This window comes from Sphaerodactylus townsendi, linkage group LG01 (assembly GCF_021028975.2).
Source record: "Sphaerodactylus townsendi isolate TG3544 linkage group LG01, MPM_Stown_v2.3, whole genome shotgun sequence".
Lineage (NCBI taxonomy): Eukaryota > Metazoa > Chordata > Lepidosauria > Squamata > Sphaerodactylidae > Sphaerodactylus > Sphaerodactylus townsendi.
This window is the reverse complement of record NC_059425.1, coordinates 53001523-53289880: the sequence shown is the minus strand read 5'-3', so window position 1 is coordinate 53289880 and position 288358 is coordinate 53001523. Positions and strand designations below refer to the sequence as shown.

Here is a 288358-nt window from a genome sequence, read left to right as displayed (position 1 = left end):
TTGTGGCAGATGCCAAAAATGCAAGTTAGTTTGTGGGAATTTTTTTGTATTTTCAGTGTTTTTTTGTTTTTGGCCTGTAGGGGGCACAGTTTTTAGGCTGCCAGCACCAAAAATTTTCAGGAGACTCTCCTGATGATATCACCCAGTTTGGTGAGATTTTGCTTAGGGAGTCCAAAGTTATGGACTCCCAAAGGGAGTGCCCCCATCCCCCATTGTTTCCAATGGGAGCTAATAGGAGATGGAGGCTACACCTTTGAGGGTCCATAACTTTGGACCCCCTCAACCAAACTTCACCAAACCTAGGTGGTATCATTAGGAGAGACTCCTAAAAATACCCTGAAAGTTTGGTGCTGCTATCTTAATAATTGCACCCCTGACAGCAGGTACCCCCTAAATTTCCCCAGATTCTCCTTTCAAATCCACCCCCTTCCTGCCAATGCTTATTTCCTTTCTTTCTTTTTTCTCTCAATGCCTAATAAAGGCTATTGTTGTTGTTATTATTATTATTATTAAATCCACCCCCTTCAGCATGGATTTAAAGGGAGAATGTGAGGTCCCCAGTTTAAACATTTAAAGTGATGCTGTTTCAGGGTGGGGGAGAATCCACCCCAAAATAGCATCACTTTCAATGTTGTTTAAACTTGGGACCACAGATTCTCCCTTTAAGGTGGATTTAAAAGGAGAATCTGGGCTCCCTAGTTTAAACACCATTGAAAATGATGCTGTTTGGGGGTGGATTCCAGCATCACTTGTTTAAACGAAGGAGCCCAGATTCTCCTTTTAAATCCACCGTAAAAGGAGAATCTGGGGTCCCCAGTTTAAATAACATTGAAAGTGATGCTGTTTTCCCCAATTTGGAGGATTGGATTCAACACCATGAAATGTTTTCACAGCGGTAATAAACATTTTGAAAGCATTTTGAAATTGTTTAATATATACATATATTTCTGCTGTGTGGCATGGCCCATTGCTGTGTTCAGATTTGTGAGTTGGGGCATGTTCTATAATGTGATGGTGACTTTGAAACGATTTGGTGGAAAAAAATCATTGTTTGGTCATGGTGGGGGAGGGTGGCCGCCCATGGGGGGGGATCAAACTCAGGTTTCGCCCAGGGCTCCAGTTTGCCAAGGTACGCCACTTATATTTGTACATAGCCTACAAAGTCAGACTTTAAAGCATAGCTAATTATACAGGACCACACTCAAAAGGACCTAACCCAAGTTCTAATTAATCCCAACCCATGATTAGAAGGGACTTGAGACAGAAAGAACTTTTCTGATTGGTTAATAACCTGAAACTAGAGGCCCTTTCTCAGAGGTAAGAAAGGCTCTGGAAAAATATTTGAGAGCTGCTTGTGGGAATAAAAAAAGATCAGCGTTACACAAAACTCAACTTCCCATAGTCACTTGGAAATCATATTTGGCTATTATTGCCTGTGGATGAGTAACTGTGGTAATGGCATGAACCTCCCAGGTACCACATAGTCAATGAGAATTGGTAGGTCTGAGCTACCAAATTCTGGAAATTAATCAATGTGCTTTCTGGCTAGTACGCTGGAGTTATCTGAAGCATTGTTGAAGGCAGGGAGCAGTGACTTTCCAAGCTCCACTCTTGGAAAGAAAAGAAGCTGACAAAATTGACAAAAATTTTCATAGGTGGTACCTTGCTTCAATAGCATTGTCTAAGATTTTAAAAAAAGTTTACCAAAATTGCAAATTGAAAGAAGGAAATTTCTTTCACCAGTGGTGACAATGTCGGAAAGTGTGAAATTATTGGAGATAAATTCACAAAGTAATGCAATAAATAATGAAGGTAAAATTCAAAATGACTCCAGAATCATACTTATTAGGCAAAGGTAAGGTCAAAAGAGTAAAACAACACAATGTTCTGTTTCTCTACTTGGTGAATACAGGCAGGATTGTTCTGACAAAAAACTGGAAAATAAGAACACAGAAGAATGGATAGAAAAAGTTTGGACAGTAGTTGAATGAGACCAGCTAACTTGCTTGGGGACACTGGCGTAATGCCCATTGGGCAAGGTGGGCAGCTGCCCAGGGCATTACCTTGTGGGGGGCATCAAAATGCTGGGTTCGTTTTTGGGTATTTTAGTGGTTTTCCATTTTTGGCCTGCAGGGGGCGCAGGTTTTAGGCTAGCGGCAGCTAAAGTTTCAGGAGTCCTTATCAGGAGACTGTCCTTATGCCACCCCCCCTGAGTTTGGTGCGGTTTGGTGCAGGGAGTCGAACGTTATGGACTCCCAAAGGGGGTGCCCCTATCCCCCATTGTTTCCAATGGGAGCTAATAGGAGATGGGGCTACAGTTTTGAGGATCCATAACTTTGGCCCCCCTGAACCAAACTCGCACCAGAAACTTGGGGGGGGGTAGCATCAGGGCAGTCCCTCTTGGATGAGACACCTGAAAGTTTCCAAGATTGTGCTCTTCAGAAATGTAGTCCCCTACAGCCTGCAACCCCTATTGACAAAAGCAGCAATGCAAGCAAAACCTCAATGAAGTGAACAAAAAGATTCTTGGGCAAATTTCACTAGGATGTTTCCTGCAGGGGGAGTACAGTATCGACAATCTCAAAATTCCTCCAGAGTATCATCTTGGGAGATGATGGCACCCCCCCAAGTTTGGTGGCAGTTTAGGTTCAGGGGTCCAAAAAGTTATGGACCCTCAAAGGGTAGCCCTCCCCATCTTCTTAGTAAGCAAAGAATGGGGATGGAGCACTTCCTCTTTGAGTGGTCAGTCCATAACTTTGGACCCTAAACCAAATCGCTGCACCAAAATTTGGCTCAGGTGTACCCATAAGAAAAGTTTCCAGGAATGATACCCCTGAAATTTTGATGACGATACATCAAAAAATGCACCCCCTGCAGGAACATCCCAGAAATTCTGCCCAAGAATTCCTTTGTTCTGCATTGAGTTTTCTGTATTGCTTTTGTCACATGGGGTTGCTGGCTGGGGACATTTCTGAAGGCACAGTCTCAAAGCTTCTCAGAATGGTCTCATCATGAACTTCCCTGATAATACCCCCCCCCAGGTTTGGTGCAGTTTGGTATTCTAGGGGCTAAAGTTATGGACTCCTCTAAAACCGTAGCCCCCATCCTCCTATTAGGCAATCCCCATTTGAAACTAATGGGGGATGGGGCACCCCCTTTGGGAGTCCATAACTTTGGACTCCTTGAACCAAACCTCACCAAAATTGGGGAGTAGCTAAAGGACAGTCTCCTGATGATATGCCGAAATTATCGTGCTGATATGTCTAAAAAGGCACCCCCTGCAGGCACCAATGTCCTGGTGCAAAAAAAAATTGGTTGTGGTGAAGTGGCCGCCCGGGGAGGGGGGGGGGCATCCAACTCAGGTTTTGCCCAGGGCTACAGTTTGCCCAGGGCTGCCTCGTTACACCCCTGCTTGGGGGAGAGAAGATTACATGTTACTTGGTCCTCTTTCATGAATTATATATCAAAACAATATAACATAAGTTTTACCAGGGTAGGGTTAGAAGACTTGGAGCAAATGTGTTAAATAATAGCCAGATAATATAAATAATCTAAATATGTAAAATGTGTGTTAAAGTCTAGATTTCAGGAAACTAATAACAAATATATAACAGAATGGTTTATAACTTGGGGAAATATACCAAATTCAGACTTATGCATCCAAGAGCAGTCCTTTGACACAATTATGATGGCTTCTACAGCTATGAGGGACCTGCCCTTGATCGCTGGGTTCACAATATTTAACAGCAGCTTGAATACTGAATGATCAGTTCTTCCACCTGCCAAAAGGGTTGCAGCAATACCTAATGATTGAAGCAGCAGCCCTTACCCCCTGCTTTTTGGGTGAACTGGAGGCAAAATTAAATTTATAGTAAATGTCATACTCAGTCTTTCTCCCCAATGGGAACCCATTTTCCTGTCTTACATTTTATACTCACAACAGCACTCTGAGATGGATCTGGCTGACAGTGTGTCACCCTGGCAGACTGAGGATCTGAGTATTAGACATGGTAGGTTGCTTAAAAGCTTTCTTATTATACATTTCCTATGCCAGGCTGCTTGGGGCTTCTGCCAGGCCCAGAAGGGGTGGGGAAAGAGGGAGGGGTTTGGGGGCGATTTTCTGCCCCCCACATGACACCAATGGCGTGCACCCAGAACAGGGCACCCCCCATCCCATGGTAGTCATGCAGCTGGTAGCCACTGGAATAGAGCTAGTGTGAGTGCTGGGGCAAGCCAAAGCCCTTGATAACATATGCAGCTTCACCCATCCTCTTGGGCAGTGGGTAGGAAAGGGGGAAATTGTTTTACATACACTAGGTAGAACTTATAAAAAGAAGTTTAATGTATATTGTTTGACAACAGCTGCCCTGGAAGATAGTCTTGCATGATTGGGGGTGGATGGTGGTAGGGAACAGGCTTAGAAGCTTGCTGAAGATCATACCGTAGACTGAGTTCGTGGCAAAAACAAACAGTAAACTAGGACCTGCCAAATCATCACATTCTCTTAACCATTATGCAGCATCCCTTTCTTAGCTTTTCAGATGAACCAGTCCAAAGCTCAAGCTTCCAGATGTGCACAGTATTTGAATATTTCAACAGTTTTATGGAGTGGTGGGATTCATATGATTGAACAACTCGTTCTGATGGTGGGATTCAAATAATTTAACAACTGATTGTTTACAAGCACCATTTTAACAACCGGTTCTGCCAAAGTGGTGTGAACCTGCTGAATCCCACCACTGGTTTTATGCCTCCTGAAGCTGTTGCAGGAAGCTGCAATCTGTACTAGAGGTTTGCAAGGAAATAGAGGGCTGCCATCAGTTCTTACATTATTTTATTTTATCTGAACGCTGGAACAGCCTCTTTCTCTCTGTTCCTAAAAGCATACAGTCTTGAACATACAGAGAATAGCTGTTCTGTGCATATTCTGCCTAATCTGTGTCTGTGTCTGCAGATCTCTGGATTAGAGTGCAGAAGAGTTTGTCTGCTCATCAAAGAAAACTGGCTGGCCCTTGTACAGTGTACAGAGTTCCAAAGATGCAGCAGAGCTTCCAAATCCCTAGTTACTCAAATTCACTGTGCATTCTATAAAAAGACATGTGGCAACAAAGCACATTCTTGGGCACTGCCTTTTTCACACAGTGTTTTAGATAGGCAGGCAACTGAAGATTCATCTGTACAGCAGTGTGGTTCTAAGCAGAGATAAACTCTTCTCAGCCTATTGACTCCAAAGGGTGTAATTCTGACTAGGATTTTACTGTAAATAATATTGCAAGCAACCCATCTGCTTTTGATTCCTTCCTCCACCTCAAGTGATAAATCCTACCATTTTAAAAGTAAGCAGCACATCTGCATTTTGCAGGCAGATACTTTCTAGTTTGTTTGCAAAACAACTGACAATAGAAGCATAAAGAGGGGAAATATTCTTGAGAACAACTAATGAATTCAGGATTTTTGCAACCCAAACAAAGCTAAAGTATATACTCTCTGAAATGCATGGGGGTTTTTTGTTTGTTTTTTGTTTTTACAAGAATGGTTTGGTAGCATTTTCAAGATCAGGAAATCCTTTCTTTACAATGGCAACTCTGTAATGGCCACAGGCAGAACCAAATTTACATTATGACTCACGCATAAGGCATTTAAACATTTTTTTATTTTCTTAAATGTCTGGAGTTTGAGTCATCCGGAGCTCAGTCAACATTCCTTTCAGGCAAAAAATCTTAATTTTTTTAAATGTCTGATTTTAGTCAGTTGAAATGGAGAAGAACAGCAGCCAAAGGTCAGTGCTAGCAAACAGGGGCTTCTTTTTTTAAAAAAATTCCACTGTTATATTGTGTGGAAATCATTTTAATTATGTCAGCTGGTCACTACACATTTTACATTGCCAATGATAGCAGTGTCAGAAATAAAGACATCCATTTCTGATTTTTGTTTACAAATAAAATGAAACTGTATTTTCATTTCTTTAATTATAGATAGAAATAATGTTTGTATTATGTAGAAGATAGGATTTGTTCTGTATTTGTGTACACTCCCCTTTCTCAAAGCAGAAATGCTGGTGAAAGCCAGTCCTACAAACTGAGACCAGTTCTGCACAAAGGAAACCGTGGAAGACGGACATCAGCCTGCCCTGGTCTCATCACCTAGCAGATATGGGGTGCTGCACCCTTAGATTTCATTTCCTGATCTCATCACCCAGTAAATCCTTTGTGTTTTTCCTGCTTTGGACTTGACCGCTCCCAAGGGCCGGCCCTCTGGAATCTGATTGGTTCTCTGGTTTTGTTAATGAATGGTGGTGGGTTGTTCCGTGGTCTCCTGGATTTCTAGGCAGGAGAAAGGGTTTTAAATGTCTTGTAAAGCTGCAAGGCAGAGCAGTTGCTGTGGAACGGAGGTGCTGACACTTAGGTCGGCATCTCAATAAAGAATTTTGCTATTTTACTATACTCGCTGTGTCTGAGTCCCTGTCATTTCCCTGCACTATCGAGAGCTGGAGCAGGAGCTGAAATCACTGAAAAGTTACCTGGTAGCGCGGTAACACCAATATGAACTCTTTGAAGGATTAAAAAATGCTGTGAGGTATGTCTAAATCATAGACTTTTTTGTACAACATACTCAGGATTCAAACAGATCTTTACATTTTGTACTTAATTCACATATCTTAGCAAATATTAGCACTTTGTTTTCTTTACTCAAATTTAGCAGTGCCACTTTGACCACTACAGCACACTTACATGGAAAACATTTTTTCTTGCTGAAATAGGCCTACCCAGGTGTATCAGACACAATGGTTGTAAATATACATATATCCTCCCTTGGTTGCATCAGCATCCCAAAACAGCTCGCAATCCTCTGTACTTGTAACCCTATGGTTTCTACAAACCCAGCAGCAAGACTGCCTGGGCATATCCCTGATTAAAATATTGGTGACCTTAAACCCCCATAGTAGATTTATTAGCACTGTCAAGAAACACAGATGAAGATGCCTTATATTGAGTCAGACCATTCATCCATCAAGGGGCGTTTCCGCACAGCGCATTGCCAGCAGAGCTCGACTTGGGTCCAGCTTGGGTTGTCCGAACTGGCACAGATGTCGACGCAAGTCCGACTCTCCTTTGACTCGCCTAAGCCAGGTCTTCTCGATCCCTGCTCCGAACTAGTATTTTTTGGGTGAACTCGTGTCAAGTTCAACTTGCGTGAACTGTGCTGAGCTCGACTCGCCCCTCCAGCCAATCATGTCATTTCTGTCTCTGCCCAATCAGGACTTAGTTTCCCTTGAACCAATCACAGTGCGCTTTTGGCCAGCCAATCATAATCGACCATTGAGTGCAGGCGTACAGCTGGAAACTCGCGGCACTCGAAAAGCATTTGCTGGACTGAAACGAAGCAGGGGACTGTAACTCGTGACAGCTTGTTCTGTGGTTTGTTGGTTCAAATAGAAATCTCTGGAGGAGGGAATGCCTATATTAAATGATGAATTGGTGTTTTAATTCTAGATTAGGCACCGCTGCCAGTCGTCCACACTCACGTTCTCACCGGCACTTTCTCACTGGTAAATGAGTTCTGTCTCTTTAGTTTATTGCTGGAATGCTGGGTACAGATTACAGCAATTTGAGTTGATAGCGAATCAAAACATGCTTTCGTGTCACATTAATTCCCATTCTTAAAGGATTAAAGTGTGTGCACATGGTACAGAGACTGTGGGGGGGGGGGAGCTGCTGTTTGGCTGTTGTTTCCCATTCGGACAACAGCATCCTTCCCAAAAAGGGCAGGGGGAGAGGACACCAAGGAAAGTGGTTGCAGAACCACCCAGAATGGCTGGAGGATGATTACTCCAGAAGGGATAGTTGACTTTGAACAGGCAGCAGTACTGGGAAGTAATAAGAAATACTGAATTGTGACAGCTCCTGTATTTGCAAGAGGATCAGAGGATCCATGTGCAGGGAGGCTTTGGGGCGGGAGTCGGTGAAAGGTAACCAATCAGGGAAGAGGGGCAGATGATGCACAGCAGAGTAGGAAGACACTTCCTTGATAGAGCTATTAAATGACAGGAGGGAGATGCATCAAATGAGATGTGAGATCAAGGAAGGAAGGAAGGAAGGAAGGAAGGAAGGAAGGAAGGAAGGAAGGAAGGAAGGAAGGAAGGAAGGAAGGAAGGAAGAAAGGAAGGAAGGAAGGAAGGAAGGAAGGAAGGAAGGAAGGAAGGAAGGAAGGAAGGAAGGAAGGAAGGAAGGAAGGAAGGAAGGAAGGAAGGAAGGAAGGAAGGAAGGAAGGAAGGAAGGGGCATGAAAGGGTATCACAAGGCGGCAAAGAGCTCCTCCAATTCAGGATCCATGATGGTTCACCAGCCTGTTTGTGGGGAAGCACATAAAGTAGCAACTTCGTGACAGTGTCGTAAAGTTCCTCCAACCTTGCGACACGCACGGAACAAAAGGATTTTCACGTTTCCTGTCATGGGAAAGGAAACCAATCGGGGCAGAGGGGTGGATGACGCACAGAGTCGACCCCACCCACTGAGCTCAGGTAAGGAGAGCCAAGCACGGAAATGTGCGGATTAACCAACTTTTCGTGGCAGCCGGAGCTCAGCCGCTGTGAGTCGAATTCATGACGAAAAATTCAGGTGGACGCAAGTCAAGCTCAACAGAATGTGCTGTGGGGAATCACCCAAGGTCAGTATTATCTACTGTGATTGGAAGGGTGTCTCTCTAAGGACTCAGGCAGAGGACTTTCAGATCACCTATTTCCTGACCCTTTTAACTGGTAATGTTGGGACCTGGGCCTTTCTGCAAGCAAAACAGATGCTCTGCGACTGAGGCACAGCCCCACTACCTGGCAGTGTGACCAATGTGTGACCATTGCTACTGCACGTACAGTTGCATCATAGGACAAACATATACACTGGAAGCTAAGGCCAACTGCTTTTTCCAGAAATCATACACACTACATAATTCACACCAGTGTAAAAACATCATATATGAACATCTCTGCACAGGATGCATACTTATTCCCACATCAAAGCACTTGCCATGGAGAAATCTGCAGCACCACTGAAAGCAGAGTTATATTGTTCTAAGTCTATTCACTTTAATGAATATAGAAAAGTATAAGTCTGCATAATACTACAGTGCTTTTTACCATTTCTTTAATTTCCAATTATCAAATGAGTAAAGCAGCCATTGTACTTAGTACCATCATTAACAACCACAAAACAGTCCTAAATATATTTTAAAAAATTATTGCATGCATGGTGACTAACTTTTATCTACGAAATAGCACTTGGAAGTCCAAGGAATGTTTGGGTACTGTATGGTTTCCGGGCTGTATGGCCGTGTTCTCGCAGCATTTGATCTAGAACCCACTTATTTGCTATTATTATTATTATTATGATCCTCTGAAGATGCCAGCCACAGATGCAGGCGAAACGTCAGGAGAGAATGCTGCTGAACTTCTGACCATACAGCCCGGAAACCACACAGCACCCAAGTGATTCCGGCCGTGAAAGCCTTCGACAATACAAGTCCAAGGAATGTCTCTGTTGCTATATTTAGCATCCCAAAGCTTTCAAATGGAAGATAGTTCTTTGACAATAAACTGAGCTGCTCCAGTGCTGAAGATGGAGAACCCACCCTCTGCCAGTGAAGCATAGCTTTTCAGTCGCAAGAAAATGGTTTAAAAATGGCAATGCACTGTGAAAAAGGAAATATGTTTACTTGTAATATCTCTGCTCTTTTTTATACTGCTCCACATTGCTGCATAGGCATGTGGATTCATCTTTCAAATTGCTAAAAAAGTTGATTTTTTTAAAAAAAGTTACCATTCTAAAACAAATTCCAGGATGGGTGGGAAAAATGTGTAACTAGGGTCCAATGATTCCACAGGTACTACAGATACTGTGCCCTCCCCCCAAGCAAATAAGTGGGTTCTAGATCAAATTAAGCCTAAACTTTCCCTAGAAGCTAAAATGATTAAACTAAAGCTGTAGTCCTTTGGTCACATACTGAGAAGACAAGAATCACCAGAAAAGACAATAATGCTAGGAAAGGTTGAAGACGATAGGAAAAGAGGAAAACCCATCATGAGATGGTTTGAAGGAAGCCTCAGCCCACAGTTTGCAAGACCTGAACAAAGCATTTAACAATAGGATGTTTTGGAGGACATTAATTCATAGGGTCACCAGGAGTCTGAAGTGACTTAACAGCCTTTAACACACATATACAGCTAGTAGTCCCTACACAGTCATGCACACATGTTCCTGCAAAAGGTATGTTTAGTGAGTCTTTGTTTTTCTTCTGGGAAGAGGAATCGTATTCCAGTGACAACTTCATGCACTCCTAAAAAACCATGCCCACTTTGTCACTCTGAAAAGGAAATCCCATTTAATCACCCCTTCCTGGCCAACAGAATAAGTCTCAGCCCTTGACTCAGGAGGGGGTTAAATCCTGGCACCTGAGGTTAATGCATAATGGGTTTACAATGCTTTAACATAAATGCTTGGCAAGTAGGAGCATATTGGCTCCATAGGCATTCAACTGAATCCTAAATTCATTAATCAACTGTGTTCAGAGTTGGAATTAAGCCACTAAAAAACCACTAGTGGGGTAATAGATTTTCCAAAAGTTGAGTCACACCATATCACCATGAAACTAGAGAGGATGTTTTTACCATTATTTCCTGAAGTGGGTTGTTCTGATTCATACTGGTTTAGCCTTGCAATGCTGCTTCAGTGGGACCCTCTGAAGGTCTTAGTTACAAATAATAAGTATATCTCTCAAAGAAGAAGGGCAAACATCTCCATCAATATAGTCTGTCTTTGTAATTTCTGCAATGGGGAGGGGGGCGGGTCTCGGTGGTAGAGCATCTGCTTGGCAGGCAGAAGGTTCCAGTTTCAATCCCCAGGATCTCCCCTGAAAAGGTCTGGAAGTGGGTGATGTGAAAGACCTCTGCCTGAGTCCTTGGTAAGCCACTTACACTCTAACAGCCAATGCTGACTTTGATAGACCAAGGGTCTGATTCAGTATAAAGCTGCTTGATGTAATCAGGACCCACCCCACATGGGACTCATTCAGCCTGCAAGTATGTAGCAGGAAGTCATATAGCATGTGACAGAGCCATGTGACAGGAAGATAAGGTACCAGAATTATGATTTTTCCTGTGTCAAATCAGAACCCTAGGCAACATTCCATTAAGCTCTATTAAAGGGACAGGACACAGCTAGCAACTGTGGAAAGCACTGCTATTTAGGAATCCAGCAGTGAAAAGGAGGAATATCACTGCTCTATATAATTCCTTATTCCTCCAAATGACAAGCAAACCCAGAAAAAAATATAAAACTGGAGATACCAAAGAAACTTGTATAATCTGAATAATTGGGCCCAGCTTTTTTAAAAAAGGAAGGAAGGAAGGAAGGAAGGAAGGAAGGAAGGAAGGAAGGAAGTCAAAACTGTCCAGGATGCTTGGAGGTTGTTTAAAAACACAGTAATAAAAGCTCAGCTGGAATGTGTTCCACAGGTTAGAAAAGGCAGCACCCAGTCCAAAAGAAAGCCACCATGGTTAACAAGAGAGGTTGAGGAAATTATCAAAAAAAAGAAAATGTCTTTTAGAAAATGGAAGTCCAGTTTGGCTGTTGAAGAATATGAGAGGGAACACAAATGGTGGCAAAAGAGAAGCAAGTTAGCTGCAAGTGGGAGGTAAAAAAGGATTAAGGAGGAACGACATTGCTGCGTAACATCAAGACTACAGCAACAAACAGTTCTTCAAGCACATCAAAAGCAGGAAGCCAGCAAGGGAAGCTGCAGGCCCGCTAGATGACAAAAGGAAATCGTGCTGGGTGTGCTTAAAAGATGGCAGGGAGATTGCAGAGAAGCTGAATGAATTTCTTTGCATCTCATTCACCCAAGAGGAGGTGAGGAACATTCCTGCACCTGAACCAAGCTTCTTAGGAGGCGTAATCCGAGGAACTAGCTAAGATAGTGGTAGATTAAGGAAGAAGTTCTGGCAGCCATTGATAAACTAAATGTTACCAAATCCTCTGGCCCAGATTTCGCATTCACCCAAGAGTTCTTTAAAGAGCCCAAGCTACGAAATTGTTGATCTTCCCACCTTTAATATGCAACTTATCCCTGAAATCAGGCTCCATCCCTGAAGACTGGAAGATGGCCAATGTCACACCAATCTTTAAGAAAGGATCTAGGGGGGACCCGGGAAATTACAGGCCAAATAGCCTTTGACATCTGTTCCTGGTAAATTAGTAGAATCTACCATTAAAGATAAAATTATAAAAATATGTAGAAAAGCAAGCATCTGCCGGAGAAAGAGTCAGCATGGCTTTTGGTGAGAGGCAACTCTGGTCTTACAAACTTAGTAGAGTTCTTTTGAGCGCAGTAAACAGGCATGTGGACAATAGGTGAACCGGGTGGACATTGTTCACTTGGATTTCCAAAAGGCTTTTGACAAAGTTCCTCACTCAGAGACCGTTGAGAAAAACTCAGCAATGAAGGAATAAGAGGGGAAGTCCTCCCATGGATTAAAACTTTGCTGAGAAACAGGAAACAAAGAGTAAGTATGTAAAATGGGAAGTTCTGCTACCGGAGAGATGTCGGGAGTGGTGGCCCCTAAGGATCCGGTTTGGGACCAGTGCTCTTTAACCTATTCATAAATGACCTGGAAGTAGGGGTGGGTAGTGTGGTAATAAGTTTGCAGATGATACCAAATTATGTAGGGTGGTGAGAACCACAAAGGATTGGCGAAGAGCCCCAAGCCGGATCTTGATAAATTAGGTGAGTGGGCTCAGAAATGGTGTACCGCAGTTCAATGTAGCAAAATGTAAAGTGATGCACATAGGGGCAAAAAATCTAAACTGGCATACACGCTTTACAGGGGTCAGTGCTATCAGTCACAGACCAGGAAAGGGATTTAGGCGCCTTAGTTGATAGTTCCGGCTATGGGAATGTCAACTCAATGCATGGCAGCTGTGAAAAAGGCAAACTCTATGCTGGGGATCATTAGAAAAGGAATTGATAATAAAACTGCAAAGATCGTCATGCCCTTATATAAAGCAGTGGTGCGACCGCACTCTTGGAGTAATTGCGGTGTCCAGTCTCTGGTCGCCGCGATCTCAAAAGCGATATTGACGAGGGATAGAAAAAGTGCAGAGAAGGGCAACAAGGCGGGATGATTGAGGGACTGGAGCACCTTCCTTGCGAGGAGAGGCTGCAGCGCTTTGGGGACTCCCCTTTAGTTTGGAGAGGAGGCGGCTGAGGGGGGATAGCGACTGAAGTCTACAAAATTATGCATGGGGTAGATACCGCTGACAGAGAGAAATTTTTCTCTCTTTCTCACAATACTAGAACCAGGGGGCATCTAATAGTGTACCGCTGGGGGGAAGAATTAGGACTAACAAAAGGAAACACTTCTTCACGCAATTCCGTGTGATTGGTGTTTGGAATATGCTACCACAGGAGGTGGTGATGGCCACTAACCTGGATAGCTTTAAAAGCGGGCTTGGACAGATTTATGGAGGAGAAGTCGATTTATGGCTACCAATCTTGATCCTCCTTGATCTGAGATTGCAAATGCCTTTAACAGACCAGGTGATCGGGAGCAACAGCCGCGAGAAGGCTACTGTGTCTATATCCTGGCATGTGAGCTCCCAAAGGCACCTGGTGGGCCACTGCGAGTAGCAGAGAGCTGGACTAGATGGACTTTGGTCTGATCCAGCTGGCTTGTTCTTACGTTCTTATGTTCTTAAGGAAGGAAGGAAGGAAGGAAGGAAGGAAGGAAGGAAGGAAGGAAGGAAGGAAGGAAGGAAGGAAGGAAGGAAGGAAGGAAGGAAGGAAGGAAGGAAAGGAAGGAAGGGAAGCGTAAAGCAAAGGAAGGGGTATGAAAGGGTAATACAAGGCGGCAAAGAGCTCCTCCAATTCAGGGATCCATGATGGTTCACTTCAGCCTGTCTGTCGGGAAGCATATAAAGTAGCAACTTCGCGGATAGTGTCGTGAAGTTCCTCCAACCTTGGCGACATTAATGCACGTGAACAAAAGCGATTTCTTAACAGCTTCCCGTCAGCGGAAAGTGAAACCAATCGGGGCAGAGGGGTGGATGACGCACAGAGTCGACCCCACCCACTGAGCTCAGGTAAGGAGAGCCAAGCACGGAAATGTGCAGATTAACCAACTTTTCGTGGCAGCCCGAGCTCAGCCGCTGTGAGTCGAATTCATGACGAAAAATTCAGGTGGACGCAAGTCAAGCTCAACAGAATGTGCTGTGGGGAATCACCCAAGGTCAGTATTATCTACTGTGATTGGAAGGGTGTCTCTCTAAGGACTCAGGCAGAGGACTTTCAGATCACCTATTTCCTGACCCTTTTAACTGGTAATGTTGGGACCTGGGCCTTTCTGCAAGCAAAACAGATGCTCTGCGACTGAGGCACAGCCCCACTACCTGGCAGTGTGACCAATGTGTGACCATTGCTACTGCACGTACAGTTGCATCATAGGACAAACATATACACTGGGAAGCTAAGGCCAACTGCTTTTTCCAGAAATCATACACACTACATAATTCACACCAGTGTAAAAACATCATATATGAACATCTCTGCACAGGATGCATACTTATTCCCACATCAAAGCACTTGCCATGGAGAAATCTGCAGCACCACTGAAAGCAGAGTTATATTGTTCTAAGTCTATTCACTTTAATGAATATAGAAAAGTATAAGTCTGCATAATACTACAGTGCTTTTTACCATTTCTTTAATTTCCAATTATCAAATGAGTAAAGCAGCCATTGTACTTAGTACCATCATTAACAACCACAAAACAGTCCTAAATATATTTTAAAAAATTATTGCATGCATGGTGACTAACTTTTATCTACGAAATAGCACTTGGAAGTCCAAGGAATGTTTGGGTGCTGTATGGTTTCCGGGCTGTATGGCCGTGTTCTCGCAGCATTTGATCTAGAACCCACTTATTTGCTATTATTATTATTATTATGATCCTCTGAAGATGCCAGCCACAGATGCAGGCGAAACGTCAGGAGAGAATGCTGCTAGAACACGGCCATACAGCCCGGAAACCACACAGCACCCAAGTGATTCCGGCCGTGAAAGCCTTCGACAATACAAGTCCAAGGAATGTCTCTGTTGCTATATTTAGCATCCCAAAGCTTTCAAATGGAAGATAGTTCTTTGACAATAAACTGAGCTGCTCCAGTGCTGAAGATGGAGAACCCACCCTCTGCCAGTGAAGCATAGCTTTTCAGTCGCAAGAAAATGGTTTAAAAATGGCAATGCACTGTAAAAAAGGAAATATGTTTACTTGTAATATCTCTGCTCTTTTTTATACTGCTCCACATTGCTGCATAGGCATGTGGATTCATCTTTCAAATTGCTAAAAAAGTTGATTTTTTTTAAAAAAGTTACCATTCTAAAACAAATTCTAGGATGGGTGGGAAAAATGTGTAACTAGGGTCCAATGATTCCACAGGTACTACAGATACTGTGCCCTCCCCCCAAGCAAATAAGTGGGTTCTAGATCAAATTAAGCCTAAACTGTCCCTAGAAGCTAAAATGATTAAACTAAAGCTGTAGTCCTTTGGTCACATACTGAGAAGACAAGAATCACCAGAAAAGACAATAATGCTAGGAAAGGTTGAAGACGATAGGAAAAGAGGAAAACCCATCATGAGATGGTTTGAAGGAAGCCTCAGCCCACAGTTTGCAAGACCTGAACAAAGCATTTAACAATAGGATGTTTTGGAGGACATTAATTCATAGGGTCACCAGGAGTCTGAAGTGACTTAACAGCCTTTAACACACATATACAGCTAGTAGTCCCTACACAGTCATGCACACATGTTCCTGCAAAAGGTATGTTTAGTGAGTCTTTGTTTTTCTTCTGGGAAGAGGAATCGTATTCCAGTGACAACTTCATGCACTCTAAAAACCATGCCACTTTGTCACTCTGAAAAGAAATCCCATTTAATCACCCCTTCCTGGCCAACAGAATAAGTCTCAGCCCTTGACTCAGGAGGGGGTTAAATCCTGGCACCTGAGGTTAATGCATAATGGGTTTACAATGCTTTAACATAAATGCTTGGCAAGTAGGAGCATATTGGCTCCATAGGCATTCAACTGAATCCTAAATTCATTAATCAACTGTGTTCAGAGTTGGAATTAAGCCACTAAAAAACCACTAGTGGGGTAATAGATTTTCCAAAAGTTGAGTCACACCATATCACCATGAAACTAGAGAGGATGTTTTTACCATTATTTCCTGAAGTGGGTTGTTCTGATTCATACTGGTTTAGCCTTGCAATGCTGCTTCAGTGGAACCCTCTGAAGATCTTAGTTACAAATAATAAGTATATCTCTCAAAGAAGAAGGGCAAACATCTCCATCAATATAGTCTGTCTTTGTAATTTCTGCAATGGGGAGGGGGGCGGGTCTCGGTGGTAGAGCATCTGCTTGGCAGGCAGAAGGTTCCAGTTTCAATCCCCAGGATCTCCCCAGTGCTGTCTTGAAGTGGGGATGTGAAAGACCTCTGCCTGAGTTCTTGGTAAGCCACTGACACTCTAACAGCCAATGCTGACTTTGATAGACCAAGGGTCTGATTCAGTATAAAGCTGCTTGATGTAATCAGGACCCACCCCACATGGGACTCATTCAGCCTGCAAGTATGTAGCAGGAAGTCATATAGCATGTGACAGAGCCATGTGACAGGAAGATAAGGTACCAGAATTATGATTTTTCCTGTGTCAAATCAGAACCCTAGGCAACATTCCAGGACACAGCTAGCAACTGTGGAAAGCACTGCTATTTAGGAATCCAGCAGTGAAAAGGAGGAATATCACTGCTCTATATAATTCCTTATTCCTCCAAATGACAAGCAAACCCAGAAAAAAAATATAAAACTGGAGATACCAAAGAAACTTGTATAATCTGAATAATTGGGCCCAGCTTTTAAAGAGTACGTGTACATTCCTATTAAAGTCAGCCTTTGTTGCTCAACCACAAGCCAGTCAGAGGCCATTTTTAGTTACCCTGAAGAGCTGTAAATAATTACAGGTCAGAATTTAAGCATATTTAAGAAGAACTTTGTTAACTATATTTACAAACAATTTAATGCAACACTGATGTTGTAGCATGCTGCATCCAAGGCAGATGTAACAGCACATTATATATGTTTCCTGTTGAACTCAATTATCTTAACAGAATAAGACATAATTATAATGTTTAAGGGAGGGATTGCAGAGACACCTTGGTTCTGCTTAATCAGGACTCTGGCATGAATTAAGGCTTTCAAAATAGATTAAATCTGTGTACATACACCAGAATAGTCCAGTCTTTCCTGATCTTGTCAGATCTTGGAAAGCTAAGCAGGGTCAGCCTTGCTTAGTATTTGAATGGAAGACCACCAAAGAATACCAAGGTCACTATGCAGAGGCAGGCAATAGCAAGTTATCTCCAAATGTTTGTTGCTCTGAAAACCCTTTGGGTTGCCATGAGTCAGGTGTGACTTGACAGCAAAAAAAGTGTATATACAAGGAAGCCTAGTATGACTATGACCCTCTGCACCAATTTCTAAGCACTCCAGATAACTCTGTGAAATACATTTGCAATCCAGGGGCACTACTCAGTCAAAGGAAGTACTTAGCTCCTGTCTAGTGATCTGGTGGGTGTTGGACTCCAACATTTGAGATGTAGCAGATGAACTTTCCCAAGATGCCAACATTCAGGCTCAGTGGCTGCAGTATCTTTTGGGCACGCTGATTTCTAATGCTGTGTGGATTTGTTCCAGTGAGTAGAAGAGACTCACTGAACCCATCCTCCAGACCCTCCTTGCTCAGCTAACAATTTAGCCTTACCAAACTTTTCAAGTCTGATATTTGCTTTATTTGTGTGAGAGACAAGATTGTCCATCTCTAGTAAACATGAGAGTCGTGAGTAGATCATGACTTTTCTAGGTCATCAACATTTCTAGCATGTGCTAGGCTGGCATTCCTGTGTGCTGCAACAGCCAACTGCTACAGATGCTTCCAAGTTCGTAGGAAACACAAGATTCCAAGCAAGTTAACTCCAGTGTGGTCTTTCTCACAGCTTCAAACTCACATTTCTGGTGGCTTATCCCACAGTCGACAAAGAATCTGCTGAGCAAAATCATAGTGCCTCTGCTTCTTAATTCATTTTAAAAATGTTTTGCTCCTGCTCTGCTTAAATACTACTACTGTTTAATTGAATTCTATCTACATGCTTGTTATTGAATTTTCTGTATTAAAGGATTGAGTCACCATGTAGTCCTCTTTTCAGTATTGTTTGCAGCCAGTATTGTTTTTAAGAACTGTTTGCCCTGGTGAACAATCACTATTTTAATGACAGAATGATAAAAGGGAAGGCAATTGTGAAAGTGGGCTTAGAAGAGGCATGAAGATGAGGTTAGTTGTAGACTTTCAGAAAGCGGTCTAAGCATTCTTCTGCTGCTAGAAGCTAAGCAGTTTGGGCCACATAAGAGGCCTGGATGGAAGGTATCTGGGAGAAGATGGTCTTTTCCACACAAACCCTTTAAAATGTTTTGAGGCAGGAAATAAAACATTTCCTCCATGGAATTCTGCATTGTTTTACCCACTTTAGTTCCCAAAACTTTATTTGCAGCCTCAAAATGTTTTAAATTAATTTCGCTTTTAAAATGATTCTTTAGTTGAAATATTTTCAACATGGCTTCACTTGTCTGTGCAATCTCTTCAAGACATTTTCCATGCCTTTCCTGAACTTCCCTCTAGGTGCCAGTTTCTGAACTCACTCTCCATTTCCCCTTACCTGTCTTTGGAGCATTTCTGGCCCTTTCCGCACAGGTGGAACAAAGCATCCCAGGGACAGCAAAAACGCCGTCCCTGGGGAGGAATTCACACAGCAGGCGCTGCTCGCAACGCTGTCCCTGGGGAGGAATTCACACAGCAGCACAGTGCTCGCAACGCCCAGGCAGCATGGAAACGCCCCTTTTGAATTTCACTCCACAAGTGAGGTGTTTCAAAAGGGGCACCTTCCAGCTGCTGCCGTGTGAACGGCAGCAGCTGGAAGGCGGTGTTTCCCTTCCGCCTCCCCCGACTGGCTTACCTTCTCCTGCTGGTTCCCGTCATGCTGTGGAGGCCAGGGGACACGCCCTCCTGGCCTTTGTCTCCACAGCCATCACTCTGACCAGGGGGGCGTGTCCCCTGGCCTCCACAGTGCGACGGAAGCCAGCAGGAGAAGGAAAGCTGGTTGGGGAAGGCGCAGTCTGTGCGAACGGTCCCGGGGGAGTGCATTGGCATAATTTATGCCGATTCACCCCCACTCAGTGCCCGTGCGGAAAGGGCCTCTGTGAGTTTTTGTAATTGTTTGGGCTAATCTTTGAAGAATTTGTTTATATGAGTTGCAGAGAATTGCAGAATGAGGCTGTGAAGCCCACAAGGCATCTATTTGACAACAAACTCAAAGAGGAAAAATCACATAATGGCGGTCATGGATTGTTTTAAGAAGGTGAGTGCAGGCATCCATCATGTTAAAGGGGGAAGGTGTTGAAAATGTTTTATGGACATTCCAGGTGGTTTGTGCAGAAAGGGCCAGTATGAGTCATTCTTTTAAATACTTCTTTTCTCTCCTTGAAATGCTACTGGGGTGGGGTGGGGGAGGGCACAAAACTGTCCAAGGACTGGAGGACAAAACTTTCCTTATACTACTTGTATAATCTGGATGTAAATCAGGCCCACTTGTGTCTGCTGGTTTAGAGACAAACAGAAATCTGTGGCTCATTACTTCAACTCTTGCCCTTAGGAGAAAGTCCTGGGCATATGATGAATGCGTTTTTTTCCTGAATTGGGTTTTTAACATGTTATTACTCAAGCAGTTTCCTTTCTTCCCCTCACATCCCTCTGCCAGTTCATCTATTCTCAAGGGTTCACTTCCTTAATGGATTTGGGATGTTTTAAAAGGAATTTTATTTTGTGAGTAATGTTGGATATTCAGATGAAAAACCAAGGCACAAATGAAAGGCAAGTCACTGTATTACTTGAATTGATCTAGATCAGCTATGCAAGAGGTGGGTAGGCTATCTCCAACATAGTATATGGAGGTCTATACCTCAAAGAAATCCACTCAAAATTGAGGAAGGTAGAAAAAAACGACCCTCTGGCTATGATAAGGGGGCAGTCTTCCTGGAACAAATCAAAGTTCCATCCCCAGGCATGCTCAGTGCTGTGGAAAGTGGTTTAAGAACATAAGAACATAAGAACTAGCCTGCTGGATCAGACCAGAGTCCATCTAGTCCAGCATTCTGCTACTCGCAGTGGCCCACCAGGTGCCTTTGGGAGCTCACATGCAGGATGTGAAAGCAATGGCCTTCTGCTGCTGCTGCTCCCGAGCACCTGGTCTGCTAAGGCATTTGCAATCTGAGATCAAGGAGGATCAAGATTGGTAGCCATAGATTGACTTCTCCTCCATAAATCTGTCCAAGCCCTTTTTAAAGCTATCCAGGTTTGATTGGATTAAGACCTGGGAAAACCCAAGACTTGATGTCATTCTGTGTACCTGGAAATATACAAAGTATTTGGTGATAGGGACCTTGGTGAAAGATTAGGACCTTGTGGGAAAGGAAGCCTAAACAAGGCATGGTGGTGGAAAGTGCCGTTAAGTCACAGCTGATTTATGGTGACTCCATAGGGTTTTCAGGGCAAGAGATGGGAAGAAGTGATTTGTCATTACCTGCCTCCACATGGGCTAAGTGAGTTCTGAAAGAACTGTGACTGGCCCAAGATTACCCAGTAGTCTTTATGTGGAGGAGTGGGGAATCAAACCCAGTTCACCAGATAATTGTCTGTCACACTTGACCACTACACCACACTGACTCTCAAATAATGCATAGCCAGATTTAAAAAGAAAGGAGGATTGACAGATGAATATTGCTTGTCTTTACAAGTCCCAACCGATGCTGTACCTCAGGATTCCTCATAGAAACAGGTGACAGGAACCACTGTTGCAGCAGAGACTAGAAATGCCATGGTTCTATTCCCCTCTCCTATTTAAATAAGAAAAAATAATGAAGCACTGGTATCAAAGCAAGGCTTCTTAAATCCTCCATATTAGGTCCCACACCAGTATGGAGATAATACAGACCTACCTTACAGGACTCATGTGATCATCCATTAGAAGGAAAATTCTTTGCAAATCATGAAGGGCAACATCAATTCTATCTATTGTTGTAAGATGCACAAAGGAGATACATGTGGCTAGTGGGAAGGATAGTTTGAAAAGTGAAGTGAGCTGAATTTCAAATGCTGATTTAAATAATATAGATAAAACAGCATTTTCCCAAGGGCAGGAAAACAGCAGCCTTGCTGTCCCTTTACAAAGATCAGCGTGACTAGCACACATGCTAAGCTATAATGGCACATTCCTTCTAAAGCATCATCTTCCCCATAAATAGAATATGTAACAAAGAGAAACATGGGACTGATTTGGTTGCACACCAACATTAGCTTTACAATAACGTTACAAGAGCCCTCAACCATTCTCTTTCCTGAAATTGGCAGTATCTAATGCTCTTAGGAAGGCTCCAAAGAATAAATCATATCAGAAAACTTGGATGAATAGAAGACTTATAAAAATAATGAGTTGGAACCACACGTTATTGTCTATCAGTAAAATGGGGAGGGAGATTTTTCTCCAATTACCCACTCCCTGCAGACTCTACTTCAACCCTCTCCTCGTGCACTATTCCTGATAGTCCCTAGTCAGTAATGTAAGGATCTCATTAAGCTGCTACAGGACAGGAGAATCAATAGACATAATGCATACACTTTCACTAGTCAAAGTGGCTTGTGCATGTGGAAAATGATCCTGGACCCAGTCCAGGAGTGTACATAGAGTTCTACCATAGAGTTTCTGAAAATTCCTAGATCAATGTGACATCACATCTGGTTTTCCCTGGAAGTGACATCACATCACGAATGATGTTGACACCCACCATGTGCCATCCCCAGTCTTCCACTGGGTGCCAGCCATAGGCTGGCAGAGGCATATCTGGTGAACTGGATTTGTTTCCACACTCCTACATTCTTGCTGGGTGACCTTGGGCTAGTCATAGTTCTTTGGAACTCTCTCAGCCCCACCTACTTCATAAGGTGTCTGTTGTGGAGAGAGGAAGGGAAAGGAGCTTGTCAGCCTTACAGGACAGAAAGGTGGGATATAAATCCAAACTCCTCCTGCTCCTGTATTATTATTTTTTCTTTTTCTTCTTTTTCTTCTTTTCTTCTCCTTCTTCTCCTTCTTCTCCTTCTTCTGTAGCAGAAATAAACAGGAGATATGTGATATTTTAAACATATAAAAGTTTTTATTCTAGAATAAGCTTTTATGAACCAGAAAGAACCTATTTTGTCCACAAAACTCTTGTCCCCAAACAGGTTCTGATACCTAAGAAATTTTCATTTGAAATCATAATTCTGATTACCGGGCCATAGACATTGCAGAGGCTCACACAATACATTATGGAACAATTTATTATGTGGCTGTTTTATATATTCATTAAATTTTGTAAAGTATCCCATTAGGGCCAGAAATTATTGTTATGCAGCAGAATCTTTCCTCAATATGTTCCTCAGCTCTTACATTTCAATGTCAAAGCTGCACTAAGCTATACAAAAACTCAAAACAGTGTTGTTGTATTTCATTGATAATCAATGTCTTCATCTATTTATTTGAGTGATTTTATTATTTCAATGTCCAAGGGTGAAAATGTAGAAAACACAGTTGCTATATTGTGGAGACGGGCCAGAATGTGTATAATTTGTATTTGATTAAGTTATAGAACCAAAGAAGCAAAGAATCAAAATGGGAGCTTCTGTGTAAGTGACCAGCAAAAGCCTGCCTTTTTTCAGCAGGTCAAAAAGGCACGTTACCAGCAGCTTGCTAGTGACTATGCAAACAAGCAAGATAACATCTTTGACATCTTGGCACTGAGGGCCTACGTGACAGCAGACAGATGCATTTTATAACTTTGGTTTTTGGGTTAGGAATGAATGTGATTAGTTAAATCAACAAAGTGTTTTTCTATATAGTTAAATGAACACATAAATGATAAGTGATTCACATGTATTTGTATTTTACTATAATTCTATTGTCTTAGAATCATTGTATAATTGTTAGAATCATGTTTTAACATTTCAAACTGGGGAATTGTTAGAAACATTTCATGCTGGGAAAAGTAAGTTTTATTATCCAAAAGTATGTAGAGTCAGAACTGCAATGCCCTGGAGGTATAGATCTCTCTGGGAGAAACCTAGCAAAACGGGTTTTTCTTGGAGGAACAAGCTAGCTTTGATGGCTGTTCTTTGTATATGCATAGAGGCCATAAACTAACAGCATGTAGCGTTTGAGTAACAGAAGGAATGTGAATACGTAGGAATATAGGCTGCCTTCATGTGACCAGATCTATCCAATTAGATTTTTAAGGTATATGAATCATAATACGTGGAACAAAAGGGGAGGACTATGTGACGTTTTTGCATCTACAAAAACTAAGGCTCTTCCTCTACTGGCCGTGACTCTTTCGAGAGCCACCCAGGAGAGGTCACCTTCTGTAACTTATCTGTATTCTGTAACGTTCTAAGATCCGTGTCTCTCAATTGAGAGCACAAGGGCGTGTCCCTCCCTCGGGAGAGTTCACATTCTGTAATCTTATCTAAATTCTGCTAAGTAAAACTGTCTGTTTGTTTCTAATGTCAGATGTCTTTTGCTTTATTTCAAATTTTAAGTTTTTCTTAAAACTAACTTTTGTTGTACAAACATATTCACTCTAAATGCACAGGACAATGTGATCATTATTTTCAAAAGATATTGGAACAGCTTGTACTTTGATAAGGATTAAACTACAGTGGAACCTCGTTTTTGTTGATAATCCATCCAGGAAACCTCGACAAATCCAAAACTGACGTAAACTGAGGCAAACACTGGAAAGCAATGGAACTGCATGGGTCGCCAATTTTTGTCGCTAAATTAGCACACACACGCAGACAAAATCCGACAAAAATCGAAGCAAATGACAAAAACCGAGACAAAATTTTCGGAAAGAATCAACGAAAACCTGAACAGATGAAAACTGACGACAACAAAAACCAAGGTTCCACTGTATACATGAGGCTGGAATTCTGTGATTGGAACTCAAAATGTGCTATTTGGTTTTCAAAATCAGCCATGAGGAAGGAGAGAGCTATGAAGGAGAGATATGGATTGTGACCAAAGTAGACACCCCCCCCCACACACACACACAATTACAGATGTCTTGGGAATGTCTTGGGAATGTCTTCAAAAAAAATGTTTGCTGATTTTTTGTCCAGACAGCACAAATTTAGTACTAGAGGAGACAGTAGGTTTTTTCTCCCTCTGCTTTCTGCTGCTTGAATCCTCTGTGCCACCACCATTTGCTGAAGGTTTCTCACAGAGGTTTCCTCTGCTTGTATCGTGCCTGCTCGCTTTTCCTACATGTAAAATACATGAATAAAATTAGATTTTACTGGCAATCTCAGAAACATGTTATTTTTCCTTTTTTTCCCCAGTGAGATACCTTCGAAGCTTTGCTTCGACTTGAAATCACTTATTAAGTCTGTGTAGCTTCAAAGGTACTTCATTGAAAACAAAAGAAAAAAGAAAAACCACATGTTCCTGAGATTGCCAAGAAAACCTGACCTTATTCCTGAACTTTACAAGCAGGAAAAGTGAGCGGGTGCAATGCAAGCAGAGGAAACCTTCATGGAAAGCCTTCAGCAAAGTAGGTGGCAGGGAGAATCTCTAAAGTGGCTGCAAAATGGCAGGCACAAGCTATAGAGAAAACAAAAGTGGAAGCTTTAAACTCAGGGGAAAATAAAATGGCTGCTCTCTGCACAACATGGGGGGAAGCGTCTTTATTTTTTATTTATTTTATTTATTTATTAAATTTGTAGGCCGCCTCATCCCCGAAGGACTGTGGGTGGGGGGAGATTGCTAGTTTAGCATTTTAAAAAAACAAACAAGTTGAGCTGAAATAACACGTCTTGAAAGCGGAAAGCTGTGTGGAGTTTCTTCCCAAGATGCTTTGTTTAACGTCCTCAGGACATTTTATTTGTACTGTGCAGAAAGAGCCATTGTTTCCGCAGCAGCTGCCTCCATAGTACTGGTTTTATTCTGTCTCATTTCTCTTTCCCAGGGTATTTTTAAAAATTCCTTGCACTTAGGCTTCTTCTGTAAGCATGGCTCTTCCAGAGGTGCTCACAAGCTCAAAAAAATGGGGACCTCTGCCTTAGGCAAATTATTTGCTCTCAGTCTCCATCTAAAATATTTCAGCACATTTTTTGGCCCACCAAATGTTTGTAGGAAGTGGACAAGGCCAGGTAATTCTTTTGATCAGTTCAGTTCAGTAACCTTTATTTGGCATTTACCCAACTGGAAACAGTGCAGTAAAATCAGGTCTAATATTATTGTATCTGGGACAGAAAAGCAAGATGTGAATCAAGAGAGTCGACTACTGATGGGCAGAATGAGCAACGACCTTGAAGCAATGGAGAAGGAAAGGTGTTGCATCTTGTTTGTGTCAGAACTGATCTTTGGTTATGAATAAGTAGTTGATCCAAATAAATAGCAGAACAAAATTTTGGGGGAATAATACCAAAATGTAAGTGGGAGCAAGAACTCTGTGCCTTACTCATGAGGAATTGATATTCCAGCTCAAACATTCTGCCTTTTAATTGTTGGAGTATTTCTGAAGCAGTCTTTTGATCAATAAAGCTTCTGACTGGCTGTTGGACATTTGATTGTGCAGATTTTTTTAAATTGCTTTACAGTAGCTGCCACCACAGTACAATGACCTACACTGTATTGTTGAAAGTTTTCACAGCTGGAATAAGCCCAAAAAAACCATAACAGCCAATCTGTGCTGTGTTACTGAAGTTAGGCTGTGACAATCATTTTGTGGCTGGTTCTACCTCTTGTGGCATTCATTTTGTTGCTGTGCCCACCACACTGTGTCAGAATTCCAAACATGCCTGCAGGTTGTAAAAGATTGGGGACCCATGGATTAGAGTGTTGGGCTAGGAGATGGGAGCTGTAGCACAAATTCCTTATCAACCATGACATTTGCATCATTAATTTAAGCCAAATGCTCTCTGTTTCTCTGTCTCAACCTAACCTGTTCATAAAATTGTTGTGAGAATAAAACGGAGGTGAGAACTGTGTCCCTTTTTCTTCACCCATGAAACCAAGACTACTAAAGTTCATTAACCATTAGATGTGGTCATTACCACATACCCTCAAATATTTATTTGCCCTTCTGAAGAAATAACCCACAATACAATCACAGTAGTACTACTATGAGTTATGACAAAAGCTGCCCAAAGGCAAAGAACAGGGAACAAGGCTTCAGTTTTGTCTTACAGCATTTTCCAGTTTAGGGTTTTTAGCAGCTTTATAGTCAACAGCAGGTCTGCTGGCAGGAGTTACTGTTGTAGGTAGTTGCTGGTACTTCAGGAGGACCTACTATTCAGATTGGTACCATCTTAGAGATCTTCCATTTACCAACAGAAAAAACACTTGCAAAAGCAGAATAAAGTTCTCCTGTGTTCATTTTAGCTCTGATGATGCCAACAGACCTTGAAGGAGTGCAAAGCACTTGCATTTTACTTTCTTCTCTGTCTCACCACCCCACTTGTGTGAGTGCATGAAAGAATGGTGAATTTAGCATGGAGAGGGGAGTTCACTGGAAGTCAACTTGCCCATGTTTACCAAAATATAGAGGGCACAGGAGGCACAAGACACAAATGACAAACTATAATTTGTTTGCCCCAGCATAATTTTTATCCCAGATCTTCCAGGTTGAGGCAGGATCGGCTTGGTTCAGACCTGGGGTGTGGTGATTGGATCCTGTGGTTCTGCCAGTGGCTACTAGTGGCTTTTCAGGACAACAGCTCACTAAATATGCCTAGCTTGCATCCAGAGCTGTTTTAATGGTCACTCTGCTCCTAGATTCACAGGAAAGGGAGATATTAGCAGAGGCAACTCTTCTTGCTTCTTTTTGCCAAGCTGGGCTTGCCAAAACAGGAGACCCATTTCCCTTTGCATCTGGTCATTCATTCATTCATTCAGTCAGTCAGTCAGTCAGTCAGTCAGTCAGCCAGCCAGCCAGTCATTCATTCATTCATTCATTCATTCATTCATTCATTCATTCATTCATTCATTCATTCATTCATTCATTCATTTTCTACCCTGCCTATCCCCAAAGGGCTCAAGGTGGCAATACAACAGTATAAACAAAATTGAAACAGCAGTAAATAATCTAAAATGCTATAAAATCCAACAGTTACAAATATGATGGCGACTTAAAACTCCAAATATCCCATGGGAGGCCAATGATAGTAAATGTCAACCTAGCTGGCCTTCAGGAAAAGCCCAGCGGTGTCATGCTGGTGACAGATTTGAAACATATAAGAACTTTGGCAATTGTTAATGGTTTTACCTGAAAAGTTTGCATTCAAGAAATTATGTATGCTTTTCCCTTCCAATTATTGATTTAAAAACTCCATTTGTTCAAAAAAGGGTTAAAGCAATTAAAGGAAGCATTTGTGTTCACATCCTGTATAAAATGCTTTCTTTTTGAAACAAGACACTTCCTGAAAAGAATAACCTTTCTTCTGCCAAAAATCACAAGGGATTCTTCTCCTTCCTCCTAAAATGTTTCTCTGAATCCTGTAGTTTCCTTTGAATGTTTGGCTTATGATTCATTAACATGCCTAGGAGTTTGGATTTTTAAACCAGTTTAGTATCACGGTTGGACAAACTTGCACCAGTAATCCAAATTACGCAGGCATGAAGAACTGAATGTCCTAAATAGCATGTATAATTATTTGCTAATGTTGAAAAAAAATTCTGCTTGCATGAATTAATTTATGAAGACAAACAGTCAACAAAAAGTTCTTTTGACTCTTAGGCCGTTTCCGCATGGCCACGCTGGGGGTTGGGTCAGCATACATGACGCCAACCCAACCCCCCCCGGGACCGTTCACATGAACGTTCCCGGTTGCTGTGGGGAAGACGGCGCAGCCTCCACGCAGGCTGCGCCGTCCCCCAAATGCCTTACCGTGTCCCCCGGCCTCCAGCGCGTCACACAGGCCAAGGGACATACCCCCCCTGCCCTGCGTGACAGCTCGGAAATTGCAGGGCAGGGGGCATGTCCCCTGGCCTGTGCGACGCGCCAGAGGCTGGCGGACATGGTAAGGCGTTTGGGAAAGGGGGGGATGGTGCCTTCCAGCTGCTGCCGTTCGCACAGCAGCGGTTTGAAGCTGCTGTTTCTGAAAAGCCTCACTCAGGGAGCGAGGTTGGGAAACAGCGGCTTCACACCACTGGGGGGAGCGAGGGCGGCGCGGCTGCGATGCAGCTGCGCCCCCCTTGTGAACAGCTCCCTAGGGATGGCGTTTTTGCCATCCCTAGGGCGCTGTTATTGGCCCGTGGGGAAAGGGCCTTGGTTTTGTATTGGCACAGACCATTAAAATGTGTCCTAAGATCTGTGTCAAATGTCTCATTTGACACAGATCTTAGGACACATTTTTAATGGTCTGTGCCAATACAAAACTAAGAGTCAAAAGAACTTTTTGTTGACTGTTTCTCTTTATAAATTAATTCATGTAAGCAGAATTTTCTACACACAGGGCAGGTTTTTCACATCAATTTGTCCGGTGAAGAAGGACCCCTGCACATCTGCCAAGAAAACATAATACATTACAAATTCTGGGGAATGTTCCACAGCATATACACTTTTCACTAGCCAATACTGCTGATCCTGCCTCACAGACTGATTCCCCACAGTCAATTAATTGTGTGATATGCAAAATATCAAGGATTCAGGAAGAACTCCCCACTGCCTGATTGGTGAACAAGAATTCATCCCGGTTCTGGCGTTCATTCTCCCCCTTATCCCACATCGTTGCCAAACCTGCTTGAAAGTACTACTTTTTCAAAAAATACGTCTTTCAATCCAGTTTGGAGTGGAGGATCAGGGGTCTAATCTTGGTTCAAATTTCTCACTGTGGAGCGAGACGCAAATGCCTTACAACCAATCAGTGCGCATGGTGCTGTTCTCATGAGAGCATGAGAGAATGAGAACTAAACCAGAAATTTGGTGGGGGAGACGTGCTGACATCATAACGTGAGCACGTTTTTGTGGGAGGAAAAGAAAGGTCCCACCCCAACACAGCATGACAGCCAATCAGGAGAGACCCGCCAAGCTGATTGTGTAGTAGTGGGGATTGTTACATTTCTTGAAACCGAGATAGGCCTAATTGTCTTCACTGGAAACATGCTGTGGTGGGGAGGTTGAAACCTCGATGAAAAGTTGCAGTTTATTTTCAAACTTGGTTTGATCTTGATTGAATTTCCTAGTGGGGATTCAGCCACTGTCTTATTGCAAACTATGGTTTAGAACAGTACTCTTCAGTCTTTGTAGACCTGGGCAGTGGTGGGATCCAAAAATTTTAATAACAGGTTCCGATGGTGGTGGGATTCAAACAGTGGCGCCACCGCACACACGCACCTCCAGTCCCTATTGGGCAGGGAGGTTGCTTTAGTAACACCTTCTCGGCACTCAGAAAAAATTAGTAACCACTTCTAGAGAAGTGGTGAGAATTGGTTGGATCCCACCTCTGGACCAGGGGCCCACCGAGCATAGGCTCAACTGAACTGCAAGCTTGTGAAAGGAGGCCATGAGACAAAAGAGTCACATAATAAGAAAAGAGAGGAGCAAAGTTGTATTTTACCAGAATTGAGACAAGAACAATGATCAGCAGACCAAAAAACCTGAGAACAGGAAACACAAACCAAGGACAAGGTGGTGCACCATTAGTAAGGAACAAGCTAGAGTCAGAGTCATGGTGGAGTTCTTGCTAACCACTAGGGTTCTCAGGTATCTACTAATGGTAGGTCGTTTCCTGGAGATGTCTGTCACTGCCCATCAAGACTGAGCTGTTTGGTGGGCCAAAGCAGGTTGGCAAAAGGGGGGACAATGATCTGTGTCAGTGCATGATAATTTCATGGGGAGGGGAGAAAGTAAAGAGAGAGGTTGGAATGGCCAGTAGGAAAGTGAGTGAGCAACTGCAGGGCTGGAACATTCACTGAGAAAGATGGCTGTCCCAGCTGGGCAGCCTTGTGGAGCCACTGTTGATGCCACTGGAACAGAGCTGCTTCTGTCTTGTCTCCCCAGTGGGTTGTGCCTTGCCAGCTTGGTGGCAATGGTTGAAGATGAGTGGCAAGGGGAGTGGTGTCAAGGACTCACTGGAGCATGGGCACCATGGCAGCACAGTGCCATTGGTCAGCTGCATGCCCAGCTTGCAGCCAGCATCTGGGCAATTGGGGGTGGCCACAAGAGGTGAAAGTGACATCATGACACACTGATGCAAATCACCACTTCCAGTACCCACCTCATAACATCACTCAGTTTTCAGGATAAACTTGGCAACCCTAATAATTACTGAGAGGTAGGAGTTATGGCTTTCTCTCTATAGACAAGAAGAGGAAGCTCATGGAAGCAGATCCTTCCAAATGGACAAAGAAAATGGAGTCAGGCCAGAGAGATCAGGAATCTACAAATCAGTCCAAGGCAGATGAAAGGCACAAGGTCAGATCAGGCAGAATGCTGCAGTAGGAGGGGCAGAATTGAATCATTACTAAGAGGGTACATCATTATTTTTCTGGTATTTTTTTAAAAAGGAATTTTAAAAAAAACCTGAAAAAAAACCCAGAATCAACATACTGGCATGGAGGAGGTGGGCTTTCTTCAGATGCTGGGCTCAACCAAACTGAGCCCAGCATTCAGCTCTGTGCCATCTTCTGCCTCCAAGACCCATGTGGACTTTGGAGGCTGCAGGGGATTCAGAGTGAAGCATTCAGGTCAGCCAAGTCCAGGGTTCAGTTCTGTGCTGCCTGCTGCCTCTAAGCTTACTTGGACTTCAGAGGCAGTTGCACAGAGTTGAGTGCTGGGCCCAGCTGAGCTGAGCCCGGAGTTCAGCTCTGCACTTTGTCTCCTCTAAAACTTACAAGGACTTCAAAGACAACAGTGGTACCAGGGGAGGAGCAAGGGGAAACTGTACCCTGCCCTGCCCTGGAATGTCCCCAAAATGTCCCCGCCATACCCACGCCACTGGTCTGCCCAGGGCACTACGTAGGGCACTACGCCACTGGTCCACCCATGGTGTCATGCCCCCCCCAGTTGACACTATGCCACTGAGTGGTACAGAGCTAAATGCTGGGCCTGGCCAAGCCCAGCCCAGCCCAGTGTTCAACTCCATGCCACCTGCTGCCTCTAAGTCCAGACAGCAGGTAAGTGATGGGAAGAAGCAGGGAAGGGCAGATCCTCCTCTTTACTCCTTTAAATTGCTGCCTTTTGGTAACCCCGCCCCCCCCAATATTGAAAAGCTATTTTTCGGGGCGGGGGGGGGGTTGCTGAATACGCTTCCCTAATCTTTACAGTAAGGAGAGGTTGCTCAGGGCTTAACTTCCCAACACATTGCTTTTAGATCCATCCCCTCTCTGCCTTTGTCTGGTTGACCCAGATACACATTGGGAGGCCCAGGCTCAAATGCAATGAGACCTCACTTTTAGTTGCTGCTCCAGGAATTTTCCCTAACCTTTGTAGTAAACAACTCAAAGACGTTGGGAAATTCCTCAATTGACACTATGGAAGCTATTTCCAGCCAGTTTTTTTCCCCCTTTCTCCTCAATTGAGAGCATGTGTGGTGTACTGGTTAAGCGCAGATGGACTCTAATCAAACCAGTTCTCCAGGTTTGATTCCCCATGCCTTCACATGAGTGGTGGAGTCTTATCTGGTAAACCAGATCTGTTTCCCTACTCTTACATTCCTGCTGGGTGACCTTGAAATAGTCACAGTTCTTCGGAATTTTCTCAGTCCCACCTACTTCACAATGTGTCTGTGGTAGGGAGAGGAAGGGAAAGGAGTTGATAAGCCCCTTTGTGTCTCCTTAGGAGAAAAAGCGGGGTATAAATCCAAATACTAATTATACATAAGTGGAGGATTAGGGCCAAGGGCAGGAGTTTTCCTGCTGTAGGAAAGTAAATGATGAATGTACCAGAGTAGCCTGATTTGGATAAAGATCAAAGTTTGCTGGAGGCCTTCAACCTTTTCCCAACTTGAAATGGGTAGCTGCTATTTGCCTCACTGTATATAATTATGCGTAGTTCATCAATACATATGTAGCCCTTGGGTGCCCGGAATTTTCTTGTGGTCCCAACGGCGATGACATTAATGAGGCAAACAAAATCAAAGGAGAGTGCTGCCACTGTTTCCAAGAAGAACACAAGATTTGTCCCACTCAGCTGGAGACTGTGTAATAAATGAAATATCTTATTTGCAGAGACAAAGAAATAAGTTACTTTAGACTATTCTATTCCATTGTTCGTTTTCCCCCCCTTCCTCCTTCAATCTGCTCTTTTCTTCCATCTGTCTACAAACACATACACTTTTCCCTTTTTCCCGTTTTTCCATTTTAGCTTGCTGTGAGTCAGTTCAGTGATGGCTGTCAGAGCTTTTGGACAGATCTGTCCAACAAAATTAAAATGGCTCAAATGTCATTTTTTTTATAAACCTCAATAAGAAAAGGCATAATGGGCTAATTCTGGTTTATTAAAACCCTCATCAAAATATGCACTTTCCTAAATCTAGAGAGAGCAAAAATCTACAGGCCTGTCTGTTTAGAACTGGAAAAATGCCAAATCAATAACAGGGATTATGTCAGGATTTACCTCTTTAAAAGTTTAAAAGAAGAAAATTATGAGGCAGATCATCTTTTCTGGTGTTCAAAATGCAAGTCAAATAATTCATCGCACATAATATCCATATCCCTACAGACTTTAATGAAAAATTATGTAAGATTTACTACAGATTATTTTGAAATCTTTTGGGGGCATTTTAACAGAAAATTGTATACTTCCTAAAAAACCCATGTAACATTTTTTAAAAGAATATAAATATTTAGTAAAGTCTCTAGGTCAGTGGTGGCGAACCTATGGCACAAGTGCCAGAGGTGGCATTCAGAGCCCTTTCAGTGGGCATGCGAGCACAGAGTTTGTCATGTGGGGGTGGAAAATCACCCCCCACACACACACACATCTAGGCTGGCCTGAGCACGATCCTTTACCTGGGAGTAAGCTCAGTTGCTGGCAAAGGGGCTTGCTTCTGAGTAAACCCTCCTAGAATCATGATTCACCCATTCAAAGAGTTGTATGGTTGCTTCACCAAGCTTACTCCTGAGTAATACGCACCTTGGAGCCAACCATTTTTTCTAAACTAAAACCTCAGTATTCAGGTTAAATTGCTGTGTTGGCACTTTGCAATAAATAAGTGGGTTTTGGGTTGCAATTTGGGCACTCGGTCTCGAAAAGGTTTGCCATCACTGCTCTAGGTCATAACCAGAACTTCAGGGCAGTTGTATTCATTTTGATTAGCCATATTGGTTTCAACATATTAAATTCAATTTCTGCACCACATTTTGAGGGAATTGTTCACAAACTGCTCTTGATATCTGAGAACATGTTTCATATTTTTTTAAATAAAACATAACTGTGGCTGAATTTAATATGGTCTCTTGGGCTTTTCTTGGTATTCAATAAATTCAGCTTTCAAATGGGAGTTGTATTGAAGTGTCAGGCTTACAGAGAACATAGCAAGGAAAGTCTCCCTCTATCTTTTCCTCACTTATGCCCATTTGTTTGTGTAACCCTTGGATTTGGGCTCTGCACTGATGGGCGGCCGTTTTGCCTCTGAGAAGGAACCATACGAAGAGCCTGAGGGAAAAGGAATAATTGAGAATAAACCAAAGACAAAATATCTGGGTCCTGTGAGAGGGAAGAGCAGTTCAGGGGATCTGCAGCAACACCAGCACCACAGAGAGAGCCAGACAAGCTGCAGCAAAGACTGAAGGCCTCAGAGACACCATAGAAGACACATCGCTTCTTTGGGTTCAACTTAAGTTGAGTTTTCAGAGTTTGAGTTTTGTATTTATTTATTTTAAATGTTTTTATGCTGCATTTCCGCTCAATCAGAGTCTATAGCATCAAACATAACATCATTAAAATATTTGTAAAATTAAAAATGCAGCTAAAATTCTCAAATTTAGTTTAAAACATATAAACATATGCAAGTGCATATGTCTGTCCTACTTTGTTCCTCACCCCGTATTTCTATTTAAAGTTCCATTTGTAAAGAATAAAAGGTGATTATAGTGTCTGGGGAATTGTTTTGAAATTGAATTTTCCTTTGTTTTGCCAGATAGTAATTTCCATTGGTTAGGAGAGGTGAAGTCAGTGAGCTGAAGGCACTACCACTTTATCTTATTTTACCAGATCCTAGAGTTGCAAACTTCTCGGTGAGGCCTGAAGTTATCTAGGAATTACATCTATCTTCAGATATCAGTTCCTCTGGACAAAATGACCTCTAACAGACAGAGCCTATGGTATCAATCTCACTGAGCTACCTCACCTCCCCAAACTTGGCTCTCCCCAGGTAGCACTCCCAATTTCCTGGAATTGTCCAAGCTGGAGTTGGCAATTATACCATTAACCCTTTCACTAACCAACCCAGCTCCCATTATTTTTTCCTCTACTAAGAATGATGGGAGAAAGTGGGGTTAAAATTCCAAACAGATGTGCCATCATCTTCCCTAATCTTCACATGGCCAGTTGTTCAGTCACCATGTTGGGGACATGCCAGTTAAAATATCCCTTGTGGACTATGTAATGCCATGTTGTACATAGGTAACATAGCACATTGTAGGTCAAATCTATAACATTTTCTTTGTTGCAAAAAGCCTTGCTTCTTTGTAAGGAGAAAAACAGATGTGTCAGAAAAGAAGAGACTAGCTGGATTTGCAGAAACCACAGCAAAACTTGGACAAGAATTTATTGGCAACCACAGTAATCAGATACAAATGATGACAGGACACCTGTAACTTAAATAGTTACATACAGAGACTTTTGGAAAGCACACTTTGGAATATGGAAAAGCTGCTCCTGCCAAAAGTTGTTCTTCTAGGTGCAGGCACAGGACTCTGTACTCTTCCCCATCACATCGCAAAAAAGTAGGACTGCCACCTTTTAACCTGGCAAATTATAAACTAACCACTCAGTCACCTCACCTCAGGTGGCAAAAGAGATAGAGAGAGAACTTTAGGCAACTAAAACATAGGTTTAGGCTTCTAGTTGCATAATTTTAATTTTCAGTCATTAAATGGAAAAGGAGCTGTTAATTCCCAACAGTTTTTTAATTTTAAAAACACTCTCATTATCTTGTATATCAGATTCAACATGGGTGTGCCAAGCAAAACAACCATAACTTAGTTGTTAAACAAGTTCCTTAAATGGTGGAGGGAAAATCATGTATGTGTTCCTCAGCTCCTTGGAGGAAGGGTAAGAAGAAAAACCACATAATTAGATTATAGGTACTTTTAGTAGCTCTCTCTCACTTTCTCTCTCTCTCTCTCTCTCTGCTTCTCTCTCTGAGAGATCAGTTCCCCTACAACTCTCTGTCTTTCTGTATGTGTGTGCATGTGTGTGTCTTAAACTTACATTTTTAAAGTTTTCAATCTCTTTGGACAGTAGCAATCCTACTCTACTGCCTAGGGATACCTTTTTAAAAACACAAATGTATCTTATATATTTTCAGCATGGGGCCTGCAAGGAACTTTCTTGTGTGTGGTGAGGAGTATTGACCAGAGAGGAGCAGGAGAGTTATCTCATTCCTTTCTTCTCCAAGCTCTTCCCTCTAAGCAGGCAAAAGGACCCTGCGAAAGTCAGTGCCATGACCCTGTAGCTCTAGAGTCCAGAGCCTCCTCAGAGACCTCCTCATCTCATGCTCAGCATGAACTGGGACAAATGGAACTTTGTCCTCTTCTCAGGTGCCATTGCAGGTGCTGAGCTCAGTCCCAGGATGAATACAGTGTTAGGTCTCGAACCTTAAGCCAATAAACAGACTATGTAGTATTGATCAGTGGCATTTATTGATGAGGCATCGAAGCACCAAAGCTTGGCAAAGCCAGTTCTGACCAACCTGGCCTTTGCCATACCCTTTATCCCCCAGCAAGTCTCCCCTCCCACATTCCCAAGAAATTGTGAAAAACAATCCCCAAGTTGAGGCACCCGAAGGTTGGCGGCAGATAGTAAAGAGAGCCACCTTGCTTCCTGCCCCCATGAAACAATGGATACAATTCCATTTCTCATGGGACCAGGGTGTCAGGGGAAAGCCTAGTTAACTACAAAGCATGTGAAGCCATAAAGATCAAGGCAAGAATGTCCCAGATGGAAGTGGTAACATATAGCAAATTGGTTATATATATCTTTTAGCAGCACTTATTTGTAGCATGAAGCAGTTAACAGTGAGGTAGGAATGCATCTCAATCATATAGATACAAACCCCCAGACATACAGTAAGATTTGTCTAGATGCTGTAGTAGTTCTTCATCTTCTGCCTCATTCATTGGAAGGGCTTTAGCTATGATGAAGGATGTAATTATTAGTCCTCTAGTCTTTTCAGCCGCCAGAACAGGAGACTGAGATGCTGAGGGCTGCGCCTTCCACTTCAAAGGATTTCCTAGCAGCAAGTGAAGAGTGTCTGCATGCAATTTTTGTCTTGGGGCAATTTGGAAAGGGGGGATGGGGCATCTGGGATTGTCCTGGTGCCAGTTATATTTTGCTAAAATATGGAATGTCTCAACTTTGGTAGGGATTCTTACCAGCCCAGGCTAAATATCAGCACCCACCTGTACACTCAGACACTGGAGATTCGGTACGTAAACATTAATTATTGTTATGACATACTAGTTCTGCCAGAGTAGATGTTCTTGCCAGTATGCACCCCAGATTCTCAGATAGAAATGTGAGCTACAGTCCATCTGCCAGTCCATCTGCTTGTGCTGCACACAGATAGACCTGTCAGATAACTAGTGATAGCACCATCAGGTATCCTGGAGGTGGTACAGCTGGCTTGATTCAGTTGCTTCTCTCCACCAAAGAGTTGACTGGCATAGCTACCACTTTTCTGACAATACTGCATGTGTGCAGTTGGACGGAGTCGTCTGAGTTAACAAGGACCTGACTTCTCTATTTAAATTCATTTCAAAATATTCCAAAAACTCCTTCCCTTCCCTCCAAATGGTACCAGATAAGTATTGCTTAGACGCTGTGGAGTAAACAAGCAGATATCCAAGAGTTTAAAAGGCCAAGGCCAAAGTGATCCTATCAATGAAAAAAAAAGAAGGGGGGGATTCAGTTCAGCTACAGTATTCCAGGAATAGCATCCTGTAACTATAAATACTTATACGATTACCCTGACCACAAATATCTCAGGATTAAACATTCAGAGAAATGGATTACAACGTCCATTTCAGAAATGCTTTGTCTATCAGTGGCAGATTTTCAGTAGCAGAGATGACTCAGCTGCAATTTGACATTCTTATGTTGCAACAAGAAAATGATTTCACCACTTCCAGTCTTCTGGAGGTGCTCATGAATAAGGTTTTCTGGCAGTGCCCTTATCTTTTTCCATCTGCAAAGAAGACAGCTGTCCTAACTGAGAAAATGGACATCGGCATTCCAAACAAAATGATTTCATTGAGACTGGCTTCAGTGTAAATGCTCTAAGGACTTCAGCCTAAGGCCTTTTCCACACAAGTGGTATAAATCATTGCTTGCCATCAAATTCTTCATTTAAAAAAATTCTCTCTTTTCTTTTAGAAACATTTTCCCATAATTTTTCCCCTGGTGTTTTCCAAAGCACTTTTACAGCAATGGTTTTTTTAAAAAAATCTGCTACTGAGCCAGCTTTCCTTGAATGTCTTTCTGTGGACACCGTGTGTTATAATAGCCTGAATCAATGGGAACATCTTTGTGTGGACAGCAAATTTGAACACAGGGGTTTGCCGCTTCTCAAATTGACATGAGATGCCATTTTATGCTTGGGATTCTCTTTTGATGATGACAACATATTGCAAGTCCAGGAACTGTTTCCTGGCATGGAAAGAAAACTTTAGATCTCCTATTGATCTGGGGTAAGAAGAATGTCAGGTGGCTTTGTGCTGTACTCATAGAAATATTGACATTTTTGAGTGCTTCGTGCAGCACATGGCAACATGTGAGTACAAACACTCTGCAGTGGAGTGCCACACTAAAATGAAGGCATTTTGGCATGATTACTGGCATTTTTGGGAAGTTTTTTTCTACTAGCTATTATGAGGTATTATAATGCTGTGTCTATGTTTATTTATGATATTATGTTTATGATGTTATGATGCTATGTTTATTGATCCTATGTTTATTGATACATTTATTGATCATTGTATGATGTTATGATTTATGATGTTATTTCTATGATGCTATGTTATGATTTACTATGTTATGTTTGTTGACCCGATGTTTATTGATGCATTTAGTGATGGTTGTTGTAAAATGCTATGTCTATTGATGTTGCTATTATGTTGTTGTACACCTCCCTGAGCCTTTCAGGGGAGGGTGGTATATAAATTAAATACACCATACCACCATACGACAAGCAGGTTGAAGCCCACAACAATCAGTCAGGTAATGCACCAGCCATGTGGTGATTTTATAAATAATTAGAGCATTAGACCACAATGGGTTGCCAGAAGTTTGAACCTCCAGTGGGTCATTAAAGATACAATGCAAATCCAGGAGCATGTGGCTAGCTCAGAAGAACTTTCCCCCCATAACCTCATCACCATCAGTCAAGAGGACATTCTGTGTTCCAAACCAATGGGAGCAGGTAAGGGACAATGGGTTTTTTCTGTTTGCCAGTTGAATTAGTGATGAATCGTTCCTACATTTACTGTCCACATACTAATTCCATTCCCTCCCCAATAAGTAATGGGGACACTCCAGTGACTAGTCAGTCCACCAATTTGTATTCTGACCAAGACTTTGATGAGACTATAATTACTCCCTAGTAGCAGTAGGGTTTGTTGTTTTGTGGGGGGAGGGGGGTTGGCAACTTATTTATTGCTTCCCTCAGTGCTCAGACTGACCTAGAAGGAACACATGGAAGGATGTGTGTGTGTTTGTCATAGGGACAGAGTATCCATGGAATTTTCCTGCATTGAAACATGCCTGGGATATGTGTGTCTGGCTTTTTTTTGGAGGGAGGAAGGCAAGCCACCACTTACCTTTTTCATACCACATGATCTTTATGGTCTCAAAAAATGGCATGCGTTTCCACAGTTGGTTCCTTTGGGAGGCTCTCTGTTTAAAAGTATTAGGTTATGTGCTCAAGGAATTATCGGAAGCATGACTCTAGATGCACATTAACTCTCAATTTCAATGTTTGGAGTCACTGTCCCCATCTCACTGCCTCTCACATGATGGCTTATATTTGTTCTGTACAACAGGAAGTGGTCCATCTTCTGGAGAGCAAGGTTGCATGAGAGAATTGGATGGAGGCCTCAAATCACCAGAAAAGTACAGGGTGATATGTAGTTTTTCCATGGAAGCATGTTCTTAGCGAAAACCAATGTACAACCAGTAGTCAGCATCTTCAACAATATGCACCCAATACTATGCTGATGTTATTGCAAGTGACAGTTCTAGTTGATCTACCTACTGTTTTCCAGGTCCACAGTTCTCTGTGGATTATCTCATTCTTACATTGAGTGTTTGGTGCCAGCGATGTGTCCTATTCTCCATTCTGATACACGTATTGTGTTAGGCTCAAATGTTCTCAGTCTGTGAAAGATATCACAAGCATTACGGAAATGCTCTTTCCTTTCATATTCACACAGATCAAGAAGATGAGTGTGAGGCCCCTGAGCAGTCTCTAACATGACATCTGCCAACACCAGAAACTAGAAAAGGTGATTTTTGGTGTTAACCAATGTGGCCCATCAGATGATATGACAGTGTACCTGCAATGAAGACCGCACCAACAAATGACATCACAAGATTTTTGAAGAGGACAAATAGCATCCTGACAAGGGCAGACATTGTCATGAGGAGATGACTGCTGAAGAGAAGTGCAGGTATGGCATCACACGGAAAGAAAACAGACTGGAAAGGAAGGAAAACCACATTCCTCTCAAACACTACGAGCCACAGACTAAGGCACCACCATGTAGCCTTAAGCTATCCAAAAGTGCACAACAAGTCTGTGCTCAGCACAAGGTGCCATTAAAATTCCTTTCACACCTCTCCCTGCAGGGTGCATAGGGCTTCAGAAGCCAACACTTCACTGGAAATGCCCCATCCACAACTATTATCAGCATTACAGCAATCCTTTCCAAAGTAAAGATAGGGTTTCCTGGAACAAACATTCTGTTGTCCGTGGCACCATATATTGAGGAGTTGGTTGTCAATTTCCCCATTCAGACCATAACTCTCTTGATGGGTTCAAGGATTTTATTGAAGACAGGAGAAAGACAGGAAAAGACAGTTCTGGCAAAAAGGCGCCAAAGCAGTTGATAATATGCTGCAGCAAATCCCCACCATCACATGTGAACCGACTTAGTTAGGAAAAGTCCAGCCTGAAGGCTCATCCCAGCTGCCAAGGCCCAAGGCCAGGGAAACAGATAAAGCAGCACCTGCAAAGCTAAAGCGCTTCCCAGCAATTCCCCCCTCTCAACAATGGCATCCTGTTTGCTATTCCTTAGGCTTGCTGTTAGCCCATTTTATCCTGCGCCACACCATATTTGTTAGCCTTAATATAACTCAGAAATATATCTCACATATACCTTGTATTTATAAATATCCCGGCTTGGATGCGTGTTTTAAGATGTGGGGTGGAAGGGATACATAACAATAAAAAGTTCTGTGCTTAATCTGCCTCCAGTGAAGGTAAATCCACAGAACAATCTAGAAGTTTATCTGAAGGAGAAGAGTCAGACTCATTGCTGCTATCAGGAAAATATGCTGTGGCTCCATGGAGGAGATTAATGAAAGTAGTCCAAATGTAGATATTCTCAAATGGAGAATCAAAATGGCATTCAGCTTGAAGTGCAGATCTGAGAATCTCAAGAAACAATGAAGGCACCTTTTTAAAAAGAAAATCATGGCCACAGTGACTGATTATAACTGACAGAATGGACTTTATATAAGTGTAACATATTATTGCTAATGCACAGTCACAGTAGTGGCTTTCCCATTTAATGGTGGTGTGCATCAGCACTGGAGCGCACACACACGAAAACTTTGCTTTTGGTGGAAAACCAGTGTAGAAAGGATACAACTGATTTAGAAGTGAACAGGAAACCAGAAAACACTGTTGCAACTGGAGGTGTGTGGAACTATTTCATGGAATGTGATTCTAAGCCTTGCAGATCAACCAAATGGAAATTATGGAGTAGGCAATGTATGTGGAAAAGATTTCAATCTCCACTTTATGAGTTACATTCATTATATATCACAATATTAACATTATATACAATTCTACAACTTCTCATTGCCAGTCTACACAATCAACAACAGAACTAATTGCCCTGCTCCAGAAAGCTTCATTCAAAAAAAGCTAGCAGCTGATGTATAGGGATGTGTATTAAACTGTACTGTGCACAAAGACACATGTGTTCTCATTGCTGTTGGTAGACCCTTCATCTCATGGGTGCTGTAATATACCATCTATAGGTTGAGACAAACGTTTACAAAGTAATCTGTGTCACCCATGAACCCCAGTTCATAAAGTTTGAATTTTCCATAAATGTATTGACTAATTAAATTGAAAGCTTGTAGTTGCTCTTGCACAAGTTCCTTGACAGGGGAGAGCTTTGACTCGCATGTGGAAAGTCATAGGTTCAATCTCACTAAAGGTATCAGTTACTGGAAAAGGCAAAGGGCCATTTCATCATCCAAGCTGGTTGCTTCACCATTTGTCACAAATCACACCTCACTGGTTATAATCAAAAGGCCATTTCATCATCCAAGCTGGTTGCTTGGCATGCCAGACTGGTAGGGAGAGATAATGTAAGATGAGGTCACAGATGTAGCTTGTGCCTTTCATCAACTACATCATTACCACCACTATCGAAGAAGAAGAAGAAGAAGAAGAGGAGGAGGAGGAGGAGGAGTTTGGATTTATATCCCCCCCTCTCTCCTGTAGGAGACTCAAAGGGGCTTACAATCTCCTTGCCCTTCTCCCCTCACAACAAACACCCTGTGAGGTAGGTGGGGCTGAGAGAGCTCTGAAAAGCTGTGACCCAAGGTCACCCAGCTGGCGTGTGTGGGAGTGCACAGGCTAATCTGAATTCCCCAGATAAGACTCCACAACCCAAGCAGCAGAGCTGGGAATCAAACCGGGTTCCTCCCGATCAGAGTGCACCTGCTCTTAGCCACTGCTGTTAGCCACTACGCCACTGCTGCTTCATCTAAAGTCCAAGGCAGGCTGCAGAACACCATGGACCATGTTGGGTAAAAAGTAGACCTCTTTCCATGCCACTGCTGCCAGAGATCCAAAGTGGATTGCAATGTTCTTCTTCTACAGCCTGTTTTGGGACATGCTGGGGTGGCATGGGAAGAGGTCTACTTTTCCTATCTGGCTGCCACTGGGGGTGTACAAGGACAACTGCCTTGGAGTCTGTTAGGAACTGCCTTGGAGTCTGTTAGGGCAGGATGTTTACTGTGCACCCCATACTTGACCCTTCTAGGGCAGAATGCAAGCAGGGTGCGTGAGGAAGCTCCATAGCTTGGCATTATGCTGGTACCTTTGCCTACTGCAGTTTATGGGTCCAAATTATATTAAACGTAAGCAGCAGATGGAATGTTTGCTTTACTTCTGTGATTCAACTGTAAGCATTCCTAGTCTGTATCTCAGAGCACTACTCATCCCAGAGAGCCAAAAGCCACATGTCTGAGTCACTAAGGAAGAAAATAAAGTAATACATTTAACTGGCCAGCCTTTGTGGTTTTGAAAGTAGTAAAACCTGCACATCAGCACACAATTTCAATGGTAGCCAATGCAAAGATTTGTGGTTAGGAATGCCATGTAAAGCCTGGCTAAATCCAGTGAAAGACCTATTCAGTTTAGTTCTGTGCTCAGGAAGACTAATAAGCTCTAGAAAGTTCAAATACAAACATTCGCCTTCCTTTGTCACAAATCACACTTCATTGGTTATAATCAATGCATTTTTCATTTTTATTTGAATGAGCCAGGGAAAACTAGGAAGCTTAGAGAAAATGGGGAACAAGAAAAATAATTCAGACTAACTATACATTGTGGGAGCTTCATCTCTACTGCAAACTGGCATTTATCTTTCATAAATATTCAGCCTTGCTAATATATAGGGAAAAATATAATTTGAGGTCATTGTCTGCCCAGCTTGTCCATGGCTGCCTGCAACCTGTAAGGGAGGAAGAGAAACACCAAATACAACGACAATGTATTATGTTACTAGGGATACATATAAAGGATAGGGGCTAGAGGCAGCTATAATTCTCCATAATATTTAGTTCAGTCTTCCGGATTTGGGGCGAGGAAAATTCAGTCCACAAATTCACATCATCCTAGAACTTGTGATCACTCCATTAAGTGGATATCAAGACAGACAAATTACTTTTAGGGCTGCTGTGAATTTTCCCATTAATGGCCTTTTCTGCCTACGCAGCTTACTACAGATTTCCCCAAAGGTCAGACCTTGGAAATGTTTTCTATGAAATCTTTCTGCATGCCTCCATCCCCCCTCCCCAATTGTTTTTCTCCTTGTCTTTTCAGTTGCATTTATTCCACATGCCACTGATGAAAGTGTATTATTCCTAACAGTGGTGGGACATTATCCATGATGCAGAATAACTACCCTCCCCTTCAGCCATTTTCACCTTCCCTCCTCCTCCATTTATGAAGGGAATGTTTTACAAATTCTATCACATTAGCAATGTCAGCACAGGCACAAACATATCAGCTCAGGCACAAACCAGATTGTATTATCTTTGTCAATTTCATCCTGATTAGTGATATCACATTAAGGAGAAGATACACTGTGTCCATAGATAAGTGCAAGTGAAATTGACAAGGGCAGTTGCTTTTGCAGGAAGACATTGGGAAGGGATTGCAGTAAGGCACCATAGTTACTTCAGCAGCCCCTTGTCAATTTCTGGCCCACTGCCCGCACATTGTATCTGTTTCCTGCCCACTGCCCATACATTATCTCTTTGCCTTGCAATGTTTATTCAACAAGAGTACTGAAGTGCTGAAGAAACACTGCTAGACTAACAGATTCCCCTCAAGAATCCTGTTGACACTACACATAAAGGACAAGATAAAAATGGTAAGACATGGTTAATTAAATGTGATTAAGTAATTAAATGTGAGCTGAACTGAAAATTATTACTATCTTAGGTTGATTCCCCACCGGCCCAAAAGCGTGTGTTAAGGAAGTGAACAAACCCGGTTTGGGGAAGACTTACCCACGGTGTTCTGCTTGAACCAGGTTTTGTTGCTGATTCTCCCCCTTAGCGCGCGCTTTTTCTGGACCTGGTTGTATGTAGAGCTTTTGAAAAGACACACAGTGAATGTGGAGCTGTGGGGAAGGGGGGGGGTGAATCTGGGTTCAAACTACCCACCCTTGCGAGTGACATAGAGCCTCCCATCCAATCAGGACGTAATGGGCTGTGCGGGATGTGCATGCACCCCCCCCCCCTTTTAATTTCTTGGAACAAAGATCCAAGTTGCTTTGAAGTGACGTGGAGCCGGTTTCCTCAAGGCAGCAGTGTACTTAAGAGACTTAAGTGGCATTTTCCCCAGCCTTAAGTCAGCAGTGCCTGTATGGCATAGTTGATTATGTATTTGGTTCAACTCCAGCTGGTGGCAACTTGTTTTAATGAAATGGGGAAGTGTATGCTTGTGTCTTCCTTGCATTCACTGTGTTAAATGATTACAGACGAAGGCACGTGGAAATGGGGCTTTGTTCTAATCGCCTGTCCCTATGCAGTTCTGCGCATGCTCACGGAAACGTGGATCCGTCCATTCGAAGATAAAAAAAATTCCCGCCCCAGCACAACGCGGCAGCCAAGCAGGATAGCCAGTGAGCAGATCATGTGTTTGATCCGCCGACAGTGGATAATCCTGCATGGCTGCCACATTTCCAGGAGCAGGGGGGTAGAAGTGGGGAGCATGAATCTGTGCTCCAAAGCTCCTGATTCTTTTCAAACAGGTTTGAATCGGGTTCCACTTTTGAAGTGGGGAATCAACCTTAGTGAAATAAAGACCCAGCACAAAACAAGGGAAGGTGTTTTTTTTTTGCTATTATCGTAATAATATTTGGGTGCTGTGTGGTTTCCGGGCTGTATGGCCGTGTTCTAGCAGCATTCTCGCCTGACGTTTCGCCTGCATCTATGGCTGGCATCTTCAGAAGATCCGCTGAAGATGCCAGCCATAGATGCAGGCGAAACGTCAGCCCGGAAACCACACAGCACCCAAGTGGTTCCAGCCGTGAAAGCTTTCGACAATACATAGTAATAATACTGTGAAGGATGGTGATCTCTGACCCCCCCACCCCCGAATCAATCTTGCTTCATTTAGAGAGCATCCATTAAGAGATTGCCTCTGTAAGTATAAACATTAATGGGCGTTTTTGTTGATGATTTATGCTGAGGCATTCTAATGCAATGTTGATCAATGCACTGATCAAAGGAGTTTTATCCCTCTTGGCTTGCTTAGATAAAAGTGTCATTGCCAATGGGTGATTAGTTTGGCTCAGTGGAAACAGATCCAGTACAGACTACATTGCAGTTACTGTTTTCCAGCACTAATTAAACTCACAGCATTCTTTTTTTGAATATTTAGCAAGGAAAGAAGGGAAGTAGGCTGGCTGTTTCTTTACAGTTTTAGGAGGGTAGCCAAATTAGCTTACTGTAGAAAACTAAAACAAGTTCAGTGGCACCTTAAAGACTGACCACATCCACATGATGCTGAAGAATATATTCAAGAGCACAGAGGTCATCGAGTTGATACACATGTTATCTGCTTGACTGTATATATTCTTCCATATGCTCTTCCAATATATGTATTGGACTGTATATATTATTCCATATATTCTTCCAAAAACAAAGGGGGAGAAAACGATGTGGAACTTCACAGAAGAAACATTTTATTTTCACCCTGAGAACATTGTGAATGAATTATGTGGGGGGAAAGCCCTGGTTTTGGGCCTGCAAGGAAATTAGGAGTTACCTCAGTCACATTCTGGCCCTTCCCTCTCCTGTTGTAAGCCAGACTGGCTGAGGGGGTAGCACTCTTGCAGTTGGTAATATGTGAGGAACCTTACCAACTGCCCATTCTCAGAGAGCTTCTGCTGCCTAGGCCCAGAAGTCCAAACATTCCAACAGAAATAAAATGCAAACATGAAAAGGGCACAGGTTACACATGCATAAGTCTTGTCTGCAAGAGCAGGGATAATGTGCATCACAGTTAGGAGAAAGCTGGAGAAAGAAGGAGTTGTGTGTGATTAAGGGAAACAGGGAAGAAAAAGGAGAATGAAAGAATAAGTGGAACAGTTGCGGGAAGAAGAGAAGATGAAAGACAAAAGAAAACTCAAAATGTTGGTGCCTTTTTCTTTCTTCATGGGTATTACTAGCGCGTATTCCAGTCTTGGTGCCTGGTAGTCTGGGCCGAATATTCCAAACATTTCTTAACAAAACAATGCATTTTTGTAAAACAAATACATTTGCTCCAGTTCATCTAAGGGAGGCACTTGGGTTCTTGTAAACTTCCATTTTCAGTCTTAAGATCACCAGTTCTGTAAGTATTGAATTGGATGTTGAAATTCTTATTCCAGGGCACAAACCATATGGATAATCCCAGTCTCCTTCAAATATATTTTAAATGGATGCATTTGTTATAACCACTCAAAACTTATTCCCACAAATAGCAGATGAGGTGGTAGAGCTGTGTGTGGTCTGCATTACTTCAAATTCCAGGAAGCAGCTCACATGATGGAATTCACATCTAGATAAAACTAAATGTCAGGAATAAAAGTTCCACTTTGGACATGCTAACTTTGTCCGTTTCTGCACGGCCACGCTCAGGGGGTGCATTGGCCTATTTGACGCCAATGCACCCCCATGTGACCGTTTGCATGAACGCTCCCAGTAGGGGCGGGGAAGACGGCGCAGCCTGCGCGGAGGCTGCGCTGTTGCCCAAACGCCTTACCCTCTGACCTTCCAGCACATCATCCAGGCCAGGGGACATGCCCCCTGCCCTGTATGACAGCTCTGGAGTTGCAGGGCAGGGGGGGTGTCCCCTGGCCTGGGCGATGCGCAGGAAGGTCGGAGAGACGGTAAGGCGTTCGGGAAAGCGAGGAAATGGCACCTTCCAGCTGCTGTCGTTTGCATGGCAGTGGTTGGAAGCTGCTGTTTTCAAAAAACCTTGCTCAGGGAGCGAGGTTCGGAAACAGCAGCTATGTGCCGCTCAGGGGTTGCAAGGCTGCCGCTGCCGCGCCATGCGAACCCCTCCCCAGGGACGCTGTTTTTAGTGTCCCTGGGACGCTGTATTCCACCCGTGCGGAAACAGCCCTTCTCTCGATGGGAAGCATGGCAAGAACACTTCATCAACATCATGTAAGCCTTCACCTGCTATTTGAAGTTATACAGTCCAGATTCAGGTACACAATCTCATCTGAGAGAATTAGTGTGAAGGTCATCGCTGAAGCATAATTACATGAGATCTAGAACATGGGTTTGGGATTTTTACACCATTTGTAAAGGCCATTCCAGATGAGACAGCCAATTTTGGAGGGCAACGGGATACCTAGAATCTAGTACTGGAGAAGCATCCAAGAAATAATCTCCTTACAGGGAAATAGTAGGAATGTTGATTGCAGTGTGAAAAACAGTACCTTCAGAGATATCTTGAATATTGATGGAGGCAAACTGAGATGAAAATGGCCCTGGAAAAGGTCTCCCCTGGCCCATCCAGGCCCTGCCCTGACAAAGGAGGGAGGGATGGAGGGAGGAGGAAAGAGACAGATCTTCTGGGTCCTGCATTTGGTTCATTTGGGCTGTATGCAGTCTTCACCAGGCTGGACATGGCTCATGCCATCTGTGAGCAGCATTCCTGTGCCATAAGTGAACCTCTCTTCCCTTCATCTTCACCCCATCCTCAGAATGTGTGCGTCACGCACACACATAACCACACACACTTATTTGGAGGGAGAGGGTGATTTTATTTTTGGTTTTATTTGTGGTTGTATTCATGGTTTAAAAGTTTGCAGTTTTGGATTGTGTCTAGTTGTGTGTCTGAGTACTAGTAAACAAATATTTAATTTAGTTTGAATTGGTTGGTCTCTTGGGAATATTATGCAAATGAATACCTATTCCTCAGGCAAAAAAACTGGCACAATGATTTGTGGAACTATTGCTAGTGAAAAAAATGCAAAGGTTCTTTTAATACACTGACAAAAGATCCTTTTAAAAAATCTGTCTGGAGAATCTGTAATATGCTGATTTCCCCCTCTCTGACTCCAGTAACAAGAAATTGTCTTCTTGGGCTGGGTACAGCTTGCCCTGGCTGGAAACCTCCTTCCTAAGGCTGGGCACAGTTCATGCTGACTGGGAGCCATCTTCTCTGCTAACAAAAAGAGTGACAGATTCTGAAATCCCTTCCGGTAACATAGATAAGGGACTGTTTACACCATCAGTTATCCTGGACTAAAGATATCAGGCCTCAATATCTAATTTCTTTTACACATTGAAATGATGAATCAGAGATTGTAATTCAAAATAGTCAACAAACCTTAGTAAGACCAGAATCTATTTACTCCCAGAAAGTGTTCCAATAGGTACCATGGTTAATTATTAATGATTCTTCAAGGGGCCCAAGAGGAGCGTATGGTTGAAATGACTCTGATAGATTAGAGATCAGGATAAATAATATGTTTGAAAATCAAATTTACTTTGTTCAAAACACCTGCCCTCTCTTGTGTTATGCACCCTGTGTATTTAAGATCCGTTGCCAGTGTAAGGTAGTTTTTTGTTTGCACAACAGAACCCCTTCCGCAGGAGAGAAGATGAAGAGTTTGGAGTCATACCCCCCTTTTCTCAACTTTAAGGAGTCTCAAAGCAGCTTTCAAACTCCTTCCCTTCCCCTTCCTACAATAGACATTTTGTGAGGTAGCTGGGGCTGAGAGATCTGAGAGAACTGTGAATAGCCCAAAGTCACCCAGAAGGCTTCATGTGGAGGAGTGAAGAATCAAACATGGTTCTCCAGATTAGAGTATGCCACTCTTAACCACTATACAATACTAGTCCAGGTAGTCATTGCTGGCATATGTTCTACCAATGCTGGCTTGTTCAGCCCTCTGCCATCTGCTGCCTCCGAGGTAAGGGGGAGGGGTCCCACCTAGGCAGATACGCCTCTGAATTAGGATGGTATGGTTGTCTTCAGTTTGGGGGCTTGAACTCCAAGAAATTACAGCTCAAACTATGGAAAGGTTCACTATTAGACAACCACTGATGGATCATGAGAATCCACAAGTAGGTTGCATGCAGTCCATGGTAGGTTACACTAAATGCATCAATATTTGCTTTTTTTTTCCTTTTCAGATGATGGAGATGAAAGAGAGGGGACAGAATGCAGAAGGACACAAAGAAAAAACAGAGGCCGTTTCCGCACGGCCGTAAGGGCACCTCCACGCCGGCAGGAATTCCGCCGGCGTGGAGGCGGAGGCCGTTCGCATGCAGGCATGCGGACGGCCTCTGGAGAGGCCGGCAGACGGCAGGCGGCTCCGCATGGAGCCGCCTCTTCCCCCCTTCCCTTTCCCATGTACCTCTTGTGTCGCCGTCCTGCTGGCCTCCTCAGCCCCACCCACGCTGCCCTCCGACCTCCAGGGGTCGGAGGACAGCGAGGGAGGGACTTAGGAGGCCAGCAGGACGGCGACACGAGAGGTACATGGGAAAGGGAAGGGGAAACAGCGTGTTCGCACCGCGCCGCCGGGAAGACGCTTTCCCCTCAACAACAACCCTTTAAAGGGTTGTTGTTTAGGGCGGCCTGACGCCGCCCTGGGGGAGGGGGAGCGCAGTCAGGTCGGCGCTGCTGCATTGCAGCAGCGCCGCCTGTGCGAACGGCGGCCTGGGGGCGGCGTTTTTACTGCCCCCAGGCCGTCGTTTTTGGCCCGTGTGGAAAGGGCCAGAGAGACTGGATTTTCAAGTGTGACAAGTGAAAAGGTTAAAGACCCCTTGTATGAAAACAAACAACAGGCTAAAACTCACACATTTGAACAAATTGTGCATATTTTAACATAGTGCACAAATTTCATTCAAAAGAATATATGCATTTCAACAGAAACACTAAAGTCAATACTAGCTTTGTGGGGCACATACTTTTAGGCTGCAGGCTGCTTTTATAGGTGCAAAATGTTCTGGAATAGTGGCTGGTTAGTAGTGCAGAGGGAGTGAATATAGGCTTTTGCTTTCTGATTATTCTAGCTTTTGGTACAGATTGATGCCTATAAACATGGCAGGATACCACCATTTCCCCCTTTGGTCTGACATAAAATATATACACATATATAAAATAGCTACACAGGCCCTTTATTGTACAAGAGGAATGTATACTGGCTTTAGAAATGACCATTTTCCACTACCATGCATCAGTTACACAGTGTGATGTCTAAGCCAGGAACAAAATATACAAGTTGTCGCCACATATTTAAAATGTGCTATTTTCACTTCTGTTTTTGTTATTGTTTTACAAGCAGGCCCTTCTGTCAGACTTCTAAAACTAATTTAATGAATGTTGTCTTATTTTAACATTATCAGATTTCAAGGTTTGTTTCTTGTATACAGTACATGGCACTTTGGGTTAGTAGATGCTGGATAAATTAAACCTAGACAGATGCCAGGCACAAAGGCAATCTTCCTGGTCATTTTAAATGTCCCTGAAAAGAAATACAAGATTCAAACAAACTTGACATATTTTAAACAGTAGTTTTTGCCTCTTTCAATGTAAATGTTAGAGTTGATTTTCAGACAGGGTTGCATTAATTCTCTGTTGCAAAATGTTCCATGTCTGTCTCCACCAAAAACAATTATTTAAATGTTACATTTTGTCTTCATAATTTAGATGTCATCCAAGGAATGCTGGATTTAGGGGGCATTTAGGGGAGATATTTATTCATTGAACAGTCCAATATAATTGCCACATTTTTATCCCATCCCTTTTCTGAGGAGAATGCACATTTTTTCTTTTATTTTGTTGTCAACTTGCAGCTCACTTATGGAAACCCCATAGGTGTTTCAAGATCAGACATGTGCAGAGATGGTTTGCCATTGACTACCTTTGCAAAGCAACTGTGAACTTCCTTGGTGGTTTCTGATCAGATCCTGCTTAGCTTCTGAGGTCAGGCCAGCTTGTGACAGAATAACTGTGCCTAGGACTACAGTATAAGAGTGGTGTGCATGAAGAAGAGTTTGGATTTATACCCCCCCCCCTTTTTTCAACCACGAGGAGTTTCAGAGTGGCTTTCAAATGCCTTTCTTTCTTTTCCCCACAGCAGATGCCTTGTGAGAGATGGGGCTGAGAGAATTGTAAGAGAACTGTGACTAGTCCAAGTTGACTAGGATTCATGTGTAGGAGTGGGAAAACAAACCTGGTTCAACAGATCCTGGTTCAACAAATCATACAATTTTTTCCCTGGATGTTAATTCAGAAGTGTGGTACAAGCTATTTGCCACCATAAAGTTGGAAAAACTAATTGGTTTAGACTTAGGCACTGTATTAACATGAATGAAGAAAGAAAAGTGGGGAGCGGGACCCTGAACCTATGCCGATTTTGGTATTGACTACACTCACTTTATTCAATGGACTTAGATGGATGCTTTCTGTTGGAATAATCACCTGGTAATGAGGATTATCCCTGTTCACATTGAGCAGAGTGCACTGGAGGCTGTAACGCAGCGAAGCCTTACCTCGTGTGTGTGCGCGTGTGAGGATCCCATGCTTGCACAAAAGAAAGTCGGAGTCTGCTGTAGTTTCTAATCTAATAAAAAGAGTATTTATTAGTGAACTCCATTCTGGATAGAAAGGTAGGTAGATAGGTTCACTAATCTATCCTAATCTAGCTGGATGGAGACGGATGCACGGAGCACCCATCCTCCCTCTAGGCATGGTGAAAGTAAGATGGAGAGAGTTCAAGAAGAAGGAAGGAAATCCCTGAGAGTATCAGTCAAACATCAAAGGGATAAAGCCAGCATGACAGAGGAAAGGTGTCAATCCCTAGCCACTGGCTATCTAGTAAAACCCCCTCTGTGGGTCGAAGCAGGAAACAGCGTAAAGTCCTTCTCTTCCAACACTTTCTATGTGTGGGATCACATTTTAAACTGCCCTGTAGTTAAGACGACTAAAGCACTCAGTGTTTGCAAAACTTGTGAGATATTGAATAATGAAGCATCATAGACATCTTTGAAATGTTTATAATGCAAAGAATTATGAACTACAGCATTCATGATACACACTCCAAACTACTTTCATTTACGTCTATGAATTTATCCCCTCTCCCCAAATATGAAATCTGTGAAATCTAAAAATATTGTGCTCAGCAGATTAATTCAGGCACTCTCTCTTTTTCTAGTGCTTGTCCACACACCTACCATTTTAGAGTTTGTTTATTTATTGTGTTTATTCAATAAATCATTATTTCCAGAAAGGCTTCAGGCTATCCTCGTATTCCCTTTGTTACTTATTTGTGATAAAATATATTATTCACATCACTTGTGGCCCTGAAAAAGCATGAAGAATTATGGAGCCAGTCAGTACAGAGAAACATTGCTTTGGGTTTGTAGGCTCGATTCAGCTTCATGTTTTCAATGTATAACATATTTTCTTATCATGTGGCAGCTGACTTTGAACTGAAGAGTAACATGTGGAAAGATACAGCTATTTTGAACTTTGGCACTGCCCATCTTCCAAGCATACTTTGGGGCAGGGATGAATTACCATTTGTGTTCTCAAAAGCAACTACGGTATATTCTTCCAACTTGAGCCCAGGAGCCAGATCCGTCATACTTCTTTATGGATAGTGAGTGAATCTATAATACAGTGTTAGTAATAATGGTTTAGAGTGCAATATGAAGCATGTTTGCTTAGGAGGTCTGCTGTATGTTCAGTCCTTTTTTGTGTTGGGGAACAAAAATAACCATCAAAAGGCACTCTCGGCATGCAAAACAGATGCTCTAACACTAACCTTTGCCTTATCCACCACTTCTGCCATGTAACCACCACTTCTGCATTGTACACTTCTGCCATGTAATATTTATGGGTCTATAGATAGAGTGAGGAATTGCTTTAAAAAACTTTAATATCAACAGCAATCAAAACATCTTTATTAATTCATTTATTTATTCATTATATTTGTATGCCTTCCTTCCCCTTACAGGTGACATGAAGTCTCTAAGACTTGCTCTGAACAGTTTCAGAAAATGTTATCTTTGGGCAAATTTGCAAAATTACTGTATCTTTAACACTATTAATATAATGGAATGCCTTTTAATTGTAAATTCTACCACTACATATTTGGTCTCAACTGTACCCCCGCAAAATAGCTTTTCATGTAAAAACAATAATCTGAAAATGGTTTTTAGATGCAATGACGGTAGATGCAACAACAATTTACAAATAAACAGTATGTTACCTTTGCATATGGTATGTTTGTTAGGGAACAGTGCAGTAATTTAAGGAGTTCACTTAATTCCTTGAGGTCAAATATCCTTTTTGTCAAGCTAAATATTTTCTTAGTAGTGTGTCAATTTACAAACTTAAAAAAAACTTGACTAGTCACTTGAATTTTGCACGGCAGTGAATGGAAATTATTTTTTTTCCCAACAAAGACTTGCCCTTCCAGATGAAAAGTCTAGACAGATGCCACTGCACTTGTTTTGAATGGAATGGTATATAAGACTACAGGAGTACAAAGGAGAACTGAACATATCTTAAAAGATTAGTGGGCCCTCATGTGATGTAAAATTCTGAGAATCAACTGTGCTCCACACCCAAAGACATTTGAGAAGGGTCTCCAGTGACTCATTTCAGTAAAATTATATTGTCACCATAATTGCTTGATTGTAGCCTGAGGACATGACATTTTTATCTAAGCAGCTCTTGGAAAGTTGCCTTTTCCAAAAATCCCCTTTGATGAGTTTGAAATGTATTTTGAGCATTACAGAAGTCAGGAGGACTCAGAAGGCGTTCTGTTATTGCAGTTTTTCTTTCAGCAATGTGTTTTTTCTTCCATAGACAGCAGAGTGAATTCGTTTTGTAAGATGTTAACAACTAAATAAGCTAAAATATATCTACGATATTTTTAAAAGATAAAATAGACAACTGTGACAGTGAAATAATATGACATGCAGATCATTTCGCAAATTTTAACCTAATTTTCCTTGCAGCATGTACGAAGAGTGCAATTCGGTTCGATAGGCAAGGATCAATGTCCAAAACTAAATAAATCAAATTTTCAGTGTTCACGGTGCCTAAAGGTCTTCATAACAAAGATCCATTATACTGTTTGGCTCTCATTTCATCTGACAGGGGTCAACTTAAGACCCTTGTTCCAGAACTAGGGATACTTGAATAACCTAATGGTTTGGCTCCTACCCTAGTCAACAGGAAGCTGATGTTTTGATGGACTGTTCATGGATGTTTGGTAGGTTACTTCAACAATTCTTCCTAACCATAAAATATAGTGCAGTTGATTTTCTATGCATACAAATACTCACACAGCCTGATAGAATTCTGATGCTTCTCATCCTTGCTGTGCCTCTGTTCTGCTTGGTGGGCAGTTGTTGAAACAGAAATCAGTCAGATCAATCATAGATCATACAAGTCAGTCATAAATAAATGCTGCATTTAAGAAACCTTGCTCTCTGTTGCTTAAGTAGTCTTATATTACACAAACAGCTTATATTACACAAACAGTCTTATATTACACAGTCTTATATTACACAAAAAGTGTTTGGATTGGGAACATTTTTGGCTATATACAGCTGTGGGAACGGGGCAGAATGTCTATAAATTTGTATTTGATTAAGGAAGATTAAGTTGCATGAACCAAAGAAATGAAGAATCAAAATGGAGTTTCTCTATAGTGACTAGTAGGACTGCTTGTGAGCAGCAGGTCAAAGAAGCTTGTCAGTGATTATGCAGCAAAGATAACATCTTTAAGATTTTGTCACTAAAGGCCAATGTGACAGCAGTCATATACATTTATAACTTTGTTTTCAGAACTAGCTATAGAATGTGATTAGTTAAATTAAAAAGTGTTTTTCTATATATTGTTAAAGGAACACAGAAATGATAATGAGAGATTCATATTTACTGGTATTTTACCATAATCCTATTGTTTTAGAATCATGTTTTAATCTGTTAAAAGGTAAAATCATTTCAAATTGGAATCGAAGGGAAGTTTTACGATCTCAAAGAATGTATGTAGATTCAAACCTGCATGCCCTAAGGAAATATCTCTCTGAAGGAGCAAACTTAGAAAACAGGTTTTTCTTGGAGGCAGAAGTTAGTTTTATTGCAGCCCTTTGCATATGGGCAGAGAGGGCCACGAGCTAACAGCATGCAGCGTTTGAATAACAGAAGGAATCAAACACGTAGAATAGAGGCTGTCTTAGTGTGACAAGGAGACAGAACTATCCAATGGGATTTTAAGGTTCATGCTTATAGCACGTGAAAGTTATGGATCATGTACGTGGTTATGGGGATGAACTGTGTGACGTCTGTATACTTTGTAACTATAAAGACTAAGGTCCTTCCTATGTTGGGCGTGTCTCTCTTTTGAGAGCACCCAGAAGGGGTTTACCTTCTGTAACAACCTATATTCTGCTAAGTAAAACTGTCTGTTTGTTTCTGATGTCAGATGTCTTTTGCTTTTATTTCTAACCTATCTTTCTCAAAACAGCTGAGCAGGCCGGACTTGAGTTCTGGCCTCACACAGCTTTGCAAAAAACTGATACAAATCTGTTCGGTAGGCCCAATTCCCATCACCTTTAATACCATAAAAGGACAATAAATTACAATAACCTATAAGATGACATAAAATAAAATAAATATTTAGGATAAAAACAAAACTTCAATTAAAATATAAAATAGTCATAGTTGTAAAAATTTGCTCTACTGCTTTAAAATTAAGGTTTCAAAGGAATTTCAAAGGAATCTACTTTCTTCATGTTAGCTTTCTTCATTGTCCAGCTTTCACACACCCATACATAGCAATATCCCATAGTTACACATTTTCCTACCTATTCTCCACATCATTGGCTACTGCTGATGGAGGTGGAGGAGTACACAATGTAATGATTTATTTAGTAGAATAAATGATCCCATATATTATAAAAAAGCTCAGATGGAAACTCAGCAAGGGGATTTTACTAGCAGCAACAGCCCAATATCAAGTGTGATGCAGGGTTTTGCCTTTAAAATATAAGAATGACTGTTAAATTTAAGAGGATTTAAGTCTTAAATCTGCATGGTTTTACTAAACTTCTATTAATACTTAACATCTGTATAGCACTGCATGTTATATATTATCATAGGCGCCTTCCGCACACACAAAATAATGCGTTTTCAAACCACTTTCACAACTGTTTGCAAGTGGATTTTGCTATTCCGCACAGCTTCAAAGAGCACTGAAAGCAGTTTGAAAGTGCATTATTCTGCATGTGCGGAATGAGCCATAGAGATCTTTACAACAGCCTTTTAAGATAGAGACTGAGGTAGAAAGAGTGGTTTGCCTAATATCACCTGAATTTTTTTCTTTTCTGGAGTTGAAATTTGAAGTGACAACCTCCTAAATATCAACAAGTATCTGTAAGCTGCACTGAGTCCCTAAGGAGAATTTGGTGAGGTATAAGTATAATAATATAATAAAAATAAAATAAACAGCTCAGTCTTTTAGCTAATGCTGATTTAAAGATCAAAATGTTATTTCTGTAACACAAGAGGTTAGTTACCAAGCAATTATTAGCTGGTATATCATCAGTATATAATGCCAATTTTAAAATAGTTGGGAATAGTTTTTTTTTATCAGTTTGCCAAAGAATCCTGGAAATTGAAGTTTTTGAGAATTCCTTGAATGAGTATTTCAACCCTTTCACAGAGCTGTAGATGCCAAGGTGGAGAGCAGGAGAGTTTGAGACTAGTTTAAATCTATGATACAGCTGTGCAAGTATTCATACTCTATTAAGTCTTGCACTATACAATGAGAAGCAGCAACATTATTTCTAGGAGAATGCTCATGAGTACTGGGATCACCAGACTTTAAAACAGGGGATGATAACATCAGGTTATATTGAATTCTGCCTTGTATGGTCTGACGACTGTGAGCACAAATGATGAACAACAGCTGTTATTGGACCGGAATGCAATCACATAACAAAAGTTTTATGGCACTGGAACACTGGAATTCTTCCTGCAGCTGTCCACAATAACTATGTACAAGTTAATTTCCCCTACAGTTATAGATTCTCCCACCTGTTTTTCTGTGCATTCTAGATATTTTATTCTCTAAGCATTAGCAGTCCAAACAGAACAAAACTCCTCAACACTATGACAGAACCATTTCAGAGAGCTTATGGGGCAGCTTGTGGAGTTTTACTCATTCGTTATAATTACTTGTTTTAATTTGTATTTGTGACAGGCAAGCACTTGATGGTCCAACCTGAGAAAATGTAGTCAGCAGGAAACTGCTGCAACCCCAGAAGGAAACTCACCAGTGAGATGGGAGCCTGTATTAGGAAAAGAACCTAAAGAGTTAACCCAGGTTGTGGAGCAAGGGAAGTTTAAGAAGCCATTAGACAGATCAAGACTGTCTAGGATTCTTGGATGCAAGGGTGGGAAGAAGAGGCTCGCTCTCTGAGGGTATGGGGCAGGGCTAATGTGAGAAAGAGTAGTCTCAGCCTCAGGGTGTAGCTGTGTATGTTTTATGTAAAGTGTTGACTAGTTATAGCTGACTTATGGCAACGCATAAGGTAAGAGACTAACAGAGGTGTTTGTCATTGCCTTCCTCTCATAGCAACCCTGGTATTTCTTGGTAGTCTCCCATCCAAGTACTAACTACTAGGCCAACTCTGCTTACCTTCTGAAATCTGATGAGAGCAGCCTAGCATGGGCCATAGCTAGCAGGAGATAAGAGGTTGAGACAGAAGGGGGTGAGGGAAAAGAAGTGGAAGCCAAGTAGGCTGTTATATTTTAGGGTGTGATGTGGTCCAGTTTTAATCATCTGGGTTGAGAGTTGACTCTTAATTTCAAGGCCAAATGAGAAAATAATAGTTGTCCTTCTAGTCAGAGTAGAAGACACTTTTATACAAAATCTCAGCAAGTCCATCAAATAAAATGAGGGTAATAATCAGTCTCACAAAGGTAACAATATGGAATCCTCCCTGCCTTTGTTTCTGTTTGTAGAAGTTGTGAGGAACAAGGTTTATAACGTCTTGGTGTTCAGGCTGGCAGCAGTGAAAATTGCATTTCATTTTTTTTAAACTTCCCTTTCCAGTGTAACATCCAAAGCCTGTGCCAACACATACTCTATACAATTATGCACACTACTCTATATAATTATGCAAAATACATTTGTATATTTTCTCATTTTATATAATTAGTGCAACTTGTCTTATCTTTCACATGTTTCTGCTAACATTTTACCTTGTTTATGAGCCAGGCACTCTGCAGGCTATTTCTCATTGTGCTGGAAGTCACAATGTCTAGTATGCAAAGGAAATGAGAAGACTTAATGTAACCGCTATGTTCATAATGGGTTGACCCAGAAAGGGGTGGAGACTCAAAGCAGCAGGAGGCTGAAAAACTGGTGAAGTTGGAAGAAGCAGGGCTACCAGGCTTGGACCTTGATTTATTTCTTTATGAGCTCTTAACACCTTGTTTAAGGTAACTGCAAAGTTGTTGGGAACTAGTGGGAAGGGAATTGTTTATTTTTGCTGTATTGTAAATGTTAGAATTTATTGTTTCAGGACTTTGGGTGTATGTAGTTTGATGGGAGTTCTTTTGGGGACCTTCATCATCTTGAATCCCGTTCTGAAGTCTTCAAAAGCCAACCACCAGTAAAGAAGAACTGGACTTGGCATTATCAGTAGACTGTAAATATAAGGACTTGAAATGCAACTTAACAGGACTGTAAAATGTTAAATGTTAATGTTTAAAAAGTGTTATCTGTTAAGAGAAGTAAACCATTTTGTTTTAAATTTAGTTCTTTGCAACTTCTTTCAAGTTCTGCCAAACAGAATCCGCAGATAGAGGTTACATTAGCAGCAGATGTGCAAGAGATCATCTAGAGGGGCTATAAGGTTTGAGACCTTTCCATCCATTTTGGTCTCCTACTGTTTGTTCTTAGACTGATAATCTCAAGTCTAATTTCATCCTTCTTTTCAGAAGTCTCCTCTCTCTCTTTCCCTAGCTAGCGAGGTAGCTGGAGGCTATCCCTGTCCATCTGAAATGCAGTTCCATAATAAACATTTAACTGTATGTTTAATCAGCGAGTCTGCTGCTTCTCTGTAATTAGAAATCTGCCAACAGACATCCCTCCACACTACAGCCCTTTCTTTTATCAAGGTGGAAGGGGCTGCATGCTGTGGCTGTTCCAATGTGGCTTTCATCATTCCCTCCTTGCCTTGGTTTTGCTGCATTCAGAAGAGTAGTTATTATAAGTCCATGATAGTTTGACAACATACACTCAGTGCTTGTTGAGTTACCCAAGTGCTTCCCTCTTCAAACTCTTATATTTATTAGATGCCATATTTGGAGAAAATAAATCCAGCTGTGTCCCTGTAATCTGCACAAGGTGTAGATATTTTTTATTAAGTTCCCAAAATATTTCACACAAATGGAACCTACAAAAAACTGTGGGTAGAAGGTAGAATCCTTTCTCCACCTCAGTTATGGCTTCAAGAGTGAACGAATGAAACTGCCTTCTACTGACTCAGGTCAATATTGCGGTGGCTTATAGTATTTCCCCAGGATCTCAGGTATGGGTCATTCACATTAGATGAACGTCCCATTAAAAATTGGCTTCTACAGGGACTGATTTTTATGATTCTGGAATGTTAAGGGCTGTGTTTTCATTTGAACAGTTATTTTCAAGCCCCATTTTTAGGAATTACGGCACCCAAAAAACCATGTCCTGTAGAAAAACCTAGAAAAGGAAACCCCTTCCATGTCTCTTTAAATTTTAAAACTGAAAAGGGAAGGCAGGCATGACTTGCTATACCAGCTGGCATTGGCCAATTATTGGTTCATGGGGTCCTTCCTGATGTGAGCAGTAGAGCCTACTAGGGCCCCAACAGCCAGAGAATAGCTGGTGGACCACGGAGCCAGCATGCAAGCTACTGTGCGAATGATGAGTGATGTACCCGTTATTTTGTTTGCCTAGATAATTTGTGATATGCTAGTAATCTTTTTCCAATTATTAATTTAAAATGAATTAAAGTGATGTAGCTGGATACTGATAACAGCAACCATCACAATAACCTTTCTGTTTACCCCAGCAATGGGGCTTAACTGGACTGCCCATACTCTGCCCTAATGAAATATAATAACCTTTACAAGGGTTGTCTGTTTGATCCTGATATAAACCATGAATATATATTACTTTTTTGCTGGTCTATAAAATCTTAGACAGGACTTTTTGGTAAGTCAAAATGCTCAGGAATCTGACATGCGCTTTTACCATAAATACAAGAACAAAGGAGAGAGGATTAAAGATCTATTCCAATTTTTAAAAAAATGAAATTCAAGCAAAAAAGAAATGACAAAAGAAGAGACAACCAAAAGGCAGACAAGAAGATGTACACGACACAACAAACTGAAGGCATCCTTTTGCAATGTGGAAGGCTGTCCAAGTGGGGCAGGGGGAATGATGGGAAAGTATGGCCTGGCACGTTCAGAGAGCAAGCAGGCCAAGAAAGAATCTGAGGAATGAGCAGCTAAAGAATTCGTAAAAATATACATTAGAAGCAGGAAGGCTGCCAGAGAATTGGTAGGGCCATGAGACCACCAAGGTACGAGAGGAGAAAAGCCTTTGAGGAGGATGGGTAGAATCAGAGGATTTCTTACATCTGTTTTGAAACTGTATATTTATTGCTTGTGTCTGCAGAAAATGTCTGCATTTAGATTCAGATTAGGTTTGTTTTGAATGTTTGTGGTGACATAATTTAGTTACAGCTTTTATTGCCTTTGCTTTTTGCAGTCTACCCTTTACATGTAACAACACTTTTTTCAGTTCTGCTTGCTTACAGAATGGCTCTTTTCTGCACTGAGTTAGGTTTTCTCTCTTGTAATCATTTGGTAGAGAATTAATAGGGGCTTCAGGCCACCCAAATGTGAATAGAGCAGGACAAGGATTCTTGGGAAGGAAAGCATTTTTTCCCCAAGACTCCATTATGTTAATAATTTCCTTTACAGCAGTAAACTAGCACAGCATGCTGAAGGATACATTCACTCTGACACTTCCTTCAAGAAATGTTTTCTTCAGAAAGAATTTAGTATAGGTTAGGTATCCCTCAGCATCCATGCCAAATAGGAATACACTTCTGCATTGGTCAGACCTCACCTGAAATACTGTGTCTAGTTCTGGATGCCACAATTCAAGAAGGATATTGACAAACTGGAACAGGTCCCAAGGAGGGTGACCAAAGTGGTAAATTGTCTGGATTCCACGCCCTATGAGGAATGGCTTAGGCAGCTAGATATGTTTAGTCTGGAGAAGAGAAAGTTAAGGGATGTCAAGATGACCATGTTTAAATATTTGAAGGGATGTCATGTTGAAGATGGAGCTTATTTTCTCCTCTCCTGGCACTAGGACAAGGACAAGGAATAATAGATTCATGGTACAGGAAAAGAGACTCCACCTGAACATTGAGAATAACTTCTTTATGGTAAGGACTCTTTGACAGTGGAATACACTACCTCAGAGGGTGGTGGATTTTAAACAGACGCTGGTGGCCATCTGTCAGGCGTGCTTTGATTGTGTGTTCCTGCATGGCAGGGGCTGGACTTGATGGCCCTTGTTGTCTCTTCCAACTCTATGATTCTATTATTCATTTGCATTGACAAGCAGGACTAGTTCTCTGCCTTAGCAACCAAAGTGAGCTCCCAAAGCACTGGCAGCACTCCTTGAGGCTGGTGGAACAGATGACTATGGCTCTTGTAGATGATACCCAGCACTGTTTTTCTTTTCTACCTAATGACAAGAATTCTATTGATGTTCTGAACTCATGCTTGGAGTCAGTAACAGCTTGGATGAGGTTGAAGAAGATAAAACAACCCTGAAAAGACAGAGGTTCCCTAGGTTATAGAAAGGGAGATCAGGGTCTTGAGATCTCATCTGTCTTGAATGGGACTATATTCCAAGCCAGGTTTGCATCTTGGGAGTGCTGCTTGACACAACAGTTATCTTAGAAAACAAGCTGGCTGCAGTGGCTTTTGCTCAGCATCAGGTGCATCAGCTACATCCACTTCTGGATCAGTTAGATCTAGCCACAGTGATCCATAGTTACATCTAGACTGGACTGTTGCAATGTGCTTTACTTGGAGCTACCCCTGAAGAGTGTTCAGAAGCTGCAGCTAGTGCAGAATGCTTCAAAGATATCTAATTAAACATTTTCTAAAAACCCTGGGTTAAGCTGAAATAAAACATCCTGAGGGTGTTTTAGGGAAATACCTGTGCAGAGTTCCTCCCTAAAATGCTTCTTTTAACATCCTTAAGACATTTTATTTTAATGTTCTCAAGATGTTTTGTGTGCAAAAAAGAAGCACTGACTACCAATCTGCTCCCAAGCCCAGTTCAAGGTGTTGGTTTTGTCCCCTAAAGCCTTACAGGGTTTGGGGTTGGGGTATCAGAAAGACAGTCTTCTTCCATATGTTCCTGTCAGGGAATTGAAACTGAAGGATTCTAATCTGGTGAACCAGATTTCTTTCCCCACTTCTATACTTGAAGCCTACTGGATGACCTTGGGCTTGAGCAGCAGTGGCATAGTAGTTTAGAGCAGGTACCCTCTAATCTGGTGAACAGGGTTTGATTCCCCGCTCTGCTGTGGAGGCTTATCTGTGGAGCTGTGGAGGCTTATCTGGGGAACTAGATTAGCCTGTGCACTTCAAAACACACCAGCTGGGTGACCTTGGACTAGTCACAGTTCTTCCAAGCTCTCTCAGCCCCACCCACCTCACAGGATGTTTGTTGGGGATGGGGGAAGGGAAAGGAGATTGTAAGCCTCTTTGAATCTCCTTACAGGAGAGAAAGGGAGGGATATAAATCCAAAGTTGTCATTGTCTTTTTCTTCTTCTAAATTCTCTCAGAACTCTCTCAGTCTTACGTACCTCACAAGGGGTCTGTTGTGGGGAAGGCAAGGCACTTGTAAGCTGCTTTGGGACTACTTAAAGGTAGAGGAAAATGGCGTATAAAAACCAACTTTTCTTCTTCATCATCTTTACAGGTTTACTGAGAAAGGAAGAAAAGATCTGGTTCCATTTTGGACTCTGATATTAGATGTATAAATCTTGTCGCACACTAAAACTATTTGTGAAGCACTTTGAAAATTACGTAAAAATGTAGTATAAATAATAGGGTCGCAATCCTGACCTTCAAATGGTGTATCTTTGAGCAGACTGAGTTTCATGGGTTGGTAGTATCCTTTGATAGTACTCCCTAATCTTGCTGCCCAAATTTTGAGACAGGGCAGTGGGCACTGCCCCAGAAAAGTTGCTTTTGGTAGCAGTACCTTCTTTTTGCCTAGGGATGGAGACAGTATGTGACTTTGGTTTCCAAGGAAAAAGGAAGACTTGCTCCCTTCGCAGCCATCAGGAAAGATTGCCCAGAACCATAAGAACCAGGCCCAGAACCATAAGGATGTCTATGACAGGCACCAACTGCATTGAGAATTGCTGTTCCAGAGCTTGGAAGTCTATGATAATGTCATATACAGTATAAATCTTAAAAGTCCTGGAAAATACAAGAAAGCAAATATGTTCAAACAGAAAGTAAGATGCTTGATAATACAACCATGAAAAACTGACTATTATGTTGCATAAATGACTATGGGAATTGTTTTATGGGAAAAGTAACAGCATTTGTAGACATACCCATGCACAATACCTGTTTGCTGCAAAATTCTATGTACATCTGGCCAAAGTTACACTCACATGCTATGCATTGAAATCATCCATAAGAAGAGGCAAGCAATTTCCCATTGGTATTATATGCAGCTACTGTGAACCATGGGATTTGATTCTGGAATTATTATACTGCATGGCCACAGGACAACATGGGCCAATATGTTTATCCCTGTGACAGCATATGTGCTATGCATCTATCATGCACTTGACAACTGAGTAGACATAACTTTGTGGAGCAACCCTAAATTCACTTTTAAACTTTCTGCAGCTGCTTCTGATCCTCGAATACATTCAGCTACGTGCATTTCTAATTGTAACACAAAGCAAAGCATCTGTAAAATGTTAGCTGTATTGGAAGAAACAAATCTTGGTTTTGATCAGAGCTAAGCCAGTCAGAGGGACTCCCTGATGCCTTAGATCTCTCTAGATCTGGAAGCAATGTAAGGAACCCAACAGGAATCACCACAAAAGCTAAGCCCAGCCAGCCACTAAAAACTCTTTATTCTTCGTTTTGATTAGGCGCTTGAAAACTGATAGAGTTTCCTGTCTTACCACAGACATTCCAATGGCAATGCAAATTCTCCAGCAGAAATGAAAGCAAAGAAGATGAATTATCCCAATAATCATTTAATGAACTATAAGGATGCCAAATAAGGAAATGTGATTTTTCTACCAACTCATACACCCACATTCTTTTTCATTTATTTCAGTCCCCTCAAACAGGCTGAATTCATTTAAATAACTAAGTAAATTGATATGGAAAATTGTGGGCAATATGATTTTGCATTTTTCAAAATGTGTAATGCAGCCAGTTTGAAAGTACACCAAAAACATATTATTCACATCGCCTGTTCTCATTACTCACAAAATGCACTTTTTCTGTCTCGGGGCAATTTTGTTTGATCAATCATTCCTTGTATATTCAGAATTGAGATTTTGCATGCAGAAAGAACAGCATATAATTTGGAAAAGGGAAAATAATTCCAAAGATATCTTTTACAGATGCCTCACTGCGGACCTTGGGATAGGAAGCTTTGCAGTTTTGTTTTGGTTGGGCTACAGAACATATTGGTTTGGCCGAGACCCACTAAGCCCAACACAGTAATTTTTCCCAGGTGTCCCCACCCCGACAGTTTTAGTCCTGGATAGGCTGTTAAAGCACCAGGTTTATCTGGTTCCCAGCAGGTTGCCATACAAAGGGACAATGGAGGGCAATGGTGGAGTTAAATACATAGCACACGGCTATAGAACCTTTCACAATGCTTAAGGTGGGAAGAAGGGATTAAATAGCAATCCTTGATCTGAAAACAGGACTGACTCCATTTTCATTTGTGAAATATTAGAGAGTAAGCATCAAGTATAGGGCTGTCAGACCGAACTGACAACTTTGCTGGCAATGTGGTGATGTCACTTCTGGTGTGACCCAGAAATGATGTCATTACATAGGTGAGAATGCTCCAGCATTTGCCCAAACCATTATGGTTTAACCATAGAGTTTGGGCAAATGCTACAGTGTCACCTGACTCATTAGGTAGGATCCTGCAGAAGTTAGAGGCTCCCTCTTATCCTTTGCTGAATGTAGCATTTATTGAATTTTCTTGGTAGGTCTGAAGATTGTTTGGAGGTTGTGTTTCTTCATCAGTTTCCCTGTACTATCGGTGATTCTCTTAATGTAAGAACACTTTCCCTCTGGGTGGCTGTTTATCTTTATTCCTGTTGTTTGTTCTTGGTCTTGCAGCTCTTCTGATGTCTGTAGTAGAGTAACCATTAGCCCATAGCCATGGTGGTGAACCTACAGCACTCCAGATGTTCATGGACTACAATTCCCATCAGCCCCTGCCAGCATGGCCAACTGGCCAATTGACAGGGACTGATGGGATTTGTAGTTCATGAACATCTGGAGTGCCATAGGTTCACTACCATTGGCCTATAGAGCCCAGTTTAGGTGATTAAGTTCTTCTTGAAGGAGGTGGGGTTCACAGATTCTTTTTGCACAATTTACCAGAGTTTTTATTGTGCTCCTTTTTTGTCCTGGGTGATGATTGGAGTTTTTATGTACATATCTATCAGTGTCTGTAGGTTTTCTGTAGACTGTGTGGCCCAATTGTTGATTGGGTTTGTGGATGAAGAAGACATCTAGAAATGGTAGTTTTCCCTCATTTTCTTTTTCCATAGCAAATTGGATGTTTGGGTGGATATTGTTAATATGGTCCAGAAACTTGTTTAGCTCTTCTTCTCCATGGCTCCAAATTGTGAACATGTCATCCCCCAAAAGCTCATATAGTGAGCTTTTTTGGTGCTTGTTTTTCCAGAGCTTGTTTTTCAAAGTGTAACCTGTGTAGGCCTACCCATGGCTACCCCACTGCTCTGTTCATAGAATTCATTATCCCAGTGGAAGTAGCTTGTAGTGAGGCTATGTTGAAACAGTGCTGTGATGTCCTTAGGGAAAATCCGGTTGATGAATGAGATGGTGTTTGCTATGGGGACCTTGGTGAATAGGGAAACCACATCAAAGCTGGTCAGTTTGTCATTGGGGTTGAGTTTTAGAGTGCTGATTTTTTCTATGAAATGGGCTGAGTCCTTAATGTAGTGTACGGTAAGTCCAATATGGATTTATAATTGTGCAGCCAGAAATCTTGCCAAATCATATGTAAAGGAACTGATGGCGCTCACAATGGGTCTGAGCAGAGTGGAGTCCTTGTGGATGCCAGCCAGGGGTAGGATCCAACCAGTTCTCACCACTTCTCTAGAAGTGGTTACTAATTTTTACTGAGTGCCGAGAAGGGGTTACTAAAGCAACCTCCCTGCCCAATAGGGACTGGAGGTGCGTGTGTGCGGCAGTGCCACTGTTTGAATCCCACCACCATCGGAACCTGTTATTAAAATTTTTGGATCCCACCACTGATGCCAGCCATAGATGCAGGCGAAACGTCTGAAGAAAATGCTACTGGAACACGGCCATACAACTCGGAAAACCCACAACATTCTTGAGGGGTCTGTTAGCTGAAATGTTCCTCTTGATCTCTGGAAACAGAAATTGATTTATTTTAAATATTGATATACACATCTTTTTCCTGGGCTGAAAGCCCTGTGAAAGCTGACTAAAGTTGGCTGCATAACCTGGAACGCCCCTACCCATTCTGGTGTGATCTCCTGAGCTGGAGCTCATGGCAGCTTTGTGTTTGGATGCTGCAGAGCCATGTGACACCCTGTCACCAGCATATTTGCCCCCACACTGCCCCTTGTGTCGGAGCAAGGGGAACTGTGTTGGCACACCCACACGCAGCATCCTGAGTCTTTCAGCCCCATCCCGAGAACTGTACAGTTAGGCACTTAAGAGACCAATTTTATGGAAATTTCCTCTGAAGTAAGTTCCATTGGATACATTGGAACTTATTACCAGTAAAGAGTGCATAGACTTGAAGCATCCATTAAAATAAGTAGGCAGCAATCCTTAAAATTAGGAAGTGGTCAAGCATAAATCCCATGTTCTCTACGTGGCTTACTCCCAAGAAAGTGTTCATAGAATGGGCACCTTAGAGAACTATACTAAACACATTATTAAAAGTAAATCCCAATTAATTCAGTTGGGTTTACTCTCAGGAAAGTGTTCTTAGAATTGAAGCCAGAAGCTTGACTCCTTTAAAAATATACTTTGTGTGTGCACACTCTTATGCATCAGATAAAATGAAATGTCAATTGCTGACGTCTTGTGAGGCAAACACCACCAAGGATTGATTTATAGAGGGAAATGATGTAGTCTTTCTGTGAAAAAAAATTAATGAGTACCCTTTAAAAACTGAAATGTAATTGTGTCTGGTCCAAACACAGGTCTGGTGCTTTTATAGCCATGGCTCAATTGTTGATGTCATTAATCAGGAGCAGTAATTTGTGCACATGTAATGGAAATGATAGCACACTGTGCAATACTAGTTCTACACTTGCATTTTACTCTTAAATCAACATGACCTTAATAATAAATCTTGCATTTCCATTTGTTTCATGAATGATTATTCTTTAGCTCACCTGAGGGGTGGAAATGGGCAGGACCCATCTTAATATGTTGGGAAAGAAAGAAAACACTTTCTAAGAAAACACAGATAATTTTTCATTTGGGGTTCCCGGAGACTCTCTGTGGGAAGCTGCCCTAGTCCCTAACCCCCATATTGGATGTTTGGTAATAGGTGTGAACTAAAACTAAGTTAGAAATCAAAATATAACACACATATGTGTAGTGTACTATTGCTGAATTAAGCATTTGATCTATTTTGAAGAAACTGTGGAGTATATTTGCCCCATTTTAGAGATGGGAAAAACTGAGGATGAAATACATGTGAGCCAACATGATGAAATACATGAAAGCCAGCCCTCTTGGATGTTTGGGAATAGGTGTGGACTAAAACTAAGTTAGAGCTCAAAATATAACACACATATATGTAATATACTGTTGCTGAATTTAAAATTTAACCTTTTTTGAAGATACTGTGGAGTATATTTGCCCCATTTTAGAGATGGGAAAAATTGAGGATGAAATACATATGAGCCAGCATGGTGAAATACATGAGGGCCAGCGTGGTGTAGTGGTTAAGAGCAGGTGGATTCTAATCTGGAGAGCCATGTTTGATTCCCCACCTGAGTGGCTGAGGCTTATCTGGTGAACCAGATGTGTTTCTGCACTCCCACATTCCTGCTGGGTGACCTTGGGCTAGTCACAGTTTTTTTGGAACTCTCTCAGCCCCACCTACCTTACAAGGTGTCTGTTGTGGGGAGAGGAAGGGAAAGAAGCTTGTAAGCCATCTTGAGTCTTACTGGAGAGAAAGATGGGGTATAAATCCAAACTCTTCTTTTTCCTCTTCTAAAGGTGATTAGCAATCAATAGAACCGAAATTTTTAAGCATTTACCTTGGCTCCCAGGTATGACAGATGGGAAATACAGAAAGAACTCTAAATACCAAAATGACAGAATAAATCTGCATAAAATTAATAATCACTAAAATCTGGAATTGGTTCTTGTTTTTATAAGGAAATCCTAACTGACAATCTGTAGTAGAAGAATCAGTTCTCACTTTCACACCACACATTATATTGTACTGTGGGAAAATCTTTCTGTTTAATATGTACGGTTTACAACAGAATATTCAGGCAAATTTTAGTCTAGTATAATCAGCAGTCTTGCTTTTGGTGTGAGACTGCAACCATCAAATCAGAAACAGACTGAGACTTGGAAGGACAGCCATGAAGGAACTAGAAAAGATCCTTAAGTGTAAGGAAGTGGGGGGGGGGGGGGTGTTTCAGATACCATGGAAATTTTTTTGATACCACGGACCACAATAAACAAACAAACAAATAAATGGATTCTAAATCAAATCAAGCATGAATGCTCCCTAGAAGCTAAAATGACTAAACTGAGGTCAGTGTACCTCTTAAAGACCAACAAGATTTTCAGGGTATAAATTTTCAAGAGTCAAAGCTTCCTTCATCAGATAGAAAAGACACTCAGGCTAGGAAAAGTTGAAGATGATAGGAAAAGAGGAAGACCCAACATGAGATGGATTGACTCAATAAAGGAAACCATGGTTTTCAGTTTGCAAGGCCTGAGCAATGTTTTGGAGGTCATTAATTCATTGGTGCCATAAGTCGGAAGCAACTTGATGGCACATAACACGCACTAAGCAAAAATTAGTATACTTCTGTGTGGTCTGGAGGATCCTGTTTCTCCTACATACTTTAGATGAAAAGAAGTCATTGACTAGTCCTGAAGCAAAATTAGATGCAGTGACACGTTAAAGATTACCAATGTTTATTCTTGCATAAGTTGTGAGTCAGAGACCTCTGCACCATCTTCCCACTCCCACCTTAATAGTTGCTTGTAATTTCATGTCTAACTATATCTCCTAGGCATGTACACTCCATGCAACTGTTGAAATGAGCTGTGTTTCATGAAAACTAAGGAAGGAATAGTCTTTAAGCTGCCACTGAATTCCTGTTTAATTCTGCTGCTTTAGACTAGCATGGCTACCCCTCTAGAATTACTATCATGAAAACAGCATGCATCCTGTTGCTGCACAGTCCAACGAAAATGTTCCAAAGTTGCCACAAAACAAGATACTGAAAAATTTTTGTAAAAGTAAACACATTCTTCCAGGTCCACAAAAAAACCCCTTCTGTTCCTTTAAGCAAGACCAGACATACCTGGACGCTGTAGATAACAAGGATTAACTTAGCATCTCATTATTACTTACTTTCTGCAACAAAAACACAAGTCTATTTATAAAGGACCTACCGGTAACCATGTAAAATGAAATTTCCCTCATGCAAACCTAAAGATCACTGAGCAGTTTGAAATAAGAGGTTTTTAGACTAAAAACACACTATAAAACAAAATTAAAAACCCGGCTAAACTGTGTTTTGGTCTGGCACTTTAAAGAGCAATGCAGATACCACATGATCTTCAAGGAAAATGGCATTCCATAGGTGAGGTGTAGGGCTGCCTGTCCTCTCACTGTGCTGGGAGGTCTCCCACCCAATGTGCTACACCTTGTCTCACAGAAAGATCGAACTTCAGTGTTGAATTAATCTGCAGCCACTTCCTGGACCTTCTTTGCATTGAAAGGAGGTGGTAGCCATCTTAGGGAACCATGAAAAAATGATGAAATGGGTACTGGCTGTTTTGTTTGTGACACAGCATGCAGATCTTCTGTAAAATATGTTGATCGTGTTTTGATTTCATAGAATGTCATTTGGCATAATTATATTATCTCTCCCAGTGCCCAGAATTGTAACTAAGATGTGTTTTCTGGTTTGGTTGTTCTTATTGTTTTCTTCTTCTTTTGCTTAGAATTGAAATTTTTGAAAAAATCAATTTAAAAAACCACCTAGACGGCAAGCCAAGAGTAAGCTTGGGAACTGTAGCCTAATCATACAGAAGTGAATGCAAATGACAAATTGAGTGACAAATTCTGGGTGATATGTGATCAGTCTCCCAATGGATTTTTTTTCTCTTGAAATACAGCTGTGGGAAGCTGTGAATTTGACAGAGCAAAGATGGTTGGGAAAGGAATGCTTAACTTTTATTTCCCTGTGTACTACTTTTCCATTCAGAATTGGCCAGTTGCATTAGTGTTTCCAGAGGAAGGTCAGGAGAACCCATATCTTTTCTGCTGTGAGTGAAAAACTACTTCACTGGGAATGATTGTGTTACATACAGAAAAGGATAAGATGATCGCCTCATGCGGCTAGTCAGATTTGTACCCCCCGCCCCCCAGCTGCGTTTAAATGCTGAGGAGAGCAAACCATTAGATCACACATCACCTAGCATTTTGTCTAGACTGGGCTTTATCTTCTGGGCTTGTTATCATTGCGCAGGCACTGCTCGAGATGAAAAATAAATGTCCTTGTTTGTTTGGCAGGTAAGAATTGGAAAACTGAGCAGATTAGCTGCTAAACCCCAGGTCATTAGAGAACATAAGACAGAAGTTGGAGATCACAGGCTCCAGTTGCCTCCCCACAGGAGGCAGAGAAATGGAGATATGCGGAGGGGGAAGAAAATGGAATTCTGTCTTAGGAAGCTGTAAAATTTACCAGAACATTGAGCTTGAAGGAAACAGTGTGGGGAAAAGAATTTCCCACAAGCAAAGGGGCAGGATGGTACCTTTTTCATTACTATGTTTATATAGTCATTGGCTTTTCTTTTCAAGGGAGGTTGTAACATGACTGTTTAATTAAGTGTATAGCAAAATACTTAAAAAAAATCTTGGTGAGTGGAGACAGAAATATACAGTCCAACTTCTTCCTGCTGTGCAGTACACCAGAGAATTTATAAGAGCTCTTTCGGCTCTTTGCCAGGTCTTAGAAAATGGCATCAATATTGCCATACTCCCCAACTGCACAGACTTGAATTAGGGACAGAGTGATACCTGGCAGTGTCACCCAATAATCAAAATTATCTGGGATAAATCAAGACATCTGGAACATAAGCCCATACAATCTCACAACTGAGGTGCAAGTGCTGGATTAGGATACAGGACAGTCAGAGAAGCAACATCCACTGCAGGAATGGATCCAGCAATTGCCAAAGGGACTCCTACATCCCTGCTTGGCTCCTGAAAAATCTCAGCGTGTCAGGCCTTGACTATGTCCTTTAAAAATTCTGTCCTCAATGCAGTAAATCCCTATAGATTTCAAAAAGTAATGGGTGGTGCTGGATTAATTGGGTAATTGCAAAGGACTGAACAAAGGACTGACCTAACAGCCGGGTCCCACTCCCAAGGTGACATCTCTTCAGATGTCATGGAGAATGAAGGTCTTGGGGACAGAGGGTGCCAGTCTGAGGTGGGGGAAGATTCTCCCTTAGGAATGGGCCAGGCCCCCCCCCTTCCTTAGCTTCAGTGGTCAGATATGTCCCTCTGTGCACTGGGAAGGATACCCCTCGGGGAGGTGTGGGGGCTCCCTTGCAGTGAGTGAATTCGATCCATTAGGAATATATAGAGAGTTGGTTTGTGAGAGGCGTGATGACCGCGATGAGGTGACTCTGCCTGCCACCTGGTTAAGCGAGAAAGGAGTTAGGATGTCACGCCTGTCATCTAGATGAGGCTGTACCAGACAGGTGCTGGGGTGGAATCAGCAGTTGTGGGTTTCCACATTGGTACCAATGACATTTTCGGGGAAATGTAGCAGGGAGGTTCCTGGAAGGCTTTTAAATTTAGGCTGCTAGGAAACAGGTTAAAATCCAGGACCCCCCCAAAGGTGGCATTCTCAGAAATGCTACCTGTTCCACACACATAGGGCAAGCTTAGGCAAGCCGGAGAATACAGGGTCTCAAATGCGTGGGATGAGAATTGGTGGTGTGCAAAGGCAGAGGGTTTCAGATTTGTCAGGAACTGCAGGGAACCTTTTGGGATAAAAGGGCCAGAGGAGCTCTGTACAAAAGGGACGGAGACTTCACATCTTAACCAAAGAGGGAACCAGGCTGCTGGCGCTCAGCATTAAAAAAAAGGTGGCAGAATGACAGCTTTAAGAAAGCGCTGATCCTTGGGGGAAAGCCGACAAGGAGGCTGAGAGTGACTTCGGTTCGGAATACCTGAGGAGTCCACCATGGGAATGCAGACAGAGAAGGGAGGTTCTTCTAAATCAACCACATGCACCACAAGCGAGGAGCATAGCAATGTGGGATAAAAGTGATAGTGTCTCCAAAAAACTAGAGGGCCCAAACCACATAAATCCCAGGTCAGTTAGACAGAGACAGAGTATACAAGTGTCTCTATGCGCTGCAATAGTAGAAACCTTCGATTTCCTAAAATGGGGGGAGCTTGGAGTACAAGAGTTTTGAAGGAGGACATTTGATATAGTGGGGCATCACAGAGACATGGTGGAATGAGGAGAACCAGTGGGATGCTGTTATACCAGTTTACAGGCTCTACAGGAAGGATAAGACAGAGTGTATTGGGGGTGAGGTGACCCTCTACATCAAAGAGAGCATAATGTCACATAAAATAGACAATGCAGGGGAGCTGATTCCTCTACAGAAGCACTGTGAGATGATAATCAACATCACCAGGGGTGAGAAGCATGAGTTCTAACATTAGGGAATAGGGATATTATTGTCCCCCTGACCAAAGCGCACAAGAAGATTCTGAGATGGAAAAAGAAATTAGAGAGGCCAACAAAAGCAAAAATGTAGTGGTAATGGGCAATTTTAACTATCCCCATATAAACTGGAAAAATGCATGTTTAGGTCATAGGAAGGAGAGAGCATTCCTGGATATGCTAAATGACTGTGGCTTAGAGCAGATGGTTGTAGAACCAACCAGGGGAGAGGTGAAGTGCGGGAAGTCAGTGTTGTTGAGTCGATAGGGAACAGCGACCACAATGCTGTCAGATTCAGTATCTCTGCATGCGAACAAGTGACAACTATTAATAAAGTTACATTTGCCTTCAGAAAGGGAAATTTCTCAAAGATGAGGGGGATAGTGCGCAGGAAGCTGAAAGGAAAATCAAGAGAGGTTCTAAAACTGTCCCAGAAGTTGCTTGGGAGGTTATTTACAAAAACTCAGTCTTAAAAGCTCAGCTGGAATGTGTTCCGCATGAGTTAGGAAGAGGCGAGGTGCCCAGTCGAAAAAAAGAAAGCCCACTATAATAGTTAACAAAGGGAGGTTGAGAGGGAAATTATTAGGAAAAAAAAAAATGTCTGCTTTAGAAAATGGAAGTCCAACTTAACTGATGAAGAAGAATACCAGAGAGAACACAAATGAGCTGGCAAAAAGAGAAGCAAGTTAGCTGTAAGGGAGGCAAAAGAGGATTATGAGGAACGATGGCTGCGAACATCAAAGACCAGCAACAAAGCAGGTTCCTTCAAGTACATCAAAAGCAGGAAGCCAGCTAGGGAAGCTAAAAGATGACAGGGAGATTGCAGAGAAGCTGAATGAATTCTTTGCATCTGTCTTCACCCAAGAGGAGGTGAGGAAAATTCCTGCACCTGAACCAAGCTTCTTAGGAGGTGAATCCGAGGAACTAGCAAAGATAGTGGTAGACAAGGAAGAAGTTCTGGCAGCCATTGATAAACTAAATGCTACCAAATCCTCTGGCCCAGATTGCATTCATCCAAGAGTTCTTAAAGAGCTCAAGCATGAAATTGCTGATCTTCTCACTTTAATATGCAACTTATCCCTGAAATCAGGCTCCATCCCTGAAGACTGGAAGATGGCCAATGTCACACCAATCTTTAAGAAAGGGTCTAGGGGGGACACAGGAAATTACAGGCCAGTCAGTTTGACATCTGTTCCTGGTAAATTGGTAGAATCTATCATTAAAGATAAAATTATTAAACATGTAGAAAAGCAAGACTTGCTGAGGAAGAGTCAGCATGGCTTTTGCAGAGGCAAGTCCTGTCTTACAAACTTACTAGAGTTCTTTGAGGGTGTAAACAGGCATGTGGATAAGGGGGAACCAGTGGACATTGTCTACTTGGATTTCCAAAAGGCTTTTGACAAAGTTCCTCACCAGAGACTGTTGAGAAAACTCAGCAATGAAGGAATAAGAGGGGAAGTCCTCCTATGGATTAAAAACTGGTTGAGGAACAGGAAACAAAGGGTGGGTACAAATGGCAAGTTCTCACAATGGAGAGATGTAGGGAGTGGTGTCCCCCAAGGATCCATTTTGGGACCAGTGCTCTTTAACTTATTCATAAATCACCTGGAAGTAGGGGTGGGTAGCGTGGTGGCCAAGTTTGCAGATGATACCAAATTATGTAGGGTGGTGAGAACCACAAAGGATTGCGAAGAGCTCCAAGCGGACCTTGATAAATTAGGTGCTTGGGCTAAGAAATGGCAAATGCAGTTCAGTGTAGCAAAATGCAAAGTGATGCACATAGGGGCAAAAAATCCAAACTTCACATACACGCTACAAGGGTCTGTGCTATCAGTCACAGACCAGGAAAGGGATTTGGGCGTCTTAGTTGATAGTTCCATGGGAATGTCAACTCAATGCATGGCAGCTGTGAAAAAGGCAAACTCTATGCTGGGGATAATTAGGAAAGGAGTTGATAATAAAACTGCAAGGATTGTCATGCCCTTATATAAAGCTGTGGTGCGACCGCACTTGGAGTACTGTGTTCAGTTCTGGTTGCCACATTTCAAAAAGGATATCGAAGAGATAGAAAAAGTGCAGAGAAGGGCAACGAGGATGATTGAAGGATTGGAGCACCTTCCTTATGAGGAGAGGCTGCAGCGTTTGGGACTCTTTAGTTTGGAGAGGAGACGTCTGAGGGGGGATATGATTGAAGTCTATAAAATTATGCATAAGGTAGAAAATGTTGACAGAGAGAAATTTTTCTCTCTTTCTCACAATACTAGAACCAGGGGGCATTCACTGAAAATGCTGGGGGGAAGAATTAGGACTAATAAAAGGAAACACTTCTTCACACAATGTGTGATTGGTGTTTGAAATATGCTGCCACAGGAGGTGGTGATGGCCACTAACCTGGATAGCTTTAAAAGGGGCTTGGACAGATTTATGGAGGAGAAGTCGATCTATGGCTACCAATCTTGATCCTCCTTGATCTGAGATTGCAAATGCCTTAGCAGACCAGGTGCTCAGGAGCAGCAGCAGCAGAAGGCCATTGCTTTCACATCCTGCACGTGATCTCCCAAAGGCACCTGGTGGGCCACTGCGAGTAGCAGAGTGCTGGACTAGATGGACTCTGGTCTGATCTAGCAGGCTAGTTCTTATGTCCTTATGTTCTAAATGTACCTACATACCTGAGCTTCCAGCCTTGCTTTAGATCATTGGAGTTCTGCATGATGCACAGTAAAAGCAGGATTGCAAGCAGAAAAAATGACACCAAACTTGCCAAATATGGCAAGTACTAAGCAGTACTAGGAATGGTCATTGTTTGTGATTGTTCATGAAGGCATGTCTAAATAGGAATCAGAGTTTTCAGTAACTCACCAAGATGCAATTTTGAGGGTAACTTAGGACAATTGAAATTATTTAAAGCCAATGTGTATATTCCCATAGAACTAAATAAATAAGTAAAAATAAAACTCAGCTTTTCTATTCTTTTTCTTTCTGCTATATTGCTTTCTGTTTTACCTATGATTTATGTTCCCCAGAGATATCAAACTTTAACTTATCAGACTTTTAAAATTCTGAATCAGCATGTTGATCCAACAGATCAATAAGGTCTACTAGGGTGCAAAAAATAGTCCCTGCCATGGCTGCATCTGCATTAAGTGGAGTGGAAACATGGTAACAATGTCTGCACATATATATTCCCATTCTATTCACTGTTGCCACCCCACTAGCACCAGCTCCTCCCTCCTTTCTCAATCACAAAAGCCCAAAAATCTTATTAGTAGGGTTGCCAATCTGCAGGTGACACCTGGAAATCTCACATTATTACAATCGATCTGCAGGTGACCAAGATAAATTGCCCTGGAGAAAAGAGCTGCTTCAGAGTATAGTTTCTATGGCATTATGCAAAGTTGCATAATTATGGCATTATGCAAATTATGGCATTATGCAGAGTAGTTTCTATGGCATTATGAAGTACTGAGGTCCTTCAGCTCTCCAAATCCACCCTACCCAGGCTCTGCTCCCAAAATCTCCAGGTATTTCCCAACCCAAAGTTGGCATCCCTACTTACTAACCTGCCAGCCCACACATAATTTTCTTTAGCATTTACTATAAGCCTTTCCTTAGGGTTATCACATTGATAAGCTTCCAAATAAGGAATTCACTATGGCTCAGAGGCAGGGTGGGGTGGGGCATGACGCCCTGGGCGGAGCCGCTGTGGAGGCATGGCCAGGCCATGGAGGGGGCGTGGCGGGGGTGTTCCGGGCTGGGAGGGGGTGGGCAGCACCGCAGCAGGGGCGCAGCGTGTGCACGTGCCCCAGACAGAGCTTTTCTCACTCTGCCTCTGCTATGGCTTGAACTTGAAATAAATCTCCACTGATAGACAGTGTTGCTTGCTCTGAGTTGGAAAATTCCTGGAGATTTTGGCAGTGGGTTCTGGAGAGGGAGATGCTTGAGAAATGGAAGGAGTTTGATGGACCACCTACCACAGCAGCCATTTTCTTCGGGGTAACTGATTTCTGTTGCCTGGAAATCAATTGTAATACCAGGAGATCCACAGCCATGACTTGGAAGATGGCAACCCTACTTGATGAAACACATTTTTGTCAATGGAATAAGACGTTAGACCTTCTCACATTCCCCTCTAGTGGAAAGAGGATCTTTTCATTAACATAATTGTTTTGCAGGATCCAATCCTGTGAGGCTGTAAGAAAATGATCATGTTTGAAAGACCACAGTGTTTTAATAGTAACAAAAGGAACAATGCTTTGAAGCAGCCGAGCGTAGGAGGTTAAGAGCTTGTGTATCTAATCTGGAGGAACCGGGTTTGATTCCCAGCTCTGCCGTCTGAGCTGTGGAGGCTTCTCTGGGGAATTCAGATTAGCCTGTACACTCCCACACACACCAGCTGGGTGACCTTGGGCTAGTCACAGCTTCTCTGAGCTCTCTCAGCCCCACCTACCTCACAGGGTGTTTGTTGTGAGGGGGGAAGGGCAAGGAGATTGTAAGCCCCTTTGAGTCTCCTGCAGGAGAGAAAGGGGGGATATAAATCCAAACTCTTCTTCTTCTTCTTTGACATAGGGAACAGTTAGCAAGTCCGCCTTTTCTGCTTAATTTTTTTCTTAACTACTTTCCTCTAAGCCATAATTACCACAGATAACCAGGTTTACGAGGCTGGTCCACTCCATAATGATGACCAATTCCAAAGCCTTCAATGTATTACTAAAGAACCAGCTTTCAAGAACTGCTCTTGCACCATTTCAATTCTTTGACTGGAGAAGTCCCAAAGCTGTCAAATGAATGAATTCTGGACAAGCAGTTAATTAGCCACAATTCCATATGATGCAGCTCAGAAACAAGGACTGATTTCTGAAATTTGGCATCTGAAACATGACTTAAGGAAAAAATGCATTTTTATTCCAGAGACATAAACTTTAGCCACATTCAATTAGATCCAAATTAGAAGCCTACAGCCAAGAATTACCGTATATACTCATGTATAAGTCGAATTTTTCAGCACATTTTTAATGCTGAAAAAGCTGCCCTCGACTTATATGTGGGTCATTAATTTTTTTGGTGTTTTTACTTTGCCGGCCAGCAGGGGGCGCAATTTTTATGCTAGAGGCACCAACATTTCAGGGTACCCTCAGAAGATACTCCTGATGATACCAGCCAAGTTTGGTAAAGTTTGGTTCAGGGGGTCCAAAGTTATGTATCCCCAAAGGAGGTGCCCCCATTCCCCATTGTTTTCAATGGGAGCTATTAGTAGATGGGGCTACCCTTTTGAGGGTCCATAACTTTGGACCCTCTGAACCAAACTTCACCAAACCTGGCTGGTCTCATCAGGAGAGTCTCTTCCTGATACCAGCCAGGTTTGGTGAAATTTGGGTCAGGGGATCCAAAGTTATTGACCCCCAAAGGGGATACCCCATCCCCCATTGTTTACAATGGAAGCTAATAGTAGATTTTTCATTTCTGATAATATCCCTCTTAAAATCTAAGTTGGGTTACATTTGGACATACAGATGATGATGAGGAATCCAGTTTTGAAGGATTTTAACTCTTGTGTTTTAGCTTGGTTGCTGGTTGAGCTAAGGTTTTTGTACTTTTAAAGTTATTGTTGATACCATGTTGTTCTTGTTGACCCTCTTTTCCACTTACAGAGCCAGTTTACTGTTTTTCTTTGAAATAAATATTCAAAAACATTTAACCTACTGATGCCTCAATTGATGCTGCATTTCCCACCCTCGACTTATACACGAGTCAATAAGTTTTCCCAGTTTTTTGTGGTAAAATTAGGTGCCTCGACTGATATGCGGGTCGACTTATACGCGAGTATATACGGTAGTTGGTTGGTTCCAATCAATGTATGAAATTCAGCATCCTTCTCGCCTACCCTCCATGGCTGCTGCTGCTTCTTTTAAGTAAAATTTTATTGTTTAAACTATACAGTAATACATACAAGTCACATACAATACAATCAACATAAAATTTGACTTCTCCTTCAACATGGTTCAATACTGTGACTCAAAAGGAAAGAAAACTTATCAAGGTTATCTAGGAAAGAAAATTGTTAAAGCTGTCCCTTCAACATAACTTTGCTCTGTAAGCAGTTATCGTTCGATAATATTATTTAACTTCATGCCATGAAACACTTTAAATGCCCATTTCTAGATATGGAACCTCTATAAAAGGAACTGGACATTTTTGTTCTGGCTGAATATAAACCTTACCTGTGGGCTTATTTAGATTTGGGAAAAAATGGAGTGGGGAGGCTTAAAAATAAGACCTCTGTGCTGCACCATGGTAGTGATCAGAGCAAGGGTCCTGCTTTAAAAGAAAAAAAGGCTTGGGAGCTCATTTGTGGAAGTCTGGCCACTATCTGATTGTAATCTGCTTTCAGTCTACTTGCCTCTAGGTTTCTTTCTCCATAGCTTCCCTCCTTCCAGACCTCAGCCAGCCCAGCAAAGCTTTGCCTTTACTTACAGCCTGTTTCAGGTTTATTCTCTGTCAACTATCTCTGCCACCAGCGAATCCAGGCTGCAAACATTTTATTAACTAACATAAGCACAATATAATACAGATTTCACAAAGTATAGTAAAATCACAAAGAAATGTGATTTATCCAGCCAATGTAGATTCCTATACAGGACTGATATCACTTCCAGGGAAAACCCAGAAGTGATGTCTGTCCTCTCTAGGAATTGCTGAAAAGTCTACTACTTCTAGGGAGGCCTGGAATCACTTTCAGTTTTTCTGTAACTAACAAGTATGACCCATGTCCCCATCCTACACTGGTCTCCCACTTGTTGCCAGGCCAAACCTGGTAATCCTAGTGGCTTTTGATACTATCAATTATGGTATCCTTCTGGACAGCCTTTCTGGGCTGGGAGGCACCATTTTGTGGAGGCTTAGGAAAGTTGTGGCATCAAAACTGAACTCTCCCAGTCTGTTTCCATTTCTGCCAGCAGAACCCTCCTCTGCCCAATGTTTTAATTGTTTTTTAAATGGCTGGTATGCATTTTTGCTTTGGTTTTAATTGTTTTAATGTCATGTTTTTGCTGGATTTTAAGATGTGATTTTATTATGTATTTGTTTAATTTGTTAATTGCATTGATGGCTTTTATGATGGCAGAAAGGTGGGATATATATTTTGTAAATAAAATATATACTAATATTCATGAAGTTTAACAAGTTGATTCATAAACTTTCAGTTACTGGAAACTAGAGTTAGCATGGAATATGCCCCATGAATATAAGATACTTACAGAAATTGCAAAATATGACAGCTGAGATTAAAAAGAAACCTCATCACTGAACTTGCTTATTATTTTCTTTTTTTTCATTTGCTGTAAAACAATACAGCTGATGTTTTGTACTCAGACACCCACAAACACTCAGAAGTAGAAAGAAAAGATATTATTGACTACATCTTCCTTGAAGTCAATACTTGCACTAATGTAAAGTGTGCTATTTTTAGAGACCCTAAAAGGTTCTCTCTTTCATCCTTCCTTACAACAATAACCTGCATCCAGGAACATGATTGCTGATTACAGTTCTGAGTGCATGATTCCCTGATGTATTTTTTTGTAGTGTGCAAAGAAGCAAGAATTGCTGGCATGAAAACAAAGTAAATAATAATATGGTACATTTCTGTAGTTTATTTATTTACAATGAAGCACTTCTACTTATGTGGGTGAAGATTTTTTTGTTTGGCATTCCCTCACTACTTCTCATTAGTCTTCTTCCCTGTATGTGATTTTTATATGTTTATAGTTTATGTGTTTATATGAGGTTATGTTTAATTGTTTTTCACAGGAAAATGGCATAAGGAAGGATGAAGCCCTTTTTCCCTCCATGCCATGGTCCTGATCAGAATGGGGTCACTGCAGCACAGTGGAAGAGAATTCCATGGGAGTTAGCAGCTGCTGTTGGACTGCAAGTTCCTGTGGCAGCCATTAAATGGAACACCTAGCTTGGCTCTCAGGTGGAAGTAAACATCTTGACATTCTGACTGCTGCTTCCCTGATCAAAGCATCATGTGAAGGGATAATTTCCAGGGGTAAATTGATAGGATGGGAACAGAATTTTTGAGCTTTTCCACCTGCTTCCTTCTCCTCCCAAGTCTTGTTTCAATGAGTTTTCTTCAGCTGAAGTGCCAGGCATTTGTCTCAGTTGTCAATGCATTTGGTACCACAACAAGCACATGGGGGAGGGTGGCACTTGTGGAGCAACAGCAGCCTTCAGCAAGAGGTGTTGTGCACCCTCAACACGTCTTCCTTTTGCAGATCATCCTTTTATGGCTGTTCATCAAAGGAGAAGCAGCAACCAAACCTCAGGACACAGACTCTGAAGAATTTGTCTTCAAGTAGAATTCCTGTGGTTGGAAAATTCAAACTATCCCTCCAAATCTTCTGTGTGTCTCAAGAAATGGCTGTCTGCTAGTTCAGTGTTTAAACACTGGTGTTTAATTTAATAAAATAATAAGCTGATCTCAAGGGAGATCAGTCCAAATCCTGGTTTTGGTATCTCCTTAATAAAGGAAAACCATCACTAATTTTTAATCATTTTCTTTCTTTCCATATTGTTCAGATCCTTCTGGAGATATTTTTAAGAGATTAGCCAGAATATGAGGTTTTTTTTAATGTATTAGCATGTTATGCAATGCTAATACTATGTCAGATGTACTTGATAGGGCCAAATCATGTTACAATATCCAAATGGCAGGCAAGTGTCCACCACAAGGATTTTGGATCAGGTGGGTACTTGGAGTTCTGCTCTGGGGACACACTTTCTTTTTTTAATGTTTTAAATAATTTTTATTGATTTTATAACAACTACAACAAAACTACTGTATATACTCGTGTACAAGTCGACTTAATCAGCACATTTTTTATTCTGAAAAAGCCTCCCTCGACTTACATGCGAGTATTATGCGGTATTTGCTGTATGTTCTGTGTGTGCCATTAGGGGGAGCTAAAGAGCTCAACTTTTCCTCATAAGGAAGAAAAGGCTCAATTTTCTCAGAATTGCTAAGAACTTCTATTTCAGGTATGATAATGTTTGTATTAATTGTTTCCATTTCTGATAATATCTCTCTTAAAATCTGAGTTGGGTTAATTTTTGGACATATAGATGAGGAGGAGGAATCCAGTTTTGAAGGATTTTAACTCTTTGTGTTTTAGCTTGGTTGCTGATTGAGCTAAGGTTTTTGTACTTTTAAAGTTATTGTTGAGACCATATTGTTCTTGTTGACCCTTTTTTCCACTTACAGAGCTAGTTTACTGTTTTTCTTTGAAATAAATATTCAAAAACATTTAACCTACTGATGCCTCAATTAATGTAATTTTATTGGTATCTATTTTTATTTTTGAAATTTACCAGTAGCTGCTGCATTTTCCACCCTAGACTTATACTCGAGTCAATAAGTTTTCCCAGTTTTTTGTGGTAAAATTAGGTGCCTCAACTTATATGCGGGTCGACTTATACACGAGTATATACGGGTAATAGGAACAATTATGTAATAGTGATCTAATCACTCCATACTACAAAGACAGCACAGGTAAAAAACTACAAATAACTATTTCGACTTCCTGACCATCACACATTGTTGAAGTTATCTGTGGTGCTTCCCCTCCCCGCGCAGGGCTCTCGGGCTGTGGTGCCTTCCCTCCCTCCCTTTCCTGGGGTTTTCCAATTGGCCCAAGGGGCCAAGTAATAGTTTAGCCCACAGGGCGCCTGATGTTGGAGGCAGCCCGACCCTGTTTTCCCAGCTTTCCCTTCCCAACCCTATGCGTGCCAGCCGAGGTCCTGCTGCAGTTGCCTCACTGTCAGCTGGACCCTGCCCACCAAGCTGTGGCGCTCTCACCCAGTTGCCTCACTGGGCTCCCGCTAGCTTCCCAGTTTGAGCTGTTTCTAGCCTCCCTACCCGGCTCAGCCCTCTCACGCCTTTGCTCCTTTCACTGTCACCTAGAATCCCCCTCCCGTCACCTGGCTGCAGCAGCAGCTCCTGACCCTCAGAGTTCCCCTCCTTAAATCCTCTTCCGGCTCTCAAAAGCCTCCCTCTCCCCAGCTGGAGTGACTCTGAGCCGCGCTGAATGAGCTCAGCTGTGCCCCGGGCGTGGCTGAGTCCATGGCCCTGCGCAGTTTCCCTGCGCGCTGCCATCCCCTCGCCCAGTTTCCCCGTCATTCCTCCGACGTGTTCCCACCGCGCCTGGCCGTCTGCTCCTCCTGGGGACACATTGAAACTGCGACCGATCGCCTGGCCGGATGATTCTCCTGGGGTTGTGTTGACCCTTCGACTGGCTGGCGCAGTTTCCTCCCGCTCGCCCGCACGCCCAAGTCCGGGCGCACGGGTGGCCAGAGTCCCTGTCGCCAGAGCCTTGCCTGCACCCGGACATTATCCATAATAAACTTTTCCTTGATATTAAATCCAAAAAGCTTTAAGATCTTAGTAAGTACTTAAACCAAATTCCATTGCTGAAAAATAGCAAAGTAAATGCAGATATAACTATATTATTTCCCTAACTTAGTTCAAAAATTGAAGATTTATGTATGAAATTCGTCCATCCTTAAACATCTCTCCCAGAAATTTATATAATTAAAAATTACATCTAAAGTTTCTTAATTAACATTGATAGGTAACATTTATTTTTTTTATCATCTTTCATCAAATATTTCAATAATTCAACAGCTAGATATTTTTACGTAAAATCCTTACTGTCCTTCTTGAAAAACTCCTTGGCATTTGTTGTAGAGGTGATTCTCTGTTGTTGTCCTTTGTATGTAAAAAGAAGGCCCTCCCACTGAAGCAAAGTAAATCTTATCTTTTTCTTCCCTAGAGCATCAACTAGAAAAGCATAGTCTTTTCTCTTTTGTAAGATTCTCAAGGTTTCATCTGTCATCATGAAGGCATCTTTCTCTTCCATTTTGAATTTCTGATTTCTGATGAGTCACTAAGATTTGATCAGCAGCTTCTTCTGCAAAGAAGAAGATATTTCTCTGCAAAATCCCTGTGATTTTGGATTTTTAAGTTAATTCTGTAGACTTTTTCAGTCTTTCCAGTTATTGCTTCCTTTTCTATCATAAAAAAATTGGCCAGTACTGAGACAATTTTCCTTTTTAGTTTTTCTTTTGAAGAATTCTGTTTTTCTGACATTCATCTCAGCCATAAGGTCTTCTCTCTGGTCAGATATTCAAGATGAAGTATGGCCTGATTATAAGCTTTAAGTTTCATTTGTACAACAGTAGTACTTTTCTTCAAATCTTTGACCTCCTCATTTGTTGTTTTTAAGTCTTCTTCCAGCCTTAAAATTTTTTTTAAATCAGATTCAATTTCTTTAAGCTCTTTAAAAGTTCAGCCATCATTGCTGGTATATTTCCCAATTATTTTCTTGCAATGTTTCCAATACTACTTTTTAGAAGCCGTTTCCGCACGGCCGTCGAGGCGCCTCCACGCCGGCAAGAATTCTGCCGGCGTGGAGGCGGACCTCGCGCTCGCGATGCAATGGGCGGGCCTCTGGAGAGAGCCGACGGCAGGCATCTGCGGGCCGCCTCTTCACCGTCCACTCACCTTGTCACATCGGCCTGCTGGCGTGAAGTATACGCTGCCCTCCGACCTCCAGGGGTTGGAGGACAGCGTGGGCTTCACGCCAGCAGGCCGGCCAACGGGACAAGGAGAGTGGGACGGAGAAACAGCGCAGTTCGGCGGTGCTGTTCGCATCGCCGGGAACATGCCAGCCCAGGGGAAAAACAACCCTTTAAAGGGTTGTTTTTCAGGGCGGCCTAACGCCGCCCTGGGGGAGGGGGAGCGACGCCAGGTCGGCGCTGCTGCTTAGCAGCAGTACCGCCTGTGCGAATGGCTCCCTGGGGACAGAGTTTATCCCGTCCCCAGGGCGCCATTTAAGGGCCGTGCGGAAACAGCCAGAGAGTCTATTTCAATCTGCAGTCTGTATAATAGCAAACAGAGCTTTCACATTTCCAGATGGCTCCATTATTTTCAACCAAGTTGTTCCTTTTCTGGTTGAGATCATTATATCTCCTCGTGTCTCCAATGGCTCTAATATCACCAATGGCTCTAATGGCCATTAGGTGGTGCTACACAACAGTCACTCACAATCAGCAGTAAACTAATTTCGCAACCACTCTTGCCTCCCGCTCTTATGGAATGACATTTTCACATTAGTATTTCTTTTCTGGTCATACTCTGGCTCGAGAAACCACCAGATCAATTTTATTATGTGGCTGCAGAGCAGCACTCACTCTCCTATGTCTTCAATTCAAAGAATCCCCCTTAAGTTAGTCTCTTTTAGATTTGTTTTTGTTTTTTACCTTTCAAGTTTTCCCTGCTTCCATACCTTTTAGGGAGTTCTGCTTCTTTCTGGGATTATCCCAACAGGTCCCTTTTAATTATCTTCTTCATTCCATCAATGACAGATTATGAATGGGTTGGATATAATCCTCCCAAAAGAAGGGGGCAGGCAACTGCAACTGGGAATGATGGTGACATTGTGAGCTCCAACTTCTCAACCCCTGTTGGTTTCTGCGGTTTGAGTTTCCATGTGATCTCTGGGGACACACTTTCTGATGTGCAGGGTTCCAACTCAGATTGGGACCATGGTGCACAGAAAGAATTTCAATCCTTCCAATCTTTCTTTACTTGTAAAAAAAACCTCAGGGAGTTGCTATAGGGGCTGCTGGGAAAACCTACATTACTGAGGGCTACACATGAGTTTACCAAATAGAAAGTCTTGGGGCCATTTCAGGATGGGAAAATGACAGGCGGGGGGCATAAGTCATATGCACCATAGTTCCAAATGGGGCCCTTTTATGTGCCTAGGAATAGAGTTTCCAGCACTGAGTTCCAGGTACACATTTGTTGAAAGTTCATGGATCAGCCACATGAATTTTGTAACATGTGAACTGGCCCTATCAGATACTGAGATTGGCCCTCTGTATGCTGGTCACCAGATTATGAATTTCTTCTTGACAGAAGCTATCTTCACCCAAACCATCAGGCCTTTTAGAAACATTGTAGACACCCTGGTGAATTATGCATACATTTTAAAATTTATTATAATTTTTTAAAATTATCATTGCTAAATTAGATTCTGAATATTTTCAGACAGAAAATACCCTAAAGCTCTTGGCATGGCTGTTTCAATGATTCAAATAAACGAATTATCCATGATCTTTTAGTATGCCTTGCTAGTAATTCTGAAAAATTTTTCATCATTCATATTCCATTACACATACACACACATTCTGTTTTTTTAACCATTGCATCAGATGGCAATTAGCCTGTCATTCAAACATTATGGCAATGGAAGAGAAGGAAAATGAACTCACTGGACAAAATGTGGCATTTTTCTACTGATTTTACTGGAACCATAAATCTTCTAGAGACTTTACAGTTACATTGCACCACAATTTCATGATTCGTGGTGATGAAGAGAATCTCTTTTCATTCTAGACGTTATGGGAATCACTCATTATTTTGTTTCAAGCATGTGCTAGTAAATACTGTAAAACAACTTTGGAATCTGTTCTAAATTGGTTCAGACATATAAAGTGAATTATAGTGGTTTGTATTTCTTTTTAAACTTATAGCATAATGCGAAAGAACAATCACTGGATTTGGAAATCACAGATTTTTAACCTGTAATCTGAAATTTGCTAATTAGTGAAAGTTCTTCTATATCCTAACAAGGAAGTCACAGTAACCTGATTTTATTAGAAAGCAGCTCAGAAAGAGCAAAATGAAGTAGAAACAAATATTTTGGGAAGTAGCAAGAATATTGAATGTAATTGGGTGGCACAGCTCATGCAGAAGTGTAGAGTGCAGTGTCCAAGCCATAATTATTAAATGGCATCCCAAATATAAGGGGGGACAACTAAAAAGTGGATGGGAGGAACTATGGCTTTATCATGAAAATTGTTATAAGTACTAGCAAAAGATAAAGAGGGCTGTTTAATAAAAATGGGTGTAATTTTTTCAGAGTAGGTACTGCAAAAGAAGGCATTTGTCTTTCTGAACCTGCCTTCATTTCTTAACAACATGTTTGTATTTCTCAAATATGTAATTTGGAATCCTTTAGCTTGGGAACCATAAATGAACTCCTTTAGGGATTATCATACATTATCTTGAAAGACATGTTCACCCTTGAGAAAGCATGGAAGCAGTTGAAAAGTTTACAGTGAATCACCAAAGTATTCAGATGTGATGTTGGAGTTATGATAAACAGGGAATGAAAAATGAGTTTGATTCCCCTAGGACTCTGACAGCATCTAAAGCAATTTGTAAAACTTGAGAGCATAGCTTAGGGCTATACTGTAATGACCAGTTCCTCCCTACCATGTTTTCAATAGCAGTTCGGTTGTCTGGCAAAGAAGTTGTCTATTGGAAGAGTCCTCACTTAACTTTTTGTATTGGCAAGATCCTGGAATTCTGCATCATCGTATATTTTCAACTTGCCTTTAACTGAGAACCTAGTAAGTTGGATAACTTCATCTGAATAAATGAAGTTAATTCATGAACTGTTCAGAGCTCTAGCCTTAGAGGTTTACCAAAACCATCTGAGGCAAAACAAAAATCAGACTTGCCAGCTCTATGACCTCAGCACCCAACTTCAGAAGCAATGGATTCTGGGAAAAGCTTCAGGAAATCTATGACGGAGCAGCTGGATTTTGTTGAGAACATGTGGTAAGAAAAAGAGGATTTACTAGAAGCAAGATCAAAAGACCCACTGGAAGCTGACAGCAAGTGAACCTGGCCAGGGGGCTTTATTCAATAAGGTTTCAGATGCTTTGGGTAAGGACAAAGTCCTCTTCAGATTTTTCTACGTAGTGGTGTTTTTCTATGACCATTGCTAGTTACATGATTTTTTAACAGGAGAAATATCATAGACCTGGGACAAGAGCCTAACATTGCTGGTCATATTTTGCTCTTGGGAGGAGAAGAATCAGAACAGTTCCATCATCATCACAAATCAAACTTTTGTATGTTTGCCTTCAGTTCCATTTAATTTAATATTCTTGCATGTATGGCAACAGTCTGTAAGCTATGCAGACACACTTTTGCTGAAACACTTTCAGATCTTATGAACTATCCACATGTTCCTCAAAAGGGCATGGTGGAGGCTTTGAGACTGTACAAATTCAGACTTCAAGTGGAGGACTGCATTTCTGCATGTTGTCATATGTTTAAAAAGCAACCCAAATACCCTGCATGTTGAAGGTCAATGCAAAAATCTTTGGGAGAAAAATTAAGGCTGCAACCCTATGCATTTTTCATTAGGACTTACTGCCAAGAAAAAATGCATATAATTGTACTGCAATGGAGACTGTTGATCCACGTGTGCTTTTGTGTGCCTTTTAAAAGAAGAAGATAACTTTGACCTTTTTCAGAACAAGAAGTTTCCCCCTAAACGAAACATGCTAGGTGGCAGGCTAATTTCTATGGAGAGAGCATTCCACAGTGGTGCCATCATTAGAATCACAGAATTGGAAGGGGCCATGTAAGCCATATAGCTCAGTCTCCTAAGAAATCAATTTTCTGCCTTTCTGTATTGCTTGATCAGGAGCAAACCCAGAACAGTGATTTGCACAGATACATAACAGGCAGGCTTTGCTTTTATTTATTTATTTATTTATTTATTTATTTATTTATTTATTTATTTATTTATTTATTTATTTATTTTCCCCTCCCCAGTGAGGATCTAAAGTGCCTTACATCATTTTCATCATCTCCATTTTATGTGAAGCAGGTTAGGCAGAACAAGTGTGACTGGCCCAAGTCATCCAGTAAACCTCCATGGTACCAGCGGGGATTACAACTGAACCTCCCAGATACTAGCCCAACACTGTAAACACTACCTCACACTGGCTGCTAAGTCCTATCTCTGACCACCCCTGTGATACTTCAGATGGTGGAGGCGCATGCAGCAGAACCTGAAATACACATCTCATAGATTGGCACAGCAAAAGGTGATCTTTAGGGCTGGATTCTTATAATATAATCATTGTTTTATTTAAGGTTTAATCACGCTATTGAGGCCTTGTGTCTATGTGACATGTTTGTCATGAGTTCTGGCATTAGACAGTTCTTAGTAGCTGAGCGCTGGGAACTTCATTCCCAGGCACTGAGAGTTTATCTTATGGCAAACACAAGGATCTTTTAACGCATGATTAGACCTTTAGGACACAGTGGGAAACACTTAAAGTAAACATGTCCAGGGTTTCTTTAATCAGGTGCCAACCCTTCTCAGAGTAAGGCCAAAAGCACAAATACATTGCAAATACATTGCAGGAAGACTGAACCAACCTTCTACCATGACCGCCACTCAATTCCCAAAACACATCTGTACATTCTACTCATGTACACCAACGGGGGGGAGGGGTGCTTCAAGCGGCACACGTGAATTGCGCCTTGAATGCGGCTTATTCCAAGTGATTCCGAACAGCATGTTTATAACAAGTTGGGGGCATAAATGAACTCGTGTTCCCTTTTTAGCGTACTCTCCTTACGACTCCACCGGCTGCAGTCCTCGGGAGCGACGCAAACCGCTCCTAGGGCACTGTCTCTTAGCTCAGCGATGCCCACCCCCAAATCTGTGCCCAGCTTTCTTGGAGGTCGGTCCCTGCCGACCCGTGACACCCCTTCCCGCTTCCAACGAAACCCGTAAACGCCCCCACTCCATCCCCGGTCTTGTTGCGCTTTCCTCGCGCACCAATGGCTGGAGGGGAAGCCCCGGCTGCCAACCGGGGCGGAGTCGGAAGCGCGAAAGCAAGAGGGCGCTGCGGGGCGGGCCTGCGAGCGGGAGTGGGCGCGTAGGGCTGCGGTGGCTGGTGCTGCGGGAGGTGGAGAAGGCAGCAACACCAGCAGCACCAGGCAGGCGGGTCCCGGCCGGCCGAGTTTCGCTTGACCCCGCGTCCGGAGCGGGTGACGGAGTGACGGACAGCCGCAGAGCCTCGGCGGCGCAGGGGAGAGCCCCGGAGGCGGGCGGTGAGCGAGGCAGGAGCTCATGCCCCGCGTGCCGGGGAGCAGCTGCTGTTCCGCGGGTGAATGAGCCGCCCTCGGACCGACGCCTCATTTCTCCAGCGGTGCCGCTTCGGGGTCGGGCGGCAGCTTCTCTGCTCCCAAGATGGACGGTTTCGCCGGCAGTTTGGGTAAGTTGTGAGGTCTGGAGAGGCCAAGCCGGTCAAGGGCGACGCTGCATGCAACAAGCAGGTGTGCCGGGGGGAGGGGAGGTAGGCAGGTTTGTTGGCACTAGGTGTCCCCCCAGTGTTGCCCCTCCCCCATATCGGACATACTTGGCTGCTGAAAAAACACACCAGACTGATCCTTGCTATATTTTTAGGGGGAGATGCTGCAGTTGGAAATCCTTCCCCCACTCACCTTCCCCAAGCTTCTCATCCCGGGAACTGGGAGGCGCTGCTCTGTCTCCCTTGGATCAGCCAGGAGACCCCCTTGGAGGACACCTGAACATAAAATGTTCAGAAACATAAAATGCCTTTTATTGCCTTGAGAAGGATGGAATTGATTTTATGTCATTGATCTCCCCCTTGTTCCATGCAAATATACATCTGGGGTGCATCTTGGACTACCAGTGCATTAATGTTGGATGCCCTAGTCTTTCTCCTTCTCTCCATTTGACAAAAGCATTTAAAGGATTGTATAAATCTCATTGTTTGCTTACTGGCATGTGTGTTAAACAGTGAACCTACCCAACCTTTCCCAATAGAGTTTATCTAGCCTCCAGAATTGCAGTTTAGATTCAGATTGGGATGGCGGGATAGTGAGGGAGGATTTGGGGTTAATAGAAACATTCTTTTGCACGGTTGGCCTAGGTTAAATGCATTTCTTCCTCTTTTAGAGGCTTAGCTGGTCATAGTACCGTAGCACCTGTTCTCCTGCCCAGCCCCTGTGAAAGATGTGTGTGCTAATGGTGTAGAACTAGAGAGATGATTGCATGGGAGAGGGTGACGTTGCTTTTATCCTTAGGCAATGTTAGCTAAAGCAGCAATTCCACTTGATTTTGTAGGCTTAATTCTCTTTGGTAGTATTCTTCAGAATGCCACTTATATTGTGGCACTGTACAGTTAGCAGTAGATTAGAACCCAGCTGGATGTGTTGGTGACATGACCCCAGTTTGTGCCATATTGGTTCTCTACAAAAGTGGGAGTGTGTGTGTGTTGGATTTTTAGCACTGTTTGAATAGGTAGAAGGTGGTTGAGGCTATATAGGAAAGAGTTGAGGCTATATTGTCTAGCGGAAATGCTGCTTTAGCTAATGTTACTCAAGGACACATAAGTTCAGGTCTACCTTCTTGCATATCCTGACTGTGTTTTAAATCTTTCCCCACCTGCCTGTTTCATAGAGGGACCTGCAGCAGCCCTATTGTGGCTTACACATCTGCTAGCACTGCCAAATTCAGTTCAATCTTCTGAAATGCATGTTTTGTGAAGCCAGGTTTAATTTCCAAGTTTAATAGCTTCCTGGGGATTTAAATGCAGTATTGTACAGATGTCATAGCCTGTAATGCCATTTTCTATCCTGCTATAGTAGATGGACCAAACTTTCTTCCAATTGTTTGCAGCGCTTCAGAAAAGATGAAATCTGCTAGCAGGAGTAGGACTGGCATTACTGCAGTTGAGGTATGCATTTTTTGATAGGACTGTGGACTTTAGCTCAGTTTGCATTCAGAAGGTCCCAAGTTCAATCTCCAGCTAAAAGGATCAGGTAGGAGGTGATGTGAAAGACCTCATGCTAGAGAGCTGCCACCAGTTGGGGTTGGCAGTACTGACCTTAATGAACCAATGGTCTGATTCGATATAAGGCAAATTTATGTGTTCATGTGACATTGTATCTATGGCCGTTTCTGCACGGCCCTTAAATGGCGCCCTGGGGACGGGATAAACGCCGTCCCCAGGGAGCCATTCGCACAGGCTAAGCCAGGTTTAATTTCCAAGTTTAATAGCAGCAGCGCCGACCTGGCTGCCTTCCCCAGGGCGCAGACACGCCTGAAAAAAACCCTTTGGGGTACAGCCTCAGACAGCGCAGTTCCGGCCCGGCGATGCAGCGTAACGAGCACCGCTGAACATGTTGTTTCAGCTCGTCTTCATTTTCGATTAAATTCGGCCTGTTGGTTCGAAGCTTCATACGCTGTCCTCCGACCCCTGGAGGCCAGGAGGGCAGCGTGGATGGGCGGATTTCGACGCCAGCAGGCCGACGACGGCGGACTAAGTGTGAGTGGAACGTTTTGAAGTAAGAAGCGGCTCCATGACGGAGCCGCTTCTTCGCCGCTGTCGGTCGCCTTCCAGGAGGCGATCGGCCCGCGATGCTTGCATGCGAATGTTCGCCAACACGCCCGGCAGAATTCTTGCCGTATGTGGAAGCCGCTCAACGGCTTGACCGATCGCGAAACAGCCTATCATATCGGGTTCATGATGAGTAATTTGCCTTCATCCCAACAGTTCTGAAACTTCAGATTTAAGTATCTGGAAAGAATGAATCCATATCCTCATTTATTTTGCTTATTTGTAGGTGCATTGAGAGGGGAAAATCTAATCATATAGACCAGGTCAGGTATTTGTTTGTGAGGTCCTTTAAAACCAAGCAGGAAGTGAGGCCTGGGGTTGCTTATTCATGGAGGTTTTGTTTTTTAACACCCCCCCCCCAAAAAAAAAAGAAAAAAATTTATTGAACTTCTGACATCATTATTCTGCCAGTGCATCATCTTGGATTTCCCAACTTTGCTACATTTTCCAACATCTGCTTCTGTACGATTTTTCCTGAAAGAACATAAAAACGGTATTTTCAGTGTGGCTAGGCATTATGGATTTTTGCATTTCTCTGTCCAAGCTGTCTAGTACCATTTCCCCTTGTGCCTGCAATTCCCTCCACTTCTGCTACCAGTGTGCTTTTTCCAGATGTTTTCAAATCAGTTGTTTTACTGGTAGTGATATATCTACTAATAATAATTATAATTATTAAGTGCTATCAAGTTGCAGCTGACTTATGGTGACCCCTCATGGGGTTTTCAGGATAAGAGATGAGCAGAGGTTGTTTGTAATTGCTTCTTCTGGGTAGCAATGCTTGTCTTTCTTGATTGTCTCCCATCCAAATACTAACCATGGCCCACCTTGCCTGTCTTCCAAACTCTGACACATTTTGGCTAGTCTGGGTTGTTCATGTAGTTTATGTAGGTATGTTGTTTCATTTTGTTTATGTAGGTATTACTTTTTAAAAAGGCAATCAATGGGCCTTTCCCCACTTACCTTCTGCTGCGCGCTACTCTCCCCAAATAGCGCAGGGTTCCACGGCACTCCCCACTACAGGGTGTATGCTACAACACAGCCGCCCGGTTAAAGCTGCTTGCAAGGCTTCTGCGCACCCCCCTCCACACGCCATTCCTATGCTTCTTCTTCAAAACGGGGAGTCGGTAGGGGAAGCCGAACGGCAGCGCTGGCCAGAAATGACCAGCTTCTGAGAGTAAAGCTGCCAAGAGCAAAGGGGAAACAACCAAAGTGAGGGAACGGCCAATAAGCACTCTGGCAAGAGGAACGGTATACATAAGAGGGTACTACATGAATTACCCCAGTATGGGAGCTGCATTGCCTCTGTAGATGTTGCATTTACCTTGGCAATGAGAACAGAGGAGAGAATTGTCCCCCATTTGGAAGTCATCTTAGTGCAAGGCTGTATTACATGAATAAATCTTGCCATTTTCTTAGGCATGCCATTGAGCTTGACATTGCATTCAGTTCAGTCTGATGGTCTAGAACATTTTACCATTCTTTTGAGTTATTGTCAGTAGGGATGGTTGTTGTAATTAAGAATTAAGAGAAGAGAAGATTATAGACCTCTCCCTCCAAATGGAAGGCTGGTGGAATGAGAGACTGTATGTTGCCTCTTCTCACTTTTGCCTCTTCTGTTTCTGAGTTTTCTGTTCAAAACCTGCTTCCTCAGCAGTGTCATTGGGGCAAAACCAATTGTGAGAGTTGAAACCTCTCTCAGATTCTTTCGACTCACTCAAATATTCTGTCATACAGGCTTGCATAGTTGTCAAACCTTTGAACTGTTCCCCAAAAGTTGACAAAGCTGCTAATCCTTGATAAAACAGAATGCCAGAGTTAAAGGAGAGTTGTTCCCATTTCACTTGAGAAATTATCTCTACATGCTCTGGCAGAGCCTCTTCTCTTTCATTATTTTCTTCCCCTTTCCCAGCCCATATGATCAGATTTAATCTTCATGGTGCTGCATTTCATAAATCATCTTATCTCTTTATGTAAGGATTGGTCATAAGTGTAGCTGTGCTTGTTCATTGGACAAAAACCCAAAGAACAGGCAGACTTGTGACACTGAGAGTACAAAGGAAGTGCTGATGGCCTTTGTCCCTGGAGCTGCAGGTTCTGTGTGCTTAATCTATTTTGGAAACAGTCAGACTTGAATAAATAATTCCAGATTTATTTATCTGCATAGATTTAGTATATTTGAACAGAGGTTAATTATATGTATTGAAACATGGTGGATTCTTTGAAAATTGCATGTGGGGATTTGCAAGAAGTAATCCTGCTCCTCCTGCATTGCTTAGAGAAAACATTTTGGTGTCAGGGAAAACGTAGAAGTCTAACTCTTCCTTTTTGCATGCCATTTGTGTGTGTGTGTGTGTGTGCAGGGATGGTTTAAAAAAGAATAAAGACGAGCATTTAATCAGGGTATTTCTCAGCATCTGCAGCTCTATGTACTGGTAAACTTAGGTCCACTCTGGGACAGCTTGACTTCTGTCTGATATCAGGATGAGAGCATAATTCTAAGCACACTTCCTGGCCCACTAGGCATTTAACAACTGCCACTTTAGTGGGAGGGTAAGCATAAGCTTGGATCCTAATTTTAATTTTATTGCCTTTGATACATTACTTGGGGCAGGAGGCTGTAGAGGCAGAATATATCGAAGCTTCTTGACTAGGCAGATAATACAACTTTCAGATCTGTCCTGAGTCTCTCATCAGTTATATTGCTAGATTATTGTGTTATTATTTTAATACTAGCAACGTGTTTACCTTTATCTACATTCCCCCATTACTGTTGCATTAGTGGAAAAATACAGAAATAAATCAAAGGTATGAATTTTTGTTGAATAGTGAGGAAGACTGGTGTATGTATATTGTTCCAATTTAGGAAAGAAAAACCTTACTGACAATATGGTGCGAATTATCAAACTGAACTTCTGCTGTCCATGTTTATCTGCTTAAGTAGCGGTGAAGAGTATAAGGGGAGATCCAGAAAGTCCCCTCTTCAAATCTAACCTCAGCCCTGAACTTATTCAGAGGGTTTTAGTACACTTCTCTCTGTCTCCCCCCGCTCCAAGCAACTGCACTTTAAGAAGACCTTATAAAGATTCGTTGAATGTTGATCTTATTGATTGTATTTGTTACCTGGCTTTCTGTCGGATAACAGGCTATCATAAAACATTACAATAACACAGTTAAAAAAATGGGGGGGGGGGGCAGGAACCTGGAAAGGCTAGACCAAATCAACCATCTTGAAAAGGAAATTATACAATTGTGAGTCGTTCACAATTGAAAGTCCAGAGCAGGGCATCTCCATAAGAAGTAAACATGCAAGTAGTAGAAACTTCCAAATGATATATGAACCTCTTTGAGCACTCTGATGTGCCATGAAAATTCTAAATGAAGATAAGAGTTTTAAAAAAGGTGAAAGCTACTTTTAATAATCAGCTAAACTTAAAACACAGTTGCATGGAAATGAATTCCACTGGATTCAGTGCACCCTACATTTAGAGCTGAGGCCTATAATCCTGTTTGCAGGGTAATACTTTAGCTTAATCCCTTTGTATTACTTTTGAAATGATACCAGTCTCACTGAATGTTACCAGTCTCACTGGCTAATGGTGGTACATTTCTTTTGTGACAGAGTTTTCTTGCAACACAAGAAGGTGCCACCACAAGCTTAGTGAAGTGGCAGGGTTACAACCCACTGTTTCAGAAATATGTGTTCAGATGCCCATTCTCATATTACCGTATCTGTGGCAAGAGCCGAATTGTTTATGGTGTACTCTCTTGCAGAGAAGAAGGTCTAGTATCACAGAAGATGGCTAGGTAGTTAAATTTTACAGCACTACACTAAAACCCATAATGATAGCTTAATAATGGTTTTTCTGGAAAAAGTTACATTTCAATAATTTTGAATGTGAGCCACAATGTCTAGGTTTTTAAAATGTTGATCCTGGCAGTTGGGGTATCTGGCTGAACCAAACTGGTGAACCATAATTGACAATCTGCTATTTAAACTTGACTTTCTGCCTGTTATCCCATCTCTTCTTGAATAATTTTCATGAATGTTTTCATCCTTGTGATCAAAAAGGCACACATGAGGAAATTATGGCTGTATTCCCTTTTTCTTATCACAATACCGTGCCTCTGGGAAACTCATGCAATGATGTTGGTTAATATTTATAAGCAGATTTATTCCAGTGTTGGGTTGATCAGCATATCAAAGAGCATTAATTCACTTTAACCTCTTGAATATCTGCCTCGTAGCTTCCCAGTATGCCTAAAAATAATGCATTAGATTGTCTTTTTGTCAAGTACAGTAATGGCATGGGAAATGTTGGTTAGAGATTAAACCTTGCTATTAGTAAGGGGTTATTTTCTTGCTTTATTCTTATTAAAAATAGTCCATAAATCACAACGGCTTGTTAGATTTTTCCAGTTGTTCACCCAGTGCAGAAATTAATGACATTTGTACTTGTATTTTTCTCTTGCATGCAAAGTTCTTCTATATGTCACTAGTTCTAGTGGTGCTGGACACCACAAAAAAAAGCTGGCTTTTAAAAAGTATTGCAACAGAGTTGCAATAAAGATAGTGCTCTGTTCTAGTGCTCTTGCATCTTGTATCATTTAGCATCCTCCGTTTTAAATAAGCATGGGGAAAAAATCCAGGATTGAGCTGGATTTTCTAAAACAGGTTCAACTGTAGGTAAAAGTTGTTTTGGGGAGATGGGATAATGTTCCCCACAAACCTCACTATGTGTTCCTTCATATTGGCCCCTTTATTGCCTATTTACAATTTACATATTGGCCCCTTTATTGCCTATTTACAATGGTAACTATGATCTCCAGTGCTGCTCAATGTCTGCTCCCCCCTCCCCCCCTGTCCATTTTGGCAGCCTCAAACGGTAGGCAGAAAGCATCGCTCTCAGTCTTCTTTGGCATTGGATCTTGAGGCTCTGATGGTATACATTTATTGTGCGTAACTGAATCAGTTTACTGTGCACGTAGTCTGTACCTACCTGTTAATATGTAGTAGCCTGAGAAGCATCTTGGGAAGCCAAGTCATGGATGTTTTAAGTGTATTTGCCTAACATCTTTTCAGGAAAGCTGTGAATTCTGCCGACTAATTAACTGTCTTGAGAATAAGGCCATCGCTCTCAGTCTTCTTTGGCATTGCCAGGGGGAGGAGAAAAATGCTCTTCACTCCCTGAGGACAGGGTGATGAAGTTGGTTGTTGTGATTTAGATCTGTCAAAAAAAAAAGAGAGCATCTTTCAGTTGAGATTAGAGGATAGGACATTCTTACAGATGTTTGTGTTTCTGCTCCATCTCTGTCTGCTGCAGGTAGTGCTCTTCTTTCTAGTACACTTGGACAGAATGCCACACATGAAATTTTCAACAGTAATCTTGAGATCCATTTCCACCTGTGGGATATTTTTCCCCTTAGGCAACCTGGTCCTGGAAACACCTTTCATGTGGAAACTGGGCTGTAACCAAATAATCTTCTGCATGTGGAAATAACATTTCATTTAGCTGATTGTACATCTGCTTTATGCAAGGTCAGACAAATGCATTATGTTTGGCTCTTGAGGCTCTGATGGTATACATTTATTGTGCGTAACTGAATCAGTTTACTGTGCACGTAGTCTGTACCTACCTGTTAATATGTAGTAGCCTGAGAAGCACCTTGGGAAGCCAAGTCATGGATGTGTTTTAAGTGTATTTGTCTAACATCTTTTCAGGAAAGCTGTGAATTCTGCCAACTAATTAACTGTCTGAGAATAAGGCCATTGACATAGATACTCTGATCACATGTTCTCCCAGTGTGGTGGGCTTTTTACAGAGCCAGTTGCCTCCTTAATAATTCCTCCTGTCATTGTTATCTGAATGTCAAAAACGTTACTGCAGATGGTGCCCCTGCAGCGCAACTGAAATACCTTCCGAGCTGCTGGACTTCTGCCGGGCCTTGAAATATTTCATGCAGCTGTCCTCTGAATTTGGACTTTCTTGTGGAAACTTGTGAGATCAAACAAATACACTTCTAAGCATAATTGCTGAAAAAATATTAGAATTAGTACAAGACTGTCTGTAGCCTGTGGGAAAGTCCTGAAGTATGGAGAGTTGAAAGAAAAAGGATATAAATATGTATATTCTGAGTTTTAACTTTTGCAGCTGAACCACTTGCGAACTTTCTCTAATGGAGTATTCTGAGACCATAGTACAGTGGTGGCGAACCTTTGGCACTCCAGATGTTATGGACTACAATTCCCATCAGCCCCTTTCAGCATGGCCAATTGGCCATGTTGGAAGGGGCTGATGGGAATTGTAGTCCATAACATCTGGAGTGCCAAAGGTTCGCCACCACTTCCATAGTACAAGGGTTCGCTCCTTCATACTTCTAGTGGTCTTGCAGAAACTCTAATAGTTACACTTAAAGTGGACCCCTTGGGCAAAGTTATGTTGAACCAGTGAATAGACTTGCATCTATGAGGGCTGTGTTCCAATTATACTTTCCTCTGTGAATGTGTTGTTTGAACTTCTCTTTTTCCCATACTTTGATTTCCCCTGCCAAATAATGGGACTGATACAAGTGACCAGTTCTACAGAGTGCCGGTGAATGTGAGCGGAAATTTTATTTTACTTTCAAAAATATATGTGAAATCCACCTTCTCAGCATTCTGGACTGCATGCTCTGGGATCTTGTGTGTGCTTTTCTTCTTTTCCTGGTTTCTTCATTCTTTGAGAGAAGGATTTTGATGTAGTTGCACCAACAGCCATGTCTTGTGTGTTTGTGGGGGTGGGGGGGAGGAAGGATGGCTTTACATAATTTCACAGAAAAAACAGTGCCTTTGTAGTCGTCAGTAGTCAGAGGTGGAACGAGGGGGAACTGCGCCATGCCCGCAGAACGCTCCTCGCCATGTCCCCTCTGCTGCTCCGCCCTGGGCGTTGCACCCCACCCTTTCCCATTGATGCTACACCATTGTCAGTAGCTCATAGTACCAAATGGTTCTCTTAGCTTATTTGCTGAAAAGCTCAATTTAACCTTAAATGTGTTTATCTTACTAACATGGAAATCAGTGATTTGAAGTGCTGCATGTAAGGATTCAGCGAATTAATAGCAAATTTTAAGGATGAAATAAAGGTGTTGCAGATACAGGGTTTGAGGTCCACAGAAAAATCCATAAACAAAAGCTTTATTATTGCACTGCATTGTTATGTACTGTATTATGTTATGATGTATCATATTATTATGATGTTGTTCACTGCCCTGAGCCTTTCGGGGGAGGGCGGTATACAAATTAAAATCCAAATCCAAAAACGTAGTGGTCATTATATAAGGTGTTACATGTTATGGTATGTCTGTTGCAGCAACAATTTTTCTTATGATGTTGTAAATAAAGTTTTGCGTACAGTGGAACCTCTATTTTTGGCAACATCGGTTTTAGCTGATTTTGGTTTTCTCCAATTGTCACCAGTCGTTTTTTACCTTGGATTTTGTTGGTTGCCTCGTCAGCTTGCCAATGAAATCCAAGGTGTAAATTTAGCGTAAATTCGCTGCGCTGTTTGCATTGCGCCTGCGCAGATAGCATAGCCTCGGTTTTCATTGGTTTCGGTTTTTGCCAATAGTCGCCGGACGGATTACCGGTGAAAACCGAGGTTCCATTGTATGTAAAAAAGCCCTCTTATTAAAGAAAAGTTTCAAAAGGAAGGATGGGGAAGTGTTTACAAGACTGTAAATCTGAGAGTACGCAAATCTACAGCTTTTTTCTATACCCTTCCTTTTAACTACTGAAGACAGTTATTTTGTGGCATGTTCTTCCCTACTCTGATCATTCTTGCTTAGCTTTTTGTTAGCAAAATATGCCGTTGTATGGCTTTATCTTCAATCAGTCTCTTTAAAGTTTGGTTGCTTTTTATGACAACTTTCATTTTGAACTAGATTGAATCCAGGAGTTATGTCTGTACATTTAGTGTCTGTTTAAAATGTATGGATTGTTTCCTCAGGGCAGGACTTTGTACTTGGCATGTTGACCATGAAGCTTATACTTAAATATAAAGATTCTTATTAAGAGTTGGTCTTGTTTTCCCTCCTTCTCTGAACTTGACTTCTCTTCTTGTGACCATTCTTAGTTTCAGGCTGGTGGTTGTAACGGAGGTTGACAAGAGAGTCTCGGGTGATGTGTGTGGTTGTTCAACTGAGTCCCAAGACTAAGCATGTTAATTTCCAAATTTTGCCTCATTTTTCTTCCAGTGGAGACCCAAACAACCTTACTAATTACAAAATATAAATATTTAAAATAATGTTTATCCCTCAGTATATTCGTAGATTCAAAGCAGCTAAGAAATCACTACATTTCAAGTATAAAAACAATGTAAAAGTCCATCAATGGTATTAAAATGTAGCCAAAGCAGTTTATTTTCCACCAAATATCATTTGAAATAAAGCTGTTTAAATAAAGTGAAATAGGGAAGAAAGTGCAGTATACCACATCCTAGGCTAGCCCTGGATCCATTGTTCACCCTGAGCCATTGTTCACCCAAGTGAACAGCAATGGGATAAGAGCAAAGGGCCAAGATGTTTAGCATGTGCCAAAGGCATCTGTGGCCATGTCCGCTTCAAAATACTTGAAGGAACAGAAGCTATGCTGAGATCTCATTCAGCTGGCAAAAAGATGTTTCTAACCCTCCTCTGCCATGCTAGGTCGGACTAATGATATATCTAGTCTAGTATTCTTTTTCGAACAATGATTGATCAAATGCCACAGGAAAGCTCATAGCTGAAATGACTGACACAGGCTGATTCTTCCTTGTGGGAGAACCTGTTTGCCACCTGTATTTGACATTAGCCAGAATATGCATTTAGTATTTGGAATATTTGCTAGGCTAATGAGAGCAAGTGTGGTACAGTGGTTAAGAGTGGTGGATTGTAATCTGGAGAACTGGGTTTGATTCCCCACTCCTCCGCATGAACAGCAGACTCTTACCTGTGAACTAAATTTCTTTCCTTACTTCTATACATGAAGCCTGCTGGGTAGCCTTAGGCTAGTTACAGTTTCTTGGAACTCTCTCAGCCCCACCTACCTCACAAGGTGTCTGTTGTGGGGAATGCAGGGGAAAGGAGTTTGTAAGCCTCTTTGAGTCTCCTTATAGGGGAGAAAGGGGAATATAAATCTAAATTTCTTATTCTTTTTCTTTGTGTAACTGCGTATCTTAAATGCCAGGGCTAAAAACACAGCTGTTTTTTTCCAGTCTTTTTCTTTAGAAACTCAGTCATGTCTCAAAGGTTAAAAGTGGTAAGGAGATCTTAGATCCATGGTGGTGAACCTTTGGCACTCCAGATGTTATGGACTACAATTCCCATCAGGCCCTGCCAGCATGGCCAATTGGCCATGCTGGCAAGGGCTGATGGGAATTATAGTCCATAACATCTGGAGTGCCAAAGGTTCGCCACCACTGTCTTAGATACTGTATGAGTGTATACTTTTTCTGTCCTGTAGACAAATCCAGTAGAATACCTTGATTATTTTATGGCAGTTCAGCAGTTTCTTAGGAGCATCCGTTAAGCCTGATCCCCGGGCTTTCTGCGCCTGTTTGAAATAGTACTTAAAATAATGTTCCTTGCATTTTTTAAGCATTTTTTAAATTGTGTGAATGTTTCTAGTGCATCCAGCTGAATTGGCAGGCTTTCAACTATGTCCTGGGAAAACGGTGACTTGAAAGCGCAATTGATGGAATGAATGCTGTCAAGCACATTAATCTAAAAGATCTGGCTTACCTTGAAGGAATAACTTAAGATAGATTTACCTCTCCTCAAGTGTGAGATTGGTTTTTAGAACAACTTAAATATTGTTGTGACTGTAGAAAGCTGAATAGATACGAAAGTATGGGTTTTAGCATTCCTTTGCATTGTTCGAGATATGAAAATCTGCTTGCAATCTATCCATAATATTGAATGAGATCTTTGGGCTGAGAAAGGATCTGAAGATCATCAGAAAGACACATTTATGTGCGTACAGCTCTGCCACCTCCATTGCAGTAAGAAGCTGAGTTTGGGTATGCATGCCCTAATCTGGATAAGTAACTGTTTCACAAAGAGGTTTAATGGACAAAATAGGAGTTTGTAATGTTTTTCTCATTCCTCTGGTAAATTTATGACATGCAGTTTTAAACCCAATCCATTCTCAAATATGAACAAGTTTATTAGCTGGTTCTGGGGTGTTTTCCGTGCTGTGTGGCCGTGGTCTGGTGGATCCTCCAGACCACAGCCACATAGCCCGGAAAACCCACCAGAATCAGTTGAATCCGGCCATGAAAGCCTTTGACAATACAAGTTTATTAGCCTTCTTCCCTTTTATTTTTGTTAGTGGAGATAAGGTGATGTATGTAATATATGTGATGTAACCTTTCCAGTATATTATGCAGTGCTAGAATTCCAAGTGAAAATATGTCTGTGCCAAGTAAAATTGGGAAAGTCCAACTTCTTCCCTCTTATTTCTTGATGTTAAAAGGGCTGCATTATTGGTCCATAAGAGTTCTAAGTGCAGATTTTGAAAATGTAGCATGCATTTTTTTAAAAAATCTCCTGGTTTCCATGGCAGTATACACATAATAGGTTGATATGAGATATGGGAGTCTCAGGCTCATGTTTGTCCTCACATACAGTGAACTAATTTGTTACTTTCTGATTTACCATTTTCTTGGTTTGCAGGGCAAGCACAAGCCTGTGTGATATAGTAGGTAGAGTGTCAGATTAGGATTTAGGTGTCTCAGGTTTGAATCCTCACTCTGTCATGGAAGCACGCTGAGCAATTTTGGGTAACATACCCTTAGCCTATCCTACCTCATAGAACTGTTGGGAAGTTAAATTCATTCATTCATTCATTCATTCATTCATTCATTCATTCATTCATTCATTCATTCATTCACTCATTTATTTATTTATTTATTTATTTATTTATTGAAACAATATAACCCACCTTTCCTTTTGAAGGTAGACTTCTAAGCGTTACCATTTTGAGTACTATCCCTGCAGCACCTCAGTATTATGTCTGTTACTTCCCTTGTCACTCCTGGCTATGAGCAGTGTTGCATACTGCAGCTTGACTTGACCACTCTCTCAGTCCAGTCCATGAGGGAACGGAAATAAGCTGCATCCATCTCCACCTGCACTATTGATGGTTGCCCTGGGAATGGCAGATGAAGACCATTGCTCTTCCCACTCTTTTCCCTTTCACACTGTTGAAAGTTGATAAGTGGGCTGTGGAACCTCCTTCCCACTGCAGCATTTTAAGCCTTGAAACCCACTTGTGAGACATGACCTTATTTTGGGTCAAAGCCCATCATTTGAAGGCTATTGATCACTTCAAAAGATTAGAAAGTATCTCTTGAAACTTATGTGCTGATTCTTCTTATAAGACTGCTATTTGTTACTGGCAAGCTTCCTCTGATTGTCATGAAATTTAAGCCTCACAACGGAATTTCTATCTCCTCACTGTTATGATGTATTCAAGTGAGTATGGAATTGAACTGCTGTGACTTAATGCCGTGAACAGCACATCCTTTTCTGGTAAAAACATCTGATGGCATTTCCTCAGAGATTTGCCCTATCTTTAGCACAGTGACCTCACAAGGTTGTAAGTCTGGTGGCCATATCCTGATGCTTTCTGGTGGTGCCCATAGAATATGAAGTGGAGCATTCAGGTCTGAACTTTGAAAGTTTGGGGACTGTGGCAGTATTTTTTTTAAATGGCTAGGGTTCAAAAGAAGAGTAAGGCATTTGATTCTGTATAGTTTTTATGTGTATGAATTAAAAAGGTAATGAGACATCCCTCCAGGCTCTGACAGTTACCAAAAAATCTGTTTGAACACTTCCCCCCCCCACCCCTGCCACCACACTGAATAACAAGGGTAATAAAACCATTTAGCTGTCTTGTTTAGGCTTGATAGTGTGTCTTGCATAACTAGGATCAGTGTAATTTTGTTCATATTAAATTAACCTTTAGGGTGATTGGACACACCTTCTGTCTAGTAAGATTTTTCTTCTTGCCTGAAGTGACATTTTAAGCATGTTTATGAGGGCAACCTTTAAAGACCCTTATTAAATATAGGGTTGTTTTTAAAGACTGAACGTACTGAAATGTGTTTGAGAATACAATGCTGAGGTGATTTCTCCAGTGAGTGAGCCCTAAGATGGGTACAGAATTGGAGCTTGATCTTATCATTTCTACTGTGGAGACATACCACTTTTTTGATTTTTTATAATTTAAAAAAGGGGAAGATGCTCAGTCAGGTAGCTGTAAATCTACATAGAGAACTTCTTCAGGAAGCCACTTTAAATTATATATTTGAAGCATTTTACGCTGCTTTTTTGTAAGATCAGACCATTTTAATAATCAATAAAAATTTAAAAAGCATATTAAAAACTGTGAAGCACAAGCCTCGAAAAAACAGTTAATTTTTAAAGAGCATAACCCATTCAGAAAAATTTTTCCTCTGAGAAATAATCTTTTGTATTATTTGTAGAAACCAAGGAACAAGATGCTTGCCAAACAGTTTGTGAGAGAAGATTCTACAATTTTGTTGTTCTTACAGTAAACAATCTGTTTCTAGTTGCTTTGTAACATATCCACTCAGTGAGCATCGTCTGAGGGAAGCTGTCCTTTGTGGTATTCTTTGATTCCGAATAGCACATTGTTCAAGTTTGCAGATGGTGTCTTAAGATTTCCAAGACGAAGCAGATGGTATAAAGAAGAAATCTGTAGCCGAAACAATAAACATTTTTCAGCTCCAGTTAAACCTTGAGATAGATATATGGATAATTTTGTAACATAAGATTGATCCTAAGCAGTGTCTTGTACAAAATGTTTCGGATTTTCTCTTGTCCTGCCAGTTGGACCACTTGTTGATAATATAGATATTAATGTGATTCTGACAAAGATGTTTAGATAGTGTGTTCAGTACAAGACCACTACCAGTGGTTAGCATTTTTTAAAATTAAATGCGTTTTCAGCAATAAAATAATCTTTGGGAAGTGGCTGTGCCAAATACTGCTGAATTGGATACTTGCTGACAGTGATGGCAAGGCTGAACATGTTTTCTTGTTGTCCTTTTTAAAAATTATTATCAGTTTGTTCACAATATTAAATTTCATTTGGCAGACACTGAACCAGTATGTTTGGTATAAAGGAACCATGTATTAGCCATTTAAAGCATACTTTCATGTTGCTCAGCTTAAATTTTAAGGTTTAACTATTAAACTATCAACACCTATTAAATGGCAGATAACTATTTAAGACCAGCCTGGCCCTAGTCATTGGCTGGAGAACAGTCAGTTGCAGGAGCTTGCTGCACCTCTTCTCTGCCAAGAAGAACTGTTCTAATTCCTCGTCTAGAGATCACAGATATGAAAAAAGGGACAGTCTGGCCTATATCGCTGGTCAGACATCGAAGGGCCACTAGGAGGCAGCTCCTTCTCTCTCCCAAGAAAAGCACAGCTGCCAGGGGAAAATCAGCTGGGTATAAATGCTTACAATTTCAGACTGATTTCCTTCATAGAGATGCAGGATACAAATATTTTCCAGTGATTTAAGTTTCCTGTGGAAAAATGTTCATTTCTACAGATTCATAAAACAATGAATAGATGGCATTGTCAATACAGTATCAGACTGGCATGGCAGCTTCAAAGTTGTGATATTCTGAGCTCCAAAATTAGTGTGTCGACATTTTTTCAATGCTTTATGCTTTTTTGTCATTTTTTTAAATGTTTTTCACCAAACCCTATCCTGTCAAGTATTTCTTGTTCTGTTCAGGTATTTTTGGAAGTGGGATATACACTTAAATTGGTACTTAAATTGGTTTATGAAATAGACGTATGAATAAGCTTGGGTAATGAAATCATAACTTTCTGGAAAATTGGCTAATTTTTCTAGAAAACCCATATCACTTATCCTTTTACCCTTTCCATTCCTGTCACTTTCCTTTGTATCTCTTGTCCTAATCGTATGAGTTTTTTAGATGGAGACAAGGCTCGATATTAAGTATTCTGTGACACCAGTGTATATTAGAACATAGTAGGGGAGTCTTTGCCTTTAAGCTGACGTATTTAGGTCTGAAATAGGCAAAATGGTAAAGCTGTGGGGGACCCAAAGTAGGAGCCCTAGTACCAAAAGAGGGACCCAAAGTAGGGGCCCTAGTACCAGAGGAGGGAGATTTTAAGCACTTTATTTTGCTGTGCAGAAACAACAGAAGCTTTAGCCTCTCCCCTTTTCTTCCATAGGGAGAGAATGCATAGTAGCTTGTAGGAAGTAGAAAGGGTTAATTCCCTTCCCTGCAGAGTTTTTTCAAATCCTATTGGCACTGTCCCTTTTCCATTGTAGCTACTGATTGAAAAGCAAACTACTTTTTAAATTTTCCCTGTTATGATTGCGGTTCCCAGCATTTTCAGAGTCATGTTTTGCTCTCTCCTTGGGAATTGTAATTAAGATCACCATTCTGCAGTGGCTTTTAAGCTTGTTATCTCTGTTATTCTTCTACAATCAAAGACAGATCATTTGTAGCAAAATGTCTCACTTAGAACACTTGATATTGAGTGACACAGTCCTTGTCATCTTGGTCAGCAGCTGAGAGAAGTCACCTGCTTTCCTTTCTTAGCCAATATCACTTTGAACACCAAGTACTGTACTAAAATAAGGCAGTAACTGTGAGGACTCCAGATAATCATTACTATCATTATGTTTAATGAAAGGATGGCTGTCAGCTTGTTGGCTCTTTTTTTTCTCCATCCACATGTTAATAATATCAGGAGTAATTTCCAGATTAGTTTTAATTAGGTTTAACAAATAGACTCATATTCACGGATGAGAAGAGAAGGAGATTATGTTATAGTTGGCTAATTCTGCATGTCTATTTGTTTTTTGTATAGCAGGGGGACCTTATGGTTGAACTAATGAGACTGGAGGTGTGATAGCTGTGCTATATTAACTACTGACCACAGCAAAGCAGGGGTGGCTGTTTCTTTGCAAGTCAGAAAGACATAAATAGTATTACTGATGTACTACTCCAAGGGATTTGTTCATTTAAGTATTTTGATGGCACCCTGTCCTGACCAAAATAGGACAAAAACAGTTATGCACACACTCTTCATGAAATGCATGCCATACACATGTGAAACCTGAAATGTACAAACTGTGTACAAATTACAATTATGCACAGTAATAAAAAACCTTGTGTAATTTTTTAAAGGGGGGATCATCTCATCTTCATTTCAGGTAAATATGACATAGGATGTGTTAGAGCATCAGGACTCCTTATAAAGTTGATGGGCAGTACAATTAGGGCAGCTGAAGGAAAACATGATTACATATAATACGTAATTAAGCTTAAGGCTGTGACTCCAGATGAGTAAAGGATATAGCCAGTGGTGGGATTCAGCAGGTTTGTACCGCTTCATCAGAACTGGTTGTTAAAATGGTGCTTGTAACCACCAGTTGTTACATTATTTGAATCCCAACACTGGATTCTTCCTTGTTTTGTTGAAATGATGCAAATCTTTCCTCTCTTCTGTACTACATCATCCTTATAAGGAAAAAGTGCAGAATAATAGCATTGGGGCTGGAGGTGGCAGGAAGAAGGCAGAAAAATGAAGATGGTCCAGAAATTGTGGCTGGGTTTAATAGCAAACCATTATTTTTCTACAAGCCAGCTGTAAAATTGAATTCTGCATCAGTTTTACCTGTGACAAACCAATTGGACCTCATACTAGTTGTGTTAAGGAAAACTATATTTCACCGGAGATTAGGCTCATTTGGGGTGGATACTTCCATTCTGTTTATTAAAATACCCATTCCTTGCCTTTCCTTTTTGTTCAAGTTTAAAGCCTTCTTCCAATTTAAGTTCATACAACTTAAGTAAAAAGGCAGTGGCAGGGAGAGGAGCCATGGTGCATCAGTACGAAGTTGGATGGTGTGGGACATAGGCCCTGATTGACAGGTTGGTCTACTGCCAGCAGGATGCAGAGGATTAGGGGAAAAGCAAGATTCAGAAGGCATTTCAGGAGCAGAGAAAAGATGGGAAGAGGCAAAGAAATTAGTGGGGCATCCACTAAGAGCCCCTGAAGGGTACCACTAAATGATGGAGCAGGAGAATGCAACCTGGGTGCAGATGGCCCATGGGGAAACACCTTCGGGGGTGGGCGGTCTATCAAATTTAAGTTATAAATAAATAATTAAAATAAAATAAATTTATTCAGAGGGTCAAAGGGGCTCAGTGGCAACCCGACAGACTACAGCCACTCCCAGCATTCCTCCGGGGACTCCCACTCAATAGCCACCTGCATGGATGACAGTCAGAGGATGGGCAGTTTGGAAGCCGGGAACAGGGCTTGTGCTGCTGCAGGACTCACCAGTCAAGGCTGTGATGACCTTAACTATTCATGTGTGCTAAAAGATACTTTTTATGGGATCCTTGTTCTGGAGAGACGGCCTCAAAGTGTGGCACTTCATTATGTACAAGTCAGTGTAGTGAGCAAAATGTTAGCCTTTGACTAGGAAGACCCAGGTCCAAAGTCCAACTCAGGTTGAAAGCTTCCTTTGGAGTCTTGGGGGTGGATTCTGTCTGTCTGTCTGTCTGTCTGTCTGTCTGTCTGTCTGTCTGTCTGTCTCTCTCTCTCTCTCTGTGTGTCTGTCTGTCTCTTTTCTTTCTTTAAATCCCAGGGGGAGGGGGTGGACTCTTTAGTTTGTTGTGTTCTGTCTTGTACATTGTTTCAAGGGAGTTCACTGTTTCAAGGGAGTTCATGTTTAAAGGAAGAACACATTCTATTATTTTATTTATTTATTTATTAAATCCCAGGGGGAGGGGGTGGACTCTATTTATCGAGCCCTCTGGGGGGGAGGCGGCTTATAAATCTCATAATAAATAAATAAATAAATAAATATTTATTTAATTGGACTTCACCGACCAGTGATGGCGAACCTTTTTGAGACCGAGTGCCCAAATTGCAACCCAAAACCCACTTATTTATCACAAAGTGCCAACACAGCAATTTAACCTGAATACTGAGGTTTTAGTTTAGAAAAAACGGTTGGGTCTGAGGTACATGTTACTCAGGAGTAAGCTTGGTGAAACAACCATGCAACGCTTCAAATGGGTGAATCACGACCCTAGCAGGGTTTACTTAGAAGCAAGCCCCATTGCCAGCAACCAAGCTTACTCCCAGGTGAAGGATTGTGCCCAGGCCAGCCTAGATGTGTGTGTGTGTGTGTGGGGGGGGTGATTTTCCGCGTCGCCCACATGATGAACTCTGGGCACGCGTGCCCACAGAGAGGGCTCTGAGTGCCACCTCTGGCACCCATGCCATAGGTTCGCCACCACTGTCATAGACCGCCTCATTCCTGGAGGGCCCCCTGCACCCCAGGAAATGACTGCATGCAGGGATTGTTTAAACGATCCTTGAATGCCGCCAAATCCCTAATATCCATACAAGTACAAGTACTTTGCATTCAGATTGGCTTGTATTCGGGCATATTGTATTTGGGTTGAATGTGGCCCAAATAGGCTGTGTCAGCAGTACTGATGGAAGGGAATACGTCTAGTAAGCACTACTGAGGGAGGGGAAAGGCAGTTACCTGTGATTTTGCTCCTCCTCACTGCAGTCCTCTCAGCTAATTGGCATGTTGTCTGTGAGCATCAGTGATTTTGAACTCTCAGAACTGCTGGACTATGGGGAAAAATCAGTGGGAACTATAGACTGGTTATCTTTATAAGTGCACTTTGTAGGGTCCAAGCTTAATGGCACAGTTTTATGGAATTCCTTTATGATATGTCATGAAGTATGCAATATCTTGAAACTGGTGTAAATGTGATGTGAGGATATGAGGCCACTAGTAGCACAAAGACAAAATAGTACGTATTAGAAAAAAGTTGTGAATATGAGGCCTCTGGATTTATTCAATTAAAAAGAGAAAAAATATTACATTAAAGTTCCTTTTCAGTTGCATTATAAATAGTCATTTTATTGGGACCTGTGTTTTAATTCAAATACACATTCAGCATCAGCAATTATTTCCCATATTCTGAAGTTTTCTTTCTAAATTCAAGCTTTAATATCTCTGGGTGGCATGCTTAACTAGTGTACTGTTTGAAAATGTTAGTTTAATTTGGTTTGATTGTGTAACAGATATAATTGAAATGTACTTCTCAGACAGTGTGTTTCATGGCACACAAGAGTTTTATCTCATTGAAGTTTTGGACATCTGTTTTAAAATTATGAATACAGAATAAACTTTGGAACAAAAAGTGCTGGAGTATGTATTTTGTGCTACAATGACTTTTGAGAATGAACACTTGGCTTAATTGTATTCTACTGTAGGGTATGTGCCAGTTCTTAGCTAATGATTATCTCGTTGATTAGGTTTTGTTTGAGATGACTCATTTTTCAAGGACTGCTATTGCATCGATTTACAGCAGGAAGCCTGCGCGGAAGTAGAATATCAGAGCACTGAAAATTGCCTGGCCTTTTTAAAAAATCTTGATTATACCCAGTGATGTTAAGGTTAATTATTTCTTAACTGGTGTTCTGTAAAATGCATCTCTGTTTTCATAATTTTCTTGACAGGAGTGAAAGCTGAAACCTGAAAGCCTCCCCCACCCCCCACATTTGAAGTCTGAATGAATGCAGGAAGAGCTGGTGTGGTAGCATTTTTCTCTAATGTGCTTTTTTCTACTGTGTGTTTCTGCAGGTATACAGTGTACATTAAACTCTATCACAGGCTTGTGCAATTCCTCATAAATATGCCTAACACCAGGGCCACACACAGCCTGGTATTTTTTTTTAGAGTGTGTCTGGATGCCAAAATGTGGAGGTTATTCAACACATATATGGTGAAAATTCTGGTTCTCTAGTCTGTCACCTGATGTTAGTTATACCATTAGCTAATGGAACTCCATAACTCTATACATTTTCCAGGGTATGTACCTTGTTAACACTGACTCTACAAGAGGCACACAGATTTCCTGGTGCTCTGCTTCAGGGCTTCTATCCAATGCTTTGAACAGGGGAGTTAAGCTCAGAGTTCAGCGAGGAAGAGTAGGAGAGAATTCCAAGAGGGGTACTAGTTGCTTCTAAGGGTGCTAAAGGAAATTGAAGATGTAATTTGTAATGTAGAGATCGGTAATTTGTTGTAGAACTTTTCTATGTGTAAGTACTTTTTATGGAAGTGTTTCAAGACCCCAAATAACATATTAAAGCCTTGAGACATGGCATAAATGATAAACTGCATCAACATTTCTAATCTCAGTTGTTTCTCCAAATAAAGGAACAAGAGAGTTAAGATCAAAATAGTATCTTTTCCATACCATGCTGATAATAATTTGAAATTCTGATGTTGAGATTTTGGGTGAAATTTTGAGTATCCAGACTCTTCCTCCTTGTGTATTGCCTCTCTTGTTTCTGTCTGGAACAGTTTCCTTGCAGCTCTAAGTATGCAGTGTTTTGACTGTGCAGACAGATTCATAAGCAATCATATCACATTTTAGCATCTCTTAAAAACTGACCAGCACTGACTTAGAACTGACCAGCACTGTTAAATTGTGTGTGTGTGTTTAAATATTAGATCCCTACTAGTTCTGTAAGAAATTAAAATCATCTCGAATCCAAGTTCTTAAAAATTGTGTGCCATCACTTGAAACAAATTAGCTGACTACGTGTTCACTGTAATTATTCTCCAGCTACATTGGTTGGGGGTGCATGCGTTCCTTTGAGTGATAGTCATGATCATATTAGTGTTGGCAGCTGTTGGAATAATCCCGATGTCTAAGTACTTTTTGTTTTGGAAGATTTCCCCTTTTCTAACTGACTGTTTGGTAGTGTTGGAATGTGTAAGGCCTTTTGGAGAGAAACTATTTTTACTGTTGTCTTTTGGGAGAGATTAAATATGTGCATCCACTTTCTCTTTCTTTCTTCAGTGTATTTGTGGAAGCCTTGTGTTGCATTACAGTGCAGGCTGAGTTTCTAAATCTCTACTCTCAAATGATCTTTCCTGGTGGAAAGTTTTTTCCCTATAGCATAGAAGTCTGTGTGGACTTTGTAGCATTCCCCCCCCCCCCCAGATATGATATTTACTGAAACCACATGGTATTCCAACACAATACTGCTTGGATAAGAATGTTAGACTTTTAAATCCTATCTGTGTTTTTAAAATATGCATTCTGAAGCATAAATGGTTGGGTTGAAGCTAAAGCAATATCTTGCTGAAATCTTGAGAGGATATATGCTTATGTAAGCCAAATTTGATTAACTGGATTTCACAGTTGGGAAACTTCACAAATTGCGTACAGCTTACTACGAAGCTTCTAAAATGTAGACTAGTTTGTCAATTGATTATGGGCTTTTTGTACTACCATAACATGGGACTTGGGGATAATACTTGAACCTCAAGCAAATGAATCTTGAATAGACCCCTTAAATACCAAGGGGGTGCTTTTTTACAAGTAATACTAAACACTCTTTGCTTCTGTTTTCTTCACTTTGAACTTCTGAATGTAGACCATGTGTATCAAATATTTTAAAATAGATTTCACTGTTCTGTAATTGTTTTGTGGAATTCTGTGTTATTTTCTTTCCAACCATTTTTTTTGCAAAATCACAAAAACTGTTAGCGTACAACAGATTCTACAAGCCTGCCTACTGGTGTGTGTGTGTGTTAAAAATTTAAAACTTGAACTCACTGTGACATGCCTCTGAGATGCCCGCCATAAAAGAGACAAAAAATTAAATATTCAAACAAAAGAATTTTTAAAAGTAGATTGACGCCTGTTTATATCCAAAGTCAGAAGTGTTATTCATTGAGCTACTGGACCATTGTCAGATGTCAACTCACATAGTCCAGTTCTTGCAAACAAACCCATACCTCTTCTACTTTATGCTGATGATGTGATACTGATCTCTAGGTCTCAAGTGGGTCTCAAAAGGCTTCTTAGAAAAAGTATGGAGTACTATACATCTAACTACCTGTCCTTAAACCCAGAAAAATAAAAAAATGTTGTTTTTTCCAACACATTTAAGCCTTCCAGATGGCTTATTAACGGGCTCAAGGTTGAGTACTCCAAATCTTTTAAGTACTTAGGCCTAACTTTTAATCATAAAGCCACTTGGGCCAAGCATAGAGACTTTGCCATAAAAGGAAGTTATCACACTGCGTCAGTGATGGTAAAAAAATTTCATACTTAGGGAAGGGGATACGTTCCAGCGGCTCTAAAGATTTTCAGGTCTAAGGTAGTTCAGCAACTTCTCTATGGAGTTCCTCTATGGATAGTTGCGTAGATAGTGCCATTGAAAGAATACAATCTGGCTTCCTCTATAAAATCCTTGGGTTACCGTGTTCTGGATCAAATTATATACTGGATCAAATTATGTTTCAACTTCGATGTGCGTAGTTTAATACATACTGCACTTCCAGACCTATTCACATCTGAATGGTATAAACTACTCAAATCAGAAATTTACTTTCTAGGTTTATTATTTGAAGATCTCTGTATGTTGTCACCCAGCAATATATTCCAAATCTTAAAAAGCAGACTTTTAGAGCAGGAATTCTATCTCTTACTGGGGCAAGCAAATAAATCATTCTCACCCCTTTCTTTCAGAATAGTATCAGAACAGGGGCACATAGCCAAATATCTTGATTTATTAACTGAACCCCAACAGAGATGGATTATTACAAGGGCCAGATGCAATACTTCACCATCTGCAATTACGAAGGGTCGCTATTTATCTATCCCTCTCCTGGATTGTGTTTGTCCACACTGCAAAAATCAATTGGAGAATCTTGCTCACATTATACTTGACTATCTGAGATATGTGGGTATCAGGAATTTCTCTCCTTGGCTGGCCCTAGACAAATCTGTAAGACTCTGACAATTTTGTTGTGGGGCTTTTGTTAAATAATACAGACGTCATACTCTTAGAAAAAGTAGCTAAATTACTCCTGGGGTAGAAAATGTTGGTAGACATGTTGTTGTTGTTGACAGAGAGAAATTTTTCTCTCTTTCTCACAATACTAGAACCAGGGGGCATTAATTGAAAATGCTGGGGGGAAGAATTAGGACTAATAAAAGGAATTAGGACTAATAAAAGGACTAATAAAAGGAAACACTTCTTCACACAACGTGTGATTGGTGTTTGGAATATGCTGCCACAGGAGGTGGTGATGGCCACTAACCTGGATGGCTTTAAAAAGGGCTTGGACAGATTTATGGAGAAGTCGATCTATGGCTACCAGTCTTGATCTGCCTTGATCTCAGATTGCAAATGCCTTAGCAGACCAGGTGCTCAGGAGCAGCAGCAGCAGAAGGCCATTGCTTTCACCTCCTGCATGTGAGCTCCCAAAGGCACCTGGTGGGCCACTGCGAGTAGCAGAGAGCTGGACTAGATGGACTCTGGTCTGATCCAGCAGGCCAATTCTTATGTTCTTATGTTCTTATGTTCTGTGTTTTGATCTTACTCTTGCTTTGTACAATACAAATGTCTGGTAACAACTAGAGCCTATTTTATATGCATAATAAAGGTTATTGTTGTTGTTTATATCAAAACTCTGTGAGGATTTGCAGTTGAATATCTCTTCCTTTTTCCTTCTCTGTTAATTTACTGGAAATCAGACCAAAATTCCTCTTGGGGATGAGCTCTGTTTGTGAGGAGAACATAGATGTGAAATTGCAACGGCTCAGAAACCATTAAGTGCCTTGTTTTTTCTGGAGTAGCTGTAAGTGGATTTTGTGTATCTCAGACTCCATGCAACACCAGTTTGCACATTTTCTTTTAAAGCCAGCAGCTTTTCCTTCCCTGTGACTGATTTGGGGGCAAGGGAAAGTAAATCATAGATAAAAAAACTCCTTCCAAAAACAATACATAAAACAGCACAGATAATTTTGATTTTATTACCTCAATTAACTGTATTTGCTGAAGTTGAAAAAGACAGTATAGTTCTTTCAAGCATGAGCAGGAGTTCAGTCAGCAGTTAAACAAGCATGTCCCATAGATTAACTTTTTTTAAAGGGTCTTCATTCATGCTGTGGTGGGGAGAATGTGTAGATACAAGGTATGGTTGCATGCAGACTAGTATTATTTGCCTTGGCATGAGCTATTTTCAACCTTGAGTTTTCTCTCTGGGACCAGAGGCTTCTCCCATGCTGACCTCTCCTCCACCCCCAACCCAAATCAAGCATATGAAGAATGAAAAAAATGGTAGAAAGGCAAGAGAGTCTTTGCTCTTCAGTAGGAAATAATTTGAGAAGCAATGCCTATACTGAGTCTTAATTGCATGGTACACAGTTTTAAATAGGTGAGAACAAACAAAGCTGGAAGGGTGCTTAAATGAAGTCTTTGTTACTTTCCCTTTAAAATACACTGAAATGGTAAATGTGACTGATTGGGCTCATGTATGTTTTAACTGGTTGAATAGCAAATAATGTTTCCTTTCCATTTATTACATTTGTAATCTTGACCTTCTTTCAGTGAGCTCAAGGTGATGTTTGTAGCTTTCCTATAAACCTATATGTGAACCATTTTCTTGTTTCCTTTCAGCCTGTAATATTAAATGTGTTAACATGAAAGAAAGTTCCATTAACATCAAAAGGAACTAATTCCAAATAAAAATACTGAAGATTGGACCATGAGGGTACAGTTCATTGAACACTTACTTGGATGTAAAAAATAAAAAGGAACCCAATTGGACTTGATTCAAAACAAAGTCTTAGGATATACAAAGGCTAGTGAAGTGTCCTACTCCAAAGGCTATTTCCATGTGCCTGATTTTTTAAAGTTGATCCATATATAATTTAGACAGATTTGAGTTCATTTGATGACCTGGTATGTTTCTCATCCTGTTGAGCAGTCCTCTCTTTCCTACACTTTTGGAGCAACACTTGAAAAATAACGAAGGGGAAATTTTTTTTGTTGACACTGAAGATGTTCACAAAACAGGATTCCCTTTGGGGTGGTGGAGATGGCATCTGGTTGGAAGACAACTTTCCATTATTCATTTGTAACTTGCTGTTGCTGATTTAGAACTCTTCAAAGGAAACCATGATCTGAAGAAAGAAAAATGGTCCATCACTGCTTTACAATAGTTCATTTTCCTGAGCAAAATATGTGAGATTATTTTTCTTAAGCGCACAAACTCAAAAATGGCAAAATGGACTAGGTTCAATGCCTTAAACTTGTCTCTAGGCAGAAAATCAAATACTTTGAATTTCAGGCCATATGGATGCAATTTGTCAAAGTTATGAGTAACTGAATGAGTCTGATAATGAAATGTTGTTATTGGCTCTAACTATAGCTTATACTTCTATGCATGCTGTGACAAACGGTATATATTCCATGTGAAAATGTCATGGATTTAATTACATAAAAATGACAACATCGCTGTTTCACAGGAAAAAATGTTAAAATGCAGAACTGATCTTGTACATTAGTTGTGGCAAAGGACTTGCAGAGACCTGCATGAGAACTAGCATAGCGATACTGACTCAGACTGAACTACAGATCAGAGTGTCTGGTTAAAATTGTGCTTGTGTTGTGAACTCTAATATTTATTTATATTTGATAATATATGAGCCACATTTGCATGTGAAGGAGCTAAAACCAACCTGGCTCCTTGGCGTGTGCATACCTATAAACTGTAGGGTTGGAGATTCGGATGGTCCAAATCTGGATTTTGACCAAATCTACATTGATTCGGACGGATTCGGACAAGCAGGGTCCAAATCTGAGCTGTCTGAATCCCATCTGATCCGAATCCATGGGATTCGGATCCCCAGCCGAATTGCGTTTTAATTTTTTGGGTGTTTTTTCACATTTTGGCCTACAGGGGGCGCATTTCTAAACATATCGGCACCAAAATTTCAGAGTATCATCAGGAGACTGTCCTGATGATACCTCCCAAGTTTGGTACAGTTTGGTTTGGGGGGGGCAAAGTTATGGACCCCCAAAAGGGGTGCTCTTATCCCCCATTCTTTCCAATGGGAGCTAAGGAGATGGGGCTACCCTTTTGAGAGTCCATAACTTTGGCCCTCCTGAACCAAACTGCACCAAACCTGGGGAGCATCATCAGGACAGTCTTCTGATGATACTCTGAAATTTTGGTACTGATACATCTAAAAATGCACCCCCTGCAGGCACTCTCAGAAATTTGCCCAAGATTCTTTGTTCTGCAGTGACTTAGCTGCATTGCTGTCAATGGGGAATTTCTGATAGAGGGCTGTGGAGTGCACATTTCTCATGGTAAACCCAAAAACTTTCAGGGTATCTTCAGGAGAGTCTCTGGATGACACTATCCAGGTTTGGGGAACTTTGCTTCAGGGGCAGTGGGAGATGGGCCCCACCCTTTTTGGGTCCCATAGAATTGAACCCCCCCGAAGCAAAGTTCCCGAAACCTCGATGGTGTCATCCAGAGACTCTCCTGAAGATACCCTGAAAGTTTTGTGACTGTACCTTCAGAAATGTGCACTTCACAGCCCTCTACCAGAAATTCCCCATTGACTGCAATGCAGCTAAGTCACTGCAGAACAAAGAATCTTAGGCAAATTTCTGGGGGTGCCTGCAGGGGGTGCATTTTTTCACTTGGTCACCCCAAAATCACCACCACATCATGGCACAAGTCCTTAGACACATGTCTGCACAAAGCAATCACACATCCCACACTTATGATACTCTGAAATTGTGGTGCGGATAGGTCCAAAAATGAGCCCCCTGCAGGCACCCCCAGGAATTTCCCATTGAGAGACATGGAGCAAATTCACAGAAATGAAGAATCTTGGGCACATTTCTGGGGATGCCTGCAGGAGGTTCATTTTTTACCTATCTTGCACCAAACTTTCAGGGTATCATAGAGAGACTGTCCTGATGGCACACCCCAAGTTTGGTGAAGTTTGGTTGAGGGGGGTCAAAGTTATAGACCCTGAAAAGGGGTAGCCCCCTCTGCTTAGCTCCCATTGGAAACAATGGGGGATAGGGGCACCCCTTTTGGGGGTCCATAACTTTGGCCCCCTTCAACCAAACCTCACTAGGAGGGTATCATCAGGAGAGTGTCCATAAGATACCCTGAAATTTTGGTGCCGATACCTCTAAAATGCGCCCCCTGCAGGCCGAAATGCAAAAAACACCAAAAATAAAAACGCATCCGAGAATCTTGGATGCTGCTGTAATTTTGGGTGGATCCGAGCCTGGCAGGCTCGGATCTCAGGAGATCCGACCCCACACACCTGAACTGGGCCCAAACCTGAACTGGGGCTGAATTTTTTTCCAATCTACCAACCCTAATAATCAGAGGCGTAGCGCCAATGGGGACATCCGTGGGCGGCTTGTCCCAGGCGCTGCGGGAGGCAGCTGCGCCGGGCAGAGAAACCCCCTCTGCCTGACGAAGCAGGCAATTGCCTGCTCCGTATGGCAGCGGAGGGATGGTGGCTGCGGCCTGCCCGGTGCCGCTGCCTCTCACGCTGCGGGAGGCAGCAGCGCCAGGCAGGGAAACCCCCTCTGCCTGATGGAGCAGGCAACCACCTGCTCTGTGGGGCTGAGGGGGGATGGCAGCCTCCAAATTTTCTGCCCCTCCTGTGTATCCCCATGCTACACCATCATACCTAGAAGGTAAGGTGAATGGCGGCGCTTGGGAGGGGGAGCGCAGAAAACTCGCAGGCCGCCCTGGGCGCAGCTTTGCCCAGCTACTCCTCTGCCTATAATGTGTGTAGTGAAAAATATTTTATGGTGAACATATGTTTAAATTGATTGTGAAAGTCTGAAGCTAAGATGACACAGGATCCAATGGGTCAGCTGTATTTATCTGTTGCAGGAAAAATAACAATTTAAAAGATGAACAAATGCATTTTAAAAATCTTTACAAAACTACAAACTCCTTTATTTGTGAAGACAGACAAATTGGAGACCAACTAAAATCATGTAAAGCTACAAGTTGTAGACATAAAATGTTAAAATACAGTTTCTTTAAACGAAAAGATCTACTTATGGTGTTAAAGTGTAGGATTAACTATGGCAATAATTGTCTAGCTAGTTTATTGACCTTTCCCAGCTATATATAAAATGCTTCCTTTAACAACTTCCTTTGAGTTGAAATTTACACTGTGCAAATATAATGTAGCAACTTGTATCTTTTCATTTTTGACACAGGTTGTTATGACCAAATATCAATGAAGAGAAAAAGTGGTAGTTTGAAAAAGTGGAAGTTCAATTTCCTGTAAACAAAGGCTGAAATCCTTCTGTAGGTTAATATTTAATCATGAATATGAAGCTCGCACATAATTTAGACATTTTTTACCCCCAAACCTGAAACTTATCATGCAGCTAAAATGTTCAAAAATGTGACAATGTTTTATTGTTATTAATATAGATAAATTGTTAATATAGATCATATAGATGTTAATATAGATAAATCTCCTTGACAGCATAGGCAGAACTACCATGGGGTGGGGGTGGGGATGGACAAACACCCCAGATGCAGGTGTGAGGGGGCGGATAATTGCTCCCCCCATTCCTCCCTTCAGACTGCCCCCATGGCTCAGAGCAGCCTCCGCAGACTGGAGCAGTCTGCTCTTTTAGGTAAGTGTGTGTGTGTGTGGGGGGGGTGCGGGCACATGGGGGGTGCAGGTTCCATTTTGCCCCAGGTGCCATTCCCCCCCCCCCATGGCACTGCTTGATAGACAAGGCATAGGTGCTGTTAGAAGTGTTAATCTGCTTTACAGAGAATGTGTTTTGGACAGCGCTGTACTCATCAATTTTGCAAATCAGGGATAGCAGGAAACACATTGCCCTAGATCACCATCCAGGTCTTATCTGTGGGATGTAAGTGTTTTTGGTATGCTCATCATGGACCACAGTGTCCATGCTCTGGGTTGATTTAGGTCTCATTACGGCAGTTATGAAGAGTCAGGTTGGTGTAGTGGTGCTGAACTAGGATCTGGAAGAACCAGGGACAAATCCTCATGGTATCATGAAGCATTCTGGGTAACCTTGGGCCAGTCAGTCTCTCTCAACCTAATCTGCTTCATAGGGTCATTGGGAGGGCAAAATGTATGCTTTCATGAACCCCTTTGAGGAAGGATGAAGTGGCACAGATTTCTCTTAAATATTTATGGACTTTTAAAGGGCCTCCTGCTGGAAACAATGGTCCATTCCACACAAAGGCTTTAAAACATTTGCAAAATGTGTTGCAAACATTTTGAAAATAATTGTTTTCATTTTTTTGTTCCACTTTGTGCCAAACCAAAACATTCTGACAAGTTTCAGTTTATGTAAAATATTTTGGCTCATCTGCACAGAAAATGCTTCCCCCCTTTTCAAAATATGCATGCGCGAATTTGAAACCATGAAGATTTTTCAAAGTGGTGCTGATTTTTCGGCTCTCTGATTGGATCTTACTGTTGCCTGCTCTATGGTTGGATGTAAGTGTTGCTGCCCATCTGCTTTGATTCCATTAGTCAGTTCACACAGTGCAAACAAACAGTGGAGGTGAATTTTCAAGACTTTCAAGAGCAGACCTAATTGGCCCACCCATCTCCCCTCCTTTTCTCCACCACAGTATAGTACCATGCAAACCAATCACCACCCCTTATCCTACATAAAAGCTTTGGTGTTTTAAATAAGAATATAATTGTAAAAGAATATAAAACTGATAATAGTGAGAATCTGCCCTGTTCCCATATAAAGTGACATGTCAAAGATTCAGTGGTTTGAATACTCGTGCCTTAGTGGCATTGAATCCTCCACAGACAAAAAGAAAGAAAAGAAAGAAACATGACACTTTCCTGTAATGGGAAGTCTACAGTGAGTTTATTACTATATGTAGATGAGGAAAATTACAAACAGCCTTGCTGTTTGGGGAACAGCAACATTTTTGGGGAACACCACAAAATGGCAGTTGGCCAGATAATCACCCTAAAATGGCAGCCAGCAGGAGAATCAAAAGTATCAGGCTAGAAGGGGTTGGGAAAGACATAAATGGGTGGGAAAAATTAAACCTGTTTTCTGCACAGACCAACAGGGAATGTTTGGGTAATGTTTCAGGGAAAAAGAAATGCAACAATGTATTTTCAAAATAGACAGTTGAACGGGAAAAAAAGTGTGTGGAATTCCAACAGGAGTTGTTTTATATTTCAGCCTTAAAACATTTCGTGTTGTGTGGAATTGTCCAGTTCTTGAAATTTCTGTTAATGCCAAACAGAACAACTTGGCCCCAGAGCTTTTTTCATCAGTCTGGAAAGAGCTGCACTTTTAATTAGCTTCCAACCATACTTCAGAGTGTTACTTCTTATCTTTTTAGAGCAGGGGTCTGCAATCTGCGGCTCTCGAGATGCTCATGGACTTCTAATCCCATCAGCCCCTGCCAGCATGGCCAATTGGGCATGCTGGCAGGGGCTGATGGGAATTGTAGTCCATGAACATCTGGAGAGCCGCAGGTTGCAGATCCCTGTTCTAGAGGCTAAAATGGACTGAGATCTGGGTATACCCAAATGAACCTGCCCAAATATTTAAGATTGGCACCAGAAATCCTGTTGAGAGTGCCCACCTCTTGGTGAGGTGGGCGGCCAGAAAGAGTGGGCCTGTTTTGTACAGGCACTACATTTATTGAACTCTCTCTCTGCTAGCATAATATTTTTAATGATCCAGGTTTATGTATTGCCTTGAAAATCTTAATAGCTATGAGATGGTATGCAAGTATTTATTTATTTGAACGGAAGTTAAAATAATTGCCAGCTGAAATAAGCCGATGAAGTCATTTTAATTCTTCACTGGCATGTCTGACTGCTACATTTTTCAGGCACATTCCTCCATGAACAGTCTTATAGTATTCATGGCCTGGCTCATGTTTGTTACTTTTCTTTTCTTTTCATCAACAGTTGTTTCCCTGGGTAGCCACAGTGTTCAAAATGTAATACAGATGACAAAGTTCAATGCAGTTGTTCCTCAGGAAAGAAATTCTCAGATGAAGCTGGATCCAGGAATGATGAAAAAGAGCCCGGCTGTGTCCTTACTCCCCACTCCCATCAAAGATCATCAATCATCCCCAATGAAGTCTGCCTGTGTCTCTACCACTTTATGTCTATTGAGAAGTCTAAAGAGGATTCCATAATCCCTTCTGGAGTTCTGGTGGAGCATTTCACTGTCTTCTAAACCTGTTTTTGAACCAAACCAAGGGTTCTATTTAACCCTATATGATAGTTCAAAACATTCTGTCAGGGTTTAATCCAGTTTTACATTTTGAATTTATTTTCTAAAGCTATTTTACTGAAATGTGTATGTAGCAGGATTGCCAACTTCATATGTATGTATTTGTATACTTTAAAGATGCTTGGGCCTCTCTGCCTAGCAGACAAGGAAAATATTAGGATACTCCCACACCACCCAGAAAGCTGGAATGTATTCTGCTTGCACATAGCCAAAGAAATCCTGATTACTGTCCAGAAGACTGAAGAAGGAGTTTTATGAATCTGGCAGTCAAATCTTGACATGAATTTTTTATTGAACTGAAATGGCACCCTGACAGGACCAGGTGTGGAATCTTGGAATCCTCCTGGATGGGGTGTTGTCTCTGGAAGCCCAGGTGGCAGTGACAACCAGGAGGGTCCATCAACACCTCTGGCTGGTGCACCAGCTCTGCCTTTTCCTGGACTGGGATAACCTGGCCACAGTCATCCATGCTCTGTAACCACCAGACTAGATTATTGTAATGTGCTATACATGGGACTACCTTTGAGGATGGTCCAGAAGCTTGAGCTACTGCAGAGTACAGTGACTCGTCTGATGACGGTTGGCCTTGTATCATGGGATCTATCTGGACAAAAACCCATGTGGGGCAGGGGCTGTAGTGCAGAGGCAACGTAGGTGAGATTAAATGAGAGAGCCCTGTGGTACAGATTGGTAAACTGCACTACTGTCGTCAAAGTTCTGTTTTCAACCTAAGTTTGATCTAATTGAAGTCAGCTTCAGGTAGTGGGGTTAAGGATAACTCAGCCTTCCATTCTCCTGTGTACCCAGCTTGCTGGGGGCAAAGTGTAAAAGACTGGCGAAGACATGGCAAACCACCCCATACACAAAGTCTCCCTAGTAAACATTGTGATGTGATGTCACCACATGAGTCAGTACTGACTGGGTACTTTATCTTTTTAAAGTGAAAAAGCAGGCTAAATCCAAGCCAGTGTGTATGTTACTTCTGTCTTTTAGTCTTTCATGGTCAATGTTTAGAGGCTTGCACTACAGCATTTATGAGGAAGCTGTTGATCTATTTCCTCTCTGGGGAATGCATTTTTTATTTCAGTTCATCTGCTGAATAATGTTGAAGGTCTGAGTATCTCTTTGACCAAAATAATGCCAATATGGGGTAGGGGGAGTCTACGGACATGGGATTTAAGAACTTTGCATAATATCCTAAATTTTTATTTGCTTGAACAGTTCATATCCTTCAGAAGACAGAAAAAAAATTACATATAATATGGTACATTAGAGAGTGTTTGAACGTTTCTGTTTCTCTAAAATGTATTAGAATCCCTCATGCAGTGTACATTAAACTTTATTCTGACTATTTAACACAACACCTGTCTCTCCATTCCACCATAAACATCTGACTTCTGTGTTCTGTGTCTTGTAATTGTTATGATAAACAGGTTTCCTTTCCTGTTATTGAAAGAGCTGCCTCCCACAGCTGGGTGCAGAAGCATATTAAACATAAATGTTTGACTGAAAATGTAACACACGAGAACTGAGGTGGCTTAATTACTCTGATGTGGCACTTTTATTTTTATTTTATTTTATTTGGATCCTGGATTTAAGAGACTCATTTAGGTTTTCAAAATGTTGTATTTGTTAACCTTTCCCTTTATGGTGGTTCTGTCCTGGTTCTTTTTCATAGGTCTCTTAAAAGTATGGACCATCTTCAAAAGTAATTGTTAATAAGTTCTGGTATACTAAAACTAGCAGCACAATATTAAATTAGGCAGAAGAAATGGAACATACAAGGTCCTTGAAGGTCCTATGTATTTCAAATTAGGAATGGAAAAGGGAAAAATGTGCAAAGGCTAAGGAAAACTACCTTTCTTGGGGAGGAGTATGTTCTGTGCTGTTACTTTAGTAGTAACACTTTCATTTTCAGTCTACATATGAGTATCAAAGAACTACTTTGCATAGCTATTCTTTAGCAATTCCAATTTCAGTGTTGCTTCAGGGAACTTGGAAACAGCATAATCAGAAGAGCTTTAAACCTGAGATAAAAGTGCAGGACTGAGGGAAAACAGCTTCCCACACGGAAGGTTTTTTTACTATACATCAAGAAAACTGATGGAAAACATAATATTTAGTCTTCAGATTCACCAAAAAAATTACAATGAATACTACGGACAGCAAAGGACAAGAGAGACCCCCTTGCTTCTACATTCCATGCAGCTGTGGACAAGTATGAATAGGGACTACAAAATGCAGTATTCTATCAAGAATTAAAGAACATGAAAGGCACTGCTGACTAATCCAACCTGAGACATCAACAGTAGCTGAATATGTTCTAAACAAAGCCAGTCATAGGATCTTATTTGAAGACACAGAAGTTCTTGACAACTCTGACACTCCTGTGTCAGACTACACAGGGAAGCTGTTGAAATCCACAAACACTGAAACAATTTCATAAAAAAGGAAGAGAGTCTGAAACTCAACAAAACCTGGCTACCAGTACTAAAAAACACCTATGGGCTAGACTCTTTTCACATAGGACATGTACACAAAGGGAAACAAACCATTTTTAAAGACTCTGAAGTGAATGAAAGGGTCCTGGAGTTGTTGATGTCAATAGCACACAAGGATTTAAATTGCCTGGTACTATAGCTGTCTTACACAATTATTGGAAACATTGTGAGAAAGTAAAGAAGAGCTAAAATGTCATTTTAAAAACTGTCTTCAGAAGTATTAATTATTGTGAATAAGAAAATGTTTCATGATGGCCACTGGAAAACTTTGGGGTGAATCTTACTAACTACTGGAAAGAAATGGGGAAAGAAATGGTTTTCACTCTAGTTTTTTTCAGCATTTTAAATTATTTATTATCAAATGTACTCAGATATATTTTCATCGCTGTGTACTATTTGACTGCATTTGGTACTATATAGATCTTGGGAATAGGATCTGCATTGGTATGTCTTTTTCACAGAATTGTAGATCTGTTGTGTTCAGCTATAATTGAGAAACAGATACTGGTTACTCTTTCCTATTGTTATTTCCAAGGTTGGCTCCATGTGAATATTTTGTAGTACTTTCCAGTGCAGATTTTTGTTAAAAAAATAGATATCTATGTAAGCATTCTCTAGCATGGTTGAACCAATCATGAGGTAGTTTATTTTTAATCTGTATTTCTTGATGGTAAATAAACTTATGTAATAGTATCAGTTATTAGATTTTTTGTAATAGATGTAGATTTTATGTAATAGAGCTAAAAAGCTTTGAATTCTGATCTGTCTCAGTTCTTGTTCATGTTGTTATATGTAAAGAGACAGTGATCAGGGTTGTATCTAGCTAAAACAGCTGTGCCCCATCCCCACTGGGCGGGGTACAGTTGAAGGTGGGCAAACAGGTTCACTCTCGTTCGCAATCTCCATGTGGAGATTGCAAACGGGGTGAGCCAGCTCACTGTGTTCCCCCTCCATGTGGGGGTGGGGGTTCTGTTGGCTTCAAAATGTGCCCCCCCAGAAGTGGTCCCTGGACTTGAGACTCCCTTGCTTCTTCTAGATCAGGGGTAGGGAACCTGCGGCTCTCCAGATGTTCAGGAGCTACAATTCCCATCAGCCTCTGTCAGCATGGCCAATTGGCCATGCTGGTAGGGGCTGATGGGAATTGTAGTTCCTGAACATCTGGAGAGCCGCAGGTTCCCTACCCCTGTTCTAGATATACTACAGAGAGTGAGGGGGGGAGGGGAAGAGGCCCTCCCAAACAAATGAGCAACATTTTTAGGATGTTCAACTCTTTCACATTATGAATTGACAGCTTCTATTGAGTGGCCATAATCCTTGACTCAGACACTGTGCCTAGAAATGACCCCCCTCAAGCATTCATAAATGCTTGGCATGAGCATCTTGGGTAGTGTGCAGCTTGACTGCTCAGGGCTCTGAGCAAGATATGTCAACAGAGGAGGCCATACTCTTCTGCATACCCACGCTTGTCCACACTATGATTAAATATTTAATTTCATTTCACTTTATATTTATACTCCACTCTATCCCCTATCAGGGCGGCTAACAACATAATAAACAGATACATTATACCAATATAACAATGGTAAATTACATAGAACTAAAATAGAACCAGATTACAGATGGCGACTTAACATTTCGAACTAAACAATTTCGGAGAACAATAACAGCAGCATTTGCAGCACATTAATGTATACCACTAAATCCATAATATCCATGACATTAATCATAAGTCAATACATTAGCAATAATACATAACTGCATAGTAGTAATCAAAAACATCAGAATAACAATATATAACAATTAAATCAAAAATATGGGATGAGTTTGCCCCTTGGTTGCTGCCATTTCCATATCTTGCTGCTAAAATAAACAAAGTTGGCACTTGATTATTCCAACTAATAGTGTCAGCTTTTCTTGTCTGTCTGCAGTGCTGAATTTGCCAACTGTACACTTCGCTTTGTTTCAGGATCCTTCTTTTCTTCCTTCTCCCATGCCATGTATTGATATAAACTATTATAAATGACCTTTTAACAAGGCCATTTTTTGTGCAGTACGTTATTATTGTAACATTTTAGTTCCAGCCAAACATTAATCACCATCCATTACTCAATCTGAATTTCTTGTTAACATCCCTAGATCAATTATTTGACTGTATTTTTTTTAAAAAATGTTTACTTTGGACTGGAAATGCTAATATGTAGTAGAGATATGTTTGCATTCTACCGAGCCATGTCAGCCAACCTAGAGTATAAAAAGAAATGGTAAATAAAAGTGTTGACTTTATGAACAATTAAGGATTTGGAATATGAAGTAAAAATGGGTTTGTGGAAAGCTTGTGCTAGTTAGCAGCTTGGTGAACAGATGTCTTTGTTTGCTGTGAGTTCCAAGTTGATGAAGGCAAGTTGCTAATTTGCAGGGCCTCTTTAGACAGCTAAAGGAACACCTGCAAAAGAGACTTAGTCAGTAATTTATAATTCATAGCTGCTTTTTATAAACATTAATAAAAACACAATATTCAGACCAACGGCTTTAATTCAAAGATCTGCCGTGTAGGTACCTGAAATTCAGTTGAAGCAAATTCTGCAAAAACAAAGAAGACAGCATGGGCAACCTTGAACTAATTTGGAAAAATGCAGTTTTCTTTATTTGTGTAGTCTTGTAGGATTTTATTAACGATTGTATTATAATATTGGACATCTATCATGGAAACTTATAATCCTTTTAGTGTTATGTTTTCTAATCCCATGGAATCCAGAAATATTATACTTCATGATCTCTGGCATAATGTTGTGGGGTCTGATATGTAGAGGCTTTCCTGTTAGTAAGAAATCCATCACTTTTAGTATTATGCACATTGAATAAGTTTGCCTGGAGATATTGCTTTACGTTGCACTAATCTGGCAGTTGAGATATTGTTCTGTCCCTGAATGGATGAGATCAGATGGTTTCACAATTTAATAATTCATCTAATGTGGTATGAATTGGTCTAATTGCCTGATCAAGTAATATATGGAATTGGTTCAGTTCCATATATTCTAGTGTTAGCTGATAAGATTCAGAAGTAGAGTAAACCAAACAAAGTTATCTCCTACACTTTTGATTGGCATTGTTACAAAATAAGGAACTGCTGAAATAAGGCTTCGCTTCCAAATGAGTTTTAAACTTAAAATGAAGAGCTAGTAAATTCCTTGGAGTTGTGAATTCCATGTGGAGTATCTTGCAGCAGTATTGCAAGTGTTCAGTCAAATGAACCAGGCTTAAAATGTCTAATTGCTAAATTATCCATTCAGATCCATTCAGATAATTAAGCAGACAAAGAAAGGTTCAGCACTATACTTTTTGGAGTGGAATGGCTGGGGTGGAAAAACCTTTGACTGGCATCCATTCTGTTGGATTTCAAAGTAGACTCTACTGTACTAGACGGATCAATGTTTTCATTGAGCAGATGGCAAAGATATTTCTTGCAAACTGGAAGAACTAGCAGTGTTGTAGGAAACCAAGTTTGATAGTATGGTAACTAGTATGGATTAGAGTTCTAAATACAAATATGGGCAATCCAGATTGGAACATTGGGATCACTTCCCCCCCAAGATGTTTTCCTAACCATGCTCTTTTATTAAATTCTGAATGAATGGTTTCTTTCTTCAAGATTGTTATTTGGAAAATAAATACTTTTTTCACCATGGAATCTTTGGAACTTTTTCATTAGGAAATTCTTGGTTGGTAGTTTTCCCTCTTCCCCTTTCTGCTTGCTTATACACTTATGCCATTATTGTGTTAACCAGTTCTGACAGGCAGCATTTTTTCAAGGTTTCAACACCTGCTACTTGAGATTTACCTGGAGGTGCCAATAACCCAGACTGAGACTGCATGCAAGCAAAGCATTTGCACCATTGGTGGTCCATGGGGCTTACTACTTCTCTCCTTCCCAAGTAGTGGATCTTTACTTCCTAAAGGGGGAGGAAAGCCATAGTTCACTTTTCGTGTTCACGTTGTCTACCAATAGTACCTTTTTATCTTCCCATAATCATAGTTTAAGATTATTAAAAGTAGTTACTCCTAAGAGAGTCAACTAAGTTTTATCTAGATACAGTGTTTACTATGTTCTGCAAGCCACTAATTTATATTTTCCGTCTTTGCCTTACATGTTTCCCAACACTTATTTACTTGCTGTTCCAACATTTGATTGTTTAGCTATCTTGGTTTAGCTATCTTGGTTTAGCTATCTTAGCTATCATGGATATTTTGTTACAGTAAGCATTTTTGTTTCCATATGTATTGTGGCAAATGTTACTCTTCCTACTAAACTAGTAGAAAGTATTTGCAGTAATTTTATTTGATGCTCTTCTCACCCTGAAATTGACTGAATTGGTAGACATTAGGGCAGCGTTGTGGAGAGAACATCTCAGTCTGATTGTCCAGTGAATCAGTTGACAGGTTTATGTTTGGTATGATTGCAAAAGGCATTTTCTAATGATATGATTGTGACATGTTCTTGGTATTCATCTCTGATAATCATGACCGCCCCCCTCCCCTTGCTACTGATATCAAGAGCTAGTTCTCACAGGATAATGCTAGCATTAAATAAGACAAAAATAAGTATTTTTGCCTGTGATGGGTACCATAGACATATCATATTTCTTTGTCTAAATGCAGTACCTTTCTTTGGAGTTTGTCCTTGGCTATGAGTTGCAACAAGATGAGAAATTATGTCATGTACATGGGTGTGTGAGATTCAGCATTTCCTTTGCATGATCTTCTCTATGGATGCCACCTTTCTTTTTGGCATGTAGAAAGGGGTTCCTAGCAATCCCCTGTAGCTTCAGTGGAGTTGCTGTACTGTGAGCCTTCCAACCCTATCCATCTTATATTCCTTACTGACTTCTGCCTATTGCATATTCTTGTTCATTAAGATAGACATGAGATTTAAGTTCAGTATCCATCTATTCCAGCTCACATTTTGAAGTAATGAGGCTCTTTGATTCATATGAAAGAGGGAATCTCATCTTATTGTAAATCTAATTAACTGTTTCAATGTTTTTTGCAACCATCAAAAGACTAGAAATCTTTTCAGAACTGCTTACCCACTGTCCTGGACTTCTGAGTTCAAAGGGAGTTTAATTACAACTGTGAATAGGCACAGCTGAGAGTGTGGGAGAGAGGAGACTTACTGAAAGTCCAAAGATATCAAGGCTGGTGCAGGTCTGAGGAGAGCTAGCCGAGGGTCAAATATGGGTCAGGCCAATCAGGCCAGTCCGGGTCTATGAGTTCAGAGATATCAGTCTGAGAGCAGGTGCAGCAGACAGCTGTCAGGCTTTTGACAAAGTTGTCCCTGCATCCTCAACCTCCCAGAACAGTCTCTTATAAGTCTGCTCTGTTGCTTTATCTTGCTCTTGAGACAACTCAGAGCATCCTCTGGGACATCTCTGAGCCTCCAAGCATGCACTGCATTTTTTAGATTGCAGTTCCTGCTGGCCACTGATTCTAAGGTGTCTCACTGGCTCGGGTGACCTGGGTGGCCTGTCATTTCTGGCCTCAGTGACTTGAGGTGCTTCTGCAAATACTCTGGCCACTTGCTCTTGGCTTGTCTGTGGACCAGCTCTGTCTCTCTCCTGTGAGGCTTCTAACTGCTCTTGAGTTTCAGCCAACAGGAGCTCTGGTGAGACCTGGTCATTCTGCCAGTACTCCTCATCTGAGCATTCTTGGCTGGCTGAACCTGGCCCATGACACCCACAGGCTGAAAGCATGCAACTGGCACAAAACCTTTAGCCTAGGTTTAAAGGGCTTCTTTTAAGCAAAAACATACCTTGCTTTTATTTTGAACTGCTGCTCTTCTCAGTTCTTTGGAGCTTGCTCTGAATTTCCCCCCAAAATTCAGAAGCGCCTTGATGAGCATTGTGAAAGGGCACTTTCAGAAGCAGGCATGGAAGCTTGTTTGTGTAAGCCGTGCCACACACATTTTGTACTCGTTGTTGTTGTGGGTGTCTGTGAGTGTGGAGGGGAGAAATGTGTAATATGTCCAACTTGTGCTTGTACCCAACATCATTATGTTTTCTTTGACTCTTTGTTTTGGGCAAGCCGTGCACAAATAGAACCTGTGCTAATTTGCTTAAAAAGCCAAAAATTACGGTTTTGGAACGGAATGTTCTGTTAACGTACACTTCCTTCTCAAAATTATAATTGGATATAAGCAAACACATGAAGTTCTTGTTGTCAGCATTTCAAAAAGTTGGAAGGTGAGGCTCTGAAAGCTCAACTCAATGCATTGTGTTAATGTATTGTGTAGCTGTAATTATCCTGTCTAATGTGCATACAGAGTTTCAGTTTATTTGTTAAGCCCTTGAATATTAACCTTGTGTCCTTGTTTTATGGTCAATAGTGAAGAAAAATGTGCATACATGTTTTGGTGGAAGGGCAGCAAATGAGTTTAGCATATTTAACCTTTCCTCAGTCATTCAGGAGCCACATGTGGTTCTGTGACAGGTCATCTGTGGTTCTTCAGAGCACCGTTTCACAGTGTGCCATCTGCTCTATGTTTCAGGAATGGTCACCAGGCCCTTACTCAATGGGGTTTGTGGTTTCCATCTTGAAACAGTCACAACCAGAGGAATGGGTAAGCTGTGAAGCTCATTCCCTCATGCCAGGGCTGGAAATAAAAGCAACTCTTTTGATTAATGGCAACTGTGATAGTGGCTGTGGAGTGAATACCACTTCCATAGTGACATGCTTCCGTCTAAGCTTGGGGTTCTACCATTGTGACTGGTTCTATGCTGATCAGATGATAACTTTTGATGGGCAGTAGGTCTGTGCCAGATTAGTCGCTTTGCATTTAGAAGGTCTCTGCGATCTCCAGTTAAAAAGAAAATATCAACATATATTGGACAACCTTAGTCCAGTTACTAATTTTCAACTTAATCTACCTCCTGGGCTTGTTGTGTGGCTTGAGAAAACGCCATATATGTAATGTGAACTTTTTGTAGGAAATGAGAGTTAGGAGGAGGGAACAAAATTGTTGGGTGAAAAAACACACCTTGAATTTATCCGATATTGCATTGTTACTCCGGGGGGCTGGGAGGGGGGAGAAGTGGTGACAGGGTTCTGTATTATTTATAACAGTGATGGCAAAACTTTTCGAGACAGAGTACCCAAATTGCAACCAAAACCCACAAAGTGCCAACACGGCAATTTAACCGGAATACTGAGGTTTTAGTTTAGAAAAAACGGTTGGCTCCGAGGTGCACGTTACTCAGGAATAAGCTTGGTGAAGCAACTGTGCAATGCTTTGAATGAGGAATCACGACCCTAGGAGGGTTTACTCAGAAGCAAGCCCCATTGCCAGCAACCAAGCTTACTCCCAGGGAAAGGATCGTGCCCAGGCCAGCCTAGATGCGTGTGTGTGTGTGTGGGGGGTGATTTTCTGCCCCCCCCACATGATGAATTCTAGGCGCACGTGCCCACAGAGAGGGCTCTGAGTGCCACCTCTGGCACCCGTGCCACAGGTTCGCCACCACTGATTTATAACCATCTGTTTTTATTTATTAGGTGTTGGAATTTTACTGTTTTTTAATATTTGTATTGCTATTTTAATTGTTTTACTGATTGTATACTTTTATGTTGTGACCTGCCCTGAGCCCTGCGGGGATAGGACGGGATATAAATTTGATTTATAAATAAATAAATATAACACCAAAATAAAAATGGCTCTTTGCCTCAATGAGTTCTAAATCTAAAATCTAACATAAAGGGTAGGGATGAATGGGGGAAGAATGAATGTTCTCTGCTGTTACAAGTGTTCTGGTTTGGTTTCAGTAGGGTTTAGAGTGTGCCAGAGGTTTTAGTCTTTTTTTTTGTCAATCTGGACCTCCTTTTGTTGGTCTAGACTGCTCTTGTAAAATACAGGCAAGTTAAATTGCAGCAGCAGCTGCAAAACACAAACTCAGCAGTTTAAATTTAAATAGTTTTGTTTCTTTCATAATTGTTCTAGGTTTAACTTGCCTCTCTTCACTCATGGTGTCCAGCTCATTAACTAACCCATATAACAGGGAATAACAACACATTAATAGGGGAATCATGATATTGCATAGGAACCACCACTGTAAAGGTAATTAGCCTCCCTGACAATTCACTTCAGCACAGTTTTGGATGTCTGGCCATTCATCTCTTTGAACAATATTAACATTTATTATTATTGGTTGATTTCACAGCTGCCAGTTCTTTAGCTGGTTGTTGACCATTCATTACAATTCGAGCCTCACCCAGAGGCCTAGGAAGTTATAATGTATCGGCGTACTATTTGTACGGATCCCAGTAGGGCTGACTTCTGAATTCTGAATCTGACAGATGTTTATTATTATGGTTGATTCCACAGCTGCCAGTTCTTTAGCTGGTTGTTGACCTGTCATCACAATTTGAGCTCACCCAGAGGCTTAGGAAATTGTAATGTATCGACATAGTGTTCAGGAGGATCCCAGTAGGGCTGCCTTCTGAATCTGACAGATGTTAATTTTGTCAATTTGAAGATGTTTCAAGTGCTGCCCTAGTGTTTTCGGGATGCAGCTCAGGGTGCCGATTACCACTGGGATGACCTCAGCTGGTTTGTGCCATAGATGCTGAAGCTCAATTTTCAAATCGTGGTATTTAGTGACCTTCTCATATTCTTTTTCAGTGACCCTACTGGCACCGGGTACTGCTATGTCTATGATGGTTACTTTCTTGTCCTCAGTCACAGTGATGTCTGGTGTTTCAACACTTTGTCCCACAGGATCTTGACCTTCTCATTTTCCGTTACTTTCTCTGGACATTGTTCCCACCAGTTTTTAGCTGATCTTATGTTGTAATTCTTGCATAAATTCCAGTGGATCATCTTGGCCACTGAGTTGTGCCTCTGTATGTACTCAGTCTGGGCAATCTTTTTGCAACAGTTGAGGACATGATCTACAGTTTCGTCAGCTTCTTTGCACAATCTGCCCTTTGCATCTCTGAGGAGTTTTTGATTCTGGCCTTGATTGAATTTGTTCTAATGGCTTGCTCTTGAGTGGCTAAAATCAGGGATTCAGTTTCCTGTTTCAGACTTCTAGTTGTTAACCACAACCAGGTATTTTCATTGTCCACCTTGTCCTTGATGTTCTCCAGAAATTGGCCATGTAGAGTTTTGCTGTGTCAGCTTTCGGTCCTCATTTTAATCACATTTTTTCTGTATTCTTGTTTGGTTTTCTGGGACTTCACCTCAATCAGTGGCAGTTCTTAACTTTTATTCACAAAGTCAGCCAGCACATGTTTCTCCTCTTCCACTGTTTGCTTTACTTGCAGTAAGCCTCTGCCACCAGATCTCTGGGGAAGGTGTAATCTATCAGTATCACTACGTGGGTGTAAGGCATGGTGCATTGTCATAAGCTTTTTTTATCCAATGCATCCAACAGCCTGTGTCCAGTTGATTTCCACAGTGTACCTGATAATGGGTATGGCCCAAGGGCTGATTGTGCATACTGGATGATCTTTTCCCTTAGTTCTTTTTGTCTTTCTGTCAGTCTATCAGTGTTTCTCATGGGAACTTCCACTGGTGGTTGTACTAGTATTTCCTGCCCTGTACAGGCATTTTCATCTAGCAGTTCTACTATTATCTCTCCTGTTGTTTCTGGAGTATGTACTCTTCTTTCTTCTGGTGTTACAATTGATCTCTTTTCACAATTTTTCTGGATTTCTTCCAGTTCTATCTCTGCAAACACTTTATTCCGTACGATGAATCGCCTTTGATTGGCCTATCTTTGCTCAGTGATATTTGAATCTGGGTAGTGTTGTTTCCACAGTTCGTACATCTGCCTCAAGTATCCTCTTTTTTTCTGGCTGTGAGTTGTGGTAACAAGCCATGATGGCACGATTTTCTTGTGCACTATACTTCGTTATTTTGGATGGTTGGTCCACTTGTAGCTCACTTGTCAGCACATGCCCAGGGACCCCAGCATGCGACACGGCCCTTGTTAACCATGATGACCAATGTGGTATGGAATAATTTTTCATTTGTATCACCATATTGTATGGGTTGGTGGACACTCTTAGTCTGGTTTCTCAGTTGAGACCGGACTGGCTTGGGAGTCCCTTCTGGTAGTATATCTTCTGCATAGCTCTCCTGAGCCCTTCGGAGATAGGGCGGTATAAAAGTCCAAAGAATAAATAAATAAACATCATTGAAGCACGCATGCCCCTTCCCCACGACAAGGGGGTGCCCATGAGGGGATGATGATGATGATGATTGTTTGTTTGTTTATTTAGATTTGCTATACCGCCCACCCACAAAGGGCTCTGAGCAATGTGCAAAAACACATAACTACAGCGATAGCATTAAAACAAATAAATATGCCGATTAAAATTTTAAACCACGCCAGAACAACAAATAAACCAAGATGGCGACTCAACTATAGTCTATCCCTCCGCTCTGGGAGGATTGGACATGATGATGTTGCATAGCCCGCTGTAGCAGTATATAGGGCTGGCATCTCAACAACCGGCTTCCCCAAAGGCCCAGCAGAACAATTCAATTTTTCAGGCCCTGTGGAGCTGCTCAAGGTCCTGCAGGGTCCTGATGATAGGAGGTAGAGTGTTCCACAGGGCAGGGGCCACGGCAGAAAAAGGCCTGGCCCAAGTAGAGGCCAGTAGTATCATTACAGCCAATCTCTGTTCGTATACGCCCCACTTGACTTGGTGCAGTACACAACTGTCTTGTGCCTTGATTGTGCCCTGCCTGGAACTGTGGTATCCATTTTGTAACAGTAACTGAGGCCAACGATTGTGTGCCCATGCTAATACAAAGCACAATGTTAAGGCAGCCTCTGGTAGGTGCTCTTCTGCTTTTATGAAACTTGGCAGCACTTGCTAATTGCTTAAAGGATCTGCTCTGCCACATGCTTGAACAAGTTCTACCCCTTGAGTACTTGTTCTGTGTGTGTACTAAATTTTCACAGCTAGATGATTCTTTTTCCTGAATGGATTGTAATTATTTTTAGTGTTTTCAGACATGTCGACCCATGACTTCAGATGTAAAACAGACATTAGCATTTTTGGGTTATGTGTTTATCTTGCCCATTTATGTAGAGCTAAAGTGTAGAGCTAAGTGTTGTTTGGAAATATATTTTGTGATTGTTCCACTAGTCAAAGGAAATTTGAGACACACATGTTTGGTCTTTATTCTACTTGTTCCTTTTCTCAATACAATGTGTGATTGTGCGTTTTTGAGTAACTCACTGTGACAAGCCTGTTTTTTTTTCTCCTTACTGATGAGATACATACACCCTTGTAAGATTTTTGGGCTCTAGGTTTGTTTTGAACTATAAACCTTCCCCTTCAGTTTTTAGCTGTTTAAGAGGCAGCTAGTGCTTAGACTTTGGGTTTGTTGCTGTGAAGTAAGTTTTATGATGCTCAAGGAAATTATTGGGATCATTGAGGCTGGATTAATATATAAACAACTAAGAAGATTTATTTATTTACAGGTTGGATTTAAAGGAACAAACCAGCAATACAGGTCTCTTAGTAGACAAAAGTAGAAACCTGGCTGACACACAACAATTTAAACTGGCTATGACTCCTGAGAGTAGTTTTCTGCAATGCTTTCTGGCACAAACAGACTCTTATTGACTGGATCCTCTCTCACACCAGCCTGCTCTGGATTCCACCCACACCAGCCTGCTCTTTCCCCAGATTCAGACTAAATTGTACAAGATCTGCTCAGAGTTAAGCCTAACAATCAAGCACTTTCTTCTGTCCCAGAAATGGAGCTAAACTGCTCTGTCACACAACAGGAAGAGCTGCCCTTCATTCTGTCTGCTCTTTTTCCTAAGCTATCCCTGCAGAACTTGTCCTTCTTCACTCTCATTTCAAGCCAGGAATATGCCTTGACTTCTTTCGAAGTAGACTTTTAACATATTAACATGGTGCAGCTTGTTTTTATCACTTTCAGAGAATACATTCTCAAGGTAGTTTTTACGTCAGTCATGTTAGTCACAAATGCGAAAGCTCCCCCCCCCCCCCCAAAAAAAAAAGCAGTTTGCAAATTCTTTTCCCTTTTAGGTCGCAAAACCAGTACTTTGTCCCCTAGTTCAAAATGTCTCTCTCAGGCCCTTGCATCATATCAGTTCTTTTGCTTTTGCTGGAAACAATGAAGAGTCTTGTCTGAAGCTGCCTGCTTCTATAAGTTCTATAAGTTTTCCACATGTTGCGCAGTTATTTCTGGATCAGGAATGCCTTTTCTTTCTTATGCCTCTCTGATGATGTTGAGGGGTCTTCACACACGCTGGCTGTACAAGAATTCAAAGGGACTGAACCCAGTGCTCTCGTGTGGACTTTTCTGTAGGCAAGCAGCAGGTGCTGCAGATGTGTGTCTCAATTATTTGGGTGTATTGCAGTGTATGAATTAATCATCTTCCCCAGAGTTCTGTTGAACATTTCTGTTAAGTAAGTGATTTGCCTCTGGATGATATGGGGTAGAAGTCAGATGTTTCATGCCACACATGGCCCAAAGCTGCTGCATTAGAGTAGACATGAAGGAAGTCCCAAGATCACTCACAGTCTCATTAGAAGAACCAAATTAGCAGAAAAGGGACAGCTGGGCATCCAGTACAATGTACGCCTCGATGCTGCTGAAAGTCACCACTTCAGGAAATCTTGTAGCAAAGCAAGCTAGTGTCAAGAAATATTTGTGTCGTTTTTTGGTGTGTTTATTCAATAGGCCAATTATGTTGGTTCCCATTCTCATATATGGTTCTTCTATTATGAGCAGAGGCTGCAGAGTTGCTTTGATTCTGTCCCTTCGTTTGCCCAAGGTTTGTGTTCCCTCCAACATCTCATCCCCCTTCTTGAAGATGATTGGATGCTAGAGCTGCACTCCTATGGGGTCACTGAGTGGCTGATTTTCCCTTCAGGGGCAGGACAGCCTTCTGTCCATCACAATACTATATACAAATTGTGGCAGGAACAGTAGTCAGGAACATAACTGAATTAATGATTTTCAGCAGCTTCCCCTTCTCTCTTCATCAAAACATGGACAATTAGAATTTTTTTTAAATGAAGGCCTCTGTGAATGAATGAAACAGACAGAACTAGACCTTCTGCCATTCATCTATTATAGCATTAAAGCAGGATGCTAATGCAGGAAGGAAGACAAAATATCAGCAGAAACAAGGAAGTGAAAGTAACAGTAAGCATTTGTGTGGGTGGGTGATAAAAAGGCCAAGCAGTGAACAGGAAGAGTACAAAATGACCTGAGAGCAAAGCCAATTACAAAGATTCTTACAGAGAAAGATCTGGTTTGGGTTTTTTTGTGCATTTTCAGTTTAAGAAGAAGAGTTTGGATTTATATCACACCTTTCTCTCCTGAAAGGTTTCTCAAAGTGGTTTACAAACTCCTTCCCTTCCTCTCCCCACAACAGACATCTTATGAGATAGGTGGGGCTGACAAAGTTCTTAGACAAGTGTGACTAGCCCAAGGTCACCCAGGAGCGGGGAATCAAACCCAGTCTCCAGATTATAGAGTCCACTAGACCACGCTAAAATGTAGAAAATAATTTAAAGGAAAGAACCAACAAGCATATCTATATTTTTAATGCCAGAGGGTAGCCTTGTTGGTCTGCAGTAGAATGCTAGATTTGAATCCAGTAGTACCTTAGAGACCAATAAGATTTTGAGGGAGACGCTTTCGAGAGTCCACACTCCCTTCATCACATTGAGAGCTTTGACTCTTGAAAGCTTATTCTCCCCAAATCTTGTTAGTGTATATTTTTGTTGCCATTCTAAACCTTAGAAATCAGCAGAAAAAATGTGGGCTCCAAAAGTCTCCCCCAGTTTTGGACCCCATTGTATTGCTACTGCTTTCTGTTACTCACTAAATGACAAAGAAAAACTGATATCCAAGTACATATTATTAATTGCAGTGAATGGAGCAGAGCAAGTTGTCTGAACTGCAGTTTGCAGAGAAAGCATTCCAAGGCTTAGGAACAATTTATATAGTGCTGGAGGCCTTGTGGTCCAGATAAAGTCCCTGGATCAGGATAATATGCTCATGCCTTGTTTTTAAATTAAAAAATGCTAAGTTTTAGGCTAAAGAACAGTTTTTAGAAGGTATTTGGATCAAATATTTAAGTACTACATCATTTTATTCTTTTAAATCTTTTTTTAAATTGCACTTGTTTTAAAGGTCCATAGGAAGAATGGATCCTGCTGCATTTTATAGGTATTTTCAAAAATGAACTGCAGTGCTGCACATAAATTGTTCCTAGTATTCAAAAGAACATTCATACTTTTAAGAGACTACCCCTTATTTCAGCCCACTAGTGTGTCATAAACATAATGGGCATTGCTTATTTTAGAAAACCTCAACTCTTGATATCTAAAGAACAGATGCTGTATCTCTATGGTTTGATCTCAATGAGGCAGATTTCCATCACTGATTCTCAGTGGAAATCTAATAGTCCCCATGATGATTCTGGCCTCTGACTTCTCTGAGAAGTCATAAATGTACTCTTCTTTAAGAGAAAAAATATCTCACAGGATAGCTGTTCCATTGTCATTTTATCAGATCTAAATGTGCTCCCTGCTGCTACTCTATTCTGATTCTTGGAACGTACAAATCAAATGTTATCTGAATGCTAAACCTAAGATGTTCAGTGACAGGTGGAAACATCAGTGCTGTAACAGAAAACAATCAACTTTTTTGTTATGTTAACAAGCATGTCACAATATAGCAAAATACTTAAGCAAGCCAGCATAAAATGTATCTGATAATAAGCGTAATTCAGACTATTATATTAGGTCAATTTCTCAATCAGCCTCCACCAACAGAAATCAGCTCTGGCTTAAACTACATAATTGACAACAGAAATGGACATGCTTATCTTCTCAAACTTGCTAAATTATCTTCCTTACTACAATGGCATAGGGCTTGTCTAAGCCAGAACCTTTTAATGATAAACTGCTGAGAATTTGGGGCAGGGACACAACCCCCACCATTAGTTGGGTCTCAATGGTTGTCAGGCCTATGCCTGTTAGTGGATGGGTGGCGGACATTGCAAAGGGGAATTGTATTGCTCCATATTGCTTTGTCCAGTGCTCGCTCCTTTGGCAGGTGTCCAGTGTTCTCTCTCTCCTTTGGCAAGCAGTCTTGGCAGCCCCGGAAGAACTGATCTTATCATGTGGGGAGTGTGAACTGTTCTCAGGCTTGTAGTGAAAAATATAGGAGCCGTTTGGCTACGGGGGGTGGGCAGTTTTGGGGGATATAGGCAGTAGATTTGAGTGGGAACCTCAATGTTGTCCTTTCATGTTGTCCTTTCATATCGAAATAAAGACTTTAGAACAATTCTACAGTTTCTGTTATTTTTGGACCCGAGGTCTGACATTGGTCTACAAACCACTTTTCGGCTCTCTTATATGACATAGATCCCTTTCATGTAAGCTGTTTAAATTACTTTGATTTCTGAAGGCAAACAGATTTTTTTTAAAGATTTCACATACTTTAGCAACAAAGTTTTGTCCTTTCACAGTTCACAAAGCTTTCATCCAGACTCTCCAAAACCTGTTTTTCATTTTGGTTTTTTGTTTGGGGTTATTATGGTAGGAGGGGGAAAACATTGTCTTTCCTTGCTGGGAAATTCCTTTAAACCAGGTGTTCCCTGGCAAGTATCCTGGTTACCAGCTGCCAGGGCGTGCACTTCTAGGGCAAACTGGCTCGGGACAAAACTCTGAGTTTACGCCTGCCCGGGTGCATGGGCGGCCACCCTCCCCCACCATGACCAAACAATTATTTTTTGTACCAGCTCACAAATCACCTCCCACTCCCATCAAAACATACATGGCTCTCTACCCACCAACTCTTTTCCTAATTTCCTAATCACAACGACCCTATGAGGTAGGTTGTTAGCCTGAGAAATAATTCCAAGCTAGTGCAAGTGGGTATTAAGCATGGAAATCCCTCACTGTAAATCACCCCAGCAAAACATTTTACCAAAACAAATGTCAGCATCATCTTCTCACAAAACACTCTCCAGTGGGAATCCACTTTCATTGGTGTTTAAACTAGGGGAGCTCAGATTCTTCTTTAAAATCTACCTTAAAGGGAGAATCTGGGGGTCCCCGTTAAAACAAAATTGAAAGTGATGCTTTGGGAGTGGGATTCTCCCCCACCCTGGAAACAGCATCACTTTTGAGGGTTGGAGATTCAGATGAAACAAATAGCAGATCTCGGGCTGGAATCTGGGACAAATTTAGGGCAACATTCAGACAAAAAAATTGTCTGATTTCATGTCCTGCCCAAAAATTCACCAAACGCTAATGCAAAGTATTTGGGTTTTGGGGGGCATTTTGGTGTTTTTCAGCCCGCAGGGAGCGATTTTTAAAGCTACGGGCACTGATGATTTCAGGGCATCATCCAGAGACTGCCCTGATGACATTCACCCGAGTTTATAATGTTTGGTTCAGGGCAGCAGTTATGGACCCTCGACGGGAATGCCCCCATCCCCACTGTTTCCACTGGAAGCTAACAGGAGATGGGGGCTACCCATTTGAGGGACCATAACTTTTGTTTCCTGAACATAACTTCACCAAACTTGGGTGGCATCATAAGAATAGTTACCAGGATGGTACCCTGAAATTTTGGTGTCACTAGCTTTAAAAATACATCCCTTCCAGGCACCCCACAAGAAATTTGCCCAAGATTCTTTGTTTTGCAGTTACTTTGCTCCATTGTAGCTAATGAGGAATTTCTGAGGCAGGCTGCACATTTTTGAAGATAGAGGTGCCAGATTTTCAAGGTGGCTCCAAGAGGCCTTGAGTAATAGCAGCATCCAATCTTGGTGAGCTTTGCTTCTGGGTGGGGAGTTGAGAGAGTTCTGAGAGAACTCAGCCCACAGGCTTTCATGTGCAGGAGCAGGGAACAAAATAGTTTCCTTTGGGGCCCATAAAATTGAACCCCCCCAGAAGCAAAGGTCTCCAAACCTGGATGCTATTACCAGGAGGCCTTCCTAGAGCCACCCTGAAAGTCTGGTGCCTCTATTTTCAAAAAAATGTTCAGCCTGCCTACACACTCAGAAATTCCCCCATTGGCTACAATGGAGCAAAGTCACTGCAAAACAAAGAATCTTGGGCAAATTTCTTAAGTGCTCTGGAAGGTGTATGAAAGAGACACCAAATTTCCGGCATCATCTGGTAACTATTCTGATGCCACCCAAATTTGGTGAAGTTATGTTCGAACCAGTTATGGTCCCTCAAATGGTAGACCCCATCTCCTGTTAGCTTCCATTGAAAACAATGGGGATGGGCATTCCCATTTGGGGGTCCATAACTTTGCACCCCTAACCAAACATCACCAATTTGGGTGGTATAATCAGGACAGTATCTGGATGATACCCTGAAATTTTGATGCCAATAGCTTTAAAAAATGCTTCTGCAGGCCGGAACGCGGAAAAAAACACTCTAAAAAATTTTAAAACACACAAACGACCCTGAAATGTTGGCGCCCCCCCCCACGTGACCAAATGGGGGGTGCCCGGGGACATATAGGGTACCCCCTGTCCCTAGGCAGGAACGCCACTGCCAGCTGCCACCACTCAGGTCCTGAAAACATCCAGACTGACCTGCTGATAAAGTAGCTTTCCAGTGCAGTACTAGAGCAATAACAAAATAACTTCTAAACAATCTTGTAGCACCCATGCAATCTAGCATATGGGGAAGACATGGAAATAAATATCTCAGAAAAATAGATTGTACTAAGCAAAGTAAAAAAAAAGCTACCTTTATGAGAAGGTTTATTGTAAAAGAGAGAAAAAAGAGAAAGAGTGGTTAGATCCAAAAGAGTAGAAAAATGCAAGATAAAATACAGGGAAAGCGCATAGCAACAACAATACAGAGATATTCAAATGAAAAGCAATACAGTCAAACAAATTAAACATAACATATTACCTGTGTTGTAGCTGGTTCCTCAAAACATGCTTCTCGTAGTACAAGAAGTCAAAGGATCATATCATGGGTCAGTCTGCTTCAGGACAGAGCCCTTACCCACTACCCAACTTTCTACGGATCCAGTTTTCACTGAAGACAGCAAACTGAAGACAAGGGAAGATTCCAAATGTTCAGATAACTAAGCTGAATGGAGTTGGACCTAAGCTAGCCTCCTTTCTAAGATTGACAAGCAGATTCCTCCAATTCCATGTAAATCCCCACCTTTGATTTCAGAATGCTGCCATATTCTACTTCCTCTCTTCTTTTGAAGCAGCTAACAAAATAATTAAAATATAAGCAATGCACAATAGATTTTTCAGCTACCCTCACCAGTGACTTATAATAAATTGCATAATAACTCTCCTTCATCTGAGATGTAAGAAATTAGTTAGCTTTTACACAGCAAGGCATGAGCAGTCCCATCCACACCTCTTACAGCCACCCCCAAAGAGGCCTCCCAGTGGTGTGGGGAAAATGGAAAAGTCAAAGAGTCTCTCACTGCTGGAGACCCTCTATGGGCCTCAAAGAACTTACACTTAAGTTTGAAGGAGGTCAGAGGCAGGGCAGGAACCAACTAAGGTCAACTCCTCCCCTGTCTACGCCCCTGTCTCGCCTTGCTACACCAGTGTGCCATTCAGTGCTGTGTTCTGGGGTGGGGGGGAGGGACAGTGGTGACTGCACACTAAGAACATAAGAACAAGCCAACTGGATCAGACCAAAGTCCATCTAGTCCAGCTCTCTGCTCTCTCTCGCAGTGGCCCACCAGGTGCCTTTGGGAGCTCACATGTAGGATGTGAACGCAATGGCCTTCTGCGGCTGTTGCTCCCGATCACCTGGTCTGTTAAGGCATTTGCAATCCCAGATCAAAGAGGATCAAGATTGGTAGCCATAAATCGACTTCTCCTCCATAAATCTGTCCAAGCCACTAATGGAATCACTCCTCCACTGGGGCAAATCTGCCAGCACAGTGGCATGCCGCTTCCAGGAGTCAATTCACTCCCCCCTTTGGATGGGGCTCTAATTCTTCTTAAAGTGCCACAGGATTTCTAAAAAGTATCTTGTAACCAGTTATCATGTTGAATGTGCCTTGAACTGGAGGATAAACATCACTAACAAAAATACAACAAGGAACATAGCGCAGGGAATGCTGTTGAGATATAAGAATAACTGAAGAGTCATAATCTAAGTAATCCTCATTTTAAAATATGTTGACAGTTAAAATCACAGTAACCCAAGTTTTCAGGAGTCTTTTATAACATGTGGAAATATGAACATGAGCATACACCTTAATTCCTGCCAACAGAAGTGGCACCTTTGCCTGAACAGAATGGTGTCCCTATGGAGTGCTACTGTTTGCTTAAGTGAACAGAGAAACCATTGGCATACAAAAGAGTAAGTTTAGTAAACTCATCAGGAGGCATGTACTATAATAAATTTTACTTGAGTAATTTGGTAAATCTTATAAAATTTTACTTCAAGGGACAGTGCAATTTTACGTGTAAATTTGTAAATTTTCCTTCAAGGGACACTTTCCAGTTGCAAAGCCAATTACGATATTAAAAATGTAACCAAATTCTGGCTCGGGAATCAAATAGCCAAGCTCAAACTGATCAAATGAAAAATAAGTTTAAAAAGTAATTTATAAATTGGAAGTGATGCCTAAGAAATATGTGCTGTGCAACTACCTAAATTTTATTTGGACTGAATACTCGTAGGAAGCAATCTTAGACTGTAAGTTTATCTAGCCTAAAACTGGCAGCGCCTCTCCAATGTTTCAAGCAGAGAACAATCTTTTTCAATATGTACAAAACTGAGATACTATAACTGGGAAAGCTACAGACCGAACACTGTGAATCCTGTGCTACCCATTCAGTAAAGCAAAATACTTTTTCAAAATAATTACTCATAAACTAGGGTCAAAAACAATTTGAATGTTCAGGAACCATTCAGATTTGGTACCAAAGACCGGTCATGTTATGTGACTTTAGTTTTCCCTTACCTCTTGCCACTGCCTTGATCCACATTAAGGCCATAACAGCCGCTGTTTAACAATTAAAAACTGCCTTCAGAGCCATTCAGTCTCTTAAATATGTCATTGTTTGACACATTGTTTGACTTTCAAACTCCTTTGCTGTGGTCCCAAATTGCTCCAAACAGCAGTCAACTGAACAGAATATATGCAAAGACGTATCGTCAACTTAAGAAGAACTCAAAGGCTGACCTACAACCCTGCTATCTTTTTTGTTTGTTTTTAGAATAGTTTTTAAAGTATGCTTAATACTGCCTTGAGAAATCTCTGTTAACCCAATGGTGAGGCAGAAGCCTTACAATAAAAGTTTTCATATCTGTCTGAGCAAAGAATAAGACGATGTTTGGTACACTTTTTACAACAGCTATGAAATATCCCCATCACTAATTATGTTTAGACATGCTGGAAAAGTGTTAATCATGAACTTGGCAAAAAAAAAAATTGCCTCTGGGCCAACATTTTCAAAGTGTTTGAATGGGGAAGCTAGCTATTTTGATATGCAAACCAGCCATTTGCTTGGATCTATTTGGTACTGCTGCAGGCATAAGAGGAACATATCCTTTTGATATTCCGATGTAAAGTTCTATAAACTCAACAAGCAGGGAATTTCCCTCTTAAATTATTGCTCAGATAATTAAATTATAATAAATTGGGGCTAAGTTATATTTTTTATATTTTTCCCTGTAGCATATTTGCTACTAACGAACTAGTCTGTGAAATTGTTATAAAACACCAGAAACAAATATAAGATGAAATAATGAAGAGAAAAAGCTGGGCATTTTTTTATTCCAACTTAACCCACAGAAATAAGGAAGGGAATATTTTGAACATGCAATTCTAAAGGAATATAATTCCTTATGCATTAACTTAAAAAAGAAAAAAAATAATGATGGGAGACAAAGAAGAATGTATAATTCTGTTTTATTTATTTGATTCGATTTATATGCTACTCTTTCCACAAGGGCTCAGAGCGGCTTACAATAGTAAAAGACATATGAAATACAGTTAATAAACAATTAATACAATTATAATGATTAAAATCCAATTTAAATCAGATAAAATACATTAGAAGCACAAAACTTCAGATCGGAGTTAAAATAGACTTGCAACATAAGTCATATAAAGCAAATAGGGGATTAAAGACTTTAGAGCCGGCAGCAGTGCAATTAAGGATAACGATTTTGGCTATGGGCTTCAGCTAAACGTTTGGCGGAACAACTCTGCCTTGCAGACCCTGTGGAATTGCATCACATCCCACAGGGCCCTGATGTTAGGTGATAGAGGGTTTTACCAGGTAGGAGCCAGGGCCAAAAAAGCCCTGGCCCTGGTTGAGGCCAATCTGATACTAGCAGGACCAGGGACCACCAGGAGATCAGTAGTTGCTGACCTCAGGTTTGCTTGCGGGACATATGGGGTAATTCGGTTTCGGAGATATGCACGTCCCAGGCTGTTCATGGCCTTAAAGGTCAAAACCTGATCTGGAACTCTACTGGTAGCCAATGCAGTTCACGGAGGATGGGGGTGATGTGCTCCCTCATTGATACCCCACTAAAGAGCATCGCAGCCACATTTTGCACCAGCTTCAGCTTCCAAATCAGAGTTATGGGCAGGCTAGTGTAGAGTGAATTACAGTAGTCTAGACTGGGGATGACTGTTGCATGGATCACAGTGGCTAGATCGGATTGAGAGAGATACGGAGCCAGCTGTTGAACTTGGTGAAGATGGAAAAACACCGTGCGCGCAGTATGGGTTATCTGGACCTCCATAGAGAGGGAGGCATCTAGAAACACTCCAAAGCTGCAGGGAACAAGGATACAGAATACAATATATACTTAGCATAATCTTGTAATAGTATTTTGAACAAAATCACATATTTAAATCTAGTGAAATGCCAAAAATTATGCCCATTATTCTATCTTTGGTGATGATACCAGCCTCACCCACTGAGAATCAAATCTGCTTGCCATTATCTGTGTAACTTCACTTCCCTCATCTGCCCATCCTGGACTCCATTTCTTAGTCACATTGCAGTGTGATGGAGGGCTGGGAAAAAAGAAAAAACTATGCAGAAGTATCCAGTGCCTAAAGAATTTATAGAATACTGGATCCCAAGCTAAGGTTTTTAATGGCAGCTCTTCTGAAACCATCTCCACAATAAAAACTTCATCTGCAATGAATCAGAGTACCTCCGAGACTTGCTATAGAGATCTGGACCCAAATCCATCAATCTCTGCTGCTATGAATCAGTGAAATGAAGCTTGTAAACAAATTTGTGCTCTTTTCAAGAAATGTTATAACTTCCAGTATTATTCCAAAGAATGTCTGTTAATACATCTCAGCTGTTGCTTTACTACAGCAGAAGCAGCACACCACATATCACAAGGAAAGAAAGAACATTTCAAGGAAGACCTGAGTTCAGATAAGAAAAGGCACTGTTGTTAAAACACAACTTTGGCAAACTCAGCTTCCTGAATCCAAGGGTTCCCTTTTGTTCTAGTAATAACCAATTGTTTCATGGATTTGCATTCAGCACAAGTGGCAGACATGATATGCCCAAGTTTGTAATGAAAAGAAATCCTAAGAAAACCAAATTGCTTATCTATTTACTGTAGCAACAGAAAAGAGCAGCAGCTTAAAGACTAACATTTCTGGCAGGGTATCAGCTTTGGTGAGCCAGGGCTTAGTTTTTTAGATAGATGAAATTATCTGAAGAAAGGGGCTGTGACTCACAAAAGCTCATATACTACCAAAATTTTTGTTAATCTTTCAGGTACTGTGAAGTCGCACTCTGTCACGGTCAGCTTAAGAACGGCGACTCGAGACGCTGGAGATAACATCTGGTGGAGATCGCCAGCAGCGGAGACCGGAGGTCCGTTCTAGCTTAATCTCCTGCCTGCCGGGTTCCTGGCACCTTTATTGTTATCCTATTGGGGCGTAGGAGGGAGGACCGGGGAGTTCCGGAGAGCGAGGTCGGGAGATCATCATGTGATGCATGATCTCATCTGGCTAATGCGGCGGAGAGGAGCCGCACGCTTGCCTGAGCCTAATCCTCACCTGGGGGCAAGACCATTGTCCCTGTGCCCGGTGATTGAGCCAGACAGTTCATGACCCGCGGACTCATGGGGATGAGGGAGTGGGGTGCGATGCGACCGGCAAGGCCGCAGGTCCGCTACGCCCTAACGTTTTACCACGGCACTGCTGGGTCGGCAGTGCACTACTACATCTCCTCCTTTACATTTTAGAAAACGGGGCCAAAACGCCATGCATTTAAAGGGACGCTTTGTCTCTCCGCTTATCAAGTTGACCAAGCTGCTTGTGTAACATTAGAACTTGGCTATGGGTAAGGGAAATTCGAGGGGCTTCTTACACACGCTACATGCGGCAATATTAGACACGCATTGAACGTAAAACAAGATCCGGCTAATAAGGCACAATAATTAAACCAATGCAGAGCTGCAATAGCACTCAACCATCCTCCCGCAGCCAGCTCCAGAGGGCTGACCACCAATGGGGCAAAACATCATACTCTCAGATTAGATACAACTTCTTTGCAGCTCACGACTTTCATGTGAATCAACTGGGAATTATCAGAAAGATTTAAACAACACATATTATGTACATTCTCACAACCTGGTGGTGTAACAACAACAAGTAATCAATAGCGCACGATTGTCTAGGGTCGCTTTGATCGAAAGTTCCTGCTGCCTCGGAGGCCAGGGCATCCAGAGCGTGGAGGTAGAGTTGATGGACTTCGAAGGGCACAGGCCAGCCGCCAATAGTCTTAGCATTGTAGGAAGTTTAGTCCGGGACTCCCACTCAGGGAAGGCGAGGGAGACGAACTCCGCCTGAGAGGGCTTAACCGCCGTCCGGTTGGTGAGGGGTCGAAAGGCAGAGCCGAGCTGGGCGGCGGCGGGCGTCCGGCTCCCGGGTGGAGCCTGGGTAGGGACAAATGGTGAGGCGACCGAGGCAGCAAAGAGTTCCGCAGGGAGTCGGGCGGAATGTAGTTAAACGCCCTTCCCCGCAGGTCCAGAACCAGCCCCTGGGGAGCAGGATGTTTCCGGAACACGGGGAATGTCCTCCGTGTGTGCAGTTCCAACTGGCCGAAATAATTTAATGTGGCCCGGTCGGTTCCTGCTCGCTGCGCTTCTGGTGATGCTGGGCGAGGTGTTAGACCTGCGGTTAGCGACAGTCTTGGTGACAAGGGAGAGCGCCAGCCGGAGGGTTTGGACGACGGGTCCCCAGTCGGCGCCATAGAGCATCTGATGGATGAGGTATCTGGCTCATGAAGGGCTCAGCCCAGACTCCGCTTAGGAAGTCTCCGGGTGCTTTGTTGGTGGGCAGGAGCTTAGCAGGCTCCCCGAATTCTAGGTACCTCGGCCCAGGCAGAAAGATGAGACGCTGGCAGCGGCAGCAAACTGCTCCCAGATGTTGGTCTGGTGAAAGCTCGCCAGGGTGGCCGATCGCCATCGGCAGGAGGCAGCAGAGCAGGCAGAGGGATGGTGGTCGCTGAGTTGGTGGTGATGATCGCAAAGAGAGCGCACAGAGGTTCTCGGGTGTCTCGGGTGGTCTTGCTGCAGCGAGCAGCTTAGGGCTCGGCTGGTGGTCAGCCTTTGACGCTCCCCAGGTCATTCGGTCTTTAAGCACACGGGCGCTCCTGTTAATAATACTGGGCGGGATCCTCTAGAGAGATGCTCCATCTCCTCGATGGGCTATTTTTCCTGGCGCCATTCCATGGGTTGGCCTGTCATGGCTTAATCGGAGTCCACGGGAACCTGTAGGAAGAGGGACTGAAACACACCCCTTCCCAGGTTACGTAATGGTCCCGCCAGGCTCAGTTCTAGAGCCGGATGGCGGGAGATTGGGATCGAAGTTAGTGTTTAGATTTAGCCATGGGAAGGAAGAAGGCTTGTTTTGCAGCCTGTGAAGGTTGCTTTTAATGCAGCCCTGGGGCCGCCACACTCCTCTTCTTTAGTTGTTTGACAGGGAGGGCAGGAGGTAGGCGACCCTGGTGGGAATTGGCTTCAGAGCCATCAGGGTGCGCGCTGCTGCAGGGTCCGGAGCCTTGAGGGGAGGGAACAGGCGGGTCCTGGGGATTGTGGGTATGCATGCTTAATCAGCAACACAAAGGGGGCTTTGGAAGCACCTTTGGGGGATGGGTGCATCCGGGATGAAGCAATCCGCAATTAGAGGCAAATTCCTCGCGACACACAAAGGAAAAAAGGAAAGGGGGTGGTTTCTTTGCAAGTGAGTTGCACTTACCGCGGACCTTGGTGGCTAATGCAGGAAGCTGGATGGTGCTAAATTTTGTGATCGAACTATCCCGGTTGCCGCCACCGAGACCGCTTCCTTAAGGGCTAAGCCACCGAAATGTGGCAAACACCACCCACCCAAATCTTGAGAGGATCTGTGTTTGCAGCAACCCCTTGTGGGTATTAGGGGCATAATGGCTGCAGCCCCTTTTTTAAACTGGGGCCTGTCCTGACAGTGCTACGGTGCATCAGGACGGGCCCAGATTTTAATCCAGGAGGGCCAGTCAGCTATTGGCCTCCCGCCTTTACTGGTCGAAAACAGAAGGAAAAGAGGAGGGGAGAGGGAAACAGATTTCCGCGGAAATTAGAAAATAATTTCGAGGGCAAGGTTGGGATCAACGCACCTGTGACGGCTCTACCCGCCCCAAACCAGAGTCGCTTTTGACCTGACTCATGAGGTCCCTTCCCCAGAGATTGACATGGATGTCCAAATGATGGGCGGACTGTGAGCTGCCGCCGAGTCCTGGGCTGTTGACCGTGAGCTGGCGGATGCTCCGGCTCCTCGCCGGTTTGTCTCCCCCCCCCCCCCCCAGATGTGCTGGTAAGCCTCGGTCGCCACTGGTCGGGCCACTCGCTGCTCTGATGACAGTAACATCAGCCGTGTCCACCAGGCCCTTGAACTTACATCCTTCTATGGCGAAGCCCAGATATGGACGGAGCTCCCCGATAGCGCTTCCACCGCCGCGACGGTGGTGTAGGCTGTTTCATGTTGGCTGCTGGGGCTCGTAGCCTTTATTGGGTCGGCAGCGGCAGCGATGGGGCAAGAGAATCAGCTGAGCTTAGCTGGTTCGCGGCAGCTCCTGTGGGATGTTTGTCCAGACCTGGAGGTGGATGGGTCCTTGGTGCGCGGGAGTCATCACTGGGACGCATGAACAGTCCCTGTTCAGCTGCAGAGGCCTTTTGCAGCACTAGCCCAATTGTCCCGTAGGGATGGGCTCGCCATACCGGGTTGGGGTGACAAGAACCTCGCGGGGAACTTAAAGGAGATGGGCTGGGTGCATGCGAGCTGGTGATGCCACGCAGAGGGGGTGGTTTTGGTAGGGGCCTGGCGCTTGGGTCTGCTCTCTAGTACTCTCCTCCTTGGTCCTGGGTTGGGAGACGCCTCAAGGGAGTTTCCCCGACGGGCAGTCGCTTTCTCCAATGGAAGCCCTTCTGGCAACGTGGCACCGGGTTTTAGGTGGCCTTCCTCCTGGGAGGACCCTCCATCGGGTTGTAGGCCCCCCCACCGGGCTGCCTTCCATACCCCTTCGAAGTGTCCGGTCTGCCGCGAGTTAAAGCAGTCATCCTGAGACTGTCTCCCACCGGGTGGAGAGTGCTGGGCGCGCAGGAGGCTAGCTTGGTGGGCGGAGGACCCGATGTCCTGGCAAGCCTTAAGCATGTCGGCCAGTTCAGGATTTTGCCCAGGCCCGCGGATTTTGCGCGGCACTGCGGAAGCTGTTTCTTTGGCGAGGGCGCATGAGGAGCTCGCTTTGGGCCTCCTCGCCATCTACCTGCCTCTTTGAGCTTCCTGGAGCCTGTTCACAAATTCGCATAGGGCTCTTGGGGTTTTGCCGGATGGAGGAGAAACTCTTGGGCCATTGGCCGCATTGGGACTTTGGACAAATGCCTTATAGGCACTCCAGAGGCTTTTACCGTAAGGGTGGCCTCAGGCAGGACAATCTGATCGTTGGGATTGGCAAAGCATCGGTTGCAGTTGAGCGGGCGGTGTAGGCGCCGCCAGAGGTGGCTGCTCTGGTTGAAGCATTGCTGGCGGAACTCACTTTCCCAGACCACAAATTATGCAGGGCTCAGGAGCATGCGTAAAGGTGGTCTTCCAGTCATCTGGAACCATTAGGTGGTTCCTTGCGATGGCTTCCAGCTGGCCTCTCACGTAGGGGCTAGTGACTCCTACGCCTCCGCATTGCTTCTGCGGAGCTCGGTAAGGATGTTATAGCTTAGGGGTTGTACTCGACAACCTCACTGGATGACGCCTATCCTCCCCCTCAGTATCTGTGAAGTGGATGGGGCACAATGCAAGAATATCGGCGCTGCCTTCCGGTCAGGGTTTCTTTCTTCTGCAGATCGCGGCTACCGCTCTGCAAGAGTTTTGAACCCGCATTACGCATGCTGACGGAGGTGCAGTGGCTTCGAAAATGAAGGCGGAGCAGAGGAGGGCCGAGCTGGAGAGTTTGGAATTGGGGTGAAGGAGCCAGGGGCGAAGCGAGGACAGGGCGCCCAATTTAGTGGATAGAGAAAATCTTCGGGTTGGAAATTGAAGGTGAAAGATCGAAGGAGGGCTGCCTACAGCAAGGGAGCCGAGGGTTCTGCAGGCTGATGCATTACAAAACATTGTCTCCACGCCAGTAGCAGCCATATCGCTGAGGGCTCTGTGCTAAGAGTGCGCCCCATGTTTTCTCCAGTCCTTAAGATTCAATGTCCCCCCTCTGGGTACCATGGACACTGAGCTTCAATCTTCCTCAACCAATTTGGCGCAGCTCCTCTCTTCTTTACGGGGACTCCTGCCGTGATTTCGCTAACGCTTTCAGTTCGGCCAACGCGGCTTGTCATAAGCTCCTGCTTTTGCAAGCTCCTATACTCACCGTGTTCCGCCGAGACGAGTGTCCTAGGATCGCCGCAGTTCTGGATGCGCCGATTCAGAGGACAGGCGACACCAAACGGTGGTCCCTGGATGCTCGATCCAGCGGACTTCGGTATCGCTGCCCTTCCCCAGGCGACGGTGAGCAGGGTGGAGGTTCGAGGATTCCCGGTTTCGCACCAGCTTGTAGCTCGCACTCCACGCCGTCAGCGTAAGAACGAGACGAGACGCTGGAGATAACATCTGGTGGAGATCGCCAGCAGCGGGAGACCGGAGGTCCGTGTTCTAGCTAATCTCCCGGCCTGCCGGGTTCCTGGCACCTTTTATTGTTATCCTATTGGGGGCGTGTAGGAGGGAGGACCGGGGGGAGTTCCGGGAGAGCGGGAGGTCGGGAGATCATCATGTGATGCATGATCTCATCTGGCTACGTGCGGAGAGGAGCGTACGCGTCTGAGCCTAATCCTCACCTGGGGGCAAGACCATTGTCCCTGCGCCCGGTGATTGAGCCAGACAGTTCATGACCCGTGACTCATGGGGGGATGAGGAGTGGGGGTGCGATGCGACCGGCAAGGCCGCAGGTCCGTTGGCGTCCCAACGTTCTACTACGGCACTGCTGGGTCGGCAGTGCACTACTACAAGGTACTTCTGGACTTTTGCTCTTTTCTACTGCTACAGATTGATTTACATTGCTATCCATCATGATTTATCTATTTACAGTTACTATGATTTCACATACTATGTTTTTATGCCTCAAAATGGACCAACCCTATATATAGGAGAGCCTACATGCTGGCTAGATTTAACATTATGCCATCCCCGCTCCATAGAGGAATACTCAAGGGTCTACCAAACGATAAGAGGCTTTGCCCCTGCAGTCCAGGGCAGTTGGATTCCATTGCGCACATTCTCCTCCACTGCCCCCTTTCCAGAATCCAAGATCCAGCTTATTATTCAAATCATTGACTCTATGAAAACCCTTACAGAGATTGATAAGGTAAATATGCTCTTAAACTGTAATGACCTTGACTGTTGTCTCGCAGTGGCAAAGTTTCTGGCTGAGGTTTGCGAACTAAACTTATGATCCAGTGTGAAGTTTTATCTAGTAATTTTAACTGCATTTATATTGTATGTTCTGTATGCCAATAAAGGCTTATTGAAATTTAAATTGATGCCTCAAAATGGATCCTGAAGTGATGTGGGGTATTCTGACAGCAAAGCAAATGAACTGATGGCTTTTCTGGGTTCTGAGAAAAGGAGAGGAAAGGGTTGTTAGGTCCCAACAGAATGCCTGCGTTATTTCCAATGATTGATTGGAGGAATGACTGCAGTAATGATGAGTAATGGTCTGATTGGAGTGTCTACCTAGACTGGGAAGCCTGCAGCAGGCTCACCAGGCCAGATCAGGAGCAGAGGGGGTGTGCCTCAGCTAGCTTTCAGTCTGATGAGCCCTCTCAAGGGGCTGGATCTGGCCCCAGGCCGCATATAGGACACCCCTGGTTTAAAAATTTCAATCCTGGAAGTGAGTGGGCTGGATTAGGACATTTTCAGTCAGAAAATTACAAAGTCTTTTTACTGAGGGAATGACAACAACAGAAGAAATTGAGTTGCTTTAATAGTGAGGCAAGATGTAGCATAGGCAGTGAAGTGAAGAAAAATATAAAAGGAAAAAAGGAAACTACAGTAATTGCCCAGTGTTTGACTTACCCCAAATGTAGAGGTAGTAGAGGAAGACAAGATTGGAGTGACAGCCCCGAAACAGATGCAGCTGCAAAATTATTCAGTTGGCTTTGGTCGGCAAGTCAGATCAATGGGATATTATTTTGACTCGTGTGGGCAATTTACAGAAGGATATCCTAATTACCACTAGCACCACAAGAAAGTTTGATTATATCCTACTAAATCCTCATTAATTCTTTCAACAATATTCCCAAAGCCCATAATATGGCTTTCACCCTTCTTACTATAAACATGGCTTTGATAATTGTACAGCATTTTTCCAGTTCTCAGTAATGTGACACTTGGCACAATGCATGCACAACCTAAGCTAGTGTTGGTGGTCTCATAGAGGACACCATGGGGCAGAGAATCAAAGACAGTATTACAAGTGCTGGGTCAAATATTCTACGTTTGAAGACAAAGTCTCTATGATTCATATCCAATCAGCCTCTGATGCATTCAGGTACAGGAGTTAACTATACACCTTCAGAATGTTGTACAGATTACTAAGGATTGATACTCATAGTACAGCCTTGCAAATGAATGACAGAAAGCATATATTTGTGATATCTTTGTAGCTTGCAGTTCTTAGTTCCATCACTCCATGTTCTTTCTCCCTTTCAGTTAATACAGCCAAAGAAATACAGGTTGCTTCAAACAGTCTATAATTAAGTTTAATCGTGTTCCTCTCATTACAGAATACTTTAGAGCAGGGATCTACAAACTTTTTGAGCCTGTGGGTACCTTTGGAATTCTGACACCATGTTGCTGATGCAGCCATAAAATGATGGTTACAGGAGGCACAGCTAGCCACAAAATAGCTTCCACTGTTTTCCTTCTGCTGTTTTCCTCCTGTGAAGCTTGTTTGTTTATGTATTTATTTAATTATTAGTCTGCACTTTCCCCCTGTTTGCACAGTCTTGAAGCACTTTATATCTTGGTTCTGCGATACAATAAATTAATTAAAATATCATATAATAACATGCAAACAATACTCAATCATGGTACCTTTAAAATGTAAAATCCAGTGAGAATGTGAGGAATAATTTTGTTAATGTACCCTTTTGTGTTGTGATGGCAGCTGTTGATAAAGCAGTGTTTTTAAAAATGTGCAGAACCATCAAATTTGCAATAGCCAATAAGAATCCTTACTGGTTGAAAGCCCCACTAGGGCCCAATCACTTTCTAAAATCACTTAGCAGGTGCTGGGAAAGGTGTTGATGAATGCAATGGTACCCACGGTTACAACATTGAGGATGCTACAACACTGGGGATGCTTTAGAGCAGGGGTAGGGAACCTGCGGCTCTCCAGATGTTCAGGAACTACAATTCCCATCAGCCTCTGTCAGCATGGCCAATTGGCCATGCTGGTAGGGGCTGATGGGAATTGTAGTTCCTGAACATCTGGAGAGCCGCAGGTTCCCTACCCCTGCTTTAGAGGTACACTAAAGCAACTGTGTTATGAATTGATACATCAATAGACCTACCTGTAAATTACAATCTTGCCTTAAAATCTTTGCTATCCTGAGCCGTCAAGACAGGATGAAAGATCTATCCAGACAAAGCAAAAATAATACACCCAGGCTAACAATTTGATGTCAGTTGCAACAGTAAGCAATCACTTGTGGCTATGAAAAAAAGATGTTGGGATTTTCATCTTACGTAAAAATTCACCCCTCAAGCCCAGTTAAATGAAGGTTTAGGTGGAAGATGGCACATACTGAGAGGTATAGTTCTTTATTACTTTGCATTCCCCAGGACAAAGAAAAATAATCTAGAATCGATAGTCCCTGCAAGTGTTCCCAGTTGCTGTTCAGAACTCCAAAGCACAGAACTGAGCCATCCTGGAGAGCTCCCCCTGCTGAGCAGGCCGCTACTGCACAGCACCAACATGGCAGCTGAGCAACTGCGCAGCTTACAGGGAACGTTGTCTCAAACCAAGCTATGACTCAGATTCAGTGCAGTGTTCTATTCCTTTTGGGGGAAGTGAGGATAATTTCACAAACATCCTCCATTCTCCACCACACATCTGAAACCATACATCACAATGCATTCACATGTGATGTTTTGTGTTGTATGAGCTAAAGATGAGTTAACTCTAGCCTACACTCTAAAAATAAAAAGATTGTTTTTTACTTCTTTCCAAAATACCCACTTTACCCATAGAGTCCATATTTTACAAGCACTGCAGAATTACATAAAAGAGAAGGCTTTCGGGAACACTATTAACTCTAAAAATCTGTTTTATCTCTCTTAATTTCCTCCCTGCACCTTCCAAGGAGTACTGTAGTTTATGCTGCTTTTATTGGTTTCACTGGGGCAAGATTTCCATTTAGGTCTTCCATGGTTCAAAGGTTTTTGGGACTCCTGATTCTCCTTTCGTTTGCAATTACATCCCTGCTGAGACTATTAGTTCTTCCAGTAGGATACACAGAGAGTTCAAGTTTTTAAAGGCAACAAAGTGCTTTCTGTTGCTGGCTTCTTTCATCTTTGAAAGATTTTCATTTTATTCCCTTACATTTCTAAAGGCGCCCATCCTGTCCACAAAGGCTGAAGCCAGGCAACAATAGCCATCCTAAAAGGCTTACAGAAAGCAGGGAGGAAAAGCTTTCATCTGTTTGGGCACAAACAAGATGCTATTTATACCTATAACACAAGCTTACTTGCTGAACTTTGTACTACAATAATTAGAATTTATTAGTGATTGTGACATTCTGGCTCGGAAGGGAAAATTAGCCTCTTAGATGGGCCCATAGGAGTACTGCTCCAGCATCCTTTCACCTTTGAGATGGGTGATGAGATGATGGAAGTACACAGGAAAAGAAGGAGTGGAGTTCTGCCTCAGGGAGAGAGCAGTGACAGCTCAGGTTTGGTGCAGGAAAAAGAGCAGCCAGAATAAAGGGGAGCTCTGCCTGGTAGTATGGCAGAGCGGTTTAGGCCGTCTCTGGGAGAGAGAACAAGTATCAGCAGAGGAATTTGCAGCGAAGCCTCTTGATATTCTGTCTGCACATTTTCTTGACAACACTCTTTGGCCCTCTCCTCCTCTGCAAGTGTGGTGCTGAAAGAGCCTTCCTCTGTAGCACTAGAGCTGTTTATCCTGCCAGTGATGGGTTCAACAAAGAATGTACTTATGGCTTTGTTAGCCATTTCTCTTTCTCTTTTTTTAAAAATGTAAATTACCTTTAACATAGTAGTCTGCTGGAGTTAACTGTTTCAGTAATTAACATTGCTGCTTGAGGGAAGTAACTAATAACTCTCATTACTTTACCATGAATAAATGAGTCCACAACATCATTTTCCGTGTGGTAAAAAATTGGCCATAGCCATTTTATTAACAAATTGGTTCAAGGCAAACAAAGCGTAAGGCACAGCATGGGAGTCTGATCTGTGTACTGTGCAGCCCAAGTGCTGTCCCCCAGACACCTAAATTTTTCTTCAGCCCATCTGCTGATGAAAAATTAACACATGCTGGAGCAGCTATGAGATTCCAGATGGGCGGTTGCCACTTCCTAAAGACTCCTTGCTGCCAGGGGTGCAAGCCATTGAAGCCCACATCTGGGCCGTTTTTCCCCTGGGCTTGCTCCATCCCAAACCTCATAAGGAGGTTCCAATAAAGCGGGTATTTTGTCCGTTGTCCCAAAGCTAAAGATCAGTCCCCCATTCGCATTAACATAAACCTAAAACCCAGGGAGAGGTGAGTGGGAAACACGTGTGCTTTGGCAAAATGGGGAGGTATTAGGCCAGGCCTGGCCTTATATAGGCCGCCTGGCCCCCGCCTCCCCAGTGACATCAGGGTGCCCGTTGTCATGTCCTGCGCCCTTTGGACTTGCCGTGTTCTCGCGGCAAGGGGAAAACCTCGCGAGCTAACTGGAGCACGCAAGGCCACAGGGAAGATGGCAGCCGCCGAAGGAGGCTGTCCCTTCCCCACCAACAATGGCGGCCGCGGTAAGTCGCGGCCAGTCCTTTAAAGTTTTTCTGCGAGTGCTTTTGTGACCAATCTTCAAAAACTACAATGTGGTCCATGGGGGAACCTCTGTGTAAGCAGAGGTTACACAGGGTCCATTGCTAGTGGCAAGATAATAGCATCGTACATAAAGCCACTAATAGTTGTACTATCTCTGGTATTATTTTTGAAAAGTATCATTTCTGCAGTCACTGCAGTTATAGGCCCAGTTAGCCAGAGCCAATATTGCTTCCACAATTGGGATTCTAATTTCTTTGGATTCTTTCTCAAGAAATGTATCGTATTGGTGAAGAAATCCTTTCCCAGTGCTTGTTCAGTTTCAGAGAAATAAAGTTTCAGCTGGCATCCTAGGCATACTAATGCAACAGCCCACAATAGTTCACTTGCAGGATAAAAATGATGCTGTGGTTTGCTGGCGCTAAGCTGTTTTACTGCTGCCACCACCAGGATTTTGGGACTTTTCCAATTGCCCTCTTCCTTGACTGCTGGCAGATTCTGTCAAAAGATGGAATGGGATGCCAAGCATGTCTGCCAGTGGAAAAAGTATCAGGAAACGATATATGGCTGGGGTACATGTGTGGTAGTGGGCAGAATGGCAGCAATTCAGAAGAAGGGCTTGGAACTAGAGGCACAATAAACAAACATTTTTCAGTCTAGGCTATTGTCATTTAGTGTTTGTGTGTGTGTGTATATATATTTATAGCTTTATCTGACTTAATTTTATTGCTGCTGATTCATGCAGTTGTGTTAATTGTTCCCACTGTCCAATGTTTATTTTAATATTAGTTTAAGGTGTTGTAAAATACCATAAATGCCCAATAGAGGGGAGAGAAAAAGGCATGTACTTTTTACAATAAAGTGGATGTGTGACTTTCTCTAGATTGCTCTCTCCAGCCGGGACTGCTTCCTTTATTGTAAAGGGTGCCAGAAGAGCATGATGTACAGATGCTGGTGTTAAAAGATGAAACATCTCTTACATTCTTGGAAAAATGGAAGGTGTGGTATTATTTGAAGTCTTAACTGTCCTCTTTTTAAATAGTATCACAGTAAACTCAGACATGCAGCATACAGTAAACGCAGATTTATTAGTTTTATAAACCACCCTCCCCTGTCAAGACGAGCTCAGAGTGGCTTATTACTAATAATTTGTCTAACCATAATGAAGATGGAAAAATGCCAGTTTGGCTACATTTGTGGCCAGTTTCTCCATAGAAAGGGAATTAAAAAACTGTTCCTAAAGTGGCTCACATCCCTTGCATGGGTATCCCCAATTTAGGAAGATGTTAATTGGAGATCTCTCAAATGTCCTAAGAAACCCACATACAGATCTTCTTTTGGCATCTGGCTCCCAAGCTCTTCCAGGGACTCAAGGGCGACCTGATACTGCTGGACCACCAGTGCACATGCTAGCTGAAGCCTAGACAGACATGGTGCAAACATCTAACCAACTCAACTGTCTCTTATTAATTAACACCTTGAAGATCATAGTCTGATTAGCATTTTCTGAATGCTATTGTAGTAAATATTCAAAAAGTTGGAACTGGCGAATTCCCAGTTTAAATTCTGCCTCCTCTACAGGAAAGCCTCTGATGCTGTCTTTCCCCTTATATGGCTTCTGTAGCATTCTAGTCTGTTATACAGAGTTTGTGTGAAGATGATCTAAAGATATTTTGATCAACCTTTAATGCTGTACAAATGGAAATATATCAATAGTATTAAAGGTGAGGCAGTTCTTACATATGTGGAGATGTGTTGTGAATGTTTAACAAAAATGATTTAGTAGCTAAATTAATCAAGCAGAACCCTCTGATCTTCCAATTCTTTATATAAGGGTAAGTTTTGAAAAACAGAGATAATCTTCAAGCTGTATGATTTGCTCTAAATAAATTGTATTCTTCAAGCAGAACAATGAGGAGGCTTGATGATCAAAGACTGCCACAACAGATATAGTTCTCCTGTAGGCAACAAGTTAGTTTTTATTGATGATGTTTAACTTTTTGACTTGGGAGGATAGACATGTGCTATATCTTGCACAGTAACATCTTGTAGCACTTTTTAACCTTATCCTTTCTTTGAGTCATCACATTTGTGGTACAGTCTCTCTCTCTGTCTCTCTCTCTCTGTGTGTGTGTGTGTGTGTGTGTGTGTGTGTGTGTGTGTGTGTGTGTGTGTGTGTGTGTGTGTGTGTGTGTGTGTGTGTGTGTGTGTGTGTGTGTGTAGTGGCGTAGTGGCGTAGTGGCTAGTGGCTAAGAGCAGGTGCACTCTGATCTGGAGGAACCGGGTTTGATTCCCAGCTCTGCTGCCTGAGTTGTGAAGGCTTATCTGGGGAATTCAGATTAGCCTATGCACTCCCACACATGCCAGCTGGGTGACCTTGGGCTAGTCACAGCTTTCCGGAGCTCTCTCAGCCCCACTTACCTCACAGAGTGTTTGTTGTGAGAATAGAATAGAATAGAATAGAATCTTTATTGGCCAAGTGTGATTGGACACACAAGGAATTTGTCTCCGGTGCATATGCTCTCAGTGTACATAAAAGAAAAGGGGGGAAGGGCAAGGAGATTGTAAGCCCCTTTGAGTCTCCTATAGGAGAGGAAGGGGGGATATAAATCCAAACTCTTCTTCTTCTTCTTTTGTGTGTGTGTTTTGTGTGTGTGTATTCACTGGATCAAGAAAATTCTGTAATTTTTGTATTCTGGGGTTTTTTTGTTCTTTTTTTGTATTTGCTTGAGAAATAGAAATTAAAAGGCCAAATGATTTGTATGGAGCTTTATATCAAATGTTTAGATGCTATTTGTGTTTCTAATTCTCTCTCTCTCTCTCTCTCTCTCACACACACACACACACACACACACACACACACACACACACACACACACAGAGAGAGAGAGAGAGAGAGAGAGAGAGAGAGAGAGAGAGAGAGAGAGAGAGAGACTCTTAATATAAAACACTATCTAGGGAAATGAAAGTTGCCCCCCAAAATCACCCCAAGGCTAAAACTATATCTTGAAGTTTTTATCTTATTAAATGCCTACTCATTGGCACAACCAGTGCTATTCCAGAGGTTGAGGGGGAACTCCTCAAGTGGCAACATGACCCTGGTGGCAGCATAAATGACACTTACACCAGTGCAGAGGTATTAGGGAGCTGCGCTGCAGCATAATACTTGAATGCCAGTGCTGTAGCGGCGCCAGTGTTCCTGCAGTGCAGGCGCCCAGGCTGTTTGTTTGTTTGTTTCATTTACTATACCACCCACCCCTGAAGGGCCCTGGGCAGTGTACAATAGTATATAATACATCAATATAAAATTCCATAAAATTTAATAGCACAAAACTATTACATTTAAAATAATAGAACAGGTTAGAGCTGAAGGCGTGTTTCCAGAGGCGGGGCCAGCTTTAGTTGGCTTCCTGAGCCCTTTCAGGCTGGGAACACCCCATTTGCCAGTGTAGACTTATGCAGGCAAAAGGGCAAGTACAGCCCGTGGAGCTGTACAGAGCAGTTCCATGGGGGCTGGGGGAGCCTATGAGTGGGAAAAGAAATTGATCAGCATCTGGGAAGTTTGTAAATCCAATAAGTGATTTATGGGGGGAAAAACCCTTTAAAAAAGATATTAAGCCCTTATTTATTGACCTTTTAGCTTATAGTGAGCCAAATAGCATTTCTGAAAATCTATATATATTTGCATTTTGCAGCTATAGGCTATTTAACAGCATGGTACAAATCTTTTGTAGCTGCAACAAACTAGAAAAAAAATAGAACTGATAGCAGTGTTGTTTCATCCAGTTTTTGTTTGCAGGTGATTTAAAAAACACCGTTTAAGATATGTTAAACAGTACCTAAGTTTTATGTTACAAGATCACACATGCTGTGCACTCTGGAATGACTAGTAGTTACATTACATTTCAGGATCACATGAAGAAGAATGAGCTTATGTTTGACAGAAAAAAAGATATGAAGTCTCAACCATCTGTGAGTTCTAATTACTTTAATAAGGAATACTTGAAGTGTTGTACACACTACCACCACATCCAAGTTGCAACCCAGTCTATTGGGACAGGAAATTAGCAATAGGGGTTCTTCCCTTGAAACTTCCTTTCTCCTGGAGGCGATCTCGGGCATCCTGGGTGGGTGATTTCCAACCTATGCTCAGGGAGGCAGGACTTAATTGATGTCACTTCCTGTGTTGGGTTGGAACCTCCCCTCGATCCCCAGTCTTCTTCCTGCCTACAGCAGGGAGTGCAGCGCTTGTTAGGAGCTCCAAGCCCAAACTATTTCTCTTCAACCTACCTTCGTGTCTTTCTGTCTTGTGAACTGTAAGTTTGTCTACCCCTGTTTAGTCTTCCCAGCCCTTCCCAGCCAGAGCAATTAATTGCTAGATAGGCAGCCAGGCAATGGCTGAGCAGCGCAGCTGGCGCGCTCCTCTCCAGACTCATTTAAAATCCGGCTGCAGAAGGCACCAGGGCGGCAACCCGTCGGGGCCTGCGAGAGCCCTATGATACGGAGTCCTCTCAGGAGGCTCGTGGAGTCCCTTCCAAAGCCGCGTCTGCCGGTTTTAAAGGGGAAAGGGCGCCAAAGCCCCGGGCCGACAAGAGAGCGCTACTGGAGCCTCCCGCAGCCCTTAACGATTCAAAGGGAGCACCAGCTGCTCCACTCAGGGACGCGGGCTGGTGAAGCTCCGCTTAGCCCCCCGCCAAGCAGAAGGATCGGAGCCGCTTACAAGCGCCTCACATGGCCTCGGCAGAAAGCCGCTGGAACGGGAGGGAGGAGGAAGGGGGCGTGGTCGCATCAAGGCTGGCCATTAGGCAGGCAGGGCTAAGCAGCGGGTTCCACAGCCTCGCCTCCAGCCAGGCAAGATCGAGGGGAAATTGGGAGGGAGGGGCTCATTCAGCCCAACGTCACTCCCAACTTGGCTGACCCGTCCTCCTGGGCTATACCTCCCCAGAGTCCTTAATGGGATTTTTCCGTACAGCCATGAGGGAGGAGATTACTCAGCACGAAAAAAATAAGAAAGCCTCCAAACGCAAAGGCAAAAAGCATTCTCATCCTAAAAAGACCCATAGGTCCAGGCATCACTCCAGCTCTTCCTCTAGGTCCCATTCCCACCCCCCACCCCTCTCTCAAGATACAGGGATCCCCTCAACCTCCCTGAGGATGAGAGTGCTAGCGAAGGGGAGATTGGGGACTCAGACCATTTCTCTGAGACTGAAGAGACTCACGAAGAGCCCAGTGAGCAGTGTGTTAGACTCTTCAAAAAAGAGGACCTTGCACCCCTTATGGCCAAGGCCATCTCAGCCTTGGAGTTGCAGGACCCCGCAGACGCAGAGGACCCCGAGGGCCCCTCCACCTCTAAAAAGACAGTTAAAGGCGTCCCCAAAGGAAAAAAGGGAATCCTCCCTCAGTCTGAGGAGGCTCCTCCTGCATTCCCCCTGCCAGAATTCTGCGGAAGAGGAATCAAGAGAGAGTGGCTTAACTTAGAGGCTAGTAAGAGTTGCCCCTCATTTCTCAAAAGCCTTCACGCATCTCCCCGAGCATATTCACAATAGCATCGTAACTCCCCTTGTCGACGCCCCAGTCGTGGCCCTCCTTAGCTCCATGTGTCTCGCCACCAAGGATGGGGAGGCGCAGCCTAAAGGACTTCACAGATCGCAGAGCTGATGTCTTCCTCAAAACGGGATCCATGCTAGGCTAGGCCCTATCCATCAGAGCACTCGCCCCATCTTCAACCATGGCCAGGGCCACCACAGTGTGGTTACGCCGCCTTCTTTCTCATGCTCCCTCCAGGAAGCTCAAGGCCCAAGGGAGGTGCAGTGATCCCTGAAGGCTGTCAGCCTACTGGGCAGACTCCACCTTCGACGTCATCGCTAACCTCAATGGTATCTCTAGCACTCCTTGGCACGGTAGTCAGAAGGCAAGTCAATAAAAGCATGGTCAGTCAGACTTCCACTCCAAACAGGTGGTCTCCACTTTTGATTACTGCTCCTGCCTTCTCGGAAAGGAACTAGATGCTGTTCTAGTGGAAACCAAGGGCACAAGAAATCTATGCCGAGATAAGCGTCAGGTCTGATCAAACATCTTCCTTTCCTTCAAAACCATACACCTTTTCGGTGACGCTATCGCACCGCTTAGGGCGCCCAGAGATGGGAAGCGCGGCTCTCCAGCAACCACTACAGCAACAACAAACATTTCGCAAACGCAATTCCTTCAACAGTTCCTTTCGTCCCTACAACCGCCAACAGGACAGAGGAGCCAGACAATTCCAGAACGACAGAACTACCAGATCCTGACTACCATCAGATCCCAGTGGGAGGTCAGCCTGTAACGCCACCACCAGTGGGATAAGCGAAACACGTGGATCAGTGGAACAAGGAAGTGGTCACTTCCGGGTACCTCCTAGAATTTTCCACTCTCCCAAAATGCAGATTTCGCACTTACCCTCTCCAATGCAATCCGGACAAACAAAAAAGAACCCAGGAGGCAATCCGTCTCCTACTCCGCATTCAAGCAATCGAACCTGTGCCAGTTCACCTCAGAACGCCGCGCGGCTTCCACTCACATTTTTTCTCACCGTCTCCCCAAGAGGAACGGCGACCATGGCCATCCTCACCTCCGCTATGTGAACAGATTCATCCGCATTTAGGTTCAAGATGAAACCCCTTGTGTCCATCAGAGAGGCACTCCGCCCAGGCTTAATTTCCCTGACTTCGACCTCACGGAGGCTTACCTCCATGTTCTTATCAATCCTACAGAAGATTTCTTCGGGTTTGCAAAGGGACCAGACCACTTCCAATACAGTCTTCCATTGGGATTCCTCGCCACCGCCTCGAAGGTCCTCCTAGCTCCCATCATGGCCCTCCGGGAACGCTAATCCATATACAATCTCGCATTTAGACGACATTATCTTAGTCAGGTCGCGATCCAAACAGCAGGCCTTACGGGATCTACAGCTAGTCATACTAATTCTTCGCAAACACGGCTTCCTTGTCAACCTACAGAAGAGTTCTCTGAACTCCTCTTCTACTCGGATGGAACACCTGGGGGCAATAGTGGACACCCTCCACAATCGCCTTTTCATCCCTCCATCCAAGATAGCCAAGATCCAGAAAATGGTCACCCCATTTCTCTCGACCAACAAAGCCTCTCTCCTGCAACTGGCCAAACTAATGGGACTTTTCATTTCAGTAATAGACATGTTACAGTGGGCCAGATTCCATGCACGGACGTTGCAGTCGTTCCTACGTCCTTACCAATTCCAGATCATGCTGAAAAGGGACAGGTCCTTGCAGACCACCAAACAACTTCGCGACAGCCTGCGTTGGTGGTCCAAGCGGGAAAACCTCTCACGGGGAAAAGTCTACCTTTACCCACACCGACCGCAACTCTTCACGGACGCCAGCCTCCGCGGCTGGGGAGCCTCCCTACAAGGGGACATTGCACAAGGGACCTGGCCTGCTTCCCTCACCCGCCTGCCGATCAACATCTTAGAAATGAGGGCCATTCTCCTGGCCCTTCACCACTTCCAGCCGCAACTCCAAAACTGCCATCTTCTAGTCAGAACCGACAACATCTCCGCCAAAGCCCACATCAACAATCAGGGGGGCTCCCATTCCCGGCGTCTTCATCAGGAAGCGACAGCCATTCTATCCTGGGCGGAGATACACCTGCAGTCCCTTATGGCAGAACACATACAGGGCATTCTCAACATAGAGGCGGACTGGCTGAGTCGTCAGTCACTAGTCGAGGCAGAGTGGAAACTACACCCCCGAATCTTCCTCCAGATAACACAGACATTAGGCCAACCCACCACTCTGACCTTCTTCGCTTCACAACTCCCAGTTGCCACGCATTTCACAAGGTACTTCCACCCGCAGGCAATAGGAACAGATGCACTATCTCAGCCCATGGCCCAAAAGGCCTGTTTCACGCATTCCCTCCGCAACCCCTGTTCTACCGAAACTTCTCAGGAAGATATGGATGGAGGGAAGCAGAGGTTATTCTAGTGGCACCGCAGTGGCTCCAGACGCCCATGGTTTTCGCTAATTCTGCAACTGGCAACTTCTCCGCTTCGATTGCCCACACCCAGCGACATAGTTATCAGCTGCGGCCGGGTGGCGCTTCACCCCAACCCCGGTTCTTGTCTGACCGCCTGGCGCTTGAACGCGCCAGGCCCTAGCAAAGAAGGGCTATTCTAAATCCAAGTCATCACTACCATCATTGCCTCCAGAAGGGCCTCCACCACGCCAAGTATATATAATCACCTCATGGAGAAACTTCGCCTGGGCAGAGAAAAAAACCATACAGATCCTCTCCATCCTTCGGTCCCACAGATCCTTCAGTACTTGCAGCAGGGATTCAATTTAAGGTCTAAGGAGCTCAACCCCGCGAAGAAGGTTAGTCAGCCTCTCCAATCGCATGGGTTAAAAAATACAAGGACTGCCGGGTGACCAGACATCCGGACATTCTGAGATTTCTTAAAGGAGTCTCCCAAAAACAGCCCCCCGTAATCCATATAGGTTTCCCCGCCTGGAGACTTAACACGGTCCTATCAGTTCTCATTAGACCTCCTTTTGAGCCCATCCAGGACATTAACCTCAAGTGGCTCCGGATGAAACTAGTATCTCTACATTGCCATCACTACAGCCAGGAGAATATCAGAACTACAAGCTCTCTCAGTTAACTCAATAACTGTGCATATTCCATAGGGACAGAGTAGTTATGTTTCACCCCACCTTCATCCCCGGTAGCCAGCCGCCATTTCATCTCTCAAGCAGGAGATCATAATTCCGACGCTTTTGTCCATCACCGTCCCACCCAAAGAAAGTCTTTGGCATCACTTGGACGTTAGGAGGGCACTCAAAGCCTTTATCATCCGGTTACTGAAACCATCAGAAACTTACTGAGTCCCTATTTATTAACGTTACCGCCCCGAATATAAGAGCTAACAAAATGTCCAAAGCATCTCTCAGTTACACGCTCAAAACCTGCATCGTGGAGGCATACAAAGCCTCCAACATACCAGTCCCGCAGGGTATTACAGCCCATTCCACGAGGTCCAGCGGGCAACTAATGCGGCGTTTAGGCCTTATCCCAGCTGGAGGATATGTTGTAGAGCGGCCACGTGGTCATTCAGTTACATCTTTCATTAGAGCATTATAAGCTACATACCATTTTCAGCCATAGGAGACAGCCTTTGGCGCTTCCTCGAAGTCTTAGAACACATATTCGGAGACTAATTACCCGCAGTTACGGTTGACACTGCTCGGGGAGGTCCCACCCAGGATGCCCGAGATCGCTTACTCAGGAGAACGGTCCATTGGTACTCACCCTGAAGGATGCTTCTCCTGGACGGCGATGAGGGCATCCTGGCCCTCCCTGAAATTATAGTCTCCGCCTAAGTTACACAGTTCAAAAATGGTTAAAAAAGTTGCCTTAGTTTTAGAATTATCCTTGGAGTTCCTTCTTCAAATATATACACTGTGTTCTGTGTTATATGTTATGTTAACCTGTTGTCATTCTTCCTGTTACACCTCCGTGAGATCCTAAATTCTGCTATACTGCTACGTCAATCGGAGACTGGGGATCGAGGGGAGGTTCCAACCCAACACAGGAAGTGACATCAATTAAGTCCTGCCTCCCTGAGCATAGGTTGGAAATCACCCACCCAGGATGCCCTCATCGCCGTCCAGGAGAAGGCCCCTTCAGGGTGAGTACCAATGGACCGTTCCAGACGACTATTACTCCAGGCAATAAGTCCCAAACTGTGGGTAGTCTAAGGGACTGAAGGGAGCTTTGGGCAATTTAATTCAGCATGTTGGATGTATTCTTTGATCAGTCGACCCCAGGTAGCACTGACCCTCCCCCCATCTCTACCAATACATGAGCAGTACATAAAAATAACAAGAAAGTATCACTGATACAATGAGTGTCCATCTAGAACATTTTACGAGCTGCTTAAACCAATTACCTTTGAATTGCCACCATTTGGCTCTTTCAGTATTCAAAAATAAAAAACTTTTTCTCCAGGTATACAACTCATGTAAAAATCCTTAACATTCAATCAGCATCTGTGACATTTCCCTCTGGATACACCAGAATTCTAAGGTGGAGCCATTCCTAGTATTTTTTTCCTAATTTTTATTAATTTTCACAGTATAATTGACAAACACAGTAGAAAAATATGAAAAACGGAAAATTTTCAGAACAGACAGAAACAGTACAGAAAAAAAGAACGCAATAGATCTACCCAGAATGAATTGATATAATCATGACGCATTGGACCCCAAGCAACAATCTAGTATAATCAGATAAACCATCACAAAATCTTAAATTCACTATCTTCTGCCTGCTGACTCTGCAACATTATTACTAATCAGTCTCTTAGTGCCATTTCTAGTTGATAAGCACATGGGACTTTGAGAAGCATCCTCATTGCCCTGGAAAAAAATTCTTCACTGTGGAGTTGACTGTATAGCAGGGTCCTCAGAGGCAGTATGTCAGTCTGCTACAACCAAAACCAAACCAAAATATCTTGTGTTACTTTAAAGACAAACATTAATGGTACTGTGAGCCTGAGCCCACTGCATCAGATCTACTAATTGTGAGCCAGTTACATACAAGGTGTCTGTTGGGCAATAGGGGCGGATGTCTGTTGCAGCAAGATTTCTTGTACAGACATATTTCCTCAAGCCCCGCTTGCACTTTCCATTCTCTCTGTGGCAACTGAAACCACTTGTAGCACAATTTTGATTTTCTTTGCCACCAGAGTGGGACAGATGTCTCAGAATGCACAGCTTTCCCTTGGACCTCTTCCCTCCGCCCACAGCCAGTCGCCTAGCCTCACAACTCCCACTTCCTCGTGCTACTTTGCATGGCTTCCTCCTCGTCCTTCTCCCCTCTTCTTGTCCTGTTGGATCGTTTTTATTTCCTGTGACCTTTCTCCTCTATATCTTTAGATCTTCATTGTTTTTTAATTTCTCATATTGATATATCAAAGTAAAAGTAATAATACTAGTCAGTTCCTTCAAACATCCAATTTGCCCATGCATTGTCACCCATTGTCTCTATTCCTTCTCATTGATCAACAGATTGGGATGTCTCCAGCCTTCTTAGGTTTTGCACACAAGCAATCAGTGATTCAAGACCACATATAGAAAAGGCCATTGGTCTTGATGCTTGGCATTTACAGCACATCGGAAGAGGGACAATTGGGAACCTGGGGAGCTTAGCAAAAGGCGGTTCTTGTTGTTCTTTTGTGGTTTGCATGCTGCCATTACTCCCCCATCATTTCCCTCCATAGAAGAGGGAAGTTGACAAAGTAAGATGAATGTGAGTGGTGCATATAAACTGGCAAGGAATGATAGTTACTTTTTTGTAAAGCAAGCCATTCACAGTAATTGGGCAAAGTGTGCAGATGCCATATTCAATACTTTTCTGTAATAGTTATCCTTTTTATATCGATATGAAAATTTAAAAAATTAATTAAATTAAAAATTAATTTTTAATTACCCCCTCCGAACCCTCTGGAGTCTATTACATGTAATTCACAATAAATGCAGCTGTGTATGTTTCTCCTAAAGCACAGTAACTGAAACATTCCATGCTTTCAACATCTGTCCTATGTCTTCATATAAAAAAGCAGTATGCTAATTTTAGTGCTCAACTCTATTATTTTTAATTTATGAGAATTTATGAGAATTTAAAATTTTAATTAAATTAAAAATGAAAGCATGCACACGCAATAGACAACCTGTGAAAACAAGCGGAGATTGTGGAGATCACCCTCTTCTAAACACAAGCAAAAAGCCAACCGACATGTAATGCCTGTCGTGCTGCAAACAGGGCAGTGGGTAATAATACCGAACATGCCCCAAAACAAAGACTCGGTGGCAAATTCTCTTTGGGATTGTAGGAAGCTCGCTGTGCGTAATCGGCCATTATTTTTGAACTAAAGTATGCATATGGGGAACAGCACAATCAGAAGAAGAGCAGCATGGTGTTGTTACAAAGAGAAAATGGAAGGCTCTGCATTTCAAGACAGAGATTTGTACATTGCAGGGTCAGATGGCAATGAGATCTGTTCAGAGGTATAAAATGATTAAAGTCTCATATCACAGGTAGACCACTTCCAACAGCAGATAAGTTGACAAAGTAAGATGAATATGAGTAATGCATATCAACTGGTAAGGAATGATAGTTACAATTTACTGTTAAAGACTTTCATTGCTGGAATCACTAGGGTGTTGTGGGTTTTCTGAGTTGTATGGATGTGTTCCGGTAGTATTTTCTCCTGACATTTCGCCTGCATCTGTGCATCTGCATCAGAGGATGTCTGAAGATGTCAGCCACAGATGCAGGTGAAACATCAGCAGAAAATACTACCAGAAACACAGCCATACAATGATAGTTACCTTTTTTGTAGTCAGCAAGCCATTCACAGATCCTGTAGAGCCAAAGTCTGATCATGTCAAATCTGCATGAGTTTGCTCATGCACTGTGAACCACATCAGTAGCTATATAGAGTAAATAGAGTGAAAAAAAGAATAAAAAAGTATAGAGTAAAAACCACAGTAAAGTAGAAAATCCCTTACTCACAACTTTCCATTTGTACTTCCCCTCCCCCCATAGATGTCTGACATTTAAAATAAATATGAATGTTTATGGCAGGATATTCTGTTTAAGTAGTTCAGTTAGATTTTTCTAGAGGAAATGGCTAAATCATCCTGTTTGTGGAGAGATAAGGTACCCTCCTCCCAACCCTCTGGAGTCTGTTACATGTAATTCACAATAAATGCAGCTGTGTATGTTTCTCCTAAAGCACAGTAACTGAAACATTCCATGCTTTAAACATCTGTCCTATGTCTTCATATAAAAAAGCAGTATGCTAATTTTTAGTGCTCTGCTCTCTATATTTTTTAAAATCTGAGTTTATTGCATTGCTGGTGGTATGTATGATACTGCTTTAATTGTGCAATCTGTTTTAAATCTCAGTAAATGAGGAGGACAGATTATAAATGAAGCAAATAAATTTATAAACATTTCTTTTGACAGTCCTTTCAAGAATTTTGTGGTAAGGGGTTAGATGGCTGACTTTACAGTTAAACTTTGTTCATGATTTTAATTATTGAGTATGGTGATTGATGGTTTTGCATGCTGGTCTTCTCAGGCTTTCCCAAATAGGTTGAAATTAACAGTCAGCAAGTAAAGTTTGATCATAAGTAAAGAAAGCTACAGTATTTTCATGAGACAGAGACTGCATAAGAGCAATAACTTTCTCTGTCAGTTTTTGTTTAGCACTATCTGTATTCCAAACCTTAAAATTCTGTGAATATCTGAATCCAGTATAGTTTGCATGTGAAGCTCAATCCAGAACAGATGTATCCAAAATTTAATCACATTGTATTCAACAAAGTATTTAAGAGTTACCACCTTTGAATTTGTGATACAGTGTGAAGCATGAGTATTGCTTGCTTTTGTATCCTTTTGAAACTTTTTCAGAGTGATTTCCTGTTTGTCTGTGCTTGCTACCAGAAATCCCAAAGCAGTTTTGCATGCACATTAATTTGGCAGTTTCAGAGGATAGCCATGTTGGACCTAAAGTAGGACAAATAGATCTGAGTCTAGTAGCATCTTACAGACTGACTGGTTTTTGGGTGTGTAAGAGCTCAAGAGTCAAACCTCCCTTTTACATCTGATGAAAGGAGCTTTGACTCTGCAAAGCTTGTAGCGCAAAAATTATCCCCATTTTGCAGTTTGGAGTTTCAAAATAATTTTTTTTACATCCACTAATGTGGTGACTACAGTGCAGAACTGATTTCCTGCTTGAAAAATCAGACATAGGATCTAAACACAGTAGTAAGGAACTTACACCTCTGCCTGCAGCATAGGTTTCTTGGTGCTATTGAACACTTTCCATGAAAACTATTTTCTGCTTCTGCAGGTGGCAAATGATACTCATTGGCCATATTTCACCACAACTATTTCACAGTGTGCAGCTCAGCACATTTTTGCTGTTGCTTATAGGTGAACCAGCTGCCAGTTTGTAGTTGTTGTGCAAAAAGGATTTGCTTTAAAAGATATGTGCAAATAATATTTTTTAAATTGTGTTCTCTTTAACAATTCCACTAAATTAAAAACCCCAACTACTAGAGATTTGCATCTGTTTTAAGATTAACAGCCCAATCCTGATGAGGAGGTAGAATGGGCTGTAGCATTGGCATGAATAGCGCCTGGGCTGGTGGGGAGGGCAGACAGAGCGTCCTGGAAGAGGCTTACACTCCAGAGTATTGGAGAATGCTGGAGTGTAAAGGAGACCATTGGTGTGACTGTGGGGGCAGGCCAAGGGCGTTCGTAGGGGTGGAGCCGATAGTTGTTGGTTTATACTGGGTTTTGGCCTGGGAATGCCCCCCGGCTCAAGCTTGTAACATATACCACGAAAACATGTGGTCTAAGTTACTTTTTCCAAAGAAATGTTCTGGGTAGTAGCTGGGGCTTTTTTCCCTGCTGCTTGCTGCACTGCCTGGAGTTTCATTGAAGTCAGCACAGCTTTTTGTTTTCAATCTGCAGATCAACTCTGAGTTGTTGATTCAGGCCAAACCATAATTAAACATCCCTTTGACCATAGTTTGGTGCTGTGTTACCCAAATTAAGCCAGTTTTTCATTAGTTTTTGAAATGATGATCTGTACGCTATAAGCTGGGGCTTATCTGGTTGGCTACCACATTCATTTGGAAACAAATCTGTTAGTTTGCACTTAATTCTGTAAAATATGTTGAGTTATATTTTATAATAATGGCAAATGCACAATATTCACTATGCCTCTGTGCAACGTACGGGTTGGAAGGAAATGTGAACACTTCAGTTAATGCTTCAAACATTGAGGTTGTGCCAGCCAGCTCTCTCGGGGTAGTTAATCTTGTGATGCAGTTTTCAAATGTATGAATTATGCACATCTGTACACATACACATATTTTGGTCCATTATTTTTATTTGATTTACTTCCGACCACATTCAGTCCATTCATGCATCTATTGAAGGCTAACTCAGTTAATCTTTTAATTTGCAAAGGTTTTTCTTTATTTTTTTTGCCTCTTCTTCAGATTAGAATGATTGCTTGTTTTTGTTTAGTATATGTTACAGTGAATGTTTGGAGTTTAGAGGCTATTAGCATTCATGAAGAAATGATGCAAACTCTGTTTGTGGTTGATCAGTCTCCAAAAATACAGAGTTGGACCAATGAACAGGAAGAGTGGCCTGATGCTCATTCTCATCATTCACGGCAGTATTTTCATGGGGGTGGGGGGTGGGAGAATATGGGGGTGGGGGTGGGAGAATATCTAGATGATGTGTGATGGATTTTCAACATTCATGTGAGACTGTCGACTGAGTCCACATTACATTTGTTTCACCTAGACAAAGATGCTTTCATATTCAATATTTCCCAGAGCAGATGTTTTTGGCTTCTATTTGTCTGAGAAGAAATATTAAAATTGTGTCACATAGATAACATGTAGCTACTAAATTCTTTGATCAAGTGAGAGATGGTTTGTCGATTGCAAAATGACTTCAACTGCTTTGAAGATAAACTTGATAAACTAGCAATTCAGGACCACTGTTTAAATGTATCTGCTGTTATGGGGGTTACCTGAAATACCTTGTCCAGTACTATGACAGTAGCACTTACTTCTACTGAAAGAAATAATCTTGTGTGTCAGATACTTCAAACCCTTGAGGAAGGGACTGAATCATACATACGTGTCAGCGAACTCAAGTTTGCCATCACTGGATGTTCAATAGGAAGCCACATTTCTAACTAATACTTGTAGGAGTAACATGTAATAAGGGTAAAACATGAAATAGCCCCTACATGTACAAATCTGTCCAAAGCAAAATACTTCTGTTAAATTGAGCAGGTAATTCGTGGAGAAATGTCTGATTACAGAGAGGTAGCAGTCATTCACTTAGCCTTAAAATATATTAATGGTGAATTGATCTATCCATAGCTGAATCAAGCTTCGTGGCTCTCTGTGAGAACTGTTTCCTTGTGGGCTTCCTAGAGCTAGCATGGTGTAGTGCTTAGAGTGAGTTGCATTAGTATCTGGACACCCTAGGTTTGAATCTCCACTATGCTATGAAAGCTCAGTGAGTAATCATGGCCAGTCATACTCTCTCCACCTAACATACTGCACACGATGGTAGTTGTGAGGACAAAATGGGGGACAACCATGTTGTATGCTGCTTTGGGACCCCACTAAAAAGAACAGCAGAGTCCAAAAATCTAAATACATACATAAGCAATTACTGGCGATGGTTGGAAATATGTTACTGGATTAGAAGTACCTCACAGAAGCAAATTCTTTTCCTTTCTGTGTGTTTGGTGGCTTTGTGTATCCAGGGGGTCACTTGGTCTCAGCAATGTATCTTTGGTCTTCTCAGATACTTATGTAGGAAAGGGGAGGTGATGCAATGAATCCTACCTGTTATGTACCTTAAAAGGTTTTTGAAGCATGAGTATTGCTGCTAAGAAAGTGTTCATAATTTGCCGAAGGAAATCATTGTTCTTGAAAATGAAAATGTCTCCTGTTGTGTTTAAAGTCCTGTACTAAATTTTGTTTCTCTTCCAGAGTCCATCTAGTCCAGCATTCTGCTACTTGCAGTGGCCCACCAGGTGCCTTTGGAGCTCACATGCAGGATGTGAAAGCAATGGCCTTCTGCTGCTGCTGCTCCTGAGCACCTGGTCTGCTAAGGCATTTGCAATCTGAGATCAAGGAGGATCAAGATTGGTAGCCATACATCGACTTCTCCTCCATAAATCTGTTCAAGCCCTTTTTAAAGCTATCCAGGTTAGTGGCCATAACCACCTCCTGTGGCAGCATATTCCAAACACCAATCACACGTTGTGTGAAGAAGTGTTTCCTTTTATTAGTCCTAATTCTTCTGCCCAGCATTTTCAATGAATGCCCCCTGGTTCTAGTATTGTGAGAAAGAGAGAAAAATTTCTCTCTGTCAACATTTTCTACCCCATGCATAATTTTATAGACTTCAATCATATCCCCCCTCAGACGTCTTCTCTCCAAACTAAAGAGTCCCAAACGCTGCAGCCTCTCCTCATAAGGAAGGTGCTCCAATCCTTCAATCATCCTCGTTGCCCTTCTCTGCACTTTTTCTATCTCTTCGATATCCTTTTTGAGATGTGGCGACCAGAACTGAACACAGTACTCCAAGTGCGGTCGCACCATGGCTTTGTATAAGGGCATGACAATCCTTGCAGTTTTATTATCAACTCCTTTCCTAATTATCCCCAGCATAGAGTTTGCCTTTTTCACAGCTGCCCTGCATTGAGTTGACATTCCCATGGAACTATCAACTGCGACACCTAAATCCCTTTCCTGGTCTGTGACTGATAGCACTGACCCCGTAGCGTGTATGTGAAGTTTGGATTTTTTGCCCTTGTGTGCATCACTTTACATTTTGCTACATTGAACTGCATTTGCCATTTCTTAGCCCACTCACTTAATTTATCAAGGTCCGCTTGGAGCTCTTCGCAATCCTTTGTGGTTCTCACCACCCTACATAATTTGGTATCATCTGCAAACTTGGCCACCACACTACCCACCCCTACTTCCAGGTCATTTATGAATAAGTTAAAGAGCACTGGTCCCAATACGGATCCTTGGGGGACACCACTCCCGACATCTCTCCTTTGTGAGAACTTCCCATTTATACCCACTCTTTGTTTCCTGTTTCTCAACCAGTTTTTAATCCATAGGAGGACTTCCCCTCTTATTCCTTCATTGCTGAGTTTTCTCAGCAGTCTAGGTACATTCCCCCAAATAAAAACCATTTTCAGCCTGAAAGGTCAGCATTTCAAAGTACTCTAGTGGTCAGATCCTTGTTTCTATTATTCTGCAGCACTTGCACTTTCAAAAAGGAAAAAAAAAACCAGAATTCTCACATGAACTATTTCCACCTCACTGACTTGTCTTAAATCACAAGATCAGAGAATAATAAGATTCAAGTTCTTCATTTTATTCATCTAGTTTCTCTTGGTTCTCTTGCAGCTATTTCTAATAGCATAAACCAGTGTGTAGCTAGGAGAACTCTAGTCTGATTTTTGTTTGTATTTTTAAAAACTTTTGTAAGCCTGAGTAAAAATTTCTTTGTGGAAGTGACTAATGCTAGAATGTTCCTTAAAGTATTTTTATTTGCCTTCAGATCACAGCTGACTTACAGTGACCTTGTAGTGATGTTGGTGGTAATCTTGCCATTGCCTGCCTCCACATAGGGGTGCTCAAAACAAGGCCTTCAGATATGACCAAAGTGGATGAGTAGGTTCACATGGAAGAAAGTGGTCCTTAAGGTATCTGGTCTCCAAACTCTATAGGATTTTAAAGGTCAATAACCTGAACAGGGCCTGGAAGCAAACTGTAGATGACACAAGACTGGAGCGTTATGGTCCTATGACTCACTCCAGTCTGATTGCAGCTTTCTGTATCAACAGAAGCTTCAAAACTGTCTTTAGTGGACAGCCACAAGTACAGCATACTCAGGGGCATACCTGCCAGAGGGACAGGGGGCAGCCTTTGTCCCCGGGCGCTGTTCATCAGGTCGCGCCCCACACATTGAAACCTACCATGGGCCCACCAGGCGCCCCTCAAGTTGAGGGGGATTTCGGCGGGCTCATGGCAGGCTGCCAGCCCGGCACCAGGTTCTGCTGGCCTTCCCACCTATCGGAGGCCGGCCTTTCAGCAGGAAGGCCGAGGAGTGCAGGAGCCAGCATCAGGCACCTGCTGAGCTGCTCGCCACCTCCCGAGCCGCTCCGTCTCCCTGCAAACTTGCAAAGGTAAGTGGGTCGCCAGGGGGGGCGCAGGATTGGAGGAGGGCGCCCAGAGCATGTGTTGCCCCTGGGCACCATTTCCCCCGATACGCCTCTGAGCATACTGCAGTATTCTTATCTAAATATTAACAGGGCATTATCAGTGGCAAGATCTTTCTCTCTCAGAAAAGGCCACAGCTGGCTTACCAGCTGAATCTGATGAAAGGCACCCCCAGCCACCAGTGGGTATTTGTTAACAGGAGAACAGAATGCAGCAGCATACCAAGCTACAAACCTACTTCTTTATTGAGTCACAAGCATCAGTAAGCAACAACCTATATTTTGAGATACATTGTGTGTGTGTAAGGGATCGTGAGAACATGCTTGGCCATGTAACCTGTCCAAAGTTGATGATCAGATGTAAGCCAATCACTAAGTCTGTTTAGTTAATACTGAACAATTGTGAATGCCCACCAAACTGACTTGCATTGGGTTTTCCCCAATCAAAGCATGTTCAAAGATGTTGCTGATTTAAATTGATTCACAGTGATTGCATTATGAAACACTACTTAATCACCAAAGGGTAGGATTTTGTCGAAACACAGCATTTATGTGTTTGTGATCTAATTGTATATTATGACTTGTTTGTGATCTAATTGTATATTAAACAATTGCCTGCTAAGCAGAGAAGTTATGCTGATAATGGAGGGAGTAGAACTCAGTTGCTCTGTGAAAACATGCATGTGCAAAAAAACCCCTACTGTACTGTACTGTATAGTTAGTAAGAAAGGGGAGCAGTTTCCAGAGAGATCCCATACCAGTAGAGAAGGTGGCAGGTGGCAGGTATGGGGAGGCACAACTATGTCCTCTGTTCAAAAGTACATGAACAGTGCTGGGATGTAATTACCAATCAGGGCTTAAACATCTCTGTGTGTGAATGTGTGTTTGAGCATATGCCGTCTCAGACATTTTGTTCCATTGCATTTTCTTGGGTTCTTTTCCTTCCATTTTTAAAGCCGTATGCATGGAGAGAAGTAAATTACTTATAATATATTGAATAGAAGGGAAAAAAATCCTCCACACTGCAGTAAGATTGCTTTGTTTTGACATTCATCTTGCTGTGATCGTTCTGCCAGTTGGCTTTAGGCACGGCTACCAAAAGAGTGAACACATGTTGCATTCATTAACTTTTCTCTGGCTCTGCTCAATTTTGCAAGTTGGACAAAAGCATGATCATATTAAATGGACTGCAGTGCAGTTGTAATATGAGTGCACTGTCTCACACTTAATGGAATGATAACCTCGCAAAGGCTGGGTTTTTTTTTTTTATTAGAAGATTCTGTGGCTCTTCAGTGCAGTGCAGACTCCTGCTTGCCCATGTGTTCCCTGGGCAGCACTGGTTTTTAGTGAGCTAGTATAATTTCAGAATTCTGTAGTGGTACATTTGTTTCCATCTCACTCAGACTTATTCATTTGCTGTGCTTTCTCCAGCAGCCTCAGGGCAACTACATGGGGCTACCCCATATTATTTTAACACCCTCCCTGTGAGGGCAATTAGGTTGAGAGGCTGTAGTTTGGCATATCCTACTGATTGAACTTCACTAAAACAGGTATTTAAATGTAGGTCTTTTGGTTGTAGTTGGAGCATTCCATTCCCTCAGTCAAAGTAGATGTAAACTGCTTGTTTACACAAGGTTTCATGTATACTTAAGGTAGAACTTGTTTGCTATATATATTTGTCTTTTGAAAGTGCTCCCCCTCCCCATTCTCTGGGTGTGTTTTGTATATTTACTGCTTGGTGTAACAATTGTCGTTCTTTTATTTATTATGATGTTCATACCACTGCCTTTCCTTCTGTTTCTAGTGGCTCAATACAACTTTGTTTTACTACCAGAACTCTTGCAAGTGACAACTGGAGAATAGTGTGTGCTGTACAGTTCAAATTCTGAACTCTTTCTAATGTAGTTTACCTTAATGGCTAAAATGCACAATAAACTGAGAAGGGCCAACTCATTATTGATTTGACTGCTATAGCTGAAAGGTGATTTACTGTTGCTTAGGTTCTTCTCTTACTTTGGCTTTTCCAGGGTATTTATTTGTTTATTTGTAGCATTAGTGGTTTTCTTTTTCTCCAGAAACAGATTCCAGTCACATTATTGTAAACCAAACATCTGTAAAACATCTGTAAAGATGTATTATAACTAAAGCTAGTAACCCAGTTCACATGCATAAAGAGCAGGTCCTCCTAAAACGGGGAGGGGGGGGGGGTTCTTAAGTTGCTCTGATAAGTTGTGCTACCAGGTGGTAGTTCTACCTGGAAGAAATGCTGTAGCCATCGCAGTGCACTCTGATCAAGCAAAAAGCCTCCAGAATAAATCCGTTTCTGTTGATCTAAACCAAACAAGGTCTTGATGTAAAAACGATTTTGTTCCAGTAGACTTGGCTTACGAGTTTGTAAAAATCCCATTGCATCCTTTCTTTTTGCAAACACAGAGAGCGAACTTGCAACACTGGGTGAGGATTTTTTGATTCCTACTTTGCGAAGTATGACAGATTGCTGTGCAGCGTCTGTGCTACTAAGTAGTGCCTTTCTTAGTGTGTTTGACGTCTGGGTTTTAGCCACGCCTTCCCGCAGTCTCAGCTTCCCCCCGCCTTTCTGCATCCCACCGCCTTCTGCTCTCACCCGCGCGCGCACAAACACACTGCAAAGGCAGGACGCCGTCCTTTTGCTCAGTCGAATGCAAAAGCTCGGGAGGAGGAAAAGCTGATCACTGGCATTTTTTTTTGCAGCACGTATTTGTTTCTGTGGCTCTCTGGACGGGCAGGATCTCCTTACAATTCGAAGAATGGTGTCTGATTCAGGGAACTGGGGTTTGCTATAAAACTCTGGTAAGGCTGCAAGGACTGTAGGCAGGGCTGGTTTGCAGCTCTCGGAACGTAGGTGGCAAGAATGGAAGACGGCTTGCCTTGTCTTGGTTCGGTGTGCAATTCCTCGGCGCTCATGAACTTCTGCACCGGTAAAGTACAACTTCCTCTCATTTGTGTGTGTGTGAGCCTTGCCATAGGATCTGGTCAGTTTCTTTCTAACCCCAAATTAAGAAAAGGTTTCTCTCCCATCTGCTTTAAAGCAGCTCTCTGAATCTGCTACAAGCCCTTCCACAAATGCATACGATAAGTCATAAATAAGTATGTATTCACCTTATTGTTCTCTTTGCTAGTCAGGTTCGTGGCAGCCTTGAAGGAAGCAGATCTATTTTTAGCACTAGATGATTCTCCTGTAAAATGTGTAGTAGACATCAAACATTGTCACTCAGCATGGCTCTCTTGTAGTATGAAAATCTCCTCCTATTGAAGTCAGCTGTACAGGGTACCTGTTGTGTTGTGGATTGTAAATATTCAGTGTGCTTAACTGCGACTTGTTTCTGCATGTCTGTGAAAGGGGCTTCATTTAAGGTAGCTTTCAGTATTACTTCTTTTATTTTGAAGAAAGTTGAATCCCTAGAGGAAAGTTTTGGCTTGCATGGGGGAGGGGAGCTCAGATAAGCCCAGTGAAATACTTATGTACAATAACCTATTATATATGCTACATTCTTGAGCATTCAGATAACAGTTTGAATTGCTACACTGCATGTGATATTTTGCAGACCACTTTATTCCTGGCTTTCTTATAATTGTTAATCAGCAATTGCTGAAGTATCTCTGTGTGACTATATTTGCATACTGCATTAAGTGGTTTGAGCTCTGTTTATCAGAAAGCTGCCAAGAGAACTCTTTCTCCATTATAAAGTTTGTGGTTAGTTGTTAAAAACAATGGGCCAGGATTAAAGCTAAAGTCTAAGTTTCAAGTTTAATCCTATTTTAAATGCACCCAAAGATAAATTAATCTTGCTGATTTGTTGAGATCAATTCTGCCACAAATACATACATGTTTCTTAAAATAAAAAGTTGAATGTATTAAGATGAAGAGAAAATTACTTCTGCAGAAAGATATAAAATGTTAAAATAGAAACTATTTCATGCTCTGAAAAGAGTTATCTTTCCACACTTACTTTTTATTGGCTGGAAAAATTCTGCTTTATTGTACATTCCTCAAGGAAGGTTCAGTACTTTATTTGCTACAGAAACCACTGTAGTAAGTACAGAATGTAGCCTTAAGACATTAAAAGCACTGTGCACCTTTTTGGGTGGGGAAATAATGAGAAGTTGAAAAAATTATGACACCTTAGCATAATTAATTTGTTAATCCTTTCCCGTCTGAATTTAAAAAAATGCTCTTTCATGTTATGTTAATATACAATAGTGAAGAAGAAGAGTTAGATCATAATTTGATATGCTTCATTTCTGCTGAGTGGCATCATTGGGAGCAATCCAAAGCTGATTGACACTAACATATCTGGGTTCTAGCCACATATTTGATTACACTTTTTAAAAGCCAGACCTTACAGATAAATAGTTCAGTAGATATAGAGGAAGTTTAGTTCAAATCAGAAGTGGGTCTCAAATGGCATGTGCCATGTGGGTTGTGTTCAGTTCTGGCCCTATGAGCAGACATGAAGTTAAAACATGAAATGTTTGGGTTTTCTTCTAGTCTGATCTAGTGACATCAGGTTGGTCTGGTTCAAGTCAGTGAGGATTTGGTAGATGATTCAGCATACCTGTTAATCTATTCAATGCCATTTCACAGGTACATCTACTTTATGTAGAATTTATTGCACACCAGTGATCATTATAGCGCATAAGTACAATGAAATATTCCTTGTGTGAAAATAATTGTTCATTTGTAGTGTAATAGTTCATTTGTTTTTAATTGGAACAATTAGACTTGAGTTTAATACTTAACTATTAAAGCACCCCAGCCCTTTATGAAGAAAGAAGCCTGTATAAACATGTACTATGTAAAAATGCTCCCAGATATACAGTTTTACTTGTTACCACTTTCTGTTAGGACCATTTGAGTGTATGTCTGTGCATGTCTTAGTGGAGCTCTTATTCTGAGCCCGAATTTATTTTTAGCTTTTCTTCCACTTCAGATTAGCAGATTTCAAAGTAAATTCCATTTCAGGAAAAAATGGTTAGGGTTTGGTTCAGAATCAGCTTGATATGTATGCATGCTTAGTTCTGTAGCAACAATCATCATGGAGGAAATATGGGGCATTTCTTATTGCACATGCTTTTTACTTAACCATACAGCAAGAGAACATGGAAAGGTCACCTCTTGTAAAATGTCCAACTGTGGAAGAGCCAGGTTCATAGTTCAAAACACAAGAACTTTTCAGTACCATCTATAATTTTGATTGCAATACAAAGCTACAAGTGAAACAAGGGATGGAACAAGAACATGAATTGGTGTATCACTGATATACCAACAAGGTTACTGTAGACAGATGTTCTCATCCTGTCTGTTGATGGCTGTTTTCATTAGGCTCTGATTAATACCACTCAGGGGAGAAACATAAATCTGGATGTGCACTTCTCGTTAAGGAGAGATTGCAGTAGGACATATGGTATTAGCCATATATGAAACTAAGATTTTTTTTTTCTGGTTCTAAGTGTCCACTTTTTCTGTTCGTGATGGTCACGAAATTTTGGAACAAGTGCACACTAAAAAGGTAATTGCAGTGTTGGCTTGATGCTATAGATACCTGTTAGGAGACACATTCAAGTTCCTTGGTCTTGGTTTCTCTGCTACCTGGAATTTTTACTATTCTTTATTTAAGTAGTGCATATAATGGAAATAAGGTGTTTTCATATTTTAAGTGCCGTGCTGGGAACATGCCGTGGCCTCATGAAACCTCTCTGTCTGGGTAAGCCTGCTTCTAAAGCAGGCAAACTGTTGATTTTCACAAACCTTAGTTTGTCCAGAATCAGAAATCAAGAGGGAAGTATGGAGTGTCACAAGTGAAGTGAATTTGGATACAAGTAGCCAGACCATGCATCGCTTGCCATGAAATGGAACTGTGTTCCTAACTTGAGTCAGGGTCCTAGGAGCCCCTGTTGGTGCTTCAAAATTTGCAGTCTTGATCTGGGCCCTCTGGCATTTCAGGATTAGATTCTGCTGTGAAGGAAATTGTGGAGTTGATGCATAAGAGACCCAGAGAATGAAGATATATGACAGAATTTTATTTCCAAGACTAAGCTTCCTGGATGAGAGAACTGAGAATTCTGTGAAAACTACTCTGAACTCTTCTAACCCCGTTCTCTCTGTTGTGCCATCTCTGGCATTGCCACTGTAAGATCTTATTTGGCACTGCCCCCCCCCCCCCCCCGCCTTGGGATCGGGCGCCGTCAACAAATTGTGGTCGACCAATAATGGTTGCGTTAATGCTGCTGTGTTTTTTAATGTTTTAATATTGTGTGTATATTTTGTTTTATTTATTATGTATTGTAGTTATGCACTGGTTTGTACACCACCCAGAGCCCTTAGGGGGTGGGCAGGTTATGAAATTGAATTAATAATAATAATAATGATAATGATAATGATAATGATAATGATAATGATAATGATAATGATAATAATAATAATAGAACAAGATATGTGTCAAAATACAAATAATTAGAAGTACTTTCCTAACTGTGTTCTGATTGACAAGTGGGACAGTTATATTACTTCACAGGTAAAGATATAATATTTCATTAGATTCAAAAATTGGAATAGTAAGTGTTACATTTTTAGTGAATTTCTGGTGATTACTTAAGGAAGCAGCTTGTCCACTACAAAACTAGTAAATACATCACATCTACAATATCACTGTGTAGGAAAAAAATAAAATAAAAGATCATTAGTGTTCCCAAGAGGCACTGTAGACTATGTGTGTGAATACTTTTCATGTGCAACTTTCAGTCCCAAGGCAAGGGATCAAAAGTCTGTAAATATTCAGGTGCAGTCTTGGGAGTGAAATTTCAGCTGGAATTGTGAAAGAAATAGAGAGAAACTGGAGGCAACCTTGAATTGATCCAGATTTGATCTTTGTTGAAAATACACAATTATAAAGAAAAAGCATGGAAAGAGAATAGATGAAAGGTGGTGCAACAAAACTCCTTAGATTTTAAAATAAATAATCATATACATGTAAATCAACTTGAGAAATAAGCAGTCAGCAAGTAATTCCAGAAATTCCTAGTGGAAGCCATCCAGTGAAACTGAATGTGTTCTTCCACAACTACTTCAAAAACTGGATTCTGTCCATGTTTTTATGTCATAAGAGGGAGAAGAGAGGAGAGGACAATGGCTGTACTGGTTTTGGAGCAGAGGAATAGAGTGTGAGGTGGTTCTTTTTTCATTTTAAAAAGTTTATTTATTTAACAGATAAAAGATTGGTTATATTCATCTCCATCAGTATGTGTCACAATACAATTTTCCATCTCCATCTTGATAAATATTACACATCTTTTTAGCTTAACTAGTAGAGCATAAAAATCAAGAACTTGTTAAACACATATAATTCTTATCCCAATTTATCTTAACAAACATCTTAACATTTCTACACTTCTGTTAACATGTATTAACTACTGTCTTTACTACAGGTGTGAGGTTCTTCTAAGGAGGGTCAGACGGTGAGAGAAGCTGGAATTGAGCAAGGAAAGCGGGATGAGGCAGAGAGGGGAAACACTAAGGAAAAGGAGTTTCATAGGCTGTCTCATCCTGTAGTGAGGACATAGTCTTGCATAATGTGAGGGACAAATTCTGGCTGTGTAAATCCTTCTTCTGCTGGGGGATAGGAATGAATCTAAAATACTGGCTCAGAAGAGTTGCTTAAATATGAAAATGTCACACCTGTTTATGATAGCAGTGAGAAACTGAAACTTGGAGTGTGCATGGGAAACTCTAATGAGGTGGGTGTTGATGTTACCTTCCTGAGCAAAATCTTACTAGGTTACTTGGCAGGTCTGCATTATAAGACAGTCTCTTGAGTTAGGTGGAATGTGGTATCATTGTCCTTCAAAAGTGGTAGTTCATCTTGGCTTGACTATGTGAGGATCCCAAATTATCACATTAAAAAAAAATTCAGTGGAGTGTGAGTGACAGTTTTCTCATGGATCGCTTTCTGTTAGGTCTTAAGAGATTCACTTTAAAATTGCATGATTCATTGCTCTGATGCAACATGAAGTCTTTGTACACTTGGCTGTACAGGGCCCTAGGATCTTGGGGAGTTCCAAGGTGCATGGCTCCTGACCATTAGTTCAGTAACAGTGTCTTCAAAACATTTCAAAATTGCAGGGCTTGCATGAATCAGGACCCACATTTCAGAATGTAGTTCACTTCTGATAGTGTCTCCCTTTTCAGGTAACTGATACGGCAGGGCATGTCTTGCCTTTTCCAGCTGTGCCCAGAATAACTTAGACTATGTCAGCACTGTGCAGAATGATGGAAAGTCAGCATGGAAGGCTGAGCAAGTGATTGTTAGAAAAGTGTATACCTGAGAACATGTACATACTAAAACTCAGCTTTGGGCAGTGCATGGTCTTTTCTTCCTTCTCAGGGTTTTTAAGCCTGCATGTAGTTTACTACAATCTGAAGAAAAAGGAAGCAATTTTATAAACACCTTAATGCTTCCATAAACTACGTATAAAGAGATTACTTTCATAAGAGTTCAATTCCCACATTCTCTTTATGCTCTGTCTAACACCTGGGTAATGTAAACGAATATTGTCTGGTTTTTTTTTTTTAAGTAGGCATTTTAAAATTATCAAAGATGCAGTGGTGACATTTGCCCTCAATCATGTGCTTTTTGTTCCATCTTCTTTTTAATTAGATAATAATTCATTCAAATGATCAAGGGAGTAAATAGGCTGATTAGAACATGATAGTGATTAATATGTAAATTTTGAATACAGAAATAAAGCCAGCTTCATTTTTATATTAAAAAGTTCAGTAATTTGGTCCTTGGCATCTCTAAATCAAGAAAATGCCCAGATCTTTCTCCCTATGTATTACTGACAAAATTGCAGTACAACATGCCAAAATGTAAGTCAAAAGTCCTTGCCAAAAACAAACAAAAAAGTGGGTGGCATGGCTTTGCACATCAGTATCACTGTTTTTGCCATGTGAAGTGTGGGCCCAATAAACAAATATGAATTCTTGACTCTCACTGACACTGTCCCATACAAGCATCTCCTTGCAACTGATTCACATCTGCAGCACTATACCTAGCTACATTTTTTCTTGGCCCGTTTCATTCAGAGTACAGGTGAGAGTATAGAGAAACCTGCTCTAACCCGGTCTGTGCATTGGAGTTATTAAAAGTGATAAAACTGTTGCGAGCCACCACAGGCAGATTTCCTGGAGAAAAAGCATACTTTTTTTTTCTAAATTAGAAAATCAGATAATTAATCACTCAAGGTTAAGTACATTTTAATGTAATAGATGATTATTTTTGTATATATATATCACAAGCTGTTACTCACTAGTTTCTGACTGTGTCAGGAAAAAGGTAAAGAGTATTCATTTAGAATAGCAGTGAGAAGACTTAGGTCACAATTAACTTTGGTTGGAGGGGAAGAATTTAAACAGCATGCTTCTGTTAAGGTTATTGTGGCTGATTAACATGTTCTCCACTGGCCTCAATTAGCCCACTTCCAACAGAATCAGCTTGATATGTATGCATGCTTAGTTCTATAGCCACACTTATCATGGAGGAAATATGGGAGATTTCCTGTTAACACATGCTTTTTCACTTAACTATAGAGCAAAAGAACATGGAAAGGTCATCTCTGTAGCAATATTACGGGTAATGAAACTTAAACACATCTTTATGTGACATCTTGTATTAAAAACAAAAATCATATGTACAACATTATTCTAAGTAGTACTGTCATGCAAACAATCCGACTTGAATTAATTTTTCTAAATCATCCAAGTCTATAATATGGTTTGATTCTATAGAAGAGTCAGGCTGATGGTGCAAGATACAAGAGCTTTGCAGTACTGTATAAATTTGATTGTATTTGTGAGTGCCTCCCCCTGGTTCGTGCTGGGGTCAAGGTGTTGCCCTGCCCACCTCTAGTTCCCTGTTCTGCAAGGTGGCCTCAGAAGCAGAGTTGGAGGTGTCCTCATCACTTCTGTTGGGTTCATTCCCCAGCTGTACAGGAATCTAGCCACCTTCGTACCCCCTCCCTTCTTATAGGGTTGCTCCACCCCTGCTACCCAGTCACCCAACCCACAGCCCTGCATCTCTGCCTGGTCCTGGCTTTTAACCCCTGAGAGGCCACTCTGGTTCCCTGTCCACTCCTAGCTCCTCCCCTCCTTAGTTCTGCTGCTGGCCCCTCCTCCCAAGTTGCTTCTGAAACCCAGGCCTGAAGACCATGAGGCTTCATGTTGGCTTAGCTTGGGGATAGTGCCTCTGCACCATCTTTTCCCTCCTCAGCCAGGGGGAGCTGGAAGGAGGCACCCAGGCTGTTTCTCTCCCCCTCTGCTCTCCCGGCCAGCTCATTGCAGCCACGACTGGGCCTGATGCCAGGTGAGTCTCATTTTGGGAGTCCCATAGTACATGGGGTGTGGCTTTGTCAATTGTGGGAGAGGGCAACTCGTCTTGGGCGGCTGGCTCGGCCTGCCACTTTTCTGGGACAGCACTAAATTAGAACTCAATAGGGAATAATTGGAGCAGGTACCGTGCTTTTCTCAAGTCCAGATTGCTGAAATGCAGCTGTGTGGATTTTTCCCCCTGTAGCGTATGTAGTGTACAAACTTAACACAACTTTCCTAGGCAAAAGTTTTTAAAAGCCTGGAGATAATAAAGTTTCTGGAATAGTAAGCAATGTTCTCTGTAGAGAAGCATAATAATCAGAATGGTTAAAAACAGTTTTCAAAGCAAGCATTTGGAACAGGAAGTCCAAGTGTGGCTTGTGTCTTTATGTGTATTTCATGATTGTGTATTGCATGATTGGTGCTGGTTGCTTCAGTAGCCTTACCAGGACTAAATTGCTTTCTTTGTTAGCATTATGTTGTCTTAACTTGTGTTTAATTGCTAGTTCCCTTGGGCACACATTACTTCATATGTGCCACTGGAACATGCCACAGTTACTCAATTCATTGAGCAAACCTTGTACAATTTGACAGGTGAATTCAGAGCTTCAGGGTTTGGCTGGAAGAACATGATAGTAGTTCTTTAAAGGTCACTTTGTACAAGCTGGGAATTCCCCTAGCCAACCTGTAAGTATGGGAATATTCTTTTCATCCAGGAACTCTTGGTTCAGTCTAGAGCAGTGATGGCAAACCTTTTTGTGACCGAGTGCCCAAATTGCAACCCAAAACCCACTTATTTATCGCAAAATGCCAACACAGCAATTTAACCTGAATACTGAGGTTTTAGTTTAGAAAAAACGGTTGGGTCTGAGGTGCACGTTACTCAGGAGTAAGCCTGGTGAAACAACCATGCAATGCTTCGAATGGGTGAATCATGATCCTAGGAGGGTTTACTCAGAAGCAAGCTCCATTGCCAGCAACCGAGCTTACTCCCAGGTGAAGGATTGTGCCCAGGCCAGCCTAGATGTGTGTGTCGGGTGTGTGTGTGTGTGTGATTTGCCGCCTTGCCCACATGATGAACTCTGGGCACGCATGCCCACAGAGAGGGCTCTGAGTGCCACCACCGGTCTAGAGTTGTGTTTATTTAAAAACAAAGCTGAAGCGAAGTATCATCAGACTAATATTTTTAGGGAAAGGTGACAGTGTAAAAACTGGGTCATTAGTGACCCATGAGATGATGTCACATGACAATGTTTACTAGGTAGACTATGGTTATGGGATGATTTGCCATTGCTTTCCCCCATCCTCTACACTTTACCCCCAGCAAGTTGGGTATTCATTATACCAACCTCAGAAAGTTGGAAGGCTAAGTCAACCTTAAACTGGCTACCTGAAACCAACTTCTGCCAGGATTGAACTCAGGTCTTGAGCAAATCTTGACTGGAGTACTGTAGCTTACCACTTTGTGCCACAGGCCTCCTAGATTTAGAGTTTAAACTTTCCAAAAAGCTTTACAGAGTTTACAAAAAGGATGTTCCTTGGTTCTTGCCACAAGCAATGAGGCATTATGGATTATCTCAGGAAAGCAACATTTGCCACTGATTGCTGTTTTTACTGATTTCAGTTCAGTTTATCTGACTTCAGATGACCACTAGGAGAACTTGTACACTGCTGGTAGATCTGGTCCTGTCCACTCCTAGGGGCTGAGGAATCTTTCAGCTTACCCTTTCTAATAAATAAAATATTAATGGGTTTTTTAAATTGTTGTGCCTCCTCCATAGTTGTTGTTGCCTCCTACATAGTGATATTCTTGGCTTCATGATATATTTTACTTGACATTGATCAAATAAGTACCTAGTTGTCAATATTTCTCTGGTCAGTTTGGCAACTTAAAAAATGGCCGTTTGCCTATCCAGCCTAGATCTCTCATTAAAACGTATGTTTTATAGGGAGCAGCTCCCCACTGTGCATATAGGGGCCTTGGCTGGTGAACCGGCTCAAACTGTGTGTGGTTTTGCAGTGTCTTTCTTTTTTTCTTTTTAGGCTGGCTATCCTTTGGATTTGTTTTGTCAGTATACTTTCCTGGAGAACATTGAATTATACCTAGGGTTGAAAGAGACTTAACTAGATATTAAAATAACAGCTTTCCTTTCCTTCACTTGCTGCAAAGACTAAATTTTAATGGCACAAATGAAGCTGCCTTACACTGATTCCTCCCCTTTGTCCATCAAGGTCACAATTGTCTATTCAGACTGCAGCAGCTCTCCACAGTCTTAGGGGGCAGTCTTTCACATCGCCTGCTGTTTGGAATTGCTGGAGATTGAACCTGCGACTTTCTGCAAGCCAAGCAGATGCTCTACCAATGAGCCACAGTCTCTCTTACTAAAGTTATTTGTATTGAATGAGAGATCAGACCAGCTTGAAATTCAGTACTTTATATAAGCACCATATAGGATTAATATCAAATAATTCAAAATATTTTGAATATGTTATTAAAATACAATATAATAGTATAAAATTGGATTCATTAAATATTGAAAAATAGACATGGAAAGATGCTATTGTTCGAGAATACCACAAACCTAATCCGTCCCTAAATGTATGCATCTGTGTAAATTTCTATCATGACATGACTTGTACAGTCATGACTTGTACAGTCAACTTAGACATAAAAGTTATTTTTTAGATTTTTCTATGCTACTCTGAAATTAAAGATGTCTGTCTTTTTAAAAAACCTGTAATAGGGTGATATATGTTTTACCTTTGATAAACAAATGTATAATGAGTTCCAACTTGGCATTATCATCTGTTTCCTTCCAAATAACAAATTGTATTAAGGTCAAATATTAATCCCTTGAAGACATGATTAGGATCTGCATAGTATGGGCACTTAACATATTAATTGTGACATCTAGGGCAAAATATACCTTTATTAAATTAATTTGTATTTATTTAAAAATTATGGAAATTGTATTTGGGTATATTTATTTGTTTGTTTACAAAATCGGCATCCACTTTTTTCCATTACAAGGGCCACGAGGGTGGCTAACAGTTTAAAGCATACTTAATAAAATCACACTTTAAAATCATTAACCTCTACCCCCCAACACACATCATTAAAGCAATCAAAACCAGGGTTAAGATACATACAAAACATAAAAACAGCAGTTAAAACATCCATTAGGAAGGAAGAATTCTTGAGGGAATGCCAAATGAAACAAAAAAAGTCATCACCCACTGGTGGAAGATGGCAATAGAAAGGGATAGACTAATCTCCCTGAGGAATGAGTTGCAGGTTTCTATAGCCTCCTTGGGGTCACTTGGAAGCATGAGATAGTGTCATCTGCATATTGGTAACAACCCAGTCCATGTATCCGGATGATCTCACCCAAATGGTTTCGTGCAGATGTTATAGTGCACAAGAGACAAGATGGAACCTTGTGGGACAACATAGGCCAGAGGCCAAGGGACTGAGTAGCTGTCCCCCAGCACCACCTGCAGGAACCACTGCAGAATGGCTTCTCAATCCCAATCCAGATAGGCAGTGTAGAAGGATAACTTGATTGATGGAAATGATCATGCTTAGAGGTCCAGGAGAATCAACAGTTGCATTCCCTCTATCCATCTCCTGGTATCAGGGCGGTTAAGACTGTTGTAGTCCCATAATCAGACCGAAACTCAGTCTCAACAATGGCACATTTGAAGCTGGTAAATAATTTTTGAGATCTCTTGGGTCAATGGTTGGATGTAACATAATCTGTTTTAAGGCTGGTGGAACTACCTTCCTAAGGAAGTATTAACTACCTCTTAAAGCCAAGCAGCCAGCATCTGCACCAGAAGATTTAAATAACCAGAAAGGACAAGAAATAACTAGAAAGGAAAAACTTCATGCAAGTAGGTGGTAGGCCTCAAACTTCAAGGATTCTGTCCATATTTTCAGGCTTAATAAACCCAAAAGTATCCCAAACATTTGACAAGTCAACATCTTGGCATCATCTGACCCTGTTACTGCTAATGTGGCTTGGTTGGAACAAATGTGAGAGCAAAGAGAGTGCTGAGCAAAACTGTCACAATGGTCCATTGAGCAATCCACCATCTTCTGTAGGCCAGATTCCAACAGACCTCTGACTTCCCAGAACAATATGGGCACTACAGAATCCCAGTTTTGTACATTGGGTACACAGCTTCAAAGCTAGTAGAGATACATTCTTTACCCCATGTCAGTTATCATTGTGAATTGGAGTAGTCAAATGTCACCATGTGTTGTGGTGGGAGAAATCAATATGTTCTACAATGTGCAGAGCCTGTTTCAAATATCTTATTATTGATCATTCATGAACAGACAACTATAATTCTTCACTTCTATGATTCCCTGATCTGTTTCCCTTTGCAAAAACAAATAAGACCCGTTTTACTCACTGAAGTAAAAAACAACCCCTCTCAACCCCTCCCCCAGGCCCCCCCTCCACATCATTTTTAGACCCAAGTGATTTTCTACAAGAAAATATGTGACTGTACTTCAGAGACATTGTTTACTAATGTACAAGTGATAAGGTTATAAAAGGATAAAGTCATAAGAAGAATAAAGTCATTTATTTACTTGTTCAGTTTTTATCCTACTGTTCCTAATAAGTTAGGCTTAGACCCACTTCTCTATGCATACTGCCAAGAAAAAAAAAGTGCAACTGGGGTGACTTTTTTTAGCCTAGAAGTTTTTTTAAAAAAAAAATGCTGCTTAAAGGCAGCATAAAGGGTTTCTAAAACTCATTTGAAGAAGAACAAAATGCTCCTGCAAAAATGAACATCACTGACAGTTGTGCTGTCAGAAAAGAATATTAATGTGTCAGCTGCAATCCACCCAATACTGAACTTATGCATTCAAGAAACTGAATATTTTCCCCGATTCTGATCTTTATCATCCAATGTGAAGTCATCCCTAACATCAGGATGATCATGCCACAAAACTATATTGTTACCTTTTCTGAAAATTGTTTAAAGTGTAGGAATACGCAAAAGAATTCTTCACTTCTATTACAGGCAAATCAGAAATTCAGTTTACTAATTGTTTGTTAACACCCAGGCTCTAAGCATATGCTCTGCATTGTGCAATGAAATACAAAACTTGGTGTGCAGAATTTTTTAAAAAAACATGACATAGGTGTGAACCAGCCACAACTTGTTCATTTCAGTCAGATGTTAGCATCAACGTTTTCCTGGCAATCTTTCAAGATTGATTTTATTAAGCAGTAGCACTAAAAAAAACTTTAAAGAAAACTCAGGGTAGCTTAAATATGAAAAATAATCTTGATAAACTCCAAACATATTTAGACTGGTTTGCTTCCTACAACAGGATTTTCCTGCTTTACTAACCAGATGAAGAAGTAATAAGAGGTGTTTTCTGTTATTAAACCTGTCATTTTGAACAGTGGCTTAGGTCCTACATGCTTTTCAGTTTAATCTTACTCAGTATCCCTTCTCATTGCAGACCTTTATCTAGGGTGGCTTTCTTCTATGTGGGTCCTGAGATTTCTAGCAAATCAGAATTTGGTCATCAGAAAGGGTATCTCCTGTTTCTTCTGCTACTGAAAAACGAATAAGATTCAATCCAATCTGTTTCTTGGACTCCTCCTCCTGGTCATTGTTTGGAAATGAAAATCAGTTTACTTTAAAAAGAAAAAAGAAAAAAAGAAACCTGCTTCTAGAAATGTTTATAAATTGTCAAAAAAAGAATACATGCTACTGAGGATGTTTTTCCAGCTGTGTAAATCCCATTGAAAAGCACTGGAATTTCGTAAGAGCATGGTGGTGTAATTTTGCATTGTTATGCATCAGTGTCTCATAGCTTTCAATTAGACTTGTCTAGACACAATTATATGCATGATTGCATCTTTTATTTGAGTTTATGGTGTGACTTGAGGCCAGTTCTTGCATTACCCCTAGTGGGATGGATGTTGTCTGTAAGTCCAAATTACATGAGTGCATCTCCACATATTTACCTGCATTCATGAAGCCTCATTCAGGTAGGTAAGGCAGATTCTAACCCTCAATAACATTGGTTTTTTTGTCCAAATGTCAAGGCTAGGTTGCTGCCTGCCCTTTCTCCTCATCTTTATAAGCTAACATTGCTTCTTTTTGAACTGAAATACCTTTTTTTTTGTTAATACAGCACAAGGGTAAATATTTTGAGGGATGATGATGATCCCAAAGCTACAAATGATTTGTCCTAAGGCCATGGTGGTGAACCTATGGCACTCCAGATGCTCATGGACTACAATTCCCATCAGCCCCTGCCAGCCTGGCCAATTGGCCAGGCTGGCAGGGGCTGATGGGAATTGTAGTTCATGAACATCTGGAGTGCCATAGGTTTGCCATCACTGTCCTAAGGGCTTTACATAGAAATGGAAAATCATGGAATATAAGGTGGCACCCTGTGGAACTCCACAGGATTGGTCCCACCCTAATGACATCTGATCTCCCATAGCAACCCTTTAAGTCCAGTCTGTGAGGAATGATGTGCATCAGTTTAGCATGCATCTCCTGATACTTATTTCTGCCTGCAAGTACCCCAGCAAGATGGTATGATCTGCTGTATCAAACGCTGTGCATAAGTTCAACAGTAGCAATGACTACATCATTTTCTTCCAGCCATGTTTCTGTTAGCAAGGTCTATGTCTTCTTCCAGCAACATCTCATCCAAGGGGAGCAGTGGTGTGCTTCAGTAATCTAGCACTGCTCAGTATTAATGTAGATACGGAAGGAAAGGGGACTTGGTATCATCACCCTCAGAATTCAATGGAGGTTAGACAGGCACCAAAGCATCCTTGCCAGACACTGGCCATCTTTGATAAATCCCACCCCCATGCTTATCAGCTCCTCTTTGCACTGAAATAATGCATTCATTGAGCATACTGTTCCAGGTTAAAATTGCTCCCAACTATTACTAGTAAGCCTCCCCAATGATCAACATCCTAGTATCCACAGAGGAACCATGCAACCATCCAGGACATAGTCATGATGTGCTGGGGATAGAGATGTCCAGCCGATATTGTTTTCTGATGGTATGATTCCTGGTTTCTGGGCAAGTAACTGGTGTATCTATCTGTCCATTTGGGGACTTTTTAACACAGCTTTCTTTCTGACAGAAATATAAAGCACACTTCAATCAACTGTGTGGAATAGGCAACAAATGTTAGCAATGTCAAATGGATTTTCATGATTGTTTTGAATGCAGTTTTTTCTAGGTATTATTTGTGACATGATTTTATAGTAGAGAATCTGTCATGGTAATATTAGTACATGCAGAAAGTTCGGGAGAAATACATATGGCATCTCTTGTGAACACGTTTGAGTAGAGCCAGCGAGGTGTAGTGGTTATGAGTGTAATCTGGAGAACCGTGTTTGATTCCCCACTCCTCATGAGTGGCTGAGTGGTGGACTGGATTTATTTTCCCACTCCTGCACATCAAATCTTCTGGGTGACCTTGACTTAGTCACAGCTCTCTCAGAACTCTCTCAGCCCCACCTACCTCACAAGGGATCTGTTTCAGGGAGAGGAAAGAAAGGAGTTTGTAAGTGCTTTGAGACTCCTTACAGGAGAGAAAGGTGGGGTATAAATCCAAACTCTTCTCTAGTAATTTGATTTAAACAGATACGGGACAGACATGGTTATATTTCAGCAGTTAGAGGTTTGCAATCAAAGTGTGCTTCAAAATATGAGAGACTTTCCTGGTTCTTTCTAAAGTCAGATCCTATACTTCCACAACTAAATTCTGTTACTCACCCTTCCTGCACCTATGTGCAGTTTTCCTTGCCCTCTTTCTCTTTGTTCCCTTCTTTCTTGAACAACCTGTTGCTCTTTCTTTGTATCTGATATTGTAGGGTACATCATTTTACTCATTAAAAAAGTCTGTAAGCTAACTGGCCAAGAATTTTAAAACAGTAACTGTATTATAACAATAAACCTGGTGATAATGAACAGTCCAATGAAAGCTGGAGGCTGCGAGCCACGGTGCCGATTCAGCATCACCCTGCCACTTCCAAAAGGACTGTTTGGTGGCTTGGGGAGCAGGGAAAATCCCTGGACTTCCCGCTTCCCAAAGATCCCATAGGGCTGAATGGACGTACGCCACAGAAAGCGAGTGAAGGGGTAGATGCACTGATAACCGGGCATCCTGGTCCCCAGAAACTCCCGGCCCCCTCACACTGATGTCCTAGTAGGATGCCAGCAACGTCCGGGTTTTGTGGTGACGGGGCTGCGGGATACTAGGTTATCAGTGTGTCTACCCTGGAGTACCCTGGAGAGGGCAAACACGCTGGTGGGAGGCCGTACCACTCCCAAAAGCCCCTTTAACCCCCCCACATTTGAATGGGACTGCCCAGTATTTTTTAAAACTCATGCTATATATATAGTTTAACTAAAAGTAACAGGCCTCTTGTGGTTTATTAAAGACTTTATATTGTAGCATAAGATTTTGTTGACTGGAGTCAACTTCTACACATTCAGCGAGTGAAATGCCATGCTGTGTGCATGATGCGGGGGAAAGAAGCAAATGAACTTTTAAATAGTAAAAAATGGTAAATAAGTTACTAAAACTTTTAAAAGGCTTCCATATTGAAATTAAAAAATATTCTGTAAATGTGAAATTATTTGCCAAACAGTTCTTCACTTGCTTTTTTGATCTGGAACCCCAAAATCAATTGTAGTTTCAATGTCTTTAAGAAAAGAAATTAAGACAAAAATAAAACAAAGTAAGAACAAGTATTTTAAAAAGGCAGCTGGCCAGCTAGTGCAGTTTAGAAATGCAGACATCACACAGGAGATGTGAACCCTGCTCTCCTACTCATAGTTTTAAAAAAGGAGGGGAACTGTAACAAAATAAAATGCAATTAGATGCCTGTGCCAATATTGCTGTTGAGGAATAGCCGGCTGAGCTCAAATGATTTTTGTTTGTCAGTTGACCAGCATGCCACCCTTATTCTGCCATTTCCTGAGTGCTTTAAAGAAGGTTTCCAGAGAGGCATTACTACATTTTCTACACCATTAAGAACTTGCAAGGTGTGGAAGTAGTCCAATGTTCTGATTCCAGTAGGATATCTATTCTTATTTCCTTGTATTCAGGGGCAAACTGCCTCTGAATATAGCTGCTTCCTTGAGCTATAAAGACTTAAAGACTTTTAGGAGTCATATTCTTCTAAGGAGCCTAGTTTGCCACATTCCTGATTTAAGGACTGTAGGGTGCCTTCCAATTTCAACTACCAGTACAAGAGAAGGGCAGGAATTGGTTGTCAGCCATCATTGAAGAGGGAAAGAATACTTGACCCTTGATTTCTTGTCTATTCAGTTGCCTGCTGTTGAAAGTAGCTGTTGACTGGAGACTTAAGCCACCTGTGCAAGTGTCAGTAACTTCATCATGTTAGAATGAATTCTGTCCATGGAACAGATCTTACGATGAACTATTTTAGAAATGTTGCCCGTGTTTTTTAACCCAGCCATTAACAGATATTTCTTTCACTTAGGAAGCATACACATCTCTCACCAAGAGTACAGCTGCTCAAAATCCAAGAGTGTAGGGTCAGCACAAGAAATTTAAAAATGCTGTACAGTTCTAAAATGTCCTTAATTGTGTGATATTTGCATGTACATGTAATCTATTTCTGTCTCCCTTTACGGCATTTTGAAGGCACAAATGTGTGTCTATTGAATTTAGCTCCTGCTGAAATAGAAATAGCACAGGGATAGCAAATTCCCTAGACCATCGCTAGACATAACAGGTGGTTATTCATCCTCTTGATAATAACCTTTGAGATTCCACAGTTTCAATTGTCTGTGCAACTACCTGACTGTCATGCTTTTCCATTATCAGCTGTGGTTCTTTCACTCTTGTATGGTGATCCGCCAACTACCCATTGTATTTCAGCAGAACTGACTTGTTAGCAAGAAAAATGCTGGTGTTTATCTCCTCCATCTTATGCATGATGCTTCTGTTAGTAAACTCCAAAACCACTTTTTAATATGACAGTAATGTGTTGTAGTTGTTTGTTCTAATAGTGTACTGTTCCCTTTAGTGTCTTATCTCTGGAATTGCCCAATACACACATACACACACCCCACTGTCTTCTTGTGTAGTGGTTTCAATATTGCCTTCTGTATTAATTTCTCAGGACTGGTATTGAGTAAAATAGCATAACTGCTGAAAAAGTTCATGCTGTAAATTTCCTAATGCTCTAATTAAAAACAAAAACTAGCAGTAAACTTTTATGTTTGATGAAAAACATGAAATATGAACCATGTATCACTGTGCATCACATTACTGTAATCTGGAAGTCTATTGGTGTAACTTGAGTAGGTTTATTGTAACAGATTTACTTCTGAACGGTAAATCCTTTATTCTTTTGAATCTATGTTTGTATGTACCTATTACAGGAATAGTTAAAAATAAATCTCTGCACTTTCAGGCTAGTGTTCTTCAAATCTAGTCTTCTGCTCTCAAAAGAGTCCATCAGCAACCAGAGTAGAGTGCTGTGGGAATAGGGGCAGAAGGCAGACACTATTGTACAGCAAATAATAAAATTGTTCTTTCAAGTTGCCAATCCTAATGAAACTATGGTCATTATCCCATTGCTTTGTGTATCCGACATGGGAAATCATTATATTCTGAGGTTTCCCATCAACACTGTGGGAATGATAAATCTAGTTGTGCTGTAAGGGCAAATGTATGCGTTATGGTTGCAACATGAAATCGACTTTAAATCTTACTACATGGCAGCTGTTCCCACATGATGGGCCGGGTCCACAGAACGGCTCAGCCTCCAGACTGAGGCCTTCTACCTTCAAAGATAAGTGTTTGTGGTGAAACTATTGAAACAGCCTTTGTATAATGGCTGTAACAAATGCTGAAAATTTTTGGAGTGCTGATACTTCTCTTGACATTTTTTCCTGATCTTTTTGTGCTGTTTTTGAAATGTTAAGAAATACTACACAGCTTTTAAAATATGTGTCTGTATTTTTTTTTAACAGATGACAGTATTTCTGCAGCTAGCACATCTGACGTCCAGGACCGCCTTTCGGCTCTTGAACTGAGAGTTCAACAACAAGAAGACGAAATCACAGTGCTGAAAGCAGCCCTGGCTGATGTATTGAGACGTCTAGCCATTTCTGAAGATCATGTTGCATCTGTGAGGAAGTCTGCGCCAAGTAAAGGTAGGAGGCCTCTAGCACAGATTACTTTCAGCTCCCTTCAGAAACTCTGGACCATCAATTCATTCACTGCAACAGTGAGGCTCATCAGGGTGGGGCAGTGCCCCATGAATTAAGTGTACAAGCTAGCACGTAATCTTCTGCCAGGGATATGGATTCTGTGGGGCTCTGCAAGAGCTTCTTAGTAGAAGAGACTGTGTGGAAGAGTTTCTCTGAGAGACAGGAAGCTTGAAAAGTATTTATTTAACTCCTTTATGGCTAATTTTACATGCTATTACAAGAGACGCTGCTGTAAATGATACCGCCACTTTGTAATGTAAAACAGCACTTAGACATCAGTCTGGGCCATCATGTAAAAAGTGCCTTCTCCCTCTGGTAGGTAATAAACAAAGTCAGGTGGGTAATCAGTGGATAATAGGCAGAGCCTGGGAAACTCCCTGTATGTGATGGTCCTGTTACTTGTGAAAATGGTGTCCTGTCATCTACCTCTCTACTATTCAGCGTTGAGGGAAACTGCTGACTAAATGGGGTGCCATGAATGATCAGCATTGGCATATCTAGAGTAATGTAAAGAAGAGCTCAAATCTTGAGTTTTATGCATTGTCTTCCATCTTTTTTTCTTGTTACTATTTAACTCCATTTCTATCTTTTATCACATGATCTCAATATTCATGGATGGCTCAATTGATTAAACTGATTAGGCCATTCACTAGGGCATATTCTTGCATTGTTATCAAGAATCAGGTGGTGGACAGGAAAATGTGGTTAAACAAGCCTGAAGATGACAGAGATTTGTGTAGACAATAATCGTCAGGAGCTTAATGTGGCTATTCATATTACACAAAAATGAAGTCTGAGATTAGCATTGTTGATTTTATTATTTTTCTCTAAATGTGCATTTTGACGAGATTGAATCATTCAAGAAAGAATCACTTGAGTAACCCTTTCAAAGGGACCAGCTTTGTAATAATTCTTCTCAGTATCTTTTTCTGCTGTAGTCATAAGCAGTGAAATTCTCTAATATGCCTGTAAGTTCCCAGTAAATTAAAAGGCATGACTGTATAGGGAGCTACTTGAATGGCCTTTGAGTGGGTTTCCAATCCAAAGATCTTTTAACACAGAGGTGTACCTTCAGCATCACTAAAATAAAGACTCCTGAGTGAGCATTCAAGTCTCTCACTAGAATTCTATTACAATTCCTATGTTCATAATTTGGTACGTAAAGCTATGTGATTCCAGAATGGTATGCCCATTTGTGGACTTTCTAGGAAACAGACTAGGATTTGGATGGTCTGGGCTGAAATCCCTACTCTGGTGACCTGGTCAGCCTCATAGTGGTTATGATAATAAAATGGAGGTGGGAAAATCAATCAGTGTTGTAAGTTTGTTTCAGTTCCTGTTAGGAAGAAACTCAGATATAAATATTTAAAGTAAATAATTCCTAAAGAGAGTTTTTGACAATATAGCTAACATTTTGGAGGGACTAAGAAAAACCACCAGAAAAGGAAGCAAAAATTAAATCTAAGAGAACAGGAAATTGAAAATAAAAATTGAGTGATCTCAGTAAAGCCCAGCAACTTTGTAGTCGCTTTACTTCTCAGAATGGCACAGAAATCAGACTCTTGTAATTAAGGGAAGGGATATTGCTTTGTGCCAAGTGTCATGAAATGAAATGCTTTTAATGGATAGAAAACCAGATGTCCCTTTTATTAATTCGGCTTTTTCCCCCCAGACACCTGGATGTTAACTTTATATTTGTTTATTGTTCCCTGTCCTAAAAGGCTATAGTGCATTTAAACCCAAACCTAAAACTATATACAAGGTTCCAGGCAATTTAAAAAATTTGAACAAATTGTTGTAACTAAAGCTACAAGAGGTGATTTACTTTCAGATGACCACATAACATGCTCCTCCTAGCTCTGAATTGTTTAAGAAAGAACTGAGTAGATATGTTTGAATTCTCCCACGTGTCAGTTTCTGAGTATTTACTACTCAAAGCAAAGGCTTCTCACCTAGTCATTTTTCCTCCCACACTGAGGAGGAGGCGGCAGATTTTGGAAGACTTTAGACCTGTTTCCATGCCACAATCGGTATCTGTGCAGTTCCCCCCCGCCCCCCTTACAAATAATCAATTCCTCCAACTTGCTGCATTCTTCACTTGTGCATTTTAGTTGAATTAAATTACACTTCTCGCTGTATCTGTATTTTAGCTTTTTTTTTTTTTAAGTTTTTATTATTAATAACAATATATATAAAGAAGATACACAAATATAAAACATTTTGACATTGGGTATCAACAAAGTTATATACAGCTAGAATTATACACATGAATTTGCATATCTTCCACCTTAACTTTAATTCTTTATCCCCACACCCCTACATTAAAAGCGAAAAACAACAACAACAAATTAAACGACAGAAAAAACTGCATTAACAAGAAAAAAACAAACAAACTACAAAGAAAAATATAGTGCCTATATATTTATGTATATATTTATGTGCAGACTTCCAAAAAATCTCTGTTTATTATTATTTCCTTAATCTTATATGTTATTTTGGCTATTACAATGCTGGCACGAGATGTATTGAGTCCATTTTTCCCATTGTATTTGGTAATTCTGATCTAGATTATGAGTAAACTTCATCCATTATTTTTGCAAGTTTTGAATTCTAATACTGATCTGCCATTCGATTTGGATGGATTATGATTAGATTTCCAGTATTTCATACATATACAATTCTGGCTGCAACTGTTAGATGAAACAGTATATTTGAGAGTTTCACTCATTTTAAATCTATCATACCAATAAATATCTCTGGTTTCAAAGAGATCTTCCCTGGCTAGAATGATGTTAATTTCTTTATATATATCATTTTCCAGAATTGGATAGCTTTCCCATGAAAACCACCATTGGTGAATAAATGTCCCGTTTGTTTGGAACATTTCCAACACTTATCTGATGTATGATACATTCTTGATAGTTTTAACTGTTGTAATATTACCAGCTGTCATCATTTTTTTATGTGATTTTCTTTTAATATGGTTAGCTTCTTGTAAGATTCAATATGTTCTTCCATGAGTCTCCCCATGACTCCTAACATTATGTTATGACCAACATCTTTGGCCCATTGAATCGCTTATAGTTTTTTTTTTATGTGTTAGGTGTTCGAGACGTTCACCAATTAATTTTGGAATTTTGTATCAGTAAGAATAATTGATCAGGTTGCAGGTTATTGTTAAATCTGGAAACATCCTTGGAAAAACCGTTTGTAGTTATATATAAGCACTTGTCCGATCTTCATGTTCTGTTAAGTTCGGGACTTATTATGGAATTTTTAATTCATATTGCTTATACTTGTTTCGATCAACTTGACATTAGAAGATCATAGTATGTTATCCATTTTCTCAATCTTGTGGAACCTTCAAGAGAATGCCTCTGGCTGATGATGTCCAGTAGTAAATAATTATACAGTTTATATTTTATATTTACCATAAGACCAAAGGAACACCTTATTATGATTATAAAATTGTTTAGTAGCTATAGTTTTATTGTAATGTAAGAGCGCTGGCTTCCAAAATTTTAGCCCATCTAATTCTAAGCTAACAATTTAGGATTTGAGACAAATCCATTCTTTCAACCATAATCAACAGCAGCTTCAAAATGTAACAATTAGGGTAAAAGCCAGCAGCCTTTGATTTTGGTTTCAGTCATAACCCTTACTATTTAATCGTGGCTTTTCTTCCTCCCCACAAAATTTTATTAAGTTGTTGTTTGCCATTCTTTTTAAAATAGAACGTCTGTTTTAATTATTGGTATGGTTTGGAATAAGAATATAAATTTAGGTAACAAATTCGTTTTAATTGTAGCAGTAAATTCTGCTTTGTGATACGTTTAATTTTTCCCAATTTCTGATATTGTTCAATATTGATCTCACGCTTCTCATAATTATTCACATAAAGATCTAAATTTGATTTTGTTATTGTAATGCACCTAAATAACCTTAACTTTGTTTATGATTAAGACATTCTACATTATCAGTCCACTTTTTTCTTATCTGCGTCATACATGTTTTTTAATTAATAGCTGTGATTTATCTTTATTTACCATTAAACCGAAACTTCAGCAAAAGTATTTAACACATTTTGTAAGATGTATGCTGATGATTTTATTGGTTCTTCTAATAATACCACTACATCACATCAGTAGGCCTAACTTTAAATATGTCTTTTAAATTCTAACACCTTTGATGTCTTCATGGTTTCTAATTTATCTAGAAGAACTTCAATGTCAGCTAAAATAAAAAAAAAGCGGGGAGAGTGGACAGCCTTGGCGTGTTCCTTTGTTAATTTGGCATGCATTTGAGAGCTCATTAGTAATTATAAATCTTGGATTGTTCATATAAATATGATTAATCACGGTACAGAATCTTTTGCAGAATCCTCTTTTTCTAGAATACATCATAAATTTTACGTCAATAGAATCGAATGCTTTCACGAGAAAATCTATAAAGAATAGGGCTAGTGTCTGTCAGGTTTTTTGTTCAAATGCTTCTCGTCTATTATTATTCTAACGTTGTCTTTGAGATATCTGCCAGGTAGAAAACCGTTTTGATCTGTGTGGATAATTTTGCAAGAACTAATTTTAGCCTCTCATGCATAATTGAAGCAAATATTTATAGTCGAGGAGCTAATAATGAAATCGGCCTATAATTTTCTATATCAGTTTGTCTTTCCTTGGCACAGGATTAATGAAAATTGCTTCCATTCCATGATTCTGGGGCCTTCTTCTAGATGTTATTAAACAATTTTAGCAGAATTTCTAGAAGCTTTCGTTTGTGAATGTTTTATAGAAAAAAATTTGTTGAGATCCATCAGGACCTGGTGTCTTGTTAAGTTTTAATCTGAATTGCTTTCAATGTTCTTCTCTTGTAATTGGTAAGTTTAACCTTAACTTATCTTCTTGATCAATCTTGCCTTTAAATTTGAGTCTTCAATATAATTATCAAGTATTTTTTTTATCTCTTTTGGGACTTATAAGTTTTGAAAAAAAATCAACAAACAGTAGTTTTATTTCTTTCTGTTGCTTAGCTATTTTTTTGTCCGTGCTTAATTTTGTAATATATCTGTCTCGATTTCTTTGCCTCAACTTCCATGCAAGAACTTTAGAAATTTTGTTACCATATTCAAAATTTGTTTGTTTACATTTAATATTTATTAAACTGATTTCTTCTAGTAGATCATTAAATCAATTGGGCTTTCAATACTTTTTTTAATTGATATACTTTCCCTGTATTTTTTGGATTATTTATCAATTCTCGTTCTGTATCTTGTATTTGTTTAATCAATTTTAATTTATTTTTTTCCTTCTTCTTTTAATAGAATTTTGTTGTATAAAGTGTCCTCTAATATATGCCTTAAATGCATCCCAAATAATCCCCATTTCAACTCCTCACTTGGGTATTAAACTTAAAAATTCTGCTATTTCTAACAGATTTGTTCAACTACTTCTGTGATATAATAACAACTTATTCAGTACCCATCTATATTCTATTTCTGAGTTTTGGTCTAAAACAAACAATCACGGTCTATGGTCTGTTATGGAGTCTCTGATAAAATTTGAGCTTTACGCTCGTCTTTTAAAAAATTTGAGAATTGCGCCCATATCATGTCAATTCTCGAACCTGAACCGTAATAGAGTGGAGTAAAAAGTAAAAGTTTTATCTGATCCATTGACATGCCTCCAAATATCAACCATACCAGATTCTGCATGCATCAAAGAAAATATTAGGGAGCTTCCCACTTTCTGTAACATATGTCTCTGAACCTCTAATTTTATCTACTGTCACATCCACCACCCCATTGAAATCACCCATGATAATAATATTTACATAATTCAATTCAGAAATTTTAAACAAATCATTAAAAAAAAAAACTTGATTTAGCATCATTGGGTGCATATAGACCACCAACAAAATAATATAGGTTTCCACCATAATTTCAACAAAAGCCATCCTTCCTCCTTATCACTCAAAATTAATTTTTTGGTTGTAACATTTGCTTTACATAAAGTACCACCAGCTTTTTTTCTTGGTTTTGTCTGGAGCTATAAATTCTAGACCCAGTTTTCATTTTGTAATAACTTAATATCCTTATCTATAATATGTGTCTCTTGTATGCAAAAGTTAGAGCATTTTCCTCTGCAAATAAGCAAAAACCTTTTTTCTTTTAATAGGACAGTTCATTCCGTTAACATTCCAAGTGATGCCGTTAAATTTACTAGCCATCATAAAAGGAGAAGAAGAAGAAAAACAAAACACTAGCTATTTAAAATATGAAAGGAAACTTATTTAAAGCTCTTTTTCTATTTTTTTCAAAAAAAATTCCTTGATATCTCCAGCAGGCGATATTACCTTCCTGCTCCTTTAAAGAAGGAAATCCCTTCCCGGAATTTCCCATTTGTAATATATGCCATTTTTTTTCAGCATTTGTGCCAATTCCTTGTATTCCTTTCTAGCCTGTAGAACTTTATTTGGTACCTCTTTCAGTATCATAATTTCTTTACCATCAATTCTCAAGCTATTAGCATAATGAGCATGCAAAACGTCATTTCTCAAAGATTTCCTCATAAAGTTTACAATCACGTCCCTGGGAAGATTTCTTTCTTTTGCAATTTTTGAGTTTACTCTAAATATTTCATCAATATTAATTTTAATTTCATCCATTGATTTTCCTAAAAAATTAACAAACACATCAACCATTCTATCATATATTTTTTCATTTTCCAATGTATTTTAGCTTAATTGGGTTAAGTGTGAGGGCTAGCAGTGGCAGTAGAAGAGAAAGGAGGAAATAGTACTTGCTACAACTCCAGTAAAGGAAGTTTTTCAGAAAGATGAGCAAAGGTGGCTTCTTGTTCAATTTAGTTTTTTTTTAAAAGAGCCTTCAGATAATTAAGAAGCTAAGGCTTTGACGTGGTGAGAATCAACAGTACACAGGGAAATAGAGTAAGATGTCATTCATCAAGTCTGTGGGTGTAATAAAATATCCTACGTGGGTTTAAGGCTTGCTTATTCTTTGACTTGCTTCATAGATTTTGTTCTTGGTAGTGAAGATGTTGCCAAGAGGATGGGAGTGCCCAGTTACAAAAAATGTTCTCTTGAACTTTGCTGCTTCGTGAAATAGACAGTGGGTTTGATCTTAGGAACTGTGGATATAAGGGGGTCCATAGGTGCAGATTCCCCCGTTTCCCTTGCAGGCTGTTTGAAAAGCTAATTCAAGTCACAGGAACCTCATGAAAATTCAAGAGGGTATAAGAAAAAGTGGGAAATTAGGCAACATATTTTCTCCTCTAATTCTTCCACAGTAGTTTCCTTCTCTTCACATCAGTAGTCCATGATATTTTGTGGACTCCTATTACTCTGAGCATAAGCCTTTTGGACCCCTTAGGAGACTGCGGAGGGAAATGGGGAAGTGAGATCCGTAACCTAAACTATAGCTTTGCTAAAAATGTCTCTAATACATGACCAGGCATTACACTCAGAATTACACTTTCCAGTGTACGTAAGACACCTCAGTTGACGCAACAACAGGTTATGAAGGAGGAAGAGAGGGAGGGGCACCATTCTTTACTGCTGGCCCATTGGCCTGTACCTTTATAGTATGGGGGATAGGATTGTGCTGTTTGGAACTCCAGAGGATAAGTTCCACACTGATGATAATTGGTCTTCAATGGCAACTCTTCGGATCTGGATCATGAGGATGATTTGAACCAGTCCATTGCTTAACCCCTGATGCCCACTTCTGCCTCTAGGCCCCTCTACAAGACGTATCAAAGGCAGGAGATAAATCCTGTAGGTGCAACGAGGAGGCCTGACCTTTGTCTAAATTTAGATAGAGGTCGACAGCTAGCCACCAGAACTGTCTCAGTCCCATAGTGTATTCTGAAACCAGATTGGAAAGGGTCCAAGGAAGATGAATTATTCAAGAAGATCTGGTCTCCTACTGCTCTCTCAGTTTTTTTGTCATAGGGTGATAATTGGCAACATCTACATAGCAGAAGAAGAACAGATAAGTTGCGTTGGGACGACATGGTTGTGAGCCACTTCTTCATGCACACAGTCAGGTTCACTAACTGAGCTCATCTGGGTTCATTGGTATGGTTTGAAAGTATCATCAATTAAAGTGCCAGGCAGCCCCATCCAAACTTGGAGGCGGTGGGACACAGTGCCGGTGTGGTTGCCTCCTGCCACCTCCAATAGGGCTTTCTGGTGGCACAGGGAACTTCGAAAAAACCCCAAACTCCCCTGTAATGTATGTCCGACGGTTTGTGTGCCACGCAACTAGCCCTAAACCCTGGGAGAGAGCCAACTAATGTCAGTTCCACCCTGAGAACAGCCTGGCCCACCCCCCATGCTGGCATCCAAGCAAGACACCAGCACAACCCCACCTCGCCACAAACTTCCGGGTTTTGTGGTGTCAGACTGTGTGACTGCCAGAGCATGTGCCCCCTCCGCCAGGATAAGTATCTACTCCCTAGAGCCCTTTTAGCCCCACCCCCCTTGGATGGGGCTGTATGTATGTCAGATTTTTTAATTGAAACAAGTTTTTCTTTCCAGATGAAATATTTGTATTTTCATCACTGGTGTCTAATTTTGTAATTTTGGTAATTATCATTTGGCATTGGTATTAAAATGGATAGTCATGGCATAGTTCATACTGCTGTTGTAGTATGTTTGTATTTTACAGGTATATAAACAAAAATGATTAGTTGTAAAAGTGATTTTAAAAACTTCACTTGGTGTTATAACTTGCTTAATTTTCAGGATTAATTGAATTAATAATTTCAAGATATGATTACCTGCTGGATTATTAGCTAATATATTCAACTCTATCCGGTTATTAAATAGTTACTATGTGGATCCCCTCAACCCTCAATTACTTGCTGTGTTTCAAATGCCATGACTATTGCTGAACATGAGCCAAATATGTTGTATTCAGAAATTAAAATAATGAGTTGGCTGTAATTATGGCACAACCCAGAAAACATGTCTGAGGAAGTACTATAAATGGTTTCGTAACAAGTGTATGAAGCGGGATTGTGTTTATAAAAACAGTTTTGTTGTTTTAAGAGCTATTAGCGTTCTGGTAACATATTATTGGCAGCAGCTTATTCAGAAGTACTTATTCCAAATATGAAAGCATTATAAATGTTTAGGCCATTAATAAGAACTATGCTAGGATCTTTTCTAGGAATCAGCTATAGTACAAAGACACTACAGCTGTTTAGTGGTGTGGAGACAGAACACATTGTTTGCTCAAGACCATGCACTGATTATTCAGTTAATCCATTGGGTAATTTGCTCATTTCATGGCTACAGTATAGTTCCTAAGTTGCTCTTGGTGACCACTAATAGCTAGCTTAGTCCAATGAGTCCCTCCTGGAGATTTCTGCTAGAAGGTAGAGGGAAGTGCTCAGTTCAGGCATGATTCCAAACGGTCCTTTGTTCTTCCAACAGTTTGACAAGTCATTGTTTAGAGCTGCTTGTCTGCTTTCACTATGCTCAGAGCTCCCATTGTGACTGTACAACTGGCTTCACACAAAAAGTTATTTCCATAACCACAACTTGTCATTTGAGACTGTGACTAATTGTGGTTACCACAAACTATGTCTTGCAACTTCACTTCAGATAATTATTTCTGATTCTAGTCTGCTGGGTGAGGCAAACAGTGATGCTTAACAGCGGTTTGGTGTGATGTCACAGTTGATCCAAAAAGGACCAGTAAGTTAGTTTACAGTGATTAAAAACCAAAACTACTGTCTGGCTAGGTGGCTAATATAATTCCTTCTCAGTCTCAGACTTTTTATATGCTTAGCTATTCTCATAGTAAGCCTTTAGAAAGCGAGTTCCAGGATACAAAACTGACAGTTTTACTTCCAGATTCCTGTCTGAAATGTGTGTTTGAAATGGACTCTTTTGTGTAGCAATTATTTATTTGAAGAAATCTAGGCCCGTTAAAATTCCAAGACTGAAAAGGTACATTGAATTAATAGAAGTACTATGATCAATGTAGATGATCAATGTAGAGTCAATGTAGAGTCAAGGTCAGCTTTAATTTTTACAACTGCTTAGAAAGTAAATGCAACTGGTTTAAATTTGGTGGACATGCTTTATACTGAATCATTAGTCCATTTTGCTTAGTCTGCTCCAATTGGCTGCAGGTGTCTGGAGTCTTGGTTGAAAAAAAGGATTTTCCCAACTTCCTTTAGCTAGGGATTGAACCTGGGATAGTCTGCAACCAGTGATTTTGCTGTTCAGTCACGTCTCTCCTCAAAACTAAAAATACATTTGAAAGAGGAAGAATTTTTTGACAAAGCAGTAAAATGGGATGGGGAGCTGCCAGACTTACTGAGGTTGGTCTTGGCCTAGTGTACTAGCAGCTGTACCTGGAATATTGTTTAGCCCTTTGTGAGTAGGCAGCAGTTTTTACAGATGGTTTAGTCCCAGAGTCTTTTGGTAGCAGCCTTTCTTCACAAACACCAAATGGTAGCAAGTAAACCTGTGATTGGATCATCTGTATTTACCCCAGAACATTTTGGAGCTCTTTAGCTTTCAGTTATGTTGAGTTCAATAGCAGATATGTGACACATACTCTGCTTCTGATCTTGTCTTTGAATTCATTAAACTTCAGTTTGCATTCACAGCTAATCTTCTGTCAGCTGTAGTTTTTTAATTCCATTATTATAATGTTGCATATTTTGGAGTTCCTGGGTTTGTAAGAATGAAGGAAATGCATTAGAAGACCAAGCTTGCAGGAGGGCAACCGTGTTTACCTTTTGACACGTGAGGTTCTCATCTAGCAACCTCTGTCTTTATGCTCAAAGTGAAGATTCAGTGGCAAGAACTACTGGTGGGCAAGAGCAATGTCCTTCTCTTTGAAATCTCTTAGCATTCATGGCCAGATATTATCTTATAGCAGTGATGGCAAACCTTTTCGAGACCGAGTGCCCAAATTGCAACCCAAAAACCATTTATTTATCGCAAAGTGCCAACACAGCAATTTAACCTGAATACTGAGGTTTTAGTTTAGAAAAAATGGTTGGCTCCAAGGTGCGCGTTACTCAGGAGTAAGCTTGGTGAAGCAACCATACAACTCTTCGAATGGGTGAATCACAATTCTAGGAGGGTTTACTCAGAAGCAAGCCCCATTGCCAGCAACCGAGCTTACTCCGAGGTAAAGGATTGTGCCCAGACCAGCCTAGATGTGTGTGTGGGGGGGTGTTGGTGATTTTCCGCCCCCCACATGACAAACTCTGTGCTCTCGTGCCCACAGAAAGGACTCTGAGTGCCACCTCTGGCACCCGTGCCATAGGTTCGCCACCACTGTCTTATAGCAGTCAAAGACAGGAAGCTAAGGAGTGACCATGGAATCTGTGTTAGTCTGTACTCTATGAAATCTATGCCCATTTGTATATAGAATCTGTGCCCATTTCTATTCTGCCACTATGAGGTATAGTTCTCAGTACTATGTGTTTCTATGATTGTCCCATGTGTTCTTGACTATCAATTTGCTTCTGCGGCTTACTTCTTAACATAGCTGGTCATCTGGTTTGCACCATCTCTTGGAGAGAAGGTTGAACTGCATAGTTTGTTTTTGTCACTGAAGATTGTTGTTTGGCTAAACTATTTTTTAAAGAATATAAATTAATATAGTCTAAAGGCTCCTGGAATGCAAAATTTTTAATGGAAGAAAAACTTGTGGATCCCAGTATAGATCCGTAGGGTTTAGGTGCTGTTGTTTTAGGTACTGGACTAGGACAATGTCAGAATGGTGCCAAGACCACATTGGGAATCTGGTTGTTCTTGTCATCCTATTGATCAGGCTGTCAGTTAGGCTTAGTTTAGTGTCTAAACACCTTGCCTTAAGCAATTCTGTAGCAGAGAGTTAGAAGTGCAGTGTGCAGCACAGTGAATTCCACAGCTGTTAAAGCTAGCTTTACATTTATAAACATTTAAATTTTTGTATATATGCTTTTTTGGCTACTACAACAACTCTTCTTTCACTCCTGTAATCTCTCTCTATATAAAGCTAACCATGTATTTGTTGATGATAGTATACCTCAGTAACTGCTGGGCCAGTTCCTCTGAAAATTCCCAGCCACTATAGTCAGCCAGGTGAGAGTGTTTTTAGATGTTCACATACCTGAAATTTCACACCTGGCCCAGGTAAAACACCTTTTTCCTGGCGCTCCATGGTGAAGGACATGCAGCTGCCTGTGTGTAACTGTCACCCTTAGAATGTTCGTGCAGCTTAGAATATTCACTCAGATGGCCAGATATAAGCAGTGAAAACAGTACATAGGCAGTAACTCGAGTGGAAGTGAAACACATAGACACACATTCACATGAGGGAGAGGAGAGGGAGGGGTGACATGCAAGGGAGGGGAGGCAGGGGGCCCAGCATCTTGTTATGACCCACCCACCCTAGCGGAGGAAAAGGGAAGGGAGGGAGGGGGAGGGGTGGGATGCAAGGGAAGAGAAGTGAGGGAGGGAAGAGAGTGAGGGTGACATGCAAGGGGAGGGAGGAGCCAGGCACCCTAGATTCCCTGAATACTGCAGTTACAGCTAAGAAAACCAGGCACGCATAACTCAAGAGTAAGCTCAGTACAGCAACCGTGACTTACTTTGAATGGCTGCGTCGCGTCCCTCAGAGGGTTTCCTCAGAAGCGACACTCAAACTTACTCCCAGGTAAAGGATCATGACCACCATCATCATAGTTTATTTACGGTCATTGACCAGCAAGATCCAAAAGAATTAAAATCGTAAAATGTACAGATATTACAAATATACAGATTAAAACAGTTAACAAAATGCAAATAATAGGCCTCAGGAACTCAGAACATCAGCTCAAAATAATGAGTGGAAGGTCAGTCTAATAATAATTAATAATAAGGATTAGCTGGCAGAGCCAGTAGTGCTCTGTTGGGCCTTGCGGGCCTTCCTGATTTTACTTGATATCCAGGCAAACTTGGCAACAGAATACGTTAGATTTTTATTGGTATCTGATAACAGTATTTTAACCTTTTCTTTCTTAGCCAAAGGAGAGTTTGTCTGGTCAAAGGACAGAAGCATCCAACGTATCTCATCATAGTATGAGCATTCAAATAATATATGTTCCGAGTTTTCAACACCTCCTATTTGGCAACTGCAAATTCTACCCTCAGTTGGTACTTTGTTATAAATCCCGTTGGTATAGTTGGACGAAAGGGCGTTGTAACGGAGTAGGCTGTAGGCTCTTCGATAGTTAACGTTAAACAAAGAAGTAAGATAAGGCATTATTGAAAGTTTATTCAGCATTATTTTACTGAAAATTGGGTGTTTAAGTTTAAGGATCATGACCAGCCAGCCTAGATGTGTGGGAGGGGTGCCTTTCCATCCCCCCCCCCCCAGGAATGCGGGCACACACATCACTGACATCGCACAGTATCAGGCTGCGTGTTTGCATGAGCACGTACTGCTGGCCTCTGCAATTGATTTGCTGCTACTGTTCCTTTTCCATTTCACCACAATAAGCCACAGCAACGTGTGGCCGGGCCCTGCTAGTCTATATATATATAAAGCTAACCATCCGTTTGTTGGTGACTCCCTAACGCTGAAACAACTGGATGGATCGCCCCCAAATTTTCACATGACGTCCCTCCCTGTTGCGGGCAGGTAATCGGACCTTCAAATTGCCAAAAGTCCATACCTGAGCCAGGTAAAACGTCTTTTTCCTGGCACACCAGGCCATGAAGCTGGCTGTGTTTAACTGTCACCCTTAGAATGTTCATGCAGCATGTCTGTCTGTGGCCTGAGGGCTTGGTATGAGGGCTTAGAATGTTCTTTCAGATGGGCAGAGATGAGCAGTGAAAACAGTAAATAGGTAATACTGTTAGGTAATACGAGTGGAAGTGAAACACATACACACTTTGCCGTGTGAGACATCAGGTGGGGTTCCCCCCCACACACACACACACATGCAGGTAACTTTCACTCTCTGTGCCTCACCCACTACTACCCCACAACACACATACTCTCATCCACATCCAGCTCATCCTCACTCTGCCCTCCCTCGCATCCAACCACCACTTACCCACTTCCTCACCCATATTCGCCACATCTCTCTATTACTAAAAGCAAGCTGGAGTTTGCTTTTTTCTTCTAAGAAAATCCACGGGGTGGGAACGAACCAACACTACTGCCTCTGCTTCTTTTGCACATGGCCCTTTAAAAACCCAGGGAGCTAGCCTCGATCTGAGCTGCTCACCACCCTGCCTCTGCTGTCTGACTGGGATAGCCTGCTTGCCCCAGTTCTGCCTTACCCAAACCAGGACTGTGCGTGTCAACCAGCCTCATGGACAGCAGAAATCGCACTCTGGACAGTCAGTTGTGGAATGGAAAGGGTTACCTTATACTAAAAACCAAGACAGTACCATATAATAATGTGGAATTGAAAAAAAGGGAAAGAGGGATTCCATTTGACCACCCCAAAAGAAGAAGAAGAAGAGGAGGAGGAGGAGGAGAAGTAGTAGTTTGGATTCATATCCCCCCTTTCTCTCCTGTAGGAGACTCAAAGGGGCTTACAACCTCCTTGCCCTTCACCCCTCACAACAAACACCCTGAGAGGTGGGTGGGGCTGAGAGAGCTCTGAAAATCTGTGACTATCCCAAGGTCACACAGCTGGTGTGTGTGGGAGTGCACAGACTAATCTGAATTCCCCAGATAAGCCTCCACAACTGAGGCTGCAGAGCTGGGGATCAAACCCAGTTCCTCCAGACCAGAGTGCGCCTGCTCTTAGCCACTATGCCACTGCTGCTTTCAAAAGGCTATGCTGGGGATCATTGGACCTGCATGGACATCTGTGTGGGTTGCGGACTGTGATGAGAAAGACAATTGACAACAACTTGTGGCCGGGCCCCGCTAGTAGTTGGATAATTTAGTTATGCACACATGGGATTCAGAGCCACATACCTTTGTACATAGAGACTAGAAACATACATTTCCTGTTCACTTACTCATTTTCAGTGGCTGAATATGTTCTCTAAAGAGCTAAGGTGGTACAAGGTGCTAATAAAATACCATTTTCAGGTTTTTTTCCTCGTTTGTACTTAATGTTTCAAATCATGCTGTTTCAATTAATGCCAAAGATTCAAAATTCAGCTTCTTAAGAGGGATTTGTCAGGTTGGGTAGAATCTATATACTGTACTCAAACAGCCAAACTTAAAATCAATGATGAGCTTTCTCAACTAATTCAAGTAAAAAAGGGAACTAGACAGGAATGTCCCCTGTCCCCTCTCTTGTTTGTTTTAGGCATTGAAATATTGATTCAAAATATAAAATCAATAAAATTAATTGGGGGAGTTAAGATAAAAAACTTTGAATATAAGGTGTTTTTGCCGATGATCTAGAAGTTATGGCTGAAGAACCGTTAAGATCAACATTTATTTGAAATACACTTTTCAAGATTTTGGCAAAGTTACAGGATTGAAGGTTAATAGAGAAATCCAAAATATTGACATTTAATTTGACAGAATTGGAGGACCAAAAATTTAAAAAAATCAACTAACTATGATGTGGTAAACAAAGTAAAATATGTAGGAATTAATTTAACATAAAATGTATTGCTTTTTTCTAATAATTATATTCTCATCTGGAAAGACATAAAAACCAATCTCCAAAAATGGGAAAAACTGAATTGTCTTTATTAGGAAGAATTGTGGCAGTCAAAACAAATATACTCCCAAAATGATTTTTTAAATTTCAAACAATCCCCATAATAACAACATTTTTTTTGCAGAGTGGAAAAGAGATATTATTCATTTTGTATGGGGAGGTAAAAAGCCATCAATAAAATATAAATGTCTTATTGACTGAACAGATAGGGGTGATTTCAGTTTACCTCTATCCTGTGCTATTTTAGCACTTGCATCTGAATCTTTGCCCTAGCAGAGGGCTGCTGCTAGTCAAAGAAGACAGTACTGATCTTGATTGACCTATGTTTCAACACTGTATAGGGCATCTTCATGTTTTCATAGTATGCTGGTAATGTGACTGTTGTTGGTTCAAACAGCATTTAGCTCTAATGAGAAGGAAATAAAATCTTAATTTTTTTAAAGAGACTGTTTCTTTCCTAACAAGATGTTTTTGTTAATTTAAAATAGAAAGCCAGTAATCACCAACAAGTTATTAAATAGCAAATCTGAGCTACAATTGATAATCTAAGAACAGTGGTGTTTCTTAATCAATATTTGCATAGTATAGTTTGAGTCCGCCGTCCAGATAGATGGTTTTACAGCTGGTGCCTGAGAAATTCTTAAGGAATTCATACTGTCAAAATATATGTAACTCAGGACTTGAAACCTCCAGGCCAGAGCATAAAGATATGTCTATAGAAAACTGCAGCAATAGTTAGGCAGCTTGAATTGAATAGTAACGGGGGCTCTGACCCCACAGAGGAAACCATTTCCTAGTTGAGTGTTATTAGAGAGATATAAATATACCATCTCTTCTTACTGAATGGAGGCAAAGATTAAAATTGGCTCTGGTGAAATCCCAGATGGAAATATTCATATTTTTCTCTGCATATAAAAAAGTATGGGAATGCGATACATTATCTGGGAGATGTGAATGTCTGCATAGAATTGTCTTACAAGAGAAGTATAGCTAGAAATCAGGTGTTTTTTTTTATGCATCAGCAGCTTTGGAAGCCACCATTGTATTTCTTTCCTGTTGAAGGATTCCTGTAATATCAGAGTAGAGCCTACAGTCCTGCTACTACACCGAGCAAAGTTTGTTGTTGTGTGTTTTTTAAGAGTTGATAACATGAATCCAGTCATATTCCAAGGAATTTTTTCTTCAACTTGAGCTTGGGAAATACTTTTTGGAGGATGGTTGGATCTGCTTCATCAACTGAAGAAAAATAAACCTACATGTTGTTTGGGATTATATGATCCCAAATGACTCCAGTGCCATTTTCTGGATGAAGTCATTCAATGCAGATATATCCAGGCTCCTTACCAGTAAAATAAAGCAGAAGCCATTCTTAACTGTCCTGGATGCCCTTTGTTCCTTGCAGATTGCCGGAAGGAGTTGCTTGAGATGCTTTCTCGGAAGAAAAGGAAGTGCACGTGCCTTGTGGCACTTCACCTTTTGCTTCCTGTGTAATCTCCTAAATACGAGTTCTCATGTCTCCGTGGAAAGACTTGTGGAATCCACCTGCTTTAGATATTGCATAGGACATTTTTAAAACAGATTCCCTCACATTAACATTTCTGTTTACTGTAAAACAAACAAGACCAAATTTGTTTCTCAAGCAATTTGGAGTTTCTTTCTAGTATAAAAATGCCTAATGTGTTCATATAAATAATAAATGGTATGCAACTTCATATTTATAAAATGTGTTATGTACTGTGAAGGGCAGCTGGAAACTGTAACAAATGGTGAGTTCAGTTTATTAATTGAAGTGAAATTTGCTGATCCCTATCGACTATCTCAGTAAATCTAAAACATCCACCAATTATTCTCCAAGGCAACACTCAGTATCACCCACCAGGATGTGTAGAAATCTACTATTTTATCTTGACTTTTGTTTGGGAGCAAAGGTGGGAAGGTGTAAGGTTTCTGAGCTCATTCTGTAGAATAGCTCGTATAATTTTTACAGCTGTTATCAAATTGCTCTCTGTTCTTTCTGTGCAAATAAGACATTCTGTACTATAGCAAATGGTGCTGTACATCTTTAGCATGAAAATATGATTAAACAAGTGGGGTTTCTGGGAGCCATTTCATAAGTCCTACTGTTTGTTTATTTGTGTATTATTTAGATTTTTATACCGCCCTATCCTTGAGGGGTATATGTTAGTTTATACTATGAAACTTCTCTGTAACATGACTTTTTATTCTTTTGAGAATAAAAGGATGTTTAAGATCTTAGTAAAGATACAAAAGGGAATGTTGGTACCACCTTACTCTCATTGTCATCAAAACCACATATATTGCTTTTTAAATTGTGAAATAAATGTCTGTGCCTATATTAGCTGTTACTTTATATTTCCAAATGAAATTTGAATACACCTCCTTCATGGGATCTTTTTATATGAGACGGGAAATTTAGAATAGTTGCCTTTTTGTTTCTTCCTTCCATTTCTTCATGTAATTTTCAATGGCAGTTTTTGAAGTATTGATCTATTACAATAATGCAGAATGAAAGAAAGTTCAATTGCAGGTCAAGTGCAGATGAAAAACTGAGATAAATTTCACATTCACGCTTGGCAGAAAGGATTTACCTAGTTCATTTCACTAATAGTATTCAGTGTCACCATGCCAGATCTTCCTGAACCCCCAGGGCATGAGAACCACCCCTTCTGCTATTGAAGAGATGATGGCCACCCCAGTACACATGTTACTCCACAAGCACCACTGAATCTCTTAATTCATGGCAGAAAGCGACATTTCTCCAGTGATTTTCCCCCTATCTTTTTATGGAAGTGGTAAATAAGAGATAACATGATTTCCATAAGATAACAAGTGCATTTAAATGTGGTGGTGGAAAGTGCCATCAAAGTGCGGCTGACTGTTGGTGGCCCTGAAGAGTTTTCAAGGCAAGGCACAAACAGGGGTGGTATACCATTGCCTCCCTCTGTGTAGCAGCCCTGGACTTTCTTGGTTGTCTTTAACCCAAGAACTGACCAGCAATGATCCTGTTTAGTATCTGCTATATGGTGACATAGGGGTAGCTGGGACCATCCTGCTCAGAGTGTATGCTAAATACAGGTCAGAGTATGTGCTAAATACAAATACCAGTTCCCTACATAGCTTGTTTTCTATTTGTTGAGAAGAAACCAATCTCCAAAATATTGCAGGCCACCTTGATATCTCAGGAATATTTGATGGTTGGTGCCTCAGTTTCTGAAAGTATTGTTTACTGCAGCAGGCAAAACAGTCATCTGCTGGTCAGTAGTTACTGTTCTGAAAATAATTTCTAAAACAAGTTACTTGAGAAAGAGAAAAAATTGTTAAGTTCTGGCATCTGTTGTTCATGTGTATGTTAAGTGTCATCAAGTCACTTCGGCTTTCTTTATAGAGTCGATGGCTTTCTTTATAGAGTCAATGGATCTCATGTTGGGTCTTCCACTTTTCCCGCTGCCTTCAACTTTTACTAGGTGAGGCCTGTTCAGTCTACTATTGAGATGTAATGCTGTACAAAAGATGTGCTTCAGTCTGATCCAGCAATATGAATTCTCTGTTCATTCAAGGATATCTGGCAACTGAATGCTCTTTTTATATCTCCCCCCCCCCCCGCCCCACATTGTCATTGAAGGCTTTTGAAAAATTAAGCTCTCTGGTTTTCGCATCCAGAAAAGCAAATATAGGCATCCTGAATTATTACAGATTGTATTTAGGTTATCAGATTTTGTGATTTTTGTGAATCTTGCATTGCAACCTGCCTTGAGACCTTTGGGTATGGGATAAAAATGCAGATAAATAAATTTGTTTTATTAACAGATTTTATATGAACAGGATTGTATGGTAGTATTCTGTCTTGTTTTTTTAAAACAATTATAGCTATTCATAGCTTCAAACATAACGGAAAGCTGTTAAAACAAAATAAACTATCATGTTTGATCAAGCTCTGAAATATACACTGTTCTTCTGCAAAATAAAAAGATTTCAGTTATAACTGTTATTCCAAATGGTGGTTTTATTGATATTTTTTAACTTCAAAGAGCTGTTTTAGTTGGAGTATGCTCAACTGCAGTTGTGACTGACAAGCTGGTCACACACTTTCCAGATGGGCAGCCTTTTTATCTTTGCTGCTGTTCTGTCGAAAGCAATCCCCACTGTGATAAAACTCAGTTTGAATGTTCTGTGAATGTTTTGAAGTCAGCCACAAATTATAATCTTGTTGCATTTCTTGTAGGCCAGCCAGGCCTCCGGGAAGCCATCTCCATGTCATGCATCACCAATGGAAGTACAGGGAACAGGAAAACTAGCCACAGTCCTGCTGTACCAATAGCCAGGAAAGAAACTCTCTCATCTGCTGCTAAAAGGTATATATATTTTAAAGAATTACAAGAGAGAACTGAATTTCCCTCCAAAGAATGACTTGTCTGGGTTATTTTGATGATGGAAAAATTTAAGCAGAGGACAATTATCCATCTGACTTCTTTAATGGTTTGATTCCTTTTCCTGGAACATACAAGGGTTCCCAGCATGAGTATCCCAGGCTCAGTATGCATGTTAAGGATTTGTGACTATTTTAATATAGCCCTAATCTGTGTCTATGTGTGTGTATTTCAGTGCATCTTTACATGGGTGAGCAGCCTGAATAGCTAGACTAGCCCAAGCACATCACAGCTCAGAAGTTAAGTAGAGCTGACCATGGTTGGAACTTTCATGAGTTACTATGCAAAAGAGGGCAAGGGCAAACCAACTATACTTATCTCCTGCCTTGAAAACCCTATGAGGAGTCTCCATGAGTCAGTTGCAGCTTGATGAAACTTAATGATTATGAAATAATATAATTAAGACGAGGAACAGGTTTCAGAGAATTTTGCTTCAGAGAAATTTCCTACCTGTTCAACCATCATTCAGGATTTGCTGCACTCTTTCCCGAAACTTTACACCAAAGTGTTTGTGAAAAATTGGGAAAAAGGCAAGGAAAGTCTGGAAACTGCATTTATCTGCCATGATGCTGTTGGAAAACAGGGAAAAGAGAACATTCTTACCAACAGTAACAAAATCAGAGCAAATAACTTGTGGTAATAATCTATATATATAAAAAGCTAACAGTGACTTTGTTAGTCACTCCCTAACGCCGAAACAGCTGGATGGATTCCCCCCAAATTTTCACATGACGTTCCTCCCTGTTGCGGGCAAGTAATCGGACCTTCAAATCAAACCAACACTACTGGCTCTGCTTCTTTTGCACATGGCCCTTTAAGAACCCAGGGAGCTGGCCTCGATCTGAGCACCGCACCACCCTGCTTCTGCTGCCTGACTGGGATAGCCTCCTTGCCCCAGTTCTGCCTTACCCAAGCCAGGACTGTGCGTGTCAACCAGCCTCAGCAGGATTCGCACTCTGGACAGTTCCATTGTGGAATGGAAAGGGTTACCTTATACTAAAAAAACAAGACACTACCATATAACAATGTGAATTGAAAAGGGAAAGGGATTCCATTTGACCACCCCAAAAGGCTATGCTAGGGATCATTGGACCTGCATGGACATCTGTGTGGGTTGCAGACTGTGATGAGAAGGACAATTGCCACAGCAACGCGTGGCCGGGCCCCGCTAGTCATAGTATATATTCAGAGTGTGGGTGACAGAGAATAGATTCTGAATTTATTTAATTTTTTAATGTAGTACTCTTAACGAGTGCTGAATTGTTAGATGCATTTACTTGTATTCAAAGAACCTGATGTGAGAGCAGAAGACAGTTCCATTTGAATTATAATTCACAATTTTCCCACCCTGTTGTCCTTCCTCTCTCATGAAACCCTTCTCGGCTTAGCCATCTCAGCCGTGGCTCTTTGATCCAGGCTGATACAGTGCCCAATGATTTTCAATGTGATGATCTATAAATGGTTCTGGACACCAATAGAAAGCTCTGGTTTATTTTCCAATACTAGTATACCCATATTTGCTTATTTTAATTTCTCTGTTCTCCACTTCTTCCCCAATTTTCACACCCAAGATAACTTACAAAGTTTAATAAAGGTGTTTAAAAATGAAAGTATAATAACTTTTAAACCAAGATGTGATTTAGTAGAGTAAAAGCCAGGAATAATTTGTGGAATAGTACATGTCAACTTTTTCTGTTCTTCTGAATTTGTGAAATCAAGCTTCATAAACTTTCACATTTCAAATGATGATGGAAACAGAAAGTTATATAAATGATTTATTTTTTATCATATACTGTCATTAATTTTACCTTATTTTGTTTTGTTTTTCACACATAACATTTGTCTTTTGTCCTTTTTTCCCTCTAGCAATACAACTCATTAGGTCAAGCTGTGTAGAGTATGAGTAAAACTCAAGGGCAGAAAAATGGGTATTGTAAAGGAAATTCAGATGAAGATTTAGTTGTAGCCAAGGGTTTAGTCTTAGCTAAGCATCCCCTGTCACCCAGCAGCAGTGGTGCTGTTGCAGCTTGTGGTACCATAAATCCTGTGTCCTGTCAAGGATTCCAATCTTCTTTCAGAATAACTCCAGTACATCCTGACATTCCATGGCTCAGTGGAGCTGTGCTATGTCCTGACTACAGGAGCACCTGGGGTTTTCAGTAGCTACTGCCTTCCCTGTTGTGGAGCAGGGGTAATTGTGGCTTGGATCTACTGGACCTTTCTTATGTGAAAGGATTTTCCCGGTTGTCCAGGAGCAGTGTGTCACAAGGAGCATATGGAACTGCAGCAAGAGGGTAAAAATTTGTCTGTCTGTGGAAGTGCTCTGATGTATCCAAGTGGTATCAGAAAATAGTAGAAAACAGCCAAGGTATTTGAAACCAGTGGCTTCAGATATTTTCTTCCTGTATGTTAAGGCTTGCAGATCAGGAATATTGTGGAAAATGTAACAGATCCATCAGATATGGGACAGTAGGGTAATTAAAATGATGCTCAATTGTGAATGTTTGTATATTACTAAAAGTGCACAAACAAAACATTAGCAGTTCTGTTTGTAGTATAGGCAAAGGCACCTGTGCCAAATGACCCAGGAAGAAGAGATCCAGGGAGCCAAACAGCCAATATGATTTATTGTAGGCTGACTGGTGTGAAGACTGTCACAATACCAGCATGTAATTCTGCCAATATAGTTGTCATAATAATACTCTTCAAAAAAATGTCTTTAGTGGTAAGATGTTTCCTACAGTTTGTTTTTCCATGTTCTGTTGCCTGTACAGAGAGTTTGGAAAAAGTAGGAAGTTAACTGCAGTGCAGACAAGTTTAGCAATATAAAGCAACCTCATTATTTGTATGTGCAGTGGGTGTTAAGGTGCCTTGTTAGCACAGAGACGAAAGATTAAGTTTATTTGCATGAAAGAGGAAAACGATCAAGGGCCTTTTAAAGAACTGTATTAAAAAATAAGGGCCTTAGTCCTATGGTTTGGATCCACTGGAAAAGTTTTTCTTGTCATTTTCTTCCAAATTCCTCTCTGAGGATTTCAAGCAGAATGTATCACAGGATGCAGGGCTGCAATAATGAGAGGGAATCAAGCAGAATTTTCCCTCAGTATTTCAGCTTCTCTATCCTCTGGCACATTCTGGTGGCGAAGCTGTCCCAGTTCTCAGAGAGGAGTTTTGGGACAAAGCCAGGCTGCTTGAAGGTGGGGAAACATCTGCTCTGCCAGCACCTTCTGGGAGTGCTTCTAGTGGTCTCAAAGTTATGAATAACCAGCAGAACACAAACTTAACTTATCAGTGTTCTGCAAACTTATGCAAGAACTATAACAGTGGTGGCGAACCTTTGGCACTCCAGATGTTATGGACTACAATTCCCATCAGCCCCTGCCAGCATGGCCAAAGGTTCGCCACCACGGAACTAGAACAAAACTTCTTACAATGCCTTTGCTAATGGAAGGACCAGTTTGGAAGCTTTGAACTCTTCAGTACTTCTCCACACCATAAAATAGAATTCCAACAGTGGATGAGCTCTTCAGGCCAGCAAAAGGAACTGTTGAGTCCAATCCACCAATTTCCGTTCCTTGCAGGAAAAAATAGTATAATGCTGTCTAATGATTATTCAAGTATATAATGGTTATCCTTTTTAAGAGCAAAGGATAATCATTATATACTTGAATGATATTTTAAATCAGGTAAATGCATGAGCCCTTAGTACATTTTATTAGTAGTTTGAATAAATGTTCCTAAACTATAAAACAGTTTTGGGAAGAAAATGATAAAGGATTTAATTTCAGGAGCAATTAATCTGAGATGTTTAATCATCTTCCCTCTCACTTTTAAAAACATATGTGTTCTCATGTTTTGTTTTTCATTTTTTTCCATTGCTTGTTTTTCTTTTTAAAATTTTTTATACCTTTCTTATACTTTCTTTTGCAGCGGTACAGAAAAAAAGAAGGAAAAACTTCATGGACAGAGAGAGAAAAAAGAGGATTCTCATTCTAATGATCAAAACCCACAAACTCAAGCATCACCTTCACCTTCTCCCCAGCCCTCTGCACAGACTCTCCCAACACACAGACAGACCCCAGAAGTCAAGAGCTCTGCTCCAGGCAAAAGGTTTCCTAAGTACCCAAATAGAGAGCTAGGAAGCTGTTTCAGTTACTAACAAGAAGCTTTGTTCCCAATGAAAAGCATGGTTGTGTTACCTCTTTGTCAAAAACTCTGCATAATGGGTAGAAATTTTGTCCATCCCTCTCCCTGAAAACTCCCAAGTTTTGGGGAATTCAGTTGTATGGCCATAAGGGGGACTGATCACTCTCCAAGCCACTCGCTTTAAGCCCTGTGCCCTGACCCCTTACTACAGTGTGACATCATCTATGGGAAAGAAATTTTCCTAGGAAGGTGATTTGTTGGTCACAGTGTACCTGCAATGAATGGGCTTCCTGAATGGGCTTCCTTGTTGGGCTGGACCAACACGAAGACACTTGACCCCACACATAGCTTCCTCATGAAGGCAGATTTAATTCTGAAGGTGTGGTTAACAGTGGCAGTCTCAAATCTGGAGAACTAGGTATGATTCCCCACTCCTCCACATGAATCCTACAGAGTGACCTTGGGCCAGTCACAGTTCTCTCAGAACGATTAGCCCCACCTACCTCACAAGGTGCATGTTGTGGACAGAAGAAGGGAATGTGATTGTAAACTGCTTTGAGACTCCTTAAGGTAGAGAAAAGCAGGATATAAAAACTTGCTGTTCTTCTTCTACATGAAGTTATTCACAACATTCTGTTCTTTTACCACAGTAGCATCAAATGATTCTAAATATATTCAATACTCTGTGTAAACATACCCAACCAGTAATATAACCTTCCTGCCCAAATCTCTGAGTGGATGTATGGTGATGGGCTGTGCATACTTATAGCTCTTAACTCAGCTTGGTATCTTTGGTAATCCTGAATTTCAGCTTTTTGCTTCTTAGAATGCTGTCCAATATGAAGGGTTCTTAGATTGTCACCTTTTTCCACCCTAGCATGGGTCCTTGCTTGTACTCCCTATTCTATCCCCTGTTTTACCATTCCAGATGAGGGTAAATTCTTCACAACCAGATTAACTTTCCCCCTCCCCCATGAAGCAGTTATAGAAAGCAGTGGCCTTCAATCCAGTAAACTATTCCAGTACAATAAGTAATGTAAACCTGCATCTTAAAAGGGCAGTTGACCTCCAGATGCAGCAAGTGAATTATGTGTTTAAATGTGATATCTACCCTCAAGTGAATTAAGCTGTTACTGATGCTGGCTTACCAGACAGCACAGCAAGATGGGTCTTCTGAAGGTTCTGTACTATAGGTTCAAATGTAGTTGCTAATGACCTTTGGCCAAGGGAAGTACACCTTTCCCAGCTTTCTTTGGAGTAGGTATAAATCCACATCTGAAATTTGTGCCATTCCCTGCACTCCCCCCTCACACAATACTAACACCCTTCTACACGCAAGCACTTCTGAATCAAAGCTTTTGCTGACCGTTTTCTTTCAAGTCTCTTTACAGTAAACAGTCTTCTGAAGCTCACCATGACTTGCCAGAGAAGGGGGGGTGGGGTGGGTCAAGCAGAGAAATAGTTGGGAGAATTCCCAGTGCCTTCACTGTTCTGGTGCACCTTTTTGTGAATGAGTACTATAAAACTCGCAAATAAATAGCTACATGGTTGGTGTCAAACCTCTCAAGTGTTTCAGGGGAAATTATTATCCATGTAAATTGAAAATTTCAGTCTTAAAGCTTGATTTGAAAATAACACCTGTGCAACATTTAATTGTTTTATAAAAATGTATATCCTGCCTAAATATATCAAAAGTAGCTATTGTATATTTGAGTCAAATGCATCAGATGAAGGCAACCATTAGAATTAATTGGGCCAAATGCCTTCCAGACTGTAGAAGTTCATATCAGCGCTCAGTGAAAGTAGAGTAACTGTGAGACTGGTTTATATAGTTTTAAATTATTTTAATTGATAGTTCCTCTTTTTTTATGGAAGAGGTTTAAAATCCATTTTGAATGATTTTTATCAAATTCTCAATTATTTTGATCAATTTTGAATGATTTTTATCAAATTCTCAATTATTTTTACAGTATTGTTTAGTGACAAAGTTAAATGTGTCATCTGCCTCCTGTAGACAACTTAAACTAAGTTGCTGCAGCACAAGATAGTTGCATCCTTGGGTTGAATTCACATTTGGTTGTGGGAAGGAGCCTTGATAGCTGCTTCAAACATGAATTTCCTACATGGAAACCCTGTAAATAACATCACATATGACAATCCACGTGTCTCTATTTGCATGCTGATGAAAGCACAACTAATTAGTGTTTTATGCACATCAAAAGTATTTCATCTCTCATTGTGTGATTTTTCTGTGCTCAGATCACCTGCTTTTATCCCAGTGTGAACATGATATCTGTGAAGCAAGTTCATGACATTTGACGCAGCCCTAACTAACGCATGTTTAACAATATTTCATGAATTCTTTCTCTGTTATCTTGTCCAAACTTACCTGCCCGTGGACTTTGATCTGTCCTCCTGCTGACATGTTATTGTACAAAAGCATTTTGTTCTTATATTTCATGCATTATTGTGCTGCTGTGTGAGCAAAGAAGTGTTGACGTCATAACCTTTTCTTCTCGCTTTAGCTTCTGAAGTTCTTAAGGAAATAAATCTTTCCAAAAATGTTCTTAACTGGATGAGTTGCAAGGTCATTGGGCAACTTTAAGGATAAACACATGAACAAAACCAGCTTTAGTAAAAGTAACACTGCTTAGTCAAACAACAGTATAAGCAAGCTTTTAAGACTTGCTCAAATGTTTTAAATTGTAGTCAGCATGTTTAGTAATCAAATCTCTCATTCACCAGTAGAGCATTACTAGTAGTAGTTTTACATCATACTAAGTATCGATAGTCTTGAGCTAGGTAATGCAGGCCAGACTGATCTCATCAGATCTCAAAAGCTAAGCTAAGAAGTTAATTCTTCCAGGGAGACCATCAAGTACATAGTTGCTGCTCAGAAGACTACCGCTTATGTTGAAAATGTTGCTGGCAGCCATTAATTGGCTGCAACTTGACTGAGGGGAAAAAAGCATCTGTGTGGAGAAATGTAGGGTTTCAGAATAAATCTTCTGTAATTGATGGAGCTTTTCTCTAATACAAGGAGCCTTCTCCTGAGTCTCTTGCATCTGTGGCAAGCTCCTTGCACTAGAGAAAGGCATTACCATGAGGCGAACAGATCCACCGGATCCAACCTGTAGCACATAATTAGGATTTAATAGTTCAGTAATGATTTTGAATGTTCAGAATGCTTCTCATATAGTATTATGACAGTAACTCTTTTAAAAACCTTACCAGTACTGCTGTGGAGGTGAGAGGAAATGACAGGTGGTAACTTGCCTGAGGCCACCATTTTAAGCTCTTGACTGAGATTTGAACAAGCAGCTTGCTGATTCAGAGCTCACATATTCAGCTTAGTTGATTTGGTACTGTTGTCTGTGGCAATGATTTCTGGTCTTTGTGTTGGAATTTCTCTCCCTCCACGCCTATGAGCAGCATCGAAGCATTATTGTATTTCAATCAAAATATCTTTATCAGAGCATTTGGGAAGGACTAAAAGTTGCCCCTTATGATCCTTTTTACATATTCAGTTAGAGCATTTTCTTTAATACTGATTTCTGGGACTTTTTATTTATTCATTTATTTTATTTTCTTGAAGGATGCCTTGGTACTTATCTTCTCCTGCTGCTTGGCCTTTCCATTCTGCTTTCAGCACCAGCTCTTAGGTTGCCATGTTGGCCTAATAAGGGCAAAAACCTGTGTGTGTTTTTCAGTGTGAAGAGATCCTCAACTGTGGAAAAATCGCATGGCTCGTGGGAAAGTTCAGAAGATAGTCGCAGTAAACTAATGAGAGCAGCTTCAGCATCTAAACTGATACCCAAAGGTGGCAAGAATGCAGACAAGTATGTACTTGATTACTAGTTGGTATGGAAAATATTACCTTGGATAGCTAATAAATATCAAACTTCTTTTAAAATATGTTTTTATATGCTGTTCACCCTGATTCAAAGCACCATGAATGCTTTATAACTGGGTGTTTGTATGTATTTTGCTACCCTTACATTTTCAGTGGGCACCCTCATTGTTGGGGAAGCTCTGTGCATATCAAAGCCCTGTGAAAGAAGTAGTTGGACTGAGGGCACCATTACTGCTTGCTTTCAAAGCATTGCCTTACTGGATAATTTTTTTCTGGTTCCTTCTTTTCATACAAAACCAAGAAATTATTAGTGCCTGTAAGAGTAAGCTTGTATGTATGTATTAGTTTAACATTTTATATTAACTCATTTCTTTCAGAGATGACAACTTGTGTATCTTCAAATCTCTTTAACTAATCAAAACTAGATTTAAATAAAAATCCTTTGTTGAGAAGCAAATATTTCTATCCATGCTTATTTTATCTAAATCACTACTTTCATTGTCTGATTTTTATTTTATTTTTTGTAAATGTTGGTACTGATATTTTCATACCTTGTGGTTACATTAATGATATCGTGCATTTCTCCTTCCAGACACAAAGATGTCATTGTCAGCCAAGGTAATTGGAAACATTTGTTTTTAAATAAAAGTTTAATATTGAACTAGACAGTTAATCTTTCTAAATGTATATCTGTAGCACATTTAGGTGATGAATATATACTAGGTATTATGTGGTTTTGTATTTAATGTGAAATTTGGTGTGATTAAAATATATGGTGTCTAAGGGACTTGTTTTCACGGATTTCAGTGATAAAAGGGCATCAGTTTGTGAGAGGCATGGAAACTTGGGATATGTAACACTTTATATTTATAAGGATTCAATTTTATGGAAGAAGCAGATCCACATTCACATTTTTAATGAATCTGGACCTTTTGTCTTTATTTGAAGTATTGTCTAAATGCTCTTCTCTGAAAACATTGAAGGGTGTAGGTCAGAGCAACTGGCTGGAATTCAAAGTGTCCTGAAATCTGTTGAGTTATTATGAATTCCAATGTACAAGATTCTGTCCATCATGTGTTTTATGTCTTTCATATGTTCACTTGACGTGCTAGGGTTGTTTCCCATATGCATATTTACTTTTTCAAAATACTAGACCAAGCTTGGAATGTTAGTCTTCACCCAGGACAGGAAACACCTGTAAGTTGTTTTATTTCTGTCCCATAACTAGCAAAAATGTCAACCCGAGAAAAGAACAGCCAAGGTAAGGATTAAGCTATACTAGCTGGTTGCTTTCTAGTTAAAAGCTTTTTAAAAATCTTTTATTTGGCTTTTTGCTACCTTGGAACACATAGGTTCAGCTTTTTCCATTTCTAAAAAAAAGTCTTGTGTTCATCCTCAATGCAAGGTTCAAAATCATGAGTGTGACCCTCCCCACAAAAAAGTTAGTGAAAATTGGTATGCATCAAATTTTCCAATTTTTGAGAACAGACTTGACATGCACCTGGGAGAAATATTTCCCAGCCTCTTGCCTTCTAAAGGTATTTTGAAATGCCAACTAAAAGATCCTCTTGTCCTCAGTATTCTGGGTTACCAATCATGTTTTGTAACGGAATAGCAGAAACTAAAGGTGTTAAAAATAAGCTCCTATTATGATACATAAAAAAGAGATAAGTTTCTTCCTCTAAGTAAATCTTATCTGGCTGTGGCTGCTGCTGTGTTGAGAAACACAAAGAATGCCAAGTAATCACAGAATGTTTGTATGCTTATTGTCAGCTGAAGAAGTTATTGAGAATTACTGGCTTTGATCTGAAGCATGAAGCCTGAAATCGGAGCATGTTGACTGAAGTGCATGGCAATGTATATATAGTTTAGCCCTTGCATTAAAAAAAAGTCTGTTTTTTAATTCATAAATCTGCCGTCTGCAAAATTCCCTACTTAAGGAATTTTTCCCTGTACTATTTCACTTGGATCAATAGCTTTCTGCTCTGCAAGCATCTGCTGGTGGCACATCTTATTTGCTCCTGCATGCCTCTTTTGGTATTTTGTTGTTCAGATTATCCGTTGCAACATGTATATAATCTCCTGGAGTGGTGAACGGAACTAGATGGACTTCTAGTTTCCTCCATCTCTGTGGTTCTTTATTTGTTTTGGTCTAGGATTGCCAGTGTCCTGGAATTACTGCTGATCTCCAGACTCTAGAGATTAGTTCCTCAGGAGAAAATGGCTGCTTTGGAGGGTGGCCTGTGGCATTACAACCTAGTGACGTCCTACCCCCTACCTCCTGGAATTTTCCATCTCTGAACTAGTGACCTTCTTTGGTCCCATATTATACTGGACAAATAGTAAATTCAAAATGAGAATTATTATGAGTTAGGTCTAATAAGAGGCTGCTCATGGTGCTCTTGCTGATGGCTGTTTTGCTTTTAACGCTGCTTTGTTTTTTTGTTTTCAATTATATTGCTATATTTGTTGTCTGTTAACTGAACAACAGCAATATTCTAAAGCTAGTTCGGCTCCCAATTTAAAAATGATGTTCATACATCTCCCAATTTCTAATCAAAAGTAGACAATTTGTTGAGATGTATTGTTGACAGTTGCCTGTGATGGTGCTACTCAAAGCCCCTCTCTGTTCAGTGTCATCCAGTCCCTCCAAAATCCTCCCAGGAACCAGTTAAAGGTAGGCTGACCAGCCGTCCCGCTTTTGGCGGGACCGTCACACCTTTAAACAATTTGTCCCGCGTCCCGCGGGTTCTACAAATTGTCCCGATTTTTGGGAGGCTGCTGCATTGCCTTCTGGGGCGCAAGGCAGTGCGGCAGCCTCCTGTGCACCCGGCCGCAGGAGCGCATGGCCTTCTGGGGCTTGCCATTTGCCGCTCTGTCACAGGGCGGCAAACGGCAAGCCCCAGAAGCCCGTGCGCTTCTGTGGCTGCCCGCGCGCGTGGCCGCTTCCCCGTCCCGGATCACAAAGGTGACCATCTGGTCACCTTAGTTAAAGGCAATTCTATGCCTTCTCCAAATGTGAACAGTAGTTACGTTACATCTCAGAGTGCAAAGCATTCATAAAGGCTTAGTTTCTGAAAACATATTTCACACTCTTGTAACACAGCAACAAAAATAAAAAGGGATACCTCTTCTAAACTTGCTTTTATTTTTGAAAAATCCTGAAACACATATGTGTGATTTCTGATGGATTTCTTTGAGTTTCCATGTTGCACAGACACTGGGTTGGTTGTATGTTTAAGCAATGCAAAAAAAAAACAAATCTTTGAAGGAAAGGCATTTTAGTCCCCCCCCCCCCCTTGTGTATTTATAAATCTTAAAGAACAATGTCTTTCCTTGCATAAAAGCCATTATGAACTTCCTGAAATTATCTTGCTTTCCAAAAGACTGCCAGAGAGGATCTCTAGTTACAACACAACTGCCCTATCATTGCAGAATGGAACTGAAGAAATGTTTTCTTTCTATTGTTTTGGCCTTAGCTGAGTCCAGCATACCTGAAACACTTGTGGAAGCTTAGTTTTCTTCATCCTTCTCTTGGTTTTTACATTTACCAAAACAACAACAACCAAAAGCATATGAAATCTTTGAAATAATTTGCCAAGAACGAACATTGGGAACATGCCAAGACTTGAAGAATCTGTATTAATGGTTTTAATAAATTTTCTGCCTTGTTTGGCTTTACATCAAGGATAGTACCCTGTTCCAGCATCTATTTTAAGGACTTTTCTTTTAACGTGGCTGCGTGTGAAATTCAGCCTTCATGCTTCACTGCCAGGGGCGGCAGGTCTCTGCATGCTGCTTTTTTTTAGTAAGTAAGGGTGGTTATGGCATACAGGATTACCTGTTTGAATATCCAGTAGGAATTCATGCAAGTATTAGGGATTCCTATTGAAGTATGTGCATTTCTCCTCGCCCCACCCCCACCCCCGGCAAATGAAGACATTGATATAAGCATTTTTCTGACATTTAGAATTTTTGTGGATATTGGTCTGAAAATCTGTGATGGCTGCAGCAACAGAAACCATATTCCAGATTCTTACATTGTTCTTCTGCAATTCTGTTTGTTTGCTTTTAAGAGCATATGGAACAGCAGCTGGAAAATGCTAGACATCTGTATCCAAACAGGCAAATTCATATCTTGGACTATTCACCTTACTTTCCCAAAGTGAATATGCCAAGTTAATGGCACCAGAGGTGTAGTGGGCAAAATGGCGCCCCCTTCGCACCCCTGCACCCCGTGTAGCTACGCCCCCGTACCCCTGCACCCCGTACTTATCAGAGCCGGTGGTGGTCCTGGGCAGCCTGGCAGGGCAGGGCTGAGGGGCGCTAAGCTGCAGCCTCCGCCAGGCCTGGCAGTACAGGACCAAGGAGCACCCTGTGGCAGCCCCATTAGGCCACTCCTTCAGCCTCGCTTGACTGAAGGAATGGCCTGGTGGGGTCGGGGCCGGCTGAAGGGGGAAGGTGGAGGGGTGTGGGGGGCGATTTTGCAACCCCCACGTGCACCATCCCCTCTGCCATGAGCCAAGTCAGTGTGGGGAGGTGTGGGGGGCCCCACGTGGCACAACCTTTCTCTCCCATGCCGACCCAGGCCCAAATTGGAAGAGGGGTGTGGGGGAGATTTTGTGCCCCCCACGTGACAGGATGGCGTATGCCTGGGGATATGTGACCCCACATGTTACCGTGAGCGCTCCGCCCCTGAATGGCACTGAGTCAGGTTTCACTTGGACTGGGCCTGTACATAGGAGCTGCATGAAGAGGGGGCAGTCTTTTTGTTCAAAATGGAACACTTTTTTTTTGCTTTAACAGATTTGCTCTAACAGATAGTCTGCCCTTTTTCTGACAAGTTTCCAGAAAAGGCAGGAAGCATGTTTGAAATACATGTGGACTATCTCATCTCACTGTCTCCTTAAAAAACTTTATACAGTTTTTAAGGGACCAGTGAAATTTGGTTTGATGTTCTGGAATGCAGTAATTAAGCTAATATAAATTAAAAGGGAGTTAGGCTGCTGTTTCTCTTGGCTTGTATTTACAGGAATTTGACCATGGGCAAGCATCATCTTTTATTGATATGCTTGCCATTCTCTGTACACTTTCCAAAAGAGTTTTGCATTAATGTTCTTATTGCCTACGGGCTTGTATACCTAAGAAGGCGTTTCAGTGTTGGATTTCAAAAAGAGAAGCAATGATATGTTTTTGAGTTTCCTTTCCAGTCATAATTTTGTTTTAGTATGTTTCCAAACATTTCAGTTAAAATTTCTGTTTAGTGAGCACTCAAGTTTGCATAGTGTACAGAAAAAAACAACACTGCTATTATTTTCTGTTTTTATTTCTTTGGGATGAGGAAGCACAAGAGGTACTTGGTATGTTTGTGGATGCTATTTATAACCTAAACCTCCGCAGGCACCACTTTGTAACTTTTTGTTTGTCTCTGACTGAGCTCCCTTTGGAGCAGTATGTTGCTCGCCTGCAACAATTTAGACAATTCAGATGTAATGTATTTTGGGAGCAAACAGCCATAATAGTGGTTCAGTCCTATAATGATGGAATGTAGATGTCCGGATCTAGCTCGAATTTTAAAAGCATAAAAGTGACATTTGCTTATTCAAAGTGAACAGCTTACCTAAGCTATTATCCTGCAAGATGTGCAGGCTGGATCAGATAAAGATACATTTTGAAACATACCATGGGCATGAACTTGCCATTAAAGAAATTTAAACCAGTAAAGTGTCTTGACTGTGACTCACTGCTATGTTTTAGATAGGGATACCAGATACCCTGTCCTGTTGCATCAGTGCCTTGGGAACCAACAGGAAGAAATGAGGGAGGGGGGAGGAAAAATGCTGGAGTTTCTCTAATAAGAACTGGAAGTGACATGACAGATGCTCTAGCATTTCATGGGCACTATAAATCTCTTCTGGACACGTTGAGACCTGTATCCATATCACCTTTACTCCCAGCTCACAAAACATCCATCTTTACCTGGTAATGGTGCTATTTGTTTACCATTCCTTCACCCTCTACAGGCACTGTTAATATTTCTGCTACCTCCCTACATTTAAAAGGGTAGGGCTGCTGAGAGCTGAATTTCATAGTATATTGATGGCACTTCACTCCTCACTAGCTCTCCTTAGCTTCATATAGATATTAAGCAGCATGAAGACGTTAAGCAGGATGGAAACGCAATACTCCGTAAGCCATGGAATATGGGATACAGCATAAGATCTTCATATGTTGTATCTGTGCTTTGATCATTTTAAGTGAGTAATTGAAATGGTATCTGATTGAGGATAACTGTGGTTTAAAAACATTATTTCAAGAAGAGCAGTGTATACCATTAGTGTTCATACTTAGTAAACTAGCGTTCCTTCCTTCCTGCTTGTGAGGGTATTTCCATTATGAACTTTATGAACCACAGCAAAAAGGCATACATAACCGGGCAGCTCTTAACTGTCAAATTTCCATTATAAACATGAGTGGAACATGCTGGGAGTTTTCTGTGAAATTACTGTTGCACTTAATTGGGGGCTTCAGATAAAGATACATTTTGAAACATCATGGGCATGCATGGATTCATTCATTCTTTTCTTTCAGACCATGTTTATTCATCTCTTTGTCTAGAGAATGAGATGCAGCTTTTCAAATATACATTTGCAAGATGCTCAGCCCTCACTGGTCTCCTGCCTATAGTTGTGGATTATGGACCATTATGGAGATCTAAGTGGGATATGCAGATCACAGTATTCAGTGTGGAGAAGATTTTTCTTGTGATGAGATATCAGTGCTGAAATGTTGATGTAAAAAGCTGCCTTGTGACCAAAATCTGTTTTTCCATTGACCTGGAAAACTCAGCATAATTCACTCCTCATCTTTATATTTTCTCATACTTAATCTCAAAGCGACTCAAGCAGATTTTTCTTAATTGTTATTGGTCTACTGTTGATGAAATTTCAGAACCTAGCCACACATGCATTTCCTTTCATGCTGTAGTCTAAAGAGTGGGATGAAACCAGTAAAGGGGGGGGGGGGGATTGCATTAATAGGCTTTTTGATATGATTCAATAAACTGGGTGTACCCCATAGAATCTATTCAGATTGTGTTTTTTACGCTTACATGGGTGGAAGAATGATATCTGACTGGCTACAGAGGTGTCCAACTCAATTAGTTCCATGCCAGATAGATAACCATTCATTACTTGTTTGGATTGTGTACTTTCATTTTTAAAAGTCAAATCTGCCGCCGCCTTAGTTTAAAACAAAAGTTTATTCTCAACAGGCAAAGCCCATTTATATATCTGTTTGCCAAACAAACTCACTCTATGGCACATTTTTGTTTTGACAGAGGGAGAGTACATCAAGATGTTCATGCGAGGACGACCAATCACAATGTTTCTTCCATCAGACGTAGACAAATATTATGAAATTAAGACAGAGCTGCCTCCTGAGAAATTAAAACTGGAGTGGGTGTATCCTTACCTCAAAACTCAGCAAAAATACTTGTACACTTTTTTCTTCCTTCTGGTTTCTTGTTTTCTCTTATGACTGTGAAGTTTACTTAATTTAATAATTACAAAGAAAAAATACAGCTCTGAATCTAGGAAAATATTTTTATTCACTAAATGATAGGCTATAGATTTTCATGCAGTTACAATTCATATTTTCCTTTTGCTGTACATAATAATTGCTACTTTGCCAAGCTGCAGGGTTTGGCACAGTTTCTCTAGTATTTTGTTTCTGGGGCATAAATTCTCCAAATTGTTACAACAGTTACAATTCCTTTAATTCGTGAATAATATGAGAGGAAATGTCCTGTTCTTTCCCATCCCATGCAAGGAAATAGCCTCTCAATATGGAGAAGAGTGTGATATAGTGGTTTGACATGTCAAACTAAGACCAGGGAAACCCAGGTTTAAATCCCCACTTTGCCATGAAGCACACTGAATATCATGAGCTATCACTGTCTTCCACTCTTACTCAGGGCCCCAGCAGCTTTTCTGGCACCTGCCAAGTAAGTGGAGCCAGGTAGAGCTTTTGCCCAACAAGGCTTCTAATAGGCTATTGGAAATTTGATTGGCTGGTCAGATTTTGTAAAATGTTGCTTTCACAGCAGCTGTCACCAGAGCACAAAGATCTACAATATTTTACTGAAGTGAAACTATGGCTATCATTTTGTGGCCAACTCCATCTCCAGTGGCAGCCATTTCTGACAGTCATTTTGTTTCCGTGCTCACCTTGCCAAGTGCCTGCAGGTTCAGAAAGGTTGGGGACGCCTGCTGCAACCCATTTTACTGGAATGTTGTGAGGATGTGAGCTCCCAAAGGCACCTGGTGGGCCACTGCGAGTAGCAGAGAGCTGGACTAGGTGGACTTTGGTCTGATCCAGCTGGCTTGTTCTTATGTTCTTATGTTCTTATGATGAGATTTGAGTGGAGTGAACCATACACAAGCAGTGGCGTAGGAGGTTAAGAGCTCGTGTATCTAATCTGGAGGAACCGGGTTTGATTCCCAGCTCTGCCACCTAAGCTGTGGAGGCTTATCTGGGGAATTCAGATTAGCCTGTACGTGGGAGTTGGGTGACTTTGGGCTAGTCACAGCTTCTCAGAGCTCTCTCAGCCCCACCTACCTCACAGGGTGTTTGTTGTGAGGGGGGAAGGGCAAAGAGATTGAAAGGTTCCATATAAGGCTTTGCGAGAACTGGGTGCCAGTGGTGCATCTTGTTAGGATCTGTTTGTTATACTGTTTTTTTGATACCATAGGGAATTTGAATCTTCCTTCAATATTGCTCGAACAAAAGTCCCTGTTCCTTTTGCCAGTCTAATTGGTGCAGTCATAACATTTCCTAAGTGCCTAACAAGAATCTAGAAGAGGAAAGTAATTTTTCAGTTGGAATTTGACTCCAGATTATTCTTCCACAGTGGAAACAATAGTAAAGGAGGCCTATGCAAATCTTGTCATGGCTAGGAAAGCCAGAGCCCCCTGTGACCTGCTGCTATCTTCTTGTTCACACAACCTTCCCTCTTCCTTTCATTTTCAGAGGCAACAAACCCAGTTCTCATCATGGCTGAAAATGGTCATTTTGGCCTTACTGCAGCCAGTGAGACTTCCAGTGCTTGTGTAGATAAATAAATTAATGGGGGTGGCTGGCTTGACCTGTTCAAGGGGAGCAGGAAAAAAATGTGCCAGGACACAAAGTTGTCCCCATCTTCTAACCATGGTTAGGGCTGCCCTGAGACACCTTAATTTCTATTGTTCTTGTTCCTGTTGGGCAGGAATTTTGAAGTCCAGGCCTAGCTGCAAAGTTACTTTTCTTCTTCAGAAGCTTAAAGATATTTCCAGTATTCTGGATCTGCTTAGCAATATCTTGCCGCCTTGCAAGGAGCTTTTGGAATTTTCACACACTTCTTTTAAAAGGCCAAATGGAACTGATACACTTCCTCTCAGGAATGCCGCAATGGGAAGGCCTGCTGTCTGATGCAATTCAGTGGCTGCAAAATAGGTTAAGGTAGTGCTGTGCCTTCTATTATTACCTAATGAAAACTTCATATTTCGAGTTTACAAACTGACACTTCTTTTATACTTCATCCTTTGGTGTAGCCTCCAGATGATGCTTGCTTATAGTCATGGATGCACACCTCACAGTACATTTGTTTCTTTTACTTTTGTACATTCAATGCTTAACTGAAAGGAGAAGGAAAATAAAATAGCCTTTAGAGTTCGGAAATCTAGTGCACAGTGCTTGGAGTCAGAGGCAACATAAGGGAGAGGCTTTCATCTTTACAGTGTAAACTTTGCAAAATTAACTTTAAAATCCTTGACCTTTTGCTTAAAAAAAGATACGGTTATCGTGGAAGGGACTGTCGAGCCAATGTTTACCTCCTGCCTACTGGAGAAATAATCTACTTCATAGCATCTGTTGTAGTGCTATTCAACTATGAAGAGCTGACTCAACGGCACTACTTGGGACATACAGACTGTGTTAAGTGGTTAGTCTTTATTTCTGTAATACCTGTTTGCATGTAATTTTTTTGAGATTTGATTTTCTACTGAATGCTCTCAAATAACGGGGACCGTATTACCCCATATGTCCCTACTCAGCCTCTGCGCTCAGCAGAGGCCAATCTGCTGGTGGTCCCCGGCCCCTCAATGATGCGGCTGGCCTCCATGCCGGCCTGGTGGAACACTCTCCCTCCAGCTGTCCGGGCCCTGCAGGACCTTGATGAATTCCACTGGGCCTGTAAGACTGAGCTGTTCCACCAGCCGCTGAGTGGTGCCCCCTCCTGTTCTCGCGTCTGCTTTACATCTCTTTATTGACAGGGTCAGCAGTCTTCCTGTCTGGGGAGGGTTTTAAATTTGGGTCGTGCTGGGCGTCTTTGACTTTGATTTTTAAAATTTTGTACTAATCGCTGTTTTTAAAAGGGATTTAGTAATATATTTGTATTGGAATTTATTTGTTTAGCTTTGGTTTGTTGTTAGCTGTATTATGATTTAATTTTGTTGTACACCGCCCAGAGCCCTTCGGGGATAGGGCGGTATACAAAACCAATCAATCAATCAATCAATAAATTACAGTAACATCCAGTACATATTCATGAAGACAATTGTTAGTCTGGATTAGAATAACATGAGGTGTAAAAAGAAGAGTTGTTTCATGTGGGTATTAAAAATCACCATCTTGAAAGATTTCTCACCCCATTTGCTATTATCTTAGGAGAAGTTCAAGCTGTTTGTTACTTTAGATTAGTTACTTTGCTGACACTGGCAGGACTGTGCCATCACATATGTACATGTCCTTCTTCCTAGCATGTCTCTGTATACTGTTTCATGTACATCTCCTTCCAAAACCACATGAAGGATCTGCGCCATTAGTGCCCTGCTTTAAAAAATCTACTAAGCAGTAGACGTCAGTCTGTTCCAGTACTTTTAGTCAAAGTCTGAATAGCACTATAGGCGAACACAGATTAGACATGTAAAGACTTATGTGGATTGCAATATCTCGGAGTGCATACATAATTTCTTCAATATTAAGAAGAAACCTTTACTTACAATTTTAAGAGGATTATATTTTTGTTATATTTACTTAAATATTACATAGACTTGAAACATAAGCAAATTTCTTCAATATTAAGAAGAAACCTTTACTTATGATTTTAAGAGGATTATATTTTTGTTATGTTTACTTAACTATTACATAAACTTGAAATATAACAAGCAAATTTCTTCAATAGTAAGAAGAAACATTTACTTACAATTTTAAGAGGATTATATTTTTGTTATATTTACGTGCATAGACTTGAAACTTGCATAGACTTGAAACTTAACAAGGAAATTTTGTAAATTATTCGAGCATGTAGACTGGTGGACTTCTACACTATACAAACTTCTTTCCTTTATTGATCAATACGGCATAATCCCAGAAAATTGGTTATCGTCAATAGTCATACAAATTCACCAATTCATAAATAACCAGGGCAACTTCAGACCCATTTAGCCTTTTATCCACAATTGGGAAGATCTATACTAAATATCTTGGAAAAAAACTAAAATCTTGGATGTCCGATAACAATATTATCGATCCTGAGCAAGGTGGTTTTAGAAATGGAAAATCCACCATTGACCACTGTCTAACCCTTTCTCTTTTGGCAAATAAATATCAAACCATTGGACAAAGAAAACTGTACTTTGCCTTTCTGGACCTGAGTAATGAATCTGACACAATTTCCAGAAACATTCTTTGGTCAACGTTAACACACCTTCAGATGGAATCACGTTTACTTATGCTCATTCACAATCTATACAGTGCTAGTACTTGTAAGGGGAAACTGGATTAAACTGGTCTCCTATCCAGTAAAATCTCAATTACCAGAAGGTCAAGCAGGGTTGTGTACTGGCCCCTCACCTGTTTAATCTCTATATAAATTACGTCCAAGACCATCTTAGCAAAGTTGATGGACATCCTTCCAAACTAGGGAAGCATCCTGTTCCTCTTCTGTTGTATTCAGACGACACTGCCATTTTATCTCAATCTCCCATTGGTCTTAAAAGATACCGGAAAGCTTTTTTTTATTACTGCGAACAAAATAAACTAAAACTTAATTATGGGAAATGAAAAATAATCGTCTTTTCAAAACAGTGGCACCATCTTACCAGGAAAATTAACAACATTGTAATAGATCAGGTCAAATTTTTAAATATCTAGGGGTTAACTTCTAATATAACCTCAAATGGTCACAACACAGAACCTGTCTGATCTCATCAGCTGAACACATATTATCTGGTATAATTCAATTTCACTGTGAAAAGGGAGACCAGTCTGTTAACAGCTGCTCTAAAAATCTTTCAAGCAAAGTTATTGCCAAAAGTTCTCTATGGGATTCCCATATGGATTGGAGATTTCCACCCAGACATCGAGCAAATTCAGTCACACTTCCTGAGAAGGATACTAGGAATTCCAAACAGCGGCACATATCGAACATAGTGTCTCGAAGCCGGACTGTCACTAATTGAAACTGAAGCCTGGATTGCCCCTAAAAAATACTGGCTCAAGCTACATTTTAGAATTTCTTCTGGTGAGCTTAATTTAATTTTTTTAAACATCAATTCCAGTTTCATTGGATAAAATCAGAACCTTAGGGATCAACCTGGACAACATCAGTATTAACAATGAACTATACATCTTCAAACAAATTTGTGAAAGGCTGAGAGCTCATGAACATAATTTCCTTTTTCCATCAAAGGTATCTATATGTTCTCCTCGCTTTCTTGGAATACAGCCAAACTATAGAGCCAGAGTCAAATATTTTTCTACTCTTTCATCTATTAAACATCACCGAGCTTTTATGCTAGCACGTTTTAATAGCTTTCCATCAGCTGTCACCTCTGGAAGATATCTTCATATACCTAAACAACAAAGACTATGCCACTGAGGATGCAAATCTCCAGATACTATATCTCATATACTTTTGGAATGCAACCTTTACTATGATCTACTCATATTCCTGACTTAACCTTTGTTAATGGCGTGGACTACTCAATCAAATTTCCAGGTTATCTGCTTTTTATTAAGTGACTGTAATTCACAAATTACCTCAGCAGTAGCCATATATCTAAAAAAAAATTAAATTCTTAAACTTTGTATTTGTATTTTTTTGTATTTTTTCACTTTTTCTTTTAATGATATTCATTTAATGATATACTTACTTTTTCTTTTAATGATATTCACATGTTTACACTCTTCTGATAATCTTTTAATATGCCGATGGATGGATGGATGGATAAATGGATGGATGGATGGATGGATGGATGGATGGATGGATGGATGGAAGGAAGGAAGGAAGGAAGGAAGGAAGGAAGGAAGGAAGGAAGGAATACAGCTATAGTTTAATGTATACAAAGTAACTTTGGTGCTTTCAAATACATGAAATGTCTGTGATGGCATTTTACTGACTAATGCATATTATCTTTGTACATAGAAACTTGCTTGTTCATCTATGTTTCACTTATGTCACCAGAAGTTAGACGTGGTTATTTACCCAAACAGTTTTCTTTCTTATTATTGAAGAGGCTTAATGATAATGATTCTCCAATATTTTTCATACACAGTTGTTCACTGAGAGTTATTTAAGAGACTGATACTCCCTATATAGCTGTGGGTTGGTTTTTTTTAAAGGATATGTAAATTGTTAGGTAATTGATGTGGCTGTTTGCTATGTAGAGCCATGCAAATTCTCTTCTTAATCATAAAAATTATTCTGGATATGCCAGATACAACTCTACATACAAGAGAATTAGTATTTTAAAATCCCATTAGAAATGTATCATTATCTATGGTCCTCCTTTCCCCATTTTGAAATGGGCAGTTTTGGTGAAGAGTATTTCTACTAGCAAGCTATTATTACATGCATGGTTCCTAGTGAGTAAATCAATGTTTTGGTGATATTTCTGTAGCCTTGCTGTTCATCCCGACAAAATTAGGATTGCTACTGGACAGCTGGCAGGAGTGGATAAAGATGGAAGGGTAAGTTGAATCAATGGTGTAATGTCTAAAAATCAGGAAGAATTGACAAATTTCCCTTTCCCTGTGCATAATTCAAAGAGATGAGTTCATGTAAAGCTCATTATGTTGAGGCATATGTTTCATATTTCCCACAGACATATGTTGAGGGCCATGGGTCTTGAAAGTTTATTTTAAGCAGCCCCCCCCCCCCCCCGCAACCAAAAAAGTCACTCTGAGCAGGACTGTGGCCACCCATGTGCGTTTATGCTTTGGAGAAAAAGAAATGTGGCCTTATTCCCCAATTTAAGCAAGACCTAGGCACAGCTGCAAAGTGAATTGAAAGTGCATTATTCTGCATGTGAGGAAGGGTCCCTAGCGACTTTGGCAAACAGCAGTGCAGATCAATTGAAGCCAGGCAGAAAGAGAACAACAAACCATATAGTGTTTGCTTTGGATGAAAAAAAGGTTTATTCTGGCCACATACATTGGAGGAAGGGCACAGGTCCGAGGATGTGGAAAGCTTGCAGTTGTAATGGTAGTCTTTAGTTTGTTGTTCCATGTGAATTGTTCCCTATGTAATCAAGCATAGTCTTCTGTCCTTGCTCCTCTTCTTTCAAGGGTGTGATGCCCTTTGGCTTCAGCCATTACCTACTAGACAACATTTTAAAAAATATTTCACTGAGCTGGCAAGGCACTAACAACACATTATAAAAACAGATCATGAAACCAATTAAAAGGAAGGCATACAGAAAACACAAAAACCATTAAAACACAGGGCAGAAGGGAGGGATCATTGAGCTGGCTGGGGCTAGAAAGGGGGGCTCATGTATTAGATTGCCTTTGTTGTTCTTACTTCTGTTCTGTCAATATTGTATGTTACAGAAGTAAAGTAGAAGTTTTGCAAATCAACAAAAGTTGTAATCTACTTTGCCTAGATTGAATTCTGCATGTGGCATTTCTTGGTTTTTATTAACTTTTTATAACAAATTGCTTTTACTTAGCTTTTGCATCCCCATGTAAGAGTTTGGGATTCAGTGAGCCTGATGACTCTACAAGTTATTGGCCTTGGGACTTTCGAGCGTGGAGTTGGGTGTCTGGATTTCTCAAAGGCGGTAAGCAACAATTTCTCTAGCAACAAAACATGAACTTGAAGGCTGAAACAAACACAATGGGCAATGCAATCCTCAGAGGAGGGGGAGAGTACTTGTGGCATGGCTGGGGATAGCACAGTTGAGCTGCCTTCTAAGTGGCTTGCTATGCTGTGGCCAGCAAGCAAAAAGTGACATTGCCCGTTTCCCCTGCAAGTGGCTTATACTGCTCAATGGGCTACGCCACTGAGTTTGCTGGCTTAAGTTGGTTGCAGCAAACCCAGGCCAGCTTTGATTGAACAGAACTCTGCCCTGTCTGTCTTTGGTGGCTACATGCAGGCGGTATCCTGGCTCAAAATTTGGCATAATGCAGTGCTTCAACACAACAGCTTATTTATGACAGTCCTTTCAAAACACACTGGTCCTTGTACAAGCAAGAGATGCTTTCCACTGTGGAGGAAAAGGGCATGTTTACAACCAATTCTTCATTCTATAATGTCACTGAGTGTTCCCCTTTGCTTTTTGGAGGTAGGGATCCAGGATTCTTGGACTGACAAATCCTGTAAACAGCTTCTCCAACTATTCTATAAGCAAAGTATAGCAATAAGTAGGTCTACTCTTTTAGAACTTAATTCTCTGTTGGCATCTTTGTAGTATATCAAACGAATAGGACAATAGCAAAGTTACTCACATAAGAGCACCATGAAGTCTGTGCTAGGTGCCTAGAATAGAAATGAATTGTATTTTAATTTCAACACGTGTTGAAAGATTTGTTTTTTTTTTAAGGGAAGTTCAAGAAGACAAATCTTGGGAAGTTCTGAAACAAAAGATTAATGTTGGACTTGAGTACACTCCTAGAACAGGAAACAATAAAAACCCTTGACCAGTATTTCTGCCCATTTCAGAATTAGCTAGCCTTATCCATGTATTTATATAGCAACTGTCTTGTCTCAGTGCATTGGCATTGGCCATAAGCTACAGCCACTAATTTGTGCAGTATAAACATTTGTTTTTATAAGTTCACTGTGGTGTTAGTTAAATAGTTTTCTGCTTAAATTTGTCAGCTTCGTATGTGGTTGAGTAAAATATCAAGCACACACATACACATCCAATTTTTCATGCTAAACTAGTTTGAATAACCCTTTTTTGTCTAGCAGGTAGAACACACACTTTAGGCTTGAATGTACTCAAGTGTGTGATAATAGTGGACAAAAATTCAGTCAAAAGATAAAATAATTTCCTTTGGATATCAGACATTCCAGCATTTTTAACACTGGGAATATTGTTTACCCTAGAAACTGACAGGAACTACATTTCTTTTAGGTGATCCAAAGACTAAAACAATTTTTTGTAGGTGTTTTGAACTCTCTTCTGGCTAGCACTGTGATACATGCCGTTTGTCCAAGCCTTAATTTTTCCACTTTACCATCCCATCATAAAGGTTTCTTAAAGTTGGGCACGCTTTCTTCAATTTGAGAAAATAACTTCAACGTTATTGACAATTTAGAAAAGCACTCTTAATTTTAGCTCTACCTCTTTCCGTTACATAATAGAATGGTGGTGATGGAAAGTGCCATCAAGTCATAGCTGATTTATGACGACCCCTTAGGATTTTCCAGATGAGACATTCAGAGATGGTTTGCCACTGCCTGCCTCGACATGGGCTGAGTGAGTTCTGAGAGAACTGTGACTGGCACAAGTCACCCAGCAGGCTTCATATAAAGGAGGTTTCCAATAGTAGTATGTATTTCCAGTATTGTATTTTAAATGGCATTTGATAGTCATGCACACACACACACACACACACACACACACACACACACACACACACACACACACACACACACACACGGTTTACTGTGAATGGGAGAAGGTAAGGGTGTACTAGCAGCTTATGAGGACTGAAGATCAACAAGCTCATGTGGTTCATCATATTGTTCCTCCTTTCCATACTATCTAATCATCCAGGCTACTTCTGTAGGAGATCTGAGGAAAGGACCTGACAGTGCTGTTGTTCTGAAGGACAGATGAACAGAGCTGTTACAAAGTTTCCATAAACCATATTTTCTTGCTCCTATCTGGATAATTTCATGCTTCCTCTTCTAGCGTAGAAAATTCTTGTGCAGATGTGCACTTAGAGGTGCCATTATTATCAGAGGAGGGAAAGCAAATGAACCTAATTTGCTCTCATCCCTAGTCCTTTAACTTTTAAGTATGGACACAACATAGTTTCAAATGTTGAACCAGTGGGGTATGGTCTGTGTCCTGGGTTAGGATGCTATCCAAAGAACAGAACAAGATTGATACACCTTTAAGTATGTCTCTCACTTTTTATTGTCTGATATACTTTACTTAACTTGTAAAGATGGTATAAAATTACTTTGTTGCTTCTCTTTTTGAAGGATTCAGGTATGCATTTGTGTGTTATAGACGATTCAAATGAGCACATGCTGACTGTTTGGGATTGGCAGAAGAAATTAAAAGTAGCTGAAATAAAGGTAAATATTGGCATTCATCTTGGTTCGCAGCAAACCTCGAGCCCTTTGTAGGATTGGTGGGATAAAATGGGAAAAATAAACCCATCTTAAGTGTTCTGAATTCATGTACATTTTATTTATTTATTATTGGCTTTATATACCGCCCCTTCCCCGAAGGGCTCTGGGCAGTGAACAATATAATACAACAACAAACAGATGCAGCACATAACAAAATACAAATTATTAATAAATAAATGTATAGGCTCCATGAACCATAAATTACTAAAACCCCATTTGGAAAATAGCGTTCCATACAAAATTATTGCCGTCCAACATTAAAACCCTCAGTAAAATAAAAACCCCAGAGCTGTTACAGATGAACAGAACTGTTCCCCCCAGAGGGGAAGGAGAACAGAAAGAGGGACGCACCAATCAGCGCCGATCCCTCCAAAAATCCAGTGGAACAACTCAGTCTTACAGGGCCCGGTTGAACAACTCAGTTTTACAGTCTTACAGGGACAGATGGAGGAAGAGTGTTCCACCAGGCAGGGGCCAGGGCTATAAAACCCCTGGTCCAAGTGGAGGCCAACCGCATCATCAAGGGGCCGGGGACCACCAACAGATTGGCCTCTGCGGAACGCAGAGATTGTGCAGGGACATATGGGGTAAGGCGGTCCCAAAATCCCGCATTTAATCGTTTCCGTGCGAATGCCTCAGGAACAAAACTCCCACTCTGCTCCCCAATCTTCCCGCCTTTCATCATGTCTGTTTCATTTCTGCTGAGTTGCAGCCCGTCCTTTCCTAAACATTCCCCAAGCAAGTTTTCTGCCCTCTGACAGCTCTTCCAGGAGGCAGGCAAGCGAGCCCATGCGGGAAAGCATAAGTGCTCATCCCGTTCCAGCTCACTCTTGCCAAGTGCTGCTCACTAGCTGAGCCGCAGCCCAGCCATCCCAGTCCTGCAGCTCCCGGCTCACGTTCCCAATGGGTCCTGGGGGTGGGAGGGGGGGATGTGCCTGCCTGGCAGGATGCTCTCACCCTGTGACAGCCCCAAAGACCAGTCAAATGTTATTTGGTATATCAGGGACGGGGTGAGTGTCTCATGCTGTGGTTTCTTGCACACCTTTAAATGTGGCTGGGACATAGTGCTCTGCCCAGTATTGGTCAATTTTTTTTACTTTGCATAGTACAACGTGCTTGCCATGTTGCTCACTTCACCTGCTCCTTCCCAAAGCCAGAGAAAGGGGAGGGGGGTTTCGAATGTTTGAGCATGCATTGTAAAAACAAGAAAAGCTGGGTTCGAGTAACAATAATGTATTTCAGAGATTTTTACCCTTCCTTTCATTAAAATATCCATTGAAGTGACTAACAATTTTAAAGATAAACGTTTCAGAAACATGCAGTAAACGTTTCAGAAAATCTTGAATAGAAACAGCAACAATGATATTAGATTACAATATCATTAAAACAGTAGCAACATTAGTTGAAATTGCAGCAATAAAATGCAGCATTTTCCATATAAAGCAATAAAAGTTGACCAGCTGCTAGAACATAATAATGTTTTGGCACTCACCCACATCAGCATTTCATCACTGCAGCAATACATTTTTGTTCAGTTCAGCATAAAAGCAGTGCACTAAATCAGAGCCAGTCTTTCAGCTGGCACTAGAATTATAATAATATTGTGCCAGGCAAATTTGATGGAGAAGGCTATTCCATAAGTGTGATGCCACAACTGAAAGGGTCCACTCCCAAAGTGAACATCGTCTCCACTTCACATACAGGAAAACTAGAGCAAAGATTTCTTGAGGCATGATCAAGCTGTCCTTCAGGTATCCCAGTCCTAAACTGTTTAGGATTTTACCAGTTTTACCATTTTTCCTTAAATTGTGCTGGTTTTAACTGGTAAAATCCTAAACAGCACCTTAAATTGTTGTTCCTAGAAACTATCTAGAAGTTAATAAAGGTGTATGTTATATGAGCACCACAATGTATGCTGTAGCCCATTGTGTACCAGTGGAAGCTTCTGGCAAGTCATAGGCAGTCCCTGCATGAATTGCATTACAAATAGACTTCAGCATTGAACATAAGACCCAACTTTGAGTGATGCTGTACACCCTCACGTTCCAGTGTCTTATGTCACATTTTTGTCTCACCTGTCTGTCTTTTAAGCAGCTCAGAGCATTTTACACAATTCTTCTTTTCCTCCTTTTTTCGTAACCACAACCCTTTATAGTGGTCCAGCATCACCCAATGACTTGCATGTCAGCAGGGAACTTGAACCTGGGTCCCTAGACCATAGGCAGTCACCATCAGCACTGTACTGGCTACAGCTGTCTCAAATAGTTTCTTACATGTGTATTCCCCTAACTGCACCAGTGAAATGGTAATGAAATACTGCCCACCACATGCTAAATCTTGGAACCAGTTTATTTCAGACTGTGTTTTTCTGCTACATAAAAACTACACCAATTAGTCAATACCTTGTCAACTTGAAGAATGAAAATAAACTTGTTGTGGGTTTTCCGAGCTGTGTGGCTGTGGTCTGGTAGATGTTGTTCCTAACATTTCACCTGCGTCTGTGGCTGGCATCTTCAGAGGTGTATCACAGAGAGAAGTTTGTTATACACTGTGTCCAGGGGTGTACTGTGATACTTCTCTCTGTGATACACCTCTGAAGATGCCAGCCACAGATGTAGGTGAAACATTAGGAACAAGATCTACCAGACCATGGCCACACAGCCCGGAAAACCCACAACAACCAATTGAATCCGGCTTGAAAACCTTCGACAATATATGAAAATAAACTTTGCAGCATTTTAATTAATGTAGTTACTCTGAATCATGGTAATGCCTCAACTTCTGTGCAGTAACAAGCACACCCATGCAAAAGGATGGCTGAATGGACAATAATTTGATCAAAATGCATTCTCATTAAGAAATATATTTATTAGTGTTCATTTTATTTTTATATATTTGTGCATGTATAGCATGTTCTATGTTTATCTACAAAAAGAGGAATATTCATATGAATATTTTTTCCTTTTCTGTTTCCTCAGACTACAAATGAAGTTGTGCTTGCAGTAGCATTTCATCCAACAGAGAAAGACACAATTATAACATCAGGAAAATCTCATATCTTTTTCTGGACTTGGAATGGCAATTCTTTAGCAAGAAAGCAAGGAATATTTGGAGTAAGAAACTTAAAATTCAAAATTTAGTTAAATTTCTCACATTGAAGAGAATGGGAATTTTTCAGAAATGACTGAGTACCGTGAAAAGATGTGCTGGATCAGATAGACATCCCAATCCAGATTGGGGGGGATGGAAGAAACTCACCTTTTGAGCCAGTGCAGACTTGCGGCAATATGGGTGCCCACCTTGCCAGCACAATTGGCAAATGCGCGGATGGAAGGGACAGATACATGGATGGCCAGGAGCCACACAGCTCCACCCACACCCAGAAGCAACTGCCATTTCTCAGCCCTACTGCTGCAGGACAATACTCGGGCATGGCTGGGGGCATGGTGGGGGCATTCCCAGTGGTGGAGCCAACCTTAGTCAGCTTCTACCAGCTGTTTAAACTGGATATGCCACTGCCAAAGGAGTTAGACTTAGGTTTGACGTAAGTCCATTTAATGCTATGGGGGGTTCTCTGACAGCTAGAGTTTTTTCTGTTTTTGCTGCCTTCCCGTGCCACCTGAATGCCTGGTGGAGGGGGGCAGCACAGTAGTGGTGCTGTTCCCATCTTCTTGGAGCTCTGGATTAGGTTGCAGAGGCCATCCGGTTTAGCAGTTGTTTCCCACAGATGCAACCATTAGCTGCTTCCTCTTCCCCAAGCAGCTAATATTCTTTGGCAGCATTGCCTTGGAAAGGCATCCTCCATCAACATTAGGTCTTACCACAAATTTGAATCTAAACATATATAACAAGGCTCTAACAGCTGATTTTTTAAAGAAAATACACTTTGAGAGAAAGTAGTCTTCAGTGGAGAAGTGATGTGGGAAGTGTGTTGACTATGCCTTTCTTTCTAGTCCCTTTTTAATTCCAAATGCTGTGCATGTACACCCAACTGTTGCTTCTACAGCAGTGTTCTTTCTTGATGGGTGTTTGTGGTGAGTAAACATTTGCGGGGAACCCTGAAGGAGGAAAGCAGTGCAGGAGAAGTGATTTTGAATGGCAAAAATGCCCAGCTGAGAATGGACTAAGCAGCTTTCTCTCCACTCCTAACAATTCTTTACTCCAATTTGTCCCTAAAAAACTAGTGTTTTCATTTCTGTATAAAATGAAGACAGAGACTTGCTTTCCTGTAAAAGAGGTAGCAGTTTATGCACGGAAAAGTTTTGAAAATGAAGGGCTTTGAATCGGGCTGGCTTTCTGTGTTTTCACTTGTACATGTCTGCTTGCACATGAGCTGCTACTTCAAATACATTGTGGTGTTCCTTTTCAGAAATATGAAAAACCCAAATTTGTTCAGTGCTTAGCGTTTTTGGGAAACGGAGAAGTTCTCACTGGTGACTCGGGTGGGATATTGCTAATATGGAGCAGAACTACTGTAGAAACCACACCTGGGAAAGGATCCAAAGGTAAAAGTAAAAGTTCAGTTACAGATTTTGTGGTGGTGAGCAAAGCCAGTTTTTATATAAAAACATTGTGTTGTCTTCGTTTTATTTGTTTAAGGTGCTCCTGTGAGAGGTCCTTTTCCTTAATTAGCTTATCAAAACCAGTACATTTCAGTGAGAACTTTTGCCCCCCTTGTTTGTGTCATCTGAATTTCTTGCCCTCTTGTGATATTTATTGCAAGTATTGTTATATTGAGATTAACAGTGCAATCCTAAAGATAGTTACTCCAATTAAGCAAATTCATTTCAGTGGGCATAGACGGGAGTAACTGCATGGGACAGCACTGCAAAAGATTTTAGGCTGGATTCCCAAAATGATGGAGCATAGTGAAAAGGTATAAATTTTAATGCAAAGATGTGGTAAAATAGTTGTACCAGAAAATTAATAGACAGCGGCATAAATATCGTATGAATGATTGAGCATGATAGAACAATTTGTCTTCCATTGGTTGCTCTCTGTTCCTACAAAAAAGTAGAGAACGTTAGAGTTTTTTGTTTAGTGTTTGTGCTCATTTTTAATTAAAAGGCAGAAATAATCAACAAAGCCAATGTGTTTCCTAATAATCCTCCAAACACACACACCACCGCCACGTCTGTAACAAGCCATACAAGATATCATTTTTTACAGAGGAACTTACAAGGGTGCAGTCTCCTGTATAAAACTGCTAAATTAGTTTAAGTCCTTAAATGGAACAATTATGTTCTCTGTCACATTCATTTCAATTCATGAGACTCTATTCACATCAGTATGCCCATTTGTGCTATTGTATTAATTCATGAGAAATCCTGTGAAACATTCCATGGCCAGGAATTGTACATTTGTTGTAGGATTGTAAATAGGGCTTCTGATTTTGTGTACGAAGGAGGTGTATTTTATTATCTGACCTGTTTTAGTCCATGAGGACAGAATATTCCTATGGCGTGTACAATAGCAATGTACATCCTATTGTCGAATATAGCATTTACTGCACAATGAACAAAAGAGCCATATAAAGAAAAATATCAGCTCTTCATTTGGCAAAGTGTTTTTCTGGCATTAAATTGTGCTTTTGTTTTACTTTTCTGGCTTTTTAATTCAGCTTACTTTAATAGTACAAGGATTTTGTTTCAATCTAAAAAATTAAAGAAAAATTACTATTTGCAACCAGACATATGCAGGTCTGGCACTGCTGAGCCCTAAGGTAGCCCTTAAATCCAAGGATAATTATTTTCTTTGGCAGGAAATTAAAATATTGGGGCCACAGTGTTCACGCCAGCAAAAACAGTGTCAGAAGAAGACAGTTTAACTGCATAATGTATGCTTAATTTTTGTTCTAAAGAAAAGAAAAAACTTAAAATGTAATTATAAAATTTATCAAACATTTAATAACTTAGCCTGTTTGAAGCAAGTAGCTTTTGCTGTGATTTCATAATGAACCAGCGTTATTTCATAATGAAAAGTGGACTGCTTTAATTATTTTTAAAAGATGCGGGATTTTGTTGCGTTAAATTTGTTATAGTTTGAGTGTGTTGTTGAATAGATCATGGGTTTGTGTCAGGAAGGGGGTGATGTAGACTTAGAAATACAGTAAGTGGCTCCCTGGGGATAGACTGTTAAGTAAAGTTGGCACTTTGTACTTTTTTTTTGGCTTTGATAGGGCACTTTGAACCTATGCATACATTTGCTTTATATTTTTGCATCATGTAACAGATGACAGTTTGCACCTAATAGCATCTACCCTTGGAATATTAATCTTGAAGATTAACTAAACTCTTTGCAGTAGCAGCTAACTGATGTAACATTATTCTGCAAAGTGTTCTAATTAAATGTTTGGACATATTGCTATGTGACAAGATTTTACCACTGTAATCCAGTTTATACCTAAATTGCTTTTAATTGAAGGTTTGTAGTTTTAAATGCAGTCTGTAGTTGTTGCCAGAAGATGAAAGAACAGATAAATTTGAAACAATTAGAGGTCTTGAGTGTGGCATACCATGTTAAAGAAGGAGGTAATAGAAACTGCCTTCTAAGTACGTTAGGGTATTCACCTAAAGCCAAACAGTAAAGAATTCTTAAAACACCCAAAAAGGCAACAGATTAAAGGCCTCAAAAAAGTGGAAAATTCTGCATAATTCAGGCCATTTCGGACCTGGCACCATCAACTCTGCAGGCTTTACATGCTAGGAGGTTGCAGTGTTGTTGGTGGTGGGTTTGAAGTGGCCCGAATCATGCCGAATTTTTCACTTTTAGGAGCTGGGAGGCAGCAGGCGCAGAGCTGAACACTGCACCTGTCCCACATGGAACTGGGGGGTAGCAGTGTTGGTGGGGTTTTCTTATTCTTTTAAACTGTTACCTCTGATCACCTGTCTTAAAAGTATTGTAGTTGGAATCCAGATTTCAAACTAATGGTTGTTTCTCAGTTTACCTTGCAATATTTATGTGAGGAATAAGCAAACCTTTCCATTGTTATATTCTCTGTGCTCAGATTGAAAAATAAGACACTTAAATATTAGAGAATCTTCTCAACAAGCAAATTGTAAGGTTTTTTTAAAAAAAATCTGTTGCTGACTTTGCTTACTGTGACAATTGATTTAAATGCTCCATGATCAAATTTTATTAGTATTTAGAACACCTACAAAAACAAAGAAAAATTAGGTTCATTAATTAAAAAAAAACATTTAGTATAAGGGCTCCCAATTTCGTTTACATGAAGTGTTAACAGTAAAAAATTAACACCACTTCCTCTTTAACCATATACTTAAATTCCAGCTTAATAATCACTACTAATAATTAACATACTTTTCTCTATTAGTTCTTATGTTAACAATCCACTATTCTTTAAGACCACTAATCATCATTCTACTTCATTCTATTGTCCAAAAATTTAATCAAGTTCCTTTCTTTAAGTAACAAAGTGAGTGTGGCCATCTCTGCCAACTCCAAAACCTTCACCCACCATTCTTCTATTGCAGCTAATGTCATATATCATCATCAACCTTTTAGTGGCATGAGTTTAAAATACAACAGAGAGGTTGAGGAGAATCAAGTTAAAATAAGTAGGTTCAGACATTATCAGAAGTTAAAATAATAAATAAATAAACAAATAAACAAACAAACTAAAATCTGCGGCGAATCTGTTGTGCCAGCATCAAGAATTTGACAACGTCTAGGGATCTCTGAGGATATTGATCACAAAGCAGATAGAAAAATTTGACCTTGTCTGATGAGTAGGCATAGTTCTCAATATATGGATATATATATTGTCTTCTAAATGAAGCATATAGTTCGCAATCTAGGAGGATGTGCTCGATTGTTTCGATGGCTTTTTGTGAGCAGGGACACGTTCTTTGTTGGTATGGGATCTGGAGAAATCTGCCGCTCAGGACTGCTGAGGGTAGGACATTCAGTCGGGCTAGTATTAAGGTACGGCGGAGGTACGGCGAAGATATATTGTAGAAATACCTCGGTAGCCCTTTACTGAAGGGGGAAAGGCAGGAACCCTCAGGTAGAATGCCCTTCATGTACTGAGTAGAAAGCAGTTGGTTCTCAGCATCTAGTAGCCTTAGCGACAGAAGTTTGACTATTTGCGCTTCGTCCATGTTTAAGAAGAAATCTAAAGTGAAGCCTAACGAATTAATTTTAGTCTTAATCAGGAGACTCCAAGTAGAGAGGTAGGGATCTGAAAGCATTCACTTAGTTAGGCTGTCCTGTTCTGATCAAAAGTGGAGGCGCAGCCAGTATCGAAGCGAGGAGAGCCATATACAAGTTTCAAGAAGATTTAGACCTAGTTCCAAACATAAAGAGAGATATGACACGCTGTTTGAAATTCCAAGTAGTTTGCGAGAAAAGCTAGATTGTATAGACTCAAGAGGCTTTAATTTATGATTTAGCCAGATTGGGGCGCCATACAAGGCTTTTGGAATCAGTCTGCCATCAAAGGCTCTCACAGCTGCTGGGACACATTGTCCCCCTTGAGAGTAGAAGAACCGCCTAATTGCTGCCGCGCACTGATTGGTGGAGAGGGAGATATGCTTGTACTGCTCAGTCCAATTCAGATTATATTGGAAACGGATTCCCAAGTAGTTGAAACTTTTCTAATGTCATATATAAAAGCAAAGGTCCATTTTTTCCCCTAGATATCCGTCCATAAGTCCAAACAAGAAAGCTTCTAGTTTCAATTGTCTATTCCTTTTTAAGATCTTTTGAATTGTTGACATCCAGTACTCCTTAGCTTTTTCACAAGTCCACCATAAATGGTAAAATGACCCATCTTGATGTTCACATTTTCAGCATTTATTTATTTATTGTTTATTTCTTTATATTTATAAGCCACCCTCCCCTGAAGGGCTTGGGGCGACGGACAACATCATAAAACAACATAAAATCCCATATATTTAAAACCAGTAAAACATTCCAGAGATAAAACAGATGGCAACACAATCGAAACAGATGGCAACACAACCCACCCCCCCTCCCCTCCATACCCATGGGAAGCCGAGGTGATTTTATTTATTTTGCCAGCTGGCCAGGTGGAAATGCTTGGTGGAACAAGTCTGTCTTACAGGCCCTGCGAAAACCCTGTAGATCCTACAGGGCCCTAGCCTTCTTTGGCAGCCTGTTCCACCAAACAGGGACCAAGGCAGTAAATGCCCTGGTCCTCGTAGTGGCCAGTCAGATAGTTCTGGGGTCGGGAACCTCCAGCAAGGTACTCCTCCGAAGAACGGAGGGCCCTGGAGGGGCAATATGGGGAGACTCGGTCCCACAGGTATGTAAGTATTTGTTAGAGATATTTTAGTACATCTTTGCTAATTTAATTGGTGTCATATACCAATGATATTTCATTTTTATACAAGTTATTTTAGCTAAGAGCACAATGTAAACTTAACCACATGTGTCCCAAGGTGATTAAAATTCTGTTCATCATCCTGTCTTATTATTACCTTACCTGCACTGTCCCAGTTATTTATTTATTTATTTATTTATTTACTTACTTACTTACTTACTTACTTACTTACTTACTTACTTACTTACTTACTTACTTACTTACAAAATGAATTATTATTTTTTTTACAGAATTTATATCCTATGTTTCTTCCCTTACAAGGGCAAACAAGGTGGCTAACAATTTAAAACCGACATGAAAACCATCAAAAATCAACCCCTTTCCAAAACATATATAATTGCAACAAAGGTTTTAAACACAGAGTTAAAATACATAGAAAACATAAAAGCATTAGGTAGGAAGGGAGGAACTGTTGAGGGAATGCCAAACAATTGTCAGAAGGGGGTAGACAAATCTCTCTGGGGAGAGAGTTCCAGGGCTTTGATGCTATGACCATGAAGGCCATCTCCTGGGTTGTTGCTCATCTAATCTCAGCAGGGCTTCCAAAGAGGACTATAGTAGTCAAGCAGGTTCACAAGGAACCTTTAATGAAATACCAAAGAGACAACATCCAGTAAGATCTGTTCATGGATTTTACACCATCTCATCAGGTTACAAACTGAAGAATGGGTTTTTCACGTTGGCTGATGTTCAGGGCTTTTCTATCAACTATTTTTAAGGCAAGGCCAACTCTTCTCAGAGCTTTATAGGATCTCCTGCATTCTGATACTGTAAGCGATTCAAACACAGAACCTGTAAAAGATAATTGGGAGTTGGTTTAAGTCATTATTTGCCCAAATTTACCTGCAGAGTATAATCTCAGAGCCACATTCCTACTGGGAAAGTGCAGCAAAGTCTGAGAGAGTGCAGAAAACATTTGACATCATTAGGTTATAAAAGCCAGCCCACTCCTTTCTGACCAGGTGGCAAAGGATTCCAATGTACAACTGAGAATGCAAACCTATGGGGGGGAATCAACTAGTGGAGCTGGCACAGGGTTGCACCAACATGTTTGCCCTTTCTGCCAGTCCAAGGGGCACCCCCGCCAGCTGCCCCACAGCTTTGTGGCAACAGAGAAGTGCAGAGAAGGGCAACGAGGATGATTGAGGGACAGGAGCACCTTCCTTATGAGGAGAGGCTGCAGCGTTTAGGGCTCTTTAGTTTGGAGAGGAGACATCTGAGGGGGGATATGATTGAAGTCTATAAAATTATGCATGGGGTAGAAAATGTTGACAGAGAAATTTTTCTCTCTTTCTCACAATACTAGAACCAGGGGGCATCCATTGAAAATGCTGGGCGGAAGAATTAGGACTACTAAAAGGAAACACTTCTTCACGCAACTTGTGATTGGTGTTTGGAATATGCTGCCACAGGAGGTGGTGATGGCCACTAACCTGGATAGCTTTAAAAAGGGCTTGGACAGATTTATGGAGGAGAAGTCGATGTATGGCAACCAATCTTGATCCTCCTTGATCTGAGACTACAAATGCCTTAGCAGACCAGGTGCTCAGGAGCAGCAGCAGCAGCAGAAGGCCATTGCTTTCACATCCTGCTTGTGAGCTCCCAAAGGCACCTGGTGGGCCACTGCGAGTAGCAGAGTGCTGGACTAGATGGACTCTGGTCTGATCCAGCAGGCTTGTTCTTATGTTCTTATGTGCTTATGAACCCAGAAGTCAGGGCCACTGCTGAATGCTGTTACAGGGGACAGACTGGAGTGTTCCTGAGTGTGGAGCCAATGTGTGGGATCGATGTTAGGTGGCTTCCATCAGAGCTTTGCAGCCAGGACTTAGCCAGGACTTTGCAGTGTGGCCTGGGACTTCAGAGTTATGTCACCCTCAACTCTATTAAGCTTTATGGAGGGCTTTCTGGCAGCAGGGTTTTTTTCCCTCCCCTTCATTTTTCCTGCCTCCTGACACCACGGGTAAGCCATCTGGAGGCAGCAGGGTGACACAGCAGTGGTACCTTCCCTGGCTGTCTCGGGCTTTGGATTGGGCTATGAGTGTTTCTTCAGGAAGACTTGAACCTTTCAACCCCGCTTTAGAACTTAAGCACAGAGGATATGTTGCAAGTGCCCCAAATATATCAGAAAGTTATTGAGATGACTTCAGCAAGTCAGGACAACAACCTTGCCATTGTTTGTCCAACTAACTGGAAGAAGCACACAAAAGTATAAAATCAGTTGCATGGCAATAAATAATTCTTGCTCCTTCCATCTGTGCAGGCTGGCAAAATGATTATAATAATTCAGCAATATTTCTTTTCTTGACCACAGGTGTATATCAAATAAGCAGGCAAATCAAAGCTCATGACGGTAGCGTGTTCACACTGTGTCAAATGAGGAATGGCATGCTGCTGACTGGAGGTGGAAAAGACAGAAAAATCATTTTGTGGGATCATGATTTGAACCCTGAAAGGGAAATAGAGGTAGGTGAGACCTTAGTAAATGGAGGAGAAATGGAGGCAAAGAATCACTTTTAGAGGACCATAGTTAACTTTATTTAAATTTTCATATACATTGTCATTGATTCTCGAATTTCCTCCCTTTTCTTCAGCCTTGGTACTTCCCCCCTTTTCTTCACCTTGGTACTTCCAGACTGCTCCAATCATTCACGATCTTAGGTTGTACGCTACAAAGTTTTATGTTCAATAAACTCGGTGCCGCCCACCCCTCTGGGAACTTCTCCTTTGGATTGAATTGGGGCTGCATAAAACTATGCCATGCTCTGATGGAATCATTTCAGTGGTTGTTAGGCAAGAGAAGTACTTTGAACTCCAACTGTTCTCTCTAAAGGTGTCTTGATTAGTTTGTCTGTGAAGCAAGAATCTGTGCTCCCATTTTAGCAGTGGACAATTTTGCCTGCGAGAGCATGGCTTAATTTAACAAATGTGTGATTGTGTATGATCTGAATCCAGGTTTTGTTGATCCCAATTCAGCACACTTCTCTCAACTGCAATTGGTCACTCATTTATAAAAACAAATGGCGTTTTACTTTCTCTTTACCAAGTAAACAACTTATGACAATGATAAATTCATAGTCTTTGTGTAACTTAAATAAAGCCATCAGAGAGGGGAAATAATCTTTTTAAAGAACTTTGAGGCTAATTAATAAAATCAGCACAGAGATGCCAACTGGATATAAATCACTACTTTGCTTTGTGAAGAGTGACTTGAGCAGTATAGATTGTTATCTCCTCTTTTGCTTTGTTCGGGTGCCATGTACTCTCTACAAAGTCATTATTAGACACTGAAAAATCCAGCCAGCTCTTTGAATAAAAAATAGTTACAATAATAATTTGATTTATCTTTCTGGCATCTGTTCAGATGAATAGTACACTGACAAGCTGCATTTCAGAATATGCAAAGCATTGGTAGAACATGGATTCTTATAATACCATTCAAAAACATGGTTATTTTGTTTCAAAATCATAATATCAAGGTGCATGGCTTCAGACAGTCTTGTCAATCTCAAAGTGGGATATCACCTCTCAGGTAATATACCTTTGCCTGTCAAATCTTTTTTACCCAACTGCTGAAAAATAACTTTTAATATTGTTCAGTGTAAAGTCCTCATTCAGTTCTTCTGTTGGGACAATTCAAAGACTGGATATGTTGATAGAGTCACTGGAGAATCTGCAAGATACTTCATTGAATTATGCCATTTGAAACCATTCTTATGTGGTGCTACCTGGCTTCCAATGTCCTAGTAGAGAGTTATCTTTAAATTAGGTTCATGAATGGCTAAGAATTCAACTCTGTGAAGTTTAGTGTGATGACACAGGTGTAAATGACAAAGAAGTTGAGCTCATAGTGTCATAATTGAGAAGAAGTCTCTTGATGCTTCACCCACTCTTGATTAGATTATACCTGCAGTTAGCTAGACTGTAAAATGTCGTGTGTTGACTGTAATCCATATGCTATTATTTTGAGAATGTTTTCTTGAGAGACAGCATGGTATGGTGTGTTGGCGTGGAAACAGCTAAGTGAGGCTTTAATTCTAGACGCAAATCTCCAGTTCTCCATTAAATGTCCTGGGCAAGGTGAGATCTTGGGCATGGTGATGGAGGTCTTAACTTCCATCACATAGCTGCTGAGATTACATTGCGTTATCTCAATATTTTTCAGTTGGAATTCCTGAAATGAAGTTTGGGGTTTATATAAATACACAATAAAATGCACAATAAAAAATAAAAACACATTTTCATTGACCCTTTCTCGTACCCCTGAGTGGTTGAAAACAGTTTGCTTGAATATTGTAAGTACACACAATTGTAATTCTTAAAATATTTGGTGGTTCTTTATGACCAATGGAACTTTGGTTTTCCTAGGTTCCAGATCAGTATGGGACAATCAGAGCAGTGGCAGAAGGCAAAGCAGATCAAGTTCTCATTGGCACATCACGGAACTTTATTTTGCGGGGTACATTTAATGACGGTTTTCGAGTGGAAGTGCAGGTGAGTCCCCACCCCCAATTGGGGGGAAAAGGCTTGATTTGTTTCTCAGGTACGGAATTTTGTAAAATCATTCAGATGCATATTTACTTGTATTTGGTAGGGTCACACAGATGAACTCTGGGGCTTGGGAACACATCCCTTCAAAGACCTATTCTTAACATGTGCTCAAGATCGACAAGTTTGTATGTGGAACTCGGTGGACCACACACTGGAATGGACCAGGCTGCTAGATGTACGTGAGCTTCTTTCTGTTCAGGCACCATCAGTAAATCATAGGAGGCTTCCTTGCACGTTCAACTAAGACTTCCCAATTGCCTGTTTCAGGTAGAAGCAGAGCTAGTATTATGTTTGTCGACTGAAATGTGAAATAATCACCACAGGTTCCAGGTAGCTTAGAAAGGCCTTTCTGTTTCTAACACTTTGGGAAAATTCTGCTATAGTGGGATTGGTGGAACAGTAGTTCAAGTCATTTGGGCAGCTTCATACTTCGTTTCTTCTTCCAGTCTGGGTTGGGCAGTTCACTGTGTACTCTACATAAATGGTAAATCAATTGTATCTAACTGTATCTTTCAGGAACCAGGGCATTGTGCAGACTTCCATCCAACTGGAACTGTGGTAGCAATAGGAACACACTCAGGAAGGTAAATGACATACTTCTGTTTAGACAAAACATCCCACTTGAAAAGGTCCTTCCCTGGAGAATTATTATTTTCTTTTTTTTTTCTTTTTTTGCCCTAGCACTCAGTCTTTTCCCTATATGTTACCTAATTCATAAAGGGAAAAGAAAGATACAATACTGTTTAAAAAGAGACCATGAAAATATAACACTCTCCCAAGTTCCGGTTTTCTGATCATTCCAAAGAATTTATCCAAATACAAGCAAGAATAGTCTGATTTACTCCAGATGGAGATCACCCATTCATATTTTCTTCACTTTACTTTCTTAATTGCAGTAAAACAAAGCCATCTGTGCCATGGAAACAAAATGTAATTCTTGAAATAATAAAATATTTTCCTCATTCTCTATAGTTAGCTTTGTGGAGACTCAGTGAATTGTCTTTGTTTGTTCCTCTGTTTTCTGGAGGTAGGAACTAAAAAACCCAGAATTCATTGGAAGCTCATGTGTGGATATCGGCATTTAAAGCAAAAACCCTCCAGTGTGAGAAAAGGGATTTTAAATTCCTACCCTGATGGAATGCCCTGTTGAAGGAGACCTGTGCCCTGCAGGATTTGGTGCAATTGAGGCAGCAACTTTTTTTCTTTCCATCTACTGCCTCCCCCTCTTCCCCATCCCCATTCTCATCCCCATTCATGCATCATTGAAACCTGGTGGGATGAGTCTCATGATTAAAATGTAATAACTGAAAGATATAACCTATTTCAGAGAAATAGATCGAACAGGAAAGGAGGAGGAGTAGCGTTATACATCAGGGATGGTTACAGCTATGAGCAGGTCCATGACTTAAATCCTGGAAGCCTTGTTGAGAGCATCTGGGGAATATTAAGAGAGAGAAAAGCAGCAGTGATCTCATTGTGGGGGTCTATTACAGAACCCCAAGCCTGACTGGAACACATGACCAAACTTTCAGAAAGGAAAGATATAGTAGTAATGAGAGATTTCAATTATCCTGATATTTGTTGGGAGTCAAACTCTGCCAAGACTATCAGGTCCAACAAACTTCTCACTTGCCTTGCGGACAATTTCAAGGTTCAGGAGGTGGAAAAAGCAACAAGGAGAATGGCTATTTTAGATCTGCTTCTAACCAATAATGATACCCTGATTAGTGGAGTGGAAGTGGTAGGCTCATTAGGTGGGAGTGATCATGTTCTCCTGGAGTTTGTTATACAGTGGAAAGGGGATACATACTAAGTGTAGTCAGACACACATCCTAGACTTTAGGAAAGCAGACTTCAGTAAGCTTAGGAAACTACTGGATGTGATCTCATTGTGATCTCGAAACTACTGGATGTGATCTCTGGGGACGGCGGTATATAAATTAAACAAACAAATAAGCAAACAAATAAACAAACAAATAAATAAATAAATAAATAAAAATACTAAAAGAGAAGGGAGTGTATGATGGCTGGGAATTTCTTAAAAGTGAAATCTTCAAGGCACAATTTGAAACAGTTCCAGTGAGGAGGAAAAATGGGAGGTGTCTAAGGAAACCAGAATGGAGTTCTAAAGAACTTTCAACTGAGCTAAGATTTAAAATGGGCATATACAAGAAATGGAGAAGAGGGAAAAACAAAGAGGAATTCAAACAAATATCAAGGACGTGTAGTGAGAAAGTCAGAAAAGCTAAAGCTCACAATGAGCTGAGGCTTGCCAAAGAGGTTAAAAACAACAAAAAAGGCTTTTTTGGGTATGTCTGTAGAAAAAGGAAGAAAAATGATAGGATAGAGTCACTGAATGGAGAAGATGACAAAATGCGGACGGGATGGTACCTTCTTTGCCTTGGTCTTTTCTCAAAAAGAAAACAGTGCACATCCAGGGGAAAATGGAACAGAAGATACAGCAGGGGAAATTCAACACAGAATAAATAAAGAGGTGGTACAGAAATATCTGGGTACCCTAAATGAATTCAAATCTTCAGGCCCTGGTGAGCTACATTGCGGGGTATTAAAAGAACTGGCAGAAATAATTTCAGAACCACTTGCTATAATCTTTGAGAACTCCTGGAGAACAGGAGACATCCCAGTGGACTGGAGGAGGGCTAATGTTATTCCCATCTTCAAAAAAAAAGGGGGAAGAAAGAGGACCCAAACAATTACTGTCCAGTCAGCCTGACATCAATACCAGGAAAGATTCTGGAGCAGATAATTAGACAGCATGGAAGCACTTAGAAGGGAACAGTGTGATCACTAAAAGTCAACATGGGTTTCTCAAAACCAAATCATGCCAGACTAATCTCATCTCTTTTTTTGATAAAGTGACATTCTTGGCAGACAAAGGGAATGCTGTTGATGTAGTATACCTAGATTTTAGTAAAGCCTTCAATAACGTGCCCCATTACATTCTTTCAAGTAAGCTAGTGAAATTTGGACTGGACAATGCTACTGTTAGATGGATTTGCAATTGGTTGACTAACCGCACCCAAAGAGTGCTCGTCAATGGTTCATCTTCATCCTGGAGAGAAGTGACTAGCAGGGTGCCACAGGGTTCTGTCCTGGACCCAGTGCTATTCAATATTTTTATCAATGACTTAGATGATGAAATAGAGGGCATGCTAATCAAATTTTCAGATGACACCAAATTAGGAGGCGTAGCTAATTCCCCAGAGGACAGAGTCAGGATTCAAAATGACCTGGACAGGTTAGAGAGATGGGCCAAAGCTAACAAAATGAACTTCAACAGAGATAAATGTCAGATACTCCACATAGGCAGAAAAAATGAAATGCATAGATATAGGATGGGTGACACCTGGCTTGACAACACTACATGTGAAAGGGATCTGGGAGTCTTAGTAGACTACAAGCTGAACATGAGTCAGCAGTATAATGCAAGAAAGCCAATGCAATTCTGGGATGCATCAATAAGAGTAGGGTCTAGATCAGGGGTCTGCAACCTGCGGCTCTCCAGATGTTCACGGACTACAATTCCCATCAGTCCCTGTCAGCATGGATGTAATAGTACCTCTCCATTTTGCATTGGTCAGACCTCATCTGGAATACTGTATTCAGTTCTGGGCACCGCAATTCAATAAGTATATTGACAAGCTGGAACGGGTCCAGAGGGGGGCGGGCGACCAAAATGGTAAAAGTTCTGGAATCCATGCTTTATGAGGAGAGACTTAGGGAGTTGGGTATGTTTTGTTTGGCAAAGAGAAGGTTAAGGGATGACATGATAGCCTTGTTTAAATATTTGAAGAGATGTCATGCTGAAGATAGAGCAAGCTTGTTTTCTGCTGCTCCAGAGGCTAGGACAAGGAGTAATGGGTTCAAGGTGCTGGAAAAGAGACTCCATCTAAACATCAGGAGGATATTCCTGACAGTTAGGGCTGTTCGACTGTGTGGAATACACTTCTTCGTAGTCTAGTGGAGTCTCCTTTTTTGGAGGTTTTTAAACAGAGGCAGGATGACCATCTGTTCGAAGTGCTTTGATTGTCCCTGTGTGGCATGGGTTTGGACTTGATGGTCCTTGTGGTCTCTTCCAACTCTATGATCCACTTTCCCTGTTTTCTGTATAGGCTGTTAGGGAACTATTATATTTTAATTTATGTGATTTTATTGGCATACATATCCTATTTGTGTTGGAAGCCACCCTGAGCTGGTAAAGGGTAGGGTGGCCTACAAATCAAATTAATTATTGAGAAAGATCCTTATATAGAGCCATGGAAGATGATTGTTAAGAATATATTTTAATGGTTAGAATTCAGTGACAAAGATATGGACATCATAAAACAAAATACTGAGGTTGGGTGAAATAAGTACCTTATTTTCATCAGCACTTCTCTTTTGCTGTTCTGAGCTACTTGAAAGACGTAATGATCCCTCATTATAGGAGATATTTTATTCATGCTCAGTTGAACCCTCAGCCATACTGGAAGGCTAATTCACAGAGCTATCATATTTGGACAGGGTTTGTAAATGTGGATCTGGTCAGCTTGAGGTCATAGCACATACTTAATTGGAGTATGAAACCTGGTCTGATGTGAGAGCAGGTATTTGTCCTCCACCTTAATAGGTTATGTGATTCTACCATCTCAAAAAATCATTCCTTTTTTCTTCACAGATGAGGATTGGATGAGGATTTACCAGTTGCTAATCAATTGCCAGTAATTGCTTTAGATGCATTGTGAAACTGCCAAAAACAGAGTTGATTTCACTCATCTGTAATCTTTGGCATTGTTGAGGGCTGACATGATGTGATAATGCATCATATTTAGTTGTTATGGTCAAGCTCCTGCAACAGATAAAAAGCTAAACTGACTTGACACACAATGCATAAAATATTCTGGATCAGTTGCCTCTTCTGGGTATATAGACTCTGATTTGCAGATGCATGCCTAAACCTGAGTTGGTAAGAAATGCCACAGCCAAGTTACTATCAGGCCTCAGGCAGAACACGCATATCATGCCCATTATACAGACACTCTGCTAGTTACTGTTCAGTTACTGGGTTCAGTTTAAGTTTTTGGCTTTCACCTACAAATCCCTTTATGCCTTTAGACCCACACACCAGCAATATTGCCTCTCCTGCCACCCTGACAGCTTCATGCAGCTAAGCTAAGTCTTTGGAAGCTACCACTCTGCAAATGCATGAGATCCATTCAACTGCATTCTGGATGGCGGCTGTGGAATGCCTCTCTACTCTCATTTCACAGAATGTTCAAAGTGGAAATATTCTTGGGGGGCATTTTTATAAAGAGGTCAGAACTGCAGTGTAATGGAACTTGCTATTTTGATATCATCTGTGGATTGGTTTTCTATGAAAATATTTTTGGCAATGTATATATTATTATGATGAAGTATTTGTTCATTCAATATAGTGGAACAGCTAAGTTGATCTCTTTATAAGGAATAGGATCAGAGTCTAATGCAATGCTTGTAATATTTTATCTTATTGTATTCTACCTTTATAACCCACGTTCTTCAGTAGGGTACTTTGTACCTACACAATATTTTTTCCATTGTTGGTTTTGTTGATGTAATCCTTACTATTAGATTGAACTGGATTTTTTTTAATGTTGTAATCTGCTTTGAGTCTCAGTGAGAAAAGCAGGCTATAAATGAATAAAATAAAATTATGTCTGTGCCTTTACAGGCACAAATCTGTGCCTTCTGTTGAATTGAATTGAGAAGTCCTCTTGAGCTGGATATTTCCTACCCCACTAATATCTGTGTGCTTGGCTGGTCAGCATCTATCATAATTTATTGTATCAATTTTATAGTAGCAAGGGTGCAGCTATCCCTTTTTGAATAAATTTTGTTCATTTTGTTCATTACATTCATCTTTCATACTTGCTATACTATGCTCAAAGGACAGGAGATCCAAAACAGGCCACTGTTAGTAAAGGGATATGCATATTTTCACAGTGGTTTGATGTGCTCTGGTAAGAATTTATCACCTTCCCTACGTTGGATCTGTTAGGATTTAACACAGGTGACAGAAGAAAACACTTCTAGTACTTTGGGAAGTGTAAAAAAACAAGGGGTTTAAATGCAAGTCAGTACTGAAGCAGCAGCCTGAAATTATTCTATCTTCAGTACAGAGTCAGCTGTAGGCAAGCCCACATTTTTTTTATGTTGCCCCCAACAATATTATTATAAGTGGTTTCAGTTGCTGTCCAATGAAAACATCTCAGCTATTTTTTCCACTGGTTCCATCCATCTTGCACACAGCGTATTCACAAGCTGTGGTGGTATGTTGAGCTGCTTCATGTTTTGTGCTTTTCATGTGGTCCCTTAACCACAAATTTGGTTTTAAGCCATTTGGACTAGGCCATTTTCCAGATATCTGGTTTTAAAGCTTGAGGCTTTTGAGAGTAATGAGAAATGACTTCTTCTAGAGACTTAACTCTGATCGGCATTTCTCATGATGGGGTTTTTAAATGTCAGATTCATTTTGCTGTCCATGTTTTTAATTTATTTATGATTCTGGAACAGCGGCACTGTGGTCTACACATAGTGTAAGTAAATGACCCCAGCAGTTGGTTTGGCTCAGTAGAAGTGTAGAACATTCATGTAGCATGAATATGCGCAAATTCAGCAGCTTTTGAATAAGCTGGTGCTTTGCGCTTCAGGAAAAAAGTGTGTGAGAGCTAGTGGCCATGCAGTTGTTATTCAGAATGGTTCCCTGCCATGGCTACTCTTCTACAGTGGCCTCTTTGGGTGCAGCTTGGCATACTGATCCAGCAAATACCTTCTCACCATACTAAACCACCCAGGAAGGGAAAGAAGAAGTGAAATAGTGAAGAATAGACTTTTTATTACCATGCATCACTAGTGGTAGACATGTGAGGTGGTGGTAGTGGAAAATGCCATCAAGTCACAGCCAACTTATGGTGACACCCTAGGGTTTTCAAGGCAAGGGATGTTCAGGAGTGGCTTGTCTGTGGTATTCCTTGGTGGTCTCCTATCCAAATTCCAATCAGGGCCGATCCTGCTTAGCTTTTGAGATCTCACGAGATCAGGTCAGCTTGGGCCATCCAGGTCAGATGTGAGAGGTGCCAGTACTCAAATAGATGTTTTGTGGTTTGAGTATTTAACTTTGCCTAGATTTTCTTTCCTTTTTTCTTTTCCTTAACAGATGGTTTGTTCTGGATGCTGAAACAAGAGATTTGGTTTCAATACATACAGATGGCAACGAGCAGCTCTCAGTGATGCGCTACACAGTAGGTAGGCAGAGTGGTAAAAGACTTACAGTCTAATTTTCCTTCTTTCCCCTTCCAGTTACACATTTAATTTTCTCTAAATGGGTGCATTTTTTCAAGCAAGATTGTTTAAACCTTTGATATGCTTTAACACTTTCATAATGTTATGCTCTGCATTGGTGAAGATATTGAGAATTAATTGGCTCATTTCCATGAACTGTTAGGTAAATAAATTGTTTAGGGGCATGAGTTCATGTAACAAATCAGTAAAGATTTTGTCACTAAGTGCATTGAGAGCTACGTTAGAAGTGCAGGTGTCTTTGAAGTTACAGAAGGAAATCTGACAGCTGCTAACAAAGGACCTGAGCTAATTAATGTATACCTCTGAAGCAATCTGTGGTTTTAGTTTGAGGAGATGAAATTATTGACAAAAAAGACAGGAAATTGATTTCATCCCTTCTCCCTGCAACACCCCAACCTGCATGGTTATTAATCCACAGTCCCACAATCCTGGGAATCAACTTTCCAGAGGTTAGAAGAGACTGCTGCAGGAAAAGAAATAAAGAAAATAGCTACAGCTGTCAGCACCTTCTCATTCTAGATCTTGGGATCCAATCTTGTAGGTATTCACTAAAAAAAAAACAGCAGTCCAGCAAACCACTTGCACATAGATCAGTGAGCCAAATAACTCTTCATAGAGCTCAGAGCCCTTCTTTCTTGCTGTTTTCAGCAAGCATACTGTGGCATGGCAGAACCATTAATTTAAATCAGAGATCCTTCCATGCCTCAGCTTGGAATGTGTCCTCCTCAGTGCTTTCATAAGCTTCAGTTTCTCCAGAGAGTCACCAGTGTGTTGGATAGGACAGAGTTCCTGGCTATTCCAAGAGGGTTTCAGGACAGGAATGGAGACAACATGGCTGGAGATAAGAAGGATGTACTGAAGCCCCATGAAGAGCTACTCTGCGCAAATGGAACGCAAAGTTGCAGCCTTAAGATTTCAGTTTGTGGGAAAAGTTCTCTCTGGGACTTAGGTTACATAATTGAAATAATTACCATTTGCCGGTACTTTAAAGAAGATTTAAGAAGAGATCTGCTGATCAGACCAGTGGTCCATCTGTCTCCTGCAGTGGCCAACCAGTTCCTACTGTATTGTGCACTATGCTGAATATATTGGCAGTAATTCAGTTCAAAATGTTCAATGGGCCTGGAGTTTATAAAATGTTTGATCCCCATTATATTTTTCCTTCATAGCCAACTGTAGGCACACCACATGCTTTTGGACCAGTGATACCAACTTGCATCGAATAAATAACAAACTGAAGAAGTCTGTAGACATGATCTCATCCTACTCACTCTCTAGTCTCTTACATTCCCTGAAAAGCTGCTCCTTCATGTTGGTGGCTATCAAGAGTGGAGTTGGCTGCAGCACCGGGGGATAGGAGGGGAGACTATAGCAAGAAGGGGAATTGACAGAAATCTCACCATCTCTTGCACAGGCTTTTGTTCCATTCACAAAAGAACTCATATAAGAAAAAGGCCTGATTTTTGCCATAACCTTATCGAGCTGAAGCTCCGTCTTACTGCATCCCATCCATTGCAGGGGGGGGGGGGGGGGGCTCTGAACCTTAGGAGCTGAGTGTTTGGGATAGAGGGGCTGGGAGAATGAGGAATCAATTCAGACTGTGGTTCATTGGATCAGTCAGTCCCTCCTGACAGAGAGAGCTAGACACTGACATAAACCATGATCATACATCATGGTGTACTGTTTCTGATTTCTGTTGTAGATGGCACCTTCCTTGCAGTGGGATCCCATGATAACTTCATTTATCTGTATACAGTGACAGACAATGGAAGAAAGTATAGCAGATATGGAAAGTGCACTGTAAGTATTTTTAATAGAATGAATTAGTCTCAAAAAATATATCCCCCAACTAGTATGCATGCTTTCTGTTCTTGTTACTCAAATGTAGAATTCTGCACTTCTATTTGTTGCACTGCATCTTGTTCACAATGGCCTCTTTTCCAGTGTGTTCAGATCTTGTTTAATTCTGCTCTATCTTGTGGTGTGTTTGCTACTTCTCCCAATCCGATGACATCTACAAATGTAATCAGTAGTCCCTTCATTGAAAATATTGTTAACTATGCATGGAACCATCGATGTGTATATCACAAATAATTCTGAAGAATCATGTCCATCAGTACTAACATAAAGATGGCATAGAAGATTTTAAAAAGTGCGTCACTCCTCTTTGTCCAAGTCTGTTTATTGATGCTCTGCTGTTTTGCTGGGCACTGGAGCTGGCTTCCCTAGAATGGGAAGTAAAGGGTGTTTCTTCACCTTGTTCCTTTTTTTCTCCAGGAACAAGGAGCATAGAGCTGTGCCTGCCCTTTCATCCTTGGACATTGTTGGGAACCTTCTTTGGAGGCACCTGCCAGCTCCACCTTGTCAGTTGCTTTCCAGTCCCATCATTGGTCCTGCCAGATACTCTGGCCCAATACTGCCTCCCTCTTACTCCTCCCCACTGTGGCCACCTTCTGACTTCTCCGTACCTTCAGCCTGTCCCCATTGGCTGAACTAGGTACCCAACTGGGGAAGGTTACTGGCTCTGCCTGCTACAGACCTACTCTCCCCAGCCTCTGGAATGCTGTAGCACTGCTTGCTGTTTGGGTTGCCTTAACAGTCCCGAACCCAGCCTCTTCTGATCCTGTGGCTGTCCAGCTAGATCGTGACTGGTCGCTTATTCCCCTTGAGGCACCTCTCATCTGTCCTCCCATCCCCTTCTCTTTCAGAAGTGCGGGAGTGAAGGGGATGGCCAGCTTACTTTCCTGTCCATCCTGGGCCTGGGCCGAGATTCCTCCAACTCCGGAGGCACAGGATTGGCCTTTCCACCCTCGACACCTGGAATCCAAGCAGGATGTTTGGGGGTGGACCAGGAAAATCATATGAATCAGAAGAGACAGCCTGAAGAAAGATAAACACAGTGTATCAGATTGCACAAGCTTGAGCATTAGCCCCTTGTGTCTGTTCTTTATCTTTCTGTAGAAAAATAAAACCTTAATGGTTTTTCCACTCAGATGTATTGGTTGGACTGAAAGTCACGTCAGGCAAATGCACCACAGTGGCCTGTGGGGCCAACAGTTGCAGCATGGATGCCACCACCACAGAGCTGGGAAAGCCACATCTGAAGTGGCCACTACCCCCAAGCTGGGGGGGGGGGGGGTTTCCAAGCTGAAGCTGATATTCTCAGCCACTACGGCACCAACTGTGCCGAGGAAACTCCTCCTGGGAATGGATGCAGCAGGCAACTGTTTGGGAGGAAGGGCAGCTTCATTGGGGCTTAAGAGGGGCGGGGAGACACTGTAAGTATAGTGCTGTTTCTGGATACAAGATTACCTTTGGAAATGGAGAAATAAAGGCATGACTCTTCAAAGAATGCAGGAAGGAGCTAGGAAGAAAGAGAGGCATGGTAGGAAAGAAAAGATGGAAAGAAGAAGAGCATTTGGTGAGCTTCCTCGATTTCTGATGCCATTGTATTGTGTTTGTCTTCCTCTTCCCCTAGCTGTGCGGTGAGTCAGCTTCATGGGATAGGGAAGCAAAACAGGCATTTCTTTTCTTCACAGCCCTTGTCAAGTTTGTAGGTTCCAGGCAAAAGAATCAAAACTCAATTTTTCTTATTGTTATTGTGGAAGCTCTTCATTCTCCATGTTAGTGACTACAACAAGATGGGTTAAGGCCAGATGGGACTTGTTTCTTCCAAGTTACCTGTTAGATAGCATAGCATCTAGTTATACTGTAAGCATCTGTACATTGGGTGATCACAGTCCTGTGGATTTCTACCCCTCTCTGGGACCTGCTCACATAACTGCAGAAACTGAAGCAACTTCCTCATGCCTTCTTCCTCCTCCAGTTTGGTAACAATGAAAAGCTGGAGGCCTGCCAATCATGCTGGTTTGTCCTCTCCTCTCCCTTTTACGTTTGCACTTCCTGAGTGCATTAAAGATTATAAGAAATGATAGCTGTTCCAAATTGAACACCACATACTGGTAGTAGATGCATCACTTGAAGTTATGCAGGAAATACATAGAACATTTCTACTCAGATTCCTATTTGTTGTTGTCATGGTCTTACCAATAGACCTCCATGTATTATCTTCATAATGCTTGAAGTTTATGTATCTGCAGTATCTAATGCCCTCTTGTGGAGAATTTCTAAATTTTAAAATAAATATCATAAATCAAATTTTTGTATGATCTGCAAAAAAATTAGAGGGAGTCTTAATTTATCTTTTATCTTAATTTATCTTTTAAATTGCATAGAAACATAACCATGAACGTAAAAATGTCTGAACGCTGAAATCTTGCTCCTCAGACTGACTTAGAATAGGTCAGACTTTTTTGGACCAACTTTCTTACATTATAAATGATTCAGAATGCTTATACTTTTTTGGACTAACTTTCTTACATTATAAATGATTCAGAATGCTTATTTGTATAGAGACTATTGGATTAAGGAGAAGCTAAAGGAAATAAGTTGAGGTGTGACATCTCCTTTTGCTGCTACTACTTGAACAGAATGAGAAGGAGAGAACTTTTATTAAAGCAGACCTCTGTTCTCTTTGGTCCCAGTCTCTTCAAATATCCCATAAAGAGAACAGGAAAAGAATTCTGGCCAACACTTCTTGCCAAGAGCTCATCCCTGCATTTGAAGGAAAATACTCTATTGTTAAGCCTGTCTTTTGCTGTGATGTTTGGAAGAGTTTGTGTTTTTCTTTTGTAGTTTTTGTTGCTTCTTCAGTTCTGTCATTTCTGCGAACCATTTCCTGAAACTTATCATTTGCCTTGAACTCCTCCCTAGCCCTATATGATTTTTTTCCCTTTTACAAATGCAGCAAAGCATGCTTCCAGATTTCTGATTCTGGTATTTACTTTTTATTGTGATCAGCCTAAGGCTACAGAAATGAAAGGTCTGAGAAATCAACCACCTGTGTTCTGCTTTGTCAGTCACACAAGCTGTTCTGCAGCCAGATTTTAGGTTTATGATTTGCTTTGAGAGACTAGTCTACCAGAGGGTCCAATAAGACCTCCTTTCCAGTTTAGTATGTCCCATAATGAGCTCTAAATTGCTTTTCTGTTTTATTTCACTATCGCCAGGTCCAAAAGAACACTTCCAGATTCAGCTTTTGTATTTAATACCATGATATAATTAGCTAACTGAACAAAGGCCTGACTTAACTTGACCCTTTGGTATCAATTTATTTGCAACACAATTCCTCCATCTCCATTTGAGAGATATTGTTGGAATCTGATACATGCATTGAGGGCGTTCTGTATGTCTGGTTTGAATACCAGTGCAACTCCCCATGCCCATGAAGGAAAATGCAGTTCTGTGTGAAAACTCCCTTGGCAACTCCCCAGATGATTGATTAGGGGCATTGGAATGGAAGGGCAGGTACACATACAGGGCTAGTTCTGATTTTCACATTCAAATGGCAATTCAGCCCATGGATATGTTTACAAGAGGGCCGAGAATGATCCAGGCCTCTCAAACGGTGTTTTGTTTTATCAGTGATAATACATAGTTAAAATGGGTTGGTTCTTATGAACTTTCCACTTTACAGCTTAATTCTCCCCCCCCCCCTCCTCTTCCCACCCAGTAGCTCCATGACCCCTTCAAAAGTCAATGCTGAGAATTGGGGAAACCTTGTTGACAAGAAGTCATGGAGCACAGACATATATAATAAGGATTTGAAATTCAGGGAAATTGCCTTCCATGCATGAATATGAAACTTGTAGGACCCAACTAACTGCCTCTGCTCCCAGAAGTAGATGCACCCAGTGGGCATTCAGTAGGGCCTGCAGCATACTGCACTGGCTTTGTATATGTGCTGCCAATTTTTTTATTTCCATTTGTGAAGTCTTTATACACTTTGATTCACTGATGATGGGATGAAGCGGCTGGGCCTGTATACACAAACAGCTGCTCTTTGCATATTTTTGCTGTCCAAGGAAGCCAGTAGTAACTACTCTCACTGCATGTACAGTCTATCCAAGGGAAAGCATGAAATGTCCTTTTCATTGTGGGTAGCTGCTGAACGGAAATTTTTTCCATTGGAATGTGAAGCTCCGCTATTTAGACTATTGCAACAACGAGATGTTCAGATTGTGTCTGTCACAGTTTCTTGCTCAGAGGGATTTTCCACCACAACATACCCCCCTTCCCAACTGCTTTGTTCTGTCCTCCCACCTCCCACAGGAATTTTAACAGCTGCCAAATGTCTGGCAGGATTTAGTAAAGGGCTGTATCCTTTCCCTTCCATGTGCTTTTATGTTACAACTAGTTTCCAGGATCTTAAAGATCCCAGATATTTGGGGGGGGGGGGGGATTGTATGTTACATCTTTAGTGTTTTTTTCTCTCTTTAAGCCCCCACTGTTTGTGTTGAGGACCATTTGAGAAATCAGAAATGTTTGATACTTGTAAAACAATTGCTTATTTTTATCTTCCTCGTTTTATCCATGTTTATTGTCCTTTGCATGGAATCATGTAACAAAACTTTGGCAAAAACAATACTCTACACTGATAATAGCCCACACACCAAACCATTTCCACCATCACTGTGACCAGGGAAAATGTCCATGCTATTGTGACAATGACTGCTACAAACTGTGCTTTTAACTGTGCCTGTACATATAGAACCCAGGAAGATTTCCAAGCAAAAAAGTGTCCAAATCCTTACTCATGTCCTTGACAGCGGCACTACACTTGTGTAGACTGAAGGTATTGCATGTCACTTCTCCTGGATGCAGGACAACTATAAATAGGGTGACAGTAATCTTTGTTTATGGGTTTTGCAGCATTGCTTCCGCTGAAGTCAGCATTCAGTTCTCCCATTGACATTAAAAAGAGCAGACTCTGTCCTTAAAAAAATTTAGCCTCCAGTTTCTCGCTGAGAGTTTATTGGCCACCATAATGACCTTGGAAGGCATAATGTATGAACAGCCCACATACTATAGGACTTTTGTTTCTCTTTCTTGTTCCTGTCCAGCTTGTTCCTGTAGCAGTTAAAAGTAAACAAGTGTTTCTTGACATTCATACTTCATGCTGTCCATTTTTACAAAAAAGCTGGAAAGCATCTTGGATGTATGCCTAAAAGAGTTTTTTTTAATGACCTGTGACACACTAGGGAAATACTAGTGTGCATGTGCTTTGCTGAATCACAGTACTCTTTAATGTATTAATATCAGATAAACTGGGGGTCTTCCAGAAATAGCACTTGGAGCAGGATTGGAAATCTATATATTTGTTTGGAAAATGTGTTTGCTGCCACTTCAGTCCTGCTTGAGGCAATTTACAGTTATAAAACAAAGCACACAATTAAAATTAATAAGAACAAATCACAACAACAAAAACCTAATAAACCTACCAAAGCATGTAATAATAAAAAGTACGAATGACAATCATCACTAAAAGCAAGGCAAGGCATGAAAGCACGTAAGGCAACGAAGTAGTCTAAAATAGTGTTCATAAAACAGTACTCAGGCATCTGAGCATAAAATTCTACCTCCTTCTCCAAAATCTCTCCTTCCTGGCTTCTCTAAACTCTCAGGCACTGACTCAGCCCCTTTTTTCCTTTTAACTGATGTCACATTTCTATCTCTTTTGGAGAATATCTGGTAGTATTTAGTTGTCAAATCATTTTTTAGGGTTTTCCTCTCTTTTGGTAAATTTACAAAGTCATATTTTTTCAGCTTACCTGGGGAATCTTCCCAACCTTGTAGAAACCCTGTCCTGTCTGTGCCGCTGTGCGCAAAGAGGATGGCAAATTTATTTTTGGGTGTAGCAATATGCCGCTTAGTGGCAAAGCATTTGTTGAGTGTACAGAAGGTTCCAGGTTCATTCGCTGTTGTCTCCAGTGAAAGGGCCTCAGGAAGCAGGTGTTAGGAAAGATCTTTCTCTGCACAAGACTCTGGAGAGCAGCTGTAAAGCCATATTAAGCTAGATCCGCCAACAGTTTGACTTGACATAAGGAAGCTTTGTCAGTCCCTGAAACTATACTTTCACACATGCTGAAAGTACATTTACCTTCAGTCCATTTGGAGATGATTCCATTGAAAGGGCATTATTTAGCATAAGCAAAAATTCCCTTTTAATAAGTAAATTGCAGTGTAAAAGAAACTGTACAGTCCTGGTTTGATTGCCATTCTCTTCCATTCTTCCTTTCACCACTGCATTGGGTGAAAATTTGTCTCATCTTATTTTTATTGTGAATTTGTCCAGCTTTTAGCCTTCTTTCACTTAATCACATTTGTTATTGTGAATAGGTGGGAAATATCAAAGCAAAAAAAATTGTTAGCAACTGGAGTACAAAAACTTGCATATTACCTGTTCAAGGGGTGAAGCAGTAGAACTTGATGGATTGCTTTTGTGGCTAGTTACCTTTGGGAACAGTTCAGCATTGTGTCTGGTGATTTGGATTTGCAGTATTGCCCCCTCCCCCTGCTTTTTATTTTGTTTAGTTTAAATTCCAGTCTCAATGGGAACTGGAGAGCTAGATTTGGTCCAGTAGCACAGAGATCAACATGATTTTCACGGTATAAGCTTTCAAGAGTCACTGGACTTGAATCTATCTTGGACTTGGGCTACTGACCTCAAATCTACTGGACATGAATCTAGCTCGCCTACTGCAGACTAACAATGGCTATGCTGCTGAAACTGACTTAATGGGAAGAGAAGTTTCATGTTTGCCTCTTTCTGTGTTCTTTACTTTTTAGGGACATTCCAGCTACATTACACACCTAGACTGGTCCCCAGAGAATAAATTCATAATGTCAAACTCAGGAGACTATGAAATACTATACTGTAAGTACAAAACTGTATTGACTTAGCAGCCTGAGCGATCATAAAGTAGAAGGGAGGGGGGAACCTTATGCAGACTGAGACATTGGTCCTTAACACTTGCTGACAGGGAAAACTAGCATGACCTTCTGTAACCTGACCTTCTGATATGATTCTGAGCTATTTCTTGCCTAATGGTGCCTCCAAATATAGCTTACATTTCTGCAAGGGCATCAATCAGTTTAACAGCTTACAGGGAGGAGCGGTGCTGGCGTGCGATGTGTCATGAAACAGGCTTTCAGCTTTGAAAATGATAATAAGCCTGCCTCGTTAGAGGCTTCTGTCAGGTACTGTTGGGGATACATGTTGACACTGTAATATCCTGTCATTTAATAACAGTATGTGGTTCAAAGCCCTTTGCATACATACCAATTCATGGAACTTCTAGGTCTCCAAGATGAAGGTAGTCCTTTGGCCCTCCACAAGTGGCCCTCTAGAGGTTTCATAAACCTCTTGGCTTATGTTCTGCCTGCATGGATGGAGGGGTTTGTCAGACACTTGGCAGAGCTCAGTATGTATCTGTTGGGCCGCATTCAGCTGGGGAAGGTTCCAAGTTGTGCATGCCTTGCATATGTTATCTAGGCAGTTGTTTCCACAAACCACTTGTGGGAGACTAATGTTTGTACATCCAAATGAGAAAGCGAGAGAGAAAGAGTGACTTCTGATAGGCTACATGTGACTTTGTGGCTGAGCTGAAATTTTAGTACATGAAAGATATCGTGCAGGGCGAGGGAACTGTTGATCATTAGGGCACAGACTGGAGTCCAAGGTTCCAAAATAGTATTCAGGAGCAAGATGGAGTTTGGCTTTGACTTTTTTGGGTTGTACCAAGCTTTTCTTAACCTTGAAAGACAAGCGACTGGTATAACAGTGCATCCTTTTCCATGTGTGTTAGAAATACACTGTGAGAAAATATTCAGTCTTGGAGCACACCAGTCTGGGGCTGATGAGTTTCAGCTCTCTTTAAACAAGCAAATGGCATTTCTGACATTTTTATGAGCTTTCTCCATCCCTAGTAAATTTGCTTTGGCTTGCCAGTAGTTCTGAGCTTGCAGATGAGAATTCAAGAGGCAAATTGTGCAGGCTGAGATGCAGGGAATCCACTGGGATCATCTTTCTAATATCGTCTTTCTAACAAAGGGATTTAAGGGCTGCAGTACATGGGGGCTTTAATTGCCATTAACTTGCATAGGAAGAAAATAGCACTATAATTCAAGATGTCCATAAACCTGACAACGGAGGCAACACTGATGGAAATCATGGGAGCAACTTGGTAATGGGCATTTTGCTTAGGTCATAATTAAAGGATAGTACTGATCGTTTCTGAATATTAAATAGACCAAAGGATAAGGGATCAAAGAGGAAAGAGGACCTTTAGGATTTTGGCCTTATCTGATAGTCAGTATAAGCAACTTCAAATTCTATTAGTATCTATTATGAGTACCAAAGGAGCCAATCCCAGAAGTCCAAAATGTAGCAGAATGTTGCCTATTCCTAAATTATAGTTTGGATGGCTCGTACCATGACAGCTGAGGATCATCAGGCATATCACATTTGGGTTTGTTGGCAATGAAAAGTTGCATATACACACTGAATTCTGAAAGCCACACTGTGGAAAACATCTTTTTTTGTTCTATTAAGATCACATCTCTCCATTCCTTGAGACTGTAAACTGTCAAGCTGAAAATCATTTCCTATCACTTTAAAAAAGTTTGGAGGTAATAAAAAGCTGAAAGGGATGCAGTTCCTTTATAAAGCTGTGCAAATGCATAAGTGGAGGAGGTAGGCCACATGTGCAGGGCATATTGGCAACAGGACACAGTTTTCCTTATGATGGTGGAGTCCTTTCTTAATTTAATTGGATTATGAAGAACTTTTAGCTTCAGTTATTCTCCAAGTAGTTGCTAAATCCTAAGTGAGCCCAGTGGAGGTACATTGACTAGAACAGTGTACTTTCAGCCAGCTCCACAGTTCTTCAGTGCCAATTGTATGCTTATTATGCCAAAAAAAATCCTAGTGGAGGTATATTTTCCCCCAGCCACATTTCAAAAGAGGTGGTTAATAAAGTACTCTGTAGGCTTATGTAACTCAAAGATGCCAAAAGCTATTGTGTGCTTTTATTCATTTCAGTCATCTTTGGGCTTTCCCACAGTGGATGATAGATCCAGAATAGCACAAGTTGCTGAATCTTCCTTAGTTTTGTGACAAGGGACCCTTAAGCATGAAGTATTCAGTTGGTAACAAAATGTTCTCAAATCAGAGGAAATCAGTACAATTAAGCACTTTCAGATGATTTTTCTTTAAAAAAATAAAAAATAAATGTCACTTATTCATGTAATTCCATTGTGGGTTTTGCAATCTTTTTAAAAGGGAACATTCCAGATGGCTGTAAACTAATCAGGAATCGTTCTGATTGTAAGGACGTAGATTGGGTAACATACACTTGTGTCCTGGGCTTTCAAGTATTTGGTGAGTTCTAGCTTTCTTTTCAATGCTACTGTGTGTGAGTTTAAAACTGTGGTACTTTGGGTTTAGAAAAAGAAGAGGATTTTGTTCATTTTTTAAAAAAATTGCAGTTTCATCCAGTTGATTTTTTTTATAGGGAAAGGTGGTATTTTTTATAAAGATCATCATTTAATTACATTCAGAACAGTTGTATATTATATCTTCTATTGTACTTTGCATCCACGTGAACACAGTATTCCTACTTTTGCTACGTGTACTGATTCTATTCTATGTGCATGTGTGTTAAAAGGGAAAGTGCAGGCTAATTAATGCATACGCTTGGTATAGCAGGCCGATATAAGTTGCCAAATTCTCAGCCCATTTGTGCATGCCTGGTTCAGATTGGGATCACAGCATACATGGCAAAGCCGTTTCAGGAAACACGTACCGAGGCCATTCTCAAATGGGCCAGATAGCTCCATCATTCTTGACAGTTTCAAGTCCTGAAAACATTGTTCTCCATGAACACCATGATCCTCATTCAAATTTGCATGAATTGATGAGAAACTGCAACTCATATCTGACTGTTATGTGGTATGGGGATCTCAGACCTAGCTTGTTTACTCTGTTAAGTATAGATCAGCCCATGCATTTTCTAAGATGCTGCCTGTTAGGCGTCTGAAATAGAATGCTTTTTTGTCCTGCTGAATTTAATCTTCTTAATATTCAGCTTTATCCAGATGTAGTCAGTTAATCTAATAATACTCATACGCTTTGCTCTGATTTACTAAGATACTTAAGCTGGAGACAGCCCTGATTCATTTATTTTCTTATATTGAAGGAGTGTGGCCTGAAGGATCTGATGGAACAGATATCAATGCTCTTGTCAGGTCTCATAACAGAAAGGTGATAGCAGTTGCTGATGACTTCTGTAAAGTCCATCTATTTCAGTATCCCTGCTCCAAGGCAAAGGTATGTCTGAATGACCTGGTTTATGGGGCAACAATAGGACAGGGTATAAGGGAAAATCTCCTCTGCGTGTGTACGTGCACACTCACATGTATGTATGTATATGATCTGAAAGGGTAATTATTCTAGCATCATATTAGTACACACAACAACTCACCATCCCTGTTACCTGCATCTGACATATGTTAAACAGCATGGCTTGAATGGTAGGAGTGACCTGGAAGAACTTGTGTTGTGTGTGATGTCCCAAAGTGTGAGTGAGTATATGTTTTAGCCCTTTTATTTTGTGTGATTTTGCTTCTGGTACTTCACCAACATACTGAGGAAAGGGCAGGTGGAAGTGCAGGCAGGGCACAGTTCATGGTACATTCCATCAGTTTGTAAGATAATGGGTAGCAAGACTTTTGGTCTGTCTACTTTTTATTCCAACTGAAGCATCATGTACATGTATTGTAGCCCACAACTGTTTTCTTAATTATTCCCAAATTTCCCTCTTTTTGACCATAAAGTGCAATAAGTCTCTAAACTTTTCCCTAGATATTGTAAGAGTATTAAATGTTGTTAATGGCGTAAGCCTCTTCTGTGTTTAAATATCACACAACCATAGCTAAAAAGCCAGAAATCTTGAAAAAATATTTATTTTTCACTGGGCTTGTTCAGAGAGTCACTTAGGAACAGTGGAATATATGGATTTTCTACAGCTACAGAACCATTATTTACATGGGAAGAGACAGCAGTGATGCTACTTCAATTTAAATCCCATCAGATCTGTACAGGTATCCTAAGAGTGACTATTATGCAGGTGTTCATGTGGGCCAAGACTGCCAATGTTATGTATCAATTTAAAATAATTATATCTCACATTCTCCCTAAAGTGCATTCTGGGCAGCTAATGGAATACCATATAGTCATTTCAAAGAAGCTTATGTAGAGTTTATCCTTGGTCTTGCAACAAGCGTAATTCACAGTGATATGTGGTCCAACAAATTAATAAAAATCTGATAGAAAGGGAGGAAACTGGAGGCACATTCTTAATACCAGGTTAAATTCATGTATTTGAGATGTACATTGTTTACATGAATGTACTATTTAATGAATATACTGTTCCTTATCAAATATATATTCAAATCTGTTTTTTTGTTTCAACAGGCCCCAAGTCATAAATACAGCGCCCATAGTAGCCATGTGACAAATGTAAGCTTCACTCATAATGACAGTCACTTGATTTCAACTGGAGGCAAAGATATGAGTATCATCCAGTGGAGACTTGTGGAGAAAGTAACTTTGGCACAGAATGATATTATGGTAGATATGGGTACAACAAAAATGCCAGTACATCCCAGTGAGACCTTTGAACAGCCAAGCACTCCTGTTCCCCTTGCCCAGCCATTTGATGAAACAGTAGTTCATGAAAGTGTAGTGGATTCCTTCCCAGTATCTTCAGAAGATAATCTGGAGCAGACTGTAGATGCGAATGAAGAGCAAAGCGAGGAGCAGAGTGAAGGGAGCAGTCTGGATCCAGGTGAGCCAAACTGTGAAGATCCGTCCAATGAAACAAGTGAGGAGCAGAGTGAATCCACCATTACTGAAGACCAGCCTGAAAACTCTCCAGTGTCTTAAGAGCTCAGAATCAAGATGGTCTTTTATATATTTTTTCCTCTCGGTGTGAGAACTTTTTGTAAAAAGGAAGAAGGTTACAGCTGGGGAGGAGAAGCACCCCCAAATTAGGAGCCACTCCTAATTTTGTTGGGTTTCATTTGAAGACTTCTTGGTCTGATCTTCTGTTTTCAGTGTGTGGAACCATTGCAAGGAAGCCACCTTGGCAGTTCTAGGCAAAAGCTAATCCAGGTGTGAGGATGTAAACGTATATTAGATATAACGATGAAATTGTTGTCAAAAAAAGGCATGATGCAAATGATAGGGGGAGGAGGGAAAGAAATTAGCTCCAGTAATATCTCTGGTGGGAGAAAAAAATTAATCTTCTGTACAAAGAATCTTAACACCAAATAGAAGTGCTGAGAAATACATCCCAGGCAGGAAATAAGCAAAACAGCAAAGCCCTTATGGAGCTCTTCTTTCTTTTTTTATATTAAAAAGAGGGGGAAGGGGAGATAAGGACAACGGCACACTAGAGCTGTGTAAGTGGGTGGTGCTCGCTGCCATCTTATCAATACCTATGCAATTTTCTGACACTACTCAACTACTCATTCCTTTGAGGCTCTGGGCATGCTGCTCTTTGGATACTCTTAACCCCAAGGCAGCAACTGCTAAGGGACATGCCTTGTTGTTCCCTGGTGACAGATCTTAAAAAACTGAAGTGAACCAAACATTGCTTAGGTTAAAAAAAACCAACAACTGTCAATCAAAATGTAAGAATGAGCTATTTGCCTAAATTTATTGAAACTGAAGCGTGCCCACTGTGACCTTTATATGAACTGTCCTCCGTGTGACCTGACTTGAGTGCATGGTGACAAAAGTTCTGATTCTAGAGTTAAAACTTCGCCTTCTCATACGAATTCCTTCCCTCGATAAGAGGCTAAACTTTAGCAGGATCCCATTGTAATGAAATGTGGTGCTTGGGATAATTGTTGTAAATCAATCATGAAAACTATTTAGGGGTGACTGCCAGAATATGAAATTTTCAAATAGGCTTTTTTCCTACAGCCTCTATTTAATAGCTATAATATAAATGTCACATTAACTTGGATTCTGTTTGATATTTGGGGATTTTTCTCTTGCGTGTTGGGGTTTTTTCTTACCCAGTTGCTGTAAGCCATGCAGCTCTGAAATGGCTAGACCTGGCCAGTTACAGGATATCATGGCATTTTGTTAAGAAATTAAAATTGAAAGGACTTTTAATTTACACCACAAAAACCCTTCTCTCTGACTTTTTTCTTAAGAGCCTAGAGTTTTCCTCTGTGTTTTTTTAAGTTTGCAAAAAAGAAATTCCTACTTGTTTATATTTTGATTACATAGAATCTTTTTTTAAAAAAAAACAATTGTGCTGATATTTTAGGATTTAGTTAGCAATTGTGTTAGAAACTTTGGATGAGTTTGTTAAGTCTTAAGTGTGCAAGCGTTTATGTGATTGTGCCATTCCAAAGTGCATCAGAACTGTCATTCCCTTCTAGTATCTTCTCAGGAGTAAATGCTACAGATCAGGTATCTAGTCATCATTGGTAACATTGAATACTCAAATGGACTCCCAAAGAACACGAACACACACACACACACACACACACACACACACACACACACACACACACACGTATATATCTAGGTCCTCTTGTTTACATCCATTCCAGAAAAACCTCGAATTAGCTCCAAATGGAGAGTGATGTGGATTCCAGGCAACCCATTTCTTTGTTAAACTGTGCTCTGTTAAATAGTGATGTTGGAGAGCTTGTTCATGTCTTGCAGATTTTCCAGATGTCAGTGGGTGATGTACATGATTGTATCAAAGTAATTGATTCCTTCAAAAGGAGTACACTAAAGTTAGAAAGTTAAATTGAACAGTGTCTGCTGAGGCTCATGGGGCACAGAGCTTTCTTTCCACCATGAAAGAATGCATTTTGTTTGGCAATATCTATTGCCTGTGGGGTTGCCATGTAAAATGAGAGTTAAGAGATATGATATTATCATGTTGTTGTTTAAAGGACACTTTCTAATATGCAAGGGAAAAAAGCAAGCCTTACAGCTTTCAATTGCTGGCAACTGCTGTTTATTGGATCTGTGATAATGGATGGAAATGGGTGGGATTATGTTAACTGTAGATGTTCTAGGGAAAAATTGTGAATGAAATATGGTTTAAGAGTGTGTCATGTGAAGATATTTGAGCCATTTCTATCTATCATGCATTCCTGTCCCATGGCAGAAAAATTTGAAGATTTAAATGAAATAAAATTATCAAAAATGATGTGTTGTGTTCTGGTTATCTCCACTGTATTTTCTTACACCGTTGTTTCCTTTGTTTCAGTTTCAGATGCCCCCAAAAAGGGTCAGCCTCAAAGACTGAGGCCGTTTCCGCACGAAGGCGGAAGCGGCCAGGTCGGCGTTTAAGACACCGACCCGATGACGCTGGGACCGTCCACACGGACGGTCCTGGAAACAGCCAGGCAGCCGGCGCCACAGAGCTTCGGTGCCCGGTCAACCCGGCATGTCCCTGGGCCTCCGGCGCGTCGCCGAGGCCTGGGGACACGCCCCCCTGGCCCTGTGCGCCTGCTCCAGCGGCGCAGGGCAGGGGGCGTGTCCCCAGGCCTTGGCGACGCAGCGGAGGCCCGGGGACAAGGTAAGTGCCGGGTGGGGGAGGCGTCTTGAAGCCGCTGCCGTTAGCTCGGCAGCGGCTTCGAGGCGGCATTTCCCCAAAAAGAGCGCTTCCAAGCACTCTGGGGAAACGCCGGCCTCGCGACAGGCGGGCGGCGCAAGGGCGGCGCGGCTGCGATGCAGCTGCGCCCCCTGTGCAAATGGCAGCCTGGAGACGGTGTTTTTACCGTCTCCAGGCCGCCATTAATTGCCTGTGCGGAAACGGCCTGAGCTAGATTTGAATTCAGTAACATTTTAGAGACCAACAAATGCCTCAGGAAAATTTCCAGCTTTGTATCTCCCCCCGCCCCCGCCCCCCCGCCAATTTTAGGGGACCCATTCTTCATAGCAGGAGGTGTGACTGAAAAGACTCAGTCTATGGCCAGTGCCTGTCAGGGCATTCTAAGTGAGATAACAGCTCACAGATGGCAGCTTGGAGTTGGTATACAGGAACAGAAGTGAGGGCCCAGGTAATGAATGGCTCTAAAAGTCACAAGCAGCCCTTTATGCTGAACTCAGGAGCAAACTGCAGGTGGGGCGGGGAGAGCCAATGTAGCTTTTTCAAAAAAGGAAATTGTCAGGATCCTCAGGGTTAGTTAACATAGTTAGGCCTTCAGCATTTGCTTCCCAAGTAAAAGAACATATTTCTCTTCTGATCCAAACAACTGTATTATTTAACGTTGTAACATCAACTTGATAACAAGAGAAAAATGCAAAACTGGGTACAGAAGAGCTGTCTTTGGTCTTATTCTATATTCCTACTTACAGTCTTCTGAGACCCTTTTCTGCCAGCATTCTCATGGGGAGGGAAATTTGCTCTTCCCAGGTCTTCAAAGTAGTAGTTTCTTCATAGATTGCCTTGAGACTGGCTGTAGTCAGTCTCCGGAAGTCTATTTTGCTCCACAACTACTCAGCCCTTCCTGGTCTAAGTTCTCAGATGCTTTCTATCTCCTGAGGGAATTCTCTGCAGCAAGTATCTGGGGCCCTTTCTGCACGGGCCAATAACAGCTCCCTAGGGACGGCAAAAACGCAAAGCCGCTGTTTCCCAACCTCGCTCCCCGAGCGAGGTTTTTGGGAAACAGCGGCTTCCAACTGCTGCCGTGTGAACAGCAGCGGCTGGAAGGCACCATTCCGCCCCTTTCCCAAACGCCTTACCGTGTCCTCCGGCCTCCGGCGCATCGCACAGGCCAGGGGACCCGCCCCCTGCCCTGCGACTTCTGAGCTGTCGCGCAGGGCAGGGGAACGTGTCCCCTGGCCTGTGCGACACGCTGGAGGCCGGAGGACACGGTAAGGCGTTTGGGGGACAGTGCAGCCTGTGCGGAGGCTGCGCCGTCTTCCCCACTGCAACCGGCACTGTTTGTGTGAACAGTCCTGGGGGGGGGGGGGTTGGGTCAGCATCATGTACGCCAACCCAACCCCCAGCGTGGCCGTGAGGAAACGGCCTAGACTTCAGTATTGCCCCTGTTTTCTGGAGTCCTTCAGAGCTTTTCCTGTCTCCACTTGCAAGCCAAGCTAGTTCTACTTCTAGTTTGAAGGGTGATTGAAAACTGTTAACTAGTGATTGGTTTTTGTCAAAGTTTGCTAAAGGGGCCAATAAAATTGCTACGTTCTTCCTGCTGTTCTTCTCTTACCAGGCTAAGGGACCAATACAGCGGCTCAGTTTTCTATCCTCCTTTAAATGGTTAGCTTTACAAACCCTGAATTAACATAGTTGTTTTGCTTTCTGTAACTCAGAAAGGCCTTAAATTCATTCTAATACATTAGTGGAATCCAGAATGGGGGAGAGGTCCCTTTCAAGATGCGACCTCAAAAGGGTAGCCCCATCTCCTTAGCAAAGAATGGAGGATGGGGCACCCCTTTTGAGGGTCCATAACTTTGGACCCCCTAAACCAAACTGCACCAAACTTCGGGGGTCCCATCAGGACAGTTTCCAGATGATACCCTGAAATTTCGGTGCCGATACATCCAAAAATGCGCCCCCTGCAGGAACATCCCAGAAATTTGCCCAAAAATCTTTGTTCTACATTGAGTTTTCTGCATTGCTGTCATAAGAACATAAGAACTAGCCTGCTGGATCAGACCAGAGTCCATCTAGTCCAGCACTCCGCTACTCGCAGTGGCCTACCAGGTACCTTTGGGAGCTCACATACAGGATGTGAAAGCAATGGCCTTCTGATGCTGCTGCTCCTGAGCACCTGGTCTGCTAAGGCATTTGCAATCTCAGATCAAGGCAGATCAAGATTGGTAGCCATAGATCGACTTCTCCTCCATAAATCTGTCCAAGCCCTTTTTAAAGCTATCCAGGTTAGTGGCCATCACCACCTCCTGTGGCAGCATATTCCAAACACCAATCACACGTTGAGTGAAGAAGTGTTTCCTTTTATATAGTCCTAATTCTTCCGCCCAGCATTTTCAATGAATGCCCCCTGGTTCTAGTATTGTGAGAAAGAAAAAAAATTTCTCTCTGTCAACATTTTCTACCCCATGCATAATTTTATAGACTTCAATCATATCCCCCCTCAGACGTCTCCTCTCCAAACTAAAGAGTCCCAAACGCTGCAGCCTCTCCTCATAAGGAAGGTGCTCCAATCCTTCAATCATCCTCGTTGCCCTGCTCTGCACTTTTTCTATCTCTTCGATATCTTTTTTGAGATGTGGCGACCAGAACTGAACACAGTACTCCAAGTGCGGTCGCACCACGGCTTTATATAAGGGCATGACAATCCTTGCAGTTTTATTATCAATTCCTTTCCTAATTATCCCCAGCATAGAATTTGCCTTTTTCACAGCTGCCATGCATTGAGTTGACATTCCCATGGAACTATCAACTAAGACGCCCAAATCCCTTTCCTGGTCTGTGACTGATAGCACTGACCCTTGTAGCGTGTATGTGAAGTTTGGATTTTTTGCCCCTATGTGCATCACTTTGCATTTAGCTACATTGAACTGCATTTGCCATTTCTTAGCCCACTCACCTAATTTATCAAGGTCCACTTGGAGCTCTTCGCAATCCTTTGTGGTTCTCACCGCCCTACATAATTTGGTATCATCTGCAAACTCGGCCACCACACTACCCATCCCTACTTCCAGGTCATTTATGAATAGGTTAAAGAGCACTGGTCCCAAAACGGATCCTTGGGGGACACCACTCCCTACATCTCTCCATTGTGAGAACTTCCCATTTATACCCACCCTTTGTTTCCTGTTCCTCAACCAGTTTTTAATCCATATCTTGTAAACTGCTTGGGCGACTGACTTAAAAACTAACATTTACAAAAATAAAAAGTTTAAAAGGATTTGTAGACGTTTGTCACGGGGCGAACTACAATTCCCGTCATCCTCCCAGCCCAGCTTTCAAGTGCATGCTGGAACTTGTATTCCTTGCGGCTTCCTTACAGACTACGTCAATGGGGGTTGCAGGGGGGGGCACATTTCTGAAGGCACAGTCTCAAAACTTTCAGGGTCTCATCAGGAGACTGCCCTGACGATACCCCGAGGCTTGGTGTAGTTTGGTTCAGGGGGGCCAAAGTTATGGACCCTCAAAACTGTAGCCCCATCTCCTATTAACTCCCATTGGAAACAATGGGGGATGGGGCACCCCCTTTGGGAGTCCATAACTTTGGACTCCTTGAACCAAACCTCACCAAACCTGGGGGGTAGCATAAGGACAGTCTCCTGATGATACCCTGAAGTTTTGGTGCTGATATGTCTAAAAATGCACCTCCTGCAGACACCAATGTCCTGGTGCAAAAAAAAATTGGTCATGGTGGAGTGGCCACCCATGGGGCAGGGGGCATCCAACTCAGGTTTTGCCCAGGGCTACAGTTTGCCTCGTTACGCCCCTGTTTGCCCCATTCCCATTGCAGCCTCCTGTCTCACATGGCTAATTCCAAGCAGGTCCTGTAACCTCAGAAATAAAAGTTCCCATGGTCACCAAGGACTGCTGGGGAAGGGAACACAGTCAAGATCTGTCAATCCTCTACCTGCAGATGTATCCAACCTGCTACATTTAACGCCTGCTCTTCAGCAGCTGCTAGCTAGATGGTTATGGAAGCTCATTCTGTGGTATTTGGCACACACATGTAGATAATCAGTGTTGCACTCCTTCTGAGCATGGAATTTCCATTCTGTGCTGTTTATAATTTAACTGAAGCCAAAGATGCTACTGTATTGTGTTTGGAAAAAGAAAACAGCAAAGGCTTCTGGCATCTGAAGAGTTAACCATAGTTTGAAAAACAATGCAGTTACTCACTGTTTGTTCATTCACATTCCATAAAAGATGGAAGAGACTTAATTGTTTCAGTCTTTTATTTGTGACAGATGTTTTGCTTGGTTTTTAATCATTAAAAAAATGAGAAACTGTGTGTAGTTAGATTAAGGAATGCTGAAGAACTCATGATTCACTCATGGTTCACTCTACTTGACCTGCGAGTTCCATTTTTAGTACAGTATAGTGTCATTTTTCTCTCCATTTTAATTTTCAACATTGATAACCTGAGGTGCAACACTGTTTTGTGGCTTCTGAAGACTTTCTCCCTGACTTCTGGCAGCAACATTTAGAATACTGAAGTATCTGATTTTCTAAGGAGGCATTCAGACTATGTATTTATTAGCTATTTCTATCTTGTTGTCTCTCTGAAGAAAAATAATCATGAGTTTTTCCTCAGTGGCTAAGTACTCTGAAGACAGCCATCCCTAGTCACTGAGGTGCTCTAGAAATTAACTAGCTGTCCCATTCTTTAATTTACACAACCATGCTGTCATTTCTGTTTACCAAACCAGAACATGTAGGTTTCCATTTGCTCAGCTGAAGATTAGGTGAACCATTGTAGACTTTGCTTTATGCAGTTTGTCTAGGGCAAACCCATGCTGCGCACTTCTCTGTGTGAAATCGCTCATTTTGAGTAACAGAAGGGGATGGGTTCACAGTTACTTAGTATTAGACATGTACTTCCTGAACGCCTAAAGAAATGGCAAGAAAGTGAGGGTGGCCATTTGGGGGAG

The 288358-nt window shown here is 41.4% G+C and overlaps 1 protein-coding gene across 5 annotated transcripts; it reads left to right on the top strand.

Moving 5' to 3' along the window:
* The first annotated feature begins 90516 nt into the window (after positions 1–90516).
* EML4 (EMAP like 4) lies at positions 90517–282968 on the top strand. Of its 5 annotated transcripts, none has more exons than XM_048502038.1 (24): positions 90517–90886; positions 199602–199784; positions 219738–219867; positions 223873–224052; positions 227799–227927; positions 228534–228559; positions 229170–229202; positions 235281–235404; positions 237771–237920; positions 241882–241951; positions 242932–243042; positions 245421–245516; positions 248552–248686; positions 249943–250078; positions 257249–257400; positions 259303–259428; positions 259529–259660; positions 260002–260069; positions 266681–266769; positions 268529–268626; positions 275515–275602; positions 278009–278107; positions 278925–279055; positions 280202–282968. In XM_048502038.1, the coding sequence occupies exons 1-24, from the start codon at positions 90862–90864 to the stop codon at positions 280670–280672; spliced, it is 2982 nt and encodes a 993-aa protein (XP_048357995.1). In that variant the 5' UTR covers positions 90517–90861; the 3' UTR covers positions 280673–282968. The 5 variants fall into 5 exon arrangements, with proteins under 5 accessions (XP_048357995.1, XP_048356362.1, XP_048358792.1 ...); XM_048500405.1 differs by lacking the exon at positions 90517–90886 and adding an exon at positions 180819–181139; XM_048502835.1 differs by lacking the exons at positions 90517–90886; positions 223873–224052 and adding an exon at positions 180819–181139.
* The last annotated feature ends 5390 nt before the right edge of the window (positions 282969–288358 follow it).

Excerpts from the sequence above, each read along its gene's own strand:
- EML4 (XM_048500405.1), top strand. The coding sequence starts at position 181,073 with ATGGAAGACGGCTTGCCTTGTCTTGGTTCGGTGTGCAATTCCTCGGCG. Across the intron at positions 224,053-227,798 it reads AGCTCTGCTCCAGGCAAAAG|TGTGAAGAGATCCTCAACTG; the intron begins GTTTCCTAAGTA and ends TGTGTTTTTCAG. Across the intron at positions 257,401-259,302 it reads ACCCTGAAAGGGAAATAGAG|GTTCCAGATCAGTATGGGAC; the intron begins GTAGGTGAGACC and ends TGGTTTTCCTAG.